Source organism: Melospiza melodia, chromosome 3 (assembly GCF_035770615.1).
Source record: "Melospiza melodia melodia isolate bMelMel2 chromosome 3, bMelMel2.pri, whole genome shotgun sequence".
In the NCBI taxonomy this organism is placed as follows: domain Eukaryota; kingdom Metazoa; phylum Chordata; class Aves; order Passeriformes; family Passerellidae; genus Melospiza; species Melospiza melodia.
Window position 1 is genome coordinate 53,360,715 of NC_086196.1, and position 246,777 is coordinate 53,607,491.

Sequence of the window (246,777 nt, forward strand, 5' to 3'; positions counted from 1 at the left end):
CGTTAAGCTATTAACAACAAAGGCAGGAGCTAGGAAGACCTGGTATAAGCATGTTGAGCTTACCATGCTTTCCAGACCACAGTGAAGTCAACACACTCAGCAAGGCATGTCTCCATAGCAGCAAGAATAGGCTTGCATTAAATGTCACATTTATCTAGACTTCACCATGAACTTAATCTTAGTGAGGGAGAAACAGGCCCACAAGAAAACATCAAAGGCTTGAACAATTACAATATATAAGACTCCTTAACAATATGGAAACCTCTGATGCTAAAGTTTTTCTACATTTTATTTAATTCCCTTTAACCTCCTGGGAATCTGAGATCAGGAAAACAAAAGGATGAAGCATCTGCCTTCTGCAGTGTGCACATGAATATAAGGACAAATGTTGTCAGATGCACTTGACAGCTGTAAAAGAAACAGATTCTTTTCAGCCAGCTCCTAGATAAGGAAAAGGAAACAGCTGCCCCGGGTCATAGGCAAGGAAGAAGTGATGCTCTCAGAAAGTCCCCTAGGCTGAATTTCAGCAAATATCTCTTTCACGTGTGAGGTGATATTTTCCCTTTTCCAACAGAAATTGAAAATAAAGCAAACGGATAGAACCTCTTAAAGCAAAATGTGTGAGCACAGGCATTAGCATCCTGCTTTTGAAACTGGGCAGATGAAGAAGAGGGCTAGATGAAGTCTGGGACTAGGTTTTGCAGAAATAAGGTGAGTGTTTGGAGGCTGTCAAAGGTATGTAACACGGCCTCAGGGGGTTAGGAGGAAGTAAAGAGTGGTAAAGTTTGCATATTTTGGTTTAAAATACTCCAGAGTGCTCATCTGAGGCCCTGAATAATCTAAGGCCATCCATTTACTGGAGACAGGTCATATATAGTTACATTAAAAAAAATTATATAGCACACTAAATACCCGAGAACTTCCTTTTCAACATACACATAACAGCCATCCCTCGGCTAAAATCCTTATACTGACCTATCCTGGCCCTTGAATGTTGTCATTTTATTGCAAAAGTTCCATACCTTCTTAGTGATTTCTCATGGTCATCTCCTCACAGCACTGACTCCTTCTTCACAGTACAGCCAACAAACTCCTGCTAACCCACTCTTTTATAGCACTCATCCTCATTGGACACAGCTGTGGCCTGTTAAGGGCAGGCCTGCTCCTAATCTTTGATAATTAGTGCAGCTGCAACTCCTCAGAGGTGAGATTACCTTTTTCACAATCTTTATTTTCTTACATTGTATCCCCCCACACTTGTACATGCATTTCATGAAACGTCTGTCACTTGCTTTAGATCACAGCAATTTTTAAAATTCTTACCACAATTCCTCCATGCTTACGTGTCATTGCCAGCAATAAAGATTTGCAAAGATGAACAGGGTGAAAGCTCTGCACACAGAGATAAAGAATTTGTAATATATTTAATAATTGTTTTAAAAAGAAAACAAATGCATTACAGTATCTTTGAGTGTATATGCCTAAAGCAAAGTGCATTCAAGGAAAAGCTGTTGAATAAGAAAATTATGCTCTTCAATTTTTTTTCTAACTTAATTAAGGCTTACATTTTTCTTTCAGTTTTTGCAAGAAGAATATATTTTTAATTACTGTATATGACCTTTTTATATTTTAGCTTGAGTATGAAAGAGCCTGAGTATGAACTGTCTGGATCAGTGGAAAGTAATTTAAAGCAACCTGAATAAATACATGCTCATCTGAAGGAGAAAGAACATGAAATTTGCAGTCAAACTTCAGCAGTTCTTGAAACTACCATCTCACATGGATGGTCCGCAGCACTCAGGAGGCAGAGGAGAGGGAGCTGCACTTGCATGAAGAACAGAACTCTGCCCTCTAATTGGTAGCATGGAGGGTCACACACATACATTTTCCTGAAGGTAAATGTACCCCTTCCCATAAATTAAGTTAGAGTTTTTTGGGGTTCTGGGGAGCCAAAGCCAGAGCATGTAGGAAGTCAAAGATTTGTACGCCACAAAACCTTCTCTACTACAGGAATTTCCACCAGTTTTTCCTCTGAGTTTTTCATCTCCCTGCCTAATCTGTACTCACTGAAAAATAAATAAATAAATAAATAAATAAATAAATAAATAAATTAATTAATTAATTAATAAGCAAACAAGCAAGACTTTTCAGCCCCTTAGTAAGGTTTGGTGTGGATTCTGAGAGCAGCTGCTGAGATAAGGATGCACTGAACAAAAGCAAGAGAATAAAAATTTGAAAATCTCCAAGTATCTTGGTTCAACCAAACACACAAATGCCCTGTAGGTTATCAGAAGTGCACCTCACCATCCAGTCACAGCACACCCTTTCTCCTCCTTTCATTCTGCACTGAAGGGTAACTGCCTGGTCAGAATTACTTCAGGTACCGAAAGTTTAAAATAAAAGGGAAAAGCATGTCTTAGATGACTTGTGAAAATATATTCTTCTACTGAAGAACAGCACATTTTAATTATAAAACAGAGCAGGGTGAACATTCCCCATCATGAGCAGAAAATAAAGAACTGCTGAATGACAACTGAATAAACAACGTATAAGGATCCAGAGTAAATTGCAGTCAAAAAAATCTTCTACTTTAAAGAATTAGTCCTTAAAAAATCATTTAGCATCTGTAACAAGAATAATGCAGTTTGCATGGCATGATGGAGCAGAGAGTGCAGAAGGACATCACTACTCTGCACCAGGCAATCTTGATTTTCTAGGTATTGCAGAATTTCTCAGAATTGACTCATTAGAAAAATTAACTCTTTGTAATCAATATTGCACTGAGAATTTAGGCCTTTTTTGCATATTTAAAATTTAGTTAGAATTTCATTTGAAAAAAGAAGAGTGCTTCTGCCACACTCAACTTGTTAGTCTTATCCAGGTCTTTAATTGTAACTTTGTAATCTATAAATGATGAAGGCTGAGTCACATAATCCATATGGAAGCATAAATGTTACTTAAAAAACAAAGAAAAAAGAAAAAAGCTATTGCCCAGATCTTCCTAAAGAAATCTCATTAAATAGCAGGTAAAAATACATAATCCTAGATCAGAAACTATTTAATTAGAGACAAACATGTCTATGTTTTCTGTTGGACTGTGAAGTGTTGTTGAAGACACGCAGCTTCTTTAAGTGGCATCTGTATATACACACATGTACATACACACTTACATGCATGTTTCTATCAGGCAGTATTAAGGAATCCTTTAATAAGTACTTAAATTAAAGAATGCTGATCCATGTGGTGTTAGCTTACACAACAGAAGTGCCCCAGAGGCCCCTCAGGCTACATTGCCTGCCCATGACTGATGCCACCCAAGGTATCCAGTGCCTGCATCGCTTGAATATTGAAACAAAATGAGATGCAAGTGCTCTAGTGTTCACAAAGTGACAGAATGGGGAATCTTTCACCATCCTTACAAGTGTGGAAATGCCTTCCCTGTCTCCCTCTCCCACTCTCCTGCAGCGCCGACTCAGTGTTTCTTGCCCAGCTGATTTTGTGAGGCCATGTGCCAATGCAGCACATATCATCATCACTGTGCTAGATTAACAGCAGAACACAAGTAAACTGATTTTAGCCTTAGTAATCCCAAGGTAGCACTGGATAGCACCCACACAAAGGTGTGGAGAAAGATACTTGACACAATACTCCCATTAAGATAGATGCCTGTAAAACAATGCTGTTACACACACAAGAATGGGACTTCAAAGGCTGTAGCAACCCACAGCTGCACATAGATTAGAGCCAATTTTGTATCAAGGCAACTAGACATGTGAGGCCTCAGAGCTCATTGATAAATTTTCACCATAATTAATTTAGAAAGTTAAAAATGAAATCCCTATGTTGCCATCGGAAATTGTCAAACCACTCACAGTACACAAATGCCTTGATTGTCTATAACAAGATCTGCTGGTCTGCCATGGGTTTAACACACAAAACTCATCTCCCAGAAAAACTGAACCCCATGGGAAACGATGCTCCCTGAAATAACCTTAAGCTTCAAAACACCTGCTGGTGGAGAAAGGCTTCTACTGCATTCTGCACCAAGGGCAGAAAGGATCATTACTCTGACTCTGAATAATCTTCTTCTTGACTCTGAAGAAAAGGTCCATGTCTGGTAACATAATACACATCTTCTCCTTGTCATACTTACAAACAAGATGCAATTCTGCTGTATTAAAAGCTTTTTGACAATTAACACATGGTCCATACATGCAGAAATGTGGTAATTGAGGTGTACTGGCAGAGGGAGGTATAAATAGAGTGGAATATTTGGAATTATATGCCAATATTCCTAATTAGACTGAATCTGAAAATCCAATGTGATGGGTTTAGAGAAGCTGAGATTTTTTTTTTATTTTTAGTGAATAAATCTTGTTATTGGGATTCAGGTGATTGATCCTAATCCTAGCTCTAACACTTCTTCAAAATGGGAGTTCGGGCAAGTCACTTGACTAATTTTATTTTGCATCAGAAATGACAAGTACTTCTCCTTTCAGCAGAACACTTAATGATGTCCCCAAGGAAACATACCAATGTTTTCACTTACTTGATTTAATTCTGTGATGTAGACTGTGTCACAATGCAAGACCAAAGGGATTTGCCAAAGTTGCCTTTATGGATCAGAGGTAGCTCTGTGGGAAGGGGACAAGCAATTTCAGAAAAGGTCTGTTCTAGGTGGCCTCACAAGGGTATTAGTCACACTGATGACTCAGAAAAGGTAACTCTGATTAAAGCTATTGGCAGCCAAACAAAATATGAGTAAGGCCAGTTTCTGAGCACTTTACCATATAGCATTGCTAATGGCTTCTATTTTATATTAAAAGTTGCTACTCAGCGGGAAGTGATACACTGGAGGCGATGTCAGAAAGTTTTTTAGTGGCTGGCAACCCAAGAGCGATGTTATGTTACATACAAATAATTTGATGTAGTTTAAACCATCTTTTCTAATGGCTGAGATAGCTCTCCAGACATCAAGCTAATAAAAATGACATGGTGTAATTTGACAAGCCTGAGCAATTGACAGGCTTGCAGAATACGACTGTCGATGAGATGGTTTTAATTCAAGGTAATCCAGCTGCTGTCTCAGCCAGTTCAGTCTCAATCTCTGCACAAAATCATGAAACTTGTAACCTTTCTGCTCCAGACAGCCCTATCTAAATCCAAATACCTCCTCCACCCTCCATTTTTCTCCCTGTTACCCATGCACCAGATCTTCGATCTTCCAGGCAATCATCAAAATAAACAAACTGAACAAATAAACAATTAATCATAAACAGCAGCACATAGATGGATCTCATTAATGCTCCTTCCATGAGAGACAGGTTTATCTGCTTAACTGAATAAAGTTTATCAGGTGCCTTTCAAAGAGACATTTCAATCTCTTGGCCAGATCTTCCTCATCTCTGCCCTGCCCTCTTTGAAGGAGTGGGAGGAGGATGAAGAGAGAGGGCTGTAGGGAGTAAAGAAGAGAATGGCAAGACTAGCACATAAATTTTCCAAGATTTCCTTTAATCCTTGGCATTATGTTACAGGCTCTGTACTTGTGTAGGAATAAGATCGTGTCAGTTTGATGATGTACTGGCAATGGACAGTAATAACAGGTCCCTACTTAATGCCTTCAGATTTGTCAGAAACTCCAAATATCATTCTACTGGGAGGCTCTGCTGACATCTGGGAGCTGCAGGAGCAGGGAGAGGCAGTACCAAAGTGACTCATCAACTGCCCAGGGAGATCTGCATCGTACCGTAGTAGCAAGGAGTGCCAAGTACAGCGTGTGCTCCACAGTGTGAGGCAAGCACAGAGCAGTTACTGATGAAAGCTGGTCAGACAGAGGTGAAAACCACTGACTGCCAAAACCAGCTTACCTCATTTAAAGGAGAGGTGAGCAAATCTTTTTAGTCCCTTGCCTTTGTAAGCAGCAAAGTGGGTCAGACATCAGTGGACTGGGCAGATTTGACCAGTGCAGGAAAGAAAGAATGATAGGTTTATGATGTTGCCAACACCATCACCAAGATAATAAAAATGCTGCTTCAACACATTTTTAAGGCCACTGTGCATGAGGTAAAAATTACAAACATACTGAATTATTGTGAAGAGTGCAATATGTTGGTACTCATCAGTGAACTCCAGCTCTAATGGTATATTGAACCCATGTCCAGGACATTCAAGAACTGTGATAATAGTGCACTCCAGACAGGCTGGACCACAAAAAATGCCAGGGCACATTGGAGGATTATCCCTAAAAGGTGGTAACACCAGTCCAAAGACATCAAATGCAGTGCTCTTAACTATCAGCTGAGTCCCTGGGGACTCAGCCGAGGTGGAACAAACTTGGCTGAAATGTGAGCTGTAACCCCAAGACATAGCCAAAGAGACACAGTCTCAGGTACAGGTAGTTGTAAGAAAAACAAGTTACTGGACATTATTTGAAATCATGTCTCATGGGAGAGAAGCAATACATTTTATCCTGTAGCACTGACCAGGTGCAAGAAATATAAGGTACAGGGAGAAGTCAAGGCCTCCAGTATTTTTCAAGTGCTTTTAGTAACAAAGTGATTGTGTCTAGACAGATCCCTGCAACACCTGTCTTCTGCATTGGGTCATCCCCAGGGGTCACGTTGAAGTCTAGAGGTGTGAGACAGCTGTGTGCCCAGATGTGGGGCCTTGGTCCACACAAAGGCATCAGTTGGAGTGGGGAGAAGTGCAAAATGCTGCCCTTAGGTGGGAGAATGTGGGAGGGACTGGCTGGGAGGACAGCAATGCAAAAGGGATGGGTAAACAGGAGAAAGAGGCCTCAGGCGCAGCTCAGACATGGGATGGGGTTCTGCAGTGGCTGTGTTAGTAGGATATGAGAAATGTTGCATCTCCTCCCTGCAGCACTGCCCCAGAATTGATGTCCTCCCCAAAGAAACAGCTGGGTCCACTTTCATGCCTCAATGTGCCAAAACAAGGGAACTGAAATGTGATAAGGTGAACAGTCTAGAAACAGTGGCCTGTGAGAAGAAAGAGGTGAATGGAAGTTGTTTCACATAGAGAACAGATGACCTAGGAAGGACATGATAATGCTTTTCTAAAGCCTGCTGCTAAGAACGAGCAAATAAATGTTTTTCATCTCTGTGGAGTGTGGGATAAAGAAATAAGGAGTTTAGGCTGCCAAAAGAGCGACTTAGTTTAGACATCAAGAAAACTTTCTGGCAATAGGATATTTATATCTGTAAAACAATGCTGTTACACACACAAGAATGGGACTTCAAAGGCTGTAGCAACCCACAGCTGCACATAGATTAGAGCCAATTTTGTATCAAGGCAACTAGACATGTGAGGCCTCAGAGCTCATTGATAAATTTTCACCATAATTAATTTAGAAAGTTAAAAATGAAATCCCTATGTTGCCATCAGAAATAGGATATTTATGCCAGATTCAGCATCCACTCATAATTTTTGACCCTTCTTTATGCGCATGAAGTGGAGATTATTTCCTGCACAGACAGTAGTTATTTGCTGTCCTTGGGAGGCAGTGTAAGCTTAAAAGGCAGTAGGGCAGAGGCAGAGGAAGAAGGGTGGGGGCTGCACTCAGATGCACTAGGATAGGCGCAAGCCTGCAATCTCTTTGTCCCAGTAGAAAATTCAAGTCTAGCTTGGACAAACAAAGGCACAGAAATCCTATCTTAGAAAGGGGGATGAGCCAAATGATATTAACAGGCCCTTTCCAGACCTATTTTTCCCTGATTCTCTTTCCTAAACACAGTATCCAGCTGTGTCTCTCTGAAGCAGCCTAAATACACCATGGTTTAGATGTTTCCTGAATGAGTTTTCTGAAAAGAAAACAACTACAACACTGTAAATATCCTAATGCTGCAAGCTCTTATGGCTTTGTCTTCAGTTTTACTGTACTTGACCCATTTCTTAAAACTCTGGCTCCTGGAGTCAAGCAGACTCATGAAAGCTAAGCTTAAATTAGCAAAAAGCTGTCTAAATTTATGTTGCAGGGAAAAAAAATACATTAAAAGCATGACAGAGAAGTATTTCCAGCAGCTATAAATTCACAAGAGAAGTGAAATACATTATTTAGCTTAAAAATCAAAAATCAGTTGATTAAAAAAATCTTATGATTGGGATTGACTCCATCATTAGTGCTCATTAATACTTAATGTTTTTCATGGCATCCTCTAAGTCAAGTCTAGGCATGAAGCTAGCACAAAAGGAAATTCTGTCGTTTAAGGAAAGATTCAGAAACCAAATGGCTCTCCCAGAGAGTGACACAGACCTAGGGATATGGAAACCCCCTTTTCAGTCCAAAACTGGGATGTACTCAAAGAAAAAAACAAACCAAAATAAAGCCAACAAAAAAAAACCCAACCAATGAACCAAAAAGACCCAAACAGAAAACAAACAAACAAAAAAAAGCCAAAAATATTTTGTTGTCACAAAAAACGCAACTAAGAACATGGCACATCTTGCCACAGGATACTGTGCATTCTTCATGTGAGTGTGTGTGTGGTAATGTTGTGAGCATCTCTACATGTATGAGACTCCAGCATGAGAAATCTCTGAGCCGCAAATTCTTGGTGACTGTGAAAATTTTGGGGAGAAAATATTACCCTGCATTTCCCTTTCTTTTATGGTAGTCTCCAGGTCTTAGGGGTCACTGTAGAAGACAAGATATCAAGTTATACTTTTAATCTGACCACAGAAAGATGGCCTTGTGTTCTTTTGCTTTTTTGTTGTGGTCCTGATGAGCTGCAGCACACAGGCAGAGCTGCATGAGGAAATTTTATATCTGTTCTCTGAATAGCACACTGCCTTTTCCAAGGCTGTCAATCACACCCAGGCAATAAATTCTCAAAATAAAAACTTTTAATAAAAATGAAATGCACAAATAAAACTGATAGTGGAGCATTAGTTGAGTGCAGGAATGTAATGATACTTATCATAAAAATCGGTGCAGTGTGAGTTTTCATCTGACCTGTCATCACTCCGCAATCTTTTTCATTATCATAAATCAAAAAGCATTGTTTGGTTTAAATCACTTGCTGCTTAAAGATGAATCACCTTCGATTTCCTGAGCTTTGCTTACGGCAAAAAGGGAAAAAAAAAGCTTTCAAAACTGCACAACAGTAAAAATTTCTGGTCTCACTTTGCATACAAAAAAAAAAAAAACCTGAGCGAGCTCTAAAACTTAATCTAGCAAGCAACATAAAATGAAACAGAACTGTGATTTAGGAAGAAAAAAAATATTTCTCCATCTGCAGAGCTATTAATCTATAGTTTGGTCCAGAGAGTTCAAACACAGCAGTCTGTGAAGAGGGACCCCAGGCTCTAATGGCTTGAAGAAGGTAGGCCCTCAAATGTTTAATCTAGCTACAGGTGCATATCTAAGCTTCTCTGTAACATCTGTCCCTGTGGATAAGAAAGAGCATCCTACACTGGGTTGTGCAGACACCAGCTCCAGGGCTTAAAGTGAATCCTGTGTGCTGATGACTGGCTCACCCAAGCCACCTCAGTGGGTTTGGCCAGTGACCTTTTCTCCTTCTGAGAAGCAGAGTCCTCCTCTTCCTTCATCCCACCACCTTGGCATTACATCCCATGCCCAGAAGTGCAATTAGATTCCTGCCACTTTTTCCAAAGTCAGGAAGAATAGGATCATTTAAAAAGTCAGTTGACTAAACTGATGAGCCCAATGGGCTGGAACAGCAAAACTGATCACAGCTTGGTGTAAGTCATGCCCAGGAGGACAACACAGAAGAAATATGCTGCACACAGTCATATCTAGGTTTGTTCTGTGAAGAAAACCCTCATAAGAAAAGAAACAAGCAAAAATAAAACAGGCTTCATTTTTTATGTCTCCCATTAGCTAGAACCCTCATGGCAATTCCCATCAATTTTGGATGTCTGGATACTAGCCAGGGAGCACTCAGCTTCCATATGCTTGGCAAAAAGAGCTACAGCAACAATGCAATGTGGTTGTCAGGCAAGGCAGGTAAATCACTGCGTAATTCTTCACAAAACCAATTTTCTGAAAATTTCACCCTACTTTAGGAAACTGAAATTGGCCAAGTTTGGTAATAAGCCCCGCAAGTCCCACAAGAAATTCTAAATCTCAAGACTTGCCTGATGGAGCTGGCTATGTTTGTCCACTCATAATTTTTGACCCTTCTTTATGCGCATGAAGTGGAGATTATTTCCTGCACAGACAGTAGTTATTTGCTGTCCTTGGGAGGCAGTGTAAGCTTAAAAGGCAGTAGGGCAGAGGCAGAGGAAGAAGGGTGGGGGCTGCACTCAGATGCAGCTGTGTTTAAACCTCAGTTGTGTTGCTATCTGTCTTTTGGGGAAGTCAGTTCACCTCAGCCTCACGTTCCTCTCTCTGTGTAAAACAGAGACCCTATACACAATTGTGGGGAAAGTGGGCAATTTGTTAAACATATAAAGTAGTAAAAGAGCAATTCATCTTACTAATTTGATCTGTCTGTAAGTTACTATCTGGTCTAACTAGGTTCCTTCCACAGCTCAGGGACAGAGAGAGCTTGGATAAATCGCCTCCATTTTCTCCACTGATGGTGGAAGGAGGCCAGACACCTGGCCTCATTTAGGCAAAATTAATCCCATTTTCATGTCCAGAATTATAGTTAAGGCCAGAAAACTTCTGTGCTGGCACATCCCAGCCTCCTCCGTTAGAAAGCTGAAGGGTATGTTCATATTGAGCAGGCTTCTGGATTTTTCTTTCCAGAAACTAAATTCACAATTTCAGAAGCTCTCTTTTTCTTTACTTAGCACTTGGTAATTTATTTGAGACATTAGGATAACATCACTCACTGGCTTTGATCTATCACTGCTACTAGGTTGCCAGCTCCCTTCTGGCAGCACATCAGCCCCTATGTAGTACACAGGTAGGATTTTTGATATGTGAGCATCCGTTGCCTCAAATTCAAATAAGATTATTGTGGTAACATGCCCACATATTTTAATGCATATTCCTGACACTGGATAGACAACCAGCACATACCTCACCCTGCACAGTCTTTAACCAAAAGTTAGGTGTGTCTTTTGGAAAAGGAATGAAGGGAAAGAATACAACAGGCTGGACAAGCCCAGAGTATCTCCTTGAGGTAACAGACCTCTAAAATCCTTCTCATCTACAGAAATATTGCAGAACATCCTCAAATTTAATATAAGCTGAACAGACATCAAAGAAGAATGGCTTGTGGTCATTACTGCCTGACATTGGATTCACATGTGAGTCACAAGGAACTTATACTGAGTTTTGAAGTCTGACCCATGCAGTCACAGGATTGTATTCTTTGCTTTACTCTTGGGTGGTATTTTTTTCCTCAAAGCTGAAAGTTCTCTTCAGCATACACCATGATAGCTGGTACTTCAAAATCCAGCTACTGGTGAATCTCTAGTGCCCTTTGCCCTCAAAGTCCCTCGACTGAGCTAAAATATTGCAATGTATTATATTGCTTCCATTAACAGTAATAAACAAGAATTTCCATAATCAAACTTTTCCACTCCTCTGGAACTATCAGCTGACTTTGCAGGGAGGAAACCAAGGCAAAAGAATTATGCAAAATCCTCAAAATCACAAAGTGAGTCAGACTCCAAGGCAAAAAAAAAAAAAAAAAAAAAAAAAACAAGGGGGAGGAAGGAGGGGAAAACAAACCCTTTCGTTCTCCTATCTGTTCTTCTGCCCCAAGGCAATCCCTGTCTTTCACAGCTAGGGACCAATTCAGATACCATTTACACACAGATAATTCCACTGACACTTTCAGAGTTAGCCTTGATTTACGGCACCATCTGTGAGATCAGCATGCGGCACAAGACACTCTCATGACTGGAAAATACTTTACTGACAAGGAGAAAATATATATGTATTCCTCCCTGCTCTCTGTGGCTAATCTTTGATGGCTACCTTTCTTTGAATGCTTTCAGTCAAATCTTGACTGAACCAGGATTTTTTTCACATTTAAATCACCTTGTTAATTGGGTTAGGTATGATACATCTTCTTGGTCATGCAGCTCCTTTGGCATGCACTATGACCTCGTCAAGATTTCTCCTAGTGATTTGCTTTTCCATTTGATTGTTTTCTGTTTCTTGGTAATATAGCCATCATTTAGATTTTGTCATTTGCATTATATATCCCATCATCTCAGCAATAATAACAACCTGCCTGTGGAAAACAAACAAACAAACAAAAAAAACCCAACTGAAAACACAACCCTCTATCCTCTACCTACTCATCTGATTATAGGAAAGTCACCAATTATACCTGCAGAATTTTAACAAAGCACTGACATCTTGCCAAATCATCAAGCACTCCTCCTCTCCGGAAGATATGGATGAACATCACTGCCTGGCATCTGTGTTCATGTAGCTATAATGCATCAAGACTGAAATAAATTGTTTATGAACATACAAAAAAAAAGAAGTGGGTTATATGTAGAGTATTTTAAACACTTCTTTGCCTCCATCCTGCCTTTCTTAAGGTATACTTGCAAAGTCACTGAAAGAAAGATTAACTTATTAACAAGTGTGAAATGAAACATTAAATCACTCCACTGGCCCTGTGAAAGATTTGGTTACACAGGGTAGCCTACTCACTAAGTCATGATTTAAATGAATTCCCCTGTTGCCAGTTGCTAAAAGATCGAAGCTATTGCCATTTCCTCCCCACTTTGGCACAGGTGCCTGACTGGGATGTCCTCATCTCTGTCCCTTCCTATGTTGCACCTTCTGATGTGACTAGAAAAAAAACCCCACTTGCTTTGTTCTAAGCAACAACAAGCTATGTCTTTCTTCCCTCTGCTCCTCAGAGAACAAAGGAAGTAAAACATTGACAGCTTCACTCATGCTTTCCCCTCAGCTTCTGAGGTAACTTTGCAATGAAGATAAACTTCTGCATCATGCTCAGGCTGCTACCCAGGGCTCTGCCACGAGAGGACCAGGCTTGTTTGCTCCTCTGAGGACTGTGCAGCAGCAGCAGTTGTGTTGGGGCCGCTTGTGCTGCCAACAGTGTCAGCACAGGTGTTGTCACAGCGACCAAAACATCTGGGTCTGAGACCCAAAGCATCTGTGTTGTCTCTCTGGTTACTGACATCAGTATCTGAGTTAAATTAAAAATACATGGCCATGGGTATTTGTAGGTACAACACGTGTAATTTGTCCTCAGGAGCATGTAGCATATGAAGCATTTGAAAAATACTAATTCTCATTTCAGATCTTACAGGGAAAGGACAGTGCTCAAAAATACTTAATTTGGATATAATTTTAGGGCAGTTGCTTAGATTTCTGTGCTGTTGAATTGGTAGGGAAAACGGTGGTCTTCTAAAAAGCACAAGACATCATACTATACTAAGGTAGCCATTCTTAGAGGAATATTCTGTTCCATTTTACATTGCACCTCCTCCAATCTTGAATGAGGCTTCTGTGGATTGGAAAACAAAATTTTTCTCTCTGTCTGTTCAGGCAATTTATTAGTTCTTGGGAGTACCTGAATTTTTTACTAACTATGGAATTATCATCAGTGATATAGCTGGTGTATAAGAAAAGATTAAACAGCACAGGACTCCTTAGCTTGAAAAAGGAGATCTGTGATTGAGGAAAATCATGCAGAATGTCAAGAATGATTATCAGAAGTGCTTCTAAAAACTCAGCAGGGAATACTACTCACTAATCTTTGCAATGCAAAAGGTGGGAGTTGTCATAGAAATCATCAGGCTGCAAGATAAAAAGGAGCCAAAGAAGTGCATTTTCTCACAGGACCAAGTTAAACTGTGGAATTCATTGCCAATGGATAGTGCAAAGACCAAAAGTACAAACAGATTCGGGTGCTAATTGTAAAAATTCATAGGAAAGAGACAGAAATTGAGGCTAAATGCAAAGATATGGACCTAACCTAAAGTTCAGAAAATTCATGAGCTTATCCAGGGATAAGCTTATGAAGAAAGGACAGATACAGCCATTGAGCAGATATTCACCTACATCTGCCACCAGTGTATGCATCCTTCTCACAGGACACAGATGGTGTGAACTAGGTGGGGTCAGAGAAAGACATCAAAAGAAAAACAGGGCCCTGGCTGGGCCCTGATTTCAGCTCTGGGTGTACTAATGTTTTTTCAGGTAAGGAACTGGTAATCTGAGCAAATGATTAATTGGCATAAACATACAAATCTAAAGCTAAATTCTGCTTTAGCTATTCTAGCTAATCTCCCTGCCAGGAAACAGGAACTAGAAAAACTTTCCTCTCAGACCACACTAAGACCCTGAAGTGTTTCTAATTCTATCTGGTATCAAGCAAGTCACTTAACAGGCCTGTGCCACCTTTGGCCTGTGCCTTTAGAACAGCAGCTATTAATAGTGACTTCATAGGTGCCACTCTTGGCCACGGGCCCAAAACACTTCTTCTTTATCAGCTCACAGATATAAGAGGTGGCAATTTCCATCAGCGATGTTCCATTTATCTGTGAATGGAGAAAGCCAAATTTTGTCGTGGAACTGGAGCACAGAGGGAGGTGGGGCATGCAGGGCAGAAAGGCAAAAAAGAAAACATGAAGAAAAATTCAAGAAATTCTCACCACACATATGACAGGCTGCTGTAAGTAAGAAAATAGATAAGCTCCCCAGGGTTAATTATAAAGGAAATAGGAAACTCTCAGCAAAGTATTATCTCCAATTACTGCCATTAGTTGAATCAAGCTGTGTCTTCATGGGGGAGAATACAAGAAAGTCGCAGTGCTCCTTTTCCACTTCTGTCTCCTCTCTGTGCTGCCCACCACCCTGCTGTGGTCACACACACTGCAGAAAGCAGCTGAAATCATCTACCAGCATTCACAGCTCTGACAGCTCTCCTGCATCACAGTCTGTGACACATAGTCTGAACTATGTGTCTCCCTCTGACACACATAGTCCTTAGGTTGGTGTCAGAGCTACTGGAGAAGTCTGCAGCAGACCTCCCTGTCACTATTTGGGAAGAAGCCAGGAGCAGCAGAGCTGAGCCATTTTTCTCAGGAGCACTAACCCAAATGTACCCTTATGCCCCAAACCTGGTGTGAGCATGATCTACCTACCACTGGAGCACAGGATGAGAAAACACCTCCAACCTCCCCCAGCCCCATCCCATTCAATTATATAAGTTACTCAGCACCTGCAAACATCCAACACCTGCTGCCCACACATCAAGCCCTGCCCTGGGGAAAGCCAAAGAGATCAAAATCTCTTGACTCCCAGGCACCATGCTGGTACAGATACAGGGAAGAGTTGGGGTGCCTCCATCCACTACCAATGCAACTGTGGCACACCTTTTCCATTGCCGTTTAGCTGCTAGTTTGGTTTTTGAGATCATACTTATTATTACTAGTGGCCTACATACAATGCAACGCAGGACCTGAGTATTGGTCCTGAAGACTCCTCCATAGAAGAGCAGTGGCTGCAAAACCAGGTCCTTTATTTTTTGCCTAACTCCACCAAACACAAGATGCAGGTGTCCAAGGCCAAACAAATAGTAAAATTAAATCCAGGAGCATTTTATGTAAAATGTCCTCTTTATGCTAGAATTTTCACAGAAGGTGGTTAATCTCTTCTGAATAAGGATGGTCTCATCAGTTAGAACAGGAATTTTTTTGTGGTGTAACTTTACCCCAACTCTATCAGACTCATTGCACTTCAGGACAATGTAGTTTCTCCACTTACGAGTGAGTTTCTTCCTCTGAGGACATGCAGTTAAAAGGCCAGATTAACCTTAAATAGAGTGGCTAATTCAGAAGTATGTTATGGTGTTCTTTCTACCTGTGTCAAAATACTCTGGCATGCCACACACAAGCTGACATTTACTTTCAATGTTCAAGTGGCTGAGGCAGTGTAATACTCCCAAATATTTTCTAATTGGACCAGCACCCTGCATCCTGCCCACCTAGAGATCTGATCTCTTTGGAAATGAGATCTGAACATTCTCTTTTTCTTTTTCACTCAGCACAAGACAAAGGTAAAGTGCTCAGTATAGTCTCATTGTCCAAAACTATAAAGGAAGCAAGTTGCCACATATATCTCACAACTGAATCTTCCAATCTCCATTCCTCCCCTTGTTCAGCCATCCCATTGGGTTTACAGCCAGAGCTGGCATGAAAACCAAACTCCCCACTGGCAAACACAGTAGTGTGTGTTATGTTGCGTTTCAACATCTGAAGTTGAGAGCCTTTTCCACTCTTCACTAAGAGGTGCAAGGGATGGAAAATCCAGCAGCAGAACATGCATACTCCCCTTAACCTAGTGATGGAAGGAAGGAAGGAAGGAAGTGGCGGAAGGAAGTGGCGGAAGGAAGTGGCGGAAGGAAGGAAGTGGCGGAAGGAAGGAAGTGGCGGAAGGAAGTGGCGGAAGGAAGTGGCGGAAGGAAGGAAGGAAGTGGCGGAAGGAAGGAAGGAAGTGGCGGAAGGAAGGAAGTGGCGGAAGGAAGGAAGTGGCGGAAGGAAGGAAGGAAGTGGCGGAAGGAAGGAAGTGGCGGAAGGAAGGAAGGAAGTGGCGGAAGGAAGGAAGTGGCGGAAGGAAGTGGCGGAAGGAAGTGGCGGAAGGAAGTGGCGGAAGGAAGTGGCGGAAGGAAGTGGCGGAAGGAAGTGGCGGAAGGAAGTGGCGGAAGTGGCGGAAGGAAGGAAGGAAGGAAGGAAGGAAGGAAGGAAGGAAGGAAGGAAGGAAGGAAGGAAGGAAGGAAGGAAGGAAGGAAGGAAGGAAGGAAGGAAGGAAGGAAGGAAGGAAGGAAGGAAGGAAGGAAGGAAGGAAGGAAGGAAGGAAGGAAGGAAGGAAGGAAGGAAGGAAGGAAGTGGCGGAAGTGGCGGAAGGAAGGAAGGAAGTGGCGGAAGTGGCGGAAGTGGCGGAAGTGGCGGAAGGAAGGAAGGAAGGAAGGAAGGAAGGAAGGAAGGAAGGAAGGAAGGAAGGAAGGAAGGAAGGAAGGAAGGAAGGAAGGAAGGAAGGAAGGAAGGAAGGAAGGAAGGAAGGAAGGAAGGAAGGAAGGAAGGAAGGAAGGAAGGAAGGAAGGAAGGAAGGAAGGAAGGAAGGAAGGAAGGAGCCTTTCCAATCCAATGACTGCAAGTAAAGTTTTGATACTTTTAGAAGTCTCTCAAGCACATCATCCAGAGGGTTTTGAGAATCTGGGAGCTCCTGGTGAAGGTGGTTTTATATTATGTTTAGTGCCACAGCCAGCTAGGGATTGTGTTTTGGTCCTCTGAGAACAGGAAGCTAGTTTCCATGTCTAATCGTGCTGTTCCTTGAGGCTCTCAGAGCAACTTCACTGCACAGAATCAAAGAGGGAAACAAGAGGACTGTTGGTGCCTAAAAAATGAGTTTCCATAATCTTCTGGATGATCCATCCATGCCTTATGTAAAGTCTTAAACAGCACTCATCCTATCTTTTCCATGAGAAATAAAGCTATTTAATTTAAACTGTGAACTGTTGAACTGTTATTTAACTGTAAAACCTTTTTTTTTTTTTTTTGTATAACACTGTGAAAAGAGGCATATAGCAGAAGCCTGCTGTTAGCATGACATGCAGTAATGAATCAGTTAGCAAGGAGATTTAGGTGGAAGCATTGATTCATGACACAAAAGCAGGAACTGGGCTTTTTACAGCACCTCCCTTATGTAGCAGCACACCTGTCCCTTCCCAGCTCCTTTCAAAGCTGTTCCCACAGCACCACTCTTCCACCTCTCGCTTCTGCAGTTGGTTGAACAGGGCATAATTTTGCAAAATTCAGGGGAATGGCACCACACAGGTGGCTTTGGCTGCTGGAAACCCTCTGAAATGTAAGGACTTGGGCTCAGGAAGAGTTTGTTCCACAATTCTTCCTTTCCACTGAAGTTTCAATGTGCGAATCTATCACTTCTCCACTTGACTCTGCTCTGCTGGAGACACACTGTGACACAGAGGGATTTTGGCAGTAGAAAAGAAAAGCTTCAAAAACACTGAGTTCTTAAACATGCCAATATATACCAGGCACTGAGGACAGAAATCTGTCAGGTAGAGGCATTTCTCTGTGAGAGGAAGGCTGATCTCCCCAAGAGGGAGAGGTGCTCTCCCCATCCTCCCTCCTACCCCTCTCCAAAAGCATGTCACGAGCACTCAGCAGATGTCACTCACAGCAGAGCAGCAGGATTCACAGTCCCTTGTCCCTTCCACACCACTCACTAATTTCCTGATTGGAAAATCAGCATCAGAGGACCTGATCTGAGGTGGCCTGCCATGGCTCAGAGCATGCAGAGCATTGCTGGAGCTCCAGCTCTGAGCAGAGCTGAAGGGCATCCAGCAGTATGTATGGCAGAAAACAGTGCATATTTTCTGTGATAATCCACACTGGAGGCAGGCTTCCTACCACACTCCCTAATCTCTGGTTTTCATTATTTCTCCATGTGGTGTCCCATGTGTGCCCTCATCTATTCAGCTAGGCACACGGGAAGCATGGAAGATTTTCCCTGTATGCCTGATTTTGTCTGTATGGTGGTATGCCAGAGCTGGCAGCAGCAGATGTTGTAAATATGCTCCAGTGAGGGTACTAAGCCACCAGGGAGGACCTCTGAGGAGGTGGCAGGCAGGACAACAGCAGCCACAGCTCCTCTGTTGAGAAGGGCAGGGGAGAAGGGAGGCCTCGACCCAGCTTGAGGGGTTTGTGAGCAGCACCCTGATGCACAAAGCCATCACCATTCTCCCAGCCACCCAGAGCCTCAGCTACCACAGCACCTAAAGCAACAGTTTTACTGGCAAAACTCCTAGTGCTGCACCTTAATCTGTGAGCTATAAGTGTAATTTAGATTAAGCAGTCTTCATGGATTAATTAAATACCAAGGGTTAAACCATGCCTCACCAGATATGTTTTTGTATGGGTGGTGTGGTCGACACATTGGAGGGAAGGGATGCCATCCAGAGGGCCCTTGGCAGGTCTGAGAGATGGGTCTGTGCAAGTCTTGTAAAGTGAAACAAACCCCTGTACCTGGGTCAGAGCAATCCCAAGAACAAGCAGATGCTGAGCAGGGAATTGGTTGACAGCAGCCCCGAGGAGAAGGACTTGAGGCTGGACTTGAGGCTGTCTGTTGACAAGAAGCTCAACATGACCTGGCAGAGAGCACTTGTAGCCAAGAAAGCCAACTGTGTCTGCACGGTCAGCAGGGCAAGGGAGAGGATACTGACCCTCTGCTCTGCCCCTGGGACACCCCACCTGACGTTCTGCATCTAGCTCTGGGGCCCCCAACACAAGAAGGATGTGACCTGCTGGAGCAAGCCCAGGGGGACAGGAAGATGATCAAAGGAGCTCCTCTCCTATGAAGACAGGCTGAGCAAGCTGGGATTGTTCAGCCTGGAGAAGACAAGGCTCCAAGGTGACCTCACAGCAGCCTTCCAGTACTTAAGGCGAGGCTACAAGAGAGATGGAGAGTTACTTTTTACAAGGGTGTGTAGTGACAGGACAAGGGGGAATGGCTTTAAACTAAAAGAGGGTAGAGTTAGATTAGATATCAGGAAGAAATTCTTCACTGTGAGGGTGGTGGGACACAGGAACAGCTTGCCCATAGCTGTGAATGCTCCATCCCCGGAAATGTTCAGGGTCAGCTTGGATGGGGCTTTGAGCAACCTGGTCTGGTGGAAGGTGTCCCTGCCCATGGCACAGGGCTTGGAACTAGATGGATTTTAAGATCCCTTTTTGACCCAAATCGTTCTGTGATCTATGATTCTCTGAGTGTATAATTCTGTGATTGTATGATATGGGCTTTCTTCAAAACTGTTAAACATGATGTTTAGCAGATTAGTTCCTTATTAGAGAGATTAAAGATTTACTTGAGAGACTTCATTTTTTAAATGTCACCTTTTCAGCTTGCTAGGTTTCTTGCTGTGCCTAACACAAACAGGCATTTAAAGTAATGACAAATGAGGTGCCAGTTGGGAGCACTCAGCAGCAGGCAGGACCTGCCCCAGGACAGACTTTGCCAGAGCTGCCAGGAGGGGGCCAGTCCAGGGATGGATGGGTCACAGGCTCCTGTCCTGAGTACCACTCCTCCCACCTTGCTCTGAATCTGCAGGCTGATGAGGAGAAACATCAGCATCTCTTTTGAAAACCAAATTTCCCAGTTCCAGCAGGATCAGCCTAATTCTCCCCAAAAATCCTTGGCTGCACTTTCTCACTGGCAGTGTTTTGCTGAGGACATGGTGAAATGAAATCCACTGACAGACATCGACATGTGATGGATGTGGGCTGCATAGTCACCTCAGCTCTTGGGGGCCACTGGCACTGGCCTCCATGGGTTAAATACACACACAACGCTCTGTGCACAAAAACAATCTCTGAACTGCTGTTGAATGAGACATCTGGAAAAATTAGCTGGAGGGAGGTGGGGATTGACATTGCCACTGCCCGATATCTGCTTTCATAATTCTGGTGCTAGCAGGTCAGAAAAAACAAAACAGCAACTTCTCCAAAGAATGGTTTGGATGGAGGAGAAAACCATGCAAATAAGTCTGACTGGAGTCAGAGGAGAGGATCTCAGTGGAAGTGTGCAAGTGGATGCTCAACAGTGCAGCAAGCACTGGCTGTGCAGCTGACCTCCCTCTAACAGAGATGGTGAAAAAATGGCACATCAGAGGATGACTTGATATGAAAGCTGGGTTCAAGACAAAAAACCCTGATCCAGGTCTTGGCTCTAAGGTCATCTTCTCTGGAAATTAACCTTTTCAGAGCTAGACCATACCTAGATACCTACAGGAGGAGCAGCCCTGGAACCAGGGTGTTGCAACCATGCAGCCTTATGGCCAAGCTAAGTCTCTCTTCATTGAATTTTTTGTAAAAGTGCCTTTATCACTTTCATAAACAAGAATCTCCAGTTTATCCAGTAAGCCTCAAGGAGAAAACAGGAGACCTTGTGCTGGCCATCACCTTGGCAAAAATTGATTTGTGCCTTCAGCAAGAACTGGCAGTGAAGAGGTTAAGAACTTATGGGCCTAAAAGGCTGCTTTTTGAGGGGTGGGTTTGGGGCAACCTGAGTTAAGGAAGCAGCCTTAACAATATAAGAAAAGGAAGTGATGGTCGTTGGTTTGTTTGTTTATTGTTTCAGCAGTTTGTACTGTGTGTGTCTTATGTGCTATCTTCATTCCTCAGTCTCCCAGCCGGTTAATTATCCAGGGGAAGCAGCACTTCCTGCCAGCGACCTCCTGGGTTCCCTCCCATTGTTCCCCAGGCTGACACACAGCGCTGGAGACAGCAGAAAGGGCTGCTCATGTCTCAGCCAGTGAGAAACACTCCAGGGACTGCGGTTAGTTAATAAAACAGATGGGTTTATTGGCATCGGCAAATTTCAGTGCTAGTGATGCATTTAATAGGGTTAATCCAAAGAAAATCCCAATAAAAATAAAACAAGGAGTTTGGAGAAAAGGAGAGAAATATAGGAGAGACAAGAGGATGATCTGTATCTCTGGCATCTCCACCAACTCTGGTGTATCTTCACAGCCCTCAGGACTAAGCAACGGGGTTGCTCAACAATTCTTTGTCAGCTAGGACTTGCTAGAACAGGAAGAGATCCTTAGCTCCAAAATCCAGGCTCAAGTGGTCTAAATCTCTTCCAATCCCTGCACCCAGTGAGTTCTTAAAGTTCGCTTACATATAAATGCTCCTCAAAGGTTTCATGCTCTCCCTTCACTTGGTACAGGGGCTTACATGGAAATGAGAATGACTCCTAGACCCTAACAGCTTGAAAACATTTATCCCCAAAGCCTCAGCACCCTGCATGCTCCCAATATTTCTCTTCTGTACTTCTGCAATGATCAGATGGCAGCACCTTACAAAAGGAGTGTGTTTCTCTCAAATGCTGTACGGACACTCTAATATTTATTTTTTTTTAAAAGAACATTTTGTACAATCCCTAAGTGGGCCCTGAAGTAATGCAAACAATAACAAACAGCAGCAGGCCTGAGCTGTAGAGCAGGGATACAGATGGAATCTCAACTAGAGGAAAGTTTGAGGGTGCTTAAGCCAAGAATGGGTTCACCTCCCTGGAAAAAATCTACGTTTGACAATTCCAGTTTTTTGAAAGATACCACCCCACTGCGATTTGCCAAGAATAAAAGGATTTTTGCTCACTGACATAATTAAAGGTAAAGCAAGCTCTTTCAAAGGCATATACTGCCAGTTTTATTTATGCATATCTTAGGGAAAAGTGGGCTTTGCTCTACGTCACATAGGTTTTTTAATTTTCTCCATGCATTTTTACTTTAGCAAGAGCACTCTCCTATACAATTCCAATGTCCAAACGCATCTTAAAAATTGCACCACCCTGATGTCATTGGTGAATCAAAATCCACTTGCCTAAAGCCTTAGAGGAAAAACAAAATGCACATCCAGGGGATTCTTTTCAGAGGGAGACACCATTTCTATGGATGAGCTGATTTCTCCCCTTTGGGAGAGGATATGCCAGAGCAGCGCTGTCATTGCTGGAAGTTTTCTTTCATGAGGAAATATTATTTGCACATGCCACATCCAAATGACAACAGCAGCAAGGAGGACTGGCAATTGATCCTTTATGCTTTAAATAGCTGCTTTTCTAATTCAGGGAGGAGCATTTTGGGGGCTATTTCCGTAACAAGATGTTCTACTCACTTCTGGCCCTGCGGCACAGCATCTTGATCTGGCTTTGCCTTGCCTTGCCTTCCCTGCCCATCTTCTGTCAACAAACAAGCAGGAAAAGAATTTCAACATGTCAGGAATTTTAGGCTTTTCAAACAGCTCACACACTTGACCCTACCCAGATTCATGACAGAATTGAGCTGTTGCCCAGATGTAAGGTTATTTGTGATTTTTTGAATCAAAGATTCACAGATGTTTTGAATCAAATCATAGTGCTTAAAAGGAAAAAAAAAATCTCCAAACAATTCAGAGCCATGTTAAATAATTTAGAGAGTGGTTAGACAAATCCTGCAAAAGAGCTCTAAGATTGGATCTTCTAGCACCCTGATGGGGATAGATATAAATTAAACAGCTGGTAAATAACAAACCAAAGACCATCATGCTACTAAATAACAAAAGCAGTTAAAGAGCTGGATTGATAAGATGAGTGAATATTGAGTGCCTGCCATCATTTCCCTCTTCAGTTTTTTGGTGATGAGACAGAAAACTTATTTTGAGTAATGAATGAGCAGGGTCCTGGCATTGTTCATCTCCTCTTTCCTGATGAAGGTGAAGAAACAGGAGGAAGGTAGAAATTATTCATTTCCCCTTCCCCCAGGAGAAAAGGGAAGTAAAACAGTCACAAAGACAGGATAAAAGTTTCTACCTTGGGGAATGCAAAGCTGGCCTGTCAGAGTAAAACCTGCAACAGCAGAGAGAGAGCAGAGGAATTCCTTCCCTCCCCAATTATTTTCCTTTGTTTCTGTTTGTTTGCATTACTCAATATTTTAAATAATAACAAAAAGCTCTGACACCAGCTCTCTATTGTGGCCACAGAACAACCTAAAGAGCTTTTTCTCCTGCAAAGCTCCGCTGGGGCAGAAATTAATGTACTGCCACTTTTCAAATATTCCATAGTCCAGACTGGAGGGAGAAGCAGCTATTCATTTTCAAGATGATGAAGGAAAGGAGTGCACTAATTTATGCAGAGTGAATTAAAAGCTGAAAGCACCCTGGATTTAATGGATGGCAGAGCTAATCGACAACCACTGTGGATTCAATATTACCTAGCTTGACAAAATCCCTAATATTGTTGTTTAAATTTAGAGACTGCGTATCATAACCCTTACGCTTCTAATGACGCACGGGCAGACACAGCTGGCAGAGCAATGCACTCCCCACCCTCCTTCAGAGAGGACAGAAGCCAGACCACTTCTCGAGGAACCCGTTTCAACTATGCACTGTAAAACAATTCTCCTGCTAAAATCAGCAGGAACTATGCATGATTAAGAGCACTGGATCAGCCTCCACAAATGAGAATTTTCCTGTTGCTGCTGCTGCAAAGGCAAAGAGTAGGTGATGCTCAATAGCCAGGAAAAACTCCATCCTCATAACTGTATAAAAGCTACCCAACGAGGGCTGAGTGCAAGGTCTCATGCTTGGGACACCAGCTGCTTCCTGGTGACTGCAGCTAATTTTGGCAGTGGGGCAGAAGCGTGGTGCCGATACAATTTGAAGCAGGATACAGATTATAAACATTGCTTCCCTGAGATCTTGCTGTGCACTGCTCAAATTTGTTTTCAAAGGCAGCTCAAATTAACCCTCCACCTCCCCCGAGGTTAGATCCAGCAATGTTTAAGACAACAAACAGCCTTTGGAGTGGAGACCAGACTCCTTCTCTCCCTTCCTCCAAGACTGTTTCCTTAACAATACAACTGCACCGTGGCTTTTCCCAAGCCAAAGTGCAATAACTACGCGTTCACGGTGCCCATTGGCAGTGCATATGTGCTGCCCAGAACATAACTGCCCAGTTAATTAAGAAATTCTCTTGTAGTGCCTGTTGCACCAGGTAAGGAGGCAGCAAATAAAGAAAAGCAATGACCATTCAACCCCTGCCAGCTCGTGTGCTCCCAACTTTGATTGCTCGTGATTGCTTTGGGGCGAGGAAGGTAAGAGATCGCTGCCGATGGCAGGTCTCAGGTACTTGCAGACAGAAAGCTGCACTGTTTCTCCTCCAGTAACCACTAGTGACATGAGCATCCATGGAAGCAGCCACACGTAGTCTCCTCAGTGGTGTCCCCAGCTGAGCTCCTCTGTGGGGTCTCAAGGGTGAACTTGCAGCCCAGCCTCCCCCACACTCACTCGTAAGAAGCCAGGGCTGCATTCAGACAATCTTTGTAACAAGATCAATCTCAAGACCAGAGGATTCAAGCCACGGACTTCAGCAGGAAGCAGAGAGGGCAGAAAACCTCAGCACCATTCAGTGTTTCCTTAGCAGCTGTCCTCCTGATGGCACTTTACTTTAGAGAATTGCACTCAGGTTACAGACAGCAAAACTGAGGCCTGCCTTTTAAAAAAGACTCATCAAACATCAATCACAATCGAAAATAAAACCACTGCAAGCAGGCTGCTGCTCTGGGCGTGAGGCACAATTTACCAGCAGGGTGAAGCTCTCCCTAGCCAGCCATCAGACCGTGGAATGTGATGACGATGGCACAGGGCACTGGTGCACAGGGACAGTCCGTGGGAAGCCTTCTGCCTGCACAACCTCCCTCCTCTGCCCAGAGGAGCCATGTGGCCTGTTTGAGCTCTGAAACAATTGTTTTTACAGTGCCAGAGTTAGTTATGTCTGAAAGGCTGCCCACGAGCACGGTGAGCAGTGTCATTAGGCTGCTGGCTGGGCACTGGAAGATGGATGTGTTGTTCACTTTCGTGCAGGCAGTTAACAGCACAGCTATTTGGTTACATGAATTTACAAGCTCAGCTGCCGAATAGAGGAGACCACAGGTTAACAGCAAGGGGTGAAGGTGCTTGTAAAGGTGCAAGCTGAGCCCTGAACCAAGGTGATTACAGCTCACTGGGAGCTCTTGAAACCCATTAGTGCCAGAGCAAGGAGCTGTCAAGATCCACAGATGAGAAGCCAAGTTTGCAAGCTCAGGGGTGACCGGCCACGTACAGGGAAAGGAATTTGCTTTGCTCTCACATAGTATCTCCCTCTTTTCTCTCCCTCATCAAACAGCCATCTGCAAACCAACCCCAAGCCTCCTCTGGCAAGGACAAGGGACTCTCAGATCATCCTGTCCTTGAAAGCCACACTCCTATACACCCATCCCTGCACGTCCCCAGATCTGTGGGCAGCATCCCCACACTTGTCAGCTCCTCTCAAGAGCCACCAGAAGGTACTCCTGATCCCTGACCTGGATTAAGCCCTTAGGCATGCCAATCTGCTGTACACTTTGGAAAGCAACAGAAAATAATTTTCCCTAATAGGCGTCTTATTTCCCCATGCTGTCCTCTCCCCCGAAATAAATAAAGGTACTTCAAGGTGTCAGACAAGTCATCACACTTTAATTTCTCCCTTTGGCAAACCTAGCCACTAATTCAGTCTTGTTATAGTTTTCCCAGTAGGGACAAAATATATACTGAGCTTTGAAAATCCATTGTGTAGCAGCAATTGTTGCTGTAAGCCAGTGGCTCTTTTGCTTTGTTCAGCACCGTGTGCTTGTGTCTCCTGTGAGATATTGTTTTGTTAAGGCCTGCTATTGATTAAAAGGGAGAGGAATTGAATTCCAAATGGGAGCAGCTGAAACATTCTCAAATACTGCATAAAAAATGAGATCATTCAAAATAATCTTAAAGACAGGTAGCTTTCCTAAACCAGATTCATTTTTCCCTCAATCATTGCTCATCACTGCATCTCACCTCAGGGCTGACTTGCAGTCCAGGCCCAGGGTAAGGGCCACATCCTCATCCAGATCTTTGGGGCTGATGGATGCTGCAGAGCAATCTGGGAGCTGCTCCTGGGGTGACATCAAGCTCAAAGGCACTGTAGAGGGAGCAGCCCTGGGAATTTGTCCTTTGTCCTAATGCAGCACCACAGTTCCCAGTGTGGATACAGTAATAAGTAAGTAGGCATAAAGGTTCCCCAGGCTCCTTCAGCTACATCTTGTACCCGATACAAAGGGATTGATTATTCCCTGGCTGAGCAGCAAATACTCTATCTACAACACAGGATTTTTACCTCAGTAACTACACCAGAGTAACAGGACAGGGGATGCTCTGAAACAGCAGAGCAGCAAGCACCACTGTCCCAGAGCAGGGACTGAGCTCACCTGGCTACAGCTTCCCTGTGAGCAGTGGACAGGAGGGGCAGGAGTCCCATGAGTCCCCAAGTCAGACCTGCTTTTCTGCATCACCATCACACAGCATGCCCACTACTCATGCCCAAGCCCTGGGCAATTGCCCCTACACATCCTGACCCCTCTTTGTGGCTCCACACGTACTCTGAGCTGCACAACTGGCAGGCTCATGGCAGTTTCACAGTCTCATGCTCCACTCACTTGCCTGTGTATTGTTTTGGTCCTGTTGTGCTGAAGTGTGGAGGAATGAGGATACGCCACAACACGGTTTTTCCTCTGTCTGGGCAAAACTGCATTTCATTGACCTTTGAAGTGATTTGGGGGGAGGGGAGAGCTGAAGAGAGACGAGCTAGATTTCCCAATATTCTTCAACCAGTTTCAGCATTTGCACTAGAAAAGTAATTGCAGGGTTGCAACATCCTTAGTGTGACCTTCTAGGAGCAGTGGATCTACCATCTGGGAAAAACTGGTGTCACTTAACAAGGGGGCCATACATACTGTAGGAATTAGCCAAAGAGATCTTGCTAGGGAATGGTTCAATTCCTTTAGGGTCCTCTGGCCATCCCAAAATAAATAGGAAATAATGCAGAGGAGTGGAATCCATATCTGTTTGTGGTAGGTTTTAATAGAAAACAGAGTTTATTTTAAAATCTGGCATGCCACATGTTGCTGGTGCTCTTCAAACACCTAAAGTCTACTTGTACCACTGTGCTGAAGGCAACTTACCCAAAGACACAGTGGCAGAGCCAGACAGGAGAAACCAGGTCCCTCTTTCCACTTTCTGATGGTGAATGGCCACAAACAAATACAACTGAAAAGCACAGGGGACCACAGCTTGCATCTCCATCACTGATTCCCATCCACTCTACCTTAGAGACAATTAGCCTTTTTCTTCAAGAGTTTCAGCTCATTTTGCAGATTACTATGTCAACATTTAAGTATGAATGATAATGGTAGCACATCTGTAAGAACTTATCTTGGACTCAAGAGTTCTTAATAGCCACTGAGCGCAGTACTAAAATCCTTATTAGAGGAATATGGAGCTAAAATACTGCCCTAAAGCAGGTGGCCTGGAGAATGTGCTTCCAGAGGTAAGATTCTGGCAGTGCTCTCTTCATGAGCAGCACCTTCCCAAGGTAGCCATGCTCGCCTGTGCAGCTCTCCCAGAGCAGCCACTTCTGAAAGACACGAACTCTGTGTGCTGAACAGCACTATTGTACTCACAGCGTTGTATTTCAGTCTCAAATACAAATGTGCTTGGCAAAAATAGAGTAATGGTTACAAAACACAAGCACACGTTTCAAATTGTTGCTATCAGAGAGATTTCTGGAAAAGGGAGCTGTGCTTGGCAGGGACAGTCCCATGTTTCAGCTGAAGGAGCACCGGCAGTGATGCACCCCACTGTGATACGCGACAGTGTTTGTGGAAATAAGGGTACAGGGTGGATCAAGGGCATGTGAAGATTACAGCAGCCTCCACCCATGTATACATCCCTGGCCCCAGCCCAGGCTGCCACACAACCCCGTGCTGGACAGTGATCAAAGGGCTCAGCGTGAGCTGAGAAAGTCACACGGGGGAGGGGGAGCAGTGATCCCCAGCCTCCAGCCCACCCTTTGTTCAGCTTGCTCACAAGTTTCCCAGCTATGTTTGAGCTCCCTTCTCACACTCACCGGCACTCAGTCACTGCTGGTGGTTTCAGGGGGATGAGCAATCAACCTTGACTTCACATTAACTTCATCCAAATCACATTTAAATCCTTTCTAAAAAAAGAGTTTTAAAGCTTTTTGTTCAAGAGAGGGTGTAGACAGAAGGGGAAAAAAAAAAGAAAAAAAAGAAACTGAAAACATGGGGGAAGAATTAGGTTTAGAAGAGCCCTTTGGAGCTATTTCAATTAGTCTGGGTGCCAGAGACCTCTGGAGAAAGGCTCCTCTTAGAGCTACTGAAGTAGAACAGAGCATCTCAGGGCTCCACTTTCCCATTGAAATGGCAGCAGCACAGCAAAAGCCTCTTCCTCTGGATTCATTTATCTTCTCAAATGCACAGGGCTGCACTCGGTGCTGTGTAGCTCTCAGCAGCAGCTTACCTCTGACAGGTTTTGCAGAAGCATGTGCCCATGCCCTGGCAGGAGGCATGCAAGCAGGCACAGCAGTGTTTCAAACCCTCAGACACGGTGGTTTGAGAAGTGGAAACAAATGTTTAATCCTGGTACTAGTGAAATCTAGGGGCCTGCTGGTCCTTCCTCACCCTGCTGGTTGTTGATGTTACGGTGGTCAATGCTTTGAGGCACAGAGTATGAAACAGCCCTTGAGCTGGAGGATTGATCTATTTGCACTAGGCAGAGCTTTGGTAAGGTGCCTTCTTGGCAAAGCAAGCCTTCTTAGAGTTTGCTTTCAGTATTTCCAAATATCAGGCAAACCCCCCCCAAACAAAAAAAACTAAAAGGCTACACCAGGGAAAATCCATCCTTAAAGGTCTCACACTGGCAGGACTAAGAGAATCTGACATAGGCTACCGGGCAACTGCAAATTCCTAGGCTTTCTTCAATCTCCACAATGTCATGAATATCCCTCCAAACCATCAGGCCAAGACAGAGAAGCTCACTGACTGGTTTTCTTGAGAAGGTTCCTGCTATTCCTGCCTCAGGTAGTTCAGCTGCTTCAGTGAGAAGCCAAGTGTCTGAGTCTATTGGTCTAAGCATGTGCAGCGCTGTTGATTCACAGGAGCAACATGAAAAGCAGCAGGAGGAGGAACAAGGCTGGCTGGGCTGCGCAGAGTCTCACAGGGGAGCTTTGTGCAGGCAATGTGCCTGGTCCTATCTATTTTCACTGCAAGCTAACAGGCCAGATTCTCAAGCAGAAGTCCATCATTGACAAAAGTAAGTCCTGAAAGTTGGAAAGAGATTGGTGGCTGACACTGAATGAGAGTGTATTTACCTTTGGCTCCTGGGGGTTTGACTCTGTTGCTGATACCAAAATGTCTGAGCCCAGTATCAGTGTGTACGTAGCAGAGTGAATATTTGTTGTAAAAACAGCCTACATTATTCATTAATTCCTGAATCCTTTAATTCCTTGATGTCCATTGTACAAAATAAAACACCTATCTTCCTTACTTACAGATTTTGTAAAGCAGAACTGGCTGGCAAAGCGTGACAGTTGAAAGAAAACAAAAAATTTTAATTGTTAAGCATCAGCTACTGTACCTCCCCTGCTGAAATTAACAGAGCCACTGCTTGAAACAAAAGCTGACAGAGCTCTCTGGGAAGCAGTGGGCAGGTGTGTTTGCAGTTTAGTTGCAATCATCCATTGCAGCAGTATTTGCTTCTTCCTCCAAATACTCAGTGCAGTTACAGACAGGACTTAAGGATAGCTGAGCTACAGGTTGGGTACCTGGCAATTCCCATCAATGCACATTTGTTTTCCACATATTCCTTCCAGAAAAGGAAATCTGAGATAAATCTTTGTTGTCACATAAAAAAGGAAAGGAGACCCGAATTCTGCAAACTGCTATTCAGACTCCAAGTTCAATATCAAAGCACTTTATAATTACTAGTCAATTCCAGGTCCTGCAGCCTATGACTTTTCAGCAGGAGCTCACAGATATCATTAAATTTTAGAACAAGCTTTCTTGTAGACAGGAAAATTAATAGAGGGGTTGCTGGAGTCATCCTTCATCTTCTCAAAGGGTGCTGTAGGAGCTTTCAGCTGGGCAGTATCTCTCTACACTAAGCAGAGAAATTTCACTTGGACAGAAAAGCCTTCCACCTGAAAATCTGTGTCTTATCTTCCTTCAGAAGGCAGCGGGCTACACGAGGAAAGTCCTTCCTCAAGGGCACTGTCCAAATCTTTCAACCAGGGCTGCATCATACCACCAATTTTCACACATTACTTCTCATTCTTCTGTATGGAAAATCCTCTCTTGCTCTCAAAGGGCAGCTGGCTGCCTGCTACAGGAGGGCCACCAAAATGCACTACATGCAAAGCTGCCCAGTACACAAAAGAAACAAAGGGAAGAAGGAAAATTTTCTTCACTGACAAGCAATCTTACACATTACTTGTAACAACAGGGAGTAAACACTATTCAGGCAGAAAGATATTTTTCAAGCTGACAGAATGGCCTCCAAGCAAGCATAGTACCTAGCAGAGCCTGGTCCAAGCACGCAGTGAGCGCTCGCGAGGCTCTTTTCACTTACAGTAGAATAGATGGGGCCAGACAGTCTGGCAGCCTCACAAAGGCACAATGAGCAGGAGCCCGCTTTCCCTGTATGCCTATAAACACAAGCACTCTACAATCTTTCACAGCAACATGCCAAAGCAAACACCAAATTGACTGTAGTGTTTCAGAGAGATGGCCAAAGCTCACAGATATTTTCCATGTGATCCCCTAGAACAATCCAGCACTTTCATTAGCACAAATGTGAAAATATGTGCAGTGGAGAAAAAAGAGATTAGTTTTAGAAAGTTTTAGAAAGGAACATAAACAGAAACGGGTTTTAGCTTGGCCAGGAATTATTCTGATCCCTGTGGAAGCAATGCCAAGGCTGAGTGCTGGGGTGCAGGATCAGTCCCACCCCACTCAAAGCACCACACTTGGTTTCCAGGTGCTGTTAACTGACAGCTGCAGAGTCTAAAAATCCTGTCCTCCTTGGCACAAACTGATTTTCTCGAAGGCAAGCGATGCACTCACATCCTCCTGCTCAGACACAATCTCTGGTCATAAAATAGCAATGAGGCTGAGGCAGTCAGGTGGAGGATGGCACCTGGGATAGCCAGTCTCAGGGCACTGCATGTAAACAGCAGCAGGACCTGAAAAGCAGAGAGGCCCTGTCCTGAGCAGTTCAGGAGACACCAATCATCCTGTAGGCCTGCAATGAATCTCAGCACCCCGCAGCAATGTGCCATGGGGCCAATTAACAGATGGTTAGATTGCAGCCCAAAAAATGGCAGAGCAGCATTAGTGTAGTATTGTGCAGCAGTGCTGAGCTGTGATTCATTGTTTTTGCAGTCTATTTTTGCCACAGACTTGGCTTGAAGTCCAGTTTCACAAATGGTCATCTTCAGCTGGCAATGTGTGGAGCCATGGGATTGGGAGATATTTCCAGGAGGCTCTTAAAAACTGACTGTAAAGCCAGAGTCTGAAAAATGCCTCTTTGGAACCCAGTACCAGGTGAAGCACTCCCTGAAGGCTGTTCCTACTGTTGCCCTGTGCCTCAGTGGCACAAAGATGAATTTTCATGGAGCTGTGGGAGGAATCAATTTTAAAACTGGTTAAAACAACTGAACAAAAAAGAAGGATTACCTTTAACTTGAACTCGTTCCCTGTTGATTTGCCGTGTGGCTGTACCACACTAGCACCACTAAATTAACATAGGAGAGCAAAGGAAATGCTCCTCAAATTTAATCCTGAGGAAAGGAGGGCTACTGCCAGTAGATTGCTATGGCCCACTTTCCAGTGGGATACCTCTGACAGCTCTCAGCTGAAAGGTCTGTAGTTTCAGCTGTCCAACCCATTCATCACACTGGAACTGGTCCTAGCCAAGCTAAGCCAAGGACCTGAGCTGCTCTTAGGCCCACCTGCAGCTCTCTCTTCCCCCAGCTGAACAGGCCCAGGACCCAACACCTCCTCTCACAGGGCAAACAATCCATCCACGGAGGGCCTCAACATCTCCCAATTAAAATTTTATTTACTGGTCTAAACTCTCACCTAAAAACCTACATTCACAAGACTCACAAGACTCTCATACCACTATAAAGTGAAACTCAGGAGAAGTTTACCAGAAGACTTGTGACTCTCATGTGAAACCACCATAAAGAAGGTTTAACAGTTGTTGCAATAAAAATCTTATGCAACAAAGATAACTGCACCAGGCTCAGCCTCCAGCATGCCAGGACCATGCATAAGGTTTCACATGAAGGTCATGAGAGGCTTCAAATAATTTCAAAGTTTCAAAAGAGATATCATAATAGAGAAACAGAAGAAGGGACATCTTGTGTCTGCCTGCTAAGCCAAGGGGGTCTGGCTTGCCTGTATGGGGTGCATTCAGCAAAAGCAAAGGCTCCCAACAACAAACCTTCACAGGTCCCTTCAGACAGCATGGCCTTCCTGGTTTTGAGACAATTTGACTGTTTTTGGTGGAGAAAGACTAAAAAAAGCAGTGAGAGAACTGACACAAGACACCCTCTGGAAAAGTCAGCCTTTGTAAATGCTATCCTTTCCAGGCTAAAGTACTATGATTTCTTTGTTGCAATTACAGCAAGGACAAAGTTTAATAAACTTATCTATTAATTTGTTTATTTATTTATTAATCTTTGTTTAATAAACTTATCTATTAATTTTTTTCATATTATATTTTCTATGGGGAAGAGTCCTATTCTGTTCATATACTATCCATTTTTACATTTTAAAGGCAACATAAGATGGATCTTAGACCCAAGATTATTTCACATTGCACCTTTGTTTTCAGAAATCTTATATCCATGTCCTCAATATTGCATGACATATGTATGTTTTATGTAATAAGTACAGATCACTGAGCACCTGAAAAAGAAAGAAGTAATAAACTTAGAAAAACCCACATCTTAAAGTAACATATGAAATCCTGGTTACACCCTTTTGAAGAGCATGCAGCAAAATGAGAAGGGCAGCAGATACAGATGTGAGAGGAATAAATCACCTTCCAATAAAGGGAGACTATATAAGCCTTGGAAAAGAGGGAGAAAACAGAACAGGATAAGACAGAGCTCTGTGTCTATAAAATAGAAAAGGTTAGCAGATAACTACTACCCATTGCCTTTCTTAACACAAGAGTAAGAAGGCACTAACAGAAAACATCAAGCTGAAAGTTGAAAAAGAGAAAAAAGTACCATTTTACAAAACCACGTCAGAGCACTGTGTGATGCACCACCGTGGGATGGTGTGAAGCCCAAGGCTGTCCAAAGAAAGGCTCAAGAAGTGATTAAAAAAAGCAATAAAAGAAAGATGCCTTCAGGACTTTTAGACAGGCACAAACATATCCCACAGCCCAGAAGATCCCAAGCCACGCAGGATGCAGGATCAGAGGCAGTTACAATGTGGCCAGCAGTACTGCACACTTGCCTTCTTTCTTGTTTTTCTTCCCCAAGCACTTACTGTCGGCCACAGATAGACACAGGGAAGAGAAGGCTCTGGGGAGCTGAAAGGCCCTGCTCTTGTATTTTCCCTTCAAGATTTGTCTGCTTGAGTGGCATGCTCTGTCACTTAGCCAAGCTTCAGAGGTGACAGCATGAGGCAGACTGAGAAGAGGCACCACAACACCTCTAAATGCTTCCAAGAAAAATGATCCCTCTTTCTTTATTATGATATAGCTTGTCATATAATAGCAATAATCACAATTGCTTTGTTATGTACTTGGAGCAGCTTTGGAGATTGATTAAATGCTTCAGCTTCCCTTCAGCTTTAATCAACCTGAGCAGCTGTTTATCGCTCAGAATACTTTAGATCAATAGAGCTTATGCCTTTAAAATAGTATTGTCCACACCAGCTCCCTTAAAGCTGCAAGCAGTAATTACAAAGAGATTGTACTCTGTAGAGTTGAAAGTAAAACTCTGTAGAGTTAAAAGTAGGTAAAATTGATAAAATCACCACAGCCACTAGCATAAGACACTTTTGAAAGTTCTTTCAAATTTACCCCAAGTTCTTTGATATAGGTTGTGAGCAAAATTCTGCTCAGATCCTGCCACCAGCTCGAACAGAAGAGCCAAGAGACAGAGCAGGACATCCCATCAGCTGCAGATCTATTCTCCAGCTGTCCAGCAGCAGAGGAAAGACCAAGGGTAAGCCCTAAGCACAAATGGGAATACCTCAACTTAGATGGCAGTACAGGAGCTGAAACCATCAGTTTTAATGATTCTGTGGAACACACCTGTGTCTTGTGACTAGGTCAGCAAGCAATTTCCAAGGCATTACAGCAATAAAACTTTAAGCATATTTTGGTTACATAGAAATTAGCAAAATCATACCAAAGACACTGTGAAAACTTCTTCTGACTTCCACAGGTTCAGGACCTCACTCTCTGTTTAATCCTGGCGCATTAAGTGAATGAAAGTTGAACTCCAGGCATAAAATCATCAAATCCAGACAAAACACACTGGAAAAGTTCATTTCATCATACTGCCAGACAAGACAAGACAAACTCTTGGCTGGTGCCTTGAAAAGACAAATATTTGGATAGGAAAAGAGAAAGCAGTTCAAGTCACTGCTTCTAAAATGATATGTTATGGAAAATCATTGCATCACTTTTACTAGCAGTTCACAGCTACTCATTAATTTTGCAAAATTGCAGTAGCTGCTGCTTTCTGAGGTCTGCTGGGGCAGCAAGGCATCTTGCCTGCTCACAGGGGAACAAAAAGCGACACCCAAGAGAACAGCCACATGAAAAATAGTGTTTACATGGAAGGTGACAAGATTTGATTCATTCTATACACATCTAGGACCTGTGTTTAAAAGAGACAACACTGGGACTGTTTTTTCCACCTGCACACCCACAATCACACAGGTCCCTTTCCACAGCAGGGAAGACACTGTAAAGCTCTATTAATGTCACGTTGTGTCAACAAATGTGTAGCACATCAGGACTCAGGACCCTTTTAGGTGGTCTAGCCCTCTAACCCTCATCTGATCCCAGCACTAGGCAGAGAAATGAGAAAATGGTCAGGCAAAATATGCCACATACTACATTGGCTTTGTTAGACACTGAGGCATACTAAGTTAATGATCGTTAAAATCCAATTAAGAGCACGGTGAAAAACACTCTGGGTGTTTAGAAGGCCCCAGCCTTCCAGTCGATCAGGCAAGGGAAGAAGTGGATAAAACAAGATAAACACAGCCTCTCATTACTGTTGCCATTCAGAAGAGGAGGAATGCTGGATAATCTAGGGCTTTTCCGCTTTATTATGTTTTGCTGTTTTTCTCAGATGAGTCTGGAATTTCAGCTGTTAAAAAAAGGAGGGAGATGAGGGAAGATGTGGTCTTCAAGTTATTTTATAAACCCAGCAAACATTTCACACGTTTCAATTTCTACCACTCTGTGTTCCTTTTCACCCTGCTAAGCACTTAAAAGCCTCTTGCAGGGAAGAAGCTACCACAGAAAATAGTTTTGGATGCTCCTTGTTTATTGTATGCAGATTAAGCAGTTCTTATTAACTCAGTCTTCATTCTTCCTTCATAGGTAGCAGGGCTGTGATATTATTTGCAAGCAGCCAAGGTAATTACCATCCAGCAGGGTCCAATTGTTTTCAATTAAAAGCTTGACTGAAGTCTTTAGTTTTTAATACCATTGTGACCATCTGCTTTCACTGAAGTTCATCAGCAAAGGCACAGGCCTCATTCTAATGCTGCTTAATTATATGGAGGAACTTTTTTTTTTTTTTTGGTCAGAGGTTCATTTTTTCCTGCTAAAGAAATGGGCAGCAACAGGGCTGCCTGGCTTCTTTAATAGCCTGCAGCAAGATGGAGTACCCAGGAAGATCATTACCTTCCTGGGAGATCCAGCTGTTATTGCACTGACAAAAAGATCCAGGGGACCAACAGGGGAAAGCAGTTAACCTCAGCTGCCCTCCTCCCCATTCACTCACTTGCCTCCTCCTTCAACCAGCAAATCTGAAAAGGCCACAAGGAAGGGGGTTTAATCTAAAACAGAGAGTAGATCCTCCCCTGCTGATTAGATTTTCAGGCTTGGTTCCGGGCCAGGAGCGCAAGCAGGCTCTCCCGCCTGGGCACACATCCCCTCCTCCTTGCACAGGCAGTGAATCTTTTGCAGTCCTGTATCATCTCAGATCTGAGGATCTTCGAATCCCTTACGGGCATTCATTAAGCCCCGTGCAATCCCCAGGAGAGGTAAGTAAATATAATTTTCCAGATGGGGAAATTAGGGCGGCAAGAGGTTAAGTGACTAGCCCGAGGCTGAACAACAAATAAGTGGCAGAATCAGCATGAGGATCTGCCAAGTCCCAGGTTTAATGAAAGTCTCTCGAGTGCTCAGCTCCAGAAAAGGAAGAGCAACACCCCAGTCCTCAAATCCTCAGGACGCTTAACTCATTTACTGCAGCTCTGCCTTATATGTGCCAGTGCTAATAAGCGTGACTCTTAACATTTCCAGCTGCACGGTGCACAGAAAGGAATTCTGTAGATTTAGTGCTGGAGCTGCTGTCTCAAGGCAGGGAAGCACGCTTGATGCTGTTCCATATCATCGGCCCAGGCAGGCACACAGCTTCCTTAAGGGTGCCTGCTGCCATTCCCGTTCCACACAGCTATTTCCAAGGATTGGCCCCCTGAGAGGCAGGTACTTTGCCAAGCACCAGTTAAAGAGGAAAAATAAGTGGTACAACACTGTCAAAGCTGGGGAGATGCACTGTCTTGCTCCAGTGGCTGTTCAAAACCCTGAAATAAGCCAGAGGGTTCCCCATCCTCGAGGCTGGCCACAAAAGTAAATTCATCACTCCACTGAATCACAGAACTGTTCAACCAAGACTTAAATCTCTGCTCCTCACTAAACTTTGGGGAGACAGGAAACTGGGGTTCACTCTTGCCCCAGGGATGCCTCTCTGCTTGGCACATGTCTCCACTCTCAGCATGCAGTGTAAAGCCCAAGTAGTGTTCCCTCCCGAGGGCCAGCCATCCTGCTCTGCCATGGTACATCAGCAGAAGCACTAAATCTATATCAAGATTTAGTGTTAGACTAACTTGGCTGTTAGACAGACAAGACCAGGTCTTTTATGCTATACTGAGACCTCTGCAGCAAAGGCATTGAAGCAACTGGAATCTGATGCTAGGGAGATAATTACTTTAGAAAATGGTGTAAATTACTTCAGTATTTTGAAAGGCTTGAGGTGTTGCTGCTCAACTACCTTCAGCTATTTGCAAATGTAATGCAATTTGTTTCCATACAGATTTCTTTTAAAGCTGTGTGTAGTATGTGTCCTAAATACATAATTACACACCAGAGTATAATGGCTCATTCGGGTTTATTTTGTAACCAATATGCATTTCAAAAGCAAGTTCTGAAGGAATATGCAGCAACAAACATGCAGCAGGCATTCTGGTTTCTTACACTTGCACTCCTAAGATGCTCCCAAAGGCCTAGTCCTGCCAGAGACACAGACATGAAAAAGTGAGGAGAAGTAAACCCTTTCTTTAAGAATTACCTTGAAGGAGACATAATGACCCTGTTAAGAAAATATTCCAATTAAAACATTTTTGGTATAGATGCCTGTGAATTGGATGGCCTAGGAAATTAGTAATAAGATTTTGCATTTTTCTTTCTATGTTTGAAACTAATCTGAGCTTGTAGCAATTTGGCATAGCTACTCCAAAGATTTTTTTCAATGACCTATGTAAAATCATTTGGCAGTGTCCAATTGGGCAGCTCTTACAGAGCTGTGTGTCCACTGCACAAATTACATAGAAATTTCAATTCCTTTCCAATATACTCCTTATAACCCCCCCAGAAGATGGCTTCTGGTGAAAAGTCCTTCACTGCCATGAGCAATAATGCATCAATCAATACATGCAAGTGAAAGGTTTAAACAGTAGTCAGACTGATGGGAGTATCCCGGGGTTCATCTTTAGGAGACTTCAGACAACCACTCTCACTTAAGTTACTAGTTAGAATAAGCTGTCTTATTCACTAGCTAAAGCCAAAAATATTTGGACTTCTTTCCTCTTTTGTAATTCCCTGAGTTGCCCTAAGACAAGGAACTGCCTTTTGACAGGAGTGCATGACCAGCAATGCTTTTCCTCACATGTCCCCAGCAAGTTTCCAGCAGCATGAAGAGCTCTAGATCCATCCTGCTTAATTGGAAGCACTTAAAATTGAGATGCTGAAATCACGTACCATCTGCATCAAGGATCAGGTGCTTCCAAAGGACAATCAAGATCTGAACCTCCCATCAGAAGCATCTTTTTCCATCAGCTACAGAAGCAGCTCCCAGTTCTGGCAGCTGAGTTAACTGCTCCAAGAAAAAAAAAATCTGCCTGTTTAAAACTACCTGTTAACTATATTTAAGCAGAGGAGCAACTGGGATTGAGAAGTTTCCTGCATTAAAGATGAAAAGGAGAGAAAGACCTTGCTTTCTACCTTATGGTCATTGTGCATGTAGGTCAGTGAGGCAAAACAAGACTTGGGATATCATGAGTCTGAAGCCCAGTGAGCAGACAAGGCCTGCACCTAAACATTCATGAAGTATAGCTATAGCCTTCTCAGTTTATTTCTGAAAGTGCAAAAAAGCCTGACATTGAAAGAGACAACAGTTTTTCAATGAAAAGTAATAATCTCTACCAAGTGAGATAATCCCATTTTTTCTACTAGTTTCAATCTGTTTTAAGTAAAAATCCAAATATCATTTTTTCCTTTATCCTTGCTATTTTCATTAAATCAATTAAAATACCTGAGAATTTAAAAATGAAACTATTTGGAAGATTACTCACAGCACTGGGATTTTCCCAGGTGATCTGCAGAATCTCTCTGTTGTAGCTCCAGAGCATGGAAGGCTTCATTCATTTGCCTTCTTTCAAGTCACACATTCCCTAGGTCCAGATGGGATCTGAATTTTCAGCCGTACACATTTGAGGTCAAAGGGCTGCAATGTTAGTGTTCAGATTTTACTACACTTTTTCAGACCTGAGGAAAAATGAGATTTCCAAATGCATCTGTATTATAACAACTCCATTATATCTCATAGTCTGTTCTTTTTAGATCTAAAAACATTGCAATTCAAGTCAGAGGCAGCTGAGCCTAATGAGATGAATCAGTGGAAAAAGACCCTTTGGCCTCAAGACATGAGAGGTGTGCCACTCCAGTCAGTCAGCTGAGGGGAAGGCTGACTGCTCATCTCGGTCTGTATGGGTGATCTTTCTATATTTGTTTCTCGAATTCCTGTAACTCTTCACCCAATTCATCTCCCTACAAACCTTTTTAGAAACAGTGTGGCAAAGTGCTTCAGATTCAGCTGCTGATGAGGAGAAAGAAAGCCAGTATCTCACGCTTCGTATATTTTTCCCTCTGAACAAAGGAAAACTCCCTGTATTTTTTTTTTCTCCTGTACTTATCCCTTCTTAAAGCACCCAGACAGCTTAAAGACATAGATGTAGAGTCTGAGTATCCAGAATCTATGTGAAAAACAATATTATCAGAGGATCAATCTGAAAACCTGTATTTCAGTGAGCTTTGTGCCATTTCCTGAATAACAACTTCAGATCTCATGTACTGTCTTATAATTACGAAAAATATAACTTGGTATAGAATGCACTGTGTCAGCTTTGATTATGCCAGCAGAGAAAGACATGGGATACAGAGAGAGAATAAAGGAAGAATGATGGCTGTCTACTGGCTTATCAATTTACATCTCTCTGCAGTAAATCTAAGTCCTTTGTGCTGTCAGTCATGCACTCCTACGGCAGCGATTGCTGGAATATGAAAATCACAGCTTTGAGATCCATTTGTACATTCACGTATTTGCACAGCCCTCGTGGGTTTATTGCTCCAGTGGCTGCAGCATCCCCCATCAGCATGGCTCCTGCCATTTGGGGCTTGGTGTTTGCCCCCACTCTGCAGCTTGTGTGCAACAATCTGTACCAACACTGTGAATCGCTCCCTTTTCAGTTCAAATTGTGAAGGAAAATGGAAAAAACCCTCAGGAAACTGTAAAGGTAACAAACGATCATGTGTTAGATGCCCATTTCAGGCCTATGAATTTCAATAATATGTTGTGATTGTGGCTAAAAATAACACACCTCCTCATCAAATATTTACTGTGACATAAATAACCACCTAGCCAACATCATGCTTTTTTGTTGAATATTAAGAGCAACTGCATATTTTCAGCTGAAATTACACACTGGAAATTAATAAAGACAAAAACAAGAAGACATGAACAAAAACCACCTCACTGCTGCCATCAGCCCTATAGTAACTGTCAGCAGCAAAGAGCAGCTCCTGGAAATTTCAGAGCATGGAGGTCAGAAAACAAAAAATCATGCTTGTTGCAGGCACAACCCATGTTTGGTTATGCACACACACACACTCCAGTTTTCTGTGAGCTGAGCAGTAACTTAGGGCCTCACCCTCCCCAGCTCTCTCCCATCAGGACCCACAGCCAGGAGAAGGTCAGCAATGTTTCGTGCTGTTGAAAAATACACATGGTTATAGAAAAGTGTTTTTACAAACCTTTTATGTCCCCTGTGAGGGCAAACACTCCACCATGTAAATTTCCCACAGGGCCACAAGTAACTAGCAAAGAGGAGGAAAAGAATCAGAAACTATCCTTGCTCCAAGAACTGCTCTCAGCTATTTACCTGCCATGGAGTTAGCATTAAAATTTGTGGCAGAATACTAGTTCTCATCCAAATACTTGAACACTATTTGTCTCTAATGGGATAAGAATTGTGATGCAAGAAAAACAAAAGCCACTGGAAAATATCGAAGGACAAGTTGTTGCTGATTTCCTGAACTTACGTAAGTTGATCAGAATCCCTTAGAAAACTCTCCAGGCAATGTTTCTGTCTTAAAATTTTCTGCATTAAAAAAGAGAAAACTGTCATATTCATGCGCTCGGCTTTTGAGCTGCATTCTGTAAGGCAAGAACAATTCTTCCAGATCAGCAAATCTGTACAATATGGCAGTGTTCGGTTCCCACACTGAATAAAACATGGTCTGTCCTATCTGATCATTTATTAGACTTGGCATTATTTTCCCACTATAAACGTTTCTAATAGCGTTGGACCATTTTCATCACGAAGAACCAGAACATGAAATCACTCCTTGTCTTTAAAGTAAACGCATACATTGTGTTTTGGGGTTTTCCCTTCTCGAGACTGAAGCATCTTAGTGTTTGGCACTCCTTGGGGCAACTAACACAGAAGGTCGTTTCCTTCTTGACATCTCATAAAATCCCAAAATTCCCGTGTCTGGGAAGAAGGGGTATTACAAACAAGTAAAAGACAACAGAGAGAGAGAAGTCTGATAACATTTTCACAGTTTACCCTTAATTTTAGCCAAAAAAGATACTTGAGTCCTGCAGCTTGTTTTGAACTAGTAAGGGGAACAGCATTTGTTATTGGAAATAAATAACTCTAAACAGTATTTGCTCTTTTTGCAGCTCCTTGGACATCTGCATTACCTCCACTCAAAGCCAGTCTCCCTTAAAGCAAGACAATCACCCTCTGCACCATCACAAAGAGCAATACTGGGATTAAACATAGGGCCCACTGGAGTCAGTAGCCTGTTAATGACAATGGCCAACTGAGGATCATCAGGAAGCAATAAAAGAGAAAAGAAAGGGCACAGTGAGCTACAGTTATTTGCCTTGCATTTCTCTTTCATGGTTGTGTATCATTTGAATGAGACTGAATTTTTATTTTAAGCTGCTGCCTGCTAAAAGTGCCCTGGTGAGTCAAAGGTAGAACCCAGAATGTAGTGCAGTGAATTTTGGACTTGAGTTTTGACAATCTTGCCAAAACCCTGAAGATCTATCTGTGGCCATAACACAATCAAGTCCATTAGAACACTCCTCTTTCTCCCACTCCATGTTCTTTCACCTCTGAGACATGTTTTTGCATAAGAAGCACTTGAATGACAGCCCTAGCAGCAGCCTATCACACCACAGTAATAAAGGATTAATTACCTCCATCATCAGCACTCTATTATTATTTGTAGCACCAAGTGCCTGCTCTATTTTTGTGAACTACAAATGCCTGGGAACACCAAAAAGAAGACACTGCATTAATTCAACAAGTCTGCTAGCCTGCACCTGTGTTTAATTAGTTACTCTCAAATCAGACCTGCAGAGCCAGGAGCTGCAAGCGAGAGCACTGCTGACTGCTGGCCTGGCTGGGCTGCCAGGGTAATTAATTGCATTCTTACTGTGGCTCTCTGCTCTGTGCAAACAAAAGTTAATCATTTACTGGGAAAGTCTGAGCTGATGCTTCTCCACCATTTGAGCCAGTGTGCAGAACATTTCAACAAGAGCATCCCCCTCTTCACATTTACTGCTTGCCTCCCAAAATGATGTGCTGACCACTTTTATGCTGCTGGAGACCTACGTGGAGGCAGGGCTTAAGAAGGTAAAAAAAGAAAAGGAAAAAAAAAGGAAGTGAAAATCTGAACTAGAGAAGTGCCGACCACAAAAAAGGCACCACACAGCATCTGTCCCAAACCAAAGGCTTCTTTGAGCAGAGGTTTGGCAAAACATGATGGCTAATAACCTGGCTGTGTTTTCTTTCTTCTTGCTTTCAACTTTAGCGTTCATGTAAGCTTCAAGCTATTTGTACACAACACTGGTTGTATCCTCCAAGCACACTTTCAGAAAGAGGTAAGCATGATTGTTGCTATTAAATGCATGACAAAGAGACTAGCAAAGGATCTTCTCCAAAAAGAAACCAGCAGAAAAGCAAGGTGCACTGCACCTTTGCATGGCTGTCGTTTTCATCACAAGAACACTCCTCTTGGCCAGGATCTCAGGTGACCATGAGAACCAGAAGGCTGGCAAGAAGCCACAGCAGAAACAGAGGCTGAGGCATGGAAATGATACTTTCAAACCAAGCAGTAGCTGTGGATCATGCCTGGACAGAGAGAACGGGGTACAGGTCTGAACAGGAGCCTTACACGTTCCTCATTGCAACAGAGCAGGTTGGTTGCTGCTCACAGCTCTGCCTTCTGCTCCTTCATCCAGAGGCATCCAGCACCACTTCCAAGTGGCATAACAGGGCTGGAGCAAGGACAAGAGGGAGAGGGATGGCAAAGCTAGTCGGGGAACAAGGAGAGAATTCTTTTCTCTGCTTGCTGAAATAACCTTCAGGGGTGACGTGAACTTTTTTCCATACAATTAGACTGCAAATGGACTGTTATGCAAAGGGGGGAGAAGGACTCAACCAACAACAACCTTTGAAATTTTCTAAACACGCTATTTAGAAATGATGGGCTTTCTTTTTAATTTTATATTTTTTAATTCTGCTTTTTGAGAGCAGCTTGGTACATCTCTTTTTTAAATTAATGGCATATACTTGATCAAAAATGCTAAAATGCTGGTTCCAGCAAATTACACAGATAATTAGGTCTAATTTCAATAATGCTCTGAAACACTACTAATAAATCTTTAGGCTCATACATTCCTTGAATATATACAAGCTACTTCATGAGCACCAAATTCCACCCTTGCATCTCCTTTTCTGTCAAGTTTGGCAACCCCAAGTTAAACTCTGCTGTCAGTTATATCCTGTAAGTCTGGAGCAATTGCTTGTCCTCAGTGGCATAACTCAAGATTACAGCTGTGTAAACGAGCACAGAATGTAGCTTGAGATGTTGTAAATCTGACCTTCAGCTTGCTTCCATGAAAGGAACTTGTTTTCACATTCACTAAGGTTCTTGAAAAACTACCCTGCATAAATATTATGATTTCAGTCATAGACATAGCAGATTTAAAATGGAGTTAAACCTGCCTAGTATCTAGGTCTACCAGGAGGGGGAAAGATGACAAGCATAATATTTATGAGCTACCACAAGCAATGCATGCTTTTAAACGCTGACACGTGCTTTGGCCTGCTACCATGGCACATCCCAACCTCCAGCTTATTCCAGCTTCATTCTAGGTCAGTGCTTGACCTCAGGATACTGCAGCATTTTTTCACCAGCAGTGCTTGCATGTTGGTCACCCAAAATCCATGGATGCCGATCACCAGCCTCCCAACCCACCTAGCTGTGTCTCTTGTTTTGGGGGGTCAGGGCGGGGAGTGACAGAATTTGTGCCTCACAGACCACACCTGGACAGTGTGAGACTGCTGTGGACCATTGCTCCTGCTGAGCTGTTAGCTCCCCGCTCCCCTGAAAAGCTGACCCAAGGCATTTGGGGCCGTGTTTTACATGGGATGGATGGGTCCAGTCCTAGTGCCCCACAGGATTTTGCACTGGCTCAGTGACACTTCCGCCTGTGCTTTCAGAATAACCATAAGCAGACAGGAACCAGGGAAGTGAAATAGTGAAATCTCTCTTTTTGTCCTGGCACCTCATGACTAGCAGGCCCAGCAAATAAGAGAAACACAGTCTTTCCCAGACTCCTTTAGCCACCATTTCTCTGAATGGTATATTACAGATGACTTCTCAGGTAGAGGATATGGTAATATACTTACCAAATAGAGTTAGAAGAATGAATGTCACAACAAGCAGGCCTGTAAACAAAACACCAAAAAAGACAAGGGAAAATAATAATTGAAGTGCCCTTTGTTCATGGAAGCAAAAGTTATTAATTAATGATTTTTCTAAACAACTGGTTTTGGAGAAAACATCATTTGCCAAGGTGCAGTACAGTCCTTGCAGGGTTTCCATTTGCAGTTATGTAAGCATATCTCTGTTATTACCAATATACATGTATGAAGGATTAGCTAGTTTCAGGCTAGGGAAAAAAAGGAAAACACTGCATGGTAAGTACTCCTATACATGTTGATTTTGATCATCACATTATCTCTTTGCTCTGGTATGTCCACATAACATTAGGAAATCTCTTTCAGGCCACTAAGTATTACAAATTGCTTGCCTATACCGTTCAGAATTTTGGCTGTCTAAAGAATGAAATGATGGCTCTGTACTACAGCACACAGCTGGACAAAGCTGGACAAAGATGCATATACCAGTGGCAGCAAAGATATTTATCTACAGATGAAAAGCTTGCAGAGGATGTCAGCAATTTATTTGCTTCTAGACTGCATTATCAATCTTTGGCATTACCCAAACTTAAAAGTCATTGCGTTATGCAAAATACTTTCAAACAAGCAGCATCTCTTGTCTTCATTTCTAACTTTCTTAAAGCATAATTTGACGCATTACCATAAATGAATGGAAGAGCCACAAAATCTCATGAAAATGAGAAGAGAGAGTGGATCTGAGTCTGATGACCTGTAATTTGCCTGTTATTGGGGGGCTGCTTTTAAAAAATGGACCAAACTCACTTTGTGCTGATTGATAATTTAACCACTTTAAATATTTTAATATATAATCTCCATTTTCCTTTCTATATTAAGGAGTGAATGCACTTTCCATTTTAATTCCCAAACTGAAAAAGCAATGGAACAGTGTTTGCAGAAGCCATTTCAGAAACATGTCAGTTCAGGCACGTACCTGGAGACAGCAGAATATTCTTGACTAGCACCATCAACAGACTACTAGGAAAGCCAGCAGGTCAGCTAGGGACCCGTATTAATGATAAGAAATGAGGGAATTTCTCTTTACTCAACAATGAGCATAGTTTCTGTGATAAAACCTTCCAAGTGCATGGTTTCTTCTGGAAACCGTGGGATCTGAAATTTCTTTTGCAAAGAGGGATTTTTTTCTATGGAATTGGAACAAAATTATCTGCAGGTATTTAGACTAAAAAAATCAATAATAAAATAACCTAAATTTAATTTCTTTTTTTCTCCCTCTTCTGATTTCCATTATCTTATCACTTCTTCAGGCTTTGTCTTGAGCAAAACATCACTGTAAACTGATGTGTTTGGTGTAGAATAATAAATTTCATCCAAGACCTTTTGAGTTACAAGTCATTTAATACAGTAACTGTGGGCAAGCGAGCCCCCATTGTGCTCCCACTGATGTCAATGAGTATTTGCTGCCCATGAGATCAGAAATGAGTACCCAGCTCGGGCTGTGAAACATCACTCCTAATCTAAATTTGTCATACACTGCCACTGCCTGTACCTCATTTTCTGGGTGCCCATCTTCAGGCTCCCAGAGATTAATTTGCAGGGTAGACAGGTGCTATTAGGAACAGGGAAGATTATCTCTGTTCCATGTACAGAGACTCTTGCTGTTCAGATGCAGTTGCTGTCCTCACAGCCCTTGTGAAGGGCTCTTCACTGCTTCCATCCTAAATGCAGGCAAGTAAATGCAGGTGCAAAGGGGAGCGCTTATCTGGTTATGGCCTTGTGTCTGCAGCAGAAGGGCAATACTCCAGGGAAGCAGAGAATGCAAAAAAAAGGAAACAAGAACTGGGAATTTATGCCCAGGACGGGAGAAAAAGGGGAAAAAAAAAAAAAAAAGGCACCAAAACGCAAACCAACAAACAAACCAGCCCTTCTATCATTTTGTATTAGTGCTGGCAGAAAGCTGGGTGCAGACACTGTCATTTGGTTCTGGCTTTGGTCAGGATTTGTAATAAAACAAACAAAATACAAAACAAGCCCCAAGAAAACTCTTCTATCATTTTGGCAAATGCTAACCATGACCTCTTGAGTCTGACTAACTTACCAGGTGGAAATATTAACATCATGGAGCGCCAAACAATTTCAACAAAAGCAAGATCCTTGAGCTCCCTACAGGGACCTGCCCAGTTAGTTGCCCTCTTTTTTGATTTTTCTCTCTACAACTAAGATTTTTGGAAACAAAAAGAATAAGAACACTTCAGTGCACCCAGTCAGCTGTGAATAGACAAAAGATGAAGATGCACCGCTGAGAATGCCACAGGGAGAAAATGACTGATCCTCTGCAGAGTCCAAGGAACCCAAAACCCCCTACTGAATAGTGAGAGTGAAAAATAAAGAGATAAAATAAGCCAAAACCAACCACAAAGGATGTTTATTTAGTCAGGAAACAGCATCCATCCATAACCTAATGTTTCACTTCACAATTCTGATATTTTTCAATAGATTTTTGTCTCCACTACATAATATGACATTCCTTAAATGCATGCATATATAGTTAGTTCTAAAAGACTGGACAGTTTCCCTTGCTAGCTTTATTGTGTCAGATTTTCCCATGTTTATAAGATCTCTCTCTGTTGCTGTGAGATAGACCTGGGCAAATGAAAATCTATCCCTGCCTGACTGCACAGGGAAACACTGACCCTGAGAAACAGCCACACACAAACAGCGTGGACAGCCCAGATTTCTCTCCTTTAACCAGTTTTGCTCTTCGAATATGAGAAGCAGGTCAGCATTTTTACAAAAACACTCTCAAGACTAAGGTCTACACCGGAGTCACTTGTTAAACACAACAAGAGCCTCTGGCACATGGATGGGCAGTAAAATGAGGACTCTGCAATGTTGTCAACTTATTTCAAAAGTTCCATACCTTCTCTGTGATTTTTTATGTGCAGCTCCTTACAGCACTGACTCCACCATCTTCACAGCCCAACCAACAAACTCCATCTCCTCTCACCCAGCTAACCCACTCTTTTGTTGCACTCATCTCCTTATTGGACAGCTGTATCCTGTTAAGGGCAGGCCTATTCCTAATCTTTGGTGATTAGTACAGCTGCAACTCCTCAGGGATGAGATTACCTTCTGCACTATATTTTCTTACATTCTATCCCTCCACACTGCAAACACTTAGGTGGGTGTTTAAGAGTATTGGGTAGAACCCTGTCCCCAGGGATATCCATAGCATTTGTAATGTCAAAATAATTGGGGAAAAGATTTTATTTGATGGGTTTAATTTATAATTTGGTGTAAAGAGCCAGACCTCAAATTGTTCTTTACTCATCTGAAATGAGTAATACTAAGCTTGAAGTAGCACTAGATAACCAAATTACACACGCAAATATAAACATTATGATGGACTGCAGCAATGTAAGGGAAAAATATTATTCACCTTCCAAGGGAAAAGAAATAATTTTTAAATGAACCTTTAATTTAATCTATCCCTTTAGAATATTAGCTTAAGAGAAAAACTTATTACCCCTATGAAGATATACCCATAATGGAGACTTCTCCGGTATCCCTCACAAAAACATTCAAAGTAGATGTGAACATACACTCTAGTTTTTCCGTAAACATCAACATTTACTTCTGGTAAATATTGTCCCTTGCTTTATCTCTGCCACTTGGCATCACCTCAGACCAATAAATCTATGCAGGCATCCATAACTATTTACTACTCTCATTGGATTAGCAATGATTACAAGTGACTGCTCTATAGACAGACTGGATGGATTCCAAATTCTTCCCCCATGGCATGTATGCCTTCCACCATTGCAGAACCCCCCAAGAGATACTTTCCTGCTCGCAGGCAGTACGGGTGTTCCTGGTAAACCAGGGAAGTACAAGGTTTGTCCCAGCTCTCAGGTCAAAGTGACCACCAAGCACTTGTTAACAACGAGTTGTCCCATTTTTAAATGGTCCATCTTATATCCTACATTGCCTGTCTACATGGCTACCTGGACGACAGGGAATAATCACATATACTAATCTTACCGACCAGAGGCTAGGATAATTCAACACAGCTTCTTCAGAATGTCCCTAGGAGAGACAGAAGAATTGCCATGCCTGTTTCCCAAATGGGAAGCAGTCAGAATGTACCAATACCAAGGAGTTCTTTTACTGTAAGTGTGATGAATGGCAACCACAGCCAAAGAAGCAGTGTCATATGAAGAAAACACTTTGCTAAAAGGGAAAGCACTAATTTCACCCTGGGACTGCACTAAGCAGACAGGGTCCTGCAAAGAAGACAGTTCAAGCAGAAGGAAGCAGAGGGTAATACAAAGGAATTCACTTCCCAAAGGAGACAATATTGGCAGTGTTGGGCTCAAGGCCAAAACAGACGTGTTGATTTTACATCTGCCCACAGGCTTATTTTGTTGTGGGATAAGAGAGCCTTAGAAACCTTGAGCTATTTTCCATTGCAGGAAGCCCCTGGTGATGATGAGAATGCACAAACTGCCCATTGTTTTCCTGGGAGTGAATTGTCCCTAGGCTGCACCAGGTGTGCATTAGCCTGCTGGCACAAGGACCCTTTGAACCAAGACAGAGGATCTGAGAGGAAGGAACAGGCTACAAAGATGAAAGCAAGAACACTTTCATGTGAACGTGGAGAAGGACAAAAAAAAAAGGAACAAAACCCACTTGACATGAACTGCAGTGACCCTAAGTGAAAGCCTACCCCTACTCCAGGAGGATAGAAAAGTAGCTATGACAACACACAACAATCAGATTCATGAATGTCTCTTCAATTGGTCATAAGCAAGGAACGTTAAAGGGAATCCCAGGAAAATAGTCCTTGTGCTACTGGTGAAAAACAAATATTTTTTCTGTTGCAAAGGAGTAACCTCAAAAGAAAAAAGAGAGTGGGAAGCCACAGTGGCAACTGAGCCCAAATAGCAATTGCACTGTAATGTCTGGGAATCCTGCCTCTGTGCAAGTAACAATGGGTTCGGTGATCCTGAAGCTGTCCTCTAAATATGCTCTAGCTGTGATGCATTTGCACTGTTAAATTTGTGCTGAAGACAGTTAATTCATATAGATGGAAAAAGTCAGATGGATGGATTGACCTTGGAACTTGGCCTGGAAGTTATTCTTAGTCTCCAAGAAAAGCACAGTTCATTTTGCATAGCAAAGCCTGAGAAGTGAGCACCAGAAACACAGGGGTATGCTGGTGACTTGCTTGGGAGTTCTGTTCTCTTAAAGCCACATCAAGATTCAAATTGAGTAATTTCTCCCTTTGCTACAAACATTCTCCAAGCCCCACAGGGGCATGAAATTGGATCCAGTACTTTTCCCAACAAGTTGCTGAATGGACTGAGAAGTCAGGAAAGTTTGGAGAACAAGCTCCTCTTAAAATCTTCACAGATTCAAGGCCTGGTCTTGTCATGCCTTCAAATTGGAAGTGGCTCTCCTGCCCTAAGACTTCCAGTGAAGGACAAATACAGCAAGGAGAACTTGCCCTTGCAGCCAGCAAAACCTGTTCACTTCTCTCCACAGGATGAAGTGTTTCTGATGCAATCCTGTGTCCCCAAAAACAGTGGCCAGTTTGTCATCTGAAGGATGGGAAGCAGCCATCACCTAGACTGCTGTTACTGCTGTTATCCTGACACAGACATCGGATGTTGCCATAAGTATGAAAGATACCAATGAGCAATGATCCCTCTCACCTTTCAATCCCTGTGGTGGCTTATTCTGTTGAATAAAATGCTTCACTCTATGGACTCAAGCCTGAGCTATGTCAGTAAGTATCTTCACTACAGTTGGGTCCATGTAGATGCTGCCTTGAAACCCTTCTTAAGCCCATTTAAAGACCTCAGGCCTGAACTTTGTGGGCACTACGTTATAATCGGTGTTTTAAGCGCTGTACTCTGTGCCCTGGGTGGGCAGCCCACCTGCTTTCCAGCAAGGATTCAGGGAAAATCCCTGGCATATCTGCACCTGGATTCCAGAGGGGCAGATGGGCTCCAGAGGGCTCTCAGGGTGGGGATGCACCAGTGGCTGTGATGTAAGAGCTCTCGCCCGGGCCAGCTAATCCATCCTTGCTCCCTGTGGCCCTGCAACTAAGAGCCACCCTTTCCAAAAGGGATGCTGACTGCTGGATCTCCTTCCCAGGCTTCTTCTGCATCTGCTGTGCCCCAGGCAGCTGACCCAACACCTGGGTGACCCACCCAAGGACACACACCTGCACCACAGTGGGTGGTCAGGACAAAACCCCTACAGTGGGTGAACAGCCAAGCTCATGTCCATCCCAAGCAAGAGTCCTGTCACCTGCTGACAAGTGACACACTAGAATATCCAGAAACTTTCTCTGCTGCCTTTCCACCTCCCAATCCAGCATAAATAATAAATCAAAAGGCAGAAGAGGTGGAAGCCAGTGAGCTTTTCCTCTTTGCTCACTCACCTGTCCGCTGACCTTATTCCCTTGCCAGAATGGAAAGCACAGGTTCCAGAGGCCCAGGGAGTTGTCTCTCGTGTGGTCCAGCTCAGCTGGCAGCAGAAGGGCCTCATGCAGGTGGTGTGAAACCTAGTCTGGTGAGAGCTCATCTGGGAACTGCAGAGTTAGAGACATCATTTGAATTTGGCAGCTCCTCTCCAAGCTGCCCACCATTTCCTTGGAGCGGGAGAGAACTTGGAACAAGCCCCAGATGGAATCTGGGATCCACTCTCTCCTGTGTGAGGTTCCAAAAAAAAAAAGGGACAGAGCCTGTAAGCTGTAGAAGGCCTCCTCATAAAGTCACCAAGAGAAGAAAAAAAGTAAAAATCAGTTCATTGAAATACAAGATAAAGTATGTTTCTTACCATTCTCATGCACAGTGCTGTGCAATATACCTTCTGCAAGTACATTTTAACCATGCTTCTGTTGATGCTGCCCTGTGCCCCTTTGGCTTGTATTTAACTTTCCACAACAGATCATCTTTGGACACAATAAAACAAATCAGTTTCTTCCTTTTTATTTGGGCATGTCATTAACATTAAACACATACTGCAATGACAGTGGAATTGATGGCTGAATGGGATGTATTTTAATTTAAGTAATATTTCCATTAACCTAAAAGCTCTCCCTTAAAAGTCTGTACAATTTATTTATTGGAAAAAATCCAGAATAATTGTACTGAAAATTCTTCTCTGAATGATAATATGTCAGACTTTTAAAGCTCTCTTCTGGCAGCTTTTCTTTTCGCCTTTGAATATTACTGACATAAGAATACATTTCTCACAAGTCTGATGTGTATTGAAAAAAAGAGAAAAGAAAGAGAAAGAGAGACTGCTGCAGAAATCATAGTAGGTGTAAAATGCCACAGCCCCAGATCTGTCCCCTTGGCTGGAGAAGTGCATCCCAGATTTGTTACTCGTTTTTGTTAGGTTATGGAAAATGCAGAGGATTAGAAAGGCAGAGGGAAGCAGATGCCATGCAGGCAGAGACAGCTACAAGCCAATCTCCATTTGAGAGCACAGAGGCACTGCACCCAGCAAAAGAATGTGTTTGGAGGCAGAGCTAAGCTGTGGCAGCTGGGGCTGGGACCCAGAGGTGCAGCTGCACTAGAGGGGGCGGAGGAGCAGGCGGCATTCCTGAGCTCAGAAAACACCAAAATCCACCGTGCAAAACAAATAAAAGCTGGACTGTCCTCCCACCCCCATGTTTGTGCTCACTGGCTTCAGAGCACAGGGGAACAGGATGGGGTCAGAGCTGCCTCAGAGCTGGAGCTCAGCCTGCAGAGAGAGGCTGCTGCTGGTTTGCCCCTTTTCCTGCTGCCCACAGAGGGCACAGACTGTTTCCTCTAAGGAGGTGCCATCAAGGGCACACAAACACACAGCTATGTGTGCTTTTCTGTGGGCCAAAAAACAAACACATGTAGTCTTCTGTCCAGACTTCTTTCAGGGAGGAGAGGAAAAATCAGAGACAGGTGACAGAGTTGTCATGTCACTTTGTGCTCCACAGATCGATGTACGCAGTCCCTAGCAACTCCAATTAAGCAATATAAAGTGCCTAAATAGGACAGCATGGAGCTTCTCCCTAGGGAGCACAGCCCTCAATTTGGGATGCCACAGGTCAGTCCAGGTACATCTGTCCAGCCTTTGCTCTTCCCCAGCCTGGGGAAGAGATGGTTTGGCAAATATGGAGGAGTTGTGGGTGTGTGAGTATGACAACTTCTCTCCTAAACATAGCAAGCTTCTGACAGACATCAGCACAGAGCCCTGTGAGCCAGCACAGCTGAGAGAGACCCAGGGGCAGACACCCTGATCTTCTCTCATGCCTGTGGTACCCACCTACCAGAGCCAGCCAAGGCTGTGTGAAAATCAGGCAACCCAGCACTCAGAACCACCCCAGGGCCAGACCAGCACAGCCAAACCCTCCACCCCGATGCAGCTCCTTGGAGGAGTTTAGATCCACTCTGAGCACCTTGAGAAGCCACCTTGCCTGCTGTGGCCAGCATGGGTGGATGTCCCACACCATGGCAGTCCTCTCCTCTGGCCAGCATGGGTGGATGTCCCACACCATGGCAGTCCTCTCCAGGGCTGTGTAGGAGCTGGGTAGAGGGAAGGATTGCACTGAGACCCTGGAACCTGGACCTGGTGGGCATTGCTGCTCTCCTCTGTCCCTGCTACAGACCCAGGTTAAGCAGCAGCAGTGAGGTCTGGATCAGAATGCAGCAGCTCTCTCCCTTCCTCCCCTCCATCCACTGCCAAAACACCCTTGGCTGCACCTCACACCCCTGCACTGCAGCCAGCTGACTATTCATTTTGATTTAGGGTAATTGTCAACAAGAGATCAGAAATTAATTGCACAGTGCAGCAACACCCCAGGAAAGCAGAAGTTGCTTAGGATTTGGATATACTTTCTCCTGTCTCCACCCACGGGTTGTACCTCCAAGGCAGGCTGGTTTCTGAGGCAGTGGAGGTGGAGCTACTCCAGCAGCAGGTGTCCAGCAGCTGGAAGACTTTCCACCCAACTGCCTAGCTCAGTTGTGAGAACAACACTCCCATCAACTCTGTATGGGGCAAAGCAAAACCCATTTCTCTTCCTTGCCAACAGGGGATTCCTTCTGGAAGATGACACTGACCCCACAGTTTCCCGGTGCTTGCATGCGGATGTGAGGGACAAGAGCTCCCTTCCAGCCGCAGCCCTGCAAGGCCTGCCTTTCTCCACGGTTAGGGAGGGTCAGGAAGGGCAGCCAGCCCTTCGTGTGTGGCCTGAGCCTGGTTAGCATCTTTCACTCTTCATCACTCAGCCCTGCCTCCCATCTGCACTGGCTCTGGATGTCTCTCCCTCCCCTCTCCTCCCTGGCTGCTCCCTGCATAGACTGATTTTGTGATGCATCCAAGGGAAGACAGTGAAAAATACATTAATATTAACTCCTGCCTGGACAATGGAAAATGCTCCCAGTTCTTTGCCACCCATAGAGCCAAGAAAATCCACCTGCTTTCTGCTACATGCAGCATACTGATGCTGACCATCTCCTCACAGTCTTGTGCGAGGGAACACACTGCTGAGACACAGCCATGCTAAATACCTGATACAGAATGCATGGAAGGAAGTTGCTCTTATCACCAGCTATTCAGTCCATAAGGCCTCTTCAGACAGATGAGGATTTTGCCTTTATATGTCTCATTTTTCTCATTCATGTGTCATCCTCTCTCTTTTTCCTTTGTCTCCCCCTCCACTCCCAGCACCTCCTCACGCCGACTCCGGGTTTCAGCCATGATACAGTGGATTAGGTACAAGGCTGACTGGCAGCTCTTACAGCTGGGGAGCTAATTCACATTTCTGCAGCTGGCTCAGCCCATATCTCTGAAGTCCTCTGTGGCTCTTTTTTCTCTACCTGGGAAGCAGTTGTGCTTATCCACTTTGGAAAAAATGTTATTTCCACCTAATATACCGAAGAATAGCATGGGGTGTTGTTGAATGGGAAAGTTAATGTGAGAGAACATGTGTATGGACTGCTTCACTTGGCCACTCACAGCTCAAGGAGAGCCATAGCAGGTCTGCATCCCCTGGGACTGATCTAAAAGAAGCAGCAGCAGGACAGCATCTGGAGGAGCCCATCCATCTCCCTGCCAGCAGGGCGCTAAGCAGCTACACTAACATCAGCTGACAGTGGGAAAGCTAATGGGTGTGTGCATTAGCCTACATAAGCATGTTTAAGCTAGGAGGGCTCTGCAGAAATCAGAGGTTAAGTTTCCAAGCCTCCTGTTCCAGAGATTGTGGAGATTGTGGCTCAGGCTCTTGGGGTGGTCACAAAGGGACTTCACATCATCACATTTTTTTTACCTCACTCATCAGTGCAAGCTCTAATGTGGATGTGCATACGTGTAGGTGTCTCTGTATATGCTGCTCAAACACATTTTTTAAATTTCTCCCCACTAACCCCAGAAATACAGATCTATTACATGCACAATAAAGGAGAGGGTTATTTCTTTAAACTCAGAAATTTTCAAGTTCAAACTCACCCTTAATCTGTCCACTGGTCCAGGACAGTCAGCAAGCAGCTCACCATGAAACCAGAGGTCCAACACCAGCCACCACAGATAGATCTGGGCCATAACACTGAAAAGTTATGGTGACATTTTTTCCCTTGGCATAAGCAATAGACACTGCTACAACAGATGCAGAGCCTTGAAGCAAATATTTCATGGTAAACAAGAAACCTGTTTAAACAGTGAGTATAGATATATAATTGACGATGGATGCACTTAGGACCAGAGCAAGATCTAAAGAACTTAGTTTTAGGCACAGTATCCAGAGGGCATTCCTCTCCCCCCTGGTCTGACCTCTGACATGTCCTCCAGGCCAGGTTCATTCAGCTCAGCTGTATCTAGGAGCTTAAACTGCCCTAGAAAGCTTGAACCACGTGGGTTGGGAATAGGGAGAGGGAACGGGAGCGAAGCCAGACCGGGTGAGCGGAAAATCTCTCCTGTAAAAGCTTGCAAGACCTTTACAGATCATCATAATGGCTTTTTGTTGTTGTAGTTGCAGGGATCATTTTTTAAAACAAAGAGATAACGTTTGGTTCATTTCTTTCATTTTGGAAAAGGGCAGCTCCTAAGCCCTTATCGTTAAGAAATAAGAGCAGTGTTACATGTTCAAACAATTTATGTGAAGATCCTGCCATTTGTTATGGGAACAGCAAGTACAACTGCAAGTCCATTATCATCCCTCCCTGCCTCTGCATGCACAGCATGAGCAAGTGAGGAAGATTAGGGGTAAAAGCAATGGAGCCTGCAAAGTCAGTGACAAATATTCAGTACTTAAAACCCTCTTTGATGCTTCCCACTCTGAAGTGAGGCTTTGATTTGGTCAGCGGTCAGACATGGACCCACTGATTTTTCTCCAATTTACTCTCACTCTCAAAAAATAGCAACCTCTTTTTGTGATCTGATGGCTGAGAAGCGAGTGACCCAACACCACCACAGTACTCTCCTGATGGCCCTATGAGCAGCGCTGACAGGAGGTGGGCTGCAGAACTGATACAGATAAGTTAATAGTGTTGGAAGGAGTTTCTGGACACCTGCCAGTGATATCTGCCTTTTACTTAAAAAAAAAAAATAAAAATCACAAGGCAATTGGCATTACATTCTGGTCTTGTTTCGAAACCCACACTTCCTGTGACCTCCACTCCCCATATCTTCACCCTCCCACTCACAGCTAATCTCTCTCTGTCTCTCCCCACTCCTCTGTGTTTCTGCAGACAACACATTTATGGTGCTGTGAGCCTGCAGAGCCGACAGACCATTTCTCATAATAAACCACTCCTGGCTGCACAGCCAGCCTGGGCCCCGCCACGTGAGCAGTCTGCAATTTCTGGGTTTCCTAAAGAAGCTTTGCACTCCAGAAAAAAATCCGTATGTCTCCTGCAAGAAGAGCCCATGCCAGGGCAAGCACAGAGGGCTGGAAGAGGAGAACAGCAGGAACAGGGAGTGTGGTACAGTCCTCCATGAAGTCCTGCACAGTGAGTGTTCAGCAGCGAGCCCGTTGTGAGCAGAGAGAAGGAAAGCCACTTGCTGATGGGCAGCAAGGAAGGGCAAGGCACCTGCTGCAATTACTTAATGGCCTTTAAACAAAGAGAAGGTTTCTGGGGAAAGATTCTGACCAAAACAGCAGTTTGTGGAGCCTCCTCAGAGCATGCTCTAGCTGTACCAGCACATCCCTCCGTTCAGTGCAGGGGCAGGCATCTCATCCCTCATGAGGTGCAGGGGCAAGCAGGGTGGTTGGAAGGCAGGAGCTTGTCTGCTATGACCTGGTGCCTTCCCACACAGAGCTGTGATGTTCCCACCTCAGTGGCCTGTCAGAGCAGCAGCCAGTTTCAGAGGCAGCTTCCACAGGAGGTGTCCTAAAGGAGGGGATGTGCTCCTGCACAGAAGCCAGCAGTAGCAGGAGAGCCGACCCTGCTGCCCCACTGCCCTGGCACCTCGCAGATGTGGTGGGGCTCCCAGCACAGGGCTGGGGTCCAGACAGTCTCCAGAGGGAGCACCATCTGTCTCCAGCATGCAGGGCTCTGGCTGAGAGATGTGGCAGCAATGTCCCCTTCAACCATCGCAGCTGAAGCTGATGGTGGAGCAAGTGACACCATGGCATCACTCCTGCCAGGGAGGCTTTAGTACAGCAAAACTGGCAAAGGTGGACAAGGAACCTTACCTGGGTAGACAATGAAATAAAGCAATGCAGCAATGAGACCCTGGACTGATGAGGTGCCAGGGGACTGATGGGGACTCTCAAGGTGTGGGTCACACCCCATTATGGGCTCAACTGCTTTTGGAAAGAGCAGAGTGTGGAAGAAAACCACATTTCTCATTTTCATAGGAGCAGAAATCCTATGCGGGCAGCAGAGCAGCACCTTGCTGAGGGAGGAAAAGGAAATAGATGGAAGTTGCTGTGCTTGTTCAGCCTCATTGCAACTCCGTCTTCCTCAGCCCCTCCTGCAGCATTCCTGTGCCTACTGTATCTTCCTTCCTCTTCAGAGGGAAAGATTTACAAGCTCAGTTGTTGTTACTCATTTCACTGGAAATTTAAGAGGGAACCACTTGTAAAAGTGTTAAAACAACAAAAGGAAAATGGCAGAGGGACAGGGCTGCTAGATATTGACAGTTACAGATGTCTTTATCTGCTTGAAACAGAACTGCACAGCATGCTCCAGCCACCTGCACCAGCAACAAGGAAAGAAAGAAAAGGAAAAAAAAAAAGGGCATAATTAAAGGATGAACGAACCTCTTGGCTTGGAGAAATCCATGTCTCTCTACACCTGAGCTCAACTGCTTGCTGCAGGTCCCTACAGCCCTCCCTGTGCCAAAACAGACCTGTCCTGAGGGGCCAACGCAGCTACTATGACAAGCCTAAGTACAGTGTGGTGAATTTTAAAGACATTGAGATGTGGTAGAAGCTAGCAAAGCTGTGGCAACTGAAACTTTTCTCTCTTCTAGCTCTTCTGTTGGAGTTTCAGATGCTTTGGACAGTGATCAATGAGAGGAAAACAAGAGCATTTTCCATCTGTACTTGCTAAACAGGAACACTGGCACAAGCAGCTGCTGAACCAGGGCATCCCACTGGCATCATCTTCCCACGAATCCATGGCTGGAGCAAGATGAGTCCTGCTACAGAGGCTTGGAAAATGCACCACTTTATAGAATAAGAAATTTTGTACTAGTGTGAGAAGAACCAAAGCGGTGCTTTCAGGAAATACCACTTTCAGTATCAAAGCTGTGGTGTCAGGGCACCAAGTGAAGGCTGGCTGCCAGAGGGCACAGCCAAAAGTGCTGAAGCAGTGAGATACTGGGGCATGGATGGCAGCAGCCTCCAGAGCAGCACTGGCACCCCCAACATGTGACAGGATTCAAGGCCAGACACCTGGAGGGCCTGAAAGCCCTGTCCCTGCAGATGAAAAAGAGACATCTCAAATTGAGGCTACCAAAGCCCTTTGGAACAAAAAAGCCAGTGCAGAAGAAGGAAAAGCATCACCTTATAGAAGTGAGCAACAAATGAAGACTCTGAACGTAAAGTCAAAATAGACATGAGCCCTTGGGAACAGAGGCATCATGAGGTATGGGAGCTCAAAAGAGGGCACACAATTTGACTTCCTTGCCTCAATGGGTCCAGCAGAACCAAAACTCAGCAATGTGGCTATTGGCTGCCCCACAGCTTAAAAAATGGCCTGATTTCAAGTAGTCCTGAGTATGCAGCAGGTTCTCACTGAAAATTTAATCCATATTTCAGACCTAGTAAGTGCCTAATATCCTCACCTTGGGCTGCTCTCTGAAATCACTTCCTCAGGAGTCCTCCCAAGGTTCATGTGCACACATGTACCTGAGCACATCCTCATGTTCAGCCTCTCCTTGTGCTAGGGAAGGAAGATCCCTGCACTCAGCTGTCTCTGCTACATCACTCTCAACCCCTCCTGCTTCAACACCACAGGAAGCACAGGGACACCACTGCAGATAGTGGGAGGCCATGCTCAGAGAATGGCTCCTGAGCACCTCTAGACCTGCTGGTTTAACTCAACTCCCTCTGCTGCTGGTGCCTCACTCACACCAGGGCTACCAGAGGCTGGCTGAAAGCATGACTGTAAAATCAGACACACAACCCCCGCACGTTGCTGTGCAATCATTCCTCTCAAAAACACCAAGCCTGATCACCTGAGTGCTGGGACTGCTGCAGAAAACTTTAATCTGTAATGGTTAGTGCTGGTGCCTAAAGCCATTGTGCAGGCAGTGCTTGCAACACTGAGATGTGCCTAAGCCCCTGCTCCATTGCTCAACACCACAGTGTACCTGATGGTGCCATTGTCCTGTGCTAAAATCTGGCCTTTTCACCAGAAAACAAACTCACTCACTCACTCACTCACTCACTCACTCACTCACTCTCTCTTTTTCCAGATGAAAGAGGTGTGGGTCTTTCTCAGGCATTACCAAAACAATCCTGTAAATACTACCTCAGCCTTCCCACTGGAGTGGTCTGTTCCTACAGAGTATACTCTTTCTTCCTAGATGCTAAAAAGAATGGGGAGTCCCCTCATGGCTCATTATCTTGTCTCTTCACCAACCCAGACCTCCTCTTCCTCTCTACCCCACAGTTCTGGGTACGGGATCTCTGACAACAGGGACTTACACCCAAGAAGTGGTTCAGCATCCTGATAGCAGTGAGCAGGAAAATCAGAAGCTATAGTACTATCCCTGTGGATGTGAGTCCAGCTCTCAGTATCTCCTAACACATTTTGCAGAATTTAATTCATACAGTTCAGCACATGTTGGCAGAGATTTGCAACAGACAGTTCACCACAAAGGTGCCTCTCTTAGAGAGTTCACCATAATTCCCCAGTGTCTGTAACTTAGTGCTGTAATTGAATGAATCAGCAGAATTTTCTATCACTTATAGAGAACAAAAGACTTAAAATTTAACCTGAGTGACCTCTGACGGCTCAAATCCATAGACTCCATAAAATTCATGGCAGAGAAGGACATCAACACATTTATTTGGTGCTTTCATTAACATTTGTTTCATCTAGTCTTATAATTTACGAGACGGGGAGGTCTGACTCATGCCTTTGGAACGTTTGGGGTTGGCAGGAAAAGATGCCCCATACGTGTTCGTACCTTGCTGTCTCTGAAGAGGTCAGTGCCACTCATTAGGTGGGTGTCAGTGCTCTCAGGGATAAAGCACCCACACAGCTGGCCCTGAGGGGCACAGTGAGGCTGCAGTGTGTGTTGTGTCTTATGGAGTAGTGGGATGCTATTTTATCACTGAGGAGGGGCTGGCCTGAATATGTACCTTGGTCTCCTTCTGTCTTTGTTATTTTCTGGAATCCTGTGATGCAAGGCTTACACAAAGAAAATGTTATAATAAAAAAATGTAACAATAAAATATCCAGCATATTCATGTATTCTCTGTACAGCAGAGGTAAGAATATGGATTTTTTTTCTGCAAAATTCACCTTTATCTCTCTATTCTAGTCAAAGCTCCCTTTTACACCACTCAGGCGAATTGCCATGCTAAGCTAAAGAATTCACATAATGAACAGATTACAATTTGCTTTCGAGATTAAAATCCCTACTCACTGCTCGTCTGTTTCCAGACAGTCATGGAACCTGTAAATGGGCAAACCTGAAAAAGAAAAATACAAAAACCCTCATTCATTTATATGTTAAAACATCAGAACTGTCTATAAAATGAAAGCTTTCTCCTTGCTCTTCTTAGAAAAACAAGCAAACAAACCAACCAACCAAATGCACTTGAAATCATGAGCGCATAAAGAAGGATTTTTTTTCCTATTATCATAGCAAGCAGGATGCAATGCATGCTACCAAAAGGTTCTCAGCTAAGCAGCTCTAAAGGGGTTTCTGTCAGAAACACTGCAAAAACAAACACGGCATGGAGCTATACAAATCCAGGGTGGTTTGCTGTGGCTCAGTCCTATTATCCAAGTTAATGATGCTGCGGTGTCACAGCTGCACACCCCCGCAGGGTGGGTTCCCAGCAGTGCTGTCCTGTATCCATGGAGCTGATCAGCCTCCAGAGGAGCTGCTCCTGGCTGTGGGACCACTGTCCTTCCATGCCTGGGAAGGGGGCAGTGGGGCAAAAACCAGGGAGTGCAGGGAAAAGGGGACTCTCAGTCACAGCTGTCGAGATGGAACAGAAAGGAAGGTTTAAGTGTGAGAAGCACTGAGTAGGGAAACTCCTGCCTCTTGCCCCTTCCCAGCAGGAGCCACTTCCCTGCATCCCCTCAGCCTCTCTCCACAGCTCTACACAGATGAGTTTCTCATGGCTGGAGGATGGGAAAAGCAAATGCTGACTGTGGCAGCTGGTTTTCTGCCAGAGATTTGCATTGCCTGTGTCTGTCATCAGCCCTGAGAGCTGCACTTTGTGTCTGATTGGGGTTTTGTGATTTTGTTTCAAGCAGATATCCCAGCAGTTGATGTTCCCTGCAAGGACCAGAGGTAGCTAAGAGAAAAAAGTGCTAATTTGGTAATTATGACCCTTATTATCCAGAAATCAATAAAAGTTGTGCCTATTAACATGCATTTGATGTTTACATGAATCATACTTCTGAAGCCTGTTTCAGCCAGAGACACCTCAGTCATTATTATGCTGGTTTTACCAAGTACAATTTTTTGAAATCCTTTTTCTTTTCTTTTTTTGGATCCACATCACCCATGTTCCTGCTTCCTCCCTGGCAATCATGCCCAACAGCAGAGGAGACGAGGAGCTGCAGTCGGAGCTCAAGATGCTGCTACAGCAGACAAAACCTCAGGACTCACCCCACAGCCCTGGGCTTCCCACTGCTTTCAGTCTGTGTCAGTGCATTGCATCAGCTGCAAGCTCAACAAAATCAGGGCAGCCTGAGGCTGGTGTCACGCTGCAATGACCCAGACCACCGACACCCAGGTGAAAGATTTCAGAGAATCAAATACGTATTTCTTCTCCTCTAAGGGCTGCAGCTAAGAAAGATTCTTCTGCATTAGTTTTGGAGAGGCTTTCTCCTCTAATTCCCTGAAGAAAATCAGAAAGCAGAAAGCGAGACCAACATTGCACTGCTATATTGGCTGATGGGTACAAAACCTTCTGACAAGTCGTTTGCTTGGCCCTGATTGGAAAATATCTTTAATTAAAACACCACATCAGAATCCTGAACCAATTTCATCCCAGCTCTGCTAAGTGCTTTGTACAAAACATTAACTCTAAAATCTCATTACACATTAGCAATCCCTGTGACAAACATAAATGATAATTTAGCTCTAATGCATTCTGGAGCAAGCCACTTTTAAGACAGGCACATGATATCAGCTTGCTAGGAGAAGGGGAAGAGTTGAATTTATCTGTCTCTTTATTTTTTAAACAAATGGCTCTATCTGGCTCAGCAATGGGCTGCACAAATCATTGTCATGTGCAGACCTGACAGTACATAGCAGCTGTTTAGCCCAAATCTGGCTCTTGAGCCTGGGCTGGGTTTTGAAATCCCACCAGCAGTGCTGGTCTTTAAGCATTCAGAGGAAGGGAGCTGGGAGGGGGAAGGTGGGGATGTCTGGTGATATTACAGGACAGCAGGGAGGGAGATGTATCCAGGGGCTGCAGGTGATGCAGCTTGCTCAGAAACACAGGGAGGAGGAGGAAGTGGAGCCAGTGCCTGCAGTCACTCCAGCTGGCTCCCCAGGAAAGAAGCACAAGTGCAAAGAAGGCAACCTTTGCAATGGAGATGTGATCCCTAGCACTAGTGGGAATGAATTTTGCACCACTAAACACTGCACAGTCCAGCCAGGACAACAGAGGACACTGCAGTGGATAAAATTTATATTAAAGTAGAAAAACTGTCTTAACAGCACTTCTAGGCCAGAAGGACAGTAGTGGAACTAATGTTATTTGCATTTCTTGTCAAAAAGATATTAAATATCCCTTCTTTGATTAGCAGCAACATTTTCAATCTCTCTCTAGTCTTGAAAATGACCTTTCCAAACTCCTCAGGCTGCACCTTGATCAATTTCTCTGTGTGCAAGAAAGCACATGGGCTGTTAACTTTGTGAAATGGGGAATTTATGGTTATTTACTATGGGATTATGAAGCATGTACATAATAAATATTATACAGGGATTTTAAAAACAGGCAAACCCCAACATTTCCTTCAAATACCACTTACCAGATTTGGTCATTTCCTGGAAATCTAGAGCTGGAATCACTCTTTTTTTACTGGCTGAAGTTTTCAGTGAAGGGAAAGCTCATCTGATCTTTTCTGGCTACACTAGAAATCAGACAGATAATTTCTGATTAAATTTTGCTTGCGAGGAGAAGGGAGAAGATCATCTGCATCCACTCCTTTGTCAGAGATGAGAGATATCCATGGGGCCTCATGATTGTCTGATGTTTCCTCTGTTGCATCTGTAGAGAAAAAGTGCAAATCAAAATAAACTTGACTGACATTGCACATATCTCTCCTGTAAAAAGACTTGAAAACCTGTGTTTGGGCTACAAAGAAAAAAATCCAGCTAAAACTTACTGCAGGATGAGTGCAATCTTCAACCAGCTCTTCTTTCAAGCAACAGTTGTGCTTTACTTTGCCCTACAAAAGTAAAGAAATTATTTATACCAGTTTAATGGGTGCCCAGACATGTTAGTGCCATGTGCTTTTGAAATCTTATTCTTGTGTGGCAGAAGAAGGAAACTAACCGCATTAGATTTAAAAACAAGGACTTAATTTTTACTTGCAACTGAAATGTCTTTCTGTGATTTTCCCTATTTCCAGTCCTGGAGGAGCTGCCTCCCCCTCTGTACTGGGGCTGCTCCTTCCCTTTCCCAGAGCTCTGCAAGAGGTATCAAGTCCAGCTATCTCCATAGAGAGATCTGCTAAACACTTGGCATTTTACTTACACCTCTGTTCCAGAACAGCTGAAAGCCACCACACAGACAACCAAGCTCCACTTGAGAGTCAGGAAAAAATGAGAAGCCCCGGAGGAGAATTTTGTGAAAAGCCATTGATCTTGCAGGGAGGGAAGCTGACAGCAGTTAGGTGGTGGGTGGTTGTCTGGGTATTGCAAGGCCAATAGTTCCTTGATTTTTACTGCTTAAGAATCATCGCTGGGGCTGCAGCTCTACCTGTGTGTTAGCCTGCTGTTAGACCAATGTCCCAAAATAATTCAGGTTCTTTAGAAGATTTTTCCTTGAGTCACAGAATATCCTGAGTTGGAAGTTTCTCACAAGGATCATCAAATAAATTTGATGGCCCTGCACTAGACAACTCCAAGAATTGCACAACATATCTAAGAGTTGTCCAAGTACTTCTTGAACTCTGCCAGGCTGGTGCTGTGACCACTTCCATGTGGAACCTGTTCCAATGCCAAATCACCCTTCTGGGTGAAGAACCTTTGTCAATATCCAACCTAAACCTTCCCTAACACAACTTCAGACCATTCCCTTGGGTCCTGTCACTGTCACCCCAGGGCAGAGATCAGTGCCTGCCCCTCCTGTTCCCCTCACAAGGAAGCTGGAACTGCAGTGAGCTCTGCCCTCAGTCTCCCCCATGCTGAACAGACTGGAGGAGACTGTTCAAGCCTGGAGACTGTTCCCTCAGCTGCCTGTCAAGCCCTTCACCATCTTCCTGGCCCTTGTTTGGACACTCTATAAGAGCTTTATGTCCTTCTTATATTGTATTAACCAAAACTGCCCCCAGCACTGGAGGTGAGGCTGCCCCAGCTCAGAGCAGAGCAGCACAATCCCCTCCCTTGCCCTGCTGGTGATGCTGTGCCTGATGCTCCCAGGACAGGGCTGGCCCTCCTGGCTGCCAGGGCACTGCTGGCTCAGGTTCAGCTTGCCAGTGACCAGGAATTCTGGGTCTTTCACAGCACTGCTCTCCAGACTCTCATTTCCCATTCTGTGCATACATCATTCAAGTTTGCCCCATCTCAGATGCAGAATCCATCACTTATCTTTAAACTTCATACAGGTGATAACCCAGCCCTCTAATTTTTCTTGGGCACTTTCTGGCTAGCCCACAGTTTTTCATTTCTTCATTTACGGTAACACTTTCCTGAATTGTTCATCCTTTAGAGGATTTGTCTCCCAAACCACCCTGTTGTGCTGCCAGGTTTCCGCGTAATTTTCCTTCCTTTTGCCTCAGATACTGGACACTTCCATCGTAGACTAAAAAGTCATATTTAGTAGAACTTTCAGTAACAAGCAGCATGGTGTCAAGGCAGCTCTATTGCCGTAGCTGCACATGTAGCTGTACTCTTTCTCTTCTCTGGGTTGAAATCAGTACACTGGGTTTCAAACAGAGTTCAGTCAAAAATCATTGCGTGTTGCCCACAGAAGGGGTGGGGAGTAATTTGAGGTGATAGTTTCTTTTGTCCTCAGCATAGCCCTTGGCTAATCATTAAATCATGTCTGCAGGCTCTGCAGAAGTGCAGAGTGCATTTTGAAGGGGACCGGCATGATAAACACGGCAGGGTGGGAACAGGAGCTGTGCTTAAATTTGTGTTTGGCAGTGACAATCAGCATTATGAAGTGATGCTTCATTAGTCATGTGAAGAACAGAACAACACTGTTGCTTTATTTGCAGCCTTCTGCCTCAGTTTTATGCTGAGGTCCATGTAACTCCAGTCATAACATTCTCCTTCTGTGGCATATCTTAACCAAAATTCATCAAGGCCTTTGACTCTTCATGACAGCTCTGCCTACATACCTGTGTCTCACACCTACCCAGCACCTAACCACCCTTGTTCAAAGGCAGAAACTCAGCCAAGGTAGCTTCAGAAAAAAAAAAAAAAAAGATCCAACTTTTTCTACTCCTTAGTTCAGTTAATCTTTTTAGGAAGTAACTGCCTGTGTACTTTGTGCCAATCCCACGTTCAAAAACCACATTTGGTTCACATCAAGAGGAATTTTCTTCTCAACACTGCTCCAGCAAAAAGCATAAGCTTCACTTGTTGTGGAACACGTGACATTACTCCAAAAATAGTCCACTACTTCTTCAGCTTAAGAGTAATGAAGTTACCTGTTGGAGACAAAACCCACAGCTGCAGGCAGGGAGCATGCTGGAGCAAGGCAGAGGACAAACGGGATCCTGAAAAGCAACATGGTGCAAAGCAGCAGCAAAAGAGGGCAGGGGAAGTAAACTGGGATGGGAAGTCTCAGGAATGCCAGGAAAGAGATGCAGTGACAGATGAGAGAGAAGCATGGACAGCCCTTTTGTGAGGGCCCTAAAAATCCACATGGACCAGATATACCTGGAGGTGAATTTGACCCGGGCAGGTCACAAATAAGCCCTCAATTGCAAGAGGTGAGGCAAATCTCACCTGGCAATGGCTCCACAGTGAGTAAGCAATGACTGCTGCACAGCAGCTCACCTGCAGCCTGCCTGTGGTGGCTGGAAGGCTCCTCAGTGCTCTCACTGCCTTCTCCCAACTCAGCTTCCCTGGACTTTTTCCCTGGGGGTGCCCATGCCATGTCCTGCCCCTTTAGGCTGCAGCTTCTCCACTTGGCTGGCACCTCGGGAAGGGAAGCATGAGGCAGGGACACATCACAGCCAGCTGGAGCAGGGGCAGCCCCAGGGGACCAGCCTGGACCTGCCACTGCCCAGCAGCCCCTTCCCTCCCACTGAGTGAGGACAAGAATGCATCAGTCTTCACAGAATAACCATTACCCAGGTGGAAAAACAGGTAAGTCACTTTAACCTTGGGGATTCTGCTCAGTGGTCTTCCCTCTCCCCCTTTTCTTGCCCAGATGCTGTTCTCTGGCAGCCCCATTTCAGGAAGGAGTGCATGATAGAGCACCATGAGCGCTGCTGGAAGCAGCTGGGAAGTGAGGTGTGGGAAGCAGGAGGCCTGTACCTACTCACAGAGATCTGTGCTCCTCTTCAGGAGCAGCTTGTGGGGATCATATTCCAGCTCTGCAACTCTTGTCATTTCCATGGCATTCCCTGCATAGCCCTCTGTGGCTGGATGTGCTACATGGAAGAAATTCCCCACCCAGGCCCACTGGCTGTGCCTGTTCCAAGGATAGGCTGCCCCAGCTCGGGTGGTTGTGCTGTCCTTTTCAGTGACCTGTGATTTGTGCCTGCCTATAAATCTGCCACCTGTGCCTGGTGCCATCAGAGCTCTTCCAGGAAATCCCTGTGCCGTGGCCTCGCTGCCTGATCCTGTAAAGGGAGGCTGGGACAAAACCAAAGTGAGTGAGCACTGTGCTGCAGGCAGGGCATCCCAGGGCTCAGAGGGCAGCCATCCCTGTGCATCATCCAGGCTGGCCCACGGGGAGCACATGGGGTGCCCACTGGCCAGGAAAGTCCTGAAACGGGTTTTGCTCTGGTGTCATCCAGCAGGGCAGAGTAAGGGCACAGCCACGGCCACCCAGACAAATGCAAATTGACTGCATCAGCTGGGGGAAGACAAACACGAGGAAGAGGAACGGGGTGTGCAGCAGCTCCTGGCGGGATCAGAAGCAGCACTGCTTTCACACACGTTTTGCTAAGCATAAAGGCTCCTCTGATGTTTCATGACTATCAAAGGCTTTGAAATTCACAGGAATTTCAAGGAAGGCAGGAGTTCATCTGAAATGAGTGAAAGATTATATTTTCCCTCCTACCATATTTCCAGCTTCCCAAGAATTTTCCTTTGAAGACTCCACTGCTCCCAGAAATGTCTTTATGATGTTTTTAAAGTCATTTCCCATACAGGATCATCACTGCACAGCACAAGCAGATGACAGAGGCTCAGAAAGCAACGTATGGGGGTGAGAACTGAGGAGGTGGGTGAGCTTCAGCTTCTCAACAAAACCAAATCATCCATCATTGGTTGGAGGCAATGTTTGTTCCAGAACCAGATGTCCCTTAGTGGAGGGAGAGCAGGGGCTTCCTGAGTGCCTGTTTGACCCAGCAGTTCCTTGCTGCTTCCATGCTGCCCAAACCAGGAATACAGATTTGAGCCATGGGAGAAATTGCACTTTCCCAAACTTTTTCTCTCAAGTACAAGCTACTCCCATCTGGAAAAGAAAGCACCTGCCAACTGCCTGCAGCAAGGGAGAAGGTCTCACAGCAAGGCATTTTAATTTCCAGCCCCCAGAAGGGGACTCCTCTCACTGGTCCTCTCTGATATCTGGCCACCAGGGAATAGATAAGCATGGGGCAGACTGCAGAAACTGAGATGAAACTGCTCCTTTCCCTCCGATAAGAGGGAGCTGATATTGAACCTATTAGTCAGATTATGGTGGATCTGAATTTGTTTCCCCTTGAGCAGTAGCTACAGAGACAGAGCAGCTGGATTAAGTTTCACTTTCCTATGTAAAATGACTTAACAGAGTAGATAAAACTCAATATTTGTGAAGGCTCATGTGTTTCCCTGAGACCTGATCTCAATAATGTCTTATGAATGCCTTACTGATTGTTTAATGAATTATTTTTCTTCCTCTCAGACTGTTAATAATAAATTATAAGTAGAAGGAATGTATAGACTGCTTGAAATATTTCTGTGAATATGAGCTCAGCTGTGGAACTCACTCTGTTTTTCCTTCCCCTACCTCTGAGCAAGTGGTTTTTTGATGAAGATTTTGGGGCAGAGTAGCTGCCCCTGCTCTTGTGAGAGAGGAAGGCCCCAGGGATCTGAGGGGCAATGAGTGAGCTACAATGGGGAAGCTCAGCCCATCTGTGAAATACACGAGGTTTCAGTGCAAACCCGCTGTGTGCGCATTGCTGGACACTTCCAGATGGACTTGCACTTGGCAAAGCAGAGGCAGGAGGGACAGAGAAGCTTCAGAGGCAGAGGAGGAGGGATGGTCCCATTTCAAGGCTATGGAAAAGGACTCAGGATCTCACCATCTCCTCACCTGCCATGGGCTTTAAGAGGTGTTCAGTGTGAGTCACATTCACCTCACACAGGTTTTGCTCTCTGAAGGGTTCACATCCAACCAAGCCACCTACATGGAGAGCCCAGGCAGATAACAGAGGAGGAGAAAAGTTCTTGTTTGTATCAGACTTCTCTTATGATGTAGGCTGACTGCCCTTACTGCTGCCCACGTCCTGCAGCTGACAAGGAGCAGGAGCCTAGCTGAGAAGCCCAGATCAGAACTGAAGTCAGTCATCCCACTCTGGTGCCAACAGCCACCACCCACATAGGAATGTTATGTGGATGGGTCTCTACTAGAAGCTATTACAAGAGGGGTTTCCATCTTAGTCATGACCTATAAATATATACTCTATAATATATATATGAATTGTAGAGTATAATCCATGGATTATAAAAGTCTGCCCCTTAGCATAGTTCACCCTGGAGGTTTCATGGATCATTTCACACATTTCAGTGTTAAATAACAGCCCCCTCTATATCCATAGGCACATAACTGGATCAAACTGAGCTACCCCAGTTACTCTCAGCAGCACTTTGCTCACAACAGAGCATTGAAAGGGGAGAGAGCACCAGGAGAGTAAATGAAGGACAGCATGAAAGGCACAGGCTGCTAAGGTGGCAGCTGCATTTATAAACTTCCATTATTAGCCTTCACCTTCATCCTTGCCTCTTCCAAATCAAAGTACTTTCACTTTAAATAGTGCCATGCACCCAGGGGAAGCTGCTGGAAACACCCAGTAGTGCAGTTTTTGCATGCAGCCAAGCCAGCCCATGCCTTGCATTCAGACCAGAGGCAAACAGCTTTCATCGTCCCTACATGCCAGTACCACATGTGGAGCTTAAAGCCAAGCAAGGACATCAAGGACTTTGCTCTCAAAGGAGCAGCCTTTTGAAGAGGAACAATGGGCACCATCCCACCCTGCAATGTGGGCACAGTGCAGAGCAGGGAGGACAGCAGAGGCTGTTCATGCTGTCCCAGGAACACAGAGGCAAGGACTAAGCCAGCAATAATGCCACATGCTCCTCTGCCCAGTCACTGCACACCGGTCCAGCCAGCTACAGCTGGCCACATTGGTGTGCACAGGAGACAGTGAGGGGCAGCTGAAACCTTCATGGCAACAGGTAAGAAAATGTTCTTTAAATCAAAACCAATTCTGCAGTTTTAGCAGGGATGCCACACACAGAAATCCCACTGAAGGCTTCCTAGTTACTTACACTGACTCTTTTGGCACACATACATCCTACAACAGCATTTGTTCCACTGGTAAAGTTTCAGTAAAACCAGTGTCCCAGGTTCGCCTCTGCCCAAAAGGCAGCCCCGAGGCACACCAAGGCTGCAGCTGAGCTTGGAGTCTCAAGTGAGGAGCGTGAGATGGGCAGGTCAGCACTTTTGGTGTTGCTCATTAGAATGACTCACAGCTTGGGTACAGAGCCAGGTAGATGAGGATTACTCACTGCTCCTTTCAGCTGATCAGAGCTCACCTCTTTCCAAAACCTGAGTTAGCAATTGTCACCTTTGCAGACTACAGGCTAGCCAGACTTGCAGCAGGGCTCATTACCAACATTTAGGCTCATGTAAGTCACCCTGTGGTGGGACACCACCGTGCTGCAGATGGGCCAGGAGGGGTGCTCTGCTTCTCTGTGACTGCCACAGCACCCACCAGCTGCTGGCACATCAGCTTTCCACCATCCTGTGCAGGAACTGCTGCTCCCTGCACAGGGAACAGTCCCTGTGTGCGTGGCTCCCAGACTGCCAGGCTTAAAGCCACCAAATAACTTTGCTGCACAGCAGCCACTTGTGGGAGCCAAGCTGTGGGTCTGCCCTTCTCACAGGGCCCAGAAGTCACTGAGGTCATTTCAGGGAAAGAAAGCTCCAAGGAAAGTGTGACAGAAAGACATCCATGTCCTCAAAGACTCATAGGCACCTGCTGCTGCATGAAATCAAGGGTGAAGTGGGTTTTATTTGCACCTTTTAAAAGCCAGGGTGTGGATTGCTCCCAGGCTGGCACCTGATCCTCAGAAACAGCACACACTGAGGACTGAACAGCAGAGCCCCAGAAAGGTTAAGTGTCATCCCAGGTTTTGCAAAGTGGCCCATTACAAACACCTGAGGTATCCCAGCTCCTTTATCTCTGCTCTGGTAATGAATGTTTTGACCTTAGCTAGTCTTCTCCACCTCCTTATCTGTACAAACCCTTCATTTCAGAAGCGGTGTTTTTGGTGCTGCATTGCTGACTCCTGCAACTTGGGCACAATTGCTCCAGAAACCAGAAACTTGTCGGTCAACATTTACTATCCTTGTATTAAACTGTGTGGTCATTATTGCCCCTGTGTTACAGCATGCACCTGGCAGCCACTGTGAGCTCATTTGTACAAATACCCACTCATGTCTGTGCTTTCATCACACTGCTTCACTAAAATAGCTCCCATATGGGAAATGCATTTTCATGGTTAGTTTTCTCTTTCCCCAACCATATTGCTTGTGCATCTCCTTCTCCTTTGGCTGTCAGACCTGCAGGCACCAAACCACCAACCTCTCCTATGTTTGGCAGGAAGCTAAGGACCATTTCCATATCTCCCCACATTGGTAATGTCCTTATTCTTAGTATTTGGGATGTTAGAAAACAGGTAGAGAAAGAAAAGGAGATTTCTGCCAAAACAACAAGACCTTGTTCTTAAAAAAAAAAAAAAAAAAAAAAAAATCGTGTTTCAGGCATTAATCCAGCCTCCAATTATTAGGGAGATGGTGAAGATAACCCTATAAATAACAGGCACTACAGCTGCTCATTGAAAGATCATTCCTGTAACAAGCCACAAAAAAACAGCGTATATATAAGGATGCTTTCAGAAAAAAATCAGTAGGGGAGAAGACATCTGACCAAAAATTGTAATTAATCTGTGGAGGAGCAGGTGACAACTTAGGAGATCCAAGAATGCTGCTTTTATAGTAATGAAAATAGCTCTGAACACTGCAGGTCTGCATTCAGGCTACCAAAAGAGAAATCTTGTGAAGCAAGCAGGTGGGGCTGATTTTAATGCAAGGAGGAAGTGCCTCTGAAGTTATCAATTTTCTTTTCAAAAAGATTCTTGCAGCAGGCAAGGATCAAGTAATTACTTTGCCCCTGTTCACAAGATATCTCAGAATAGTAACAGACCACACACCCAGGAGATGATTAAAGGAAGCAAGGGGTCAGGAACACAGAAAAGCCTGTGATACAGAAGAGAAGATTTGCATGGCCATTAATATTTCATGACTTACAAGCCATGTGGTTCAGAACAAATATCTGCACAATAAAGCAGAACTCTCTGCCATCAGGTTGCATATTTCAAGACATACCTGAGTCATAAAGGTATTATTTACATGCCTTTACCCACAAAAAGAATGCAAAACTTTCTGAATCCTTACACCTACCGTAGGGGAACATGGAAAGCCTTTCTGAAGGCTCAGCAGGATTTAAGTGGGGCCTCTGCCCTCTGCCAGACCTCTGCACAGAGTGAGTTTCAGCCTAAAAGCAAAGCATAGGCAGCATGTTTCATACTGCAGGCCTATTAGATCCACTACAAAGGAAAAGAGCTGCTGCACTGTCAGTATGTCTCTGCAGCCTCTACTTCAAGCCATGAAACAAAAGTGCTATTTATATGCAAGTGTATAGGTAGCAGTGCAGACAGGAGATATTGTATTCTCTGCCATTATTCCCATTTTAGACACATCAAAGCTGGTAATTGAATTAAAAAAAATCCCAACAAAACAAAACACCAAACCATGAGCGAGTACTTTTCTCCCAGTGAAAAGAACAAGACGTGTCAGGGGTTAAGCAGAAGTATTTCGTCCCAGGATTTTGGCAATTACGCCTGGCAAGATTTCATTCTGGGAAAACAGAGTTTATTGTGGTGGCATAAGCAGGCCCTTTCCTCACAATCAAAGCTAGGAATTTTCCCTGCCTGCACTTGCCTGTGTGTGGCTGGAATGAGCAAGTGGAGCGAGCTGCTGGGCTGACTCACCGGCACAACCAGACTCTCCTGTTGCTGCCAGCCACGGACACAACTATTTTCCTGCCTTTGCACCTGGGCTCTCCCTTTCCCAAGCTGCTCTAAGCAGTGGGGCTCCCGACTTGAAAGAAATGCTGAGAGCCAGAGTGACATTGCTAAATCGCCCAAAGGAATTGCTCAGAGCAGGGAGGCATGTTAGCATTGCTTGTCAAAGCTGCTGCTTCTCTGAGTCTCTTAGTGCTCTGTGTGTGTGTGAAGGAAAAGGTGAGAAGAAATGAGAAGTTGTGGAGAGGAAAAAAAAAAAAATTAAAAAAAGCACTGCTCCAGAATTGCATCCACTGTTTTACAGACAAGAATAAAAGTCCTTGCTTGGGGAATTTATAGCCAAAATGAGTCTAATACCACAGGGCTTGACTGCCCTGATTGAGTGCTTTGCAAATTACTCACATGAGCAGCCCCACTGACTCCGTCTGAAGGATTCTTCCACGTGCACAGTCTGGCTCACAGTGATTAGTGGCAGCAAACTGCAAGGGGAAAGGCGTGACAAGGGAGAAATTGCTCTAAGGCAACATTATTTACTGCTTCCCTCCCTCCTACCTAAAAGGAGTCAGGTGTTTTGACTATTTCATTCATTGGCTTCACCTTTGTTTGAAACCAGGTGCTTGCCAGAGTGGAAATAATTTATTTCAAGGTTCCTTCACACAGGGAAGTCTAAGGACAAATCCACAGCAGGTGAAAGTCCTACTTCATAAATATTATTTATTATTATCATTGTGAGGCACATGACAAATAGTAAAATGCAGTTGTTTACTTCACCAAGGTAAAATTTTGGAAGAGTCTTGACTAAGGAGGCAAATTCTCCACCTGAGGTAAATTCTCTACCTTCCACTGCACTGCTGTTGGCCCAGAGTGTTTGGTTGCTAGCTGTCTTGTGGTTGAGTGTGACCAGGGATAAACTGGTAAATGTTGGATTTTGCTGAGGTTAGTGATGTGGCTGATGGGTGATTTTATTTTATATCTACCTGCTAACCCTGGTTCTTTCTTGAGAAACCCAAAATTGTCACTCACAAATGGTATTTGTCTCTCTCCTTCCAAAGCAAATTGAAAGCTCACTGAAAAATTTCCATCCTGAATGTAACCATTCACAACTACAGGCCTGAAGCTGCAAAAACTGTTGTTCTTGCTTCAAAGTTAATTATTTTAAGGCATTTCACTTTCAAAAGTTGTATGTTATGCTGGGGGTTGAACAATGTGGACCTCACATGATTGCAGAGCAGCTCTCACTCCTGCCAAGCAGGTTTTCAGTACAATCCCATTTTTCTTCTCAGTCCTCCCAGGTCTCAAGCGCTGTCAGTGCTGCCCAATTCCACATTTCACTGGTGATGAGACAAGGCAGCGCTGTTTCCTGCAACTGCATCTCCCTCCCTTTGTCTCTCCTTGGACTTGCCAACTGGGAAAAACGGGAATGCAGCTCCGTCCATCCCCAGTGAGCCTGTGGGACTCAGATTGTTTTGAACATGATCATAGAATACCAGGTAGAAAGGGATTGCAGAGACCATCTAGTCCAACCTTTCTTGGGAAAAACAAGGTCTAGCCATGGGCTAGTATGCTATCCAGCTGAACCTTAGTGTCCAAAACTGGAGAATCCACCATTTCTCTGGGAGGTTATTCCAATGGCTGCTGTCCTCCTTGTAAAAAATGTGCTCTTGAGCCCAACCAGAATCTTCCCAGGAGTAACTGGTGCCAATTGTTTCTTGACATGACCATCCCTTGAGACAGCACTACAGGTAGATATCCTCTGGGGTGATCTGGTCTGAGACCAGGCTCAGCTGGCCTACGAGATTCTGGAAACTACATCATGGGTTTGACTAAGTAAGAAATCAAAAGTATTTTGTTTTGCTCTCATGCTTTATTCTCAAGTACATTCAAGATGGTGAGACACTTGGACATTGTGATGATACTGGAGTGCACTCAGCATTGTACTGCTCGAGCACTCTACAAACTCAAATCTGGCCATCCACAGCTTGCACTCTACTGGGGCTCTCCTGTTAACCTCATTTCTCTGACAGGAAACTGAGGGACAAAGATTCAGAACAAGAGCACCAAAGGTACTTGAGTAAAAGAGTAGCTTCCATCATGGGTGGCTGGGGAACGCAAAAGGCAAAGTCACAGCCACATGTGTGCTATGCATGTGAAGCCAGGGAGAAACACGCCTGAGAGAGAGGGACCCAAGCTGCCCAGCTGGTTCCTGTGGCTGTGGTGGAAGGATGGGGATTTACTGACCAGTGCTTTTCCCTCTGCACTCAGGTGGCTATATTGTCTCTGGGTACCAGGGGTTTTCTTTCTGGATGATGTTGTTGCTTGAAATGGGGAAAAAAAATGAAGATAAGGCAGTGGTGTGTTCTTTTCTGGGAGACCATGAAAAAGATTCTTTTGAGGAAAGCCTCGGTGACCACTCTCCATATCTTGAACATCACTTAAGGTGATGGTGGTATTTTGGATTTGGCTGCACGGGTCTTGCCCAAAACTGCACAAATCATCAGAAATGAAGGAAGCATCTGAAACCCAGGCGTTCCAAACATTACATTTGTGCCCTCAGTATCAAAATAGTTCTCTTTCATCTGCTTGGACTCATGTGTAGGTGAAAAAGACTTTCTAAATAATGTCACATTTGATCATCTTGATCTAGACCTTAAGTCTTGCTTCTTGCCTTTCTATACCAAGAATGACCTGAGCAACCTCCCCATCCTAATGAAGGGAGAATTTGTCTGTTAAATGAAAGACAGCAGAGAACAGGGCAGGGCAGAACCTTAGAACAGAAGAACAAGAAATTCAAATTAGGCTGAAGAAGGGAAAAATTTCCAACAGAGAAATTAACAAGCTTGCTTAAGATAACAGGGAGATATGGTAAACCAGTTCTTCAAGGACTGAGATAATTACAATTTTCTTCACTTAAAATTCCAGCCTACAGTTTTTGATGAACTTCTTGTCAACACAGTATTGGCTTGACAGTGCTGCTCTTGTTTAGGGTTGTCTCCTCTTCTTGGCTCATTTAAATCCAGAGTAATTTGCAGTTCAGTACAGGGTTCAAAACTCTGACATTATTGTTATTCTTTATCTTCTTTCCATCCATACATTTCCTATTTTCTCTCAGAAACAAAGCTGAAGATCTGCTTCATTCGTTGCCTTTCAGAGAAAGAATCAAAATTGTTTCATCACTAAGGTTATATGGGAAAAGTCACACAAGGGCATGCAAATATTGGCCTTGTGGCCCCCTTAGTCAGCAGTGCTGGACCCACTCTTCATGAAAGATCATGAAAATGATCCAGAGATTAACTAGAGTAGTATGCATGGGAAGGCCTCCAGACTGCACCCATGTTAAAAACAGGACACGAAATTTGCCACAGCAATTGACATGCAGTAACATTTCTGAATTGGTAGCAACGTTTGAACTTTTGATGGTTGGCAGATAGACTAACAAACTGTGCTCCCTGCTTCATAAATTTACAATGTTTTATCCAGTATCTGAGGTCAAGATGCTAAAAAGGCTGTGGTCTATGAAAAGGCACATACATAGGAGTGATCTGCAGTTATCATTTCACTGCCTCTGAACTGCACAAAGTAGTCTCAGTCTCATGAAAATCTTGTCAGGAAATCTTAATTGGAAAGGTGTAGACAACTAACAAGATAAATATTACACTTACATTTTATTGTAGGTTTCTAATACATATAACACAGTGAGACTCTAATAAAACAGTGATCCCAGTATCTTTATCATATATTAACACATTTCCCATAGTACTCCTGCTCACTTAACCTGCCTTTCTACTGAAGTAACTTCAATTAAAAACAAATCCCTTTAAACCACTATTCTAGGAGGTACAGACTGATATAACTGTCATGATATTAAGAACACCTGGATACAAAAGATAGGGTTTCATTTTCACATGAGTATGAAAGCAAACCAGAATCAACACTGAACACTTGTTTGCTCAATGACTGACCTATGGCAGGAGGACCTGGGCACTTCCTACCTTCTGGAAGTTGATAAACCATCTGCTAAATAAAGGCCACCCTCAGTGAACTGAAAATCTGCAGAATTCATTCTGAAAAGGTCCCACAAACAAAAATAATTTTTCTGTTTAGCCTCTTGTCTGTATAAGGTGCTCAAAAATACATGAACTTTAGAGAAAACACGTTCATTTACTGGTAAGTTACTGAAATGATGCAGTCTTGAGATGTGACATTATTTGATTTTTTTTTCCTTGAACCTCAGCTCTGAGTTTATGCAGTTTACTCTTCAAAGTAGTAACCTTATTTATTGCTGAAGATGAAAACACTGAAAATACTGTGACAGAAATTAAGGACAAATATATGCTATGCTAGTGAGTGAAAAAAAACCCCCACAAACCCACCTTCCTTGGGAGTTACTAATTATTTGTGATTGTTAATTTTTAGAGTTCAACTTAACAGGAACTGGCTGTCAGTTGTCTACTTTTAATTGTCTGAGAACTTCACAGGGTCACCAAGAAAACAGTGGAGTAAGTCTCTTTTTACTTTTGCTGGTAGACCTGAATGCCAACATCAAAGAGCAATTTCTGACACTTTTCAGTCAATGTCTCTCATTATTTTGACACTGATAATGGTTAAGTTTGTACTGCCTCAAGGCAACTACAACAAGGAGCCATCTAGTAGTGTCAGGCCATCCCCGATAAACATACCAAAACACACTGACAGTGCTGGCAGAATGGTGATAAAGTCTGTTGAAAAAAAAAAAAATCTAAACTCCACGTGTAGCTTTAACTTGCAGACGTATAAATGCAATTCCTAACATGAATGTGACCATAAACAATCATTACTGACTTGGTGCAAGAGGTAAGAAAGGTCGAGACAGTTCTGCTCGCTAGGGATCCAGACGGATGAAGGAGGGGGTTGGCACAGCGCAGCCAGAGACAGCACAGAAGGTGAGGCTGTGCCCCCACTCCGGGCCAGGAGCTCAGGGCACAGGCAGCCAGCACTCAGAGCAACAGCAGAGATGACAAAGGCTGCTTCACCTGCTCGAGTAGCACGTGCCAAACAGCATCCCTTCATTCTGTGAACTTCTACGACTACTAGCTCTGATACAACTATACGCCACTACTTTGGTGAAACTCATCATAGAAGGGGTCTTCAAAGACAAATTATGCCAAATTTTTCATCCTTGATAAGTGCAGAAGTGCACTTGAACACTGGCATTTAGCCTCCTCTCCCCTACTCTGCCAGACTTCTAAAGATGCCATGCTTAACCTCATCTACTTCACTTACACTGCTTAAAAAAATGAAGCAAACATTTTTTTAAGCAGTGTAAAATAGAAAGAATTTTTAGCAAAGAATACCTTGGTAAAGAAATTGTCCTTAACTAAAACTAAGCATCATCCCATAAGTATTAAGGAAAATATAGAACACCATAATCTACAAAGTGTGTTTCTCGCTAGGTTCACACTGGGTGGGGTGGCAGTCATCTTCATTTTCTACAGTAATTAGAAACTATGCCCCAAAGAAGTGTGTTAAAGTTACGGTAAAGTAGTACTTCTCTTTCTTATTTGCTCTGAACATAACAATTGTAACAGCTATGCTACAAAAGTACAATATCCCCAAAATCATGTGGTTATCTTTGCGAAATTTATAGAACTGATGCATCCACAAACCCATATGCAAAAAGTGTATTGCATGTTTATGATATATAATGCATACTTCCTTCATTTACATTTATAAACAACAGCATATGCAACAAGAAACCGTTAACCAAAATATACCCTGAAATCAGATGACCATGGAAGTTTAAGCCTCTTCAACAATTAACATCTTTTATAACACTGCTAGAAGCATTGATGAAAATTTAAGTGTGAAAAATGTACATTCTTTATTCTGCGGTTTAGATACAGAATAAAATTTAACTTTTCAGAAAATAAAACTATAGCTACAGCTTTGAGAGCTGTCAGTTTTCTTTTGAGGATAAAGTACATGCACTTTTTCCAGTTACTTTATTGCACATAATGTACAGTCATAAATGGTGGTTATTTACATGTGTTTTGGCAACGCCCATGTTTGCTTTTCCCCTCAGAATACATTATTTTGCACAAACAAAACCTTAAATGTTTCACACAAACTGCCATAATACAAGTCAAAGCATATATGTATATATGTCGCTTTATTGTTGCTGTATTTTCAATTAATTCTACTACGAGTTTCAGATCTCGGTTAATCTTTGCCTTGGGAGGCAGACTCCTCCCAGTTAGTCTGCTGTCAAAGCCGGACACCCCAAGTGCAGGCACCAAGAAACCAGGACTGCAGCCTGCTGTGCCTAAGCCCCAGCCCCTATGCAGCACCTGCCATTAGTGCGCAGGCACAGAGAAGGAAGAGCGCTGTACTTGCGTTAACCAGTTTGATTCAACATTGATCACCACGTGTTAATGCTATGGGTCATGTGTTACTTGGACAGTATTCCATTCACGGTATTTTAGAAAAAAATGTATCAAACGTATTAAAACAAAACAGGAACTCCGGGAACGGTTATGTACTTCCAGCCCTAGGAATGTGTTACTCAGATTCCATTCCGTACAATGTGCCATTTCTGATAGCTGGTATATTTTTATCCAGACACAAAGAACTCAGTTTCATACTCATAAGTATGTTTCCCCCAAGTTAATTTCTTAATGGATGGTAACACACTTCAATGTTTCCCTGCATTTTCAGGGCAGAAAACCTTTTAGTGGTCCCCCTCATGGAGTACAATCTGGCAATAAACCTTTTGCTACATGTAGATTTTGGAAACACTTTTAAAACATATATTCAAATAAAAGATCAGTATCGTCAGTATACTGAACATATGCTCATTAAAAATATCTTAAAAGATGTTCTTGAAGGCACTTTATAATATTCACAAAAATACCCTTGAAGAAACTAAATTTGTTGTACTTTGGTACAACACTTAAATATGAACAGCATTGCTCAGATTTTACTTTGAAAGTCTAGATTATATTTCTGTTTATATTCTCACCTACAAAAAAAATATTTCCTCTAAGATAAATCCCACTTTATTGGATCAAAGACCAATGATCTAATTGTCTTGAATGTATGATCTTTCAAAGGTTAAGACAATTTAATCTCTGAATGTTAAGAAAGAAAAAGAAGCTAACTTCAGTGATTTAGCAATATTGAAGTCATCCTCAAATCTGGTAATGAAAACAGTTCGTACCTCTCCTATAAGCAGGCAAAGTGTAAAATAGTTAAATTTGCAGATAGGCACTCAGGTAAACTGAGAAATAACTTTGGCAGGCAACAATAATGAATATATTATTTTGATTTTAGCGTTTTCCTATTTTTGTTTTCCTTCAGCTTTAAAGCACTACAAAATTTACAGCAACTTCGACTACTGTATATACTGAAGAATGAGATGAAAATGCACTGTGGACAAAGTATAACAGTAGTTAACATCTATTGATAAAAACACAAAATAATAAAAATATTACAGAAAAGCAGTAGTTCTGGAAATATAAGTATTCTTCAATATAAAACATTAAAATTTTGTTCCATCTGAATAGTTTCACCTATACTGGACAGAGTACTTCACCAAACTACATGTGTGCCTCTGATAAAATTCTTTAAGAATATAAATTATTTGCTCTGTAATGACACTTGTTCTATTATCCAGTCAAAAGGTCCAGATATTATCTGTTATAAATATCTAATATTCCTATTATCTGCCTGTGGCTGAGTTTTAGGATAGCAACATGATCTGTTAAATTAAAAAAGAAAATTCTGCACAAGTGAAACTATTCAAAATGAATTAGTATTTCATCTCTACCTAAAACTTTTGTAAAACAAAGAACTACATGCCATTAGAAAACTAACAAATGTCATCAAAGCTAACTATTTTTCTCCATAAAGATGCATAAAATTTTAATTACTAGCAATACTGTGAGAACTCTATAGTTTTATATTGCATGTATTTCAAGATAAATAGTTTGAAAAGTCATAAATTAAAGGAGGAATTTGAACAGATTCAGATTCCTCATCTGAAATTTTACTATCTACAGGAAAAAAATGGACTTTCAGGAAGAAAACTGCTGACATCTGAAAAGTTATCTGCATTGAGGATTTTCCTCAACATTAGTGATAATTACTGCCCACTCAAGGTTACAAATCTAGAACTACCTGGGAGATGTAAAGGAGGCTCAGACAGTGTAGTTCTAAGAAAGGGGAAGCATATCTGTAAAAATATTTGCATAGATGAACATTCAAAACAGCATTTTCACCATTTCAATTCCCTGCATTCATGTTGCTCTAGTCATCCACAGGGATAAAGATCACATAAAGGCAGCTCTGGAATTTGAAATGGATGTTGCTTGGTAATTTAGTGAAAGGTGTATTTTTGTTCCTTCTGCAGTCACTAGGAAAAGATCCAGTCTGACCTTTGGCTTACAGAAGTTGTACTCCCCTGAGCTAGGCAATACTGACAGACTTCAGCAGAAGTACCAAAAATAAAGTTACTTAAAACAGCATGGTATAAATAAGGCACTTTTGCCAAAGGAAACCCCCAGGTTTTGTGTTTCAATGTACAGCAATTCTCTCCAGAAATATTTTGTGCTTAGAAACATCACGTGATGCAACAGTGAATCAGGTGCCAAAACCGACATATCACAAATTACTGTGCGATTAACTGCAACCTCTGAATGGTTCAACAAAGAATCAAACTGGTTTCTGTACACCATCACAATTTACCAATACACTGGCATCTTTTGCTCTTTTGCTGTGAGCCAGCAATAATTATTTTAGAGAAAGAAAAAGAAAGTGTGGAATTAGTAATGCAGATGCTGAAAGGCAAGTGGCAAGACTCTACAAGAAGAATGCCTCAAAAATGCTACTTTGTTCCCATTTCTACTGGCACCTATTCCCCAAGGTAAAAGGCCAGAATGACCAAAGCCAACTTAATAGTAGTGTGCAGAATGTCAGCTGACAAACAACATAAAAACAAGTCACGTTGTGTTATCTGTGGTCACGTTCTTCAGGGTTAGTCCAGTAACTCGACTTTACATTCTTCCGTCTTTATTTGTTTATTTTAATTAAACATGTAATGGTTAATAAACAGACATAATCCAGAGTTAGTAGGTTGGTATTATAACATTTATTAAAATAATGCTATGGGTTAATAGAAACAGCAAAGAACCAAAGAATTAAAATGCAAGCTATGTAAAAACCCAACTAAAACCCAAATATGTCTAATGTATTCATCCAGTAGCTAACTAAAAGCCCAAGAAAGACAACACTCCCAATATAATAAAGTACTGCAAAACAATTGGCAATTTTTCAGTTATCAAAATCGTGGGTTTTGCATTTTGTATCCTTTTTTTCTCAATCAGGAAAAAAATTCTTTTGAATGTTATATAACATACATATAAAACAAGATAGAAAAATACATTATAAACTTGTAACAATGGCTGTAAATACATTATCTTACATGTTTCTCATAGGCAATAGGTTGGTTATGGTACATACATAGCATGAAACTACTAAGATAATAAAGAATAGACAAATACATGTCATCTGTACGGTTACATACAAGCGACACTCCCATCTACCCACTCTAAAAAAATTACATAATACTGTCAGAAAGAAGTCTTAAAACTACTTATTTTAATAAAGAAAAAGTCATTAAAGAATGATAATACTGAGAACCAAGGCATTCAGAGATTTCAAAAGTCATGCTTTTTTTTAAGCTGATCCAAAATTTTGTCAACTAAGTTTTCAGAAGTTTGTTCAGAGCAAACATTACTTTCACATGTCACACATCTATTCCATACACTTCCCCTCCCCCCCAAAAAAAAGACCTTTGATAAATGTCTAAAATGTCCAGGTTTTATCATAGTTGAGATGAAACTGGATCAAATACTGGTATTGTTTTAGCAAATCTCTCTTCAAATGTTCGAGTGTCGCAAGTTTATTCAACCAACCAAAATAAAATCAAAATGGCACAGCATATACTGTAAATAAAATCAACACAACTGTATGTGTAACAGGAAGACAAAGCTGGTGGCACAATAAACAAAAATCTAGCTGAATACGAAAGGATGAATGTCTATTGCATAGTAAATAAACTGATAATTATTTCCAGGTGAGACAAGATGTTAGATGAGGTCACCATGCAGGTGCTTAAAAATGTAAGCCCTCTTAGCTTACTATTGACCTTTCATTTGGAAGCTGTGAAGATTTGCAGGAGGAGAATAAGTTGACAAGAGGGGAGTAAAATTATCACCTGATATTTGCCAAGTTTAGTACTGAGCCCCACAATGTAACACTTAATGTTCTCAGAATTAAATACTGTGCGTTCAACAGCTTCAGCTCTTGCAATTGCCCAGCTATTCGAACCTCATGTGGAAACAAGGGTTAAAAATAAGGTATAGCTGGACTTCAAATGGCTGAAGTCCCTCTCCTGCTTATCTTTTCAAGAAAAGCCAATGGGCCAGATCTAACAATAGTCAAAGATGAGCTGAAAAGTAAAGCAACTTCCATGCTGTCTGCCACTGCAGGAGCTGTTCCTGGAAACTGGGGATGTGCTCAGTCACTGACTGAAAACTCGCTAAGCACTTTCAGTTTCATTATCTGCAGAACATCCATTTTCTGGGTGATGCCGAAGCCTACTACAGTTGATGTAATATTTATTTCAACCAGAATCAAGAGAACTCCTCTCTATCCCTGAACAAAAATGACGTAACTTCCAGCTCTACAAACATTTGTCAGCTAATAATCTCCTTTAGCATGAGACAGTCTGTATCACAGAACCCTTTGGTTTACGTTGCACAAGTACGGCATTTGCTATGATTTAAAAAGCAGAGTGGCTGAAATAATAATGGGCTGGTTTGATGAAAACTTAGCAAATACTTGACTTAATGAGATTTTGGCAAAGTCACATCACACTAGTATGGCAAAAATCAGGTAATTAATATGGTCAACTCATCATTTGTCTTCCCTCACAGCTTCTTTCACATACTGGGCGACTGAGTGGCATGCAGTAACTTGTCTGAGGGAGAAGCTGATTATACAAGACATTTGACTAAATGACCATGAAGAAAATAAGGCACTTCCTTTTCTTTAGACTTATTCCAATACTTAAAAAATAAAAAAGAAAGACTAAAAGGCTCTTTTGGTCTTTTGTTTCTTGACAACCACCAGAAAAAATCATTTAATGAAATAAAGGGTTTCTTTGTTCTTTTTTTCTTTTTTTATAACACTTGAAAGTATAAAATGCTACATTTCCAAAAATATATTTTTTTTTTCTGCACCAGCACCCTTGTATAGTAAAAGTATCTACTTTTTTGTTCATTTTGTTTCAATGCACTACACTTTATCTACATTTCATTACATGTATACAGCAAATAGGCAAGCATGGCTTTTACATCCTTAATGAAATTTTTTCTATACAGGGAGGTTTAAAAAAAATATTTGAACAGTTTGCCCAGTAATGTGACACATAATGCATGTACCTTGTTCTCATGTAATCTTCCAAGGAGATTAAAATATGGTTAAAACAATTTAAACTTGTATTTCGCTTTAATAGTGTTGCTGTTTTGTTCTCTGCATTAATGTAGTTCTGAAAAGTCATCGTAATCTGCATTTCATGGCACACTTTCCTTTAAAATGTCCAATTTGGCAGGCAATAGAAAAAAGGCTGCAACATCTGCCCTTTGAGGGCACTGGTAGTGACTAAACAGCATATCAAATTTTGAATACTTTTTGGAATCCCTTCCCCAATGACATCCCTGACCAAAGGTTCATGCATGATGCATCATCACACAGTACATTCAGAGAGAGCTTTGACTTTTTTTTTTTCTTTTTTTTTTTCTTTTTTTTTTTTTTCTGAGAAGAAAAATATTCCTAGAAGTCTCTCACAGTAACTGCCTCTGTCATCGGGTAGTTAAGGGACATCTGTCTCCATCTCGTGCGAGGCCTCCTTACCGTTCGCTTGGGGCGGGACACTAGAGGATGATCAGTGCGGAGGGATGAGTTGGACCTTATTGCTTTACTACTATTCAGTGCAGGTTCTAGAACCACTTTCACCCAAACAGGAGAACAACAAAAAGCGGAGTTGGAGGACAACAATTTCTTTGTCTGTTTTGTTAGATGGTAAGACGAACGGACAAGTGCCCCAGCTCGCTGCACTGAAGACAGGCAAGCAAAGGCGTTTACCAGTTAACTGATCAGCAGGCAGGCATGGTCAGGTCATCATTGGGTGAAGAGTTCAGAGGTCAGAAGGTCATAGGTTAGTTGCCGGTGGCGGCTGGGTGGTTAGAAACAAAAATAATAAAAAAAATAAAAAAAAATTAAAAAAAAAAAAAACAAAAACAAAAAAAAAAAAAAAAGAAAGAAAAGATAGAGAAGAGATTAGTTCCAGCTAGTGACGGCTTAATGACAACATGAAAACTAATCACAACTAATAAAAAAAACAAGCATGTTTAATTCTGACATACTGATCGACACCATCTACAGAATGCAATAAAATCATGACAGCCCTCCATCATGATTTGGACACGTGAAGGAGAAGCCCACTCCCACAAAACCGGTTAACAGGAGAAATAGAGATAAAATATGACTAACGACTAATGGTTAGTAGCAGTCGATGAAGGAAAATTGGAAAACAAAAAACGATGAACAGTTTCTGAATTGGTAGAAGATTTCTGGAACAACAGTCAGTGCACAGCATCAGTATCTGACTGCTATTAAGCATTAGTACCTCCCCAGGTGCAAGCATTAAAGCAACTATTAATGATGGATGTGATTATTAATAACTGGTTGTTAAAAGAATGGAGTCATCTAAGGAATTCTGGACTTAGAGAAACAATTTGGTTCAACAAACTATGGGCCAAACAAAGGGTTTTTGTTCAATAAATTTTTTATTGCCTTTCATTTATTCTATTTACAAACAACATGGAATTTCTTGGCCTCATGATACAAAGCAGTACTATAAACTGTAGTCTAGCAACGTAGGCATCATCGTGGAAACCAGGAAAACGCTCAGCCTGCTACTATAGCTAGCATTTTCCCGTTCGAAATACTATTTTACACATATAGGACACTTATAAAATGCACTTGCATGTAAACACTGTAGAAGTCCTGCCATTTAAAAGTCTATACTTAAAAAGCTCTAAGTACATGAAAAAATAGAGAAAATATCTAATTGATACTAATAAGGCATTTTAAAACTACAAACAGCTCTCTTTATTCATTTTCAAAGCTAATACTCTGCAAATACAATAAAATCTGACATTTCATATACATTCCTGCTTTATATTTTTATATTTTAAAAGAAGCCACCTGTAAATACTATTTTCTTTTGCAAAAAAAAGGAAAAAAGAAAAAAACAACAAAACGAACAAAAAAATAAAACCCAAAACCACAAACAAATTACAGTAAAACATAAAAAAGTTCTCAAGTGGAAAGTTATCATTCCCAATGTTCTTGAGCTATTCCTTCTTTAATCATTCTCTCGCATTCTCCTTCACCAAACTTGGTCCACTTAACAGTAGTATAATTTTTTTTATTTTTTTTTTAAGACTCATTCAACAGCTTAATTAGAGCTAATAAATTCTGAGGTTGATAAAAGTTTCTGTACTGTTGCCATTTTGACTAAGGCAGAGGAGATGAAAGTGAGAAAGGTATTCAGTGCAAAGTCAGATTTGTGCCATTACATAAATGAAGTCCAGTAGGTGTAATATTCACAGATACCATCGATTTAACAATCTTTCTTGTGGGTTCATTTACTTTCACATAATAGAAGTGGCCTATCATTTAGGATACAGTTCATAACACTACAAAAAAATTACTACTGTAACATAAATGAGACCAAACGCTCCCTGAATTTTTTTTCAGAATCATGCTAAGTGGGATTTGTTTAAATTATAACAGCTGTTTCAAAAAGAAGAAAAAATAAAAATAAATATTTTATGTGGCACAATCTTACCACTTTACAGGTATACTAGAAACAGACTCTTAAAGCATTTTGATACTCATTACAAATTTGATTAAAAGGTATTAAAATTTATATATAAATTATGTGAAAATTGGTTTGGATAAAACATTTGAGAAAATTCTCAGCATTAATATTTCTTGTGGAGTTTAAAATCAAAGCAAGCTACCTTTAAAAAAATACCAGGACACCTGTGATACATCCTCTGCCAAGTCTCTGGCCTTCTACAGTACACACAGGTTTGTCAACTGTGCAACACCATTTACAGTTTATTACAATTAAATCAGTCAGTCTCTCTGTTATATGAATCAAATTCAATTTTGTATTACTTATAAACTGGGGGTTTATTCTGAGTTAAAATGAGCTATATTTTCCAACCCTTCACCAATTCTACATGCTTAGTTGTAAAACATTTACACATTTGGGGATTCTTGCTTTAAATGCAGTGCTTATCTCTGGAAAAACAACCCAAACCCAACAAAAAAATCAAAATTATGCAAAGAATAAAAACTACTTAAAAAGTGAATGCAGTAGTACTACAAAATCATCTGAGAGTCAATTTAGAATTAAAAAAACAAAACAAAAACCACCAACTTTAGACCCAATGAATGCAAAGATAGATTTAGTGACACTTAACTACGTAAGAAAAAAATTCCACATTGAAAAAAAAAGTATTTCGGTTTGCTGACATTGCTTTTTGTGGCCATAGCTACAGAAATATCCTGGTGACAGAACAGCCAAATAGGTGAATATTGCAAATACTGACAGTACTTTAATTCTACAATATAAATTTAGTAATTAAAAAAAATTTAATGCTGAACAAAGTTGTCACCAAAACCTTTTGTGTGAGACTTTTAGATACGTGCAGGGATAACCTAGGATTTAAAATTCAAAATACAATGGAGGTCAGTTGTAAAATTAACTGGGATTATTTAGATAAGACTTTAAGATAATGTTTTCCTGAAATATCAGCACGGTTCTCCTAAGAGAGAGGTATGCATGATTTATTCCACAGGAAAAAGACATGTATTTATTTATCTACTTAAGACAGTGGGTTTCCAAAATTGTTAGAAATGAATGCTGGTTTATCACAAAATGGCTGCATTTTAAAAGAGGGTGAAATTATGCCAATAACTACTTTAAATAACTTTAAAGTGACCCAGATGAAACATCTAGGCCCTTCCAAAAATATTTAACATCCATGTTGAGCAAATATTACAATGATAAACTACAAAATGGCATTTTCTCCATGAAAACACCCCTATCCCCACTTTATCAGTGTATTTACTAGTTGTCTCAGGTAAATATCTAATTGCTAAAAAGGTAGCCATATCTGTCACCTGAAACTATCATTGCAGATCATGAAGCATCATTAGCAAAAAACTGTTTTTTGCAACATCAGGTCAAATTTTCAAAGACAACCAAATCCTTATCACCAATTTTTCCTGAATGAGATAGAAAAATAAAAAAAAGGAAATATTAAAACCTATTTTCTTTTTTACTCTCTTTTATTTTTTGAAACAAAGGCTGTGACATTTAACTGATTATATTCTGTTGCCCCATTGAAGCATTCTCAAGAAATGAGAACAAGCCAATGGGCTGCAAGTAGTGGGCAGTGATAGAAAACAATCTTACAGAAAACTAAAATAGTGTCCTCTATCACTTTATGCTTTCTGTAAAGCCTAAGATTATATCAAAGGCAAAAATGTTGCATAAATATACCAAATATCCAGGAGGGCCTGATTTACTGCATTGACCAGAATCTGTATTCCCTCTTGTAGTTAATTTATGGAAGGTTGTGAGAAGTGTGGTCAATGTTAGGAGATGTCAGATCTGTCACTAGAATTTGGCTTTTGAATATTACAATATAATGGAGATCTGCACAAGACTGATTTGGGTGAGAGCAGAATAATAATACTTGGCACAAAATGCTTTGCATCCTCAAAGCCCTGTACAAAACAAGAACCCCCACAACACCCCTGTGAGGTAGGGAAGTATTATTATCCTTATTTGACCAATGGGAAACCATACACAGAGAGATTAAATGACTTGCTGGAAACCACAGTGAATCAGCAGCAGGGATGGGATAAGAATTCATCCCCCACACTGCTTCCTAGTCAATGTCAATAAACCGAAAATATCAGTTTTCTCACTTAGCTTAAACACTTCATTCAGGGGTCCAAAGGCATGACACTTGAGTAACAGGAGAAAAATGAAGATTTACTTTCCATTCAAGGGTTAAAGAGAGATGCCCAAATATTGGATGTCATCTCACCAACAGGTCTTCAAAAGTTGTTTCTCCTTCAGGTTACACATTTTAGCAGCAAAAGGCAAATACCAAGAAATAGATTTTGGAAAAAAAACCCAAAACCAAACAAAAAACAAAACAACCAAAGCACCCTCCCTTCCCCTATCCATACTAATTCAAACTCAAACAACTTTTGAAGTTATCTTCACAGCCCTTACCTTTCTGAATTCAGTTAGGTATCTGAGAACATGCATCCTCCTCATAATATACAGTACAGTGGCTCAAAAGTTTATTGGAAAAAAAAAAGGAATCTAAATCTTCAGATTTCTCCAAACACAGACAGGAGGCATTTATTCCTTTACTTCTTTCTCATTAAGCAACCATCCATTCATTTTGTTTTGCAACACCAATCTGATATTTCCACGCCAATTAAAACAATGAACCGGGGACAAGGGGGGAAGAGGGGAACACAACCAAATTAATTATTGCAGCACTGATTTCATAGCGTTTCCTGATGCAGATGGATGTTTCATTTTTAAAACTCAATCAGTTATAGAATTTCTGTTAAATATATCAAATTATATATATTTAATTGAGCTGGGAAGGCCAAGTTTAGAAATTTTTTTTTTAAAAACCGCAAGCATTCTCAAAGCTTTAAAATATTAACTGTCCAGGTTTTTGACAAAAATCATGAATGGGTCAAGACCGGGTATTTGGTTAACCAGCTGTGGTGTTGCAAATCTCATGTACACTCAAAGCACTTCTTACAAACAAGAACTGCAGAACTAAACTAACCTCGGTCTGCGGTCACAATCCTTTGGTAAGGATGGACACGCATATCGTGCCTTCGAACTTTAGTAGCCACCGCACCTAGTTAAATTGCAATTACCAAGACAAAGTTAGAAAACATTCACAGAAAACATTAACAGCAGGTTTATCAAAATGGATTTAAATGATCATTAACTACAAAAGTTCATTTTAAGAAAAGCAACAAGTTAAGGCACAGTAGTTTCAAATCTTAATCTTAAAAAGAAGTTTATCTGTGCAGATTAATATTGCATTTATTTTAAACATCCTGGCCTTAACCTGTTTAATCCATTCATTTACAATCCCAAAATTACAGTATTTCATGAAATCTATTAGACCCAAGCACATTTAAGCTTTACTAGTCACATATTCACTGAAGTGCCTTTCTTGCAGCAGGACTATTTTAAATAATGCCATCTTTAATACTGACAATTATTTGCTAACCTTAGGATCACTTCCAGTTCTACCACAAAAAAAAGTTTTAAAGCAATTCTTCAAGCCTACAGATTGTGATTTTAAACTTTAAGTCAATAAGTATGAACTGCAATGAATTAGGTGATTAGTAAAGCAAACACTATATAGAACACTTAGCAGTCAGTATACTACTATACACTCAAAAATTACAGCTACTCTGTAATAATAGGACCTAATCCAAATTAATAGCACTATTTTATTTTAAATCTATGTGCAAAAAAGTGCAAGTAAGTCACTGACTGCTAGGCCAAGCTTTTTTCAAGGCTGCTGAAAACTAAGCATTTGTTAAAATTCAGATCTGATGAAGGATCAGTTAAGACCGTTCTTGAATTCTTAGCCTTTCGTTGGGAAAGCCATACCTGAAGATAAAAGGAAGGGAATTGAAAGTTAGTCACCAACTAAAATTTGATCTCAACACCAACATCCCCAAAAATACTGACAGGGATGCACTTCTCCGCCATTTTTAACAGAATTATTTCAAAACATCTTAAAGGTCCACCACACAAATGGACAAAATACTATTAAAGAGAACGAGCATATAACAAAATAAAACTCAACGAAATCCAAATTTAATGCAATTAACTCCATACAATTGCTCAGATAATAGAGCAGATGTATTAAGAGTTACAGATTCTAGGCAGCTAAAGGGGAGTGTGGGTTTTTTCCCCTGCTCCCTTTTCCTTCTTTAAATAACATTTTCTGATGAGGTCTGTTTTGGGCAATACACCTCACACAGTTGGGCCTGAGAGTATACAGTAGCTTCAGATGCCATTTTAGAAATAATTTTAATTTTTCTCTCATATCTCTTTATAGAAAATCCTGCGAGAATCCAAGTTGTCTGCATTGTAATAAACTTTACTCTGGAATGCTGTATTTCTTTACTCGCTATTAACTGAATTCAGGAGAGGGGCTTGCACTAACCACTAACAGCTACTTTGATGAACTCTTTGTGACTTTACCCCACATGTACCACAACTGGACTCTACTGAGGGTAGAGGAGCTAAGAAAAATATTTACATGTTTGTGGGAAATTAATAAACAATAGTGCTATCATATGCTTGCAGAATTTTGGCAATGGGTTAACTGACAACAACCATAAGCTGACAGACACACTGCATACTTTTGTCCTACTAGAATTTTTGTTATTGATTCACTAATCCTGCAAGACAGAAGCCTGAAATACATTTTCTTTTTTACTGTAGATAATGTGGAAACATGCACACATACAGATAACTCACCAAGTATTTGTCACATGAAACACTGATTTTTTGCAATACTTTCAACAAAATATTGACTTTGAACCTTATTGTCCAGTGTTCATTAGAGATGTTTAGAATTCGTGTAAATCAATAACTGCCACTGAACAAACTAAGATCAAAGTCCTATAAAATCAACATTATACAGGACCAAGGTCATATGCAATTCAGAACAAACTGAAGAGAAAGATTATTTAGATTCTGGAGAGGGTAGGGAAGGAAGAAACTATTGGAACTGCTTGTTCCATATTGGCCAGTTAACTGAATTGTCACAGCTGCTTTATCATTCTTGCCTTCACACACCAAGTCAGTGGTCTGAAATATTAGGAATGATGGACATTTCAAAGCAACGTATATAAAAGAAGCCATCAGTAAAGCTGCTAATTTTATTTTATTTTGGTGAGAACTTGGTTTGCTTTATATTCATTCACTGAAATAATTTTCTGCTCAGAATATAATTTAGCGCTTTCTGACACTGAGGAGAGATTTATCAGCTGCGTACTATATAAACAAAAACTCCAACTGAACAAAGACTTCTCCACTGCCTCCAGTTTTGCTAACTCATATGATATAGCAAAATGAGAAGCCCTCTCTTCCAAAAACTGCTGGATGTTAATTTATGTTAAAGAGAATATAAACTGATTTGTTATTCACAGGAGCCCAGATGACATATAATAGACCTCAGCTTGTATTTGGCTTCTTTCCCCCTTGCCTATGTAAGGGCAACTTGTATTTAGGTTTTGTCCCCCTTGCCATCTAATATCATACAAACATGAAGACATTTACTTTTGGTAAATTTATGAATATAAACTAAGCACACACATTCAGGAATGCCAAACACATTTAAAATGTTTAGGAGCTGCACCATTTGAGCAGCTCAGCTGGGCAGCAGCTTTGATATACCTGAAATAAGTTTATCGCTTCAGATTTTTTTCTTTGACCTCCATGAACCTCAACCTTGCAAACACAACAGAAGCACAAGCAACACATTCTGCAGCCATCCGCGCACAAAGGTCTTACCTAATACACCACTAGGCTCAATAGGGTACTCAAGGATTGATGTAGCTGGTGCCAGCGTGTAGGGGTACTCGTATGGTGTGTAAATTAAACCGGCCTCGGGTCCGGGAGGAACTATTGCAGCGGTGGGATGAGGAGTTCCGTTTGGCATGACAGCGGTTTGTATTTGTCTGATCAAAGGCATTATGGTAGGGCCAGCTGGCGTAGGAGTACGCAGGGCAGCTGGTGGGAGAACAGGCGCAGGCCCAGTAATAATCCTTGGAGCCTGGGCTGTTGCTGCAAGAGAAAAGGCAAGGGCTGCTACAGTAAGCAAAGAAATTCAGAGGAAAGTATGGAGATAGCAGTACAAAACGTGGAAAGAATGGGAAAAAAGGGAAAAAGTAGGAAAGAAGAAAAATAAAAGGAAATCATTAGTACATGCGCTGATCACACAGTGCCAAAGCACACCATTCAAATGCAAACAGCTTTCCATTTTCCAGTGTGATTAAGTATGAACATGCAAAATAAAAAAGCCATTGTAAAACAGTGAGGTAGATTTCTCAAACAGGTTACACAGCATGAAAGCTCCATTTAGACCACATTTCTTCATTTATGCTATCAAGACTGCATGAGACTGAGATGCATGCAGGAAATACAAGGAAAATACTATCACAATCAAATACAGAGTACAAAATTTAGTGCACAGACACTCAGTTATGCAGAGCTGCTGTATCAGTCCAGAGTTTTAACGTGTCTTAAAATTGTATTTAAACATATACACAATTCCCATTTCCAGGATCAGTGAAGATGAAGGTGACCTAGAAACATGAATTGGTCCTATCCTACCATTACATGAATAAAATAGGCTCAAATTTTATTTCCACATAAAATTTCATCAGGTAACATATTTCCTTTGTATTAGAAGTTCACCATCGCCTTGCATAAGTTAAAGAAAATAGGTGGGTTTTATGTATTGGTTTGGTTTTTTGTTTGTTTGTGGTGGTCTTGTTTGTTTTCTGAAGTGGTGCTAGCACGTTCAATTAAGTGTTATTTGAAGCCTGTTGGCACACTAGATGAACAACTTAAGCACTACATATCTGCTGGTAAAAGTCAGTCTTAAAGGGTTAGAATTTATGCATTTCTATGCACTACTGTTGATCTACATAATTTAATTAACTTAGAGGTGGCCTGAAAAGAGAAATGTGGCAAAGTTTTTCAGATTTGACACTGGTGAATATCTAAAATTATTTTTATTTTTTAAACAAAAATGCTCAGATAATATAAAACTAGTACTCAAATATTTATACTTCCTTTCTTAAACAGAAATAAACCAGTACAGCTTCTACATCTTCAACTTTTCAGTAAAATGCAAACACAAAGACTGAAATTGTCTTATCAAATAATGAATATTAGTGTGGCAATCTCCAGTCAAAAAATAAATAAAAAATTCCATCTTCCCACTTACACTGATACAATAGACCAATGGGAACAGACCAGAAAAAGAAATTGCTCAAATTATTAAAAACATTTCTGTGCAAAAGTTTGCATAAATTTAAGCTATTCTGAAAGCTACTTTAATCATGAAGTTGCAATAATTTAGAGACTACCATATATTTAAAACTGATCTAACTTTAAATATCATAGTGTTCATTACGGCTGAAAGACTTACCATTACCATTGTAGTTGTAAAAGCCCTTGCTTATGTCCCTTTTCAAATCAGAATAATTACACTGGTGTAAGCACTCTCAAATTGACCTAACTGCATTCCAACCTTTAAACATAATCAACACTGAAATGGGGACTGTGTGGAGAAACAAATTTGCAAATATCAGTAGGTCCTTCGTGAAAAGACTGATTTAACTGTGCTTGCATTTGACATCTGTATCACAGCTACAGCAAAAATGTACTTTTGAACAGAGTCAGCAACTATATTTTCAGAAGGAGAAATTAGATTTTCAACTGAAGAAAATAATTTGTATCACACATAATAGGTGTATGCTTTCATTAGTAGGTGCGTGTAATTAATTTTCAAGTGTAAACCTGTGCACACATGCGTTGGCAAAAGCATTTTCACACAAATGTAATGGAAGTAATCGTAAAAACGGCTCATTACATCACTGATCCGTGTGAACTCAGCTGTGAAATCAGTTGATGAATTGTTGGTAAAACATAACATTGGGGGTACACATGCAAGCAAGATGAAAGGAAGGAATATAATACAGAAAAATGTATTCAGAGCATCCTGAACATCTGTAACATTTTTAAATTAAATCCTTAAATATAAAAATTCAATGGAGTCTACTGTCCTTTATATGATTTAAGGAAAAAATGACTGTACAATAGAAAAATCCAGCTTAAGGGTTGAGGTTTTTTACACTATATATATTAGTAAATATTTCAACCCATACATACTGTCAAAAAAATAATGGGGACAAGAAACAAGATAAAAAACCCCATGAACAGACATAACTTATCCCCCAAAAATCTTCTGCAACAGCTACCGACAGCTTTGTTGGGTTCTTACTGCCTTCCATTCTCCAACGTAAGTTGCCACCGTACATTTTCCAAAGGTAGCTTTAACATTCAAAGCCTGCAAACAGTTCTATGGCATTGACCCTCGAGCTCGTGACATGCTTACGTGATTTGATGTTGGCATCTCTGTAGGTGCCATTCAGAATTGCAAGCTCCATCAGCTGCATCTTTTTAAGGCTGTCTTCTCCTTCTGCCTGCGTATGAAAAAATGGGAAGGAAGTCAGGATTATGAACTCACTAGTGCACAAGATCTAAGTGACCGAGAATAAAACTGTTCAAGTTCTAACTAAGCAAAATACCTGTTTACCATTAGTCACAAAAGCAGCAACCTTTGTCAACTTTTCCATAGAATTAAATGGAAGTTGCCAGTTGACTATCTTTAAGACTTGTTAACAAATATCTTCAAAGAGTTTTGGAAAAGGTTCATAACAAATTCTAAAAATTAAGGATTAAAGGTAAATTGCATTTGGTAGAAATAATTTAAGGAAAATTTTTCTCAAATACATTTTCATGTACTCCTAAAGGTATCTTTAAAAAAATTGTACTATTGGGCCATAGATGAATAGCCATCACAAATTTTAAGCACTGCAGTTTATTGTAATTTGCTCCACTACAGTCAATACTGACTACTGGAGGATGAGGGGCAAACAAAAAAATAAACAACAATCTTTGAGTAGCTTTCCAGACAGGACATTGACAACTGCTCTGAGGCTGAATTCCTAATTCTGGCACACGTAGATGTATTCTGATGAGAATATTACTACACAGCACACGTTACTCTTGGTTTTGCTTCAATTAAAACTACTTCCCTGAAGTTACCTACTCCATTGATATGGTGCAGGTTGCATAAATATTAAGTAGCGTTCAGTAGAACAATGCTCACTTTTTCAGTTGGTAATAAAAACACTTCTAACATATATTACAATGCATAATAGTATAATTTCATTTTTAAGACCAGAGATTTTCTGACCTGTCTTTCCAAAAACACTACTATTTGTTTAGTCTACACTCTATTGAGCAGAAAATGTGATTATGACAGAGAAAACCCATGAGGGATGGTCAACGTCTACTTTAATGTCAGGTTACCACCTTGCCTCCTGTATGGAATGCCACTGCTGAAATTCTTAAGTCAGATGCATAGAAGGGCAGCTTTCCTGTGAACTGCAATGCATTCTTCCTTTGCTAAAATGGATTTCTTACATCTCTACTTCTCGAATCACACAATATTTTCCAGGTATTTGGAACAGTATTTTCCAAGTTAATGAGCTTGTTATACATACTTTACTCCCAAACTGTGGATTAGTAATTTACTAAAGTCCAAGACAAAAACAGTTTTCAAATTTTATCTAAGCAAATCTAGTACTTATTGTGAGGTACACTCAAGGGTCATGACCCCTTGTGAAGGGGACTTTTAGCAGCTGATTTTTATCAACAACTCAAAATCAACATGGTAAGATGAGTCAACACTGAATTCCTTTCAAATGTCAGAAATTGAAAGTCCCAACTGTAATACTGCGGACTTGCATAAACACCAAGATTATCACACAGTAAACATTCAGAATATACTGGAAGTTAGACATTTTCTTTGTATGTTAAATATTGTATGACAGGGCAAGCTGACACTAATACCAAAAAAGGAAATACACATTCAATTACCATCTTAACTAGAAATTAATTGTACATTTAAGTACCATACCATGAAGAAATGTCAGACCCCATAGTCCCATAACCCCTTTGGAATACAAAATGTGCCGATTCTAGCAATCTTAATATCACACAGAACAGATTTATAATTTACATGCAAAATAATATTATCTTCTTTTTAAAATAAACTATTTTTCCACTGCATCTTTGCTGCAATCATGACACAATAAAACCAATTCCAAATCCATTTCCCTATCCAGAGCTCACAAATTCTCATCATTCTGGATATACCTTATCAAGGTTCTTCTAGCAATAAAGATTTTTTTAACACATTGATTAACCTTTTCCCTTCCCCTGTAAGTTGTACTTTCTTACTTGCTTTTTGTTACATTCATGTATTTATTTATTTGAACGTGTGTAACAAGAAAACCTCCTCACAATGTCAGCTGCATCTCTCATATAGTTCCATTACTGTTACTAAAATTGCACACTTCCTCCGAATAAGACCTTCAGGAGATTGATCTACGCCATTAATGACTTTCAGTAAATGCTGAATATTACACTCCACTTGCTAGGATAATTTTAGTAACCCTAATCCCAGATTTTGCACCACAGAGAATATTTCCCAATATAACTATTTATAGGAAAATAATTTTAAGACAGAAAATATTTTTATCCTTTTGATATGGTCAGAAGAAGGAGATATAAGTCCAAGTAATCATTCTGACTTTAACATTTTCCTATAGGTCACTACTGCTCTCTATGAGAAGAGATGTTGCAATTACTAGGCTTTAAGAAGTTTGCTTATGGAAGTTACAGTGGACTTAAACAAAGCAGACCAAGTCCTTAATTTTATTCTTGAGATTTACTTTTCTAGACTATGCTCAGCAGTTGATAAACTTTTCTTCTTTTAAACAAAACCCAAAATACAGCTTAAAATGTCCCTTTAACAACTGTATTGGTAAAAAAAATCAGAGATGGAAGAAGTGGACTTGCGTTACCAGACACTAACACTGACTTCCGGTGCTTTAATTTTCGAAGCATTTATTAGATACAAAAAAACCCCAACTCCGACAAAAAAACCATTCCACCACTTTGAAAAACACGCGTAACGCTGACCACAAGGTCACGGTTCCGGCTCCTCCCAGAAGATGGCACTGTTTGTTGCACAATGCCACCTCTGCAGGACACGGGTGTGCAGCACTGCTGGCACCACCTACCCTACCCTACCCTACCCTACCAGTGCTGTCCAAAATCCTGCCAGCCCCTCGCACCCTGCCCTTGGAACAGTCACCTGCCACCTCTCCTCATAGCGAAGCCACAGAAGCGCCCAGGACCCTTTGGGACACACTTGTGTGTCCCTCACTCTCTGGTACCAAGCCCTCCACTTGCACATCCTTCACCAATAGCCAGCCCCTCAAACTTCCAAGAGCTGCGTCAGAGCAAGGGGCACATGTTTTTCCCTGCCCTATCCTCTCGCTTCTTTGCTGACAGATGATCAAATGAGGCACACGAGATCTATCTTAGCTCCAGGCATTCCTGCAGGCACTCTCTGTTAAAGCAAAGAGAGGTTGCATCAGGGATACAAAGGCAATCTCTAAAGGGACACTACATTACCTGTACAATAGCTGCAACAAAGCTCAGTCATTTGTACCAAAAGGAAGCTACTTTGAGCAAACATCAATAAGGTCACTTAAAACCAGATTTGCATTACTAAGTTGAAGCTCAAGTGATTGACTCAAACCTCTCATCCTCTTACATCTCCAGTGCTTTCCTTGTATTTATCATCTACAATATAACATGCAGATTAAAAAAAAAAAGCCTTAAATGGTATCTTGAAACATAATTCTTTAAATGTAAGCAACTACTTGCAAAAGCTCACTGAATACAAATACGGAAGAGATGGGAGCAGTAAATCCTAACAAAATCAACTGTGCACAGACACCACTGGGTGCTGTTCTGTGAACACAAAGCCTCTAACTCCCCAGAGTAGCTCAACTCTACCTGGGCTAGCAACAAACAGACCTAAAGGAGACCAAGTGCCAGTGAGGACTATCATTTTAAGTAACTTGCTTTCTAATCTTTCTCAGTGTAGGATTAGAGTTGCAAGGCTCAAAACACAACAAGTGCCACCTAGGAAGTCTCTGGGAAACACTTCCTAAAAACACAATTTCAAACTAAAGACAGTGCTGACCATACAAACGCCCAGTTAAAACTGCAATTGTCTTCCCTATTTTGGGCAATACTGACAGTTTCACAAAAAAAGAATGCAGTTTATTATACAACTGCTATTAGTAAGAGCTTGTTTCATGTCATGAAATGGGGAGCTTAGATAAAACACTCCAATGAATTCTTTTCATTATCTATGTCCGAGCTATACTTCAACCTCAGGTATCCCAAGACCTCCAAAAAATCCTTTATTTTTAGGTACTGAAATGTCTCTGATTCTCATGTGCATGCAGCACCCTGAGGAGTATCATACACTTCATCTTCTTATTTATACACAAAACATACATACACACTAGATACATTTGTTATCCAGGTAGAAGACAGACAGGCATGCAGACTCCAAAGGTAAATGCCTTCATTGTGCAATGCCAATGAAGGACTTCAGCAGATGACAACAGTTTTCAGAGGTGAAAGGTGGACTGTTAGATTCTGTCAACTCTGAGAAGCCTGTAACAAATTATAGCAGAGAAGGAAACAAAGATAGTATTTAAAAGAAGGATCAAGTAGCAGTGTTTAGGACAGAGCAGAGATCCATAAATTAGACCTATAGAGACAGCCAGTGGCCACACTGCTGCCAGGCCCAAAAGGAGCACCACTGCAGCTCAGGTAATTCAGAAACCGAACAATCCACTCACTTGTGTCATGGCTGGGATACCTCATTCTGACAGAGCTTCTAGAGCCTCACAGTCTCACCCACAATTCTCAAAATGCTCTCTGATTTTCATTATTACCAGGGCTGGAAGAGAAGGCTTTTAACACATCTCTACAAACATAGGTGCTTTCCCCTTATAATGCTCCATTTTCTTTTAAAGTAACTGCTTTGGAAAATGTAACAGATACACTTCTTTCTCCCTACATTCACAACAAAGAGATCTTCATATTTAAGTGATGTCAGTGACTTTCACTGACAGTCTAGCTTCCAGATGTCACGCATTTTGGATCACACTTTTGCAATCCTGTCACATCCTGGTACTTCAGCTGAATTCTCATGAACTGAAGTGAATCCAGCCCTAGGAAAGGCAGCAGACAGTTTTATTATTTGGATAAAATGCAGTGAAGTCTGGCTTTGGGGACCAGTTCTTTATAAGCTTTTCCAGGGCTGTCCTTTCAGGCTCAGAGGAGGAGCAGCAAGTGGGAAGAGAAAATGGTGGCGAAGCAAAACGACGGCCACATCAGCCAGGAACACAAGGGCCAAAAACCAGTGTCCACCTTCCCCCACCAATGCAGCAGGCCTGTCCCACCAGGCTCATGGAAAGAAGGACCAGGGGCCTGAGCAGCATGACAGCACCAAAGAGTACCTGCCTGCCAAGCACCTCAGCAACCCCTCCTGCAGAGCAGCCTCCCTGCCTGCTCCACACCGCTGCTGGTTACACAGCAGCTCCCGCCGGCAGCTTTCCTGATACCCTTGGAGAGAACCCTTCCAGCTACCAAACATTTTATCCAAGTCCCTGCACTGTTCACACATTTGCTTCAAGCTTCTAAGAACACAGTGGATTTTTCAGAATGCAGGTAAAGGCAATAAATAAATTTTCATGCACTTCAAGCAGAAGGGCAGAGGACTTAGCAGTTATCGAAGAACACTACACTAATGAACAAGAATAAATACTTAAAACTCTTCCTCAAATAGAAAAGTAATTTAAAATTGCCACATAAAATAAACATAACTTTTGTACCACCTGGAAATACACACATTAAATATGAAGACTTTAATTATTCTTTAGACTGCATAGTGTATCTGCATAGTATAAGCCACCTACTATTTACTAATTATATAGGAATTTTGGTAAAATGCACCATGGAAATATTTTAGTACCATTGATCTTATCCTACTTATCCAGGAGGCAGTGCTGCTCCTCAGGGGTCTGTCACCCTGCCTTCCCACAGGCCCCAGCTGCTCCACAGCCCAACAGCTGCAGCTTGGAGGCTTGCACTGTGACACAGGCTGGATTCTCAGGCTCTAGAATGCTTTTATCTCCCTGACAAAGAAAAATCTTCCACTGCAATTCACTTGTAGATCAGTAAGTATTCCTAACATACCATGCTCCAGTCAAACAGTCTTCACACATGAATGTCTCCATTCAGGGACAAAAACCTTCCATTCATAATTTATAAACAAAAAACCTTACAAACATTATACTAAAAATTCCTAGACATACATGTGTTAAATAAAAAAACAGATCTCAGACATCAGAATATATTGTAAAATATACTACAAAGGCTAAAACACATTGGAATTTTTGAAGCTGAAGTGTATATGCTTAAAATCCATGTTTGGAAGATCTTTTTTTTTTGTATCTAAGTTGTTGAAAGTGATGTATCTATAGCAACAATATCCTAGACAAGATTACTGGTAACTAGATGCAAAAGACAAAGAAAAGAGTTTTTTTCTAAGACTCTGAATGGGAGTACCTCAACTATTAATCAATTACCTAGTGCAAGAGATTAGATTTTACTTTTGTAAAGGCTTTTGGTTCTGGTAAATTACTCTATTACTCAGTATTAAAGAAAACATCTCATCCTCCCTTTCCCTCAAAAAAATCTGGCAGAGACCTTCAAGTTTCCCATGCCCAGAATGTAAATATTGATAGTTAGAAGTTGCTGGTAAACATATGCAACAGACTTTCTCATCCTTCATTATACACTTCTGAGGGTGACGGAGCAGAAATCCTAAACCACAGCTTTGTTTGTTTTGAGGGGAATTGGTCAAAGAGGTCTGTTCTGTCACAGTTTGGCACCCATTCTTTTATTGGAGGAAGCTTTCCCAAATGCTTTAATGACAAAGACTTCCAGACCAGCCATATTTCTCAGAGTCCTGTACATCAACAGTCCTATGGCACTGAACAGGTGGTGAAACTATAGCTCAGTTATTTCTCTATTTCCTTTTCAACACTGACACACACTGCTGTGGCTACGAGGACAGGCAAAGATAAATTAGCATCATTATTTCTTCTGGGCAACACAGTCTGCTTATCTTCTTCAAAGCAAGCTCTCAGTTCAAATGATATGCAAAGAAGACTTGTGCTGTTTCACTTGACAAATTCATTGGTCATAATGTTAAAGATACACCAGGGGAAAGAGACAGCCTATCTTTTTACACTCCCCATCACCTTATCTGACATATCCCTGTTTAATCATGATACTTGGCTTACCAGTAATACTTTTCAGAGTCCTATGCCCTCCCTCCCCCACTTTCCATTTCTGCACAAAGAAAATACAGATAAGGTACAGAAAATTGGCAGATAGTGTGTTTTACAAGCCAGACTGAAATACAGCATCAGTGGAACTTACAAGTTTGCTTCACCATATATTCCCCTAGATACTGGCTGGTAGCATAATGGGGTGGGGGGAGTTTTGCTTGACCTTAACAGATCAACATTTCTTTAGTACAGATGTGATGGGCTCATGTTTAAATCACAGGGTTTTGAGCTTTGAAGGAAAAAAAACAAACAGGTCACCCGGATAGGTTAAATCAAACCCTCAACAATACTTTATTTCAGAACTTGCTTTTTGCTTTGCATTTTTCCTTTTTTTTTTAATATTTTCATTCCTATTTTCCTTGCACGTCTGTTTTACTGTTTTTAATAAAATCTTGATAATAATCTCTATACAGCACACTGGAGAGCTTCAGCAATTCATAAAGCTCCATTACAGGAATGCATCTTTCATGACACACATATACACGCTAAACCCCAAAAAATTCGAAATGAAAAAAAAAATTTACAGTACATTCTAAAATGTTTTTAAAGGGTAGAATAATACTGAGATGTCTTCAGATTTATTTGCTAGCACAGACATCTGCTGATATTTGTATTAAGGTTCAAATGAAATACCTATCAATCTAAAGGCATCTATGCAATCTAAAGTATTAGACCTATTTTTAGCAATGTGCAAGCCCAGCTTAAAAATGTTCAGAGCTGAACACTTCACTGTTGGTATATCTAGTTCTGGAATGCTAGACACTCAAAATTCCTCCTCACTGGTTAGTTCAGTTCTGAAAACAGCAGTTAACTATAAGCACAGCCAATGAGATAGTAGCAGGCAAGCCTCTCACACAAATTTCCCACATATGGCTCTACCAGCAACATCCTAAGCTCCATCAGCATCCTAGGAATCTGAAGAGAGCAGAATGCAAACACGACCTATATTATGCAGGTCTTTATTCCAGCTGTAGCCTTTGGAACAGACTGAATAGTGCCAGAACACTCAGACAGTGTTGACACATTCCACTTTTATCAGGACAAATTCATTAACCCATATTGAGTTTTCAGTAAATTGTAAAAACAATTTAACTAATATATGCTACAAAAAGACCTATGATCAAGGTGGTTGTTCTAACGGGTACAAATTAGAGGCAGTTGTTAGAAATCTATAAATGGAATGATTGATTTAAAAATATTTACAGTTAAGTGTGGCCTAACCTGTAACATTTATTTCCCCTCTATCATCCTAGGAGGTCTCTATTCAAACTCTGAGTTTATACACTCAAAATAGCTGTGAATTCCCCTGAACTGCAAAGACACCTAACTCAAATATTGGCGTGGGTGGGTACATAGGGGGCAAGATGGGACTGGCGACCCCCATTTAAGGGTTTCAAAACTAGTTTTTTGTTGCAAACTCCAGAGATCCCAATGCTGCATAGTTTTCTTTCCAGCTATGCTAATGGTTTACTACATAAACAAAGCCTCTCATTTTCAAAATGGCACTGAGATATGACGGCATGTATTCATATAGAAAACATGTCCAGTATGTTTCAAATCTGTTCCCACCCAGAAATAATAATAAAAAAAAAAAGAAACAAAAATGACATTTCATATCAATTTAGTAACCAAGAAAGAATGTGAGGAGTCTCTCTCTTTAGAGCAACAGAAAAAAACTAACTGCTGGTGACAGGGAGCACAAAGACTGTTGCTGCAAATTAGCACATGTCGAAATTTCAAGGGTACCTTCTCTCATGTGTTTCATTAAACACACAGGATTCAGGGCTGCACACTACCACATGGGAATTCAAGCTGCAGTAGTAACTCCTAAGACATTTTTATCTTCAGCAGGAGATGTCCTGAAAATGTAATACTGACTAATTAAAATAAACTATTTTATTACAATATGGACTAAACCCATGAATGTTTAGGCTTTTCCAGTAGTGAAATCTTAGTATTCAGGGAGCAGTGGCCTTCCAAGAGCTTCTTCAACTGCTCTTATTTTCAACAGAAATTATGACAGCTAAATAAGATATAAAAAATTGTTTCTGCATTTCACCTGCACTCCCCTTTTGTAAAATACTTGCATTAATGGTTTTATTTTCAAAATGACTGTTTTCTGCACATGCACAACCTCTCAGGTTGAGGCGTGTAATGACTGTCTCATTCAGAAATTTACATAAAGCTACTATCTAGAGAAAAAGTATTGTTTTAAACCTAAGATGCCCAAAAATCTAAACAATTTAAGTTTAATCTAACAAACGAAACAGAATATTGGAAGTTTAAAAGGAGATACGCTCTGAGCATGTACTTGCAGTAATTTTCAACAGCTGCTAAAAAGTGAATGAGTACTAAAAGGTCACAATTATTTCCAACTGCTTACATGCCTACAAGCAGCCCATAGCTGTGCTGAATCTAACACCACATGTGTGTCTCATGTGCACTTTACTGGTACTCCAATACCAATGATTAAATACTGTTTAAAAATCGAAGTTAGCTCCCCATCAACACCACACCACAGATGCCTCTCCAGTTCTTGAGCTCTGAGAGCTCATGAGGTCCAGAAGAAGGGAGTGATGGTATTCCAACTGGCCAGCCTCCTCTTGTATGGCTGCTAAAACCCACTTTCACACAGCTTAAAAATACAGAGAAGAGAAAAAACTAATTGTGTGCATTCTCTTTAGGGGACAAATATGTCAATCACAGGACCGAAGGCTCGGGCTGCTCGAGGCCGTGTGTTGCTAGGGAAAGGCTTTCCCTGCTATTTACTGAGCTCCTTTTCAGCTCCCAGAGCCCGGCCAACCCTTGTTTTCCACAGACAGCAGCGAGAACCGGCAGGGACCGGCACAAAGGGCCTTTGAGGAGCTCCTGTTCCCCAGCACCGCTCTCCTCCTCCTGCAGACACTGCCCTAGCCTGTGCCTACCGCGGGGCAGGGATGGGCAGCCACCTTCCCTGCCTAAGGAGGAAAGGCAGAGCCATTCTGGCTGCTGGAGAGCCTGAGCTGCACGCAGCAGCCACAGGTGTGTGTGTGTGTGTGCTGTGAGGCGTCCATCACTTCAGAGCATCAGCCAGCAAGGCACGGGTTTGATCCCAAACTGACAAAAGGCAGCTTTCTGACTCCTGACAGACCTGAAAATTTATTCGTGCTGTCACTTAGGAGCTGAGCACGGAAGTTCCGCCTATCGGTTTGCATCATTTTGTTTCTACGTAACAAATTTAGCATTAAAAACATTTTTAGTGTTTTTAGTGTTTTAGTGTTGACACATTCCACTTTTATCAGGACAAATTCATTAACCCATATTGAGTTTTCAGTAAATTGTAAAAACAATTTAACTAATATATGCTACAAAAAGACCTATGATCAAGGTGGTTGTTCTAACAGGTACAAATTAGAGGCAGTTGTTAGAAATCTATAAATGGAATGATTGATTTAAAAATATTTACAGTTAAGTGTGGCCTAACCTGTAACATTTATTTTCCCTCTATCATCCTAGGAGGTCTCTATTCAAACTTTTAAGACAGTCTCAATTTGCAAAAATATTCTGACATCTGCAGATATTGTGCAAAAATATACATCCAACAGATTTTAATTTTTTAATCAATTCCTTTAGCCATAGTAACTTCAGTTACAAAAGATTAGTGGATTCTTAGTAAATTATGAAAATCATACAACATACTGCAGTTTCTTTTACCTACTCTAGAATAAAAAAAGTGATGATAATTTGACTTTTTTAAAATGTAGTCACATAATTTTCCAGTGCAATCACCCAGAACAATTCAAACATACACAAGTCTTGTTTTAATTATTCATCATAGTTGGGGGGAAAAAAAAATGGAACCTGAAGCTGAAGTGTCAAAGAAAATTAAACCAACTTCATTTTTGAAGATATTCGCCTTTTGGGCTTTGGGAATTAATCACATACCTACGTTAAGACCAGTATTTCTCATCCAGATTTTGACAAATAAGAATCACCTATTTTTTGTAACATATTAATATGAAGTCTGTTTCTTATGATATTCCACTGTATATGAGATTTTACTCTGCTAGGTTTTAAGACCAGATTACAAATACTTATTATTGAAAATAGAGTACATCAGTAGTAAAAAAAAATTAGCAAAAAGAAAATTTAGCTTTGAAAGTATTCCTAGTGCATGAAAAAAAATATCCTTTACATTTTGATAAAAGATGCCAAATTGCAATAAAATGCCATCCTGTTATCCACCAATTTGCAAATTATGTTTATAACATAGAGAACTTTCCTAAAACTTGTTAAATTAAAAAAACCCAACCAAACAAAAAACCCCAAAGAACAACTAAAAAATCACGCCAAACTGATTGCTTTGCCCCCCGCTTTAATAAAACCACGGTTTTTATAAAAAGTGTTTTCTGGAATGTGCAGTAAAACCTACACATTTCCCCCCACACTGAAGACTATTCAGATGCCATGCACAAATAACAAACTCTACCAATTTTGTATGTGGGCCATGTTTCAGAACTCTCTCACAAGCAAGTACAGGTTATGACAGCTCACATATAGAAATGAGACCGTGGTACAGCAAACATCATCCTCTGTTCAGAAGGTACTGGGATCATGAGGTATCTGACTAGAGACTTGGCAAAATAAAGGACTGGTTAAACTATCTGGAAAATCCCCAAATAAATTACTGACCAGAATTTTTTCTTTTTTTTTCCCTAAAATCCTACATTACTAAAATAAACTATTATAATTTTTTTCTATATAATATTTGAGCCTCTATGACAAAACAATTAAGTTCTTTAAGTGTAATCTTCTGTCCTAGAATGAGAGAAGCATGTATCAGGCCTATCTTAAACAATTAATTTGACCATTCTTCCCTGCTGTTCTACACACTAATTTAAAAATCTGCCTCCTCAGCAGACACAGACACTAAAGTAACCATTTAGCAAGACTCACAGTATAAATTTGTTTAAATTTCACTGCAAGTTAAAGCCTATACTGGGACAGAAATATTCAAGACCTCTGTGCTTCTCTTTGTTGCTGATCATTGCATGTTTTATAGTGTTGCCCCTGAACAGCTTGCTACAGACTCTGGATATTAGACCAAAACTTCATTTAATGGTTTTCCTTTTTCATTTTTTAAGCAGCTGGGTACCTGATCTGTGCTGAAACAAACTGCAGCCACTGAGCCATCCTAGATCAATGCTGTCATGTCATGCTCAGGAAACCATTCTTGACAGGATACTCCTGCAATATTTCTATGCAGCATCTCCCTTGTATCTTCTAACTAACCTTAAATGCCAGATGCATATTGTAGGACCTTTGCAGAGAACAAGTAATGTTGGTATTAAAAATATCAATCCACCCTAAAAGCACTAAACTGTTCCTGGGGTAACTTCACTTCATCCTATCCATTCCCTACCAGTTCCCTGCCCTTCACTCTCACTCCATTGCATTGATACAAGATTCCCATCTGCTTTCTGAATGATCCTTGAGTCCCATTAAACAAGCAACACTGTCCCATTTTTAGATTTCTGACTCAGTTCTGCACATCATTCTGTTTGAATATTGTTCAGACACTCTGGACCTCTGAACATTTATTATTCTCATCCAATTTTTAGGAGAAACAAATCTAGACTTAGATGCTAGAAATATGTAGAATTAAGTTGTCTTTCAGAGACTGCAGAATTAAACTTTTGTATTGTAGTAGACAAGGTGCACAACCACAAGCAAAAGCAGCTTAAAATACATTTTTTTACTACAAGACAAATCACCTTAGTGCCTCTTAATCTCCTGAGCCTCAGAATCTCATGAATATTTCAAAATAATACCTAAATTCACACAGTTTCTAATTTTATGGACTATATTCTTATACATAGTGCTTTGCAGTAAAAACCTTCCTTAATGTGTGTAAAAGCTTATACATAGGGAAAAAACATCTAAAACCAGAGAAAGTTACATGATGTGGCTGAAAAATTAAGAAGCAAACCTAAAAATTATGAAAATTTTTCAACACTCATAGTAACTGAAGAATATTCATTCACTCAGCATTAACGGGAAGAGACAAATGAAGTTCTTCTCCTTAAGCCAAGGAAGGGAAATAAGGACAAGAAAGGTACAAAAGGTGTGAAAAGCAAGGCATATAATTCTGAAGCAATTCAAATGAATGGACAAATTAATGGCATTTTGTTTCCAGAATGTGCAAAAGTAAGTTGCTCTGCATCCGTGCATGACTGAGTTCAGAAAGCTAAGACTGTGAAAAACAGAGGATGGAATGGGAATCAATCAGACAGAAAACTTAGGGAAAATAATTTCAGAGGAAACAAGTTCAGACAAGTTTACCTAGCAAATAAAACAGTCGATTCCAGAATGTAAAAAATTAAAATGCCATCCCTTAAGACTTTTTCCCAGGCTACACATTAGTTCAGGATGATTAGGCTGAGGTTTTACATTGCTGTCAAAGGAGTCAAAAATTATTTTTCAAGATGCAAAAAGCCTCTCAAGTGGCATTCCTGCGGTACTTTAAGCCAATTTAGATAGTGGTGGTCACAGTCCTACTCTTTCCTTACTGCTGCTCTCCTGTACCCATCACTGGATCCAGGACTGAACCATGCCAACCTGCTCATCTGGCAACACTTCGTTTTTTCTCAACCCATATATTTTTCTGCCAGGTTACAAAACTGAAAGAGCTCACTGCAGACTCACCAGCAAGGGAGGAGAGACTGATGGGAGCTGACACCTCAGTGTGCCAACTGACTCAATTCCATATGGAATGGGGAGTCTCAGTCTTGCTAGTTCTGAAGCCCAGCCGTTTAATCTTCTTTTCTAACTGGAAACCCCCACCTGACAACTAAAAGATATTTTTTTCGTATTAAAATATTCCATGAATATTTTTCTTATTCCTCATTCTCCTACACATTTTTTATAGTTTTTGCCCATTTTTTCACCTATAATCATTCTCCTTTCTGTCTTTCTTCTCTCTTGATGCCAACCTTCAGTGAGAAATACTATTACAGCTTCTCTTGGCCAACTGTGCTGATCAGTCTCCTCTAGGTTACCTTGAAACTATGAGAAGTGTGTTCCTCCATTTGTAGATTTGTTAACTCAGAGAAATGGCTACAATCTCAACCATCTACCTACTACTCTAAGTACACACATTCCTATTTTGCAGAGATCTTTGAACCTTGGTATTTGCAATCCATCTTCTAAAAGCACTGAAAAAACTCATTTCAAACCTCTAAAAATGTCATCATCCTAAATGGGCAATTCTAACACCTTACACCAGCATCTTTAAATCTGTAGCAGTTAAACAGTGCATCCCGTACTTACAAAGCTCCATGCTAAGAAACTGAAAATAATGCTTGGTTTGATAGTGTGAGGACTCCACAAAAATCAATTTCCTCATTGATACTTTTTTCATTTTTGTGTATTACAACCTTCTGTAGAACTACCCCAAGTGAGAGTTGCTGATTTTCTTTAGCCAAGAATTGTATGACTTAGATTATGCATTTTGTTTTCATGTCTCTGCATGCAATGTTAATTTTAGCATAACAGTATATAAACACTTCCGACCTGGAGTTCACATACATACAATACACATGCAAAGAACCTGCTGTCAGAAGTTTACAACTTAGTAAGTGAAAAAATTGCAGAAGGAAACAAACTGCTGGAATCTGAAGATCAAAGGCAAAAGTAACAATGCCCCAGCAGAAGCAGAATTAAATGGAGACCGGATAAAAATACTGGCAAGAGAGATTATTAGAAAAGAGGGAGTGCCCAGAGAAGAAACAGCTGCTATCCCTACTGGTCTAGCAGCATGCACATTTCTTTGATTCTCTGGATTCCTGGACCAGCAGGAGCCAAGAACCCTCAAAATATAACAAATTAAACACAGAGAACAAGTACTTTGCATAGCTTCCCACTTCTTCCCCATTACGGTATTCCCACCTTTCCTGTGTGCATATCCCTGACACTTCCTCTGTGTTCTCTGGTGCTGGGTGAGACATTCAACAAGGTGATACACCTCTCCAAAAGCCCCAGAAAATTTGTGAGTTCCTTTTCTAGCGCTTAGAAAATAAAGTCATCGCACAGAATAGTCTGGTAAGTGCTTTTTTATGATATCCATCCACAAATTAATTAGCCTGCAGCTTCATCATTCAGGATTGAAGCAGAAGGGGACTTCTGCTTTCATTATGAAACAACAGGCTTATCACAAGTCATGAGAACATACTTTAAAATTGAAATTGGATTCAGATCTAAGCAGACCCATCTTAGTTTTACCAGACTTTTTTTCTGTATGCTATACTTTTAGATGATAAAATGATAAGTTTTCTCCTACACTGCTCACAAGGTAAAGGACAGAGTATCTTTCAAATGAAATATCCATCTTCTATCAGGTAACTTGCCTGATGTATATTTTCATGAACTCTGGAGAGAGATGTTTCTCGTGTGACCAATCAATAAGTTTTAGGTTGTGAAAATCCTTCATTAAAAAAAAAAAAAGAGTGAAATACTAGGCAGCCATTTCCACCTTCCTCTTTCACAGGTACTGCAAAACTAAATTCATACTGTGTAGCCCAGATTCAATTATCAGTAATCTTTAAATATCCCTATCTCAACATCTGACCTAGCCAAAAAATCCCACCAGTTTAAGCTTTTCCTGCACTCCCACTGCCACTTATTTTCACCTCAGTTTTGCAAGTCAAACAGAGAGAAGAGGAAGAACACACAAAATGTGATAAAATATAGGTTCCAATCAAGCACCACAACCTATGGAACTAAAATTCTAAAATGCAGAAAAAATCCCAGAGTGTAAAATCTGAAAACTGTAATACCAATATATACCTTTTTAATTTTTCAGATTTTTTTACTACCTGATTTCTGTAAATAGTACAAATTTGCAGAGGTGCTGTAAGGTACTGGAACTAAGGACCTAAGTGATGCACTCAGTTCAACCCAGTATTCCAGAGGGTCCTCTGTAACATTGCCTTTCTACACATTTTTTAATGCTGATAATGTCCTTTATTCATTTAGCAACCCTCTTTGTACCCTCAGAGTGCAGAAGTTTTCGTAGTTTTAGTTTCTCAAGCCACTTCACAAACACTGAGATAATATTTTTATTGTAAATATTTATAAATATTATATTATAAAATTTTACCTTCCAGTAACTCATCTAAGAAGTAAGAACATATGGGGGTGGGGATCAAGTCTGATGGAATCAATTCCCTGACAGTATTTCTCAGAGTAACTTTAAATGAACAGTTAAAATTTTGAGTATTAGTAAGAGTAAATGCTGCTCTTGTTCTCTTCTAATTTCTTGGGAGATATTTCTAAAGTTTCACAGAAACAGTACCCCGAGGCTACCAAACAGCTTCAGCTGGATCATTAGTAACAGTTCAGGAATTTGTTAGAACTTAGCAGCTGTTCAACCACTGAATCACCAGCACGAATTTACTACTTTCCTTTGCTAATTTACAGGATTCCTGCTAGTGATGTAAGATTATATCAAGGAGCTCTAACCGTATTTTTATGGCTTTAAACGAAAGTTAAAATTACTGCCATTACGGCAGTACTGCTCTCTTTTTAATTAGTTCCACCTCCACATCCTAATACTTATGATGGGTAAAGATTTGAGATATGTACTAGAAAGGATCACAAGGCGACACTTAAGCCTTAAGCTATATAACCAATATCAATTATTTTGGGGATAAATACTGCATACTGTTTCAAGTATGGCATGTCCTTGAATATACACTTTTAAAGCTAGCATCAAAGTATTCAGGCACCTCTCATCTTCCCTGTTTCTTTAAGTTACCCGATCTAGGCGGCTGGGAGAACACGAACACATGCTTCCAAAACACCGGCCATCAGTTCTTCCCAGCCGACTACAGCTGACTTCTGGAGCACAGCTGAAGGTTAAACAAGCATAAGTGATGTTCATCACTTGAGGCACTTGTGAAAGCACCAAGTCCATCTTCTCACATTTCAATAGCATCGGTGCTGACAAAGGAGTCAGCGGGTCAAAGCCCAGCTCCCTTTAGAGACAAGGCAGGCAGGCCTGAGCTGGGAAAACATTTACATGTGACCCGAGAAAAAAAACAGTTTGAAGGGCCACAGGACCTTATTTGTTTTCCGAAGAAACCTCAATGCCCTCCCTCCCCTTTCAGAAGCAGATCTGACAAGTGTTGTAATAAATATTACATGCACAGAGGAAAGTTGAAATCAATAGCAAGTTAATGTTTATTGAAACAATACAGAGAACCATTTTTAATAGCATTACTTGAAAATAGATCTAATCTAGCAAAGGAAATTCAATTTATGTTTAGAGCAATCAGATGTTGCTTTTTACTTCGGGGATTTGTTGCAAACTATGTCTCTCAAAATGTGCTTACTGTACTGTATTTAGCAGAAACAGTTTAGCCTTAATAAGCTGATAGTCTGCAAGGGAGCATGGATCAACTTATTCTCATTAAGAACGTAAGCAGCTTTCTAACAGCCTTCTTTGCTGTTCAGCCCAAGCCAGAGAAAGCAGGGATCTCTCCTCTAAACCCCGTAATTTATGAGTTTATTCAAACTCGCCAAATTGCTTTAAGTAAACGCCTCTTATATTTGAAAATTCCCATGGCAACTCATTTAGTTTGGCAGGAAGGCAGACCCAAATTCAATCCTTTTATCCTCCTGCTAAACCATTACAATGGTAATTCTGCTCTGACACTCTGAAGAGACTGCTAATTACTGCCCTGGCTCCCCAGACAGATTCGCCATTCAGATTAAAATGGTGAGCGCGGCAGAGAGCGGCAGCAACACCTTTGTGCGCAGGAAGGGATGTGCTCTCGCATTACGGCTCGGTACCAGAGAGGCTCCAGGACTGCGAAGACAAAGCATCTCCTATCCACTAAGCCATGCAGAGCAAACACCGAGGAAGGCAGAAAGCCAGCGGAATGACAGCGAAGGAGACAACCGAACCACGAACTTCAGCGTGTCGACTACTGAAGATACTTAGTCACCCCTCAAATGAAATTAATTAATCTTGTTATTGCTATTATATACCGCATGTAGTAGCCTAAACTACAGCTCAAGGACCTATATAAAATGCTGCTGAGTACTGTGTCATTATATTCCATGTGCAAGACTCCAATGCCTGCCTGCTATGACAATGTCCCAGATTTTAAAAAGCCTCCCAGGCCCTTTTACAGCGTTATTTACTTTGAGAAGGGGACGTGCCGATTTTGTAGCAAAGCTTCCCCCCCCCCACCCCCCCGTCATTTTTAATCGAGAAAAGTGAAGGAAACTTATGACTGCACCCTTGCTCTTTTGCCCTAGCTGCTCCCTCTTTCACTGAAATGAAAACAGCAGCTCAGTGCTGAAGAGAATAAACATTTGCTGTCTCTGGACTAACAGTGTATTGGAAAAGCCTAAACACTGGCTTAACTCATTCTACAGCAAATGAAGATGGTGGTGTGTCCTCCAAAAAATTAATTTTAGCCTGTTTTGGTCATACCACCATTTCTTTTGGAGCAAGAACACTCATAGAAACATTACAACAACTTTTCTTCCTTTTTCCAAATGAAAACTTAACAAAACTAGTAAAAAACTGAATGTGCAAAAGTAAGACACATTCTTAGGAAGTCACTTAAAAGGGAAGGAAGTCAACTTTTAAAATGTCAGAGATCAAACAATGCACTTAATTTCAACATGTATCACCTGATTTCTCTTTCAATCTGAAGCAAACAGCTAACATCTCATACTTGTTTTTTCAAAGAATGACTTTAAATTGTGCAGTAGCTTGATTCATTAACATTTGAGAAGTTAAGCTTTCACTTAAAAAATTACTGAGATATTCTAAACCAACTGCATATTTGTTTTAAGAACAGATTTAGTTCTAAAATCCTATATGCAATGGCAAACTAGAAGCCCAAAGACAATTTCATCACAAAACATTTCTAATGAAATGCAGCCGTACTGTTAAAAACATCATTAAAAAGTAGGCTGACTCATCTAACAAAGCAGTTAGATCCATCTGGCCCAATTAGTGAAGCAGACTACAACTTCTACCAACACAAAAAACAACCCAAGCCAAAAACCAAACCTAAAAAACCGAAACAAAAAAAAACCCACAACAGAACAACAACAACAACCAACACCATCACAAAAAAAAAAAAAAACAAAAACAAACCCCAAACCAAAACACAACAAAAAAAGCCCAAATAAAACAATCCAAAAATCTCCCTCATATATTGCTTCATCTGACCTCTACATGCAATTCATTCAGTGGTTTATAAGGATGCTGGTTTGCACCAAACAACAGGTACAAACAATCTAACAATGTACTTTCATCTGAGATGTAAGGAGCATTTGAGATAAAACCATACTGATGCATTAATTATGTCTGCCCATATACTATACTTGCCAGGTCTATTAATTTTTTCATTAAGTGCCTATTGGTGTTCTAGGCAAGGTTTTCATAGGCCTGTTGAACATTCAATGCATCTTATACTGCACATACAGTGTGAATGTATTTGTACATTACATGTGAGACACTGCCTATGCATATTAAATGCAGTATGGTCCCCAATGCTCCATACAAATTCTACAGAGAAATGAGTGCTACTCCTATCCTACCCCAAGAACAGTTCAACATCGAATTTCAACTACAGAAATATCGCTCATCTCCACTTAAATAAGAGTTATTGGCTGGTGTTATTACTAATACTTTAATAAGGATAAAATAATAATTTTCATTTTGGGGTTTCTGGTAATTTTTTTCAGGTTTAAGCCTGTACCATCCACTTGTATTTGGCAGTTTACAAATAGAAAGAAGCTCCTTTGTCTTACTGTGATAGTAAAAACACAGACTAACACTCAGGCTGCTTTATCTTGCTTTGCCATTTGAAAACATTTCATCAGCCCATCTGGACAGCATCTGAAATCTCTATATGGCTTCATAGTTTGGATTGTAATAAGTTTGTTCCTTTGCTTTTTTGGCTACCCCACGAGCCACCAGAAAATAACAAAAAAAATTGTTGCTTTTGCTTTGGTTTTGATTATGAAATTATTCAGTAAAAAGGTTCAAGGCCCCCTCATTATCAACTGTACCCCCACTTTTAAGCCTTCTGGAAGCTCCTATTTCAACTGCCTAAGACACAACATACTGTCAGTCTTACTGGGGAGAGGAAGGGGTGTCTCAAGAATAAGAAAACCCAACTGGTTTATCTGAAGATAACCAGCAACTAACACAGCAGAAGGTTTTGCGCAAGTCAATACATAAAACTGTTGAGTGTGAGGTCTGGATGTTAACTACAGAGTGACAGACTAGTTCATACAGGATTTTATGAATTCTTTTCCCAAAACATCTTCCAGAAAAGGCTGCAGGACTCAGCAAGGATTCAGAAATACCAGCTGCTATGCTTTGCTGCAAGCAGTGTATTTTAAACAAGGCGAAACAGAACAAATATTGTGGAAAGGTGGTGGGGAGTTTACAGAAGCAGTTTTGGAAGTAGCTTTCTATACTTCCAAAAAGCAAGTGTGGATAGATTAATGAAACAACTGTCCTGGAGTAAGATCATCACTACTGAGATGAGATGCAATTTCACTTGCATCAGATCCTTCAGGACTTCAAGAGTCTCTCAAAGCAGAATGATACTCTGGGTTTAATACATTTTTCTCCCTTTTGCAGAACTTGCATCTACAAAAAAAAAAAAAAAAAAGACAGGAGAACCATGCTCTGACTAGCACTCCTAAGATGCTGAACTTCAGGTATCAAGAGAAAAGAAGAGCTCTGCACTGCACTAAGTACTTCACATAGGAAGCAGAACTGAGACTTAAATCATCATCAGATCTATTTATACTTCTGAATCAACGAACACTGACACAAGTGAAGGCACTGACACAGGTACCAACCTCCCTTTCCCAAGCAACTATGTGGAAAAACTCTCAAACCCTGCAGGCTTTCTAGATGGTGCCTTTTTTGGTCTCTCTTAAATCTGGGTTATGCAGCAGTCAGGACAGACACTGTTCTCTGACATAAATGTAACACATCCACATGCTTTTGAGAAAAAGAAACTTTAAGCACCAGAAACACAAAAAGACTCTTGATAAAGTTAAGGGAGTATAGATATAAGCCTAGGGTCAAAGGAAGAAAAAGAATTGGTCTAATTAGTCAGACATCCAAAGGATGCCACAACGGTAAAGTGAGAAGGTAACTGTACAGAAAATCACTTACAAGATAACTTGGGGAAAAAAAATCCCCCAGAATCCACACTAAACCCTTATTTCTATGCTTTTAACTGTAATATTTACTTGTTTGGATGAGTAACTAATATTTACTTGTCTGAATATGTAACATATGCTATTAATACTAATCTTTTAGAGCAATATGGACATGTTTAATTTCTATAAATACAACTCTCAAACTAATTCTTTTTCTTTTTACTTTTTTTTAAAATCATAAGTAATAGGACGACATTATGAAGAAAAAACTTATTTTTTCTACTCTTTACATAAGCTTGCCTAGAAAGATAAGCTGTTTGGAGAAGCCAAAATGTCATAAGTTTACTGTTCTTATGCCAGTTAAGGTTCCCTGCTAATAAATTGTTTTAATTAAACAGGATTCTACTTGGACATTACTGTGGAAAAAATTAAAGTAAAAAGCAAAGCTTGTTAAAAAAAACACCAAACCTGAAGTGATTGATACGAAAACACTAAAAGAAGTATTTTCTTTTTCCCTTCATGATTCTACTGCACACACTTCCATCAGAGAGAGTCTGCTGAATCTAGTAAGAGACGCCATGCCTTAAATTTCAGGTGCTTTACATTAAGTGACATGGAATCTATATATAGTCTCCTAAGCTCCCCTGAACCTTAACATTCAACTGAAAGCCTATGTGTGATTCACATTTGAAGAAAATGGACTAAATGGAAACAAATAAAACCAGCACTGAAGTATGTTGGGGATTATGTCTCAACTACATCATCACAGATGTTGCCTTAGCAAAGATTTCTGAAGTTTCCAAGCCAATTTGAGACTTAATTCCCAGATTTCAAACATAAACCACAGATGCAAACAATTCTGCATCTTTCAAGTTCTTAGAGGTAACCTGGAGTAAGATTTTTAGAAGAGTCTGTGCACTTCAAATGTACAAAGCACTACTAATCTTAATGGGATCTTGTTACTGAAGCCACATACGATCTTTTAAAAAATCCTACAGATAGTAGTGAAAAAAGTATTATTTAGAAATTACTAACATCTGTATGCTGAAATGCTACAAATAGATTACTTTCTAACACTGTAAAATATATTGAATATAAAGCATGACATAATAAGAATAAATTGTGCTATTTGTCAGCTTTAGTGTCTTACATGCTTCACTTTATTTTCCAAGCACTGCAGAATGATTTACATGGAAACAAGGGACGACATTTTCTCGTATGACACTGGCAGAGTTCCTTTAAGGCTGTCCAGTTGAGCAGAACTTCTATTTCATTTTGCACAACTGCTAATCTTCCCATTTAATTTGTAAGGAAGGCAAGACATATAATTTAATGTCTAGTTTACCTGCAGCACAAAGGCAACATAGCTGAAGATACCTATATAATGTTAAAAAGTTCCTTCACAAAAAATATTTTGGCAATACACAGAATTTAGGTTTATGCAACACACACAAGAAAATTATTTTGGACTGATTCTAAATTGAAATCAATGAAGCCACTTTGGAAAGGAAAAATTATTAGCACAACTTTTTAATGAACACCAAGAACCTTCTTCAGAGTCTCCCCTGCAATCTCCAATCCTACAAGAAAATAAACACTTTGCTCATTTTTCTGTCTCCAAGAACCACCTCTAAAACTAGAGATAGCTACAAAAGAAAGTGCATTCCAGTAATGACCTCTCACATATTGACTGTTAAGCAAACATTTACCTCTCAGAGTATTTAAAAAAAACCAGTAGGGTGCTCTCATCACATTTTACAGATGAAAAAGTTTATTTAAAGCACCCTTGCTATCATAGGAGAAAACAAGTGTTTCTATGACCTGATGTATTTTAAAAGCCTGATTTTTTTTTATTTTTATCTTTCTTGAATCTGATTGACCTTTGGATCATTAAAAGTAAGAGATTTCCCTAAAGGTGTCCTTGCTGCTGAGTAATGAAGTATCTCTTTGAAGAGTTCTCCACCATCCACTAGGAGAGAAGGTGAAATATCAAGTATGACTCAGGGAGCCCCCATCCACAGCCCAACCACCTTCTTTGGAAATTAACCAGTAACTTCAGAAATTACTACTGAAAGGCAACTATAAGATTTGCTCTTGCAGGCATTGAGAAAAAACCAGTGTTCTTCTCAACACTGTATCAATAGTCCATCTGCTCCAAATGCCAGGATACCATTAACTGACAAATCAGATTAGCACAGGAACACCATATATACTACAGTGGGTTTAAACCAGGAGAAATCCAGACTCACCTCTTAGCTCCCATGGTCTTTCAGAACTTATCTTCCAAGGTAAAACAAGTTATTCTACTCCAGCAAACAACTTTTCTGCACAATATATGAAGATTTTATTATTCAAAACATCTGATGTCTGTTGGCAGTAATGATTTTGACTGTTAATTCTAACAAACTAAATAAGCAAGCCTTATTTTAAAACTTCCCTTTTAAGACCCTAGAAGCTACAGATCTGCTTATTAAAAACTGATACCTCAGCACAGCAGACAAAAAATAAGGCCACCTGCTACCTAACATAGCCAAAAGGCTGAACAAGGAACTGGAATTGCCCACTTCCATCATCACAGCACTCAAGTACCCATGTGAATATTTGACAAATCCTCACTCCACCTTCTAGTTCCATTTCACCTGATGTGTCATTTGCTTGCTTTACTACAACTGAATCAGTATAGTTACTAGAGCTGCCAAGGCAGTCAGGGTAGTCTAAGTTAAAATTCCGTTTTCAAACTAGGACACAAGCCAAAGAATGAAGGAATCATAAAGATTCTAAGATGAGGGCACAACAATGCATGCAATTACATGACTGAAAATTACTCTTCATGAAAACTGCTTCAAATGATCATAAGACAGCCAGCTCCAAATAGTGGTTTTGGGGCTTTGATTTTTTCAGTCTCATGAAAAAGGACTTGTAATGTAATGTACCATTTTGGAGGCTGTAGCAAAGTACCTATCAAAGGCTAGAATTATTTATTTATACATAAAGCAGCTGAAATTCTTAGTATCTACAACTGTGTTTGGTCACATAGAAAACATCACATCTTCCAATCCATTTATACAAAGCTGCAATACCAAAGGACTGGATATAGTACTAGAGACCTCTGACTTTGCTGGTGTTGAAATTTCCTTCTATCCAGTACTTCCAGATGACTTGGAATATAAAACATATTTCACTTTACAATAAAAGTTCAAACTGATGAACATAATTTACTACATAGACAGATGTTGTAAAAACATTAAAAATTAGCTAATAATAGTAATGCTGAAAATATAGAAGGCAGTGCTGTTTTCATTAAGCTATCTCTATTAAAAAGTAAGCTTGAAAAAAAGGTAGGGCTTTTAAAATACTTATTTAAATATAGAAGATATAAGATAAAAAAAAAAATATAAACCCTATAGCATTTCCAACAACACACAAGAAATATAATATACCACTTGATGGAATCTTAAATGCTTTTCCTTATTAACTATTTTCCAAGCAATTCAACTTTCCAGTAAGATGTCATCTAATCACTTTCCAGGATGGTTTACCCCTCTCCAATTTAATATAAAGTGTGTTACGACTGGCCAAAATCATATAAGCTATTTAGCATAATCAGCTTCAATCTCTTATATCATGCCCACCTATGTTTATCCTGCTAACAGTATCTATAACATCCCTGTAGTAAAGTCTTAGCCTATAAACAATTTATGAAAGAAAAAAGAAACCATATTACTCCTCCCACTGAAAGCTCAGGTATTTCTGTACTGTTTAAAAATAGAAACACTTAAGTTTTCTATTGAATAGTAGGCGAAAAACTTTTGGCACTCTTCCACAGGTTAGAATTTTCTGTCTGATGTCAAAATAGAACAATGTAGAGCAACTGTATGACTGTAAATCAGCAGTCAGCATTAAACCACAGATGTCTATATGACAAACTTAACTTTTGCATAATTAGAGATCTAGATTTCAGAACTAACACTAGCAACAAAGAATGCTTTACATGGCTGGAAAAGGGAAATGTTTAGTGGTACTTTACTATTGTTTCACACACAGAAATCTTTGCAATCGGAAACCACTCCAAGGTGACTCATACATGAAGTGATCTGATCCCCTTAATATGGTTTGGTCAGTGATAAGCATTAAAATGGGTTAAAAGTGTGGGGTAACAAATTCCAACTCTTTATGCTACATCTCCTCAGGAATCACAATTCTGCAATTACCATTTCTTTCACTTAGGTATAAAGTTGAGACTTCAAGAAGAAAATCAATCAACCAAAACCCAACTGTAACTAGAAATGAAGGATTTGTCATCATCTTCATTAACATGGCCAGACAAGGAGAATCGTAGCTTGATCACCTGCTTTTTGACTAAGTGGAGAAATGCTTTAACAAGATTTTATATAAATATCTCAACTTATATGTTCTGTTCCAGGACCATCCACAGAAAAAGAACAAAAAATATGGAAGAAGATACAAAAAGAAAAAACGACTAGAGGAAGCACTGGGAAAATAGCCAAGACTACAGGGGCAAATTATAAAAATGGGATGAAAAATTTAAAAAGTTACAGGTACCACAAAAATTACCAGAATAGATCAATACCAGTTTTTCTTCTACAACTATGTCTACCAAAAAACCTAATAGATTAGGCACATTTCTGAAAGACACACAAAACCCATGCAGAACCCAATCAGAGCTCCTAATCAATCCATGCATAATCCCACTTTGGAAGAGAATGTTCCTACTGAGTTTCAAGCAACAGAGTGTCTTTGTTACTATTTGAGAAGAGACTACTTTGTACGTTTCCCAAGGTCTTTTCCAAAAACTTGATCTACCATTTCTCAAGTTAGACATTTGTAACACCTTAAATAAACAAAGGCAGACTGGTGGAGAAGAAGAAAAAGGGAAAAGAGATGGCATTCAACAGCAACTGTACGTAGGCACAGCTAACTAATTTCCTTGGGTTCTAGAAGCCATCAAAGATGTCCAGAAGAAGATTCAGAGCAAACATCTGGATTAAGATGTTTAGAAGTAACTGCTGGAGAAGCTTCTTTCTGCCATTAGTATAAGAAAAGCTAGATGGAGAACAATCCCTATGAACTGCGACCTAAGTTATAAACTATAAAACTAGACATATTTACATAGTTATATTTGATCATGACTTTGCGTCCAAATTTGTAAAACAATCGACTGAAACATGTGAGGGCACAGATCATCATAACTTTGTAGTTGCCATTTAATTATTTGTCAACTTTCTGAAAATGGAAAGCTGAAAACAAATTTATAATCATTACATAAACAGCACATTTTATATGTTTTTTCAAAATTATTGTCATCATGGAATAACAGAATGATTGACCTTGGAAGCGACCTCATGGGATAACCCAATCCTCATCCCAGAGTAGGTTCCAGGTGGGTTTTGAATACCTCCTGAGAAGGAGACCACACAACCTCTCTGGGCAGCCTGTTCCAGTGCTCTGTCACCCTGAACAATACTCTGATGAACAATTCTAATTTTCTCCTTTGCACTAAGATAATAATTTCAGAAGAGAGGACAAATTTAACAAAATTTAAACCAGATTTACCTCAATTCAGTTAAAAATCATCAAGACATGTTGTAGTAAATATGGTCTCAAAAAAACATTTCCATTAAACAGATATTATTTTGGTGGTAACGAACCACTGGTGTACAGAGTTTACATCACAATAGACAATGATGGACAGAGCTACTTTTCACTTGCAGCTGGCCCAAAATAATTTTGTTAATATCAATGCAAACACTAAAGTTGAACACTGCAGTGACATATCAATTACAATATGTAAACATTTCCCATGTGCATTGGTGTAAGAAGTTCTTGTTCTCATTTTTAAAACTCCGACTTGCATGACAGACTAGACATACTGGACAGTGGAAGACACAAAAAGGAACCTTAACAGTCCTGTATTGTTTTTCACTGCCATAATCAGAAATTCACTGTAGCAAGATATTTTATTCTCACACTATTCGCTGGTGAACACATTCACTCGCAGTTCTACAGAAATTTATTTAAGGATGGTCTGCTGCACTACCATTTGTCCCTATCTGCCTGTTCTCATGCCATCAATTCTGTCAGCGCTAAACCAGGCCTGACTCTGTAGCAAGTCCTTCAGGGAGGTTCAGCTCCCCACCAAATGGACTCCCCACACCCTCAGAGGAAGGCCACGGCTTTCTGATGCAAAACAGGGAGCAGGAACAGCAAATCATGCAGGAATGGCAGGACTGCAGCAGCCCTCAGCTCACAGAGCCATGGAAACATTAAGCCTGCTTCATGCTACTAAAAATAAGGCGCTATCACCTCTCCCCCACATCAAAAAGTTTACCATGTTATCCAGTAACCACTGCCAAGACACTTGGCTGCTGTGCTGCCCTTCGTGCACAGCTTCCTGTCTGATCATTCACCCTGAGAGACTTGTAAGGGAACTGACAAAACAGGCATCACTTAGGAATTTCCTAAAATGCTCCTAAGGACAGCAGCATCCTTTTTCTGCTACTGTATCACTTATTAATTTCGTTACTTGAACTGAATAAGGAGCAAACAATGGATTGCACAGCATGACCAACGTTTCAACAGGGAAACCATGCAAGGCAGCACGATATTCTCATTTGTAAAAGCAAAAATGTAAAACCAACACGCCATGCAGGAATGAATTAGAAAGAGCTATTCAAGACAGTCAAACTTGCATGCAGAATTTATTGTGGTTTATTAGATGGCTAAAAAAAAATGAAATCTCCTAATATCTTTCCAATCTCAAGCTTTTGCTAGTCTTAATTACAGAGCAACAAATTATGTACAGCATGACATTATTATTAACTATGTTCTTTTTTTTAACTACGTCTAAAGCATGGTTAAACATTCTTAAATTATTTTTTTTTCTCTATATTTTGCAATGGAATTCACAGCACACAAAGTTCCCAGGGTAAAACTTAAGACAACCTTCAGTTTACCCTAAGTAGCTGAAAATAAACCACAAGGGAAATTTACAACCACACCTATAAGGAAAATACTAGAAATTCACTTAATTAATAAACAAGCTCCACTTCATCACACTTGCTGAAAGCAGTCTTTTAGAAGGAAATGCTTTTAGCTTATTTAACTGAAAAACAAACCACTCTACCAATACTATTGCCCCTTCACAATATTCTCTCCTGTTATATAAAGAAAATGTATTGTATATAGGTGTGACTAAAACCAGAAACACTATCAAGATAACATCTCTGGTAACAGGGACTAAACACAAGGACAGTTAGTGAATGAGTACATACCAAGCACCACTAGAAAAAAACATTCCAATTTGTAAAAATCATGCCATATACAGCACATTTACTTTCCCATACAACTAAATCTAAAGATATTCAAGACTGAAAAGTCTAAAATCACTATTACAGGCAAGATCCAAATATAGGAGCAAAATGAAACAAGCTTCTACTGAAACATTATCTCGTACCCATCACAACTGTAAAATTCTACATTGTAGTCACAAATGATATACAGAATTTGACAGGGAGCATCACTGAATGATTCTGTGTTGTAGTTGTCTTCCAAGAAGATAGAAGTAAAACTACAGCTGCCCCAACATAAGAAAAGCAATAGAAAAATCTGAACAACACAGATTCCAGACCAACTTAGAATAGCTAAGTAGAAACCAGAAATACGATCTTTTCCTCAGAAAGGAAACATGTGGAATCAAAAGAAAATGGGGTATTAAAGGATCTGTCTGTAATTTGAATTCTGTCATATGTGCCTCATCCCTTACAAAAGCAGCTAGTATAAAGGTGAATTAGCAATTACACTAGACCTGTCATCTGTAAAATGCAAGGAATATCTAAATAAACTCATTCAGCTAGAAACATTTATTCATCACTTCTTACAAAATGCAGAAGGCCTAACATTTCTGGCAGAGGAGTTCGGCCCTACAGCCCAGGAGCTCCAAGAACAACTTCAAACCCTTAATGATGCTCTGGTTTGGTATATTATACTCCTTTATTATGTATGCTCCCTATCCAGGTTCTGAGTTTTTTCTTCTGTTCTGCAGTGAACAATCAATCTAGAGCATCTTTTGCCTTTCCTTTGCAAGAGAACCACCCATCTGCACTTAACTCACGCAAATAACAAACAACTCTCAAAGCTCCCACAATAAAGAGAGATCAATGATCTGGAGGATTCACTTCAGAAGGAGGCATAAGGACAGTACAACTTGATGTGATCCCAAGAATCTGCAGACTGCTTTATTAATTCTGCTTTTTTTCAAGAAGAACATGAAAGAAGTAATACTGTATGATCTTGCAGGTGTAGATAAAGACCAGTATCTCACTGAGCTATGGGAAGAGGAAGAGAATTAATCTGAGGGAACTTGAAGTACAGCCAAAAATTTTTTAAAAACTGCTCCATACTAAAGAAATGTAAATTAAATACAAATGAGTAATAACGAAAAAAAACAAGTTGGCCTTTCTCCTCAAGGAGGAAAAAAATGGCTTGCTCAGCCAATCTTCCTCAAGTTGTGCTTTTCATTTCTAAAGATAAACTACTTGACTATATCACTATCTTGGTAAAATGTAGGAGAAAGTGAAAAGGGAAAATATTAATTCACATCCACAAGGAAAAAAAATCACTAATGATCCAGATTCATAAATGTAAGAAATACACTTTAGTACTGAAATAGTATCTGTTCACCCAAGTACATTCAAATAGAAATCCACTTGAAGAAATGTGCCTATTTCTGCACTGTTTTAGAAAATGTAATTAGGCTTTTTAACATCTTGAGTACAAAAAATAAATGATCATTCAAAAAAATTAGCAACTAATTTCCATCTCTGAACACTCAGAACACGAGCATTTTTCTGAAATTGATCTCAAACCCAATGCCTTGTCACATTGTATGGCAAGATGAAAATGAGTCTTCTCTCCTACATAGTCCCAAATTTTAATCAAGCTGAAATACATAACTTTTTTTTTTCCAATTTAATCCTTTATCTGAAAAACACTAATAGTTTCAGGTATTCTATCACATGAAAGGGAATCTTACTTTTTCCATTCTTACATTTTAGAGTATCTTTGGAATCTTCTATCTTTAGAATCTTCCAATATCCAACAGTTTCCCTTCTATTGTTGTAATTCACTAGGATTTCCCTTTTTTCCTTATGCTTACCCTGATTATTTGAAGGTTTATGACTACCCTCACAGAAGTTTTCAATTCCTATTCTTTAACACTAAACTGAATTTTTCAGCTCTCAAACTGCCTGAAGCCACAGTTCCACTTTTCATGCTAATTGAACAGATGCAATAGGTAGTACAAACCCAAGTTCACCTATACACTAATTCATTAGTATGTACTACACATACCTGTTCCAGCAAGGCATAATTTTTAGAAATTAGAGCCAACAGACCTTTAACTCTTGTGCGAGTAATATGTACCACCCAAATCTCTATGCATATGCATAATATAGAAAGATGGTAATGAAGTGAACTGACAAAGAGTATTTCAAGTGATGTTCTATTTGGACAGTAGTTAGCCCTGTGTTGTTATTTTTCATTAAAGGGGAAAAACAATTATTTCTGTAATCAGGATTACAGTGCTTCCCCAATTAGGCTACTGCTGAGGCAGAGTGCTTTCATGACAAAGAGCTGGCTGTCACTTTCACAATGAAAGAACTACTAATGCATTACATTTTTTTGAGGCTCAGAACACGCTCATCCCACAGTTGCACAAAACAAGTGTAACACAAACATACACAGAGTATACACACCAGTACTTCAGACATACTGGGGGTTTGTAACCTATCATCCTGAAGCTGACCCTCCAGTCATATTAGTCAACAGTAAGGGGGAGGTAGAAGAATGAACCTGACAAACTTAATTCACACAGAAGTTTGGTTTCTAAACTGTTTGCTCTGTAGTAGCTAAAGAACGAACATAAGGGTTTCAAAGTTTTGCCCACATAAAAATCCTGGCTATAAACTCAATCTTAAACTCAAGGCCTCTTTAGTATGTGAGTAAATTCTGAAGATCTACTTTCTCTAGTTATCTGTTGCTTTCAGAAATTGAAAACTGCAATGTCAAGAGATTTAAATCACTATTTTTGTACCTCCTGCTTAATATTCTACCATTTTTTGGTAATTCAGAAATTAAGTCTTTCTCCCTATCTTTAGTAATTTCTAAAAATGTCTTCTGAATAAATCTGCTTATAGAGACAGCATGTGTCACCACAAGTTTCCTCACAGCCAGCATCTATTAGCATTCACTAAGTACCCAAAATCAGTAGGCCACTTTAGTACCACCTACCACTTTCTTTTGCAAGATAGTCTCAATTTTCCTTGTAATATGGAAAATTTTTCCACCACAGAAAAGGATCTGATTTATTCTTATCATTTTACAGGGGCACAGAAGTGGTGGTAAAGATACAAGTTAATGGCATGGGATGCACTATACAGCCACACTTGAGTCACCTTGCTTTGAGTGAGAATGCAGAGATGATCTAAGAGAAGGGCTCTCACAGGGTAATTCTGGTCTCTGAAAAAGTATTCAAGTCATCTAGATGTGCAGAACCCAGTTTGTACTATCAGGAAATGAGAAAGACAACCATTTTTCAGTTTCACTACTTTCATTTTTCCCTCAGTATACTGACAGCAAAGTTTTTTGATACTAAAGGGATTTGTTCTCTTTGCAAAATGTTTAATGTGATGATCTAAAAAAACATGTCTTTGTTTCTTAAAGTATCAGAATCATCTAGAAGTGAAACATAAAAGCATGTCCTACTTCCCCAGCCTTGAAGTGAAGAATACTAATACTGAAGGAAAGAGAAAAGTAGAGAAAAGTAGTGTTTGTAACAGTTTAGCATTGCCTTTTAAAGGTGATAACTATTTCCTGTATCTCTATCTCAGACAAAAAAAAAGTCTCTTTAAAAAAAATCTCTCTCTATTCTCTTCTAAGGAATAATTCAATCTGGGATGAGGCAGTTTAAAGACCACTAGAGTATTACAAAATCATACCTCAACTTCCTTTTAGGATGCTACTCTGCAAGCTTACTCTTACTCCTGTAGCAAATTAGTTGTATTTCAAAAGTACCTTCTGAAAATGGAAATCAAAGGCTTGCATACAAATACTTACTGCAGGTATCAGTAACTTTTTTACTTCTTCAACAGCCCTCTTCAGCTTTATTTCTGCTCTGTTTTGAGCATCCTCCACAGTGATAAGTACATGTAAATCTTCATTCAGGTGTTCCCAGTTGGGCTTGCCTCGATTCTGTTCTTCCTAAAAAAAATTAAAACATGGAAGCTATGAAGCACTTACATTCTGTATAAAACAATCACAAAGAGTAGACAAATTCAAATTTATAAATTCTGTAAATAGTATGAACTTTATTCTCAGCAACGTTTCTTCATACTTTGGAGACTTCCGTATCATATGAACTTAGCTTTCAAAATATCATTTTTTGGGGTTTTGGAACCTCCTACTCTATATTATACTTTTAAAAGACTGCAATACATATGCTATTTCCTAAGAGTACCTCCTCCAGCTGAATAAAGGAACAAGAATAGGAATACAAACATAGTATTACTTTCAATATTATTTAGAGCCTTTCAAGAGTAAAACAGGTAAGACATACTAGTGGCTAAGCAACCTATCTTTTGAGGAAAAGTGAAACAGACACCAGACATAGAAACTCCATCTGAATCACTACAAAGAACAGGAAAGCAATTCTCCAGTGTTAAGAATCACTTTCAAATACTCATGAAGATAAGATTCAAAGAATCAAACACTCCAAAAGGAACAGAAGTTGCCATTTTCAAAGGAGAGTTCCATGTACTGGATGAAGGAAAGACAGGAGGAGATGACAAGGCTTTAATACTGAAGTTATGTAAGGGCAAGTGACAAGATGGTCACCATTACACAAGTACTCATCACATCCATAGCATTAGTAATCCCAAAGATAAATATAAGAAATGTTTTCAGAAAGATATAGCATGCTAAAGAAGCATTTCAATTTTAAACAACAGAAACCAGCAAATTTAACTAACACATTCAAGTATCCAGTCTTCCAAAAAATAGGATAATGAAACACAACACACAAGAAATTTTCCAACTCCTTTTTTAAACAGTTAATAAAGCTAGCTAAATTTTCATGAAACTTCATTGAATTTTGACAATATTTAAAATATAATACAACAATTTTTAAAAAATGAGGCCTCAAAAAAAAGCTTATTACAACTTTGAATCTATAAAAAGGCCTACATAAACAAACACTACTTATTTAAAATTTAAAAAGCTGAGTATAATAGAAGCGTCTCCTATTTGTAAGATAAACCCTTGTGGCTTAGCCACAATTCATACTTTAACTTCATCCTTTTTTTTTTTTTTTAATTGCAAATGTGTCTTTTTCCCCAAATTTCATGAAAAATTCCTCCAGGAAATCAAATACATTGAGGAAATGTTCCAAGATTTAATACCAACAAATATTTGCAGTGCCTCGTATTCACATATACCTGAGGGAGCACTGCTCCTCAGAGTGTTTCATTTTTAATTCAGCCAAGTCTGAAATGTTTTGTGAAATATGCAAGGATAAAAACAAGGGGTGGGGGAGAACTGAACCATGAGAGATGTATGAAAAATGGATGTAAAGGAATCAGTACTTTGAAACTACTTTTCACTATGTATGTAACGTCCACATGTCCATTACTCCACACTATCAGATACAGTGGTGTGTTCTGTTGTTTTTAATGTTATTTTTGCCAATTTTTTTAACAAAGGTGGCTGTGAAATTAGGTCTGCCCATTTCAGAAGCTGGGAACAAAGAGAAAAATAACTCTCACTTATGATATAATACAGAAAGTGATGCAAAGTGCAGCTGAGTTAAAACATCCTCTTTGTTGAAATACAATCTTTGAAAGAACTGTCCATGACAAGGTATTTGCAACTTATTTATTCAGTTGTGATCAAAACTCCACTGTTACTTATTAAACAATTCCATTTTTTTTAAATCCAAAGCGGGAATGAGCTGTTTTCTTTTAAGATGGTGACAAGCAACACCAAAATGAGGTAGTATATAAAATAATATGTAACAGGTATGAAGAATGAGAGAAGGTTCCTAAACCAGCAGAGGGCAGAGGAAGAAATGTGCAACTACCTATTCTGGCACTGAGCCAGTGTTGGAATGGGAAAGGTCCTGGTTACTAACACCAGATGCAAGAAACCTGCACAGCCCCAGTAACAAGGAAGGCAAAACAAACAAAACAAGGTTTAAAAGGCCAAGAGGAACAAATGTTAAGGAAAGGTGTTCCCAGGTAAAGCAGCAAGTTCTGCTCCTGAAAGACAAGGAATGCCTCAATGCAGTTTTAGCTACCACGCCATTAAACACCATGCACCATGTTTGTAAATAGTGTTAGCAAACATAAAGGGGCTTCATGGTGGTGTATCCTTTTCTCTCATAATGAAAATAATATGGTGCAAAGTCTCCAAAACTTGTGTCAGATTAATGTTACATCAAGCACTGGCACTGTACTCCAAATGAGTCTGTTGCAGCATGAGAATTTTTTCCTCTATTTAAAAAGAGAACAAAAAGCAGCATATAAGACAAACAAGCTGCATATAGGACAAACTAACGATACTGAAGATTTTTTTATCCCCCTAATTAACTTTTTGGTGGAACATGTTGTGTAAGGTTTATAGTCATAGCTATTATTAAGGTGAGACCTCACAGCACAAGTAAACATATAAACTACTTATCAGTAAGATAACTGATTAGTGTATGACTATGATAAGCTCTTCTATGGCCATAAAGTACAGTAATAAAAGTGCTGTTGTTGAGGGTGCTATTCATTACACCACACAGTAGGCCTGAAAAAAAGGCTAAGAGTAAAATTTTGCACACTGTTTAAAAAATAAAAGAAAAAACAGAGTTTGGAATGGGCTTCCAATTTATGTTTATGAACCTCAATACACTGGGGTTATGATTTCACCCAGTGCTCCCAATCTGTCTCATGAGATGGTTTTCTTAGTGGGTTAAAGGTTTCCTAAGATATATCTTTTGTTTGATTGGGAATGCTAATTGAATGTTATACCAGTATGTATATTTCATTATTTATGGGTTTGGTTTTATCCAATTTGGGAAATTTAGGTCTTTACTAGCTCATTCATTCCAACAGAAAGTCAGGTGCAAAACACAGAGTTACAATCATGGGAGAGGTAACCTGCAAACCTCTTGCACTTAAGAGCTACCATTTCTTATGCTACCTCATTCTCCTTTTAAATATTTTTTAACAGGATGGTTTGGAAAAACATATTTTCTCCCAAGTAAAATCTTTATTTAACTAATCCTCTGTGCAACAAGTCTTGAACACATCTTTTCTCAACCATGCTTTGTTATAGTAAAGCCTGAACAGCAAAGTTGAATATATCCGGAACACAAGTAGAAAAGTAACCTTCTGAAGACTCATGAAATATGGTCCAAGATTTTAAAGGCTGATTAGGGTTTCTTCTGAATTTTTGGGGGAGAAAATGGTGAAAAGATGGGGAGGAAAGAATTACTAGGACTTGCCTCATTGCATAACTTGGTACAAAGAAACTACAAGATGTGGCGGTCTTGAAGTGAATTGCAGATAAGACAAACCAGTTCACTTCAGAGATTCAGAAAATCTCTGGGGTGGAAAGGAACCCTGAATATCATCCAGTCCAAGCCCCCTGCTCAGGGCAGGGTCAGCTCAAGCATGTTGCTATGGGTCAGGTTCTAAATATCTCCGAGGACAGACACTCCATCCCCTCCCCTGGGAGACGTGTTCAGTGTTCAACCAGTGCTCAGTCACAACATAAAAAACCCTTTTTCTTAGGTTTAAACATAATTTCCTTTCTTTCAGTGTGCACATTGCCCCTTGTCCTTCAGTAGCAACTGTTCATCCATTCAGCCAAGTTGCCAGGTCTACCTATTGAAAAAGCAGTCAGGAGTAATAGAAATGGCCATGAGAATTATTTTGGGAAAGAAACATTTGCTACCACAGCAGGAAGGGCATGCACACTGAAGGAAGAAACAGCATCAGGGAAATCAGAAAACCTGACTAAGACTTGGGGAAAAACAAATTTCAACTGCATATATTCAAAATTATATGGCATGCACGATAAGCAACTGGCAGTGTGAAGTCTGCCTGCATCCCAGAGATTGCAGGAAAAATGGAGACTGAAGATGTACTACAGATGAACTACAAAGTAAAGTGATTTACACCATAACCTTGGGGAACAACAATATTAGGAGAGCTTAATTATAACCAAACTATCTTGTCTGCTGAATTAAAGAACATTAAGGACAACATAAATGGCAGATGAAATTTCACTGTGTTCCTTGTTTGGCAGAAATTTCAGTATCCTTAAATATAGCCTAATTCTGTAGACAGATTTGCTTTCATTCTCTTGCCTGTGCATATACACTCATTAATCCTAAGAGTACCTATGCACAATAATGGACTGCTCAATATTTATCTCGCTATTAGGGACAATGTATTAGGTAGTTAAAAAAAAATATTGCTACAAGTCCTAAAATTTAGCTGCAGAAAAAAAAAAAGTAGCGTAGTACAGGAATTTTCTAGGAGAGGGATTTAGGGAGAAGCAGAAAAGCAGGTAAAGGATGCAACTGACTTGAATCTATGAAATCAAACTTAAATAATAGAAAGATTGTTGCTTCTGGGGAACTACTGCAGTCCAGCTCACTGTAAAACTGTATCCCATATTTTCCACACACCTCACCATACCACAGTAACTTCAAGTTGTGGTCTTGCACCTCTGCATCTTGGGCCTAAATGGCTATTCCTATTTACAGCTCCATATCCCATCCCAATGCTTTCTTCTAATTCCTCAGCTTCTGACTGAACAAGACTGAGAGAGAAGCTTCCTAGCTTTCTGTAAGCTATGCAAAGTAGATGACTGAAACCTCCTCTAGAATAGAGCTCAAAGTCAGGTCTCTGTCTAGCCAGTACGTTTCAAACAGCTTCAAACCCAAATGAAAGAAGTGTCAAGGTAGACTGAAATTGTAAAAATTATTCAAATGCTGGAGAAGGAAAATATCAACACAAAGAAAGTCACCAAAAATATTTCATCATCAACTTAAAAGAACTCCTCAGATCTGATTTCTCACCCCAAAGACTTTCACAGTATGGCAAACTGAACAAAAATAAATTGAAAAATTAAGAACTGGTCAAGTAGGATACAGTCACTTCCAACTGTCAGAATACCATTAAAGAAAAATGAAATTAAAAGTAATGAAAAAATACTATGCTAGTACCTGTTTATATGCAGCCAGAGAAACATCTGTTAGACAATAAAGAAAGAATGAAAGAATGCATACAGCGTGGGAAGAGTGGAAGCAACTTTCCCACACGGCACCTTTTTCAGAAAGCTATGGGCTATTGTATAGTAATTAAAAAAAGTGCAGCTTCTATTCTGTGCACTTTTTTCCACTCCATCTCATACAATTTCCTGTAATGTAAGCCACTGAAAAGATGCAAAACCAGCTCAGTACCAGCAGCGGGGAACTTTTAAAGAAGTCGAGCCACCAGTTCAAGCAAGTGTTGAAAATTACTCTTAGTATTCTCACTCATCTCGAAGTGATAGGCTATTAAATTCTGTTTTCATCAACCTATTAAGCAAGCTGGTCTCCCTACTGAGTGACAAAAACCACAGAAAAGATAGAGTAAAAGGGAAGAATGTTTTCATATAATGTCAAATTGAACACTAGAATTAAAAGGCATCAGAATGGCTTTAGTCCTTCAAATGATACAAAAGTTTAATTCAAGTACACTAAGAACTTTAATTAAAAATATCTTAAGATAGAAAAACCAATATAATCACTCACAGCTACTTTTCGGAGTCAAATGGAGGAGGTAAGATGTGGAGAAAAGAAATTCAGCTATTTAGTAAAAATCTCACAATATCTTTTGTCTAATAAATTGTGCTGTAGGTACATTAATTGACAGTAGGTCTAGGTGAATATTTCTTTTCCACAATGAAAACATTCACACATATATATCAAAACTTCAAAAATAATTCAAAGAACAGTTTAAAAGAAACTGTGTGGATTTAAAAAAATAGAACTAACATGTTGATTTTAAAGAATTCTGAAACAGAAGTTAAATTTAGCAAAAAAGTCACAAATAAGGTCATAAATAAAATCCTGATCTAATTTTAGTATTTTTAAGTAAGACATGATATGTATTGCAGCCATGCAACAATATCTGAATTAATAAGTCGAAAAGAAACATTATTCAACCAGTCAATAGAGTCTACATCTTACTTTACAACCTTTTGTTGACACAGCTGAACTGGTAAAAGCAAGTCAGAGGAATCTTAGAGGAATGCACTTTGCCCTAAAGTCATATACTCCCAACCTTTGAAGAGTTGTCTGTCTTCTGTCGTTTAATGAAACTTCTGTTCTTGCAACTGCTCTGCCAACCCGAGCTACAGAATTTTATTTTTAAGTTTTTGGCTTCTCTGCTGCAGAGATAGTTCAAGACAAACATCCAGAAGACAGAAGATTTCTGTAACATTGTACAAGGAATAAACCACTCAGTCTACAAATAATTCCACATCAGCTGATCCATATTCATGGGAAGTCCAGACGTAATGAAGCAAAAATCCCCTGGATAATCTCTTACTGCTGTGTTACTGCATCCTTTCCTGGGCAGTGCAACAACTTCCTAAGGTTCACTGCCTCACTGCTCCCTCTGGGACTGGCCCAGCAGCACAGCAGCCTTTCACACCACAGGCTGATGCAGCAGATGCCTCCCCACTTCCCCCTCATCTTCTGCTGGGCAAGGGAGTTTGCAACCATGAAGGGCTACAGTCAACCAAGGTCAGTGCTGGGAAAAGGAGAAGAAGGTGAAGCACCGTATTTTAACAATCCCCTTAAAAGGCTGTCTCACCACGTCTCATGAAACTATCATAAGTGAAACCCAATTATGCATGTGCCAGGGACAGAACACAGGCATCTTTGTTATCTGGTGTGAAGCAACCTGCTCATCTGTGCATTAAATGATAGCATTACAGTAATAACTGTAAATGGGGCTTCCTCCTTCCATTTTTGTGACTGAATCTTAGGTCTTGACAGGATTGGCTGCCACAAAACAAAGAAAAAATCCCAAAAAACAACCCCTCCATCTCCAAAACTGTATTTGAATGATACAGTCCTGATATTAACATTTCAACAGAAGTTCTTAATTTAGATGAGGCCTGCAAACAAAATAAGGGCTAAGGTAAGTACCAAAAATAGAGGTTTTTATCAGATGGAACTCCAAGCCAGCCTCGAAGAAAACCAGTTTAAAATGACGCACTAATTACAGTATCTGTTTGAACAACAGAAGTAATTTTATAACATGAAGCATCAGAACACACTGATTGTCCTAACCCCTGCTGATAAACTGCTTTAATTGTGCAGTTACAGTCAGGCAAATTAACACAGACTTTTGCTCCTACTGAGTTTCTAATGGCAGCAGTTCACAAGCAGAAAGCTGGTAAAAAAAGTACGGCTACAAAGGAATGCTGAGGGAACAGCACCTGGTCAGGGAGAACAGCAGCTTACTCCACATTTAGAATTCCTGACCAAAGTTTCCACCTATAGAAACAGAGGATCAATGGCTTAAATTAACAGTCACACACTTGTTGTTTTGGTTGTCAAACAAGTTAGTGCTATTTATCGAGTCTTTAATTATAAATTATTATTGTACAGCAAGATTATTGTATTATTGTACAGCAAGGCAATTTTGGATTGAAAAAGTAGGTGTCTTCCAGCATGCATTAAACTAGCCAGTAGCTGTCAAACATTGTCGAAGGACATTATCTAAAGCATCTTCTAAGAATTGTTCTAAAAAAAAAAAAAAAAAAAAAAAAAAATAATTTGGCGGCATGAAGCAACCTAATGTTTAAATGACACAAGAGGATTCTGCTCTCTGTCCCAAAGCCTCACCACAGACACTGCGCTCAGGACACTTCAGGCACCGCCCCAAGTTCAGATCTCAAAATGGTTCCTAAATGCTCCCAACAGCGCCCTGGACGCTTCAGCTTCCCAGCACGAGTGACCGGGGCCGCCACAGCCCCGGGGGCTGCAGACAGGATAGGAAGCCCTGTCACCATCATTGTCACCATCGCTGTCACCATCGCTGTCACGGCACGGCCCGCAGGGCCGCGCCGCACGGGGAGCGCTCCCCTGCACGGACCGGCCCACAGGAACTCGGGCAAAGCCGGGAACTTTGTGCCAAATTGCTTCCAGCCCTGCATGTCCCCAGCAACCTCTGCTTGCGGGCTTCTCTCGAGCTGTGCCCTGGTGAAAAATAAGGTCTGTGGAACAAGCTGTATTTTCGAGTGCTATCAAAGCCCAGAGCCTGTTAAGACTGAGTATTTCACGGCTGTGGGATAAAAGTAAAAAAGTTTTGCACGCATCAGTATCCACAGGGAAATAAATGAGAATTTAGTACATGAAATGCACAGCGTAAACTCAATATCTGGACGTATTCATTAGAAATGAATGCAACTTTTACTATTGATACTTAAAATTACTATGAAGAAACTTCACCCAGGCAGAGGAGTGAGTGTGTTAATTTCTCTGACTTTGGACTACAGGTAAGAGTTTTAACACTTTATCAGTATTCCTGGCACAGTAAACTTTATATGGATACTGTTACACTGATATTTAAGTACGGTTTATTCCTCTACAGAAAAGGGAATAAGCACGATGAAAAATTTCCCAATATTGTGTTTCTTTTTACACACTGTCCACTCACTAAACAAACATCAAATTCCCTTGAAAGAAAATGAAATACCCATAAATCCGGAATGCAACTCTTAAGAGTTAGCTTTAGCTGGCTTTGTGAAGGGAAGTACCTCTGTATTCTGAATTGCAAGGTACAAAAGACATTTTTCAGTGCAGGCTTCAATCAACAAAACGTAACCTGTGAAAGTGGACACATTGCTCAGAGCATTCTCTATAGGCAGTAAGTGTGTTTTAACTCATGACTCAAGTCCATTCATCATCAGTCACTAATGAAATTAACTTCAAAATAACCTGCAACTGTTCTAAAATCACTTCTGCATATTTCCCTCTGAGTTTATGAGCATTATTAATAAGTATAAAGCTGATTCCACTATTCACCTTTAGATGGAGAAAAGACAACAAAAGTGTTCTTTTATATGCCTTATTATCAAGCAGCAGCTATATACCACACATTCATAGTAAATTACTCAATTTACTTCAAACACTTTACTATTTTTACTTTTAAAATAATTAATGGGACGTTAGAATTATATATAAATATATATGTAATAGAAAAGTCTACAATGGATCAGTTTTTATGAACATGAAAAGTTATCTCTTAAAAGAGAACCAACATGTCACTAATATCATAGTGACTATATAAAACTATGGAATTTACTCTTTTAAATACATTAAGATTCTTTTCTATATCTGAGTTTTTATTTCAGTAGTATTCCAGTATTATGTTTTAATTTACCATTTTACTTCCTTCTACCCAGGAAGAAGACTAGGACACTAAGGTACTAGCCTTGCTAACACATCTCTATTGCACCCAAAAATTTATCAAGGTAACTAAAACTCTGCTGAAGTTCAGGCTGACAGGCAAAATAGTCTTAATTAAACTGAAATCTGATGACCATATTCCATCTCGGTTTTTCATACTAGGAGATCTGGAAGTGCTGACATGCAAAAGGACCTAATCTAATACATGCTCCAAAACTAACTCAAGGCATGGCAAATGGCAACTTCAAGAAATTTGCTTGAAGAAAGAAGCTGCAAGTCTAATAAAATGCAATCTAACTATCCAGTGGTTTGTACACATCCAGGAACTGAGCATCAAGATCCTAGTACTGCCTCAGGTAAAAGGTCACCAACATCACCCAGTGGTGTTCCAGGAGTGCCCTGGTACTGGGCCATGGAAACACAGAAGGAGACACTTCCCACTTTGCCCTCCTGCAAACCACTGCCAGGACGGTGAGGGGAAAAAGAAAAAAAAAAAAGGGGGAGGCAACCCTAGCCCAGCCAAAAAGGACTTCATTAGGAGCTAGGTTCCTGTGTGTTTACAGTTGAGAATTATTAACTAAAACATAAATAGCATAGTGAGGTGTACCCTTATTTTACCCTTATTTATAGCTTCAGCATGATCATCCTAGTTTTTCATTTTTCTATTAATATGAAACTTTCATTTTCATCTGTGCAGCAAACACAAATTGTAGACAGGATCACGGCACCTCTGATTTAATTATTTGGGAGCTTAGGGAAACATCTGAGCAGTGATTTCACATTTTGGAATACTTATTGTATTTTTTACACTGAAGTGCTATCACTATTCCTCAACTATATTTACAGGGAAAAAAACCTGCTTGCTCATTGGTTTCTCAGTCTTTTAGTGTACATAGTAAACCACTCCCAAGTATTTCTCTGAGAATCTTTTTTTTAATGGTTAAGAGAAAACCAAGCAAACAAACAAAAACCCCAACCCCAAACCACTGTTCTTGACTCCAATATGGAATGCCATTTACAGCATGCTGTATTTGGAAAACTGCACTCTGTGTTGTATTAGACACTAGAACTTGGCCAAGTAAAAAAACATTAAACAAATTATACTTTTGTGTTCAATGGAATGCATGATCAGCTCCTAGGCTAGTAGCGTAATTGTACGTGTTTTGGAACATTTTTCTTTCCTCTTCTGAAGCACTATCATGTAACTTTCAACACCAGTAACTGCTGCACATAACTGTGGCATCTCAGCCATTTTTATTTCTCCATTCCATGTTTTATTTCCTCTATCTTGTTTTGACTTGATTGCTGCTTCACACAGCAAACCTGGCCAATGCATTAGCATTCCCCTCACCAATAATGTGAATTCAGTGTTAAATTGATCTATTTTGCAGCTAAACTCATCCTCAAACCCCTGGGCTCCTGCTCTTTTATGACAGCTTCACAGGTACGTGATGCTAAACAAACTAAAAGGGCCAAGATGTATCAAAATATACCCACATTTCTCTTCAGGTGCTATTCCTGCTCAATCTAAACACGAATTCCAGAAACTTTCACTCATTTACGTTAAAAACCTATGAAGTGGACAGAACTACAATAACTCATACATAAATTTGTGAAGTTTCAAATTTTTTTTTATAATCGGGAATAAGGGATGGGATTTTCTTTCCAAACTGAATTTACAGACCTCTTAAGGAAAAGAAGGGGAAAGAAATATCAAGAGGAGAAAAAATATAACAGCTAAGTGACCTTTTGGAAGTACCAGAATAAGCAGCTGCTGATACCTTGCATTTTAATGCCAACACATCCACACCTCACTTCCTTCCTCTCCATTTGCCTATTGCTTCCAGAGTCCCATGGCTCAGCCCTTGCCTGCAAATCCGACCATTCTGCTGTCAGCATTTCCCCAAGAGAGGGAGAGGTTGCACATGTCTCGCATGAAGATAAAAAATACAACATATATCAATAGGGGTTCCTCTGCGTAAATCTTAGTGAAGGTCTTAAGGGAGTACACTGAAGACAACTTTGTAAAATTGCAATATATTCCTGACAACTCTTTGCTTTTTTTGTTACAAAATAACTGTAAACTTTTTAAAGAGAGAATTTTTCTTCCCCATTTTCCCATGCTGCAAACATTTACAATAATACACCATTACTAACATTAACATCTTTTCTGAGACTTCTCAGCACTTAGTAAAGGAAGTGAAATTTCACTAACTCCAAAGCTTTGCACGAAATGTACAAAGATGTTACTACAGAACAGTTTTAACATAAACTTACACTGAACACATTAACATAACCTCAGTGTGCCAAGAAAATTAAAAAGCACCACTCTTAGCCCACAATATAATGGACAAGTTTCAGATGCAGCATACAACTGTGCAGAGAAGCCAAATTTAAGAAAATAAAACAAAAATTCTTCCCTATTTCCTCCCCTCCCCCCAAAAATGAAGTAAAAAAGTAACAAGTTTATATTTTTTACTTCTTGTATGTACAAAAATGTGACCTCAGTTTAAGAACATGAAGTAACTACTGTTTCTATAAACTCAAATGAGACTTGCAGTGTAAAACAGAATTACTGTTATAATGATACGTTGTTAGCTTTATTTTAGGACATTGTGATCTTTAGGTTTTTGCTGTTTGTCAAAGCAATTAAAAAAGAGAGTCATGACTCAAACCAAACATACCTAGGTAGTAGTTGAGTAACTTCAAGGAAAGTTCCTTTAAACAGACATAAAGGAACTGTTTAACTGCTCAGAGAAATGAGGGGGGAAAAAAGGAAAAAATTTAAAGAGCTGAAACAAACACTCAACATCACTGATTTTTTCAGAATGGGTCAGGGATAGGTTGGGGAAGGGAAGGGTAGGGTATATAACTTTAACCTGTGACACTCAACAGAACTTCACCTGTGGGCTACAAGTAGCCAAATGCAGGAAAGAGGCCTTGTGCAAGAAAGCAAAGCTGTTTTTATTGCTAGGACCAAGCTGACATGGTTCAATGCCAGAGTTTTAACTCAAAGTCTATATTTTGCAATTCTTGAGAATGGTTCTTTGCGATTTGGATGTGTAACTAAATAATAACAACCAAGTTTTGACAAGAGCAGGCAGAGTCAGACTGGAAAAAACAGGGTGAGAGGGAGGGATGTAATCAATGTTACAACAGCCCTCATACATAAACTGAAGTGCTTTGTGCAATCCTCACCTTAGCAAAAAATAGTGCATCAAGTACTTATATGATAATGCCTAGTATTTTTCTTATTTCCCCTTTCTTGTTTCAATTCTTTGGATGAATCTTCATTGGAGATTTCCTCAAAGATGTACTCCTGCTTCCTCCAGGTGTGCCAAGATAGCAAGAACACTCAAGTGCCTAGGCAGCTAAATGCTACCCTGTACATTTGGATTAAAATTACATAAAAGTGCCTCTTATGCCAACAAGAAAGTAGAATCCTAAACATAAACCAAAACCTCTTCCATAAGTGGTCGCTTCAATAAATATTGACAACTTTGGTCACAATGTCCATGCGTATAATTAGAACACTGCGCTGTCACTTCAGAGAAAGAAACTGTCCCAAATCCCAAGACAGAACTATTCTGAGTTTTGTTGTATAGCAGGGTTTCCTCCACAGACTTCAGTTTAACACAGCTGCAGGGGTAACTGCTCACTCCCACAAGAGAAGTGGCTCCATCCCTTTCTCCTTCCCTCTTTGTACCAGCGCAGCAGCTCTGCGGCTCACAGAGCACCAGGCACTGCTGTCAGAGGAGGTTCTGCCTGTTCAGCAGGCCGGACTGGCTCGGTGACACACCCCACAAGCAGCAGGCTGAGCACACCGGAGGGCACGGGCAGATCTCCCTCTGCAGGAAGCTGCCAGCTGTCAGTCACACCTCTGGCAGGACACACAGCAGCCCAGGCACTCCCAAAGGGCGCTGAGGGTGGGGAGCCCCTGGCTCTCCCTGCCCAGGGGACATGCTGGCATTTGCAAGCGCCACAAACACCACATGTAATCTTATCGCAATACGCACATTCCTAGCAGAAGTTAAATATTCTGAAAACTCAGTTTCCACTCCGAGTTAGGCCTGCAGAGCAATCAGCTTCCTTCCACTACAAATGCTATTTCAGTTGCTTACCTGAGAAACTAGCACACTATGTCCCATGCATTTAAGCAAGGGTGTGTCAAAGAAAAAAGCCCCGTCATTCACAGCACAGTGATTAACTCTAAAATAAAGTTCACCTAGACACAGAGGTTTGGAATCTTCTTTAAAATGTGTTGTTTCACAGGGGATATTAATGCAAATTAAGTAAACTAACATACTAAAAAAAAAAGAAATTCTCTTATGAAGAATACAGAAAAATCAAATTTTCCACTGAGTACAGAACTAACAATAAACACTGGCTAACAAACTAAAGCTGAGTCCTTGAAAGAATTCAGAACTCCTGACTCAAATAATCTCAGCACACAAGTTCTCCTTGTATTTAAGACTGAAACCTTGCACACAGTCTGTAATTATACATCTATTGCAGCAGTTGCCTCAAATCCTTGCTACAATTACATGGGATTTGACACAACCAAGCTACCACCTAGATAACTCAAAAAGTGTGACCACTGTTCCAAACCTTCTTTACAAGCAATTTAATGCAACTACTCTATTGATTAGGATGACTGCAGAATGAGGAGTATTCCAGCACATGCCACATGTTCCCCAGGCTGGATTAAAACATAGTAATAGTCATGGCAAACACTCTATAGCTGAGTGCCATCTTGGCGCTGACATTAAATGACTTTTGAGAATACTGCTGGTAGTATATTAGGGGAACCTTTCCTACAGCACAGGAATGATGGATGTTCAGGATCCCCCTTCACTGCTCAGACAGCATCAATCCAGTGACTATAAAAAAACAACCAAACAAAAAAGCCCAACACAACCACTAAAAAAAAAAAACACCCCAACCCAAAGCAAACAAAAATTAAGTGAACCCTTCCAACAAACAAACACCACCAAAAAGAAGGGAAATAAAGCAAAAAAAAAAAAAGGCCAGTGCATAGCATTACAACTTTAACATTTCAACTCTTCATATACTCTCTGATGGTTTTCACAGAGTTCCCCGGTCCTTCAATGAATCTGTCCTTAAGGTCTGGGTTTGGAAGTTTTCATTCACTGTCTACACTTAATGAGCTGAAAACCACAAATTTTTAGTTCATTTAAAATACTGTACACTAGCATCAGCTCTAGATATAGCATCTGTCCAACACATTTAAAAAAAACCCCAAAACTTGTGAAATTAATGAAATAAATAAATTCTGTGAAGGAGTAATTATGACAATTATGTCCACTTTTTAAATTAGAAAACAACATCTAAGAAACCTCCTGCTCATAACATGAGCACAAAAGAAAGTGAAAGCTAGTCATAATTCTGATTCAAAGTCAAATATCACAATAGTTATATGTATGCTGCCTTCAGGAGAGAATGTCTAGATGTGCATGCTTCAAGATCCCATTCAAGTAGCAGTCCTACAACTGCTGTGTAGAAGACGTCATCATCCTCCCAAAAAGATAACTGGTTTCACAAGAACGTTTTGAATCCCACAAATTCTGGTAAAATGTACAGAAACATTCACCAAAGGAATGTAATTTTCTAAAAAAACTCATTACATAATGAGTTTGCTGACATCCTCACTCATTTTGAGTAAAACTGAGTGTGCCTACTAAGATCTGTAACTAACCAAATTATCACAGCTCCACTGCAAGTCGCCATAATATGAAAAATTAAGGCTTATTAAGAAAAATTTCAACCTCTGTTTTTTTCAACACATTCCCTCAACTAGCTGTTTCCCTGAGCTACCAAAGATAATAATTCAGAGATAAATATCATTAATACAGGACAGATAAAAAGAGGCAAACAGAATGTCATTACTGTATGAAACTACAGAAACAAAGTAAATCCTTGATGTGCTACCCAAGTCACTTTTCTAAAAAGAGCAACTTTTAAACAAATTCCAGTACACTATCAGAAACATGCAAAAAATTATTAAAAAACCAAACTGCTTCTGCTCTTCAAAAGACAAGTTACGAGATTCTTTCATTAAAATATCCATTATATACGTTTTCAGATTGCATGCTCATCTGCCCCCACAAAAATCAAATGAAAGTTTTACAGTTTAACCTCATATACTTCTGAATTATAGAAGTTGAAGGAGATAAGACTGGGTAGAAAAGGTGATTATGTGGAAGCTTTTCTTACATTTTACAATGGTTTCATCCACCTTAGAAAATAAGACAGCTTTGTACATGAATTGAAGACAAAAATAATTACACACTTCGCTCGCATCCTTGAGAGACAGGTAGAAGAAAGGTCAATTTCTTCACTATAGACGTTTCCTCTTCTTCAGAAAAGCACAAGCATTACAGCTTTTCTCAAAATGCATTTCCAAGAGACGACAAGGATTTACTGCCAACTGACGGGTCCTGACCTCCCACCTCCTTTTTCCCATCCTCTCCCTTCTCAAACTGGCACAGGTACTAATTTAGATCAACACAGCTTATTAACTAGCAATTTATTTTTTTTATGCCCACTGAACTATTCTGTCACATTGTCTGACCAAAATCTAGCTTCTCTGCTGTTCCAACTGTAACCTTCTAATATGAACTAGAACATTCCTTCCCACCTCCCAAAACAGAAATTTAGGAAAGCTTTCCCAAATGTTTAGTCCTGTATTTTTATGCAACGATGCAAACTCTCTGCCTTTTAGTCACAATAAGGAATAGGAAGGTCCAAAAAAAAAAAAAAAAAAAAAAAAAAAAAAAAAAAATCAGTGAAACAGATGGATAGCTCTTTCCTGTACCTCTAATAAAGGCTTCAAGATGATGTGATGCCATCAGGAGAAACTCAACATGAGCTTTCAGAAACATCCCTAGCACAGAAATAGTCACAGGTTTTGTACAGTGCATAAGAGGCTGCTCAGATATCCAAAGTGAGAACGCCAAAGAGCTGAACACCAGCAGCTGGAGGCAAGAAACAATCTACACTACTTTTATTTCTCTAAGAAGAAAATCACTTACGACCTACCCAACAAATGTCCATTTAGTAGGTCAGTTCAAAAGAAAAAGCTTTAACAATTTTTATCACCTTTCTAATATTAGATCTTAATATTAGAACCTTTCTAATATTAGATCTACATAGTTTTACACCAGTTGGGTTTTGCAGCGGTGTGCAACTGATGTGAAACCTGTCTATAATCAATACAAGCTTAAATGTATTCTTCCTCACACAGAATCATAAAAAGCAAATTTAGGAAAGGGGGAGAGGCCGAGTTTCTTTTTCAACCAGAATCTCCTCAAATATACAGGTGATTTGCAAAAACTCACTGGAATGTTTACAAGAAGTAAAACATTTACTTGCCTCTACCTCCAAAATTGCTGCATCATGGCTGTCTCTGCTCTTAAAGGAGACCTGAAAAGCAAAAAAACATTGGGCTTGTGCCCTATTTTGCTTCTTTAAGATGTTTGAGAGGCATGAAGAGTTGGAATTAGGGCTTTTTTTTACCCTGTGATGGACATTAATTATTCCTGCTTGTTTACACCTGAGACTAAAATTTCAAGAAGCCATAATATAAGACAACCAAGTAAAGGAAAAACAATGCAAGAATCAACAGAACCTAAGTCACAGAAGAAAGAACAAACTTACAAACTTTTTTTTTCTCCTCACACCTACTTCTTCAAGTTCTCCTCCATTTGGCTGATGAATAACACAAAATCCTTTTCCAGAGTTAAACATTCTTGCACTACCACTATTTGTGATTTGCACACAAATGAATGTTTTAACACTATGCATGCTAAAGGAAAAAAAAAAAAAAAAAAAAAAAAAAAAAAAATCCATGAACTGGCTAGCTATAAAAGGGAGACAAACATGCCTTTCCTTTCCTCTACTAATACAGCCTGTAAGACATTTCCTGTATATGCTGTAGTGATGCACTTATCAGAACAGAAAAGCTGCTGCAATGTATTTCCTAAAAATTAGCATATTTCACCTCATAGCACTAGTAAAAATAAAATTAAAATTTATGCTAGATGCAAAGGAGCAAAGAGTATGGTTTGTTTTAACTAATGCCCATTACTGCTAGGGCAAGTAGAATAGCTCATTAGTATTAAGTGAGATGGGATGGCACCATGTATTTCCATTCAAAAAAATTGTTCAAAGCCCTTTCCTATTCCTTCCACCCACTTCAACTAGGTAATTACCATATATGAAAAAGGAAAGTCTAATTTTTTTTTGTAAAAAGGGAAATTTAAAATGCTGTTTATGAAAAACATGTAGTCATCAAAAAATAAAAGCACAATTCCTAAAAATAAGGACAATATAGCCAAAGTACATCCTTAGAATCTATTTAAGACAACAAATTCTCATAGATGATATATCAATGAAAAACTACACTCAACCAGTACAGGTTGTAGTCAATCTTTTAGGCCAAATCAGTGAACTGGCTGAAGGTCCTCATTATTACACACATGGAATGTGACCTTCCTGAAATGCTAAACCAACATTAGACAGGCCAAAGACCTGAGCATCTCTACCACAGGTCTGTTACTCAACTCAGCTCTCCATTATCAACAATTATAATGTTACTTCTCCAGCTGCAACAAACAAAAGGCACCAATTCAAACAATACTGGCACTTAACTAAATACTCCAGCAGCATAATTGAAAAGGGGTTATTTTGGTTTGTGGGTTTTGGGACAGTTGGTTTGTGTTTGGGGGTTTTTTTGGTATATTTTGCTTTTGTGGTTTTTTGGTTGGTGGAAGGGGCATGTTTGGTAGGGGTTTCTTGTTTCCCCATATACAAATTATAGACAGCGAATGGAACTAAATAAAATAATGAAAAAAGCAATAAAGTTCATGTTTAAAATACTGGGGAAAAGTCTTGATTTAAAAATGAACTACCATTAAGAAAATGATGTTTCATTTAGAAATTACTTACAGAGTTCTAAAAAGAATCAGATTTCAAGATGACACAAAAATCTGTTTCAAAGCTATGAAGAAAAAAAAAATCACAAAATGACTGGTTTTTTTTTTCTCTTTTCCGTTGAACAAGAATTATTTTCATCAAAAAGTGCTTACTCCTCTGGGTGAAATAAATGGTGACATAGCAAGCTAGAAGTTAAAGTGACAATATTTTAATACAGATACTCATGTGTCTCATATCATGGAATGTGAAGGTGAAGTTTAACTTTGCAGGTTGAGTCTATTTAACAACCAGCTGTCACTGAAAATAGCAGCCCTGACTCTGCTGCTTCCACTGAGCTGCCCCTGCTGCTCAGACAATTGTGCAGGGGCCAATTTAGGGAACTCACAAACTCAACTGACTCCTGAGGATGCTCATGGAGCAGTGGGAACAGATGTCCTACGGCCTTTAATGGGAACTGACCATCACATCAATCCAAACATAGTGCCACACCACTCACAGAAAACCTTCAAGAATTTGCAAGAGAGAGAGTATTTTGTCCTCTGAGGACTACTAATATGATTAGAGCTCAGGCATTACTCTGCTTAAGAGTGTGTGAGCCTCTTCAAACCTGCATAATTTGACGCAAATTTAAGCAAAGACACTTTGAATTAAATTCTAATTTAAGGATACCTGTGGTTACTTCAATATCCACTCTATCGCCTTCTTAAGGAAAAGTGTATTTATATAGTGTAGAGTCACTTTAAGATTACCAAACATATGAATGTTACAAACATATTACTTTTTTGTTTAAATTATGGTTTTAGTACTCTTTTTACTATGCAACATATAGTACATATACAACTATTTATCTTGATACCTCTTCTGCCTGTGCAATTACCTCATACAAAGTATTAAACCCTATTTAAATGTTACAGGGCAGAAGTGTCTGACTGACTTTGGGGAAAAAAATAAATCTAAGTAATCAAGTAAAAATCAAAGTACCTCAACTATCAGTTTCAATGCTATTCTCCACAGGAATTTGAAATAAATTAATCTTCTGCTGTAATTTAAAAACAATGCTTAAACTGTATACTCAAACTTCTTGCTGCAAAACAATATGGTCTCACAGGGAAAGACACCTTCACAAAAAAGTGCTTGCCTAAGTCAGAAAAATCATCAGTGAAAGCTGTTGATAGGATTTTTTCCCCCTGCTAGTGAAGAACATTTTAATTATTCAATAAGCTACTCTAATACTCAACAAAAGTAAAACTCAAGTTTCCAATGCTCAGCTAAGCATACACAGTATAACCTCCATATCCTCCTCCCTGCTCTGCCCCCAACCCTTACCCTGCAGGCAGAGCTAATATGATTTATTCCACTTTTGTAGGATGTCACATCCTTGTGATGGGGACAAAAAGGTGGAAACCATCTGCACTAAAACTTTACTGACTGACTTAGTACGTAACATACAACTATTTAGCACACCAACAAGTCAAGCTTCACGAGGCAAGGAAGGTGTGCATTGCAATTGCAGAGTATGCAAAATAAAAAGCAGACACAAGCTCATTATCTATAAAAAACTTAAAGGAGACCAACAGCATGAAATACACAGACAAATCAATGGATGAAGAAAGAACATCAGAAAAAGATGAGGTATCTCAAAGCAAGACGGGATCTTTTCATTTGGCACTTAAATACATTTAATCTCTTTTAATAGTTTGTTCTAACACGATACAACACGCAGGATAACATACCTAATGGAGTTTTAAAACATTGTCCCATTTTAGGCAGAAGATGCTAGTTCATTACTCTGAAGATGCCAATAAATAACCTCTTAAATCTGATGATGCAACAGTACACAAAAATGCCATGAATATTCAAAAACACAGGCATGCAACAGTTTTTCTAAAATACCTATATAAGAAAAGGCACTAAGATAATAAAGAATCACACCAAAGGAGAAAGTTTGCACTGCTTATGTTCACCAAGAGTCCAAAGAGCAGCTAAATTACCTCTGAATAAGCACATAACACCTGAAACTCCAGGTACAGAAATCATAGTATAAAGCTCCACATTGAGCTTTTCACTTTGTATATTTCGAATGTTGCCTTTATACATGGGAGTAAGCTTGGGGTTTTTTTGGTGGTATGTCACCAACCACACACAGTTCCAGGACACAATTCCATGCAGTCTGCAAGTTCTGTATGTCCTTATGTTCAACCCCATCCTAATAAAATGGCTCTTAACACTATTAAACACTGTAAATGCTAGCATGCAGAACAGAGTGAACAGACTAGAATTCAAACATCCATATTAATACAAAAAAACTCAGTTACAGAAAGCAAGAAAATTTATCATCTTAGAAAATGTACTTGGAAAAATCACAGATAAATAAACATTAGAAAAAAAAAAACCTTTTGCAACTATTGTCACAATTTTGTGGAGACTTAACACCTTGTTCTCAGTTTCCTCCTGATCCCTCAGGCCTAATTTTGTTCACCTTATACTCACTGCATTTCCTGTTGTCTGTGTTGCCTCACTTCCTTTTCAATAACTGCTCTGCAGAGTCTCAAATTGGTTGCACAGGTGAGCATACTTTACTTCTTTTTTTGAAACAAGCAAAAAAATCCCCCAAACCCCTGCCTGTTTACAGGAAGTTTAGTTTTTTAGTTTTTCTAATTTAAAGCAAATAACAAGACACACAACAAAAGACTGCTACTCTAATCACTAAAACTTGTTGCTGAATACTGCTCAGGATTAATGACGACTGGATATTACAGACATGTCACACACTATGACCAAAGTAACAGCATTTAATATACCAAGAAAAAGAAATTATACATGATTAACATTTTAGTTCTCCAAGATTAGATGTAAACAAATCATACTGGAGTACCAAAATTTTAGCTTGATCTTTACCAACAAGCTATTTTCATTTTAGCATATAGGAAAGTACAAAGTCTATGATGCACAAAGCCAGATATGGGGGGGAACCCCAAACACGGAAAATGCAACTTGATTACAGAATTGTTATCTACTTTAGCAGCAGACACACACACACACAAACACAGTGTATATACATATGTATAGGTATAACAAAAGATTTTGTGATCTCTGTAAGATTTTGATAAATTAGACAGTACATTATACTATACTGAAATTTTATTCTATACATCTTACCCATTATGCCTCTTTTTATACTTAAGCTTATCTCCTAGTAATTTTTTCCTAGTTTTAGAGACTTTGACCGGAAGGAATAGTCAGGATGATTTAATCTGGCCTTCAATATATCATAGGCCATTACTTTTCAATATAAAAAGCACTACTCTGACAGTAATCATTAAAAATTGGTTTAGAGTGTATCCAAGGTCATCATAACTTGACTCCACTAATATACAGAATTAAGTTTGTTTCTAGATGGATTCTTCACATTTTCTCTAAGAGAAATCTCTATTACTCAAAATCTGATTCAAAGAAAAATCTTAGCTTTGAGGCACAGATACACCAGAGGCTAACTGGTAAATTCTCCTTACTTTCTCTCACGTAAATTTTAAAATTTTACACCTTAACCTCATTCTCAACTGCCCTAATGGCTAAAAAAATGGACAAGAAGGGATAAAGAACATCAATATCATTGCTGAGTACTTTAAAAAATCTTAGGTAGCTGTACTCAGAGTGACCTCACTAGAGAGAATACTTCAAATACCAGATGCACCAAGTACATTGATATGCAGCCAAAACCTGCAAGTACAAATGTGAGACATACTCTATAGGTCCCAACCATAAATAAAATATCGTTCACATTTTTAGTTTTTTCTTGTTGATCCTACATAGGCAGGATCTGAGCCTGCAGGAAATTATGATTCATTGTGTACCTCTGCAATAAAACCCAAGTTTTACGACATGCTTTCAGCAGGACTGTTTTCATCAGAAAGAAAAAAGCATGTTTAGCAGGTGTATATATATTTCAAATGACAAGTACCATCAACTCAGATTATAGGGGGAGATAGAGGGTCTGAATTTTCCTCTGTGGTACATAAACCCTGTCAACAGAATGCTTAACAGTGTTCTTCTGGATGATTATTTGGAGAGCTGAAAGCTCTCAGCTTCTAGATTTTTCATGTCCCAAAGCTTAGTGGTAGAAAAGTTAAACTTTTTTTTCAGAGTTACCAAGAAAGTGAACTTTTCCAATTTGACCAAGTGTATAACTTAACACAATTATTTTTGTCCAAAATTTTAATGAAATTTGGGAAAAACTGACCATGGGGTGAGTACAGAAAATTACCATATTTGTACACTGCAGCTGGCATTTCTCAAATGGGAAAAAACCCCAAAAATCTTAAGACTGGAAAAGGGAATTCCCATTCAGTCTTAAACTTAGGAACTTCATTCTGGAGCACAATCAGACACAGCAATTCCTGCCAAAAGGAACTGCCAGTCCTACGAGAATAGTAAAGAACATAAAGGGAAAGCATGCTAGTCAAAAATGGTCCAAGAAAGGCAATTGTAAAGTTCCATTCTTTTCCACATCTTAACACAGCATATAATTTCAACACAGAAATTTTCCTCTCTTCAAGAAGATTTGCATGAAGAGATTATGTGAAAATATAGCAAAATAATATCTATTCAAAATTGGATATTACAACATTATTTAAAAATACTGTACATGGAAATTAATTTCTCTAAAAGCAAATACAAAAAAGAATTCCTCAAAATTGTAATGAACTACATAACAAAGAAAATACTCAAAAAATGCTAATGATTTTTTTTCAAGTGAGCAAAGTCAATGAAATGTAATCAAAACAATTTAAGCAGAAAATGTGACAGCCTTGTTGCATTTTCTTTGCAGGGAACAAAAAGTACAGTATGTCCATTCAAGACTATTCATTCTGGAAGAACAAGAGTCTGCGACTTTATTTGAGGCTGGGAATTTATACTGAATGCATGACAGTCTGAGCAAACCTTAATGGAGTGGCTTAGGGATTACAAAAACTATTTGTGGCTAGTCAATGTGGGCTGCAGTGCTCACCTGAAAAGTGAAATGACCATTCAATGTCTGAGCAGAGGGACCCCTCTAATCACTGCAGAACCTAATCCTAAATGGATGAGCTAACACAGTTACACCAACACTGCTGCAGAACTGCTGTGCCATGAAGGACGTCTGCTAATCCGAATGCAGGTCAAACTCACATTCCATGGGGTTTTCTTACAGTGCAGAAAACAGAAAACTGGAAAAAACTGTTACAGAATCAGACAGAGATAACTGCACTTCAAAATGCCAGATCATAAAACACCTTATCAAGTTCTTATTTAATGCTTATCACTGTTTACTTGGCATGAAAGGGCAATTGTAAGTAGGAACTAATCTACATTTATTGACTTTATGAATTACCTACAGAAAATGTAACCAATAATCATGTAGCAAAGTTATTATTAAACACAATAATTTAATGAAATTTATCAGTTAGTATGCCCAGAAGAACATTTACTTTAAAAGAAAAGCAGAATATTTTAAAAGCATCCCAGTTATGATCTAAGTGGGTTTTCTAGTGCTCTTTCTGTAAACCATGTTCAATTCACATAATTACAACAATTTTTTTCTAGGCCTGATTTTTCACAACACTTTGCCTGCATCCTGTGGCATTACAATGTTCCACTGCAAAATAAAATGTAGCTTTCTGCTCTTTAACAATGACATTCTGTTTAGGTTTTCAACGAAACAAGAAAATCTTTCAAGTCCACACCTTATAAATTCTTTTAAGAAACTGTTTTATCTGTAATGATTTTTTGTTTGTTTGTGTATGGTTATCTCTAAGACCAGTCATTACTGCAAACCATTCAGTGTGCGCAATATGCCTTCTGGGCAAACTTTATTAATTGTGCCTAATTACTGCAGGCAACCACTCTTACTCTGCATGTGACCTCTATTCACCTAATAGCTGAAGCTCTGAAGTTCTACTTGAATTACCAGGCACTGCCATATCCACTGAGCTCCTCAAAAGAATTCCGTGTACACGCTTTAAAGCTGCTACAGTAATTACTCCTTTTCACTTACTGTTTCACATTTTCGGCCAAATTAGTCTAGCATCAAACATTCAGCTTTCACTCCACAATAAAGCTGTTCAAGCTTGCTGAACACAGACCTTCCAAATTTCAGAAGGAAAGCAACCAACCCATTCCTTAATTTCTTTGGATAAATGAAATAAAAAACATTTAAGTTACTATAACAATTTTATACCCTTTCTTACTGCCTACTGATATAATTTGTATATTTTCACTGTTAAATTATTCTTCAGCATTGGTATCTGGAATAAACTAAGACTACCAAATCTTCTATGCCAGCTTCTTTGCTTACTCCTCCTTGTTATTTCTGTTCAGATATGCAAAAAATAGCTGCTACTTAGAGAAGTCTATCTCAGACTGCATTGGGAAACACGCTTCATATACTTGGAATAGAGAAACTGAGTCAAAAACTTGATTAAAAAAAAAAAAATCTGCTGTGTAAGATATGTAAGATGCCACGTCATGATAAAATAGATTTTCAAAACCACTGAAATAATGACCAATGGGAACCGATGCTTCACACAGAGGAATGAGAAGGAACAAGACAGAGCAAGCATCTTTCAAATTTCCAACCCTAATACTGCAGGTGATGTTTCTTTTTTTTCCACTTCTACTACAGCCATTGTTATTAAACAGCAGGATTCAAGAGCCACAAAGATTTAAATAACAAATAAAATAACCAAAGCTCACCATACACTACTATACCAAAAAGGGCAAAACTGATTTTTCTTTCCTGTCGCTAGGTTCATGGAAAACCAAAGCCGTCTCCAAACAGATGAAAATATCCTGTTAATTTTCTTCACCTCACGTCTTCTCCACCAGATAAACGAGGGCATTATCACTGTTTAATACAAGTTTTAATTGAGTACTGTCACTGGTGGGAAGAAAAGTGTGGAACCACTACTTTCCATATCAAACAAAGCAGGTAATTAACAGCCACTCTGGCACAATCCCTTATCACCAAAATACACAACACCGTTAAGTTCTCTCAATGCGAATGCTTTGCTTCAACAAAGGAAAGCTGATGTTTCAGGGTCACATTCACTCCTTTAATACACAGGCATAAATTTACTGCTCAGTCAGACACCTATAATTAAACACAAGAAGAATATAATTCTAATATTCAGACAGGCTTGCGTATGAGTGGGATATCTCCCCCTTTAAAGATGATTGCCTTTCATTTTTTAGTTTCAAGCAGCTACAGTTCACTTAGTTTTGATTACATAGCAATTAGATATGCAAATACAAGAGATCCAAAAAAATGCTTTTTCAAATGTCAGATTGTAAGCAATCAAGCTTATTCTTTTCTCCTGTACACACAAGCTATTCATTAAATAGCTATTGTCTTAAAAACATTCCAACAGATTGCATTTATCAGTGTTTTAGAAGCAATAGGAGTGCACATTACTCAGAACACCGCTCATCAGGGAGCGAAATCGATCTTACAATTACTTTAATATATTCATGATAGTGGATAACGAAGTTGAAACTACGTATCATCTTCTTTGGGCATTTTCCCCACCACTGTTGTCATCAATATCGAAACTTACTGCATCATCAAACTAACCAAAACTCATTTGTTTATATATTTAATGACAAACATGTTAGTCGTAAATGTCACAGCTAAAATCACTGAATTGTGAATATCAGTATTTTTTCATCCCATACAGAAAATCGATTCTGAATTACTACCAAGTTTTTCACTGTATCTTACAAATATGCTCGCTCTAGAAAGGAAGTCACTATTTGAAATTATGTGTATAGTTTTGGTATAGTTTTAGTACAGTTTTGGCAGGAACAGCCATTCTGACACCTGTCCTTTATCTCTTTCTCCCCCGAAGGCCCACAGATAGTTTCTATTACAGACTTAGAATTTCCCATGCATCTAAACCACATATAGGTCCTTGGTTCTTTGTGACATATTTCACTTGGATGAAGTCCACAGCTTGAGATCCACTAATCACTGGTTAAAATGGTGGGAAAGGATGTTTGGCAACAGCTCAGAAGAGACCAGGAAAAAGCAACTACTGCAAAACCATATGGATTGGTCTACAAAACAGTCTTACCCACAGCTATGGACAACCACTGACAGCATGAAAACTTGTTCTTGCAAAACTCTAAAACAGAAGAATAAAATGGGATGGGGGCAGGGGTTGGTAGATTGTTTCTCTAAAAGATCACATATCACCTCCAAGCTAACAGGAGGGGGAAAAAAAGGTCCCTAAAAGCAAGCCCCTGTGTTCAAGTGACTGAGCTGTGCAGAAATGTACACCAACAGGGGAAGCTGAAGCAGTTCTTTCCTCAGGGTGAGCTTTCAAGCTAGGTAACTGAAGTAAATAAATGCTTTCCTAGCTGATTCCATGATCACCAACCACCCTTCAAGATGTCTCTCACAGGAGCACAGATCCTTTTTCAAGGCCAGGAAAGCAGCAAAAATTACAAGAGATGCCTGATTCAGAGGTGTGTTCAAAAACCTGCAAAATTCAGTTTAGCTCTGCAGCCCAGCTGTAGGCCCCAAAACATTCTGCAAAGTAATTTCCAAGAAAAAGCTGGAAAGGCTTTTTACAAGAACTGACATTTATGAGCTAACAGCTAAATATGTATGTGACAAATTATTAGACATTTTGAGGGTCTTCACATTTCCTTTTTTTTTTCCTCCCCTTAAATACTCAATGTGATTTTCTCTTTCCCTTCCCTTGCAATACAGGGGCCTTATTTGGCCAGCCAGTAAGGTAAAACTCATTGCCTTCAGTAAGGTAAAACTCAGCTTGCTGTTGTTGCCCATGCAATGTTTATATTCCTTCTGTTGCTTCTTCCCTACGGGTCACTATAAACAACTGTCTGAGCAGCAAACATAACCTGTGTATTTGAACTCCTACCCATTAAAGCTGAACTAAAAAATGATACAGCTGACAGGGGAGCACGAATAATTCCCTCCCAGTCTCCTGCAAACACTCCCTCATCTCTCACATGGTCCTCCAAGAAGACACAGGGAAAATGCTGTATCTCCTGCTGTGAAATATCAGGATCCAAAGAGCATGCTCAAAATGCCACATTCCTGCCAATTTCTGCTTCTGGCAAGATTGGTGATACAGCATTGGCCAATGAAATTTATGATGCTTAATACTCCAACTTGCAGAATCAGCCAGCTGCAAGTGAGTTTAACAGGAACACAAGTAATATGCCAAGTATGACAATTAAAATCGTTACACCTTATTCTACCTGGTAGATTCTTTTACTGTAAGTCATGAACCATATATTTGACTGCAAGTAAAAGGTCTGAAGCCTGCAATAACCAAATGAGACTTCCTTAAAAGAGCAGAAACACATAATCAATAGTAAATGTGTTTTCCTCTTCAAAATGTTTCTGCAGGAGTATATCTGATTTTTCTTAGAAATGGAGAACTGTGGGGTGTTTTTTTTAAGGAGAGTTAATTTTACTACCAAATTAACTATTCCAAAAAGATATATTTCAAGCTAAATTGAACTTATCATTTAAAAGGCTGGATACTGAAAAATTCCACTAGTCTGCAAAAACCAATTTTAGTATTTGCAGTGGCCTCGTGTCCTCACTGCATACTAATTTCCAGAGTAGCTTCAGTATTTCAAACCATGTAACTTCAAAATTTATCACTTATTTTGGTTTGTAATACAGCTTATCTTAAGACCTTTTCTGATTCATGCTGTTGTGAGTCAATGTGAGCTAACAGATTTAAGTTCTAGGTCTTTTTGTCAGTCAAAATTTAAGTGAACATTTGATTCCAGCACTGTCAATTTGAAACACAGGAGTATCTCACAGCCACCTTAAAGACTGCTGGGTCATTTATGGATCACTTACTAGATGGAAAATGAAAAATGACTACAACATACTTCATCACCACAGAAAATTGTCTATTTCTCTCTATAAAATTTAATATTAAATATAAAATTGGTCAACTGCTAGCTTTTAGTTCCTGAAACTATGTATCAGCAATAGTGTATTTCACAAGTTCAGCAAGCCAATAAAAATATCTGCCAAGACCCCCAAAAGCCTAAAAATTAATTTCCCTTCAATACATATGGTTATAAATATGGCAACATTTGAAATCAGTAGCTCAGAATCTTCAGCAGCTCTGAAATAATTCCTTCACGTGGATCAATTAAAACAGTCAGGTATTTCAGGTGCATTCAGTCAGCTAAATGTGGTTTTCAATTCTTTATCACTCTGCCACACAAGTATTAATTGTTTCTGTGTGGCTCAGGACTGAACAGTCCAGACATACATTTATAAAAATCCTCCAGAGCCCACAAGCAGTGGCAGAGATGTTATTAATTATGAGTCCCATCTTTCAGAAAACTATTTCTTTCTTATTCAAGAGAAGCGTGCAATTGCTGAAGTTCACAGCAACTTTACCATAGAATGGACCCAGCGCTGTCACTGCTTCACTATCACAGTGTAAAAATAATCCAACAAAGAAATCACTACAATACCAACCAATCAATGTAGAAGAAAATAATTTGAAAAAAACCATCCAGAGAGTTAAATAACCCCATACCAGAACATCCAACTCCATGAAAAGCTGCCCTCACTGGAAACAATGGTATCAACCTTGTGCCACAGCACCTGATCACAGAACACTACAGGAAGATTAGGAACAAAGTCACACCTACATCAGATTTACTAGACAGAAAAAAATAGTATAATAATTTACATCAGTATTTACATCCAAACATTCAAGTTATATGCACTCACTGCCCACATGCCAGATAAAGACACTCTAACAGGCTGCTCTTTGCTCCTGAAGTAAAATCCCTTCCATTTGTGCATTTAAAAATACCACTAGCACACTTCTAAAATTATACCTAAAAGAAAGGGCAGTTTGGCTCATAATTACATTGCCTATTTTTAGGCAATCAAAAAGGTTTCAGGAATTCTGAGATACTAATTAACTTTAACCTTTTATTTCTACTCAATCATCATGTCATGCCTACAACTTACCTACAGATACTTCTAGCCAAGGGTGAGAGCAACTTGGCTGTCTGCTCTCCACACCTCTTCAAAAGCTATTGCATTCAGAGTTCATGTTCCAGTAACTTCAAGGCAAGCACGCTGGTGAATTTCCATTATCACCCTGACTCTCAGGAAATAATTTTCTTTGTATATTTTTGCTGTTGGATTTTTTTCTTCCCATTCAGTCTTATGCATGCTAAATAATTTTAACTGTTACTAGCATGAGAAGTGTGTCATTATTTCCTTTTGCCTTGTGTAATCTTCCTTGCCTGCATTACTCAGATTCCCCAGTTACAACTCTGTTTCTAAACACCAGTGTTTACATCGTTTGCCACCATAATGCAAGTACATAAAGAGTTGCTAGAAATCAAAACTCATTCCAGTGCACTATCATGTCACCTAATTGTATTTTCAGAGAATAAATGAAGCACCACAGAAATTAACCTTCCTGCTATTACAATAATTTATAAAGCACATGACCAGTGAGGAGGAGTTACTCAAGGACCAAGACGGAAAAAAATATCCAGAGAAGGTTTCTAGAGAGAACGAAGAGGAAACTTATGTCAAATCAAGGAAAATTAATATAATTTATGAAACAAGGGAGAAATTAATAAAAGAGGGATGGGAAAAAAAACAGAAAAGTTGACCTAGGTTCAAAGTAGCAGGAACATTATGAAGAGGAAGGAAGAGAAGAAGGGAGGAAAAGGAGAGAGACTCAGGCTCCCCAGGGAAGCATCAAACCTGAGAGAATTCAACGAGAGTTTGGACAATATTCCTGGGCACATGGTGTGATTCTTGGGGTGTCCTGTGCAGGGCCAGGAGTTGGACTCAATGATCCTGAAAGGTCCCTTCCAACTCAGAATATTCTATGAAAGACTCAATAAGAAAACAAAACACACATTTCACATTTTGGCTGTGAAAATGTAACTGCTCCTCTGAAAATTATTTTGGGCTACTTTCCACAGTACTATACATATGTTCACTTCCCACAAACTTTAGTTCTTCACACATCAAAACATCCTGGTGTTTCCCAGCAACTGTGTCAAATTCTTGACATTTTTATACTGACTAGACATCTCCTCCCTGTACTGATTCCATCCATTCTTATCAAATTTTGTACATAATTCTGTAACACCTTCTTAGGAAGCCAACCAATAATTTGATATTCCCATTTTTTTTCCTAAGGCCAGTTTTCCTGTTACTTCAGCTGCCAGTTAAACCATTCTATCAGGCCCATGAAAGCTACTGCCTGAATTCAGTCAGTGTTTTGCAGATCTTTCAACACCCAAAACCAGCCTAATGTTTTCTTCATTTCAAGCTATTAAGGTTAGGACAAGATTTTGTCTGTCATGTAGGAATGTAATGCTGAATTGACTTATGAATCAAATTACATTCAAGAATCACTAACATGAACAAATGCACCAAGAAGGCATAAATACTGTGTGTTGTGTTTGTTTCATGGCAAGACTGTGGCACTTAAATCAGAAAATTTACATAGAATATCAGATTCTACTAAGTTAAACAGTCTCCAAGCATTGCCTGGAGTGCTCTGCTACTATAAGAGTAACAAGTTCTCTACAACAGAAAACCAGATTTGTGTACTTGGCCTTACCAAACATTTAAATAAGCTTTCATTCTTTCATGAATATGCTTAACACACACTTTAAACAGAACTGGCTTGAGTTGTAAGCAAATTTTTAAAGATATATTCAGTGTGCATGCACTTCAGTGAGTCCTGTATTTATCAAAACATTCCCCATTTACTGCCTAAAAAGATGTGAGAAAACATAGAAATTATAAGACAGAAGCTGCTAATCTCTCTTATGAAAGGTTAACAAAAATGTCCAATCATCTATCAATAAATGCCTTCCTCTACCTTAAAAATGTAAAGTCTAACAATAAAATATTGTTTACTATAGCTGGATAAGTGAGGGTACTGCCACATCCTTATTAAGAGCTACACAGCTACCTGAATTTCATTCATATGCCTAATGTGTGGTACTGTAGGCTATACAGAGCAGAAGTGTAGCCTGTGGTTAACAATATCCATTTCAGTCCAAGTCTAGGCATGACAAAGGCTAATACTAAGCCAGAAAACCTAAGGAAAGTCACCATCTATAAAGAAATTTAAATGGCAAACTGATCACTCATTTTAGGAATTACATTTGGTGATTGTTCCCATACAGTTGGCAAGGAATCCAGTACCTTGATTACTTGTCTCTATTTGGAAAACAATAAAATAGCATGAAGTCAAATACCTCTATCTTCTAAATATTCAATTAGTAATTTAAGTATTTGGTTTCAACAGCAGTGGTTCTTATTTTGTGCTTTCTCTTTTACTCCATGCTAAAGAGCCTTCCTATCAGTCTCAATCAAATTGCTAAATAAGACCCTGAGGAGCCATATCCACTATGGTAAACAACCACCTGCCTGTATTCTGCCTGCCAGAAACCACCTAAAAAATGAGGAGAACCAATAAGTGCCAGGAAGTGACAGCTACTCAGGAATCACACAGGCAGGCTGCTTTCCCCTTGAAACAACGAGCTCCAACTCCATTCCCACACTGAAGGAGACTCAATCTTCATGCAGGCACAAGAAAATTCCCACAAGCCTCAAACTAAGTATGGCCTTTCCCACAGAGAATTGCAAGCACAGTTGCATAATACTGAACAAACACACTGAAATGCAATCCTGAAAACAAATTATTTCTGGTAAGCAAGATTATCACAGGATTAATTCTTTAAAAAGTTAAAAATGTTACCATGAAAAAAAATTCAGGTAACAGTAGATTTTCATTATTTAAACCTTGCTTCACTACTTTGCTAGACAAAGTAAAATGCAGATAAATGTTTGCAGACAATTTGGTCAGCATTTCAAAACAATTCTGTGTGCAGTCTCTCCCAAGCCTTTCAAAACTTCTGTTCAAATGCCAGATACAAACCGCTGTGAGCTGAAACCTGCTCAACCTTTCAGAACACAATTAACACTCACTGTGCTTCCCACCTCACAAAAGCTTGGGAGTAATTCTGCAGAAAGAGAACTTCTGCCATGCTACAGGATGAGTCAATTCCTGTTCAATAGACATAGCATTTTAATTTATAAACCAGACTTGTTTATACACAGATGTTCAGGCAGTGATTCAGGATTCCCTTGATATACTTTTTTCCACTACACTTCGTGCTACTTTTCTCTAATTTCAAAATATATCTAGATTCTCTCACTCCTTGCTCATAAGAATTTTTTCTCACAGGGAACAGACAGAAAAACAAATATAATGAAAGCATAATTCAACTAGCAGGGCTTTGATTACACTTCTCCAGTTCACAGTTTCCACTGTACTTAACGGCATTAAAAAGAAGCATTTTGTTAAAGTCAGTGATTTCCATATTTAATTAGCTCAATAACCAATTTAACTGCTTTCAGAACAAAATGACATATAATGAATTTTTGATAGCAGAGTTAATCATAGCCAAAGGCTTCAGCTACTTTTCACATTACACAGGAAAACTCATGTCTTAGCAGAGTTAATATCTGCTCAAACCTCAACTTTGTATTGAGCCCATGTAGAAATATATCCAATATACATTGGGTATAGTCAGTATGTAGCCAATAAAGGGTAGAAGTATGTATGAAATAAACCATTTAAAAGATGCATTGCATCAGATATGTATCAGTAATTTTTTCTGAAAGACTAATATTGCCTCGTAATAATTTTTAAGGTCCTCAGGCACCTAATTCTTTTCCCCTTCAAAATAAAACCATTCTGCTCTTGAAAGTAAGAGCATTCCCCTGGCTGCTATGAAAATACTCTCAAAATAAATTACTTCAAATAAGAAGCGTTTGTCAAATCTTATATAAAACTTCAGGAAAATGTTCTCTTGTAAAATTTGCATTCCCATACATAACTATGCTAGTTGTGCCTGCATTCGTCACTACTGTCATTGTGAACTGAACATTTTTTACTTAAAGAAAAGATGTATGAGGGTAAGATTCCAAAGATAATACTCTAGAAACTATGAAGTACAAAACCCCCAGGAACAGGCTTAAAAGGAGTGTGCTGTCAGTGAGAAATAACATCTATTGCCTTCACTACTGTCTAGCAGAAACTCTATTTAAAAGAATTATAAATTCACTAATCTTTAAGCATTTAATTATATAATTAAATCAGTAATCTGGTAAAAGGACTTTTTTTTTGGTGATTTTTTTTGGTCTATGCTATTAGCTAATAGTGTAAACTCTTGAAAGGGTCACTGGCTCAAATATTACCAGGGATATAACTCGAGAGGCCTCTGTTTTGTCTGGGGAAAAAGACCATGCTTCAACCATTCTTTAATAAAAATAATAATATTAAAATCCAGCTTTACAATTCCCCTTGTATTCAAAATAGCTAGCTACAAATGAAATGAAGGTTTTGAAACTGGAACAGAAAAGCCCATTTCCTCAGATACCCACTACTTAAAAAAAATAAATTAGCTTATAAAAAAAAATATTTTCAGCACATCTTATGTTTTACAATGAACCTTTAAGGAAGGCAAAGCAGTATCAACCACTAAGTATATTCTTAAACATCAGTGCTAAAACAGCAGTTGTGACACAACAAATATGTAAGTTTACATTAACACTTGTTTGTTTAGAGTTGGTTTAAATATAAAAGGCCAGTTATTGTAGTAGCCAAAAATTAGGCATGAAAAAAGCCTCCCAAGCCTGATCAGTTTGAGAAATCAAACTTAATCAAGACATACATGCCTATGAAAAAATGTGTTCAGAGGAAATGTCACTGTAGAAGACCTTGAAGTTTGTGAAGTCATGAAGTTCTCAGGGTAGTATCTTAAACACTTCATTCTGAATGCCTTCAGTAACTTTCTATTCCAAATTTATAACCTGAATGCTGTAGATTCAGCACACATGCTGTACAAGCCATGTCTCAGACTCAGCTCAGGAGCCTGCTCGTACAATGGCTTTTAATGGATAGTCATGGAAGTTGATGGCCATTCAAATGAATGTAACAGTCAAACACTTGCAGCTTTGATTTGCGACAGAAATTAACCAAGCAGAGCCCAGCATCTCAAACATGCTCAGCTGCTGCTCCACACTGTCTCAGTCAGTTTCCAGTAACTAGAGGTCAGTTTAATAAACAGCATCCTTAAGGATGGACATTGACAAGGGATTCTAATAGTTATAAATGTAAAAGTAAGCATCCGACCTGCCTCCAGAAGCTTCACCAGTAGTGTCAAAAAGGGATATTTTTTAAATAAAAGGACAGTCACTCTAGTCATGTATTATGAATACGAAATTGCTTTCACTTTCACATGTCTCTTTCCCCAGTCATTTAAAGTATTTTTCCCCTAATATTCCTAAAGGTACTGACAGAGTCAAAAACCCCACCTTTGCAACTAGGTACAAGATTTTTTCAAACTGCCATTCCAAAGCACCATTTGCCAACACAGACATGTGTGATCATCAAACAGCACTGGCATGCTTTTGTGTAGAGCCATGTGTTAGAGGCAGCAGGCCTCAGCCAAGGAATTGACTCCTGGAATTCAAGAACAATGATGGCTGGTCAGCCTTCCATTTTGAAACACAGAACAACTTCATTTCCTTGCACATGCTCAATATCTTCATTTCAACATGTGTGCCAGCACCAGAACTTTATATTTGTTCACACACAGTACTTTACACAGAATATAAAAGTTAAGCATCTTTTAATTAATGTGGCAATAATAGAGCTTGCTCAACAAGACAAAACAATGTATTATCTGATGTCACTAACATCAATTTATTAGCTAAACAGAATGTTTAAGCCTTTCCATTGAAAACAAAGTTTATTAGATGATATTTCAAAGCCTAAAAGGCAAAAATATTACAAATATGTAATACTATGCAGCATGTAAATTTAATAAAATATCACGATCACAAGACAGATAAATTTTTCCCCTCTGATATTTTCCTCAAACTTCATGCAGGCACCAAGAACAGAGTTTTTCTAATTCCTTTTTAGCCTATACTATAAAAACAGCAAAATTGAGAATTTAAAGAAATGGCATTATCTATTTACTGTAAGAACTCTGCACAAGTCAGAGGTCAAGACTGCTACTAAGTGAGAGCATGTCTTTCATGAAACCTTATGTTTCTGCTTGCCAGGTAAGCAGGATTGTAGGAACAAGTAAGCTGGAACAAGTAGGTCAGAAACCATAAATCAGATCAAATCATATAATACAGAGTGAAGTGCAACAGACTTAAAGCTGCTGCAGAAGATGAAGGCACAGAGTTCTTCAAATTTAGAACTGCATAGCTGCTGGTCGTTCTATCTGAAAGTAGCAATTGTAAGAAAAATATTCTGTGTATTATAATGAGATGGCTTCCTTGTGAAGTAAAAATGAATTATGCTCTCTCATCACACACTTTCTAGGGGAGATTCCTGTCTAAAAGTAGAAAGAAATGGAAAAAACCCAACAGAGTTGACCAAGGCTGCCACAAGCCAGCATGCTGATGCTGTTGGGCTTCATACCCCTCTCTAAAATGAGATACTGGCAGTGTGTTAAAGAGCACAGGGCTGACTCCCTGTGGGCACATCGATATCTATTTTACAGAATTTAAGACAAAGGAGATGCAAAAAAAATGTTTTGCTTATCCATCATTGGACAGTCGTCACTACACACATCCTTTAACTGGTGTGCAACTTACTAGTTTTCTTGTTCACCTAATAAAAGATACATTCATACTGAGCAAAAAATGCCTTGCTCTTAATAAAGTTACATATTCATTATATTTTGATAAATGCCTGCAACCCCTTTCCCCTTCCCAATAATCTCCTTCAAGTACCCCTAGGCTCTAATCACAGTACTCTCAGTAATTAAGGTTTTGATTTTAAATTTGTTGAAAGTTGCCTAGAGAGATATTCTGATTACCAGCTGAGCCTCAACTACAAACAATTTGAGGTTTTCCCCTGCTTTCTGGGGGGAATCTGTCAGCAAGTTTAAAGATGCCAGTTCAAGTATTTTGGCCACATGACAAGGATTCCTAATTCATTACTTCTTTCACAGTATCACAGAGCAAAGCAAAATTCTCTGCAGAGCATATTTGGATGGTTTGTTTTCCAGAATGTCAGTCTTAGCATTTTCTCTTGGATTCTGCAATCACTAGCAAGGCAGCAAAAGGACGTGGACAGTTTATTCAAGTATTTAGTACCATGTAGCTGTCACTAAGATTGACACTGCTTTCGTAATTACTCCTTCCTACAACTAATAAACTTTGTTTTATAATTAGCCCTGGGAAATCAGGTTTGCAGATATAAATTATACTCACAAAATACACCTAAAATATTAACCTGCATCTCTTATCTCTTCCAAATTTCAAAACTATTCAGTGAAAAAAAAATCTGAAATACTGACTTCTCCAAACAACAGTGACTCTAAAAAACGGGTTTAAAAAAAGCCTTAGTGTATCCTAACCTGCCATGAAAACAATAGTATTACTTCTGTATCTATACTTTGATGTTCATTAGCATTTTGCAGTACAACCTGCAAAGGGAGAAACCATTTGAGAAAATAAAAAAAGGTGGTTATCATTAAATGCACTGCAAGACTAGGGAGTTCATCTGTAAGTATAATTCATCAGGAAAAGAGGCAACAGTCAACAGCAAGAAGTATACTCGTGCTTCAGACTGACAGATGTCACTCATTCTTTCTTTTGTCTGCGATTGCCATGTCTTAAATCAGCTTCCAAATCATTATTTTTACAACAAACATCTTATTGGTGTGCATCATAATCAGGGATTATGAAATTCTTCCTACTTCTACTTGGTATAGCACCAGGAAGACTGATCTGAAAAATGTAAACTAACGACCAATACAAAAATCACCTCAGGAAAGGAAATGAGCTGAAAATATTAAGAATGGATGGCATGAAAATCAGTTTTCTGAAGAAAATTATTTGGCACTCAACACTGGTTTACAACTTATATCATACGGTTTTGTATACAAATACCAAATTATATTATAACATGATGTCATTCAAATATATTTCACACTAACTGCAGTATTATCTCATTAAATTATCAATGGTCAAGTACTATATGTTTAAAAATTATGAGAGAACCCAGCTTTGAGGCTGTAATGGGCATTCAAGTGCTGACTGGATTAATTTCTAGTTTTTAATTTGTATGAGGTTTTATTTGATCTGCCATACTTGTCTCTGCTGAAGGTAGTTTTCTTTTCTTACTAAACTTAAACAGTTGACTCAGGTGGTATCAGTTCTTCTAGTCTTTTTCTTAAATAAAAGACTCCAGTAACTCCCATGGCCTAATCTTCTGTGAATTGTCAAAAAGTACAACTAAAAAAAAAAAAAAAAGGCATGAAGAATAGGGGAAATCAGTCAAAAAATACTTCCCCAGAAATTTAACCTGCCCAAGCTGTCTAGAGAGACGACTTCCCACAGGACAGGATTTGAAGCACAGTGGTAGGAGGACCCTACACGTAGCAGCCACCTGGGCATGGTGCTAGGAAACCTGGACACGGCGCCTCTGCCTGAGGAGTGAACCTCCACCACTCTGTGATTCCCTAACTGGCAATTCACACACTCCAAAAACCACAACAATGGTAGAGTAAGACAAAGGACGGCGACAATATTCCACCAGATTATGAAAACAAGAGACATTAAACGAAATTTGAAGGGAACACATTTATAAGCTCTGGGAAGAAAATATGTTTCACTGGGTAGATACTAACTTTCTATTGTAATTGTTACGTACTATATACATATCAATAGAATGCTTTATGTGGCTGATCATGTAAGGAAAAGGGGGGGGGGAGGGGTTCTCCTAAAAAATAATAAAAAGAAACTATATTTTTGGGAACAAAGAGGAAACATTCAAAACTACAGTGGAGACGGTGGTGTAACTTCAGCAGCAGTAGCCAGAGGTAGAGGGAAATAGCTAGAAAATAAACCTAGAAAAACAGAGTTACCACGAGAGCAGTTTGACATTCAGGAAGGCTCTATCATGCAGTTTGCCCATTCATATGGGCAGAGCATGCATATTCCAGGACAAGGCAAGAACAGCCTAATTACTTTGCAACTCCACCTGAACACAAAACAAAACCAACACAGTGCTTTTTGCTTCACTCAGACAGAAGTGACTGCCAGAAATACATTTAACTTTTTTTTCTCAATCCACACTCCATGCACAAATCAATGCTTTGATAATTCAATACAATAAAGTTATTAATAAGACCTTTGAGGTGAACAGCTCTTTCCTAGAAAAACACATTTAATTTCAATTTTTACCTTTACCTTATGAAACGTGACACAATTCAAAGTTAATTATTGCTTTAGCATACTTTGTAATTGCTAGTTAAGACTCCCAATTACAGAATTATGGAGTGTGCACATTTTACTTCTTCAGGACAGCCATGTTATTTACTAAGCCTGTGTACGACATTAGATAACAAAAAAGCATAATAGTAAGAACACAACAAGAATGAGAGACATGAGCTTATCCTCCACTAGAAAAAAAAATTATGCATCTGAAACTACACTGCCCTTCAAGACCTTACCTTCTTTTTGTCCCTCATTGAGCCCTTCCCTCGGACCATTATCTTGCATCCTGTTTCTGCCTCAAGCTGTTTAGCTGTTAGTCCTCTGGGCCCAAGGATTCTTCCAACAAAGTTAAACTGAAAGAAAAAAATAAATAATTTCTAAAAAATCAAGTAAATAAAATTAGTTTGAAATTTAACAAGATGTAGTTATGTGTCTAAAAATATCAAGTGTTTAATGGCTTAGGACAGCACACTAAATGCCTGAGGTTGAAAAATGAGTTAGGTACTGTTTCGTTTTCATACATGAAGTACCCACGTGACTCCAGTTTTGGGGATACAAGTCTCAGGTGGAACTAGGTCTTTTAGATGTAACATCAGGTAGTCTACAGCAGCAGCAGCTCCTAATTTCCTCCTCATTGCATTGTACAAGCTCTTAAAGAAAGTGCGAGCTGCTCCCTCACCACTAACATGCCCAGCCAGGCTCATCCATAGGCCAACAAGGTGCACCATGGCAAGGAAACACACAGGGAGGGCTGGGCACTCAGTCTGGGAAGGACATCAAAAATAACCCTCTTTTATCTACCCATGCCTTGGCATTTCCTTCAGAAAAAACAAGTGAGGCCTCTTTTGTGTTGATTTCAGGCTTCATGGGCAACATTTCTTAAAAATATGGTGTTGTCATACATACACACACACACATATATATATAAAATATTTGTATATATAAAAATTTAGGTGTCTATACAGACACAACAAAAGCACATCACTTTTTGTAAACTGTTTCATTTATATAGTTGTACATACAAATAAAGCAAGCATTTCATGTTTAATTGGCTGACTTCAGCAGACAGCCCCCTGCCTACACTCAACACAGTAATACCACCATTTAGCCGTACATAACATTATTTCCTAGTTATTTTCAAGAGCTTTTTCCCTTTCATTATTTTCAACCTCACATTCTGAAATAATTTATTTATGACATAAATAAAAAAAAGCACTAAGTAATGGTAGCATTGAGAACACAGAGCAGTATTCTGCAACAACTGCAGTGCCAAGATGAAGCACCAGCTCAAATGACAGATAAACTAAGAAGTTTCAGACTGAACATTAAATTCAAAGAAGAAATTAAAAGAACAGAAACTCTGCTGTAACGTTCTGCTCTGGATATTTTAGATCCTGGTAAACAAAGTTATTCAATGGAATTGTGAAGAAGTTGTTGGCTTTCATTTCCTCAGCTAATTAAAACTGGGCTTGAGTACTAAAACTCAATGTATTTGAAATCCTTATGAAACTGCAAAGACCAGAAATGATTTAAGAGTAAGCAGAAATTATGAATGCAAGGAAATTAAAGTTCTTTAAGAAAATTAACAGTGTTTCACAGCAGCTAAACTATTCTGGGAATATATACTCCCAAAGTTATTTAGTATTGCAAGCTCAGAAAACAAAGACATATTATGAAGTCTGAATCAACCACAGGGAGGTGAGGGGGTGTGTAGTGAAGACGAAAGGAACTTGTGAACACACACAGAAACTGTGAATCATAAGAAATTAAAGAAACATTCACTAAGCTTTGATAAAGCAATGAACTAGCTACAGTAAAGTTCAGCTGTGAAATATTATTAAAATCTTACATGTTACACATTTTGTTTTTAATATGAAAATTGTACCATTGTTTTACATGAACAGTATCTTGCTTTTCTCTGCATCCACACTTCTGCACACTAAAACTTTAGATATCTGTGCCATTCCACTCATAATGCTAAAATAATATTGCAAAGCTGATTTGAAATCAATACTTCAACAACCACAAAAGCTGACTATTGCTATATTCTCCATCTCCCAAGAAAAACAGTAATCTTTAATGTTTCATTAATTTGGATTATGAGTAAAAGAAAAATCAAATAACAACATACTTTGGATAAAAAAGATTAAATAAAACTATTCAGGATACAAAGAAAAAAAAAAGGAGGAATCTGTAGTACCCTGAAGTTTGCACGTTTATTGAAGTATGCAACCTTTTCCTTCCAAACTGTACAAATGTGGCGGTTTGACTAGGAAGAAGTGGGAATTCCGGGATGCTGTGGTCAAACCAATGGGTGCTCGGATGGCCCAAACCATGACAACATATTAACACTTGGGAGTCTTTTTGTATGGCTGCTCCTTCCAAACAGCTGCCTGTTCCCACTGCCTCTCCTGGGCCCTAGAATTTGATCATATCTAAAAGCAGGATGCCTAGACAAGGTAGTACTTCTACTGAAATCTCAACAATGTTAAGTTACTCAGAACAATTAGATCTTATTACCTGCATTCTTATAAACATATCCCAGGTTGTTTCTTTCCCTCCCTCAAAAATTCAGTTCCTATGTTTGTTTTAACATTCACTGTCCCCAAATACTCTTCTCCATTATCTCAGCCTTGATTTTGTCCCCTAGTTTTATATTCATATGAAACTTCTATTCCCCTCCACAACTGCTCTACATTTGTGCAATGAATTTCATGTTGTTGACTTCAGGCACAGTGTCAGGGTTTGACACTGGCACAAGGCCAAATGCCCCCATGAAAATACACCTTCTCTGGTGTCTGCTGTGAGATTTTGACCAGGAATAAACAAAGCAGGCTCTCACTTGAAAAAAAGAAAAGTTTATTAACTAAACTACAAAAACAATTACTAAACTACACACAAAAGAAAAAGAAAACACAAGGAAAATGAAAACCTCACAAAAACACTCTCCTCCTCCTCCCCCCTAAATTCCCAATACATCTTCCAAAATCACCAGTTCTGGGTCCAGCACCACCCTTTAGAATGCTCAACTTTCAATTCCTCAAGAGGAGAGGGAGTCCTTCCATGTGTCGTGGTGGCCTTTTCCGTCCTTGTTCCGGTGCTCTCACCACCGAACAGGGATCAGGGCTGCTTCCAGGGTTGTCTTTTTAAGGATGCTTTGTCCAGTTCCAGAAAAGCACAGTATCTCACCTTCCCACCTTTGGGACATCTGTCCCCCCCATATTTTATATAACCCCTGGGGCCGAGGGGTCCCCACACTGAATCTTCTTTGGCTATGAGACATTTCTCCCCCTGGACTCAGTCTCTGTATCACACGGAAACATGGCTCTGTCCATGGCTACACAAAAGAGTCCAGCATAACATGCCACTCCATCTTCTCCATTCTTTCAACATCTCTCACTCTCTCTCTCTCTGGTCCAGACCTTCATCACTCGTCTAGGAAGGGTTAATGTTCCGTAAGGCTTTCATTGTCCAAGAAGGGTTAAAACTCCTCCAAGCAGCTGGACTCCTGGCTGCACACCCCCCCCATCTCCTCAGCCGGGCTGCCTGCTGCCAGCACATGTTTACTGAATTTCCAGATAATGGCCACAAACGCAGGCTGCGCTCTCTCTCTCTGTCTGTCTCCAAGGGGGGGGGAACAGGCTGCCCATTGCTTCCCGGCATTTCTTTACTTCTTCCTTCCACCTTTGGCGGGGCCAGGCCGACCTCTCCCGGGCCGGGCCGCATGGCTTTTCCCCTCCCCCCGCCCAGCCAGCAACTGGGCCGGGGGAGAGACCCAACTCCTGCCCGCCGGAAATCCAAAGAGGGACTGCCAGGGGGAGAGCCCTGCTTTTACCCTGTGTTCTCAGAGGTGGATCCAATGCCCAGTGGTTGGGCCAGATGGCAATATTCAAATCTGAGCACTCATTGGCCCCATCCACAGCATCCCAGAAATCCTGTTTCCGGGTCAAACCATGACACACAGTAATTTCAAAACAGAATTAAAATTCAAAACTGACTTTAAAAGCATTTGGTTAATGACCTAATTTCTTTCTAAGCATACTTTCTATCCTACAGACCAAATTTTCTTCTGTGTGTTAAGAGATACAAGATGAAGGAGCATGCTGCAGGACCCCACCTGAGGTGCAGTCTTAATCAGTCATCAGTAATCAATTATCATAGATTAAGCCAAGTATTGCTTTCACAAATGATCCCCTACCTTTTGTACTAATGTATCACTGTCAGTATTCAGTTTCTCAGACAACCATATTAAAAGTCCAAGTTCAGAACTCATAGAAAAACATAATTCAGACTCTTTTGTTGGAAGCTGTGACCAGCAAGATCACAACTCAGGAACAGAGTGAGCCCTCAAGTTAGACACTTTTGTCAGAGTCCAGTTGTATCTGCAGCTACTGCTTCTCTTACCTGTCAGGCCAGCTAGACTATCAAACAGAACTACCAGAACAAGACATCTGACAAATTCGGAAGACCATTCTTAACATCTAACTCTATTTCTTGTGCCCTTTGTCTCATATTGTCACCCACACACACTCATCACTGCATTGTGTTTATCTATAAATAACACACCTGTGCTCAGGAATACTGTTTGTTCTAACATTTGTACAGAGACAAAGCTAAGAATATTTCCCCTTGATTTCCTCGAGTGTTTCTCACTTTTCATTTGAGCACTATAGGATTCACCTCACCCCTAGAGAATTCAGAAATCAATTTGACCAATTTAAGGCTGCACTACTTGGAATGCATCTAACTTCACACATGTTGAAAATGAGATTATGTTAAAAATTAAGCAGAAGTGGCTTAAGCTAAGATTAACTGCTTCCACATCAACAACACAGAAAAAGCAATCAATTGGAGTCAGTCTCTCCTTCCACAATAATTAAAATCTCTCTACGCTCAAAATATTTTTCTATGAAAAGTTTTTCACTAGTGTTTTTTTTTACAATCGTTTTCCTGAGTTTTATTTTCATGTGCTCAAATCTTCCTCAACTCAAAATAAGAACTAAATAAACAACCTCCAGAAGATGATGACACACAAACACAAGAACATCCTAAAAGCCAAGAATTACAAGTGTTTAGTGGAGCTCAGGCGCTGAAGTTCCAACCAGTTACACCCTTGTTGCTCTCCCTCTTCCTGTTTCTCTGCATCATCACCCTCACACTCCCTTACTTTGCTAACTTTTCACATTTGAAGTTTTCAGCATGTACAAAACACTACTGGATGTTGTCTTTGTTTGAGATGATGTCCCAAACACACATCCTTAAAGAAAAGAGAAAAGAGACAGCATATCTTGGGAGACTGCACATGAGGATCTTTGTTACTCCAAGGGTTTAAGCAGATACAAATGTACTGGGGAAAAAAAAGATGCTCCAAATCCTAATGTTTCTACTTACTCTGGAATATTAATGATCATTCTGCAGCAACCACTGCTCCCAAGAGTCAACAAAATTTCCATGTGGTGACCTACCTAACAAGTCCACTGTATAAGAAACCCCCTGATAAAAACATCTTCTATTGCCTACACATAGAACAGCTATTTCCTAAGCAGACCAGGTACTTTTATAGTCCTCACCAGTCCCCATGCCCAGCACAAAAGTAGTAAAAAAAAGTAAGAATGAACCATGCCAAAGACTCAGAGCTGCTTAATAAGAGACTACAAAGAAGTGTGTCTGGTTTTTACAGTATAGGAAATGCAGTGTTTAAGGATCTTTCCATGCATGTTAAAATCTGTGGAACTTGAGGCAGACAAGTACTAAATTTCATACTTCTATTGTGACTTTTGTATTTTGTGTTTTCCTTTGAAATATGAATAAGATGTGGCAAGAACTAATTTAACTTACGAAAAAAATTCTTTACTTCATTAAGGGAAATGAATTTGAAAGAATCCAATTTGATTGAAATATCCAAATCTAGCAAGAAAGAACATAAACATATGCATTTGATCAAACAATTATTTAACTCAATTAAAAACTCATTTATTCTACAATCTTATTAGCAAATGTTCCAGTGACTTACTAAACATTGATTTTGCAGAGTCAGTTACTTATCACTGGAAAAAAGCCAAAAACAAGCTATTCTTCAAGTCTATTTTAACTTAAGGAAATTAAGAAAAGTTTTCAAAAGCTTTTATGTTCTTAGGTACAATTTGTGTATTTGAGTACTTTTTGTCCCCGGACTAAACATTATTTTAAGCAAAGTCTCAAGAAAAGCTCAGTAGTTCCTCTTTACAACAAAACCAAAGATGCTCTCCCCTTCATGCTGACTTTAAGCACACTTTAAGATAAAATAAACTGCGAAATTCAGAGAAATATTATAAACACACAAAAAAGGAGCCCTTTCTTTACTAGTGATCCATGACAAAAGCTGAGCAATCTATCTGTGCTTCTGGTAATCCAGCATTTGGTTTCACTTTCTGATCTCCAGCTTACAAAAAACACATTTTATTATTCCCCTTAAAAAAACCCACTGTAATTACTACAACTGAGTAATGGTAACCATAACTGTCCACTCTTGACGATGTCATTTAATTCTTAACCTCCTGCAGAAAGCAGCTTCAGCACAGTCATGTCATATATGGAAACAAGGTCTCCATTTTGAGACTACCTTTATATATAATTTCCTCTTTTTTTAAATCCTAACAGGTCAAAACTTCAGGCTTCTCAATCCATTCACGAGCAGCCTTGCCTACCCTTACCCATATTTTTCCTAGTTTTGTTTTACAGTCTAGTTAAATGTTAGACATAACTGCCAGCTGAAAGTGGATTTTCATCAAGAGAGAAAACTACACCTTATATTCAGGCTTCTCCATGGTCAAATCAGTTTTCAGATTGCATATACTGGTACATTAAGCAAACTAAAGAATCCCAAAAATTTGGTGTAAAGTGTCCTGGTGGTTAGTTTGCTTTTTGAAGACATGGAGAGCAGCATTTCCTGCTCATTTCACTGTCGTATGATTTTCCACACGAAATAAAAAGCATCTGAAGACCAGGACTTTGTGTGGTTCAGTGGTTAGAATATGTCATGGTTGAGAAGCAACTGAAAACGGGATGTTATAATGGGGAACATCTGGCAATTTTATCTTAAGCAGCAATGCTGGCAGTCAGTTTAGCCACTTCAGAAGAAACTCCCTATGTCTTCAGATTGCAGTAGTCATACTCCAAGACCATTTAGGAGATAGCTTAATCTGACAGAGTCACAGGCTACAATGCCAACCATGGAAATGGAGTAATGAAGAGACACAAAGGAACTGCAAGACAATGAAGGCATTCAAAACAAAGCATGATGAATGAGTATGGCACTCACAATGGTGTTTATTTAATGTGAGTACTCTTTGTGAGCAAGATTAACATTACTCCAAGGATTAATAAATTTCTTAATAATACAATTAAATTCAAGTATGCATTTTCATGTGTGTTCTTTATGAAGAAAATCAGCTAATGCATTTAATTGTAACATTTATATGCAAACAAACTGGAAACACTACAGCAGAAGATAAAAACCAGCATTATGCTGACAAAACAAATACAAGAATGGACACTGAATCCAATAAAGCTTTTACTGACCACTAAAATTAGCAAATTTAGGTTTCTTTTTTTTCATTGACATCTTTTTAAAGAACTATTGTTTCATGAAACTGGCAATACAGTTATTTTTCTGCATTTCTTAGAAAATCTTGCATTGGTCTCAGCCTAGTCTTAGATAATCATAAAAATATAAATCAGATACATATGGCTGATTTGATTTTTTATAAGCCTCTAACTTGAAACAACTATAAAACCACTTGAGATTTTAGAAAACAAAATACAGCATTAAACTGTAAGATTGTATACTTTCAGTTAGGCAGTTTAGTATTTAATAAAGAAAACAAAGCTTGTAGAATAAAATTATAAATAGGTATCTTTGAGAATGAATTTCTGAGAAAGTAATCTGAAACATTTTATAGGAAAAAAAGAAATGACAAATGGATAATTTACCCTATCTTACATAGCATAGGCTTTCTAGCAATAACATTTTCCAGTGTTTATTCCATTAGTACATTGTGACCATATAACCATTTCCACAATGACAACTTTGTCAAAAAATTGGCATTTGGTTGTTGCGCTTTGGGTTTTTTGTTGTTTTGGGGTATCTTTTTAGGGAGTAAAGAAGGGGGGATGTTCGGTTCGTTAGGCTATTTTTACAAGCACAGTTTTAGTGATGTGTATTTCTGTACATGTACAAACGTACATACTGTTTAGAGAACTAGCATTTACACCTGCACACATGCAATCTGCCAGTAAAAGAGCAGTTATGGACTAAATACGTAACCTTTCAGGTAACATTTATAGCTTAGCTCCCACCTCCTACTTTCAGTCAAAATTCTTTAAATACTTGAAACTGTTGCCACTATCTCCCCTCATTCAAAAGATGATGATACCACTACATTTTTTTGGTAGGTTGGGATTAACAGAACAGAAAGTTTCCTTTTCCATGATGACAAAAAAAGTCATGAAATATATCTGAGGTTAAGTATTTTCAGTGATTCAACATCACACTTATCTCAACAGAAAACAGCTACACAGTTTTTGTTGCAGCAGTAAGAACTACTATCAAATAAATACAAGTGCATCCCATACTCAGTGACCACATTATACATTAACCAAAACCAAAGAAGGCTAAGGTCACATAAACAGCCACTTGTATACATTTCAGAAATCAAGAGGGAAAATTCTAATGTTTCAAGAATAATGCTGAAACTGTGAAATCTTTCATTAACTGCATTAACATGTCGTTTGAGGATTTAATGTCCTCCAGCCGAATTCGGCAAGTTTGTAACATAGTTAAGAAAAACATTATCTGATGAGATTTTAAAGGAATAAGAGGCTGACATTGCAGATGGTATTATCATTGTCAACACAGTGAACACAGACAATAGTAACCACATTTAGAAGTAAATTTTTACATACAGACTAACTTTAGATAGCTGTTAAGACTGCTAGTGACAACATGTGAAATTGTTTCCTCAAGTCTCTACCAAACCCACCTACTACTGGTAATAAAAGAGTTGCTGCAGAAAACAATGCAAGAGATACATTCTCTCCTAAATATTTTCTAAGCAAAATAACCAAGTAAAGGTCAAAGTACACATGTAGCGAATATGACACATATAATCTGGTTATGTCAAATATATCCACTTACATTTGCTGTGCATATCTGATATATACCATTCTAATACTATAATCAAAGCTAAATGAGAACTATTGAAGCATTTAAGTGATGAAGCTAAGTAGTAAATTAGAAATGCTGTGCTGTAAATAACTATACATACAAATTACCATTAAATAATCTCTTCATCACTTAAAACACAAAAATAAAACCATTAAGGTACTGGAAAACAAAATGCAGAGTATCAATTGACAGAAAACTAGATCTGTGACATTTTCAATAAGGTACTTTTGTGCTAGATAAACAAAATCAAAACTTCCAGCACATCTGCTGAACTACCTCTGACTTGACTTCAAGTGTGAGCAATTTAATCCCCAACATTAAATAAAAGGGTCACTACAGCTAAAATATTTAATGCAGTTCTAATTCCCTAAAATTTGAGTGGTCACAAAGAGGAGAACAACATCTTAGAAAGGAGATAGTGAAAATATTTTTCTCTTTTCCTTATTGTATTTAAATGGCTAAGAATAATTTTCAGTACATATTTAATGCACTCAGACTGGTTCCATATTTATTTAGTACACTGCATACATTTTTAACAAAGATTATAGGGTTGGGGGCATTTTGAGCTTTTTTTTTTTTTTTTTTTTTTTTTGTTCTAATTCAGTTATCATAATCACTTTTCAACATCAAAGCCAGATAGTAACTTGTCTTGTTATGGGAAAGAACTGATAATTATTGTGGGAGTGAGAACAGCCTGGTCTAGTTCAAAAATATCTGTAAAATGTATTAATGCAAAAACAAAGGATATGAACATAATTGTAATACATCACTAAAACACAGTATTTGTGCAGCAGGAGAACAAAGTTAACATTCAGTGTTTTGAAGTCTGATATACTATACAAAAAGTATCAGCATCTGGAGGAAAATGAAAACAACACATTAGTGCAAAGGTTTTGCCTATTACTCATTGCAGAGGTTCCAATGAAAAATCCAGCTAGTAACAGAGGAAATGAGTTCTCTGCATACAAATACCTGTATCTATTACTCTTTCCCAGAACTACATTTAAGTATTACATAACAGAGTTAGTGTAGGAGTAATTTTGGTAACATGTTAAATTCCTTTAAATTACATTATGTTTAACTGGGTTTTTAAGCAGAGCTTCTTAAAACAATTAGAACAGTACAGATTCTATGAGATGTCCAGAAAGGAGAAAGATCTCCAGAAACTTTATCAAACTTAGTAGGCACTATGTGGAGCAGGAGAGAACAACTTCAATCTCTCTTGTAAGTACTGGGGTATTTCTGTTTCATGGCATGCATGAGTCAGTCTGCCTCAATGCTGTTTAACCTCTAACTCACCTCATCTAGAAAGCTGTGCCATCAGCAAAATTCAACCACTGAATTGTTCACATTGTGTTCAGAACTGAATAAAATCTCTTGAATGAACACACACATGCTGCAAGCCCGCTCACAAAACTGAGCTCGGTGTTTAGCGTTTGTTGGGCAGCCATAAACAGACCTTGCCCACACAGATCTTGCCCACACATGATCTTTAGTAAGAAATGCTGATAGAAATTTATCTATGTTTTCCAGTAAAACTTTATGAAGAAGACAGTAAACAACCAGTGATAAACAGTGGCACCTTGTGCTCTCTACAGGATTAAGAATTGCTGCCTGCTCTTCTTTGACATCAGCAATGCAGGTTTAACAGTTTAAAGAATGGATTATCATAAAAATTTTGGTCTACTTAAAAATTACTCCTCTGTTATTTCTTACTGGTGATATTCTCTCTGTAACATTAAAAACAAATGGTACAAAAATTAGAAAATTAGAACTTTTAGGATTTAAAACATGACAGATCAGGATTTGTTTCCATTTAAGATTTTGACATTTCAAGTAGTTATTTTATTTATTAAAATCACAATTTTCATGAAATTTTCAAAGGGTGACCCTGGGCCCTATTCAACTATAAAGTTCTCTTTGTTAGTACCTTTATTCCAGCACTGTAATGTTATTTAATAAATGAAATACTACTACCAGTTGTGTTCTGGAATGTGCCAAAAATAAACAGCACACCATATAATTTCAGACGAAAACCTGAAGTTATATTAAATGAGTGATTAATTTGAACAGAAATATTGCTCGCTGCAATAAAAGCTAAATTGTTTTTATGAAGCACCACCATACAATTAAAGCCCCAGCACCACAGCAATATAACCATCCTAAAGTAAAAATATCAACTTACTGCATTTTATAAAATCATAAAACAGTTAGGGTTTGAAGGGAACTTGAAGATCCTATAATTCCAAACCCCTGCCAAGGGCAGGAACACCTTCCCCCAGACCAGATTGCTCTGAGCTCCATCCAACATGGCCTTGAACACTCCCAAGGATGGAGCACCCACAGCTTCCCTGGGCAACCTGTTCCACTGCCTCACCACCCTAAGGGTGGGGAATTTCTTCCCAACATCTAATTTAATTCTAGCCTCTTTCAGTTTAAATCTATTCCCCCTTGACTCATCCTAAAAGACCCTCTTACAGCTCTCTTTGTAGGGTCCCTTCAGGTCCTGTAAGGGTGCCACAATTTACATACTGTAATTCTGCAATGTTAGCTTTGTTGGTAGAGCTGGTAGAGCTGCCCATTACAGATTACTACAGATTATTTGCATTTGCTCTTGACTGAGCAGAATATCAGCCACTGATACAGCGATCATTCAAAAGCTCAGAATCTTTCTGATCACTGCAGCTGTAACCTACACAAACCAGATTATCCATGTGATGTCAATAAAATATCATTTTTTACCCGGCAGACCACACCCTAATGCTTAAATGCTCCTTCCAAAAAAAAAAAAACAAAAAACAAACAACAACAAAAAAAAGCATTAAAAATATAGCTGGGATTTAGAATGAATTACTAAATCCCTTAAATCCACATCATTCACCTCTAATAACCTCTGCTGAAGGCTTTGAGAGCATGTTTAACTGAAAAACAGCTTTACAAACCTCATGTAAATACATTAGACCAGATCTATAAAAAAATGAAATAAATAAAATAAAAATCAGGCTAGCTTTCCAGGTCATTTTAATAATGGTAATACAGCTTTCTTGATTAAAGAACAAAGAAATATCAAAGCACAGATTAAAAGACAAACACAAACCAAAAGCAATACACTGAAGGATAAAACTTTTTTCTCCAAATTCTAAATTTGCAGTTTAAAGGGAGGCCTGAGTAAATTAAAATTAAATACTTGGTGTTGTTTCTGTTAGGTATTGAAAACTTTTAATGAAATATAATGATAGCTAGATATTTATGTAAATAAACTTCATTTTTACCACTGAAATTCTCATTAACGTGACAGAACCATCTGAGTAGCTACACCTAGTTAGCTGAATGCATTACAACTAATCAGAGAAGCCAAGATATAGTTTTCTTTTGTCAACTGTTTGAAATAGGTATCTGTCAGAACTCATCATCAAAATACAGTCAGAAGAATTGAGGACGTAGCAATTCCTGTATATACTCAGTATCTACAAAATGTTATCTAGGATGCCAACTTAATTTTCATCCATTGAAACAACACTGAACCACTAACACAGTCTTCCTGGAAAATGTATTTTCAGCTCCTCTGGGCAGAAGATTCCACTCCAATTTTAAACACAATGTATACATGTGTTATCACAGGTGCAAAAAGAAAAAAATAATTTCCGTGTTGGCACAATCATAGTACCTCTAATCTCAAAGGCACCGTTTTCCAAGATTAGCTGCTAAAGAGCTAACAATTTCTTCAGCAATTCTTTGACCTATCTAACAGCATAATAAAAAAAAAGCTATCCTAATCTTCTATACTTGGCAAATTACCACATCTAATCAATCTTTTTTTCAATTTCATTTTCTAAAAACTAACCTAAGATGTAAACATTTGTGCCAAGAAATTCACCATTTAGTTCAAAATTAAGTGAATACTAAGAAGCTTTACTGTCCAAGGATTGAGTAACAAATCTACTTTCATTTCCTGCAGAAAAATGACACCTTCACTGTACAGTTTTGGCATTAAGATAATGGAACCTTCAGAAGGAAGGTAGAAAGCAATCCAAATCTAAAGGGAGAGCTATGTTTTTTTGTGAAAATGATGAAGACTTTCCACTACATCATCAAAGAATCAAGAAATTTCAAACCACTGAAGATGTTGCACTCCATATATTCCTCTCAAAAGAAGCAGTGGAAGTCTGACAACAGGCTAGAAAGGCAGAGACAATTTAAGATAACTCCTAAATTACTGACCTCTAACATAAAGTTCTAAAAAAGCTGTTTGCTTCTGTTCTTTACTGTGCAGGATGAAATAATCACTTGGAAAAAAGCTAATACTATCAATAAACTGCATACAGAAGAAATAAAGGCAAGTTTATTAGATTAGCTAAATTCTACTGATATTTATTCTGATATTTCTTGTATAAAGTAACACATAGGTAATACTGGCATTGGCCTAAACAAGTTACAGAATTTAAAATGAAGATCCACAAAGAGCTGCTGTGCTAATTAAAAAAGGGAATCAGGAGTTCAGAAATGGCATAATATACTAAGATTTTTAAACTACTATACAGCTTCACAGCCATAAATCTCTCTATACAGAGGTCCATAAAAAAGTCAATCTGCCTAACCACAATACATCAAACTCCCTGAGCAAAGCAGCTCAAATCTCTCTAATCTCTTTAATTCAAGGCCTGAAAACCTTATCTGGTGCATCATCCTGTTACGTACAATCCACCTGAACTGAAGAGAAGAAAAACCTACACGAACACATAAATTAATGCAAGACTATCTCAAAATGATAGAAAAATCACACTGCTGGTACTACTGTAACAAGCAGAAGCTGCTCCTGTAATAGGAAGAACACCAGCTCTTCAGAGAAATGAGGCCCAAGGATCACTGCTGCAGTCTTGTAAACGCTGACCCTAAGCTGCTCGCTCACACCTCGCTTCTACAAACACCGAAACAAACTTTATGGAAGGGGACAGACCAATTCCCGCCAAGAGCAGGGGATCTGGAATTTTCGCATCTCTTCCCATCCTGTCAGAGTGTGCCACAGCATAAAGAACACAAAAAGCAAGAAGAGAAGGCTTTCAGCTGTGTTACAGCTTCACATCTTTAGCCCGCAGCCTCTTTCAGGGCCGTGCTGAGGCCAGCGTCGGTGCACCCACAGACACTCCCCGTGAGCACAGAGAAGGACTGAAAGGCTTCCTCACCGACACTTCACTTGCCGAGCACCCACAGATGAGGTTTTGCTCTTCACTTCTGTCTGAGTCAGCTGCAAGACAGTGGTAACAGTCAAGTCTGGGTTCAACAACTAAACAGGTTCTTGAGAAGAAAGTGTAAAAGCCTCAGACACGAAGAAGCAGCAGAGAGTATCAAGCAGGACTAAGCATTCCACTGAGGTGCTGTACTTATTTCAAGCTTACATTCAAACAGCCTTCACTCAACTAGATGGAGTAGTAAGTTACATGTCAAATATTAAGCTTTTAAGCAATTAAGACACAGATTTTTCCAAAAATTAACTTTTGTTTTGAAAGTGCTTCTAACATAAAATCATATTTAAATCACATGGCACTTTTCTATCTCTCTAGCAAAGATGGGAATTAAGATATATGGAGTCTATACCCTTTGAGGACATTCATCCTTTCATCTATTAGAAAAACATGCCTTTTTTCTTCTAAATTAAGCATTAAACTCCGAGATACTTAATCGAGTATCAAACTGTTTCCAAGAGTTCCATTATGGAGCAAGAAAACATCAAAAGTAAGTCACTGTAAAAATCACCTAGCAAGCTGCTTGGACCAAAAGTAAATAAGTAAATTTTTAAAGTAATTTTATTTGGACAACAAATGAAGCATTCCTGCCTTTTTTACACTGAACAAGCCAAGTTTTAGAGTAGTTTTATAAAACTACTCATACCAAATGAAAAACTTAATGTTACTAATAAAAGCACTCTTCCAAGATTTGTCCTTCCAAACTCTTTAACCTTCTCTGTCATTAGGGCTGACTGATAAGCCACCAGCTGTTTTTTTTCTTCTCGGTGCTACAATGCATTCTCTTCCTTTTTAAGGCTAGCATACCCAAGCAACAAACAGCACGACTTTAGCCAGCTGCTAGAATGTCACAAACCTATATATTTAGCTCCCATCTCATTTACTGCCATCCCTCAGTGTCAACCATTTAACGTCCCTTTTGCTCCAGCCTCCTGACATTCCTCACTGAGCTGACAACACTGCGGGCTGGATCAGCAGACACAAGATACAAGAACACACAACAACACAGCACAGACCTTATCAGTTACCAGAGACAGAAGCCATGCCTCGTCAAACACACTCAAGCAAAAGGGGTTTTGCTTCCCTCCCACCACTTCTGGACTAATTTTTAGTGTTTATATATTGTGTAGTTGTTTGCATAAATATTACCTTTAGATCGTTAGTGAAATAGCAATTTGTTCTTTTAGTACGCTTTTGCTTTGTCTCTGCTTTGTCAATACTTTCTGTACATTATAATATAAACTAAAGTAACATTTCCTTTCCATTTAATACTGGTTTTAACATTAAACCTTCTCCTCATGCCACAAGTTAAAAGAGAATTTTAATTGGGTAGTTTCAATTCCACTTCAAATAACTAAAATAATATCCCTCAAAATGATTTTTTTATGCTACATGTTCTGTTCATGTAAAAACACTAATCTAATTACTGTCGTATTTTGGAAATAATTGGATTTTAAATTGCTTAGAATTATCAACGTAAGTGAGAAAGCTGTAAAGATAGACAAATTAACAATTTCATGGTTTTAAAATGGGAATCTCCGTTATCATTAGATTCCCATTTGCAATTATTTAAAGGCCCACAGAACAGTTTGGTAGTTCCCTCCTTTAAGTGGTCATAAAACCCTTTAAACAGTAATTGAAAGATTGTTAACAGAAACTCTCTCAGGAAATCAGATCCTGTGAACAATCTAACAGTAGGCATGCTTAAGCGAGATAGTGAATAATCTGTTTCATCCTATTCACTAAGATGAGGTTTTCAGAACAGTGACAAGACATCAGTTTCAATAACACCAGGAGATGAGTAAAAATTGTTCAATTCCATGCTCTACTTGGGAATCGTGACACATTTATCTAGAGAATTAACAAGTTGTGCTGTGTGTAAATCGGTCTCCCAGCCTAACCAAGGATCTAGCAGTGCCCTCTAAGCCTCAGTTTACATCATTAAACTCATATTCCAGCAACAAAGGATCCTCGGGATATACAGTCCAACAACTAATTTCCATAATAATACCTTTTAATTAGATGTGACTACATATTACTTTACCCAAGGCACTTAAAGCTGGCAATTCAGCTGTAGACTACTTCCATTTCTCAGTAATTAGAAGTGAGAAAGACACATTTAAGTTGGAACACCATTGCAGATAGTGATACTGTAGTTAAAAATGCTAAGAAGAAATTGAACTCTTCTTTCTAAGAAGAAATGGAATTCTTGTACATACGGGACATTATTCTCTTTTTCAATTTACCGGATAAATGCAGCTGCTTTTTCTCCTCTCAAAACGAAAAACTGACTTTGCAGAAACTGGCTTTAAGGTTATACATACTCAGGTTTATGCAAAGAAGAGGTGCTCAGTAACCATTTTATTTTATTAGTTACTGGAGCTTTAGACAAAGTTCTTCATCCCTTTAAGGCAATAGATTTTACGCTGAATTATTCAGTCTTTTATAACTCTATGTTACAAAAATGTATATTTATTTGCCACCTTGGAAGATGGGAAGAGAGGAAAAAGAAACTGCACATTTCCAAATCAGAAGACCTCAATGCAGTACTATATAAATAGCAATTACTATTTTTTCCTCCATAATAGCACTCTTTCATAAGCAAAGTTAAAAATAAAGCAGTAAAGCATCTCACCAAGCAACTAAATCCCATGATAAAGATGCATAGTATTGTTTTGTGGTTAAAGATAGGTCTTACCAATTAGAGCTGTGATGAAAGTTTCCATATTCAAGCAATGTACTTTGGGAAAAAATGCATTTTATCAAGCTTCTGGAGTGAGTGAGAAAGTAAGGTGTTTAACATTCCTAAACATAAACAAGCTTTTCATTCATGCGACTGATTTTAATTGCTTAATTTAGCTGACTAAATTGTAATTTATAATCAGAGCCAATATTAGATAATTTTTGCTTTGCTCCTTTAACTTTTACACACATTTGAGAAATGGTAACAACTGCAGTCTCATTCATAGGCTAGGAGCTCTATAGTGAAACAAGCTGAATTTTCCCCTTCATAGGGGAAAAGTGAATCAGAATTCTTACCTCATTTAGGACAAATCAAATTCTGAAACACCTATTTCTATCGTTAAATATATTGAAAATACTTCCAGTATTTCACAAGCAGAACTATAAAACCTCACTTTCTAAATAAACATCATGCTTAGTCATAGCTTTATACACAGTTTATACTACTTCACATTCATTAGGGGATTATTTACCAAACTAGGTCTAGAATTTCATTCCATGAAAATACTGAAACACATCAGAAAAAGTAATTTTAAACTGCGTCATCCAAAACAAAAGCAATCCCCTTTCCAAAATTTAGAACAAAACCCAATACAATTATCTAACTGGTAGCATTTCTCATTCTACTAGAGACCTTACATGATATACTTCAATCAAGTGTAAAAAACAGTAAGATTAGAAACTGTCAATGCCTATTTGCTGTTGCACAAGTATTTCTTCTAAAAAAAAAAAAAAGATAGATTTTTCAGTGTTAACCATATTTGAAGTGAAAAATTAAACTAGTAATTCCATTCACCTTCTGGAAATGTTACAAAAAGTCTTCTCCATATATTTACAGGTGCCATAATCAGTAAACTTGCAAATTTAACACCTAAATCTGCAGAACAGGTCAGAAACACAGAAGGCAGCTCAATTTTCCTTTAGTGTTTTAAGGTCTAATCTGCCCTGTTTGCTCTAAATGACTGCTGCTAAAAGCTCTTAGCAAACCTTAAGTCTGTGTTCCAACTATAAGAAGACAATACATAAAAAGACAAATGAGTGGAAACTGAAAAGCACCTGAAATATCTTAAAAAGCTCCCAACCTTGTTGGGAGCATTTAAGGGCACAAGCCCCACAACATAAGCACTGTGGAGTTCTGTGATTCAGCCAGCATCCAGCACTAAGAGCAGCAGTATCACAGCCCAGTAATACAGTGATAGCAGCACCTTTGGATATTAAGTCATATCGAGTCTATTATCCTAAATATTTACATTACAACACCACTAAAAGAGCAGCTTATCAACAATTGCTACATTCAGGCTTTATTCCTAACTAACTTCTGCCTTTTCCTCTGTGATTTTTAAGTAAGGAGATGGTACTACCACTTCTTACAGTTCTGTGAAGGCCAACATCACTGCAGACACTGCAACAGAAGGGGAGCTACCTCGTATTTATCACAGGAGAAACAGCAGAAGAAAGAGTTATATCATAAGGCTCTGAGATGTACTTCAGGTTTACATGTCAGCCTATCTGTCAGTAGTGACTTAGGATTTACAGATTTATATGTTCCAGCCCCATTTATATTACAAAGCCAGAGTTTCACATCTCTCTTGCTTTTAGCTTGTCCTTCAGCTGACTCCCAGAAAGAAGTAGTAGTCCTTCACAAAGACTCAAAGGCCATTGTTTACAACATAGCATTTGTGTTTTATTTTAAATCTAACATTCCAAACCAAGGCATTGTCAAGCAATGAAACAAAACAGAAATGGAAAAAGAAAGTAAATGAAAGGAAAGTTTATTCCCCAAGCTGGATTTGTGTACTATCTTCTCCTCAAGAAAACTTACATAGAAGACAACCAAGTGACCAACATTAATGAGACCAACACTAATGTTCCTCATGTATGGGGAACAAAACAACTCTGTTCTTTTGAAATATGGAACAAATTCAGATCAGAAATGAATGCTATAGATGCAGCTTTACACTGAAAACTTTTCCTTGACAAGTGATGTACGCTTTTAAACACATTAGTAACTTCAGAAATAGCATAATACCAAAACAGCACACCTGTTTAAAAAAAACTCAACCATGTTGCTCAAAAGGCAACTTACTCATTTTTCTTTCAAATTAATAGGCACCTCCAAGGTTTGTGGGCAGACGTAATCTAGTAACAAACAAGAGACCTTTTCCCACTGAGGGCATGTAAATTGATTTTTACCTAACCAAATTATTTATGAGAGATACAAAGAAAAGCTAGCATTCTGACTGGAACTCAAAACTATTTTAAATAGCAATTTTAGATAGGTGCCATCTTATCCCAGCAAAACACAGAGCAAACACAAGTAGCTGAGACTTGCATTTCACTGACCTATCCAGATGAAGTTACCAAACTCCTGCTGTCCTCTGCCTGGAAAGCATCAAATTACTTTTGCAAGGGCAACTCCATAAAATTCTGACTATACAAACAGTAATACCTGAACTACAGAGCTGCTAAAAGGGAAGAAATATTTAACGTATGTGTCAAAAGCTGACTGACCACTGCAGGGGGAGGGGGTAAAGACAGCATGCTATTATAATTGCCAGGTTAAGTTTCTGGGGGAAGTATTACAGCTTAGTGCTATAGTTATCCTTTTGTCAGCTAATCAGAAGGGGAAAAAACATAATCCTCAATAAAGGGTTTTTCTCCCTGTATTTCCTCCTTCCTTAAAACACTGTGCCTCTCAAATCCCCTATCTTTCAGGAGTCTGTTTCCACTCTCTAAAGCAGAAAGAAGCTCCTGACTTTGAGTAACAAAGTACAACGATTAAGGATTCTGATGTCTAAACAGTAATTTGTAAATTCACCCGTGTGTTTTAAACACAAGCACTACCTTGCTCTGTTAAGTATTGTTTCAGCACTTACTCGTATTTCCATGTTTATTGCAGTCTCCAATCCTAGTTAAAGTACACAGGACATTAATTCACAAAAAACTACCAACAAGTTCAGCAGGTGTACCCAAGAGTACCTCGCCTCGCAACAGCAAGCAAAAATATCATGCTGAAGCACATCATCATCTCCGTATAACACCCTTCTTTCCTAAAATAAACATTTCAAAGAACGTACTGAAAAAAAACAACAATGTAAAACAAAACAAAATCAGTATGTCACAAATACCTGCCTCACAGCTGACCTCTTATTGCTTATATTTGAACCCAGCTCTCCTAGACTTAAGCCTTGCAAAAACAGAGATTGCCCACTGAAAGCCTGACTGCAGAGAAAACGAGAGGAGCTATAATGAAAGGCACTACAGAGCAAAACCAATCATGATGGATGTTGACTGCTAGACCTATGTCAGGAAGTTCCACTGGACACTTCCTTTGCAACCTCAAATTTTGTAATTCCCACAGGTAAACATTTTCAATAAAATTAATTAGAATCGTTTTAGTAATTTCATCCACAGAAAAGCAACAAGTATCTTCAAACTATTTAGACTGATTTTCTAGACTACCATTGTCCTTTAGTACTTAGCTTCCCCATATACACACAGCCCTCTTAATCCATGGTGAAGAGAGGCACCCAAATGTCTAGCAGTGGCTGTTAATGTCCTTACAAGGACCCGTATACTGATTAAAAATGAAAAAACTTCCACTGCTTGCTGCAGGCAGTGTCATACACATGCTGCACATAAAACTAGGAGTTTAATGTTATGACACTAATTTGAAAGCATTACTAATACAAGCATCAACATGAAAACATGGTGTCCTAACAAATATGTTCAGCTTTCCTAGCACTACCAAGTACAACTCATTTCTTCTCCCAGATTTCTAAATTTACGTTGAAATATATTAAGGGGAACATCACCAAAGCAAATACTACTTACTAAGCTCTTACTTTACCTGTCTTACTTCCACCCTACCTTCCATTTCTTTTTATTTACACACACAGAAAGACCACAGGATCTGCAAACTGCAAAAACAATGAGCATAAAATGGGATGAAGAACATTAACAAATAAATGACAAGGCAATCACCTGACTTAATTCCACTAAATTCTTCAAGAGTTTAAGAGGGAAAAAATAATGGAGATATGGACCAAGTTAATTGGTACTGGTGAGCTGCTGCTCAGCCTGCAAGACTAGTGTAAGGGACTAAAGGACTTAAAGAATTTTTAATTCCAATGTATTTTAGACTGTCTTCCATCCTTTTCCCTCCACGTACAAATATGCTCTGGAGATTTGACCAGCTAATCTGTGAATAAAATTATGACAACATCTGTCATCCTGCACCAAAAAACCCCAAAACTAAAACACCCACCCAAAAAACAACAAACCCCAAATCCCCCAAACCAGCCATTGAGTGTTTAGCATGGTTCAAAAAAATTAAAAAAAAAACTGTCAAAAGGTGATTCAGACAGTGAGTAATGGAAAGAGATCCAATAAAACATTAGATAAAAGGGGTAAAAAAAATCTTCATTCAGATATTAAGGCAAGACACCATTTTAATAGCATCTAAACAAAGGGGCCCTTTCTCAATCCATATCATTACCATGTGCAACCAGAGCACATAAAGCCTCTCATTAATACATAAAGTTCAAAATCAAAATTAAATTCTTTGTTCCCATTACTTCCATTAAAATGTTTTTCCAATGACCCTACTAAGACTGAAAATTAGTAATCAAACTACTTTAGTTATTTCATATACATTTGTACTTTCAGCAGTAGCTGACCATTTTCCAAATCTTCCTGCAACCCTGCCATTATTCTGTATTCCAAGTTTATGTACAGAGACCAGTTATATTCTCTCTTTCCTTCAAATTGCAAGGGTAAACAAGGCCTAGTCTTTTAGCTTCCTTCCCTGTTTACCACTAGGGAGTGAAAAGCTTAAGTGAAATAATCAGAACAATAAATAAATAAGATGTTATCATTTTCCTAATCCATATTAGGCATGCTATTAAACTCTGATATTACAAATTGAAAAAGGATTTAAACACTTTGTCAGTAAGCTCCCCATAGTAAAATGAGTCCCAGTGTTGATGGTTGTGTTGTACTAATTAAACAGCTTTAACTAAAATGGTCAGAAGTACGCACAAGCTGTTTATCACTGCTGCCCTTTGAGCTGCACTATCCTCTAAGGACACGCTACTTTAGATGCGATAATTACTGACTTCTTACATTTTTACTGAAGAGGCACAGAAGAGTTCCAACAGAGAATTTCACATTAATCAGAAAGAACAGGGTACTTATTAATAATAAAGCCATGATTATAATAGGAAAAAAAAATATTTATTCAGTTCAACATTTGTAGGTACTAATTCCAAGAACTGTTTAAATTGATATCAGGCAGAAAGTTTAGTCTCGTCTCTCTAGGGAAATTTGAGAAAATTAATCATTTATCTGAAGCATAAGAAATGCTAAAGACTTTTAACTATTCACCCACAAACAATAGCTTATCCTCCATTCTTCTGCTTGTTAAGAACTCAACAATTTCTCTGACATCTTTTCTTCTTACTTTTTAAAATTCTGATGGAAGTTATTCTTCCATGAATTGGAAATGTCTTCAAACAGTAACACCAAAGACTTACACAAGAGTACAACTATTACTCTTTAGGGAACTCACTTTTAACTTAAGGGCAAAATAGGGACAATTAATGGAATTTCACTTCTTGGGTGCCTTCTGCAAAAGTACTCTCTTAAGTTACAGGAGCATAAATACATGGTTCAGAAAAGCTAAGAATCTCAGTTTTAATACTAAAATTTCTATGAAATTTAAACACCTTTCAAGGGTACTAGAAGAAAACAATACAAATAGACCCAATTGCATAACAGTAGCTTTCTATGAAAAAAAAATGTGCCACAAAGGGTATCATCCCAGCAGTTACACAATTTATCAGACTGTGACTAGATAATGGAAAAAAATCTCCTTATTAATGCAACACACCAAAGAAAATTAATTCTTTCCTAGCAAGATTTTTGTGTATCTTCCACTTATTAGTACAGAAGCAGAAATTCAGACTGCACAGTCAGCATTTAAAAACTACAAGCTGTTTCAGTCAATTAATTTTTTGGCAAGTTGAATCTTCCACTAACTGTGGCCTTCAAATAAATATTACATTAAAAATACTCAATATGCACTAGCACAAAAAAAATTAGGAGCCTTCAGGGGATTTTATAGATTTATTTTAGCTTTAAAGTTTATAGATTCTTTATTTTGTGTGGATAACCAAAGCAGAGTAAAACAGTAATATCAAAGTGATGCAGGCTAAGAAAATTTACTGTTTCATCTTTTGTGTATGTTTATATATAAAGCATGTTTGTTAAAACTTATGGTTTAACTACACCACTACTTTTATGCATCACAAGAAACTTAGGATTCTGTGCACAAAATGGCACTATAGTACTATGCAGTATTCACTACAGTCAATTAACCAATATCCTCAAAATTCTAAGTCAAAAATATTTACCATAACAAAAGCTTATTAGAATGTCCTAACATTTTGCTGATTTTTTAAAAAATTTCTCTTGGTAAAAATATTAAATATACATCAGAAAACCAGTTTCTCATCACTTTTCTCTGAGCAACTTTAGGTTTATCCAACTTTATACCACTTTATATCTTTGTAATGCATACAAGACAGTCAGTTGGAAGAAAATTATGGCAATAGAAAGAATCAACTAGATTTATCTGAGAAACTCACTCTCATAGTCTATACAGCATGTCTTTCCTACATCTGGTAACAACTAAATTAACTCCTGAATATGAGTAAGAAGTTTCATATACTGCTGTAAAAATTCTCACAGGTAACAATTTCTCTTTTTACACACAAATTTATCTTCACTGGTGAAATTAATACTTATCCATGAATTTTACTTCCTTTTTTTTTTTTTTTTTTTTTTTTTTTTTTTTTTTTTTTTTTTTTTTAGTAAGTTGGAAACACTGTACTCCAGACCTTCTAAATGCTGTGCTGGCCTAAATTCAAAGCAGGTTACTTAATACCTAACTTGCAGAAAGACTCTGGAAATGGCCTACATACCTAATCACAGCTTTTTAGCTTTTTATTTGTATGCAGTGGTATATTCTAGTTATTAACCAATTATTAAGGCTGGGCAGATCCCATTCCAAGTAGCAATGAACAAATACAGGAGCACACAGGGAACACCAGCCTTGGCTCCCCAGTGAAGCCTGAACTGCCAGGTCCCACCGCAGCAGCAGAAACTTCCCATTTTCTAGCACACACTTCACATCCTCTCACAAGAGCCAACAGCCTTTTTATTCCAGGTCACATGCACACAAATCACAAGCTTCTCCAACTTCCGAATGCCTAAGGGTTTATTAAAATAAATTAGTGACCCCTTCAAGGCCGTTCTCCTAAAAGCAAACAAAGAGCTAGCAGTAGCTAGTGAAATCATTTCTTTGTCAGAAACTAGAGACAAACTCTTTCCTGCTCATTTACACTATATTTGATAATTAACTGGCAGTGAAGAGCTAAGCTGCTAAACCCTGATTTCTAGAACAGCAGCTTAAGAGTTAAGGGAAATCCAACCTTTTTTCTTACTCTCAATCGTCCTACAGCAGGTATCAAGCTCTGTAAAAACTACAACAAATAACTTTGGCAACTCTTCACAAAGAATACACTGTCAAGTTATGAAACCAAGGTTTCAATAACTAGGAAATGTTTTAAAAAGCCACTAAGCAATATAATTCTAAGATATCTGGAGGTATTAAATCCAGAGCTACTTACATGGCTCTGTGGAACAACTGCATAGGACAATTGCTCTCAAAAATCTGTAACTGGTTTTGGTGTAGGGACACGTACATACACAGATGTATATAGACACACATATGTTTAATTTGGAAGAAAAACGCAATACAAGGGGAGAGAGATGTCCTTAGTGCCAGTCAAATTGCTTTAAGACTTTTCCCAGTACAGGTGTTTTAAACCCAAAGCAAAAGAACTACATGAAAACTTAAAAACTGAGAAAAGACATTTGTCTAAGTATTCAGTTCTGAATAAGGACTTGCACCTAATTTTCTTAATGGAGCATGGCACAGCGAGGTTTATTTAGAGGCCTGTATGGTCTAAGCAGCACAGAAATAATAAAACTCCATTTGGAGAGCTTAATCTAATTAAGCATACAAAGAAAAGACACAGAAATACACAAGTGTTACCTCCATTTTTGCTGTTCTGTACTTTCTTCCACATTATATCACTTTAATGTGTAAATCCCTTACTTGGACCCTGCACTCCAGAACCTGTAAATTCTATCTGGAAAGAAGAACATGGTTTCTTATTTTGTCACTGATCAATGAAAACAGTTGGAGGTAGTTGGAGTAGACTGGTAGATTTTGAAAGCACTGTTCTTCCCAAGTAGTTTTTAGTAACACTTCAGATCAGATGAATTCAAAACAGTTCTAGTTAAATGAAACCATTCTCCTTCAGAAGGTGAGTGCACAATAGAACAGAACACCCCACAGAGTGCACAATATTGACAGGCAAGCAAAGAGTTTTGCTTAAGCAGGGTGGGGAAAGAAGAGAGGACAGGACAACCAACCCTGAGATAAAGACACTTCTATAAGCAACAGAACTGGTTACACAGGTATGGGACAAATAGTAATTGAGACTAAGTACAGTCTCCAAAAGGTCTTTAAAGGGCTCCAAAGCATTCTGCAGCTGACGTAGAGACACACCAAGAAAAAAGCACCATCCCAAGAACTACTTTCCTCCTAAAATTCACTTCACAAGTGTCTCAGGATGGCAAACACTTTGAACAAGATAATTAGGATCTTACATCTAAGGTTTAACAATCCATACTAGTTTGGTATTTAACACAACCTTCTTCCACTCACACTCACTGCAAATCAAGCAAAGTGGAACACACACTGATTCCCTAGTATCCAAAGCAACTCAGCGTGATCCAAGGGTAGCATCACACGAAATTTACATTTAAAGACGACCACAAGGATCAAAAAATTATTTAGGGACTAAAAAGATATACTTACATCTGGATATTCTTTTACAGGCACATATAGTTTCTCTTGTAACTGTACAATAGGTCCCACAGCATCTGGTAATTCTGCACTTCTCTTCTCCGTACTACCATTTAATGTGTCGTTATACATGTCTTTCCGTACTCTGCTAATTTCTGTGGGGGGAAAAACGTATATTAGCCATTAAATACAGCAACAGATTATAATCTAACATGACAATCTTCTCTTTTTACTATTTCCCGAATCTCAATGCCATTTTCTTCCTCTTCTCATGAACATCACAGTAGCTGAAAAATCTGCTCTGGTTTTGTCTATTTTCTTCTACTTTGTTAGGGGGTTTTCAACTGGGTTTTTTTTTGGTTTTTTTTTTTTTTTTTTTAAATTGCAGCACCCATCTTTATAGGTCTTTCATGTCTGTAAATTTGCTGCCTACTCATCCTGTTTATGGAATTCAGCTATTGAAGTAAAAATTACATGCACCTCCTCAGAACACTTACAAGATTGCTCACATCATTTATAAGGTGCATAAAAACAGTTCTTTTATGGTTTTTTTTAATAATAAAGCAGCTAGAAAGCAAAAAAAAAAAAAAATAGAAATCTGTGCCCAACATCAAAAAAAAAAAAGAAAAATGCATCTATGTAGTATTTTTGCTAGTTATGGTATTAACTATAGTTTGGAAATTAAATGGAGCATCTTTTATCTATGGGAAATAGGACAACTTAATGGTGCAGCTCATGTACACATGGTGTGACAACAAACTGATAGATATTGTTCGACTGACTACCCCCAAAGAGACAACAAAAATAACAAAGTCAAGTGTGTTATCAGAAACCTGGGCAAGCTCTCTGTGCACCCAGAAGCCCTACTACTTCATTTCAAAGTAATGAAAAACCCCTCAAGAGAACCAGGGAATGCTGAGAGTGAATTTTTAGGTACTGTTTCTACCATTTGCACCTGTGTTACTCACACCTTGAAGTATTTATTTGGAAGAAGCAGTTTAGTAGTTACAAACAAGGTAGTTAAAAATGAGTAATTTAATTAAAATCTACATTAGTGTCACTAAGCTATAACAGTCTGAAAATGAGCACAAAACTTCCTTTTGTTTAACCAAAAAAGACATTTCAAAGAAGTTACATTTTACTTCTCTATCTGTTGAACATGGTATTTAAATTGCTGCTATAAGAATCAGAAGTTTCACATTTCATAACTTATGGAGTCCCAAATAGTGTAAAAATCTTCTCAATGAGTTTATTTCAGTATCACTGAATAACTACTTAAAATAAATGTATTGATCAAGTTTCAAACCAAAAACTAACATTTCAACAGGTTTGTTCCCAAAGCATAAGACTGACAATAGCATGGGCTGTAAACAAAGCAATCAGTAAATCCAGTCCTTTACTTAGAATTGCAACAACTGCTTTCAAAACATCCAGAATAAAACATGACACTGAAAACAGAAATCTTATGTTTTCATCTAAATACAGGAAGCCACAGAAAGAAGAAGTCACTTGAAACTCTAGCAGCAGACAAGAGATTAATATAACCTCTGTTTCATAATCAGTTTCTTCTCTGGCAAATGATTAATAGCTGAGGTTTCACCACCTGAAAAGCTGTGGGGTGGGGGAGAGCATGAGAAAGGAGACATCTCTGAAATGCATATTCAAGAACAAGTTGTTTCTCTGCTGGAAACTGACACAGTCATGTGTACTGTATCATGATGTGGTAGTTAACACCTGTTTACAATGGGGAACAGAAATTTTGTCACCATATAATCATAATGGACAGGAAAAAAATCCTCATCTCCTTCTACACAGACAATCTTGGCAATGAGCACAAATTCCTCAGAACTACAAGCAGTATTTATACCGGCTTCAGTATATAAAGATATTCTTTAGCAGAGCTCTTTGAACAAATTCTACTATCTTTTGGCATACTTTGTTCCCTTTTCATTCTCTTCTGATTTCCCACTAATTTACACTACACTGAAACAAGCTAGGCACTCTGTAGAAGCACTAAAGCCCAAGTAGCAACATGGTCATTTTTATTTATATTTGGCAGCTACTGAGTAGCTGCACCAAAATTTTCCTTTTAAAATCTATCTTTCATGCAGAATATAATCATTAACATTGGATATCATAGTCTTCACAGGAGAAAAACTTTTATTTTAACCTTTCCTTTGTACATTCATAACACACACAGGTAGTATGAGAGCTGGCTTGAGGACTACCCCTCAATTTCAGCTTGTGTGAAACCTAAACCATCTATCATGCCTCCAGCTTTATAGAGATTGAAGACATTCAGCAACTCTGTGGTGTAGAAAACTCCGCTACAGGACCAGACACCTGAACTTTGGTTATCCTGGCATGTGTAAGTTGGTATTTTCTCTCTACATCCAAGCCAGCAGTAACAATAACACACATCAGGCCAGGGACAGTCACCTACAGCAGTCAGCAACATCATCTGCTCCTCAAGTGCTACCATCTCCTCTGCTTCTTGGAATTTTACCTTCTCTCTTGTCTTAGATACTTCCTCCAAGACCTCAGAAGAAATATTCAACAGCAACAGATGAAATAACAGGCACATATTCCCAGTTTTCTTTAACTGCTGATCCAGTCTCCAAACTCCACTTCTGCACAACACATTATCTATGAAACTCTCCACTTCTCTTCAATTTTACTGAACTGAAGGACTACTGCTTAAATGATAAAATAGTTAGATCAAATCTCTAGGTCAACCACTGTCTCTTAATCCTAACTATAGATGGAGTACAACCTGTTTTCTTTCCTAAGGTACTAGTGCAGCTGACCACAAGCATTCTCTCAAATCCACAATCCATTAAGTTATCTGTTTGATATGCCTCCTGGGTTTTTTTTTTTTTCATGACAAAGTTTTCTCATACCTGCCTCTTGTTTAATCACACCTCTGGTGCCTCAACAAGACTCCACACAAAGTACTGAATTTTGATGACATAACCTCTCCTTTTACCGTCTCCATCACACCCAATTCAAGATTCCAGTCTCTTTGAGTATCTTGCAACTTTGCCACTCACTTTAGGCAGTTATGTGTATTGACAGAATTATCTGGTACTGTAATTTCAGCACTTCCCTCAAGTTTACCAGGAGTTAGTAAGGTTTCAGAAAGCATCACCAGCAGCACATTAGAGGAGATAAAAGCTCTGCTTTCTCAAGCTGCAGCAAGTACCATTTTATTTTGTTCTGAAATACATTAAAATACTTAAAAATCTGAGGAGCAGTGCTAAAGTAGGAAGGTCAAATTCTCCAAGCACACCTTTTTATTTTTAGCATTGAATTCACATATTAAAAAAAAAAAAAAAAGCCAAGGAAACAGTCTTTTATTTAGACTTATTTCACATTTCTGACACATTACCAAGTAGGTCTTCTCTTGCCCAAAAGCTTCTTTGGTATGTCTCTCATGATATCACACTTTCCAAGTTCATTTATAAAGTTTTAGCTCCTTCACATTTACAATTCTTTAGATTCTTCCCTCTCACAGAAAGCCAACTGATTCAAAAATAAGGAAAGCTTTACTTTCCAAGCGAAGATCTAAGTACAATTCTAGGTACTTTACCTCTGTCTTAATGCTGCAGTGGTAATTGCATTGTATAACACTCTAAAGATTTAACAGATTGTTAGTAAGGAGAGATACTTATAACAGCAGATATGACTGAAAAAAAACCCCAAAGGCATACAGCAGCTTCCCCATATCTCCAAAACCTGTGAGTTCTGCCAAGGCATTAATAGGTTTAAAGGATATACGTTCCCATCCCTACTGTAGGCAAAAGCAGAAACTCAAAGAACTTCAAAATCCACAATATTCACCTGTAACAATACCCTGATTTATACATTCAAAGTAATAAGTTCAGCAGTAAATGACAAATTTGTCTTGCTCACAGAAGGGTGGTGGAGAAATAAATATAAAAGAAGAGACAAACTGGTTTCAATATCTTGATCTTGTTCCACCTTAATTCAGCATGACCTAATTAGCCATGGTAGCAATGATATGCATTCTGGTGCAGAGGACATTTTTATTTCTCTGTCCCTGAAACTATACAAGTAACATAATCTTTTGTTTCCTTTATCTACAGAGCACATTTTTCAATCTCTCTAATACCTTTCTAAGATATGCTTTGAAGCAGGATATGCTGTTTATACTGTGTACTGTTTATACTGCCTACAGGTATGTACTGTTTTGATTTCTTCATTAAACTTAGAGTATTGTTCCCCTGGAATGCACAAAGAACAGTGTTCATGTGAGTGTTTGTCATCACGTTAGACACCATTAAGAAGTTACTCATTTTCAGCTGTCAATTATTCCTTCAAAGGAAGTGAGACTCTGCACATGTGTTTAAGACTGATGGGGTTGCAACATAAAATGGGTTTACATAAACCATTCTGCAAGAATATTCAAAGTAGGAAATCACTGAAAAGATTCAAATCCTTCCTGTCCTGCCACTTTGCAAACCCCTTTCATCACCAGTGGCCACAGCTTCACTATTTCTCACTGTGAAAGCTTCTTCTACATTAAAAAGTTTTATCTTTTGGAAGAGCAGCAGACTTGCTGTTTTTAAATTGATGCATTCTTCACTGTAGTTTAAGCTGGAACTAAGAATGTGAAGAACTAAAATAAGACTAAGACCATGTTAAGTCATCAACACACACAGAATTTTATTTTTGAAACTAACAGAAGAGCACCTTAACTATCATTCCTTGTTTTTACAATACACACCAAGTGGGGCTGGAACAATCCAATAGCCAAAGTCAGCAAGAGATGCAGAATTAATCAAAATACTAATCATCTTCTAACACCAGCAGGCATGCTTCCTTAACCAAGTGAAGCACCAGGCTTTCAAAGATTCTCAGACACAAGCTAGTCTCCATATGAAAAAATAATAAAGTTAGGAGCAAATGTTTAAACTTAAAAGTTTTAGAGTTATGGTAAGAATAACAGCTATGTTCATATAGCTAAAAATCTACATGGTACTTGGATCTCACTGATGCATAAAACATCAGTTTCAGTTTTCTACTTTCTCAGAGAAATCAAGTTATGCCCAAAATATCAACGACATCAAAATTTTTACATGCAGCTTAATTTTATGTATTTTGACAGGCAAAAATAATTCTTATATTTTTTTTCTTACAGAATATGACACTAAACTGAAGCACAAATAATGCCTTCATATTTCCAAAACAGCTTTTTGCAAAAAGTGAAGAATTCTAATAACTATCTATCAGAGACCACTTTCAGTGAGTCCACTCAAATGCACGTGATTAGCAGGCATTGCACTGAGGGGGAAAGTGAGGAACTGAGTCAAGCACCTTCTCATTCTTTACTAATATGCAGTGTAGTTTTTTTTAATGCAACAAAATGCGTGCCATAAGTGAATGTTTTTTCAAAGTGTTTTTATTGCACACAACTGCTGCTAGGTCATCACTTAAGGCATTTTAGAGTAACTTCTAAGCAACAAAATATTTTTTCCATTTTCTTTGCTATCAGGTAAGTCCCTAAACTAGGAAAAAAAGGTTACAGACACTAAAATAACAGACATAAAATTACCACTTCATAGGATCCAAATGCACTGAATGCAGATCCACAACTTATACATGCAGGCAACCAATTCCATGTGCCATTAAAGCATTATCCATTAATCAGACAACTGCAACTAGATACCAGTTAGTTTTATCTAATACACAGTGTGTCAATCAGCATCCAATAATATTGCAAAAAATACGGGAAATATAACTAATAATGGAGAGGAAAAAGCAGAGAAAGTAGGAAACTGTTATATTCTGCTCTTACTTCAAATCTCTGAAGACAGTGAATCATCTTTCTTGAAAGTGTTCTAAAGACTAACAGTGCATGTAATCAAACTACAACAAGTAGCATGCTGAGTTCATCCCCTGCACAAAAAGAATCTTGCTGACACACCATGTACCAAATGTAAATACAACTTTTATTGTAAAAAAATTAAAAGAAAAACCAAAGTGACATCACACTAATAATCCACTAGATCAACAGACACCCAACTCTCTCAGAAGAAATGCAAAAGTATGTTGAAGTACTCGACACCACCACTGAGATTATGGCATACAAGTCATTCAAGACTATAGTAAAAAAAAAGAAAAAAGAAGTGCTTGCATTTCAAATTTCAATGAAATTTAAATCTTTTAATGCTTTGGAAAAACTATAGGTACTTCTCTTTTGCTCCTCAATCTAGCAGTACACTTGCGATGATTAAACTGTCAGTCCAATGATAAGTGGGCAGCACTTCCAGCAATTTGTCAGCAGTCTTGGTGTCAAAATTCAATCATTTCTTTTTGCAAGAAGAGCCTGCAAAACTCCTTTTGTGGGCAGTTGTAAGGTTTCTATCAAAGTGACTTCAAAACCAAATAGAGCATACTCATCTGTTCTCTTTGTGTAAATGTCAACAGAAAGCTTTAAAGTGCTTTATTATTGGTGGAACATTGCAACTCACATGTTTTCTAATCTAGCAGCTTTAGTATGCTTACTTGGCAAAGAAATAGCTGGTTTTATTCATTGAAATTTTAACAGTCTTCACTGTTAACACCAGTGCTGTTTGCTACTACTGCTGATACAGCAGAAATAGCAATGCTAGGAAAAAAACAAGTAATCTTTAATATTGTGCCACATGGACTTGTACCCCGCATGCATCATCAGTACACGATCTAAAATGCTGGCAAGCATTTACACTCCCCACCCCTGATATTAAAGCAGTGAAATGCCAGAGCATCAGGCAAACAAGATTCATAGCAGCCGTCCCTCTGAGGCCAACACAGAGTTCAAAAAAAAAAAAAAATACTTAGGATCAAGCAAAGCTGATAAAACAGTCCACTGACAAATTTTCAATTTTGGTCTAAAGTATGACACTGAACATAATAAACTGGTATTTTTAAAACAGTCATGCATTTGTTTCCACTCACTAAAACTTGCATTTAAGTTATTTAACATGCTATGTCAGAACGGCCAGAGCAGGTCTGAAAAAGTCCATCAATCCAGCATTACAGTTGCCAGTGGCAATCTGCATTTGTTTAAAAGAATAATATAAAGAAGATTAAATATACCCTCCTCATTTTCTTGGTAAGCTCCAAAAGCTGTACATTTGAGATGAAGTTCTTGTATTTGTCTCATCATACTCCAGCACAATGCTCCAAAAAGCTAAATATCTTTAACATAAAAATCAGTTTCTAAGTTCCCAAGAGGATACTTTAAAGAACTTTTCAGCAGTCTACTTGGCATATTCAACTAACATAATACAGCAACTGTCATACACTATCCATCCACACCCAAATGAGCAGCACTGGAAAATGGAAAGTTCTTTGAGGTGAGTAATTAGCTGATGGAGAGAAAACAGTAAAGCCAAAGTCCCTCAGCAGAACATGACTGCTGAAGTAGATTTGGAGGCTTATATTTGCATCAGGTTTAAATATAACCGTCTCAAAAATCTACCTCCCTTTAGCAGCAAGTTACTCCTAAATACTTACAGAATAACAGAATCAATTAGGTTGGAAAAGCTCTCTGAGATCCAGTCTAATCTGTGACCAAACACACCAACATATCAACTAGATCACAGCATTAAATGCCATGTCCAGTCTTTCCTTAAACTATGTCCTGCCTCTGGCTGCCTGGGAGAAGAGGCCAAGCCCACCTGGCCACATCCTCCCTTCAGGATAAGTGATAAGGTCAGTGATAAGGTCTCCCTGAGCCTCCTTTTCTCCAGGCTAAACACCCCCAGATCCCTCAGCTGATCCTCCTCTGGAGGACTTCTGCTCCAGACCCTTCACCAGCCCTGCTGCCCTCTGGACTCACTCCAGCTCCTCCCGCTCTTCCTTAGTTACAGGCAGCACAGCTAAAGGTACACGAAGCTTCTGGAGCTATTCTAAGTTCTTGTCTGTTTGTTTCCCTTTCCATACCCCGCAGCATCAACCAAATGTTTGTCAGGTAACCGTAATTATAAACAACTTGAATATCTTAGATGTGGGAGAATCTGCAGTAATACTACTCTGTGTGAACCACTAATCACCAGAAAGATTAAAGAAAGGAGCCATTAATGAGATTTAAACAACAGTCTTAACTTGGTGCACTTGTAAAAACATCAGCTTGACGGTATCAGCTGGGACAGAACTTCCACGGTTTTAGTTCCTCAGGTGAGTATTTCCTACAAAAAACATGTTACCTCAGTTTACTGTCTTCTTTTTGAAACTGATCTTTGTGAGCAATGTAGATTGACTGGTCTGCAATGGACCTTCTCTACCCGCACACAATCCCACGCTCCCTTCACACCAGAATCACTGCTGTCCACTTTTCACATGCATCTTCTGATTTGAAATAGTGGATTTACATTCAACAACTATGAAGTTGTGCAACAGGAAGCTCTCCACTAAAGCCAGATCATTCTCTCAAAACGTATGCTGAGCACTTCAGAACAGAACAGCCTAATTAATACCAGAATCCAGCAGAGATACCAGCACCAAAATCCCACCCTATGCTATTCTGCCAGTAAGTGCAAAAAGTGCATAAAAGTAAAGGGCAAGACACTATTTTACAACTTTTAAAACAAATTTGTGGTATAGACCCTTCTAAATAATGAGTTTTGAAGTTCACTGTAAAATTAAAACTACAACTGAGTTACCCAAACTTTAGAATTGCTTATTCTTGGAACTCAGAAGTAAAAACAACTAATAGAACTCCACTTGAAAACTAAACAGCAGCACCATTTTCTTTCCTGTATTCCAGGGTGTACCTTAAGATTCACCAATTTCAAAGAGCACCCTAGAGCACATGCAGAGTTATTTTCTCAGCCTTTGGGAACCATCCACAATGATCCTCCACAGTCAGCAATTACAAGAAAACATTCCATTGGTTTATGTACTCTTTGTCTTTTGTATGAAAGGAGAGAGGGATTTTTTAACTTCCATGACCACCCAAAAATAATTATCTATTCACTAACACAGTGATGTTATGTGAGCCTTCTCTTTCTCTTTCACTAATTGTTTTAAGGCCAAAGTAAATTTCATATATTTTAACATACAAAGGCAATCTGAAGAAACACAAAACTTGGCTGCTTATGTAAAGTATTTCAGGAAATGCTGGGAAGTGAAGATGCACATCCTCCTGCGTTCTATCCATTTTTCCCAACTTTGTATGTATTTCTGCCTCACAAAACTGAATCTTCTACAGTTTATGCACACAGTGATCACTGGATACACCAGATGCCCCATATGCTTCATGGGATAAAGGGGAGAAAAAAATTAGCCATTATTAGCTGATTAGTTGTGAAGTACTGACATAAAGCATTCTTTAGTAAAAGAATATATAAAAACTATATTGCTACTGAGATGCCGATGAAAGCGCTTTATAATAATAAAATCTTGTATTTAGGCATTACAGGTTTTGTATCTGTGACAACTAAACAAACTGATTGCTGGTTATCAACTAAAGAATTTACCTATTCCGTAAGAAACACCAAAGTGTGAGAAAGCAAGCATACCTAGAGATAATTGGCTTAGTTAATAAGTGAACATTTCCAATTCTAACCTGCTAGCATGTCAAAACAAAGCTATTCCAGTGCCTGTAAGAAATGTCATTATGTATTTCTGAAGAGAATTTCATAAGAGGCTGACCTGACAGCTTTCATCACTTCAGCTGGAACCTAATCCATCTGAATAGGACTGACTAGTGCCTCTCATTCCCAATTTACTTTTTCTTAGCTGATCACGTACAACAGTAACACAATCCCACTTTTATACACACTGCTCCCCATCACACAGCATTGCTGTAAATGCTGCCCTACCTATCTCTGCCAGCATTTTATTCACAAGACTGAGAAAGTAACCATTTTTAGTTGTCAAGTACCAGCACTGACAAGTCAGTCATCCACAACATTAAATACATTAATTATAGCACTGCTCTGATATAAATTACATTGCAAAGATACATTGTGCAACTCCAAATTAACTTCTAAGTACTGGAAGAATTCCCAGAGTTAGTCAGTACCTAAACAAGATCTTTACTTAATCCTAATCTCTAGTTAACAAAATACATAACCAACACCATAGCTTCAGAAATTTGACAACACAGCTGACCAAACTACAACCCTAAATTAAGCATTACCCACCTGTGTTAAAAGATTTTATATATATCCAACACACCTGAAAACTCTTGAGCTGGATATAGAATAACCAATCATGTATTCATGCAGGAAAACACTCCAGCATTTACTTCTGCAGTAAATATTCCATCCACATACATTAGTCCAATTTTTATTACTTATGCTATGTTTCAAACACATTGAAGAACTTTTTTAAAAAAAACTTTTTAAAAAATAAAAGTCTTTAATACATATGACAAGTTTATCACAGACAGACAGCACTAGACTAATACTGTAATTATGAGTGCTCAAGAAACAGAGCAATGCTAAGTTGGGTTTCCCATGGACTACTCTGCATAAAATTTAACTAAAGAAATTTGGTTAAAACATGGCAGGGAAGTTGGAACTAGATGATCTTTAAGGTCCCTCCAACCAAAACCATTCTATAACTATGAAATAGGTACTCCTAGAAAAGCTCTTCAAGGTATAAGCTAAAACTAAGTGACAACAGCTGTGCCAAAAGTAGAACTGATTAAAAGAAGGTTGTCAAAACATGATTAAAAAAATCTACTAAGAACAATACATATGCTAAGAAGAACAGGTTTTACAAGGTTTTACCTTACTGCAAATTGTAATTTATTACATAAACACAATCAGTGACAAAAATGTATACATGAGAAATGTAACCAGTGAAAAAATTTAGTAATGTCATAAATTACTTTAACCAAGGTGTTGAAAGGAATTTAAAAATGCTTGTATTTATGCTAGGTAATACATAAAGGAAACACTACTTAAATATTGTCACTGAGTTCCTCTGTTACAACTGTTAAACAACTTAAATATCACACTGAAGTGATTAAGATAACCAGTCAGCTTTGAAAAGCTGATCATTTTTCATCAATGTTGAGGGAGAAAAAAAACTGTGCTTGAGTTCACTGCAAATACATACACCTCAATAATCCTCTAGAAGATAAATATACCTATGTAAACATGGTTCTCCAGGGAAGTGAAACCTGGCAACAATCAAACTAAATCTCACATGACTGAGACCCAAACTCAAGGTTAAAAAAGTAGGCTGCTGGCAATTGTAATTTTTCCTAAAGCTGAGTACTTTTTTCAGACTTGAACATAAGTCAAAATGAAGTGACATATTAGTATACTATTGTTATCCATCCTTTTGTACCACACATTAGTTCAGCCATCTGACTCAACACATTACCACCCAGCAGGAAATCAGCAAGGCAACTAACTCTTTGTAAACATGCAGAGCCAGCAAAACCTTAGAGAACTGACTACAGCTACCATCATCACCCTCTGACAAAGTCAGAAATAAGAACACTGCTACTTACATTTCTTTTACTGCAGTGAAAGGTATTAACTGTTATTTGTCCTGTTCTATTTTTTATTTATTTTTTTTATTCCACATAGTGAATTGAATGTTCAACTTAATTGCAATTGAATATGTAAAAACCTACTTAGATTGTCTTAAAGTTTCATTTCTGTCACAAAAAAAGCCTCCATTAAGAGTATTTTTATACTGCAACAAAATCCCATTGACTGTCAGAGGTCTAAGCAGAGTCACACTCTTTTTGCTCCTTCACATGACAGGTACCTGCTTTTCAAAAACTACAGTGCTACCTGCTCTATTAGGTGGATTCTCATTCCAACCAACACACAACTAGTTCACTCCCTTCCATCATAACAGAGCTTTCACTCACAATAATGAGAATATAGCTGGCCTGCCTACTATGTAAACAGAAGTTAGTATTTGGTTAGTAGTACTACTCTAGAAGTAATAAGAATGAAATAGACTAGGTTGAGCCTTCTAATCATCCTTCTTTTTCATTTTACACACAGTATTTGATTTGCATGTGACATCAGTTCTCCATTAGGCAGATTTACCTTGACAGGTGAGGGAGCCAGAGTCAAAATGGCCCTCAGAGTATTTGGGTCAGTACAAGTCTGAGCTACCCTGGAGATGTCCTTGTAAAGGTACATGGGTAACTCAGGCCCTTTGACAGGAGAGTCCAAGTGGCATGGTTATGTGCACTCTCACAACAGCAATCCACTCAAACATATTAAAACAAAACCACAGCCTTTCCTTAAAAAACAACAACTGCACACTCTTCAAGAATGTGAAGAGATGACTATTCCTTGATAAACTATTACTAATATTTTTAGAGTTGCAAAATGTAACTATCCTGGGAACTACGACAATATTACCATATACTCTTGGTTTCAAAACAGCAAAAAATGCCATTATTAACTGAAATAATTTTTCAGATTTCTAATCCTCAATCACTATTACTAATCAGTAACAATTATTGTTATTACTGCATATTCAGGCCCTGCCTTGTGACACCACATCAACAAAATATCACCCTCAACAATAAGCCACATGCTTCTTTCCATGTAAATAAATATGCACTGTCTTGGTCTGTAACTTACTGCCTAAGTTAACATTTGCTTGCTCAACACCAAGAGGCATTTTCTAAAATGTCTGAAATGCACTCTGCTGGGAAGCAGACCTTTATGAACAATCTTGTGAAACACTATAAAGTAATGAAAGATGTGATCTTTCCCCTATGATATTCAAGATCTGACCAAACAAAAAAAAAACTAGTAATGCTTCAGAGAACTGCTGCCTGAGACTCCCCATGTATCAGAAACATCATTCTTCCAAAACAAGCATGCCTGAAAGTTCTCATCTGTGTGCATCTTATGGATCACTTTTACTGCCACAAAACAACTGTACTCCTATCTGGTAGCTTGCTAAATTCAACCAGTCAGCTAGGCTGGCATTTTTCCATCCAAAGACCTCTGCCACATGAAATAAGGTATTAACTGACAGCAGCAGAAGATACTGTCCTGCAGCATAGCAGGAATGAGACCATTTGCCTCTGGGTTTCACAGATATTTCCTGACAGCAAAGACATGGCAAGACTCCAAAACTTTGGGTTTACTCCAGGCTCTGGAAAACAGTTTCCTCTAGCAGACACATAGATTCTGTTTTCCTCATCTCAAACCTTCTCCTACTCCCCAGCTGTCTTATGTCCACACTCAAGTCCCATCTTCCACCTATGGAAGATACAATTCTTCATTTCTTCAGTTAGTTCTAGTTTTCACCCAACCTCACTCTCACTGCATTCTTCAAAGAGTCCACAAACCACAAAGGACGGCTACACCTCCACACTACTGTGCTCTAACACAGCATCTTCCTATCTAAGAAACAACAGCTTCATAAAAGTTGAGATTGCAGAAGAAAGCCATGTTTTTGCTTACAACACAGGAAACTCAGCCTGTTCTCCCAAGTCTGTTCCCCAAATCACAGAAACTCACAACTGCAATTACATGGCTTTCTCAGGTTGGAGTAAAGCATCCCTGTCCTATAAGATACCTCAGTAAGGGAGATTGCATGGAGGTACAGCAGGATAACCTTTTTGTGCTCAAGCCTAAGTGCTCAAATCTAAATATGATCAATCTCATTTAAATCTAGGCAGAGTTCCAGACAAAACAAGAAAAGTACTCACTTTAGCAATCTCTCACAGAAAAATATTTAAGGGCATTTTGTTTTAAAATACTAGGACTTTTTTGCCATGTTCATTCTTGAGAAGTTTTTCACTGCTTTAATTGAATCTTAAACCACACACTTGGCATGAAAAACTTCAGGTACTTCTGCAAAGTTAAAACAGCAGAAGAGGCCATTTAGTGGAATGTATAGTGCAAACTTAATCAAAAGTTGTATCAGAGCTATTTAAAATATAAATGATAGTACAGCACATTCCAGAGATCATATCTGCAGCTTTACATTAGATGATTCATCCATTTCTTCAGAAACACACCCATACTCTGAATGACTGAAAAAGGATTTCAATTTATTCACTAGAAACACAAGGATTACTGGTACCATGTTAATAGTGTATTTCTTTTTAGCGTCATAGTGTTTGGTACCAGATACTACAGTGAAAAGATAAAAGTCACTATTTTAATTTTGTTTCATGGTTTATCTTACGCATCTTAAGAACCACCTCCCAGTAAAACTCAAAAACCACCAAGCATCCCACAGAAACATCCCTCCCTACCCTTCCCCCTCTCCTCCACCCCTGCTACCTGCCCCCATGCCCCCACTATGCTAAGATGTATTTCAGCTTTAAATACAGGGCATCAAAATGGAACTGAGATGAGGCCTCAACTACACACCAGCTTACACTACTGCTTCCAGCATTAATTGCCAGAACTGTATTCCACCCAAGCAGATGAGCCATCACTCATTAAATCCCAGCCATGCACGACTAGTAATGGTATATAGCTGAGGCTACATTACCAGAAGGGAAATAAAATTTTAACACATACTGCATTGAGCAGGAGTAGAAAAGTTTCAGTTTTTTCCCCCAATTAACATTCCAGACTTGTTTTTATAATCTTTGAGTAAAAAAGCAGCTAAAATCTGAAACAGCCTTTAAGGCTTCCATTTTCTTTTATTTTTTGTCTCTTTAACTCTTCTTTTTCACCTGTTCTTACATACTGGCTGCAAGGGAAGCTTCTTTTTTTTTTAATCATCTTTGAAGGATAACAAAAAAAGCAAACAGTAAATAGACAATCCCCTCCTGCCACTAGACCTGCAGAACATCTGGTAAGGAGGCTTGACTGCTTTCAATTACATTGCACAGTGGAAAAACAACAAAAAAAAAACCCCAAAAAACCAAAAACAAAACAAAGTGAAACTCAAACACACACACACATAAAAAAATCCCACAGAAAAACAGAGGTTTTGGGGGTCCTCTGACACTTTCAGAATTCATTTCAATGTGATTTTCCTACAGAGCATGGAACCACACTATCACACCATAAAGTGTTCCTGGAAGTATCAAAAAGCACTCTGGGTAAAGTCTATAAAGCTCCACACAATGTAGTGAAGAACTAGAAATACAACCAGTAACTCTAGTTATAATTACTATTCAAAACAGCCTGGATGCATGGTGGATACATTTCAGCTTGACAGGGAAAGTTTACATGAGTAATATTCTATTAGTTTCCCTCATTACTGTGGCCAATATAAAATTAAAACATCTTAGCAGGTATATTTTCTTAGCTTTAAGAAGGAGCAGAAGCCTTGGAATCAACTCTCATAATTCCTCTAAAAACTTTGACAAAATACTTTAACACTGAACTGCAAATTGCAGCTGTACACTTCAAAAGGAGACTGAACACTGGGAGCTTTGCACTCCATTTAGGTGTGTCCCATGATCCCCCAACTCCTCTTCAAGGAGCAAATTTAAAAAAATAAATAAACAACCACAATGTTTTTGGGAATAATCTGTCACCTGCAACACCTCTCCTGTAGGTCAATACTGAAATTAAAGTGAAACATGAAGATATTGCTAACTGCATGATGAAGCACCTCATCACATCCTCACAACTTCCTATACTGGGAGGAGATCCTAAATGCAAGTTTTTAGCTGATATTAATATAGAAGAACATTCTGCAATGAAATTAAGACACCAGCGTATTTAAGGAACCCATTTCTCTTATTTACCACAACCTCACCAAATTATTTCAAAATTGTGAACCAGGCAGTTTGCCCTGGAGAAACCTACTAAAATTTACGTTGTTTCTGCCAAAAGTCAGAGAATTGACTTTTGATCTCTCAGAGAAGTACCAGTAGTTAGTAAAACCAGGAAGTAAATTCAGTTTCCTACCTCCTTCTATTCCTTTTTCATTCTTGAAAAAAAAGTAATCAAAAGACAACAATTTTACAGAATTCTAATTTTACAAAATCACACCCTGACCTTAACAAACAAACAGCTCTAAGCAAACAATCTTTTCTTTAGTAAATAATCTGTTTCTAACACTATTCTGTCTGGTTAAGAACATGAAAGATAAAAAGTTGCATGGGAGAAAATGTTTTTTTGCTTTGTTTTTAAAAACATCGCAATGAAATACCAAGAACAACAAGAACAAAACTGGACTTCAAGATGTTCATGAAGTTTTCTCAAAAGACATGACCAATCAGTTGCACTGCTTTTAGCACAATCAAATGCACAGATAAATTCCTTAACTTGGGAATGATTAGATGCCCCACCTAAAATTCTTTGTGATTGACAAATGTTAAGGTATGTTATTTACTAGAGAGAAACTGAAAACAGCTTTACAAATTCAGTCAACAAAGCAGAACAGAAACTAAACTATGAAGAGTAATGCTGCAGTAAACAAAACGTATGAAAACTATGAAATGTTAGTACAGATTGAGACTCTACAGGATGACTGGAATAAAAAATGCAGCAGATTAAATCCCATGCTACATAAAAGCAAACTGAGTGGGGGAAAAAATGTGCTCTCTTACACCTAATGGCGTAAAGAGAGCTAAGGTTCAACACTAACAACTCAAAATAAAGTGCATGTCATTCTGAGAGGGATAATAAAGACATTTAAAAAACAATTAGTATTAGGACCCCTAAAGAAACAGAACTGAAAACAAGAAACACAGTACACTTAAAACAGTGGTTATCACTACTAAGTGAGCAGTACAGAACACACAAGTTTCAATAAATAAGAAGGCCAAAAGACATACTGTCTTCATTGCAGTTTATGATAATATCAAGACTTTTTGTACTGTTCACTGTAGAGAATATCTTGCTTCACCGCAAGAAAAAGCTCTCTGAAGGCTTAAAATGTAGGTATCCAGTAAGGGGAAGTAGAAAAATGAGGTGGAAGCAGACAGCATAATATATCTGGTTACAAGCACAGACCTAAGAAAACCAGTTTAGTGAAAAGATAAAGAAGACAAGAGCAGATGAATGGCATAAAGAAAGCCACTGAAGCCAATTTCCCTTGTTAAAACTCAAGGTGAAAACCACAGTGGATCAAACGAAGGCTGTAAAAGGAAACCCATTTTGATACACAACAGACAATACTGGCAAACTGCAAACACAGCTACAGAGGGCAAACACCAGTGTAATCAGTTTCTGGAAATAGGCCAATAGGTGCATAAGTGCACCACACACACAAAAAAAGTGAAAAAAGTTAGAATGGGTGTTTTCTCTGTGCTGATACATGAATAAAACAAAATAAAAGAGTAGGAAAAAATTAACTTGAAAATCAATCTACACCAGTTTGAAGATAACTGAGTATTAACCATACACTGCACCGAAAGTAAAAGGCTACTACTGGTAGTCTTGTTACACCTTACCATTAGTTGTAACACGTGTTACAACTCATTTTTAGGAGGATATTGAATTATTTTGATTTTCAGGTTTTATGTTGGTTTGATTTTAAATCTGAAACTGAGCAAAGGTGAATGGCAATAGAGAAGCATAAGTCTGCAAAGACATTTAACCAACAGGAAGAAAGAACAGTGGAAAAGAAAGGTTAATGATAATCAAATGGAAGATGCAAAGAACAGTAAAAACAAGCTGTATGAAATTATTCCTGTTCCTTTTATAGAAGAGAAAAAATGCATAGTTAAGAAGGCAACATATCACTCATCTCAGAAAAGAACTGCATATCTTGAGAAAGTTGTAAAAAATAGATTAAAAAAATGACAATACAAGAAAGTTCACTGCTCTGGAAGAAGGAGACTACGTTTCCCAAACTATGCACACAAGTCCAGAAGAAACTGGATATTTGGACTATTAACCCAAAAGTCAGGTTTGCTGTATCAATTCTCCTTCCTTTGGAGGGTAAGAAGAATTATTAATCATAACAACATGCTCTTGCTGAAAAATGAAGCTTCTTAACACCTCTCACACCAGCTCTTACTAGGCCAATTCAACTCACTAATCAAGCAAAAGACTATTCTTAGCCATTTTCTGGTTTGCTTGATTAGCCTTCTTCCAGGTTACTGAGCTGAAACAGATCACTGAAGAATTCACTGAATACCGGAATTAGCAAAAAGAAACAGGGACACCTTCTCCAACAATACTTTTTGCATCATCAAGCTGCTGAATTACTTCAAAACCACCCTCCATAACTTTTCTCCAAGGTGATTTCGGTAATTAACGCAAAAACAGGTCCTAAAGCTATTTTGCAGTAAACAACTAGGACATTATCTTTTTCTATATTAAGTAAACACATTCCAGTTTAATCTCTATTCCACACCTGTACTTAGTCTTTCCTAGTTCAAGAAGTGCCTCTGATTGCTTCCAGACAGAAGGCAATAAAAAGCAAAGGAACGGGGGTAAAAGTTATACCAGCTAACTCTGGATGCCTGCATCTGAACTCATTAATATGTTCATTTGAATCTACTACACTCTTAGAACATGAACATTACAAGATTATAAATGCTACCGCACATTTCTCAAGCAAATTAGGCCACAGCTTTCCATGATCGGAAAACACAGAAATTTATATTGAAAATATATTCTATACGAACTTTATTCTGTTTTTTCTATAGAAAAACAAAAGTAATCCAATCTGGTAACAGTCAAGAATGTGCCAACCATTTATTTTATTTTGCTACAAATCTAAATCTACACTTTCAGCAAAAGAATATGGATGAGATACTCATAAAATACAGATACCGTGTGGAACAGACTTCCAACAACTGCCAAAATCAGGCTCAACTGTTTTCATCACACAGTGACTTAATAACCCTTACGTCTTTGTTAATAACAGAATTACCTCTCAGGAAGCTTTACAAAAAAAAAAAAAAAAAAAAAAAGTAATACTTTAAAAAATAAAGAAACAATGAAATCTATCAGAAATAGCAGGTTTGATTTTCTAAAGGGCATAACAAAATTAAATCATGAATAAGAAATAAGCAGCTCCTATTTCATACATTTGCTATAAAAACTATTCATTCCTGTTGGCCAAGAAATTAGGCCTTATTTTATGCTAGGGATCATATAACCAAGAGAAACATTCCAACACAGACCTTACTTCTTATGTCACTTAAGAGGAGAAACTGGATCAATGAAACATTTTAAGGAATAACCTTAAGAGATGCCACACTTGACGTCTGAAGCGTTCCTCTTCTCTTCATCTTGAAGTCTGTGTCAAAATCCAATGCTACTCATTCTTACTCCCACCAGAAGGATCACCTCTCAAAGCACTCAAAAGGGCAGTCCCAAAGTGTTGTGGTGAGGACATTCCGTTCAGTGTCCAATTCAAGTACCTATTTCTGAATTAATTATCTGCAATTCTTTCTATGAGCAGATGATAACCATGCCATCTTTTACCAAACTACTTAACATTTTGTCTTCTCCTTTTAATATAGTGCTCACCATACATGGGGATCATATTTGTACATTCAGCTCCTAGTTATCCTATAGGAAGAGCATCAGCATTTGGCACTACTAAATATAATGGGTTAAGATTTGCTGAAATGTATCAGTACCAACAGGTTTGAAAAATCCTGTGCTGCTATCAGAAATTATGTTAACATACTGCTATAGGCTTCCAGTGGGACTTCAAGACCAGTTCAATTATTTATGGAACTGCTTCAATGCAAATAGTCTTCAAATACAAGGCTATGTAGCTTTTAAATCTCCTATCACATTAGGGTTAAATCTGGCATAAGGGGAAATCTGTGAGGCAGCTGCTAAGTTTCAATTAATTACACATATTAGGTCCTACTTTCTAATAGAAGCAAGCATCAAACAAAAAAAGGAACAGATTTTTCCAAAATACTTGCCGTGTAAATTTTAAGAAGAAAGGTCAAATTTTCTTTTTGTTTAAAAAAAATGCAACACTGTAACTAGTTCTTAAATAAAGGAAGACTAAAGCATCATCCATCTGAACTAAACAGCCCGAGCAAAATACCCTGCAATTCCTGTGTTCTCCTCAATGTCGAAATGGGTGGATAAATTTAAAGCCTGCTCTCTCAGGAGTTGCTTTATAGGCAATTTTCTCCCAGTATCAAGGTCTGCAATTTCCATTTGGCTGCCAGTTTGCGATTAAATTCATCACCTTTATTATAAAAATGTGCTGCACTCCACGGCCTGCTGCACAAGAATGGTAAGGAAGACATTTTTCACAGCTAACAGCAGCATCATTCCAAGGCAGCCATCACATCCATTCAGACATTAGCGCCTCCAATGTAATGCAAGGACCTATCGCTCACCTGGAAAAGCCTAACAGCAGGTATACCTCAGAGGAACTTCTTCACACGTGGTACCTTCAGTGCAACTTCTGCAGTAAAAGCCAACATTACACCTCCCTGGTTAAGTGCTTCTAAAAGTGAGCAGTTTAAAAACAAGTGTTGACATTAAACTTGCCTACCTGGATTAATCAAAACATTTCCAAGAATAAAATCTGTCCTCATACTGACTACGCCTTCACATACACCCCTTCCACTCCTTACTAAAGTACACTTTTGAGCAAGCACTCTATATGAATTTTTGTTACATGCATTTTCTTTTTATTTTGTAAATGTCCCTTTCTTTCCCACGAACTTTTTTTCAGAATTTTCCACTGCTTTTTTCCCACATCCATATGATATATTTTTTCTTAAAAGTTTTTGGACAAGCCTGAAGAATACTCAGAATAAAAATACTTAATGCCTGCTATGCTGCTACATGTTTTAAGGTCGTCGTCTGATAACTAAAAGGAAAGGCACAATCTTCACTTTGCTTCCGTTTTACAAATGCTTCCTGAGCTAAGCAGGATGCAATACAAAATTTGTAACTTAAAAAAGAAAATATATGTACTACTTGGAAGAACAGAGCAGCAAAGTGATAGCTACCAATAGGAGTAAGAACTAAGTAAAAGCCACATGCCAAATCTTTATGAAGCATGGGAGTTAAATCCATATTGGTTTGGGCTTCATTGAATAAGAGACTTTAAATTGCAGTAAAACAATGAAAGATAATGTGCAATAAGCAATTAAAAATATTACCCTTTTGTATTCAACAAAAAAAGAAGCACAAAAATGTAATTTCAGCATGTGAAACAGCTGTATTGGTCACACTGAAAGATAATCAAATTGTATTAGACGTATCCAATCTATATGCACAGCATGACAATTTCACACGTTAGCTTATTTAAGTTTTACTCTGTTATCTTAACTAATGGTGTACTTGAAAAGGTGCATTTTTCATCATGTGTACCAGTTTTCAAAAATATTTTGTAATCAGGTAAGCAAACAGTATCTCATACAAAGCTGAAGGATCTCAATAGTCAATCTGTCTTTAGTCATTTCATTTTATGTGGCCATGTTAAGTGAAGATAACATCCAAAAGAACATTGTTCCGGTCAACTCTTACATGCCTTTGGAAAATGCAAGAAAAATATGTTAAACCATAAATCCCTGATACCTAGCTGTCTGAAGTTTAAAATTCAAGTAAATTATGGACACATACAAAAAAATTACTAAACCTGGCACAACTAAGATGTTTTGCACTGTACCAGATGGGTCCCATGAAATGATATGAAATGAAAGTGCCATCTAGACTTCAGGGACTAATAAAAATTAGATATTGCATGGCATTAGCATCACTGTAAATTAGACAAATCACCTGAGAAGCCATTTGGTGAATATGAACTCTAAAATTCAAAATTAAACAATCAAAGACTCTTTAGTCCTATTTGTCTACAAAATTAACTTAAATTGCAACAAAAACTGGCAAACATTTGTTCACATTTCAGAATAATACCAGAAACTCTCTTCTGACAACAAAAAACCGGTATTTTGTCACACTGTACCTAATTGGTTTCCACTGCAATGCAGCATAGAAAGCAGATTTCAACTCAACTTTTCTGAAAACAATAGCTTGGTATTTGCAAGCTGAAGTTCCGATTATTTCACAGCCCAGTGCGTTCAACAGTTGGCACAACAAGTTCCGGGACTGTTAAATGAAATTATCAACTAGATAAGATAATGCAGCATCAGTGTTTACCTCTTGCCACTACAGCAAAAATTGAAACTGGAGCTTTTCTAACTGAAACTACTATGAAAGGAGGATAACTGTTTTGTCATAATCTGTAGAATTAACTAAAACATGTTTTATTATAAAGGAAGGCGCCTCTGTAAGACACCAATAGATATCAGACAATAGCCAACAACCAGCACAAAAAAATCTACATGCAACATTCGCCATGTTCTATAAGTAAATTTCAATGTTGCATTTTGAGAAATGCAAATGTGAATTTTGCTTCCTGTTGAAAATAAAAATCTCTTTACATTACGTATTAAAACCAGATAGTTTTATTAAAAAAAAAAAAAAAAAAGAAAAAAGCACTTAAAAGTGAAGACTCATAAAGCTGGAGTTTCTAATGTACATGTTCTTCATTCACAAAGAGAACAGTTTAGCTCTTTGAAGTACAGCAGATTCTCCCCTCCACCCCTCTGGCTTTACACTTCAGCAACCTGGTGTACAACTTTTAATTCCATTAGAAAAAATAAGTAATTCTAATAATATTAAATCTTGCCCATAGAGACAGCATTTATAACTTGCTAAGCACTTCCTACTACTATACAGGAGAGGTATTAACAAATGCCACTGCCACAAAAGGGAGGGGGGAAGGGAGAGGGCACAGGAGATAGAGTGTACTCATGTCTGGATACACACATGGCAGAAATAGACAGAGAATATTAAAACAAAACTAATATTTATTTTAACAGTCTGGTAGCCAAGATATCTGCCACTTGCATAATTACAATGTTGAAGATAATGTAAGTTTTTTATGGAGTAGCTACAGAATCATCAATTTTCTCTTCAGCTGACAAACAAACTCACTGAAGAACAGCACTTCTAGGAACAAGGTCGAAAAAAGTCAAAAAATAAGTAGAAAAAAGTGCAACCCACCATAGAAACTAAATATCCAATATTTAAAATGAACACTAAGTTTAATTCACATCATTTTTAGCAGAATTTTACAGGTTTCTAGCACAGCATAGATTTCATTTACACTATTTCCATCTATCTTTTAAATCTACCAGAAAAGATCTTACAAATTAAGAGTTGATATTCTTCAGGATTGATTTAAGAACAGACTTATGACATCTGCAGGATCTATACCTTGACTATTATGTATTAAACATGTTATAAGTTCTTTTTCTCCCAAGCCAATTTTTCATTAAGACTGAACATCAAGTTCTATCACTTCATAAAGCTGTCCACTGTGGGGAAAAAGTTGAGGGGGGTGGGGATAACAACCTGAAACATTTCATGTAATATTTACCTAAAGCTAAAGGTACTTGAGCATCTGGAACTGGCTTTAATATCCTTGTTCATGAACAACAACAGTGTGGCTATTTTAATGGAATTTAAATTGAAAGGTTCAGATGCCCTAAAGACAGTTTGCTGCAGAAATGATTCTATAATAACAGCATACCAATTTGAATTTAGTAGGTTACATCTCTTACGTGTACTTTCGGTAATTAACATCTTAACATTTTGGAGCTCCAAACTGGACTCTACAGATTAATATAATTAGATTCTCTACATCTCAGCTGGGGAAAACATCATCATACTGACTAGCTCAGTAAATATATAACGTCAGGAAGTCCTAAAAAATTAATAAAAGCAGACAGGTGAGAGAAGCTTAAATTCACATAATAGTGAACACATTTTTATTTTGTGATCTCAAAGTTTCATGTTTCAAATTTTTACTTCAGCCCATGGCCAAGGACAATTACTACAACACAAATGCCCTTAAATCAGACGTCTTCAACTTTTTTCACTCACATTAATACAAAAGTTTCCCAAAAAAGTGAAGGCTCAGTGTGGCCTATTTAAAATCTCCCAATAACAGATTTCCTTTTTCTTTGTTATCTGCAGCAACTCTTCACATGCAGCAAGTCTGGAAACAGTAGATTGAAAAACACGATTCTGGTAACTCATATTGCTTTTCACTCAGCTCCACTAACTTTGCTAACAAAAAAGATGCTGCCTACTTCAGAGAGAGAGTGCTCTCAAAGGTCTCATGTCAAAGACTATTTTGTTTTCATGCATTTTTCAAAAACAACCCCTTTAGTTTAGGAAAAAAGTCTCTTTGATGTTACTTTTTGTGCCAGTGACTGCACAGTTTTGCGGATGGTGCTGCAAAACAAAATATGATTGCTTTGTAATTCTTTGCTATGTCAGAAAAGGTATGGGCAAGGAATGGCTAGAATGGCTCAGTGTGACAAGCATGAGAAAAAATAGCATATATTGCGTTGGAAAAAGAGTATGTGCAAAGGAAATCTTGATTAGATTGTACAAAGATTAACTTCAATATAAATATCTCCATCTCTCTTAGGTGTAGTGTATAATCTCATAACATTTGAAGACTCAGTAAATCGTGGTGTTATTTTTTTTAATTATTAACATTTTCTGAGCAAAAAGGCACCTCAGAGCTCAAGGAAATATATTATGATTTTTCTGATCCTTTCACATAATGATCTGTTTACCTTAGCAGTTTCAAAATCAGCATATAATAAAATTTTTGCACTTACTTATACAGTAACGTGTTTTTAAAACATACTCTGTCCCTTCTATTAACTTCTTCATTATACCAATATTAATAGGTGCATACTATTGCACCTACATTTGTGGCATTAAGTTTCATTAATTAGCTCAACAGCCCGTAAATTATCCAGATTTCATTCCTAGCAATATTTATTCCTTCACTTTCCATGGAGGGAATAAAAAGCCCCAACTTTTCATGGCAGGAGAGGGTGTGGGAAAAGATAAAAGTTTACAGCAGCTTAAGTTGTATTTCAACTATATTACATCCTATGAGAAACTACTCACCCATGACTAGACTAAGAAAAAAGCTCCTTACATGTTAGTGCTTTATTAGTATCCTGTATTTTATCATAAATTTAAGACTAAGAGCATACAATGAAAGTTGGAAGAAGACATCGCAATATACTTCAGGTTATTTACGAACATATTTTAGTTATTAACAGCTGCTGAAAACTTTCAGCAGCCCAGATGCTCAATCCAGAAAAATGTACCAGAAATGTAGTTTAATCTGTGCAGCAATTTATGCTATAATATACCACTTCACTACACTAGTTGTGACTGCTATACAACATACTGAAATGTTTGATACAGATTTCAGTACTGAATTGTCCTCAGGGCTCGGAAAGCTGGTACATACAGGTTTAGTAACCTAAAGTCAGTCAGCAGGCAGGAAAAAAATCCATGTGAAGAGCCCCAACAAAGTAAAAGACGTGATTATTACTTTGAACTGCTCTCCATGTATCAGGTGTTCAACAGTTTGATATAACAAAAAGCAGCCAAGAACAATTCCAGTACAAACCATACTAAATGGGATTAGAAAGACCCGTGCATGTGACAAAAACCACTTAGTTATGCTATTAGGCTGACAGAAGAAAATCCCCCCTTAAATTGCCAACTATTTTCTTTATCCTGTAGGGGGAAAAAATTAAAAATTAAAAGTGAAAGCAATCAGTAATTGAAGCAACAAAGGAACTGAAAGCTGTGAGATCTAAGAAAGGTTAACACAGAACTTAAAGGAAAATTAAGTTCAGAATAAACTAAATCCTGCTTCAAAGTTAATTCATCCAAATATTTGAGGCCAAAGAAGGTTGCTGAGACTGCAAAGATCAAGAGAAATCCACAAGTCGGTCTTCAAAATATAACTCGTGTTTATCAATACTAAAGACTGACGCAAGTCTTTTTCAATGAATGAATAACCAGTTGTCCACGTGTCATTTTAAGCAGTTGAATTCAGTAACCCTTTTGGACTGGAGAAGGGACGTGTTCCTTGTCTGTTCAGCCGAGCACAGGCGTGCGGCCCCTCCTCACTCAATTACTGAGCGTACACCTAAACACCACCTGCCATCCCTGCCCACCCCAGCGCTGGCTGGGGCAGCCATCTACTGCAGCATCCATCTCTCTCCAATTCATCACCGTCAGCTTTCTTGCTGACACTCTTCAGGGCTGCCTGGCTGATGAATGGCTCTGTTATTCATCCTATGTTAATCCCAGGCTGACGCAAGAATACCTTGCTGAAGACACTTAACAGTATTAAAGCTCAGCACTACCAAGTGCCCCCAGTGTGCATTAAACCTCCCATTTGGAACCAACATGATTCCTCATGAATAGTTATGAATAACATACAGTTACTAAATCAACAGGCACTAAGTTTATGTACCCCATCACCCAGAGACAAAGCTTCCACATAGTCCTTTTCTTCCCTGGAAGCTACACCTCAATTATTGGAAGTCGGGAACACTTCGATCCATACAGAATTTAACCTCAATTAACCCTATAATTAAGATGATACAGAGAAGTTTTCCCCCTCCTCCCCCTCAAAATGTCAGTATACATCTTAAATGCCACAGGTCTCAAAAAAATTTTTGACGTTTGTAACTTGAATAAGCTTTACTCAAGAAAGCAAGTTTTGTACTTTTTCTCCCTTCTAAGAGGAATCTGATCTTTAGGTTATGCTTTTTCTGGTAGTTTGGAGTTTTTTCATAAAGGATTATGCTTGTCAGAAAAATAAAACTTATCCACAGAATGAACACAAAATCACTGCAAGAAATTTCAAAATATAACTCTAATCTCTGTAAACATGTTATGAGAACAGCCAAACACAATTCCCTTCTAAACAAAATTACAGTCACTGATTTTATACCTGAGATACTAAAGTATCATTCTTTCTCTGATGAAAGTGTTTTAATACACAGATAATCAATCTTCCTGACAGAATCTTCATTAGAATTCATTTCTGATCCCCTACCACATCATCTGTGCTCAGATTTTGCTCAAGTCTATTTGAGCACAAAGTTAACACAACTACATGAAAAGTGGGAACAAAAGAACGTGCATAGCAAGTTTTGCTTCAGGTTGATTCAGAGGCAGTATCAGATTTCCATAAAAGCCCCAAGTGATTTAAAGCAGCAGTAATTCCCTCGTAAACTGACTGCATATGAGCCTCTCTGACTACACTTATCTTTATAGATGATAAGATACTTAAGCAATTAAAGAACTATCAACAACTTGTCTCTAGCAATGTCTAACACACACCACGTTCTCACTGCACAGCCAATCTTCACAGCAAAACCATCACACTTTAAACAAGACAGCTGGGCCTATTACAGCATTTTAACCTTCAACTTTAACACACAAACCAACTGTTACGGGAACACGCCTGACAACAGATTGTACATGTAGTATTTAGGCAAAGTTATTTTGTAAGTTTGGGCGGGGGCTGACGACTGCAACAACTTTCTGAGAAATTGTCCATGTTGCTTTATGCTGGAGGGGTGTTCCTTCAAAATTAGACAAACTGAAACTAACTAAAAGCAGTATGATCAGCAACATTGCTCAAAAGCAAACAGCAGCGGGTCAGAGAATTTTTGTCTTGTGTTCTCCTCCCTGTTCCTGCAGAGAAACCTAAGATATTCATAGCAAAGAGAAGGGGATTTGGCCTGCTCTGCATCTAAAAATTGAAAATTGTGCACCAACTTTTAATATAATTATTTGCAGGTTATTAGATCAAGCTGCATTGAGAAGAATATTAACTGATTTGTTACCGCTTCAAAGTCTGATAAATAAATGGAAGCATTATGCAACATGAGCTGAATGTTTTACTTTAGCTGCCATTTAAGCTTATGAACCAGAACATTAGGGTTGTATTAATACTTGTGCTAGCAGATCTGTCGCTTATTTTTTTAAATTTCAGGCACCTGCAATCTCCTACATATTAATGAAAAAATATACTGTACCTAGGAAAGGGCATTTTGATCAACTAAAGGCTACAGAGATTTCTAAATCAGTTCTTTAACCGGAATTAGGAAAAAACCCACAAAGGTTCATTATTTCAACAGCTAAAGGGCTTAAAGAATTCAGTAAAGTCTGACTTCCATCTAGTGTCAGCTAGTCTGCAAATAAGCACATCCTTAAAATTCTGAATGGACTAGATGCACAATCAGTTGACATCAATTAGGAGCTTCAGACTCTTAAGTAAATGTTTAAGCAAATGCATTTCTCTCCCCAAGGCGCTGCTCTACATCTTCAGTATCGAGCCACCTCAGCCACTGTGCCAGCACAGCTGCTCTGAGATCACACAGGGAGCGAGATCACAGCTCTGATCCATCTGAAAGGAAAGCCAGCACCACACAAAAACAAACTCAAAAAAACCCTGACCAGTGCAGAATATCAGCTGACCTTTTAAGTCAGAAAGTGATCCACCAGATAAGAGTATAAAGTACTGCATTATCTCCCCTGCCTCTGCTCTGACATCAGCAGCCACTCTGATGCATTGCTCCCTCGATTACCCAGAAGTAACTTCCCAGCAAAGTAACAAGATTTTAATTGTTTGTCATGCCGGGATGCTTTTACTTTTGAAATCAAGTCTTAAAGAAACAGCAACATTTGTAAGGTTATACATCACTGAAGTGCGCACTGTTCCAACTGCGAACACCCTCAGATTTCAGTGAGTTATCACACAAATTGTTTCATGGTTTGCCCCTTCTAAAAAAGGGTATCCTGAGGACTTTCCCGCATGGGCACTTCCTGGAGCGCTGCAATTATAGTACACAGTATCAAAACCTGGCTCTAATATGGCCCTGTGCTGGAAACACAGAAAATCCCTCCAACTACAGAAAGGAGTAAAGTACAACTATTCAACTGCGGCAGCAAAACAGTTAAAATATTTTTAAAAGCAATTTAAAAAATTTACTTCCAGGGTGCTACTCAACTATGCACCACCAAAAACATTAAAACATCGATAGCTACCTACTGCCATCCATTTCCCTTCAAGAGAACGATTTTTTGCACTGAACTGAAAAGCAAAATTTACTATTTGACACCAAGTATAAAAAAATAAATCAATTCTCAAATGAAAAGTAACTGAAAATGTATTTCCAATTTCTACTCACTATTTCAAACCACGAGAATAAAATAAATAAAAAACCCTTTTAGCATTACCACACTCATTCCAACCACTAACACTGCTAAAATAACTGCAAAGATCAAAAGCTGCAACTTCTAGTGCCGAACTTGGACAACAGAGGTTTAAGTAACACAACTCCACTCTAACTTGCATTTTCTTGCTGTTCTCAGACATGCAGCTAGTCTGCAAAAGACACTTTCTAATGGAAGCAACAAAGTGGAAGGGCAGTTCTGCTAACGAAGCCAGATATTATTTCTCTTTGGTGTTGTCACAGCTGTTTTGTTCATTCATGCATAAATCATCTCAAAAATTTAAGCTTTGCTATTAAAAAGCTAACTCGACTTCTACTAAACCTTTCCAAGAAAAACAACCAAAAGAAACAAAAACCTGGACGTTACTTGAATTGCATTGTACAGGGTTATACAGGATATTTTCTAAAGTCAAAAGTAAAAATGTCATGTTGCCTACCTTTCAGCAACCCCACTCTTTTTTTTAGCAAAGCAAAGGTATATAATTCAGACATTACACCTTTTACCTATTTCAGGATTCAAACAGTAATTTCAATGTCCCTCACAGACACAGATCCTCCTGCAAGCAAGACACACATGTAGCTTGCGTGGTACTTCTATTGACCTAATCAACTGCATAGTGAGATTAAAAACACCAGCAGTTTTACTGTTCCTAGTAATTTTCTTAGCACTGGGTTATTAAATTTCAATGAAATGTTAAAATCAACAGAAGATTTTCGGAGTCTGCATTCTGACTAAAATCAATACAGGAAAATTCACACGGCCGGAATGAGAAGTTGTGAGTTATGTTTCAATAAAGACAAGGGTCAGTGAATGAGGGCATTTCATTAGTTAACAGCTTTCCTGGCAAGGCATTTCCCCCATCTCCCCCCTCTCCCACCTCCCAACATTCCATATATGCAGTCAAATACAAACCATCAGTTTCCATGGCAGACTCCTGCTATACTTCAATCAGCCTGAGCTGTCAGGACGGTCTGGTAATTAACATTAACACAGGTCTATCCTGTCAGCCACAGAAATACACCAGCATCTAATAATACATCTAACTAATAGGATACCTGCATCAGGGTGCATTCTCAAAAAGGGAGAACACTTTATGGTTACAGACAGCAATTGAAGACAATTCAAATGTACTTGCTCTTCTAACGAAGTCTACACAATTCAAATCATTCTAAGCACCCCATTCCTGACCTGGCATTGTAGAGTGTACTCAGAGGAAAAAAGTTTTAATCTGAGAATGATTGAAACAGACAACCTGGTCAAAACCATCACTAACCCACAAAAGTGACCACCCATTTCATGTCTACCCTTCTCTTCACAACCACAGCACTCATCGAACATCAGCAACTTCTTTCTATCTGTTGATGCATGTAAACTTCATTTTCATAATCAGGACATTCTAAGTGCTCTCTTAAAATCTATAGCGTTTTTCTCAGTTGGTGTTAGTTGTTTTAGAGTTTTATCCCAATTTTACTATAATATTAACCAACACATCTCCAGTTCTTCCCCTTGTGCACCACAAAAGCACGGCATGCCGCTCCCTAATCTAATCCGCACTTGGTCAGTTGTTTCTAACCATAGCAAGGGATTTTTATATGACACCACTTATTTTAGAAATGACTGCATTCAGTTTCAGAGGAGGAAAATGCAACTCAATTGCAATCTTAAAGAACAAGTTTCACTTAACAAAAACATTAAATTCAAACAGGCCTCTCCCAGTTCAACAAGTCAGCCACTCCTGTACAGAACTAAGTCTAATGCGATGACTCTTATGTAAAAAAAAATAAAAAAATCTGAAGACAGATATTTTAACTATTAATTAATTATTGGTAAGCAACAGGGAACAGACCACTTTCAAAGTATGAGCTTAAAATAACTGTTTTACTAACTTAAAACTTGTATCAGTTAAAAAATACCCTTTTATTTAGTTACTTGCCAGGTGACTGCAATCCTATAAATGTTGCAGATACAGCTCCAAAAATAACGTAATTTAAAAAGAACTGAACTGTCACCATTTTAAATATTTTTTCACAAGCCAAAAAAATTGCTACACTGTTTCTTAAGTGCAGTGGAGCTTTTGGTTTGGCATTGCAAGAGGCTGTGCCAAGGTATTAAAGCCACTCCCTCCCTCCCGCCAAAAAATAACCAAACACCCACACCTCAAAATAGCTCTTACAAGGTTTCTGAATACAAGTTCTAGAAGCATTACAACATTCATAAATCAGAAAAACACCTCAGACCATTAAGTTTTAAGAGATAATTAAAGAACCAAACTCAAAAGAGTACTAACAATAAACAGCACACAAACGATACTCCATGCTCTTGTGGCACGCTGCTTTGCTAATTTTAACATTAATACACCAAGTTTAAAAACCAGTCTGAGACTATCTGGGCAAACATCTTTTGTAAGGCCTTTATCCAAAACAATATTTATCCCTGAATATTGCACTAAGAAGCATATTTTTAATGAATTAATGGGGGTCCATTGCAAGATCTGATACAACTGAAAAAACCGACGTGCTAATGTGGCCAGTGCCCCTCCATCAAATCTGACATGTCAGCAAAACCCTAGCTAAGCACAAGCTACATTTACATAATCACAAACAATAAGGTCATGTACAAAAGTAACTAGATAACTTTCCAGGGAGAACTCATTTACAACACCAGAACACAGCTCTTCAGCTCTGCTTCACACAGACGCTGTGCTTAACACAACCAGACCGACACAAAAGCTGCACTTCGGGCACTAAGCTCCCCGAGTTCACATGCACTTTTCTCAGTGAGAAAACTAAACAGAGAGAGCAACATTCACTGAAAATTTATACTCATATTGCCTACTTGGATGTTTTACACTAGCTTTGTTAAACTTGGCAGACAGAAAGAGGCAGCCCATTTGATACAAAATTAGATTTATCTCCAATAGCCAGATGCATGGCCAAATTTACATTTAAAGGCAGACACGCTTTTAAGTCACCTTCAACACAGTTTTGAAGGAAAGACCTAAGTTTTTCAGGGATAGGTTACTGAGGAAAAATGAATTCTTGATAAGGTGCTCTTCAACCTCTTTTTGAAAACAGTTCAGACCACAGGTCTCATCTGTGTACATTCCAATCAGGTGCAAGAGTCTGTGCACTTACAGGTTCAAGAAAACAAAATGTAAATTTACAAATTAGACTCCTCAGATTCCAGTTAATAGTTCAGGCACATTTATTCATAGTCTGATGAAAGAATACAACTGAAGTACCTCATTAATTTCAATCTGTCAACATGCTACTGAGCAGTTTGAAATGTCCAATTCAGTTTTTAAAAACAGTGCAAGAAAACAGCTACAGCTCTGTTCACTGTCCACAAAGGGGAGCATTAAAATATATAAGTTGTCAGAAAAAAAAATCCAGGTTAACATCATAAAAGTTAGTATCTCAAAAGCTTAAGCAAAAAAAAAAAAAAAATCAAAAAAAAAATCAGGTCACATTTGATGGTGCAAACAATTACAGGAAATACAGCCTATTCCACATTCAGGAAAAGCCCTCTCTTCCCACAGGTTTGCACCAGTCTGATAAAAACAATTCAGCTTCCTAGTTATTATGATGTGCTCTTTAAACATCCTTGTTAATCCACAGAAGACTTATTTACACATAACAAGTTAAAAGCACACATATGGAAAAATAACTGTAACCTAAACAGAACTGTAACTTTCACATTTTATGAAAGCAGTTCTTAAAAAAAGGTTTCCTCAATTCACTTCTTACATTTAAGCTAATCTTCAAAAACAAAATGCTGCAAGACAGAGATCATCTATCAAATTAAGCACTAAGATTTTCTGAGATCAAAAAGTAGGATAGAGTTCAGAAAGGAAAACATGCTTTGGATAATACACACAGCATAGACATGGACCCCAAAAAAGCAGATGTACATTCTGTAACTGAACCAGATTAGATGTACTCCTCACCTAAACCCACAGGTATTTTTCTATCTATTGCTGCCTACAACTACAAGAAGTAACCAGAGCAGAAGCCCATTTGAGTTCTGTTTTTAAATACTGGCATGTAACAATAAATAAGTAATAATAAAAAAAAAAAAAACTAACCTAGCATTCCAGTAGGGAAGGCAATCCCACCTTTTATTTGTTTGAATTCTTAGGGTTGTGACTTTATTTCTTCATTTTGATCAGCACACAAAATAAAAGACAATGGCTGATCATAATATTATTCTTCTCAAAAATAAACAAAACCTTCAGGAAAATGGTTGTACTATAACAAAAAAAAAAAAAAAAAAAAAAAAAAAAAAAAAAAAAAAAGAAAAGAAAACCTACCTAAAGCACACAACAACAAACTAGAGGAAGCAAATCAAATGACAGGGTGGAGGGGGCAAAGAGGGAATGTGAACCCTGTAGCTTTATTTTTAGATTCTATATACCTATATATACATGCACTTGCCCCAAATACTTGGTATTCTCAAGGGTGCCAGGAAACAAGTGATGAAACCTTGAAATAATACACTTTTCAGTAAGCACACTGAATCCTGCAGACTTTCCCAGCAAACCTGTAGTTTGCTACTCCTGAACCCTTCTGCTGGAGGATGTCAGCGGAGCACACAGTTCAGGATATTTAACACAGCCCCCACTGCAAACCAGGATAGGTGTTTTACAGGAAAACAGTTGTTCCAACTCCTCAACTGCTCACTGCTCTGCCTATTCCACCGATGTAATACCGCCTGTAAGCACACAGTACGTGGAGGTCCATGCAAACACAGATACCTGCACAAATCCACCATTATTTTGTCATTCTTTGGCGTCTTCTACCAGACTTGATCATTTTAGCGCCCGAGTCAATAGCGGTGCTCGCGGATTCACGCCTCAGAAAAAAAAATAACTGGCGCCCCTTAGTGTTCAAATTCTGAAGTCTTGAAGCAATTTACTAGATTTGCATGAAACTTTTTTTTCAACATTCCAAAAAGTTTTCTGCCTCCACAATACTTCCACCCATTTGCCAACGTAAACAGGAAAAGCAGAAAAGCTTAAAGGGATAGCAGGCTTCTTCCAGAGACCATTTAGGAACACCGATTATATTTTATTTGCTTTTCTTTTGAAGAAGAGAGCAAAAAATAGTTCCAACACAGTCCTTAAACTTTTGTCAGCAAGAGTCACGAGAGCCCTCGTTTTGGAACTCCAATACTTTGCAAACAGACTTCCAGTGTTTTCAGTATTTCAAAATATATGACAAGACATAAGTATTTTGGGAATTCCTTTTTCACTGTCCTCTTTGCGTCGGAAAATGTTTTTCTTCCTTTTGTTCTCTGAAAATAAAAAAACAGCTTCAGGCCTCCTCTGGCCAAATACATAAAGTTGAAGAGATTCAAGAATTTAAAACTCCATTATCAAACCTGTGGAAGGCTCATTTGTCCTATAAAGGAGTCTTCTCGGTCAAATTTCTTCTTGATGTTTATTGTAAATCTAACTATTCCAAAGAGTCTGCTCGCTGTGGTGACCAAGAACGTAAGTTCTAAAATAGTTTTGTTCTTCACGTCCACAGTTGCTCCAACATATATTCAAACTCCTCCAAGTATCTTGCAAATAAAAATAGACTCTCCCATTATAATGCTTTCCACAATCCGTGTTCTTCACCGTTTGTTTGGGTTTCTTTAAATTCCTCTATCACTTATTTCAGAAGGTAGCATTTTCTCGACATGCTATTTTTGTGTCGTACTACAGTCGCTATCTCATTTTTACAGTCTTGGCAGAGGGCGGGGAGCTGTTCTACCAAATATAACCAGTTCTTTCATCTTCCGAGGTCAACAACTTCCCAAACTTCTTTTAGCGAAGAGGAATACATCCGCAAACAAGAACCCTAACTCAAAATCTCGAAAATCAGTACTTCATACTAAGAAACCCAACAAGTTGAAACTGTATAAATTATTTATGGCCATATCATATTCTACAAAGCTATCAAATACGATTAAACAAACAGGTCTAAGTCTCCAGAAAGCCTAGGTTTAAAGACATAAAAAAAGAAATGCCTTCGACAAGAAAAACAAACCTGTGAACCTGAATACAAGGTGAATTTAACATACCAAGAACAAGTGTTTCACCTAATTTTTGATACACACTGGGTCTGTTACTGTAGTGGGAAAAAGTATGGGACACAGGAAGTTCCCAGCTCGTACTTTTCTTGTTAATTTCTAAACCGTGATTGTTTATTTGTGAAATCTTAACCCTAAACAAAGTCACTAGGGAAAAAATTGGGGGCATAGGGGGGGCCTCGCCCCGTGCCAGGAGAGGGTGCGAGGCTGGGGCAGACGTTTGGCAGGAGCAGACCAGGCAATTTCGTAACCCTTTTTGTTTCTCCCCCTTCACTAAAGTCACACGTAGGAGTCTTTCAAGTTCAGTTTCTTTAAAAGGTAAGGATAGCTGAGACAAGAATTCGCTCCCTTCCCTTGCGATATAGGAAAATCATAATTAGTTTGCGGCCAGTTCGGGGTGGGGTAGATCTGGAGCAGAAGAAAGAGCTCAGCCCCCCTCCGCCTTAGTCATTCAAGTCCCAGCAGCTTCCAGAAGAGCCAAATCTCGAAACCAAACACCCGCCGCCCCCCCGGCGGGGGCCCTGGGGCCGGGCGGCGGAGCGCTCCGAGGGCGCCGGCAGGACCCCAGTGTCCCCCGCCGCCGCGGGAGGGAGCGATGGAGGGAGGGGAGCGCCAGCCGCCAGCCAGCCTTTCCCCTCCTCCCTGCCTTCCCCCAGAGCGCATTCCTGAGCTCCTCTCCTCGCTCCCTCCCCTCCGTGCCGTAGTTACCCTTCCCCCGGTTTAAGGAGATAGTGCGGAAAAGGGTAAAAAGAAAAAGAAGGAAAAATAAAGGGGAAAACCCTCCGGGGGCATCGGGGACCCGCGCGGCCGGGGCTGCCTCTCCCCTCCCACTCGCTCCCCGAGTCCCCCAGCACCGCGCGGCGGCGGCGGCCAGGGCGGGGAGAGCCCGCACTTCCCCTTTGTTTTCGGCTCCCCAGCCGGGGCCGGGAGCGTGCGGGGAGCAGCGGGGAGAGCGGAACAGGCCCCGGGCCGCCCCCGCCGCCCGGCCGGGCCGGGCCGGGGCGGGGGACCGAGCGGGATCCCCGGGCCGGGGGAGGCAGGGCAGGGCGGCGGGGCGGGGGAGGGGGCGGCCGGGCGAGCGCTTTTACCTTCGTCCAGCAGCCTCTCGAGGTGGTTGAAGATCCCACAGAAGTTGGGGAGGCTGCTCATCAGCTTCTTGTCGTTCATCAGCTGCATCAGGTAATCGGGGCTCGGCTTCGGCTTCTCCTTGGTTTCCATTTCCCCAACCATATTCCAAGCCCGCGCAGAGACGGCGAGCGCCCGCAGCAGCTCTGCCGAGCAACGCGACCGCGGCACGGGGCGCCCGGCTGGATCCGGGCGGGCAGGGAGGCGGTGGGGGAGGGGAGGGGGCGGGGAGGGGAGCTTCCCCGAGGAAGGAGGAGAAGGAGGAGGATTCAAATCCGGAGACAAACGCAGACCCGCCGCTGAGTCCCAGGGACCGAGGAAAAAAAAAAAAAAAAAAAAAAAGAAAAAAAAAAAAAAAGAGGAAACTCGGTAGAAACCCCCGTGCGGGCTGCGCCCTCCTCTCCGGGCACAAGGACCCGCCGCCGCCTCTCGGTGCCGCCGCCGCCGCCGCTTCCCTGCTCCGTGCGCCCTCGGCCGGCGCAGTCCTCGGTGTGTCCCCCCCTCCTTCTCGTCCTCCTCCTCCCGCGCACACACACGCTGAGCCCGGTTCTCCTCTCGGCGCTGCCCCCTGTCTCCGCGGCGGGGGAGGGAGGGAGGGGACGCGCGGGGCGGGCGGGTGCTGCTGGCGCGGCTGCCGCTTCCGAGGAGCCGCCGCCGGTGTCTCCCCGCTGTTGCCGCCGCTGCTGCTGTTGTTGCCGCCGCGCTGCGCCTGGCGTGTGTCCTCCTCCTCCTCCTCTCCGCCTCCCGCCCGCCCGCCCTCCCGCCGCCGCTGCTGCCGCTGCTGCTGCTGCCGCCGCCTGTGGCTGCTGAGTCTCAGCCCCGCCGCCGCCTCCTCACTTCTCCTCAGTTCTCCTCAGTTCGCTCCGGAGTTCGCTTCAGTTCAGGCTGCGCTGGCAGCAGCGGCGGCGGCGGCAGGAGGGGAGGGGGCAGGGCCCGCGGGGGTGGGACACGCCGGGGGCGGGACCAGGGGCGGGGCGGCCGCTGCCCGGCGGCGGCGGCAGCGCCGCTTGGCGGAGCCACAGCTGTCCCTCCCTCCCGCCTTCCCTCCCTTCCGCTCCGGGGCCCCGGGGCGGCGGCGGGGGGATAGCCGGCTTCCCGTGCGGCTCCCGCCCGGCCCGCCGCGCGGAAACACGCGCGCGCGCACGGAACTCTCCCAAAGTCGCGTCGCGGCACCTCCGGGGCGGGGACGCGTCACGTGCGCTCTCCCCCCGGGGGCGGGGAGAGCCGCGCCGGGGCGCGCGCGCTCCCGCCGCTCCGCGCGGCCCCGGTGTCGCGTGGCGGTGGCAGCGGGGGGGGGGGGGGGGGTCAGGTGTGCGCGAGGGCTGCGACCGCGCTTGCGCGCACGGGCGGTGGGCGGCGCGGACGGCGCGAGCAGCGATTCCCGGTCGGTCCCGGGGCCCGGCGGGGAGCGCGGAGCCGCGGGGAAGCCGCCGGAGTGCCCCGGCTGCCAGCCGCCGACCGGCTCCGCGGGGGGGCGAGGAGGGACAAGCGGGGCTGCCCGGAGCCGCTCTCCGCGCCGGCGGCGGCACGGGAGCGTCGGGTGGCCGCGGGCGGAGCGCGGAGGGAGCCGGGGTCCGTCGGCGCTGGCGCTGCCCCGGGCGGGCCCGGCCGGCCCGTTCCCCCGAGCGCGCAGCGCCTGCCCCGGCCGGCGGCCCGGGCCGCCGAGCGAGCTCCTTCCCGCCCGAGCCTCCCCGGCGGGGCTGCGCGCCGCCCTCGTTGCTTGTAGGGCAGCGCCGCGTTTTGGCACCAGCCGTGGCTTGTTTGACGGGTTTGGATGGGAGACGTGACGGAGCAGCGGTGTCCGGCAGCCAGAACCAAACTAACGTGCTCCATCCACTGCAGCCGCAGAGGCAAAGCAGCGCGACGCGGTTGCTTGTACGTATTCCTCCTTCCCCACGCTGCTACTCGGTCAGCACTTTGGAGGCTGGCAGGAAGCTTTGAGGCAGTTCGCAGTAGCTTGGCAGAGCTTTTGTAACAAAGCTGGATAAAAATCGCTGCATTCTTCGCGTAGCTCGCCGAAAACAGTCGTGTTTCATAGGTCTAGGTGTAAAGTGTAGCTATTGCTTGAAATCTGTAAAAAATTCAAATGCATTTCAATACATACTCCACAGTATTTGAAGATACTTCCAGTGTTAGGTTAATGGCAACGAACAATGCTTCCTAAACTGAAAAGAAACAGACACACGTCATCTTGACAGGTGTACAGTGTCATTGGGTATTGTGAAGCAGTGTTAACTCTGCTTTTCCTGAAAGATGTGCATCGACAAAAATATAGAGAATGCGTAGTTCTCATAACAGTAACAATGCCTGGATTATTGCATTATGTCCAGTGTTCATTTTCTATTCCCCTTTAAACAGGCAGACAGAACTCATTGTTTCGACATTGGAGTTTTTATGTCATTTCAGGGTTTTGTTTACATTAGTGGAAATTAACAGCTTCTGTAAGGTAAGTCAGTCTTACTGCTTCCATCCTTAAAAAAATTGTATATTCAGTAAGAAAATACTATCCTTGTTATCAAAGAATAGCAGTGTTGCAAACCATTATTTTAAATATAGATTCTTAGTTCATCAATAGCTTGCCCACAGCACACCGCAGTATGCTTATGGATGACAAAACAATGTGGTTTCTATTTAGTAACATGATTGTGTTTGCTCTCTTCTAACCTTGTCTTAAGATTATGACAAACTAAAATACAACTTTACGTTCTTAACAAAATTGCCATCGTTTGGTTTCTTGTAGACCAGTCTGGACAATGATGCATTTTTGTAGCCCTTTGCTTGCTAATTTTTAGCTGGTGAGTGATGGTTCTTGTTAACCCTGAGAAACCATGCTGTCGAATCCTCCCATTTGATTAAGGGCATCTGCTGAACAGCAAGCTTTCCTCTTAAAATTAGGTGAACGTAGATGATGTTGGAGTAATTGTTCTGGACTGATGATTCTCACACTAAAAATAGCATATGGAGACTTTTCAGCAGATTTGGTGCAGCTGTTCCTATACCACTTCATTATTGCTTCCTGCACATAAAGAGTTTGCAGTGCTCAAATGTAAGCAGACAATACAAGGTAAGAAATACCAGCACAATTTGTTGTGTACTAACACCAGTAATCTACTAATGGGAACAATATAGTTTGTCCTAAGGTATTTTGTGCTTATTTAATGAAAACTGAGATGGTGCACACCAACACTTGTGGAATCACTCATGCCAGTGCAATGCAAAATTCAAGCTCTAGTTTGCTCGGCTGTTAAGCTGAATTATTTTCTCAGTCAGAAACAGTACAGAAATTGATGCAAAGCTATGTGATGAAGCTGCCCATTTAATTAGGCATAAATGACAGGAAAAGTTCTCATCCTTAATTTTTTCCATAAATACTTCAAAACTCTGAATTTAAGTCTTTATAAAAAAGCCCTTGGGAAAGTGGAATGTTTTAATATAATGCAAAAAAGCTCATCATTGGTTTCAGATAGGCAAGTCAACCTGGTATGTTTCTTAGCAAGTATACAGCAAAAACCAAAAACATTACCTGAAAGCCCCTCTCAGCATACCTTATGTTCTCCTCTTTCCCTTCACATTCCCACACTCCTGCATTGTATAAAAGGGTGTTTTAAGAATTCCTGGGAGAATAAAGTTGAATTAATTCAGGTTAAAGAGTTGTGAGAAGGCATAGGTCCCATCCAGACAGGCATGACTACAGCCTGATCTATTAAAAAGTAGAAATCCTTTTGCACTTTTAATCTTACAGCTTTCCCATGGGGAAGGAAGGCTGGGGGGAGGACATGGTACAGGCCTGGGTTAACAGGTTCTGTGGATATGGGGGAGAGGTTGTGTAGTGTTGATATCGGGGAAGGGGAGGGGGCAGGGAGGCGGAGGTTGCTTAGTCTGTTCAAGATAACCAGGTCTTGTAAGGTTCTTTTGGTAACTACCCAATGTCTCCACTTCTCTCTAGACGCAAGCAGAAATGCCTATCTTCAGCTGTGTTTTCATCTAGGTGCCCTTCTTGTATCATGTAACCTGTACTACTCTCCAAGTTTCTCTTTTAAGGTGAAGTTTTATTGCATTAATCTAATCTCAAAGTTAGAAGAATTATGATAATGCCAGCAGCAGCCTCTGTGTATTACAGTAAAGGCCTGCAATGATCATAAAAAGCAAATTCAATTGCTGCTATAATGTTCATAGCTGATAACACCTTTGGAAATAGAGGCAAAGGCTAATGACTACTGGGAAGCATGCTCTTTCAAAAGTGTTGGCTATTACTTCCAGTGTCTCTCTTGGCCAAATCATAAGCATGGGCTGTTGGATGTCATCAGCCTTCTGTGATGCTGTCTGTAACAGGAAGGTATTAATGTGCTGTACTGCTCTTCTTTAGGGAAAGAAGCAATTCTTCACTCACCCATTACAGTCGCTTGAAAAAAATATATTGCGTGTGTGATTCAGTATAGAATCATTCATGGTGTACAAAGAGTATAGTACTGTAATCAAACATGCCCAAAAACAGATGCACATCTGAAATATATTTATCCCTGCAAAGTGATAAATGCCTTAGCAGAGTAAGGTCTAGAGCCAAACTGAAAATCTCAAGGACCAATTACGTGAAAATTCTTTGTTTTGTTTGACAACAAAACATATTTTCCTTGACATTTTAGCAAACTGACAGGTAACTTTTCAAGCAGAAACTATAGTAGTGTGTCATTCAAAGAAGTAAGCAGATGATGTAGTGTTCAAAAGGGACATGTCCAAGCATTCTGTGTAATCCTGGAAGAGATAATGCCTGTAATTGTTCAGTAGGGTTGTTATGTGATTGCTGAAGAGCTGAAAGATGAAGGTTTTAAGCACACCTTAGTCTGGAAGGATTCACACTTGTATCTCTTATACTTTAAAAGCTACTTTGAGCTGTACAACAACTGTGAAGAAGGGTGTAGTGAGCCATAATATCAACCCCTGGTAGAACTGGCTCTTCCTCAGTCTGGAATAAAGGAGCCAGAAGAGATACCTTTGTGATTCATCCACTTAAACAAGAGTAGGAAGAGCTACATTCTCGTTGTTCCTGTGGTTGTGTATTAATTATGCAGTCATTAATCAGGGGAGAAAAGACAACGCTAAGTAAAACAAAAGTTTTTTTCCTCTTTTGACATAAATCTTGTACCTGTCAGCTTTCTTGATAAGGTGTGTGTTTCATATACCTAACGTCACTGTTACAGGACACTGTTACGTGGATAGGACGGAGGGGACTAAATTCTGCTTGATAAAATACTAAGCATTTTGTGTAACTCTCAGTAGTTAGGGAGAGCAGGAGGACCTCTGTATTGGGTTTCACCTTATCTACCTGCCAGAGAGTGAAGCACAGGAAAGATGTAAATCAATGTATAGTAGAGTGTATTACAGCTGTGTTCAAGATTATCATAGAATTACTGCCTATGCGATTGCACTTTTGAATAGATAAATTCCATGGGTTTCCTGTGGCTGTACATGCAGTTTCTTTAAGTGCTAGGCAGACATTTTTCTGGAAAAGAGAGCCTTCTAGCAAGAAGAAAGGTGTGTCTGTCTAGAGAGGGTGGTGCTTCTACTGTGCTCTTGAGAAATTTCTGTGCATTAAAAACAAAGTTTAGATGGGTTTCATTTCTCACTGTCCAGGAAGAGATGAAAATGAGGTCTCAGGTATGTCAGTTTTATTACAGCATTGTTGAGAAAGGCTGAAAATGGTTAGAAGGAGGAAAGTAAAAGCAATCTGACAAGACATAGAAAAGAAAAAAATGCTACCAGTTACAGAGAGAAAACTAAATTGAGGTACTGCATTGCAACTATAAAATTTATCCACTTTATTGTCTTCATAGCAGCACTTAAAAGGCGGGGCGGGTGGCAACACTATTTAAGGAACATATTTGAATCTTGTATTTTGAAGGTATGTTTTGCCTCTAAACTCATAACATTCCTACACCTTATCACTTATAAACACTTGCATTGTTTTTATTGACCTCCTAGGTCAATAAAAGAAGACAACTAATTTCTTGAAACACACCACACAGTGTTTTCGCAGTCTTTCTAGCCCTATGGCTTCAGTTAGTGTGCTAGGATATGACACTTTTCCATTTCTGTCACAAAATTATTACCTTAGCTGTGTAGCTCTGTGCTGACATAGGGGGGAATTTCAAGTGGCTTCTGGCCTGTCCCTTTTGGTAGCCAGCCCATGCCCCACATTGCAAAGTGGGAGTAGCAGTGAGTGTGTATTACTGTAAATGCTGCCCAGATTTATGGGGCACTGAACTAACTGACCGTTGCTAAATATAATACCTGCCATGGAAGTCCAGCTAATGCACATTCAGGTTTAAAAAATCACAGTATTATATCTGGAAATTTGGAATATTGAGACCATTATTTCAGACATATTTGGGTTTTTTTACTTTCTTTGTTTGGAACTACATGCCTAAGTTTAAGTGTCCAGGATAACATTCTGCATTTTAATTGATGCAGTCATCTTAATTACAATAGGGCCCTCAGCAGCTTTTTAAAATTTGCTACCTACAGCTAAAAATACAGTGTTGGAAAAACATACTTGTCTGTAAGATACATAACCAGTATTTTTACTTTCCACCGTAGTGAGAAGTGTTTCCACCTAAACAGTAGGATTAAAATAATAAAAATAAATAGTTCATATCTGGGAAATTTGCAGATTATGTTGGCCACCACAGTGGCAAAGAGCTGACAGCTAAAGAAGCAGGTAAGTTTTGTTTTTCAGGTGCACCGTGTTTTGGTAAAGTACCAGAGTGTATTGGTTACTGTGAAATATGTATGTTTTCAGTCTTAACTTTGTAAATAGATTTAAATAAGCCATTCTTCTCAATTACGACTAAAACAGAATTTAAAATGCAGCTGAAGCATTAATTTAACTTTTCTTTTTAACGTGTGAAATGTGAATGCATATGTATATTGCCTTAACACTGTGGGATTGCTAGTGATGTGTTGCATATGGTTCTTAATGTTCAGTACTTACAGAGCAGCACTTCTTACAAAAGGAGCATATATTTAACTGGACAGAAAACATCGGAACAAATTATAAGAAAATTTCAGCCTTTTTTAAAACTGTGTTAATGAGCAAGAAACATTTGTATTTCTAAGAAAATGCAATTAATCAGCCTGAAAAGGCCAGAGTTTGTTTTTTCTTTTTTACTAGAAGTCTTCTTTTTCTACCTGCTGAAAACACTTCATATTTTCCAAGTCTTTATTAAATGTAAATCCTTGTTTTAATGGTGAAGAGAAATATGTGGAGCTACAAAGCTGTGAGAAGAGAACGGGACTAAGTGGTACGAGTGTTGAAGGCTTCTGGAGATGAGACAGAGTTGCTCAACAGTGTTCATCCCTAGCAAAGGACAGAGCAGTCCTACAGTGGTTGTTGATTACCCACACAAAGACCATTGTGCTTCCATCCTGTGGTATTCTCAGAGGCTCTTTTTTCATCTGTCCATTGCTATTTGTGCCTTTTCTCCAAAAGGAGACTACAGTGTTCAATTTCTTGATATTTTCTAATGGTCTTTTTTCACTTTAGGAAGCCTAAACTCTGTTTTGATTGTGGATGAGTCATTGTCTGTCATTTGTTCCTCCTACCTACAGTCTTTCTGTTGAGTGTGAGAGATTTTTCCTGGAATATAGTAGCCACATATATTTGAATTATCATGTGCCCTGGAACCCATTTCACTGTTTCCTACTCTTCAGAAGCTATGAAACACTTTGTAGGCAAATACTTCAAGTTGCTTGGATGAAAGACATTATAAAAGTGCAGGGAATTATTGCTTAAGCACTCAGATAAATTCAGAATTTCCTTATAGAATCAGGAAGCATCCCAGATCTCATGCTGTCTTTGTTGGAATTTGTAGGCTGGCGCATTGTAAGTCCCTGTTTGACTGTCACCAGAGCTCAAAGGCCAAATCATAACAATCAGTAAAACATGGCTCTTGGGCTCAGAGCCAAAGGTGGACATTGCTGGGTTGTTTGCTTATCTAGGAGGTCTGGCTCGATTTGAGCTGCAGTCACTTTATACAAGATGGTATCATCCTATATAGCCAATGCTAAATCTAATTATTGTTTAGAGCAAATTCATTGCTTGATCCTAGTAAGTCACTGTTACAAGTTCATAAGCACAAGAAAGGATAGGATTCACTTGCCTTTTGGTATCCCACTTGAATCTCCAGAAGTTCACTTTAGTCTCATAGTTTTTGCATGGCATTTGCCTGCTCTGTGCAGATGTGTTCTGCTCCTTTTGGTTGTCTGGAGTTGTCTTTGCAAACTGTTGAGCCATCAGCTGCATCTCACTGTAAACATACAGAAACATTTTCTGTTAACCACTTCTGCTCTTGGCATAGTTTGAACAACAACTTGGGTTCAGAACTCTGACAAGAGCAAAATTACTCTATTGAAGGTAATGCAGTCATTCCCTAGCTTTGACTTTCAGAAGTGTGTTAATATTTTACATTCACCTAGCCATTGTGTTGGCCAGACCACAGAGTAGAGGCACAGGGGAATAAGATGAAAAGGTCTCTGTGGTGTAGAGGCAAATACATGCAAAAGTCACTGCAGCTAAATTTGCAGTGTCAGGAAATACCACTTTACACTGCTGCCCATTCTCAAATTCTTAACTTTTTTTTTTACTATTCTTAGTATGAAATGTTTTGTGCTTGGTCTCAGATTATGACTGATATATAGGAAAGGGAAATAAAATGCATTTCTTGTAGATTAAAACTACTTCTGTAAAGATCCATTCATGTGAGTCTAGATATTCCTGTTTATTTAGAACATGAGAAGTTTCCAATATTTAAAAATTTTTGTTTTAATTTGCAGAAGCTTTTAAGGACTGTTCTCTAATAGGCACCTTTTTATTATGGAAGCTACTGTAAAATTCATAAATAAGGGTGATCCCTGAAACGTTAACATTATCTCTTCTGGTATTGTATTTGTTTAAAAATGAGTATATGAAAGTTTATGGACAGTTCTTCAGCTTTTAGGTATGTAAGAACTTGTCAAATTGTTAAAGAAAGGTGGTTGCACTTTGATTGCAAGGATTTTTTTTTTGACAGGACATGTATGACAACTGTCTCTGGTTTTAGCATGTGCATACCCTACACATCTCAAATCCTGATAGGACTAAAAACTGTTACCCTGTCAGTAGAGCAGAGAAATGCAAAAATCAGTTTCCCAGAGAGTATACTCTGCTGTTTATTTTCATAACAGTACTGTTTGTATATGTATTAACAAATAAAAACTTGGTCTGACGGCATGCTTAGAAAACAGGTTGTGGCAGGAACTATACAGGGAAAAAAGGTAACATTAATTTTTGTTGTAATATTCTGATTAAAGAAGGTCAACATGAAAACAGGCATTAACAGGCATCCAATTTATCCAGCCTTCCTTCTTCCCACTATAGAAAGATCTGTAAAGTTCCTGTTATTTGGGAGGCATGTCAGTTCTTTGCTGGAGGTGAAAGGAAGGCACTGCTTGACCTAAAGCATTTCCCCATCTCTAGAATTTTTCTACTTGGTTTTAAGAAGTCAAGACCTAGCCAATTAGATGGCCAATTTTCAGGCCAGAAGGTTGTCTTCCCTTTAGCAAGTCAATTAAAATATACATCCCTACCTTGGTTTTCCTTCCAGGTAGACTATTTATAGCTATCCATCTGATTTTCATTACTAGAGGCATAATTGATCTTTTGTCCCATTTTGAAGCTTGTATGCACCTGTCTTACAGGTTCATAGCAAAATCAATTGTCCCTCTGGCTACAGATACATCCTGGTGCTTCATTAGGGATTTGTCTGTGTGGATGGAGTCCTGCATGTCAGAGTGGCACCAGGTGATGAGCTGGGCAGTCAGAGCAGCTTGCATGCTCCTGCTGTACCTGATGTCACATTGCTGTGGTCACTGGCAGCGTTTTGAGGAGAAAACAAAAACCAACTGGTAACAAAAGCCAAAGACCACGAAACCAACAAACCCCACCTCAGCTGAGTTCATTTAAAGAGGAGACTGAAATAGAGATTAATTTGAAAACAGTGTGCTTGGACTTTTCTGTTCTCACACGTCCATAACAGAAGATTAGGAGTGTAGTAAGATAAATGATTATGTGACTGAAATGACCACTTTGCATGTAGTATTTATGTAACTTTGCAGTAATTCAATTAATCTAACTGAAGCAAAGTTTGATTAGTTCAATAACTTACATCTATTTCATTATAAGCTTGTCCTCACAAAAAAAAAATTCTGTTTTGGCTGTTTGTGATCAAGAATTTTGTTTTTTGTGAAATCATTAATTCTGTCTGATAACAGACTTTAGTGGTCTTTATGCCCTTTTTGCTGAAAAGAACACCTAAAATCAGCAGTTGTAGATCAGAAGTCCTTGTACTGAGGTGGTATGATGTAATCACTCAAAAAATTATCTCAGATTATAAAAAATAATGTATTATACATTCCCTCATTTTTAAAAATTAAAATATATAAAAACAATTCACAGAATCCCAAACTATTCTGTGACTGTTCAATTGAGAGTGTTCACTAAGTCCTGAATTTTATTATTGGTGGTCTGGTTTTTCATCTGTAATTTTTGACAGTGTTGTTTGTTACAAATAGTGGAGGTTTATATGTAAATATATTGCTCCAAGTTGTATGGGTTTCTAGCATGCTTTAAGCAACATCATGATGTCATTACCTCTCATTAATTGTCAAATTACTTAAAATTGCTTTTCATATAACCTACTTGTCATTTTATGTAAATGATCTAAGCTTGTATGTCAGTGTGTGGGCCACAAGCAGGTAGAGAAATTTCTCCAGCTTCCTAAATGTGAAGTATTTTTCTTCTCCTCTGGCAAAATGACCGGCTGGAAGCAAAGGAGGCTAAAGCTGGCACATCCTTGGCAGAGGCAGTCTGGGTCATGCGCAGAGCACAGCCAAGCACTGAGACTGAGATTGTATTGACAAGAACAAGATGAATGGCCCCCTGGAGACTATGGGGTTTGTATGCTCGCTTCCACCACCTTTTCATCCTTTTGTACCCCCTTTCAGTTCATATGCAGATTAACTCAAAGCAAGTCCACACTAAATACTCTTTTTCACTTTAGTTTTGGAAGGTAGGTGGAGGATCTAAATATTTATGAGGCTTTTTTCCTCTGGTTTATGATGCACTCTTGTTGAATGTTGAGGAATTACGTTAATGAATGCATGCCTGCACACACAGACACAGAATCCAGGCAAAAGGAAAGAAAACCACACAAAGCATTGTCAGCTCTAATGTCAGTGCTTACTAAAACAGTTCCCATTAAAAAAAAAAAAAAAAAGGAAAGAGATTTAAAATCCATTGCCAGGAGAAAAATAAATTGTATGGCTGAGCACAAAAGAAAGAACAAAGTTTCATCTTTGCTTTCCTCAGCTGTAAATGAAGCTCTTGTTTCAGCTCTGAATAAAATTGAAATAAAACATGTTAATGAGAGCTTGTCTGAAGTCTTAACTGGATTTGTGTTTTCAGTAATAAAAGACCAAGCTTCAGTTCTGTACAAGTTTCCTTTAACAGTCGTAATAAACATGATATTTTTTAGTGTGATACAAGATGCAGTTAAATATACTTTAATTAGACTTCCAAGTCACTTAATTAAATGACACTGGTTTTGCCACGATCTTGTTCACTACACTTATTCAGGAGACTTAGTTTTTAGGAGATGGGATTTTTATGAAAATTGAACTTCTTTTTTATTAAATAGAACATACTGAGATTACAGCCAGATACACTAGATTATTAATTTATTTTCAGAATGAAAATAGTTCAAAACTGTAACTTAAGGAACATTTTTCCTATAGATGGAAAAGTAAATGGCATTAAAATACTACCACTGAAATATTGGGCATATTAATTATTTTACATTTACATTGTCAAAATGATTATTCTGCCTTCCTTCCACCCCTTTTTATTCTCCAGTACACACATAGCTGTGCCAGACAGGGCTGCAGCTCACACAAGTGGGACAGTAAATTCTTCTGCATTCAGGGAGCAGAACAAGGGATTTTAAAATATGCTTTTGTGCTATTATTAAAAAATGTACTTAAGCAATTGCAAAATAGTAGCTCTTCAAGTGGAATAGTATTTCTATGTCTAGACTCAGTTTTTCATATTAACAATCTGCATATCTGACGTTCATAAAACATTGTCATAATAAATATGTTTATCTTTTTATGCTACTTCATGTTCTAGGTATTCAGTTTTCTATGTAATTAAATCCAATAAAGCCATCTATATTTCATTTGTTCTAAACGTCTTGGTTTTGATCTTAAACCACTGCTTTTGCTATTTTCAGTTACTTTGCCTGTGTTACACAAGGGTTAAGTGAAAGAAATTTGTTTAGCAGATCCCAAAACAGTAAAGCTGTACATGACCCAATAAAAAATTCGTATTTAACAATTGGAATTGCATCATTTTTGTTTAAGCTGTTACCCTTTAGCATAAATCTTCCCCCTCTAGCCTTTCTTTTTTTCTGTAAGTCTACATAACCAATTGTGACCACAGATACCATATTAGATATTGCTGAAGTACTTCAACTCCTTGAATGTGAATTTAAAAAAAAAAATTAAGAAATAATCTGAGTTTTGTCGGTCAGCTGGTGAGATTTCAAATTTGCCTGGACTTCTCCATCCTGGGCAAATTGAAGCATTTACCTTAGCCAAACAGATTTGCCCACCTGTGTAATGATGTGCCTCTTTTCCTCTGGGGGTGGACTCGCAGGAAAGGGAAGCAGGACTTCCTTCTGTGTATATACATGTACAGCACACAGTGGACTAATAGGCAAGTGGAAAAAAATGCATCAAGCTGGTAAATGTTGGAAGAAAAGAGCATCTGGGAGATGACATACTTAAATAAACTTGGAAGAAGGAGAAGGGGTAGAGGCAGGCATAGCAAAAAGTTACATGGAGGACTGTAAGAAAAAAGTTCAGAGAGTTCTTGGCTTGTGCAAGGAGTTTTGGGGGTTCCTTTTAAGCTGCTAACATTCCCAAAGAGAGGAGAAGAAATACAACACACCAGCTAAGGCCCCTTTTTTGGGATGAGAAAGGTGGATGAACTATGGGCCTAAGTCAGGGAATAGGCACATCAGAGTCCTGTAAAAGGCTTTCATTTGTAATACCAAGTAAGTACCCACACATACACAAAAAAAAAAATCCCCAAAGCCAAAGAGGCTGTAGTGCCCAGGAGTGGCACATTAATGATGAGGAAAGCAATTATCTCTACTTTTCCCAAAAGGAAGTGGCACAGGAAAATTTAAGGACAGACAAAGATCATAAGCCTGAGCTGGGCATCATGTGCCTGTCAGCTGCACCTCCAGCCAGCGTGCTGATGCTGAGGACAAGCTGCCTTCTCCAGGCACAGAGGTTCATGTGGAAAGGAAAGGAGCCCGTGTGAGGAGCCAGGAAGCCCAGACCAAGGAGACCTGTGCCCTGTGCACTAGCTAGCTCACATTCCTTAAACAGAATATAGGGCATCAGCCAGTTACCTATGCTGACTGCTTTGCTTCTTCCACTGTAACCAGTCTGCATCCACAGATTTCTAACCTATTAGAGCAATCTCTGCTTCCAGACGATGGAAACATACAAATTCACCCATGAAAATACAACACCAATGCTTCCAGTGCATTCTTAAAGGCAAGACCACGGGCCTACCTAGTGATCTTCTGCCTATGGAGGTTTTGCTTCAGCCATGCCTCACTTTCTTGATCAGAGTCCTACAACAAATCCAAACTTTGGGTCCCAATGCAAAATCCTAATTCCTGGAAAAAAGAGGGAAAAAAAAAAAAAAAAAGAAAAAAGAGGGAAAAAAAAAGTAATGGAGCTGATTATAAGGACCCAAATTATAGCACTATCAGGATTACCCAACAGGTTAAGATTTCCAACAATAGAAACTCCCTTTTATGTGTTTATCTCTGATTTTTTTTACTATTTTTCCTCTGAATTTGTTTAAATTCAGAAATCACAAGATATGTAAGGATTAAAAAAAAAATTAAAAACACACAACACACACCCCTGAAAATAGCAGGAAAGTTCTTTCAATACTCAGTTTTTGTGGTGAGCACCAAATATGTGCAATATTCCTTTTTCTTGAAGCTGATTCTGAAGCATTGTCACATTATATCTGAAGGCAGTGGGGTGCAGCCATGTGTGTTTAAGAAAGTACTTTCATGAGTCCACCTAATCTTGAGGCTGAGATCTTTCCAAATGACATCCTGCATAAATTTCCCTTTTTTTTTTTCCTTCCCAAAAAGAAATTTCCTACAGCTGAATCACAGCATTCTAAATGGAGTCTGCCACCCGCCTAAGCTATGAGAAGTCTGTCTCCCTGCTGGTGTGACAGAGTCATCTCACAGATGGGAGGTGTATCCCCACGGGTGGCACTGAACTGAAAGGAAACCTGAAAAACAATTTTTTTTTTGTGTGAATTTGATGAACAGGATTACAGTATTTGTCTTTGGTGCCTAAACAACTGAATTAGGTGTAGAACACAAAAATTCTCTCTCTGTACTCACAGATGCCTCAAATTCTGCTGAGAGATAGACCTAGAGGTCGGAGACAGAGAGGTACGAGTGCTGAAGCCACAATTACCAAAGTGCTTAGAGGTCTAACATTTATCCTTAGAGAAGTTTCTCAAATGACAGGTCTACCAAAAACCCCAACAAAACAGGTCTGCAAATTTTCTCAAGTTATGGGTGATGCGTGCCTTTATCTTCTCATATACAGAAGCAATGTTGAAATTCATAGTTCAGATTCATAAGCAGCGTTCTATTAGGACTCCCCAGCCAATCTAGTTTCCAGAAATATCTTTCAGACACTTAACCTCCATTAATTAATTGATGAGGGAACCTGAGCCCAGCTCTCGACACAAAGATTTACTACCTTGGGCACAGAACTCCTGTAGGGTTTAAGTGGCACATCAGAAAGGCTGTGAGATGCTAGTAGAATAAAACACAGCATCATTCCTTCCTCTTACACAAATCAACTCCAGATTTCTTCACAAATCATCAAGAGGCTTGTGGTTGTTCTTCAGGCAAATGGGTTCCAATATCAGCAAGTGCTGACCTAGGAAGGAGGAAAGTGGATTTGGGAGAGTTTTATTCTTCAAGCACAGTATTGTTCTTATCCTGCTTTCTCCTGTTTGAATTTCTCCATGCAAAGGGGGAAGGGCAGAAGAGGAGGCAGAAGAGCTGTTTGACAGCTGCTTTCTTACCTGTTTTTTGCCAGCATAATCTTCACACTTTACAGATACAGAGGGATTATTTGAAAGGCAAAAGATGATACAGGCAAAGGTTGCAGACTTATTTGAAGAAGAACAGAGTAAACTGAGAAGCCTATACTGTTATTCCAAAAATAAATACTTAGTTTCAGAACATAATAATTTGCCTCCATTCCATTCCTGACATTTTTTAAGCAAGAACCATTGCTAATTTGTTTGTCAAGGATTTCTTTGTCAAAGTGTGAGAATTTTTCTTTTAAAAACTATTGAATATCAGGAATTAAATAAATGAAAGAAGTTTACAGAACCCTCAAGCATAATTTCTTCCTAAAGATCATTTAGTGTTCCTAAACTGAGTGGACTGAATTTGTTATCAAGTTTGCAAATATAAATGCTCATGAGTTGAGTATTAATGACATGATCTACTTTGGGAGCATTCTAAAAGTTTATTATTGAATCAGCTATCTTTAGCTTTTTTATTTGACCAAAAAAAAAAAAAAAACCAACCCAAACATGTCAAAGCTGGAAACTAATCAATTAACATTTTGTGATATTTGTCTGAGGAAGATAAAAGGGCTTGTTTTGTTCTTTAAACACTGCCTTAGTCACTTTAGAATGATTTTTAAGAATAATGTCATCTGAATAAGGGTAATGGTCTAGAAAGGCACTGAAATTAGACAAAAGAAATTTGAACTTAATGTCAGCTTTTGATACAGTTTTTTTTTTGCCTCTTATCTAAAAAGTTTAATAATCAGAAGCTGTGACCATAGTGCTGCTCACCCTGGGCTGGCCATGTTTACACTGTTGATATTTCACCCAACACAGTGTGGCAGCTTATCAAAGAATGCCTGGCAAGTCTTTGGGAAATGTTACTTAGCCTTGGGGGAAAACTGTCCCAAGGCTCTTCTTCTGAGCAGCACTGCCACTGGGATGCACTCCCAGGCACTGTTCAATTTCTGTGCACGTGGAATTCCCAGGAGTTAGATCAGAGCACGGGACAGTTCTACCAGTAAGTGCCCCTTTAGTGGGGAATAACTATTTTTCCTTTCTTCCTCTCCTTATCTGCTACATCTGTTTGGGCCATGGTATCAATGGCAAAGTAATCTCTCCCTATTATGTGTAAACCATCTATTACAGGCAGATCACAACTTTAATTGGAAGTTATTACATAGTACATTAATTAGACTAGCAACAAAAAGACTGCTGAAATTTAGAAAAGTCTGATAAAAGAAAATCTGGGACTCCCCACACAAATATATATCTATTTCTGTAAGTGTGAGTCTTAGTATACTAATACACAGAAGATGCATGTATCTATATTTTTAAATATACTATGTAAAAGAGTTCTGCATTACAACATCCCTCTGCCAGCAGAATTAAGATAACAATCTATTACACAACTTTATGACAGATATGTTATAGATATGATATAATATATAATATATAATATATAATATATATTATATAATATATAATATATAATATATAATATATAATATATAATATATAATATATAATATATAATATATAATATATAATATATAATATATAATATATAATATATAATATATAATATATTTGACAGATGGATAGCTTATTCTTGCATTATGAATGACTCCTCCAAAAACCTGGATATAGGCATATTACATGACATTTCACTCAAAACTGACCGTATTTCACAGAGAAAACAAGGAAAGCTATTCTCTGATAATATTTTAATTATCTTTTAAAAGATAACTTATTTGAACTGAGCAGGTTATATACCATATCATTTAAATGATAGCACCAGAAGACCCTATTTAATAAAGGATGAAGTTAAGAATAGAGATGAGGAATAGCACAAGAAAAAGAGAACCTGTGCCTGAGACAGGTGTTTTAATGGCTACATCTTGGCAGTGAATTTCCCTTTAACACTGGTAGCTGCACATGAAACAAGAAAGGTAGTTAAGGAAACAGCAGAGGATAACAGTACATGTACAAAGAGGGACCTTGCACAACCGTACAAGACAAAGAAAACCAACCTTGTAAATTGGAAACCAGGAATTCAGAAACCTAAAAAGATTTTTCCTTTCTTCTGTTAATCATAGTTCCAAGTAAAACAGGGTGAAATAGCCACAAAATATGCAAAGCAGCTGTCTAATCTCACATCAAAATGTAAACTCTACAAGTACTCCAGGATTCTTTTGGATTTACCAGTTCCATCAAGGATGTGCATTTAGTACCAGCTGCCAACACTTCCAGGAACAAATGTATGAAATAGATATTGCAGTGTGTGGCAGAATTTCCTTACCTGATGGTAAATTATGTGCCTTTGCAAACTGATACACAATCTCCTCCCTTGGTCCAGGGAAAGGAGCAAAATGTAAGTGATTGAACCAAACACTTATTAAGGCCCTTCAGACCTGATTAAAGTCAAATTGCAGGAAACATTTAATATAAAATATGCACAGCAACACAACCTTAATTAGATGTTCACGTCTCTCAAGATATCAATAAATGTTTCCTTTTTGATAAGTCTGATTTAATAGACTGTAATAATGAACGGGAATGTTTCAGAAACATCATTCAAGGGAGTGAGAGA

At 39.3% G+C, this 246,777-nt stretch overlaps 1 protein-coding gene and 3 long non-coding RNA genes across 16 annotated transcripts; 1 reads left to right on the forward strand and 3 right to left on the reverse strand.

Moving 5' to 3' along the window:
- Positions 1-44,915: 44,915 nt before the first annotated feature.
- LOC134416761 (uncharacterized) lies at positions 44,916-56,548 on the reverse strand. The gene is made up of 3 exons (XR_010027372.1): positions 55,425-56,548; positions 51,376-51,643; positions 44,916-44,954 (listed from the first exon to the last, which is right to left on the reverse strand). It is a non-coding gene; the product is annotated as an uncharacterized LOC134416761 (long non-coding RNA).
- A 3,824-nt stretch (positions 56,549-60,372) lies between these two features.
- Positions 60,373-64,064, reverse strand: LOC134416762 (uncharacterized). The gene is made up of 3 exons (XR_010027373.1): positions 63,950-64,064; positions 63,593-63,831; positions 60,373-61,065 (listed from the first exon to the last, which is right to left on the reverse strand). It is a non-coding gene; the product is annotated as an uncharacterized LOC134416762 (long non-coding RNA).
- A 9,952-nt stretch (positions 64,065-74,016) lies between these two features.
- On the reverse strand, positions 74,017-229,142 carry QKI (QKI, KH domain containing RNA binding). 13 transcript variants are annotated; one of them, XR_010027122.1, is made up of 9 exons: positions 228,922-229,141; positions 192,822-192,964; positions 166,918-167,034; positions 144,772-144,822; positions 127,980-128,123; positions 95,696-95,783; positions 93,082-93,378; positions 90,320-91,164; positions 74,017-76,460 (listed from the first exon to the last, which is right to left on the reverse strand). XR_010027122.1 is itself a non-coding variant. In XM_063151765.1 (9 exons), exons 1-9 carry the CDS (start codon positions 229,061-229,063, stop codon positions 76,450-76,452), a joined length of 1,068 nt encoding a protein of 355 aa, XP_063007835.1. In that variant the 5' UTR covers positions 229,064-229,142; the 3' UTR covers positions 74,017-76,449. The 13 variants fall into 13 exon arrangements, 11 of the variants coding, with proteins under 11 accessions (XP_063007835.1, XP_063007834.1, XP_063007836.1 ...); XM_063151765.1 differs by having other exon boundaries at positions 90,320-90,394; positions 228,922-229,142; XR_010027121.1 differs by lacking the exon at positions 74,017-76,460 and adding an exon at positions 79,152-85,590.
- Positions 229,143-230,643: 1,501 nt separating this feature from the next.
- On the forward strand, positions 230,644-241,382 carry LOC134415850 (uncharacterized). Its single transcript, XR_010027123.1, has 2 exons — positions 230,644-232,999; positions 238,691-241,382. It is a non-coding gene; the product is annotated as an uncharacterized LOC134415850 (long non-coding RNA).
- The last annotated feature ends 5,395 nt before the right edge of the window (positions 241,383-246,777 follow it).

Bases quoted from the DNA above. Each gene is read 5' to 3' on its own strand.
- QKI (XM_063151763.1), bottom strand. From the start codon at position 229,063: ATGGTTGGGGAAATGGAAACCAAGGAGAAGCCGAAGCCGAGCCCCGAT. The intron at 192,965-228,921 runs GTAAAAGCGCTC...TTCCCCCCACAG, and splicing joins CGAGAGGCTGCTGGACGAAG to AAATTAGCAGAGTACGGAAA. The intron at 93,379-95,695 runs GTAAGCATGTCA...TGCTTACTGTAG, and splicing joins AGATGCCAACATCAAATCAC to CAGCCCTTGCCTTTTCTCTT.